Here is a 288358-nt window from a genome sequence, read left to right on the forward strand (position 1 = left end):
TGATAGTTCTGTAGTGTTGTATACAAAAGAGACATAGTTCAAGGGATTTAAAGGGTATCCTATTCCCTTGAAGATCAGTCTGATCTGCAATCGCCTTGCTGTTGTATGTTCTTTCTGCAGAAATGAGAGAACTTTGAATAGTTTTCACTTCAGAGAACTTTTAAGTCTTTTCCTAAAGTGAAATGTGTGTTTGTCATGTGTATTTGGCAGGAAGGACAGGAAGGCAGATAAAGCTTTTATTGTACTTGATACTCTGACAATTTGAGTTTCATTCACTGATAACGAGATGGCTAAATTTCCTAATAAATGATAGTTGTACCATCTTCTGGTCAACAGGCTCTGTGCTTGTGTAACCAGATAGTATAAATGCACACACCAAAAAGTCAGCCGTCTCACTACATGTTAACAAGGCTGAATTGATCAAATAGCCTTTAAGATTATAGGTAAATGAATGCTGTGATATGGGATAGATGGGATACCAGCAGGTTTTTTTCAGCACCGTTCAGCACTATTCTGAGATCAGCCGTAGTTTTATTTATTTTCTTCTTCTTTTTTAAAATCATCTATCAAGAGCATTTGTAAACAAGAATTATTTTAAAATCGGACTTCTTTACTATTTTCTTGCCCCTCAGAAAAGGTCGGGAATCACTTTTCTAAGTTCTTGCATGTAGAGTCTTAAATAAATGTGTCATTTCTACTAGAAAAGACACAAGAATTTTTAATTTGGGAGCAATTCAATATCGAAGTGCTATAAATAGAACAACTGGATGGATTAGCTAACTTGTTTAAGTCCTATGGCATTAATACCTGTGTTGATTTTATACTCAAAGTGTGATAGTTTAATATTGAAGTTCAAGGTAACTACATGTCGATTACACACGATAAAATATTGTAAAATTTACTGCAATATTTTACCCTTCATTTAACTGAGGTTGCAGGGCAACAAACTGATCTGAAATTGAAGGAAATGCACTCCAAAGATAAATGAAAAGTGAGAACTTGCTGACCTGGGGTAGGTGCTCCTGGACACATGTAATAAGAATTCAGCTAAAATATTTTAAAAATTGCTATAAGCCAAGTGCTAGCTAGCCAGAAAATACAGAACCCCTGGGGACTATAGACATAAAGAGAACTTGTAACGACTTGCAGGCCCACTCTACATAGATCTTGTCAAATGTTCACAAAAACACAGTGAGAGTACTAAGAAAGACTCCCTCAAAATGCAGTCCTAGGGAGGAATCAGTCTTCTGAAAAAGCACAAACCCCCCCACTAAGATTCTCCTAAGATCAAAGTCTTTAAGCTGTTGAAGAAGGGAAACAAGATCTGATGAAAACTCATGGCTAAGGATTAGAATAGGAAAAGACTTTCTACCTCTAGGAGTGGGACAGGAACAAGTACTGGGAACATACTATTAAAAGACTCTCCGTGTGTATAAGTGACAAAATCATGAAAGGTTCTACTCTCATGACCCAGGACACAGTGTCTGCCTAAAACTAAATCTTAATCAGAACACCAGCAAAGAATACCCCAGCATGCACGCATGTGCACGCACACACACACCATTATGCAATTAAGGTTGAGTAACTAAAGTGGAGTAACAAGGAATAGAGGTCCACTTTTGGGAAAGGAGCAAGATCATGGAGTAAGACCCTTTCTAAGAAACAGGTCAAAGAGAAGACCTAGAGCAGAGGATGGAGCATCCATTCAGAAAAACTTTTGACAAACCAGCCAACACCTAGCACAAGGTAATGCTAAAAGATTTGATGTTGTTTTTACATAAAAGGTATCAACAGCAACCACAGAATGCAAATGGATCTTATCTCCTGATTTACATGACTCAAACTCCCCCCTATACTAAGACCTAGCAGAAGGAAGGATGTTATCTCATCTTTAGTCATAAAAGTCATTTATGTCAACCTTTACTATCCTATACAAAATGTATAAATGCCAACAAAATGTTATAAGATCTAGCAAAGCAAATAAAAAAATAATACATGTCAAGAACAAAGAAATAAATATGCCCAGTCTCAGATATGATGCAGATGTTGAAAATAACTGACTAGGAATTATAAATAAAACTAGTGGTGGGATTTAGCTGGTTCACACCCTTTCGGCAGAACTGATAGCTAATTTTTTGTTGAGTTCAGCAAATCAGTTTTTAAAATGGCACTTGTAATCAGGGTTCTCTCTAAGGTGGGAGCCTAGGCAGCCACCCAATGTGGAAATGACAAGTTTACATCCCTTACTCTTTTTTAACGTTCATCTGCACAAAAGCATATTCTAAGTACCCGTAATAATGTTCATTCTGTCCATAGGTGCAAAAAAAATTGCAAGTGAGAATGTTAATCAAGAAGCAATGTGGAAGTATTTTAAATAATAGTTTTATGGTTTTTGGCCAGGTGTTATTTAATATTTTTATTAATATTTTAAAACTCTTCTAATCTAGTTTTGTGTACCTCTTTTATTGTTCTTATTTAAATATTAAATGCATGAAATAATAAACTACCCTTCAGCATATCATTTTTTATACTTAAAATGGTCATTAGAGCACAGAACTGATTGTTGTTAACTTATTTGAATCCAACCACTGTAAAAGACTTAAGTGGATAAGACAGACAACATGCAAAGTCAGATGGTAATTTCAGTAGAGAAACTAAAACCATAACAGAAAATCAAATGGAAATGCCAGAAGTTAAAATACAAAACAGATGAAGAATGCCTTCAGTGAGCTAAACAATAGACTTGACATGGTTAAGCTAACTCAAAAGAAATTAACCCAAATGAAACAGAAAAGAAAAAGTGGCTGAAAAAATAAACAAAGCATCTAAGAGCCATGGAACAATATCAGTTTAGCACATGTGTAATTAAAATTCCAGAATAAGAACAAAACAGAAAAAGAAAATGTAACAAAACAATGTCTGAAAATTTTCCAAAATAAATGACAGACATCAAACTACAGACCCAAGAAGCTCAGTGATCACCAAACAGGATAAATATAAAATCAAAAAAGAAAACAACTACCTCATTGAAACTGTTGAAAAAACAAAGATGAATAGAAAATCTTTAACATAACCAACAGGTTGGGGGGGGGGGAGATATACTATACAGTTATGCACCATGTAATGACATTTGGGTCACTAAGCTAAAAAATGTTTACCACCTAGTGATATCATAGCTATTGTAGTGTAGCACAAAGCGTTACACATGTTTGTGGTGATGCTGGTATAAACAGTCAGTGGAAATTAAACAATAAATAAAATATATAAAACTCATTTTTTTTCTTACTTTTAATTTCTCTAAATTATGAATGACTGTTTTATGCAACAATAGTTGCAATGTGTTGTGGTTTATAGTGTATATAAAAATAAAATGTATAACAACAATATTATAATGAGAGGGAGGGACTGGGAGTATATTTTTGTAAGATCTTTACACTAAATACATAAAGTGCTATAACATAGAGTCTGACCTTTTAAAGATGAACACTGTAAATAGTAAGGCAACCATAAAAAAATTTAAATCATAAGTAAGCCAACAGTGGTTAAGAAACAGAATCATAAATTATGCTCAGTCCAGGCCCTGGCTGGTTAACTCATCTGGTTCGAGTACTGTCTTGAAACACTAAGGTTGCAGGTTTGATCCCTGCTCAAGACACACATACAGGAAGCAACCAATGAACACTCAACTAAGTAGAACAGCAAATAAAACCTCTGTCTTTTTCTCTCTCTCCCTTCTCTCCGCCTATCTAAAATCAATCAACAACAACAAAAAAATTATTCTCAGCCCAAAATAAGAAAGGAGAAAAATATTATAAGTCAAAACTATTAAATAGAAAACAACTGACAAGATGGTAGATTTTTAGACATTCCAACCATCTAAATAATTATGTTGAATGTAAAGGGTTCAAACACACCAATTTAAAAGAAAAATTGTCACATTGCATAAAAAAGCACAACACAAATATATACTGTCTACAAAATACCCTTGTTAAATATAAAACCACAGATCAACTAAAAGTGAAAGGATGGAAAAAGATATATCATGCAACACTAAAGAAAGGAAGCTGGAATATCTATACTAATATTCAACAAAGCAGACATGAGCAAATAATATTGTCAGAAATAAAGAGAAACATTAAATAATTATAAAGGGGTCAATTATCTAAGAAGATATAATAATACAAAATGTATATGCACTTAAAAACAACTTAAAAATACATAAAGCAAAAACTAGTATATATGAAGAGAAATAAATCAATTCACAATTATGTTTGAAGATTTCAACACTGCTCTCTCAGTAATGGAAAAATTAAGTAGGCAAAAAATCGATAAGAATATGGAAGACCTATCAACCAATTTAACCTCATTTATATTTATATACTATCAAACAACAGCAGAATATGCCTAATTTTGACAAAAACATGGACCATTCTTCAAGATAGGTCATTTTGGTGGTTATAAAACAAATCTTAACAAATACAAATGAATAAAAATTATACAAAGTATACCCTTAAACCTTACATATATTCAAACAAGTACAATTAGAAATAAAAATATAATTGTCTACCTACTCACTTGGAAATTATTTTTTAAATCTAAAACACAATTTTCAAAAAGATTACTAGAAGGCCCTGGCCGGTTGGCTCAGCAGTAGAGCGTCGGCCTAGCGTGCGGAGGACCCGGGTTCGATTCCCGGCCAGGGCACACAGGAGAAGCGCCCATTTGCTTCTCCACCCCTCCGCTGCGCTTTCCTCTCTGTCTCTCTCTTCCCCTCCCGCAGCCAAGGCTCCATTGGAGCAAGAATGGCCCGGGCGCTGGGGATGGCTCTGTGGCCTCTGCCCCAGGCGCTAGAGTGGCTCTGGTCGCAACATGGCAATGCCCAGGATGGGCAGAGCGTCGCCCCTGGTGGGCGTGCCGGGTCGGGCACATGCGGGAGTCTGTCTGACTGTCTCTCCCTGTTTCTAGCTTCAGAAAAATGAAAAAACAAACAAACAAACAAACAAAAAGATTACTAGAATAGGCACTCAAACACAGGTAATGGGAGTGTACATTAGTATAATCATTCAAGACAATTTAAGACAATGTATTACAAACCTTAAATTTTGCATAATTAACTTATAAATTCACCTTGTAAACATTAACACTAAATAAATTTTAAGAAAAATGCACAAAAACTATGTATAAAATTTTAATTGCAGTATTATTTACAATAATAAAAACTGGAAGTACCCTAAATATGTATCAATAAATTAACTCTTATATCAAATAATTATCCATCCAATGAGTACTATACACCAATACTTGTTCTAGACAACAAGACAACCAAGTTTTCTATTTCAATAGACATTTCATTCTAGTGTAAGAGAGAAACCATAAAAAGTAACCTATTTTATAATATAATATCCAGAAGCAATAAAAAAATTTATAAATTTGTCTATATATTTTGGTACATTTATACAATGATATGTTATTTTGCCATTAAAATTGAATTCAGAAAAAAAATATCATTGTCGGAAAATGTTCTCACTACATTGCAATTTGTAACATACACATACACATATATACACACACATATGTATACATATATATGTGTATAACATTATACACATATCTGGGAAAAGAAGACAGAAAAAAAATATTTTCACATTACTTCAAAAGGCCTCTCTCTGATTAGCATAAGAGCAGCTATATCAAGTGGCAAGGTGCTATTTTGATTCTTTTGGCTTCTACAAACACCATATTCAAAGATCATGATTGAAACCTGCCACCAAGTTGACCACAGAACCAATAGAACCTTGAAAACTGAAGGTGTCAGAGCCAGACACCTGATAGAGTTAATGTTAAGTTAGATTCAGCCCACTAAATAACTACTTAGGACAACAGGATAGTTAACTAATAGAATCAAAACATCACTTTTACTGCTACTACTGAAAACTTAAGTAAAGGTATCTAGGGCAATGGTGGACTTAACCTAACTGTGAACTGCAGGATTGGGCAGACTAACTGCATACAGTCTATTCAGAAGCCTTCCCAGTAAAAGCAGATTCTACCTGGTACAGCCCAGAGGAGAAGGCCTAAATTTAAGCAGCCTAGAGGTGAGCATTCCCAGGATAAGCGAAAGAAGCAGAACCAGGCATTTTTTAGTTCCATTCTTCCCTCAAATCCACCAATAAGATAAAAGCCCACCTCCCTGCTGAGGGAGGAGCCAATGAGGAAGTGTAGGATAAAGACGTTAACAGAAAAACCTTCCTGAGGGCAAACAAGGGAGAGAAAATGAGAATTCCTCTCAACAGGGATCCTCAGATGTTCCTGAAACTAGTGTAAACTAATGTTAAATGTCAAGTGTTATTAAAAAATAAAATGTAAGGCACTGGCCATTGTGCATCAATGGATAAAGTGTCCTCTTGGCTCTCTGAGATTGCAGGTTCCACCTGGTCAAGGCACATAGGAGAAGCCATCAATGGGTGCACAACTAAACGGAATAACAAAGTAGAACACGGAGCTGATGTTTCTTCCTTCCCCTTTCTCTCTCAAATCAATGAAAAATTAAAAAAGAAAGTTAAAAAAAGAAAAAGCATATTTGGAAGGAAAGGTGTCCCTCCCGGTTGATCTTTGAGATCATATTATGCAGGTACTAGGGAAACCTATTGTTCCACTCCAAGCAGCATGTCAGGCCAGAGGAGAAAAAATGCTCTCGTTCTCTTACTCCTCCTTTAAGGTACCAGAGACTTTTAGACACTTTAGGCATCAAGGTAAAATGGATTGAACGGTCTCGTTGTAAATAAGTTAAACCCGACTATATAATAACTAATTGTTAATTTTTATCAAAGTAATGTATATACAGTTTAAAGGCTTATAATGCAAACAGCAGACCCCTGCCTCCAACCTATCGTACTTGTCAGAGATATTCACTTTCAATGAATGGGTCTTTTTTCTAGCACTTAATTTCATATTGAAAAATAACCCTAATCTGTTCTGTCTTGATTTATGAACTTGAACATCAGTTCTTAACTTACTCATCTTAGCAGACATTAGCAGTCCTACCCACAAAATTTTAAATGTCGTAACTTTTTATTAAGTCAGTATTTAGTATCCACATTAATATTTTTATATGCACTACATGCTGTATTTTCTTTCTTAATCCAGTTCTGTTATTCCCAGAGTTAACAGTTTGCTCACTATTTTTGTTTACAGTTTTAGTTTTCTTTATTACTCATTGTTAATTTTTCTCCTAGCTTCCAACAGGCTCTTGTTTCACTTTTCTACATAGTCAGACCAATTTTTAAACCATTGGTTCTACGCTTTTCCTGAAGTCACCCTGGTCCCTCTTAACTTGCTGTCTCTAGGTTAGCTGCACAGCTGTCGTGCTGACAGTTGCCTTGGTCATTACCTTGGGAAGAGCTCTCACTTCTGTTGCACCCTCCTGTTTCCAGATTTGATGCCATTTTTATTTTTTAATTAACCCTTTATTTTAGAGTTTCTATCTAAAAATTAAAGAATGGGAGGCAAAGCTTTTAGATCTTACATGTTTGAAAGTGACACCATGCTGCTCTCACAATTTCTTTATAATTTGTTGGATAGGTATGGTGTTGAAAATCATCTTCATGAGAGTTTTGGAGGCATTCCTCCTTTGAATGACTATTGAAAAAATCTGATGGTACTCTTAATACTAATCATTGGTATGTCACTTTATTTTCTTCTATGAAAAATCTTAGGATTTTTCTCATTGTCCTGGTTGTCTAAATTTCAAGAGGAAATACCTTGGTTTGTGTTTTTCTTCTTTTTAAAAGTAATTATTTCTCCTGGTGCCTCAGAGGCTCTTTCAATAGGACTCTGAGGACTCCTATTCTTCATTAATGGAAATGGTCTGATATTATTTCACTTACAGTTTTTCTTCCCATTTGCTCTTTATTATTTTTAGATAATCTATTATTTAAATATTAAAAATACTAAACCAAGTCTTCATTATTTTCCCCTTCTTTTTCAAGTGAGAGCAAGGAAGATAGACTCCTGTATGCACCTTGAATGGGATCTACCACGCAAGCCCTGTCTGGGGTCATGCTCTGCCTATCTGGGGCCATGCTTACAACCAAGCTATTTTTTAGCACCTGAGGTGGAGGCTTCACTGAGCCATCCTCAGCACCTGGGGCCAATGTGATCTAACCAATCGAGCCATGGCTGCAGGAGGAGAAGAGAGAGAGATAGGGGAGCAGGAGGAATGGAGAGGCAGATGGTCACTTCTCCTTGTGTGGTCAGACTGAGAATCAAACCCAGGACATCTCAACACCAGATCCATGCTCTACCACTGTGCCAAAACTGGCCAGAGCCATAAGTCTTGGTTTTTTTTTAGTCTTTTCTCTCCTTTTATACTTTTATTCTATTTCCTGAGATATTTTTTCAACTTTATTGTCCAATCGGTATATTTAATTTTTTTCTTATTTCAAGCATTATGTTTTTGTTTCTAATACTTTATTTTTAAATTGAAATTATTAACATTTTAAGCATCTTGTTCTTATTTATGATAACATCATCATTTCCTCTCTGCAATTATGAATCATATTTTTCTCCTTTTTGAGAATGAAAGCAGGTTTAATTTGGGTAGAGAGAAAGAGGCTAGGATACAGGTTCCTGGAGACAGGGTCAGAGGGCGAGCCCTGGAGGAACTGCGGCTGCCCGCTGCTCCCTCGACTGCAGGTCTCACAGGCCCAGCTGTGAAAAGAGAGAAAGTACATGTCCAAGTAAATGCTGATGAGTTAACCCCATGTATTTTTTTAAGTTTTCCTCTAATGCCTAGATTACTTATATTTTTGTCATTTCTTTTCTTTGTTTTTTTTTAAATTAAATTTAATGCAGTGACATTGATAAATCAGGGTACATATGTTGAGAGAAAATATCTCTAGATTATTTTGACATTTGATTGTGCTGTATACCCCTCCCCCAAAGATAGATTATCTTCTGTCACCTTCTATCTGGTTTTCTTTGTGCCCCTCCCCTCCCCTAACCCCTCTCTCCTTCTTCACCCCATCCCCCCTCCCCCAACCCCCCGCCCCTGTTGCCATCGCATTCTTGTTCATGTCTCTGAGTCTCATTTTTATGTCCCTTCTATGTATGGATTCATCTTAGTTTTTTTCTGATTTACTTATTTCACTCCGTATAATGTTCTCAAGGTCCATCCATGTTATTGTAAATGATCCGATGTCATCATTTCTTATGGCTGAGTAGTATTCCATAGTATATATGTACCAAAGCTTTTGTTTTCTTTTTTGTTGGAGGAATTTTCCAACTGGCGAGAGATTCCTGATAGTTTATTTATATTTAAAAGCGATTTACTCTAAGGTTTATTGGAAACTTTATGAGTGGGCAAGGTGTTTTGCTTTTTTTTTTATTTATTTATTTATTTATTTTTATTTAGCGAGAGGAGGGCAGGCAGAGACAGACTCCCACATGTACCACAACTGGGCCCCTTTGTTTGTTTTTAAGATTTATCTTCCCTGCCCTGTTAAGTGTTTTGTCCATCCACTTGCCAGATTTTTCCTAACTTTTAGCTCTCTTGTCCACTGTTGTCTTCTCTCCCATTCTCATTGTCTGGCATTATATAAATCAGTACCTTTTCTATTCCTACTGTAAACTTGCGAGAAATTCGGGAGAAAATAGTGACAACACATTTGTTCAATTCATCATGTTTACTTGGTAAGTTTCAACAAATTTTAAAGTGTCTGTCCGGTGCTAGGTATAGCATACCAAGCAGTATTTAGTCTCTGCCCTAAAATTTTTAAGAATTTAATGCACCTTGAGTGATAATAGTTCAAAAATAGCCACAAAGAAGTACAAATAGATGCTATAGACAAGAAGTTATATGATTTTTTAGATGAAGGATTGAGGAATATGTGACTTTCATGTGAAAGAATCAATAGGTTCTGAGTTTTTATGAAGAAGGGAGGCTTAGTCCCAGGCTTAGGAGCTATGTATCTGAAAGATTGCACCAAGTTATGATGGAATAAGAACTCCAAATGCCAGTACATGTTTTACAGTGATGGCTGGAGTCCATTTGTCCTATTGATATATTCCAAAAGTTCCTTCTCCTACCCATCAGCATACAGAACTCATAAAATGCTATAATTGATTTACTATAATATCATAATTTAAATTTTTTATGCAGACAGCATCTGAAATGATCATTTTTAACTAGTCTCTGATTAATGTCATTTCCAAAATGTTTTGTTAAAACTTACTCATCCATTCTTATAGTCTATCAGTTTTTCCTTAATCTTCTGACTAAAAAATAAAGTGACAAACACACAATACATATAGTAATTGTACACCTGAAACCAGTTTAATTTTATCAACCAATGTCATCCTAATAAATTCAATAAAACAATAAAGGAAAATAATAGAATATTTCTGGTGTTTTTCTGCCCATTCTCCCAAAGTCCCAGTAAAAATCACATGGACACAATGAATTCTTATCTGGCACATTTGTATAGATATGTTTCTCTTGATCAAGAAATGAATACTTGTCACTGTATTTAGAAGGTAAAAGGGCCAGAAGTCATTTACAAAATAAAGCATAACCAAATCCTATCATAGCTTCTAGTTTTGTTTTGTTTTTTTGTTTTGTTTTTTGTTTCTGAAGTTGGAAATGGGGAGGCAGTCAGACAGACTCCCACATGAGCCCGACCAGGATCTACCCGGCATGCCCACCAGGGGACGATGCTCTGCCCATCTGGGGCATTGCTCTGTCGCAACCAGAGCCACTCTAGCGCCTGAGGCAGAGGCCATGGAGCCATCCTCAGTGCCTGGGCCAACTTTGCTCCAATGGAGCCTTGGCTGCAGGAGGGGAAGAGAGAGACAGAGAGGAAGGAGAGGGGGAGGGGTGGAGAAGCAGATGGGTGCTTCACCTGTGTGCCCTGGTTGGAAATCGAACCCGGACTCCTGTATGCCAGGCTGATGCTCTACCACTGAGCCAACTGGCCAGGGCCCATAGCTTCAAGTTTTAAAGTTTTAGGGCTTTATAGAAATTTTTAAACTTTTAATTAGAGCTCTCTAATATTTTACAATGCTTCTAAGTTAAATAGCAGCAGTTTGTGAGATTTATCTGTAAAACATGCGGTCAATGACCTTTGAAGCAACTTGTCTCACATGTCAACTAGAAAAAAGACATGATCTATACCTATTGAGTTAGTTAAATTTGTTATTTTTGTCCATTTATGTAATTCACTATCTGGTATAATAGAAGTAACATAAGGGCATGGAGGTGTTTTTAAGGACAGTATTTCTCTAAAAAATATATCGTTTTTGAAACTAATTATTAACACAATTGGAGTTTTTGGCATTTCGATCTAAAATATGTCAATGTTTCTCAAAGTAATTAGGTTGAATTTTTCTACAAATGTGTACATAGCTTAAGTTAATTTTGGCTGAACAAAGTGTTATTGTGAGATTGTGTTTTAAAAGACTGGTGAAATTTGTAGGAAATAGCATCCACTAATAATTTGCCTTTATTTTATGCATCTCTTCAAGCAGCTCAAAAGAGTTTAAAAGACATTTGTCTTTATTATAAATGTCTTATATCTTACAAACACCAGACATTACCTTTATTACAAAGAAGTTTTATTCTTCCCATAAAAAGTGATTATCAATAAAATATTACACATAAGAAAACTGGACTATTGATTCAGGTTTCATTCACCAATAAGAGAGCTTTTTTCTAAAACACGTAGTAATAACAATTATATTAAGTTCGATGTTTATGATCCATGATTATCTCCTAAAGTAGGATAGTATCTAGGTTAACAATAGCCTAAAGAATGAAAACGAAAAGAGTTCTGGTTCTCTAGGGTGTTTAGTGAGATATTTTCAGTCTTTAGACTCAGAGGCCTGAGGTTAAATACTGATTTACCACCTCTAAGCTGTTTAACTTGAGGCAAATTGTTTCCTTTGCAGTTTGTTGATATTGAGGCACCAGATCATACCAAATAACAAATGAAAACTATTATTAACTTATATAACAGAGGTAGAAAGTTGATGAGTATAGACTTGGTCGCCTTTGGTCAAAAGGGCAGGATATTGGGTGTCTTGAAAGAGATGCGTTTAGGTGAAGAGAAATTTTGACAGACATCTTCTGGAGAAATCTGCTCTATTTTCTTCTGTTCTATATTTTATATAGTATTTCATAATTTTGCTTAATAATCTAAATTTTTCTTTGTTTTCTTTTATTCTTCATAAAAATTATTACCTTCACTATTGTTAAAAATGTAGAATGAATTATAAATCACACAATGGACATTAAATGATTATATTATTAGCAGACAAAATAGACATTGGGACAAGAAGCATTAGCATAGATATAGAGGGATTATTTTATAATTTAAAAAAAATTAAATCACTAAAAAGACAATAATTATTAATGTGTGTGCACCTAATAACAGAGGTTCAAAATTCATGATATAAAGCTGAAAAGATGAAATAGAAATAGACAAATTAGTGTGAGATTCTGACACCTCTCCTTAAGTCATTGATAAAACAGCTAGATAGAAATGTAACTATTTGGAAGACTTGAAGAGTAGGTACCAACTTAAACTCATTGGTTTGTAGACCACTATACTCAACAATGGGACGATACTCATTTTTACAAATACACTTGGAACATTCACCAAGACAGAGCATATGCTGAACCCTGTAGCCTGCCACAGTTTCAAGGATCCTAGCAGGAGATGTGACACTCCAAGATCAGAGGTAAAGGACTTTCTTAATCATGGCAATAGCTATAACCAGCATATTGATATTAGTGCCAGTTCACAGTTCTCACAGGATTATACAAAGGAGGTAAACCCTTTTGATAACTGTCCACAGAGTGAAGTACATTATAAGAGAGGAACTTTGAGTTTAGAAAACCCAAATCTTTTTATAGTAGATAGTAACACTGCCTGACCTTTACCTAGGAGAGAAATATTTTTATATATATTATAGTACAGTAAATAATAAACAACCTGCTTTTATTCTGGAAGGAGATACTATCTCTGTTATCCCAGATTGTTTACTAAGATATTTTAGGACAAAAGACATCAGTCTACTAACAAAACATGTAGAAATGCAAGAGATCCATAGTAAAGTGTTTTCTAACCGTGCCATTGATATAAAGGTAGGCAAATAGAGGAATGTAATAGAATAGAGCATTCACAAAGAGGTGGACACATTGGGTCAATATATTTTCTACAAAGGTGCCAAATCAGATCAGTGGCAGCAGAAAAGTCTTTTCAAATAATGGTACCAAAATTGGGTAGTTATATGTGATAAAAAAAAAAGGCAACTTTCTGTCATTTTACACAATACACAATGATTAAGTAGCGATGGATTTCTGAACTAAATGTAAAAGTTAGACTTCCAATGAAAATATATGAGAAATTATTCATAACAAAGATTTCTTAGGACAGAGAAAGCACTAACCGTATAAGAAAATTTGATAATTTGGCTTTATAATTAAAAACTTTTGCTCACCAAAAGACACTAATTAAGAAAATGAATAGGAAAACATAGCTTAAGAGAAAATATTTGCAAGATATGTATCTGATAAGGACTTGTATGAACAGAAAAGCTAGAGTAATCATGAATCAGGAATTTCTGGAGTGGGTATATTAGCAGATCAAAGGGCAAGAGATTAGAGAATATTGTGTGAGTGAAGTCTTGAGTCACAAGATGTACAAAGGATAAGGGGAAAATGTGGACTTGATATACTGGAAGACAAGCAGTTTTTGGTCAAGGGGTTATAATGCTTTCTGAAAGCAAATATAAATGCAAGAGAAGATGAGGGTGAAAGAAAAGGAGACAATAATTAGAGCATTACTTGGAATTTAAGATTTTGTACATAGAGCAGACCCAGAAAACAGTGAGATGAAACAGATCTGACTGATACCAAGGCAAGAGTCAGTCCCTGACAATGGGCTGCTGACGAACAGTGAAGTAATAATGGCGTAGGCATACTCAATGGTTGATGTCAGGCACTAAGGAATAAAGGAAGTCAGTGAGCCAGATGCCAAAGCTCTCCATGATTATGAAATAATAAGAAATTCAGCAATTGAGAGTGACCAGAGGAGAGTGAGGATAATAGTTTATAATGTCAAATGGACATTTATTCTAAACCATGAGTGGTTAGGCATTTTTGTATTCGATTTTCACAGTACCCCTATATATTATTACCTCATTCTCATTTCACACATGATTAAACTGAAGTTTATAGAATTGTTTCAGTCCAGGTTATAAAGTTTGTAAATGGAAGGGCTGGACTCAAAAATGTGTTTTCTTGAATCAAAAGTTAGTGTCCTTTCTATCACATCAAAGTAGCGACCAGATGACCTGGGCTATAAGTGAGAATAAAAGTGAGGGAGGAAGGGTGCCTGTCAGGAAGAGGTTAGAGAGTCAAAAATATGTGGACAATTTATCCCTAACCCTTAAGAGACTAAAACAGGACCGCAGGTACCTACCACTGACAAGGGTGAGAGAGCTTCGGAGAAATCTTTTACCCTTAAAGATGAACAAGGTATCAGTTATCATTATCAGGTCGATGAATTGTTCTTTAAAAACCCTGGGTGTGTAAGAGAACTTTTTTTATGATTCTTAGGATCTACTATGGAACACTAAAGGACCTATTACTCCAAACCTAAATTGAAATTCTTAATCATTAGTCTGGCATGTATAGAATTTTTAAAATTCATTTTCCTTTATTTTCAAACTCACAATTTTTAACTTCTCACAGTTGTCAATGGCTAGAATATAGAAATATCTATCACCTCTCCTAATATGTTTCTTCTAACCTGTAAGAGGGTTATAAGCCAGAAAGCAAAGCTTATTAAAATCATAGGCTGTGAAGCTTAGTAAATTATGTACTACGTAAGAGTCAATTGGTTTTGAGAGTGGGCCTGAGAAGACCTACAAATGAGGACCAATATCTTTTGTTCATGTGATTTACTTTGGTTTTATTTTTATTTCAAGCTATGGTCTGGGTGGGGGAGGTTGCTGTTTAATTAAACCCTAGATAAGTAAGCTGTTATTGTACATAAGCAGTACAATTAAATTATTAAATATAATTTATTTAAATATCATTTACTTAACCTTTAGTAAATTTTAAATGAATAATATTAAAGCCTTTTTCAATTCTGATGTTTTCGTTCCTGACTATGTATTTGTTCATCACTTCAGAGGTAAACTGAAGATATTTTTTATGAGCCAAGATCTAAATTCAAACAAAATGAAGGTATTTGGGGCAACTGCTGACATCATCATTGAATTTTTGAGCTGAGCCTATAGCTATTCTGTACACTGGGTTATTAATGCTGGTATTATAATTTATTAGTAGAAAATAGATTTTTAAAAAGTTCTAAGAAGGATCAGAAGAGATATATTAATATTGAACTGTAGGCCCACTCATCTTAATGGTAATTTCTGAGAGATTCTAACTATATTCTAATATTCCATAAGAACTATCTTTTATCATAACATGTACTATCATCAGACTATTTTAACTTACATAACAATGTCTTTAGAAAAGCTGATAGGAGACATTTATGTAATATTTGGATTTTATATAATGAACATGTATTACTCTTGTTCTCAGAATAAAAAGTACGATAAAAAGCAGAGGCAACTAAGAAAAAAATATATAGAATCTGCTAGATGTTCAAATTATAGCAGAATAAAATTGAAGTCCTACTAACCCAGAAAGTCTGTAACAAACTAATTCTTGAAGCAAATGATCTTTGTCCAGCTTTGTCTAGCTTTAAACTACCATGTGGAACACAGCAAATCAATCCATGCCCCCCCCCCTACATTTTTCTACATATTAAAGTACCTTATAAACACATTCTAGGGCTATTTTTAAAAAGAAATGACATCTTTTAAAAAGTAACCTTGCTTATGGAGGACTTGGGAAAGGCAAAGTGTATAAAACCTCACCAACTTTTAATTAGTAGAAAGCTTGTACCTGAACATAGGAGGACAGAGAAAATGGATGCTCTGGGCTTTCCTTTCTTTCTTTTATTTTTCCTGGAATACTGACAGATCATCAGATTCTTTTAACAAAGCTCAAATATAGGTAGCAATTGCCTTTCATTTTAGAGCCATCATCAACTACAAACAAAAGAAATGTTGACTTGCTTATGTTATCTTTTTTTCCAGTTCCAGAATAGAAAAGAAATTGAGATTGAAGCTTTTGTTTCCTGCTTTTCATAGAATAGGTTTATGTTATAATTCATGGACAAACCGGATTGTCACTTATTTTTAGCTCATTATTTAGGTAGAAAAGAGTTGTGTAAAGTGGTTGCTGCATTTTAAAGAAAAACTGCATTTGTACACATTGGAGGTAATCTTGAATTCCAAGTTTGATTCAAAAACCAACATATTTTCAGTTGGAATTTTGAGGAATAGTATGAGTAAATGTTACTGACTTTTTTTTGCTTTTGAATATGTGTTGTATTTAAATTTGAAGTTGAAATCTTGGGCAATTCATAAATGAAATGATGGAAATTACATTGTAATCAACATGTTTTAGTTTGTTTTTCCTAACTGTGCAATTATGTTCACATGGAGAATATAAAATAGAGGGCCTTCTAAGAAGGCATTATAAGTAAATTTAACTTTGAAAAATGAATTGTCTCTTCAGTTATTGTAAGGCCAGTAGGCACGGCCACTATCACAGCCACCTGGCCCATGCAGGTTCGCATTTGATTCAGACAGACGGTAATGAAACCATGGAGCCAAGAACTGGTGGACCATTAGCTTTAAACCTAGCTTGCATCTGACAGGCAAGAAATACACACAGTGGGAAAACACTTCCCTTTCCACTCAGGGCTCTCAAAGCCACTGACTTATTTGAGTATTCCTAGAATCAAAGGTTTCTACCTCACCAGCCTTATTCACCTCTGTTCCCCATCTCCTTCTCTCTGCACAAACTGGCTTCTCCTTCAGCACTCCGCCATCTAGGCTGCTTCTCCTCTTCTCCATGTGGCCTTTCTCTGCTCTCCTCTAGCATGGGCTTCTCTACCCATTTTATAGTGTAGAAATAAAAATCTTTAATCCAATATACAAATAAGGAAGTCTCTGATACAAAGTCACTTATCTGAGGCATAAATGGGGTTCCTCATAAAAGTGCACTACCCATGCAACAAGCAAGGGTGTGGAGGAAAAACTTAGTTTTAAAACTAAGCCATAGGCTATAATGAGCCTGCCTGCTTACAGCCTGTCCCCCACACCCAATGCAAACTATAAGCAAGCAAACATATATATCATATTTACAAACTTATTTGACCAACATTCTACCCCTTTTGCTCGCTTCACAATCTAAGGCACAGGTATTTCTGCACAAGGAAATTAGGCACATTACACAAATTACAACAACATGACAAATCATACAATTTTAACACTTACTAAGGTACATTTTACCAGTCTCTGAGCACTTTGCCAAAAGTGCAAAATGTCCTTGGCCTTCTTTCTAGCCATGGGGAAAACTTCCAGGGGCAGGGGAGTGCTTCCAGCAAAGCAACCTACCACCCCCATCAGGGTATTTCACATTGTTCAAAATCCGTAAGTCCATTCAACAAAGGAGCCAGTGCTCACTCCGGTCATAGTCCAGGAAATCAGTTCACGCACATGGGCCTCAGCCACCCCCCTCATCCCTGCCATCCTGGCAGGTCTTACACTGTCCCAAGAAGGAGCATGTGGCAATGGCAGTCAGCATTTCCATCTCTGCTCTGAAGACCATTATGGCATCAACCCTGTTGGGCAGATAAAATACATATATTATGCTCACTTTGTTAAAGATGGCACTGTCCATGTGGAAGCCCGTCACCCAGGTGATTGCTTTGGGATGGGCGTGATTGTATTAATGTGTGTTGGGGGGGAGGAGCTTTCTCACCAAAGGTTTTAAAAGAAAGAGAGATCACGTTGTTTGGGGAGAAGAATAATTATGTTCTAGGAGAAGCTCATGCTGTAGGAGAGCAGAGAAAGGCCACGTGGAGGAGGCCAGGAGAAGCAGCCAAGATGGAGGAGTGCTGAGGAAGAAGCCAGTTTGTTCAGGGTTTGTGCAGAGAGAAGGAGATGGGGAACAGAGGTGAATAAGGCTGGTGAGCTAGAAATCTTTGATTCCAGGAAACTCAGATAAGTCAGTAGCTTTGGAGCCCTGAATGGAAAGGGAAGTGTTTTTCCACTGTGTGTATTTCTTGCCCGCCAGGTGCAAACTAAGATTAAAGCTAATGGCCCACCAGTTCCTGGCTCCATTGTTTCATTACCGTCTGTCCGAATCCAATGCGAACCCGCATGGGCCAGGCAGCTGTGATGGTGGCCGTGGCTACTGGTCTTACACACCCCTATGTCCCAAAATTGCAGGCCTACTAGGGGCATAGTAGGTACTCCTTGCTACTGGGCTCTCACCTTCTAGGGACTGCGGATCGCAACTTCAACCCGATTCTCCTCATCCTCCAAAAAGGAACTGAAAACATTATCTCCTCCTGCCGGGCTGGAGTCCTGGGACACCACCGCCTTCTGCTCCGCGGGCCTTGCAGCCCTGACCCCGGCCTCAGCCCTGGCCTCCCGCTGCTGCTGGCTCTCCACAACATCCAGGGCAATCTGCCACTCACGAACCTGTGATTCCTTCTCCAGCAGCTGATCCATTTTCAAGCAAATCTCACCAACCTGGTCGGCCTCCTCCAGTGCTTGCTCCAGCTCCAAGGTCAGCATCTCTCTCTCCCACGTTTGCTATAGCTCCTTCCACTGCTCAGTTTGCAGGTCCTGGGCAGCCTCTTCCACAGAGCTCTCAGTTTCCTCATGCATGGCTGTAAAAGTCAGCCAGCTTACGGCCCCCAAAAGGACAGCCATGGGGAACCATAACAGCAGCCAGTCTTCTACTCCACCGCTCAAAGGTGATAGTGGCTCTATGCCAATCTTTATCGAATCCTGCCACAGACTACACCAAATGTAAAGCCAGTAGGCATGACCACCATCACAGCCACCTGGCCCATGCAGGTTTGCATTGGATTTGGACAGAAAGCAATGAAACAACGGAGCCAAGAACTGGTGAGCCATTAGCTTTAATCCTAGCTTGCACCCAGTGGGCAAGAAATATACACAGTCGTAAAACACTTCCCTTTCCATTCAGGGACCCCAAAGCCACTGATTTATCCAAGTTTTCTAGAATCAAAGGTTTCTACCTCACCAGCCTTATTCACCTCTGTTCTCCATCTCCTTCTCTCTGCACAAACTCTGCACAAACTGGCTTCTCCTCTCCTCCACGTGGCCTTTCTCTGCTCTCCTGTAGCATGGGCTTCTCTACCCATTTTATAGTGTAGATATTAAAACCTTTAATCCAATATACAAATAAGAAGTCTCTGATACAAAGTCTCTTATCTGAGGCATAAATGGGGTTGCTCATAAGAGTGCACCACCCCTATCATACAACAGTCAAGGGTGTGGGGAAAAGCTTAGTTTTAAAACTAAGCCTTAGGCTATAATGATCCTACCTGCTTACAGCCTGTCCCACACACACAATGTAAACTATAAGCAAGCAAACATATATATCATATTTACAAACTTATTTGACCAACAATTATTCTATAATTTTTATAATCTCTTGTGAATGATTTCAGAATTCATAAAAGAATTGCCAGAGAATGTGCTGGAGAATCTAGATGTGTGTGTGTATGTGTGTGTGTGTGTGGCTTTTTTGTAAATAACTTTAACATTTAATATTGTCTGCGTTATATCGATTTTCTTAGCAGAGTTTCATAAAGCCAAATTGCCTGTATGTTTTCCAGCATGTAATATTTGAAAATAAAAATCCCACTGGAAATGATGATAAATAAATTTTCCTATAATTCACCATAGCAATAGCCACTTAGTATGACTGCACCAACATGAGTATTGGTGCAAACACCAGGAATTAGATACAAGATCAAACCAAAGCAACTACAGTAGTGGAGGGAGCAGGCACAGGACTCCCCAAAGTAAAAATCTTCTGTTCACGTGAGCTAAACAAATCACCACTCACAAAGTTTGATTTAGAATCACAGAATGTTATAGTTTATGGTGGTAAAAAAAGAGATGAGTGTAGCAGAATAATACTTAATCATTCCTCCTCTGAATGTTCTGCTTTCCTAGTCACCATCTCACAGCTTGGGTCACTCTGGGAGGACCTCCACTGCTTTATCTCTCTCTCTCTCTCTCTCTCTCTTTAAAGATCAAAAATCTTGAGACAGTTGAAAGGCAGGAAAAACTGAAAAGGTATGATGTTGGTCAAATAAGTTTGTAAATATGATATATAGGTTTGCTCGCTTATAGTTTGCATTGGGTGTGGGGTACAGGCTATAAGCAGGCAGGGTCGTTATAGCCTAAGGCTTAGTTTTAAGACTAAGCCTTTCCCACTCTTTTAATAAAGATCTTTTCAAAACTAAGCTTTTCCCCACACCCTTGACTGACTGCATGATGTGGAGTGGTGCACTCTTATGAGGAATCCCATTGTGCCTCAGATAAGTGGCTTTGTATCAGAGACTTCCTTGTTTGTATATTGTTTTAAAGGTTTTGATTTCTACACTATAAAATGGGGCAGAGCTGGAGCTAGCATCCTCTCAGTTCCTGAGATTAGCATTAGAGAGGAGAGCAGAGAAAGGCTACGTGGAGGAGAGGAGAAGCAGTCAAGATGGCAGAGTGCTGAAGGAGAAACCAGTTTGTGCAGAGAGAAGGAGATGGGGAACAGAAGTGAATAAGGCTGGTGAGCTAGCTATAAACCTTAGATTCTAGGAAAACTTGGATAAGTAAATGGCTTTGGGAGCCCTGAATGGAAAGGGAAGTATTTTCCCACTGTGTGTATTTCTTGCCCGCCAGGTGCGAAATAGGATTAAAGCTAATGGCCCGCCAGTTCTTGGCTCCATTGTTTCATTACCACCTATCTGAATCAAGTGTGAACCTGCACAGGCCAGGCGGCTGTGATGGTAGCTGCTGGTACTGGCTTTACATATACCATGAGCTATGTGCTTTCTCAACGCTTCTACAATCCATCTAAATGCCATTTTGACTTTTATGGCTGCTAGCATTTTGTTAGTGTACCAGTCTTTACATTGCTCCAGTGGTGGGTTTCTGCTTGGTAGAGGGGGCAGGGGAGGGTGCTGCCTGAGGGTTTTTCTCATTGTTCCTATTCCACCTTCAGCTTTCAATATTTCCTGTATTTCTGCACCTCAGGGGTATTTCTCTCTAAGCACTTGACCCCTTCCTCAAGGGTAGATAGACTGCTGTTACTAATTATTTGGTACTAGGTTCCTGGGCAGTGGGGGGAGTTCCTGATTCTCCTAGTCGAGCACCAGCCTTAGGCAAAGTCTGTGCTCTTGGGCTTTGGGGAGGGGCCTTTGCAGTATTACTGCTCTATCCCCAAGGCAACCAAATTTCCACTGGTTTTTGAGACTCCCAGGGCTGCTCTCTTCTGTTTTCTACCCTGATCCTCAGCATTTTTATGAGCATCAAGGAGCCCATGGAGAAGTTTGCAATGACCGTAAACTCTCCTTATGAATAAGGCTCTCAATTATTCTAAACTGATATACTAGCCCACATTTGGCCTGTAGAAATTTGTTGACATTTTAGCTAATTTCTTCTTACCTGCTTCTATAAAGACCATGGTCTGCTATAGGCCAAAGAGTTTGAGTATCTACAGAGGGGCTTAACACACTGAGATTCAGTTCTAATAACTGCCTTGCAACTGCAGTTCTCTGATGGGTTTTAGAAAAGACAAGCTTTTTAAAGATAATTGTTATAGGGGGAATGATGAAACCTCAATTCTTGTCTTGCTTCAGAGAAAGAATCCAGTCAAGAGACAAAATGCAGCAAGTTAAAGGAAGAATGTATTGTCCATGCAGGAAGAGAGTCAGAGAAAAGCGGGCCCTGGAGACAGGTGCAGTGGGTTAGCCCAGGACAAGCTGTGCCTGCCCACTGCTCCAGTGGCGGCAAGTCTCACGGAGTCCATAGAGCTATGAATGAAAAAGGGGCCACATGCTGAACCTGACAAGCTCAGGGAATGCCTGCATGGTGGCCTTACAGACTCAGGGCTCTAAAGTAAACACACAGCATAGTCGAAAATTAAAACTTTTTAACTAAAAGCTGTTTATGGTGGGTAGTCATGTACTAGGGAGTTAGTCTCTATCTGAAGGTCGGTGCATGTTGTTTTTTTTTAAAGTTATGCAGAAAAGTCTTTTAATGTTCTATCTTTCCTCTTGAAGTCTTCTCCATTATTAAATTTCTCTATACGTACATACTACATTCAAATAACTACCTTAAAAACAGACTGATATTGAGTATTTAAAAACCAGTTCAAAAGTTCATTGAATTAAAATCAGCTTACTTGAATTGACAATGATTTCTCTCTACAGAAGGACCCCATAGGTAACAAGCTGCCCATGGTGTGTGTCACTTTCTAATGATCAAAAAGAAAAAAATATATAAAGTACCAGTTAGGGCAGAGCTAATGACTTCTCCAATTTTACATTAAACTGTGAAAAAAAAGATATAAATATGTTTTAAATGGGTGCATGTTTTGAAGCCTGACTGTTGCCTTTTGCATGTACAATAATATATGAGATAACATGCCTTTGAAATGTAGGAGTGATCTTTTTTCTGACCATTCAGGGCAGGCATCCCACCAGAGAAGAAACCAACAAACCCCTTCATTGTTATAATTATCATGTTAATAAACTTCCCTATTTTATGCCTATGTTAAAAAAACGTTTCAATTTACACACTTTTACTTTTTACCCAATTCCAGAGATTTCCCCACTTCTCTTTCTTCTCCCGCCTCCCTAATCTAGCACCAATTTCATGTGACCCCCTTAAGTCTTCCCCTTTAATTCTAATGTATAAAATAGTACTGAAACCGCCATTTTCCAGAGCACTTTATCAATCTGTTGAGACTCTGCTTCCCAGCAATTGTCCTCAGTTTTGCTCAAATAAACCCATATAAGATTCAGACAGATTTGGCAGGTTTTTTATGTTGACAGAGTTTAGGTGAAAGAAAAGACCAAGAGAATCGCACTTGGGGAAGAAAAGAAGGAAAAGGTGTGGGCGTGCTCCCAGGAAGAGAGTGGGCTGGGACTTCTGTCTTAAAGCGTTTTAAGGGTGGAGACTTGAGGTGAGGTCCAGGGGAGGCTCTCAATAGAATAGTCATCAGCTCTCCAAGTGTGCCTTTTAAGGTTTTGGTTTTCATTGATTGGATGGTGCCAAGGCAGGGGGTCATTAGTCAGTGTAGCTGGTCCTGAGGCCAGCTATCCTTGATCTGGTTTTTCTGCTTTTTTGGATCTGGAGCTGAAACACAACTAAAGCCTAGATATTATCTCTAGAGGTTAATCCTTAAGTACTGTTTTCATATTTTCATGTTTGTTCCTCCTCTGAGGGAGGCTGAAACCACATGACCAACCAAGGTCGAAAGATCCCCCTAAGGACGAGATCCTTGTCTTCCCAGTTTTGCCCATAGCTAGGTACCTGAGGCTTTTCACCCTGGTGGCTTTCTGTGCCTGGTCTATAGTCCTTGCTCTGCTCATCTCTGTCTCACTGCCTACCACAGGATGGTTTTTTATAACCCTAGCATAGGGCTGCAAGGGTGAACTGGTCATTTGAAGATCTACAAAGATGCACCTATGTGACATAAAGATCTAAAGACACTCCTACAGGATGGTCAACAGAGAGAGCAGCAACATCTTCAAAAAGTTCTGATTAAAACACACTTATGATGTTTTCCCAGGGAGAGTACCCTTGTAGGCATTTCCTTTTCCTGTGTCTCTCCTTTGCACATCTGAAGAACTTCTTTGTAAATTGATTCATTCATTGAACAACTATTTATGGAGTGCTAAGCACAGCCAGGAACTCCCCTTGGAATGTTGAAACTGATCAGGACACAAAACAGACAAAAATCTCTACCTCTGGTATGGAGTGTTTTATTCTAATAATGGGAGACAGAATTAAATAATATACCCTGTATGTCCCCACAAGCAGCTCACTTGCCCAGCAGCCACCTCTTAATGCCAAGCAGGCACCCCAGGAGGAGGCCTTGGTGACCCAGGATCCAAGAGAGAGGGTGACAGGCCTGGCCTTCCAGAAGGCCAGAACCTACTGCTTTTGACCCTACACTAGGGGGTGGGGGCTATTCAGGAAGTATGTCAAAGACCAGCATGGACCCTCAGGGAACAAAAGGACAAGATAGTAAAGTACAAAGTAGTTCTTTACATCAGAAGAATACAGTTCATGACAGTGAGTTTAAGCTCTACTTTTCTAGATAATCAAATCAGAATAACAGTTACCCCTTGTTGGGCAAATAAGTTGTAAAATTTGTGTGATTTGGTTTTGCTCACTTTGATTGTTAAAGATGGTGCTGCCCACGTGAATGGCCATTGCCTAAGTGATAATATTAATTACCTTCCTGTTTGGGAAGGGCCTCGGTTGTGCTAATGTGTGCTGGGGGAGGGATTGTTCCACTGAAAGGTTTTAAAAGAAGGAGCCAGGAAGCCATTTTGGAGAAGGAGGAGACCAGTTGTTACAAGAGAAGGAAGCTACCACGTGGTTGGAGAGGAGGAGGCAGCCAAAATAGAAGCGTGCAGAGGGGACTGAGAGGGGCTGGTGAGGCCTTTGAGTCTAGGAAAAAAATGGAAAAAATGGGTTTTGATGCCTGTGTGTTTGTTTTACTCATTGCCAGTACGAGTCTAAAATAAAGGAAAATGGTTCACCAGTTATTGGCTCTGTTGCTTCATTACCATCTGTATGAATTAAATGCGTACCTGCAAAAGCCAGGCAGCTGTGATGGTGGCCATGGCGACTGGCCCTACACCCCTCCATTGCCAATCCCTACCTGTCCAACTATTACTCACCGTCCATCAGATTCCCTTACTCCTTCAGGGATCTACTGAAGGGGACGTTTCAATCCCATCTTACCACCTATGTACAACTCAGTAATGCAAAAAAGAAAAAGGAGATTGTAAAATAGTCTGTAGAATATAGACCCATTTTGTGTGTGACTATAAACACACACCCGCAGAAATACACACACATACACACACAGATATGAAGGAAAAAAACTTTAGAAGGCCAAGATGTTATGTTAGTAGGAGTTATTGCTATAATTGGGAATCAGTGCTGCTATATTTTCCTCCAATTTTAATATATACCGAATTTTATGATGTAGCCATGTCCAGTGAACCTCAATTTTTTTTTATTTTTTCCTTTTTTATACCCAGTGAGGAGGTAGAACTTTCTGGGAGTTTTTCTTTCTCTTCTTCTTCCTCTTATCTCTTTCTTCTCCCTTTTCTCCCTCCCTCCCTCCCTCCTTTTCCCTCTCTCTGTCTTTCCTGCCATCCTTCCTTTCTTCTGTCTTTCCTTTGAGAAACTACTGCTAGTATCATTATCTTTGAAATTTTTTTATGAAAGCTTATTTGCATAACATTAGTGGCTTCTTGCATATAAGTACAGGAGTTTAAACCACTTAAACTCAAAATCCAAGATTATTGAAATTTGTTCAAATAAATCAGGATAACCCTAACAGAGGTCCAGTGACAAGAAAAAAAAAATGGCACAGAAATAAAGTCACCACGAAGGCAGTAAAAGCTAAGACCAAGTGGCACAGCTGACAGAACAGGGGCTCTGTATAGATGAAACTATCCCAAATGAGTCTTTCGACAGGCAGGCTGTGTCTTCCTGAGGTAATCAGATTCATGAATGTAAAAAGCTACAATATGAGGACCTCAGGATAATTTTACCATGGAACACCATTGTCCTAGTAGAGGAGTGAGGAAGGTGTTGTAGAGAAAGATGATCATTTCCTGAAATCTTGAAGAATCCCTGGACAGTGATCTGCACTGGCTGATGCAAAACCTACTGGAGCATGAAATCTATCCTAAGCCTCATTCTCTTAGATACTAGCTACTCTTAATGATTAATGCACTTCTGGTTGCCTCCAACTTTGGCTTCAATACCAGCCACAAGGTTGGAGGAGGCATTGTCTTTTTAAAGAGCAATCCACATCTGCTGGCAGTTGTGAAGTTCTCCAGCTCAAGGGCTTGGAGTGCCAGATTTAAAAAACTAAAATATAGGATATGCAGTTAAATCTGAATTTCAGATGAACAATGAATACTTTTTAGTTCAAATTCATCCCAGTTGCAATTGTGTATCTAAAATTCATGTTTAAAAAAATGTAAAAAAGATAAAATAAAATAAAATTCATGTTTAATTGGGGATCCTCTCAAGGTGATGAGTCCAAATTCTCACTCTAATAAGATAATCATATATTACTTCTTATTCTTCTAACTGAAAATGTTACTAAATAACTATTACAATAAGAAGCATTTGAGTTACTCTTCATCAAGACTCTAATATCTTAGCAGGTAGATATTACAAAGAAAAGATGGAAGAAGGCAGCCAACTTCAGACACTCTTCTAGTAAGAGGGTTCCTATTACAATTGAGCTAGAAGTCTCTATAAATTGGACATAGGAATTTTTTTATGCATTGTTTAATTACAGAAAATATATAAAAAACAATTGAACTAGCAACAAGACAGAAACAAACAGGACTTTCCCTTGGAATGCAAAAGTGGGCTTGGGGAAGGGAGGAATGTCAGAGAAAAAGAGGTTAGATTTCCAGCTTACTTGCTAATCTAGGTCCATAAAGTCAGATATAATACTTGTTAATGTAGTTTACTGCAGGAGGCAGTTAGCCACACCGTCAACTGTCAATTGGGAAACCCCCAATCATATGTGTAATGATCGTTTGTTACTTGGACAAGAAAGAATAGTGGCAATTGGCCCTGGCTGGTTGGCTCAGCAGTAGAGCATCAACCTGGCATGTGGAAGTCCCGGGTTCCATTCCCTGCCAGGGCACACAAGAGAAGCACTCATCTGCTTCTCTACCCTTCCTGTTCTCCTTCCTCTCTGTCTCTCTCTTCCCCTCCTGCAGCCAAGACTCCATTTGAGCAAAGTTGGCCTGGGCACTGAGGATGGCTCCATGTCCTCCGCCTCCAGTGCTAGAATGGCTCTGGCTGCAGTGGAGCAGCAGTCCAGATGGACAGAGTATCACCCCCTGCTGGGCATGCCCGTGGGTCCCGGTCGAGAGCATGCGGGAGTCTTTCTGTCTGCCTCCCCAGTTATCACTTCAGAAAAATACACACACACACACACACACAGAAAAAGAATAGTGGCTATTAAGAAACAAACAAATAAACAAACAAACAAACAAAAATAAGCCAAGCTTTTACAAACCTGGAATTCAGGTAAGAAAAGCAAGAGAAATCAGCTAGGTCACTGATGTCAGTGCAAGCAAATCTGAAATCTAGAAAACTAAATCATAATCTACAACCCTGTCATGAGAAAATGACTCCTAATCCATGCATAATTCTAAGTCAGGAAATACTTGACCTCTTAAAGAAGAAGGTGGTGAGAAAGCTCAGGGTTCCCTGGGACTGCAGGTGATTGCAGGGACGTTATCAGAGTTACCCTTGTGTTCCTGATGTAAAGGCTTCTGTTGGCACATAAATTATTCAGACTACAAGGAAAAAATTGGTATTACAGGAATCCTAACAAAAGTTACAACTTAAACAGAATTATTAAGCTTTCTTTACTTAGAAAAGATATAGCCCTTTACATTAATCCAGTTTGTAACCTGGATTAAGTGTGCAACACATTGAATAACTAAGTGCTAAATACATGTTTTTTTATGAGAAGGTTTTGAATGGTACAATAATAAAGGGTCAAAAGGAGACCTGAAGGTAAAACTGATTACCACCCATATAGAGACCAACTTGACAGAAAATGTCAGCTGGACAAATATTTGTTTTACTGTACTTGTTTCTATCTGTCCTTGTCCCAGAGGGTTTTAAGAGGGCTCAGCTGGGCAACACCCTTGGTGGCCCAGCAAGGAACACACATGATGGAAATAAGTTATTCCTGTCTAGTTGTGCCATGTTTTCTTCAACAATGGTGAGTGGCTTTCTGAAACAGGCAAATTAAGCAATCACTAAGTCACACTTTACATTCCACCTGCAAATATGTTTTTCATGTTTGATCTTCAGTACATATTTGGGAGGAAATAGTAAAAAGACTCTCAATCAACTATCAGATTATTGAAATTAATTCACTACAGCATTTCTCAAGGCCTACTATGTGCAAGGGCCTTTGCTTTGTGGTAAAAAAAAAAAAAAAAAAAGATTTGATGAACCAAGCAATCCCTCTATCAAAAAATATCTAGGAATGTTCAAGAGCATTATCAAGAATAGCAAAAACTGAAAGAACCTAAAAATTCAATAGTAAAATGGATTAAAAAAAACTATAAAATATTTATGCAATGAGATATTCATCAATGAAATCACACTTTACCCATACTGATCAAAATGAATAAATCTCAAAAATTGTTTTGCTCAAACCACAGACAAATTTGTGCAATACAATTCAATCTGTATAAAGTTTAGGACAACTAACTAACATAATAATATTTAGAGATAAATATATAGATGGCAAAAGGTCAAAGTAAAACAAGAGGAATAAAAATTTAGGATAAAGTCCACCCCAGGGAGAAAGTAAAAGGGTTACGTTTGGGAAGCTGCCTCCAGTTTGATGGTAACATGGTGTTTTATAATACTGGCTGGTGGGTACAGATATATTTATTTTCATATTATTTAAATTTTACAGGCAGATTTTATATACTTTTTTGTATGTTGATACATTTCAAAAATTATTTTAAAAACAGAGGTTTAAAAAATGATTGAAGGAGAAGCCATTGGGCCATATACTTTCTATTTGAATATCTCAAAAATCTATAAAAATGTATTTTAATTAGTTACCCTAAAAAAGAGCTTTCTCTAAGTCAGTAAGTATTCAGATGTTAATGTACAGTAGGTAATTTAGATGATTGTAAGAGGAATGTGGAGGAACAAGAAGTAGCTGTAAAGAAAATCTGTTCTTGTATTTAAAATAGACACATCATGTTAAATAAGAAACTCCTGTTTCTATCTAGCATAAATTTGAAAAGAGACAATGAATTTACTGAGATGAAATCCCACTATACATGAGTACAATATTAGCTGAGAGTAGTCGACTGAATGTCAAACAAAATTAAGCGCAGAACTAACTGGATGAATCAGTGATTCCATTACACAGATGGTGAGACTTTGATATAGAGCTAGCCAGTATTAAAAAATACATTAGTGGCCCTGGCCAGTTGGCTCACCGGTAGAGCGTCGGCCTGGCGTGCAGGGGACCCGGGTTCAATTCCCGGCCGGGGCACATAGAAGAAGCACCCATTTGCTTCTCCACCCCCCCCCCACTTCCTCTCTGTCTCTCTCTTCCCCTCTCGCAGCCAAGGCTCCATTGGAGCAAAGATGGCCCGGGCGCTGGGGATGGCTCCTTGGCCTCTGCCCCAGCCGCTAGAGTGGCTCTGGTCGCGGCAGAGCAACGCCCCAGAGGGGCAGAGCATCGCCCCCTGGTGGGCGTGCCGGGTGGATCCTGGTCAGGAGCATGCGGGAGTCTGTCTGACTGTCTCTCCCCATTTTCAGCTTCAGAAAAATACAAAATATATATATATATATTAGTGATATTTAAAGTTTTTTATTAGAGCACTTAATTCAGATATCAGTTTTTCTTTTGTAATGAGAAAGAGAAAAAATATTTTTTAATGTATTTACCAAGGAAAAGGTAATAGAATTGGGATTGCTGGAGAAAGGAAAACTAAAAAGTAATTAATGGCTTGCCTCACACCTATGAGGGTTTATGTAGCAGAACCCTGAGCAAAAGCTTCCTGTGTCTGGAGAAGGGTAAACAAGAGACAGAATATTTAAATTGAAATATGACCAGATAGATTGATAGATAGATATATAGATAGATATATTTTTTTGTTTGTAAATACATAAATCTGGAAGGATATGAAATAACAGTTAATAGGAATTTACTTCTGAGGAATGCTATCAGTAGAGAATGATAATTAGAATATGTATCTTTAACTTTTTATACTTCTGTATTATTGAATTTTGTAACAATGAGCATGTATTACATTTTACTTTTCTAATTCAAATTATTAATAGAGAATGAATTGTAATGGGAAATGTTTTAATTAGACAGCATGGTGGCTTTAATATTGAGTCTGTTACCTCTCTTAATCTATTATCCCTCCAATGGGGAATAAAGAACTTTTAATAAGCATTGTTTTATTTAAGTAGTGTTTGGTTGTAAGAAATATAAATGCATTTCAGCTAGCTTAGGCAAACCTATCTCAGAGAACAGAAAGTATATCTGAAATGTCCAGGAATTCGAACACTGACAAGAGACCTCCATCTCCAGCGCTCCTTTTCCCTGCCCCTCTGTGCTTATTTGTGTTACATGTCTCTCTTTCACTGTGGAAACATTTTCTTGTATTTTCTGTGCAAAAGAGATGATGTTCTCAACATCTCTGAATCTACATTATTCCCAAGACTAACTTTTACAGCCAACTATCTAAACATTCTAAATCACATTTTTAAATCCCATATTGTCCCTCTGAAGTCAGTCATCTGTATCAGAGGATTAGATTTGCATGTGTCTTTTCCAGTTTGCAGAGATTGAGAAAGAGCTCTGAGAACGGGAACAGGCAGGTCCTTTAAAATGGAGTGTGGGACAGACAGGGAAGAACAGCATATTTTCTAACAGGTCCTAAATAATTGCCATGGCCTGAGGGTTAACTTTAAGAAATATATTGTCTACGCCATATATTCCAAGGTTCAATGTCATATATATTTATAATACCTATATATGATTTCTAAAGTTATATTACAATTAAATTTTTATCAGACTATTTCATACATGAAAATTTCTACCCAGATTATTCAGAAAAGATCATCTTAAAAGTATATGGATTGTTGCCTGACTTGCAGTGGTGCAGTGGATAAAGCATCAACCTGGAATGCTGAGGTCGCTGGTTGGAAACCCTGGGCTTGCCGGGTCAAGGCACATATTGGAGTTGATGCTTCCTGTTCCTCCCCCTTCTCTCTCTCTCTCTCTCTCTCCCTCTCTCCTCTCTAAAATGAACAAATAAACTCTCTTAAAAAATTTTTTTAATAAAGAGGATATGGGTTGTTTTATAACTCAGAAGCATCTCTAGTAACTCCAAAACCTGGAAGAAACCTAGTGGATATAAAAAAGTCAAATGCGGTCAGGAAAGTTGAAAGTAAGTCACCCTGAGAAGACAGAGCAAGATGGCTGGGCATCCATTCCAGATAAGCTTATTGATAGTACGTCCATGGAGATGCCAGCAGTCTCCTCTAGCTAAGAAAGAACATCTCGGGTGCTTCACTGAATGTCTGAGGTAAAAAGACAGGCTGAGAGCAGAAGTCATTACATTTGGCATATTCATAAAAATGAGCAACAGAAACCATTCTCTAACATAAAAATGGTAAGTTCCAAACTATGTATAGGGAGACCAATGCAATTAGGTAAAATTAAGGAGAAAACCTTTGAAAAAATATTTCTTTTTTTATTGCTATGACCCTAGAAGTGATTTTCCCCTTCTTTGTTTCTCTTCTTCACTTCATCGGTGCCATTCTCCAAAGTAGATGCTTACTTAAACCTAAGAAAGTTGAGAGGTCAGGAACTTATTGACAATAAAAATCTATCCATTGTGAATCGTGTAGTAATAACTTGGCATTGTACATCTGCTAATACACATTTTTGGGGGGCAAAAGAGATAACAAAAAGTACCATCTAGATCAAGTACTCTTTCAAAGTAAGCCATGTTCAATGCATTAACAAAGGGGTCCAGAAATTGCTTCAGTGTAAATAAATTATTACAAAATCTTTTAATATAATCCAAATTAGAATATTTTTTATTTAATATTATCTGTACTTTTCTTGAGTAAATTAATTCGATTGATATTAGGAGATGGAAGTAAGGGGCCAATAGCTTTTTAAATATATAGATGTTCCTCTATAGCTAAGACTTCAAACTTTGCAAAGGCCTGCAGTCATGAGGACATGTGCTGTTAGTAGGCCCCAAGTAAGATTAGGGGAGACATAGTAGAGATCTCAGTGCATTTTAAAAACCAAGTCTGAACAATCTATTTTAAACATTTTTTTCTTGTATGATAAATAACAATTTCCATTTAAATAATAGACATAAGTTCAAACAACATGGTTTGGGCCCTGGCCACTTGGCTCAGCGGTAGAGCGTCGGCCTGGCATGCGGGGGACCCGAGTTTGATTCCCGGCCAGGGCACATAGGAGAAGTGCCCATTTGCTTCTCCACCCCCCCCTCCTTCCTCTCTGTCTGTCTCTTTCCCTCCCGCAGCCAAGGCTCCATTAAAGCAAAGATGGCCCAGGCGCTGGGGATGGCTCCTTGGCCTCTGCCCCAGGCGCTAGAGTGGCTCTGGTCGTGGCAGAGCGATGCCCCGGAGGGGCAGAGCATCGCCCCCTGGTGGGCAGAGCGTCGCCCCTGGTGGGCGTGCCGGGTGGATCCGGTCGGCCACATGTGGGAGTCTGTCTGACTGTCTCTTCCCGTTTCCAGCTTCAGAAAAATACAAACAACATGATTTGTGTGATAATCAGCTCCTTTAATTTAAACTAGTGGTTCACTATTCCAGAGTACAATCTCCAGACCAGCAGCATATGCAGCACCTAAAACCTTTATGGAAATACAAAGTTTTAGGCCCCACCCCAGACCTACTAAATCAGAAATCTGGGGATAGGGCCCAGCAATTATAACAAGCTTTCCATATGACCCACATGCACATTAAAGTCTGAGAACCACAGCTTTAAATCATTCTAGTCTGATGACCTTTACTGAAAAAAGGTGGGAGGGGGAGGCTGAGCCATCGGTAGAAATGCATTTGCCACCAAAACACCTGCAAATGTATTTTTAAGCTTCAATGGATTAATCACTCAGCTCGGGATATAAAGATTAACCAAAATAATTGTAATTCAGCAGCCTTTATATTTTAGATAAAAGAAGTCAAGTTTTCAGTTTTCAGGTGAAAAGTATTGCAATAGTATTACAATAATTTTTCTTTTGCTATTGAAGATTCTAATTATGGCATGGCATTCTCTGTAATCATAGCACTGTGGAAACGATACCCTGGTAATAACTGAGAATGCTTTCTTAACGAAGATGTCTAAGTCAAGAACTTGAATAGAAATTTTTTGAGTGAGTGTTTCCCTGGCCTAAACATTTTTTATATTGGCATTCCATGTTTCAAAAGATTATACTTGATTCATATCTCATTTTTCTTATCTTTATATTTTTCCCAGAGATGAATCTTATGAGGATTTCAAAGGCTATTTTAAATGCTGGTTAATTTAGGTAATTGATTATCCATTTATGAGCTAATTGCTCTGTTTTTCCCCTCTCTATATCTTTCTTATGCTTTTCAGAAATCCTTTGTTGATCAACCAGAACTCTTAGAGGATAGTAATATTGTCCAGGAATTAATGAAACTATTAGATTAAAAAAACAATATGACTTACTAGGGTTTTAACAAAACTTTCATAAGACTTAAAAAAACAACAACTTGTGTTTAGATAGATTGTAAAGCCTAAACAAGCAAGGGAAGGTACTTTATTATTAGTGGAAATTTTGACTTCTTGAAAAACTCTTCTCTGTCAACTGAGGGAAAACTTAGTAGAAGAAAGAAATAAAAAAATAACTGGCAAGAAAGAGCAATATCCAGAAAGAATGAGGGTTATTCTCATCAGAGCACCCTACAATAGATGAGCAAGTGATATGTGGAAGGCAGAAACACTTGTCATGGGCCACCTTCATGTGGTCTACAGGCAATGAGCCCCTCAGCATAGTGCCCTCAGATGCAGGTCAGAGTTGGAGATAAGGACAATGGAGATGAAGAAAACGAGCAACACCATATAGTAGCAGCGAATAGAACTTGGCAATAACTATAAAACATCCCCAGAGAATCTTCAGAAATAACTGTGGATGGAAATTTTGTAGGGGTCAGGAAATTCTTCAATAATACTGGGGAACAAAATTTTTATTGCATCCACAAAAACACTTGTTCTTACCTAATTCAACTGTGCTGATCTCAAATCTGACATTAGTTTTCCTCTGTAAGCTACAGGTTTTTTGCAATTCAAGATTTTAGGTTTTCATCTTATTGTAAAATTTTCAACATTTAGTTTAACATAATGAAGTAGAATGTCTTCTTGGGCATCATCTTTGTGAAAATATAATAATTTATATAATGCAGTAAATACACTAATACACTAAAAGATATGATTGCATCAGAATTTGTCTACAATTTCAAAATAGAACATATTAAAACACTTATTTTAATGATAAAATTTGCACAAAACTTTTTAAAATTCTATTCAGGCAAAAATTTGCATTTATAGCTCTTGTGTTTGTGTACTTGTTGAGGACAGTCTCGTTTGATGCTCCAGCAGTAGTCTGCCATCGTTTAGAGCTGTCGAGAAATAGCTGCCAATCTGTTGGACTGTAAGTGGTAATGCCTAGCTGGCTGAGAAGACTACTGATATCATGACATTAAACAAAGTGTTTGTTTTTGGAAAAAAAGTCCACAAAAATTTGTTCATGCTTCCTGAAATGGGATACTTTAGCTGACCGGTGAAATACATACTTTTTTTGAAGCCTGAAGGCTAATAACTCAACTGCTTTCTTTCCAAATCTCTTACTAAGTCATTCGATTAGGGTTGGCTAAACTGCTGAGGGGTTAATGACTGCTTGGCATCAGAAGAAGACCCTTCAGATTCTACAACCATTTCCTCATGCATTTATCAAAATAAACTTGATCACCATGTTCACTTTCTTCATCCTTAGAAGAAATAAAACAATTGAAAACTGGAATCGGGAGTGTCTCAAAGTGTGGGATAGGTCTTATTGCTGAAGGAATATTAGGATATGTGATCATATGCTGTTTTTTCTTGCCGATTCCCTTTGGATCAGACAGAAATAACAGTCACTGCTGTGGTCCTTAGGTTCATGCCAAACCATGGGAATACCAAAAGGCATTCCTTTGTGTTTTCCTTTTGTCCAGTCATGAAGCATTTCCTCACAATTATGACACACAATATGAGGAGCCCAATTCTTGTCTTGATCGCCAAGAGGAACTTGAAAATAGGCAATATATGCATGTGTCACAAATGATGAAATATTGCACCTTTGATGTTGAAGTGTGTAACAGTCACATATAAAACAGAAGATGTCAGGACTATTCTTACATTTATGCCTACTTGAAGAAGCCATGATTCAATCTTAAAACAAAATAAAAGGGTGTTTTTATCAGATAATAATTTTTTACATTTAAAAACAACTACAATTATGTAAAAGTAATGTTTGTAAAACAGTAACTGACTTGTGATTATATTCAGTTCAAGAGTGGTTGCCCTTTAACTCCAATTTAAAATCCAATGCATGCCATTAACCGTAACAAAAAGAAATTAAGATTGCATAAAAACTATAGCATGCACCCAAAAACGGATTTTAGATTTGGAATCAGCAATGCAGACATATATAGAAACAGTTCTAAAACCTCATGCAACAGAAAATGAAAAAAAATTGTTCCCCAGTGAGATAGATGTGGAAAAGGGCCATTAAAACACAAGTTAAGGTTAATTTGATGTTTATTTCACTCAAATAGAATATGGCACATCTAGAATTTCTTGTGTTTCTTTGGTTTTAGAGATGTTATAAATAAGAAATGGGAAAATGTTTTCCTTGCTGCCATTTTCTCTAGTGAAATGTTTTGCAATTATTTTTTTATATTATGCTATGGAAAATGAAAGTTCTAAAGAGGCATAAAATGGCACTTAAAATGCCTAGAACCATTTTTTCCATATGATTATATCAATACTATATATATATCATATATATGTGTATATATAGTTCAATGCTAATAAGCAACAAAGCATATTTCTATAAGATTTTATCTATTTTGATACTTCTAAAGCAAGCTATTTGTACTCCTCTAGAGTGAGATGTATAAAGATAGCTCACAGTTTTATTTGAAATATGTATGTTCTAAGATACATTGCATATTTTATATGTACAGTATACATTTTGCATACTGTAAATAGAATTTTAAATCACTACAGATATGGCGAAGAAGAAACAGAAGCTTTCCACATCATATCTAGAAACATTAAACACCTCTTCTTTGAATATACTATACCAACTATTCAATAAGAGCCAATGATCATCTATGTAATGGGAAAAAATGCATTTGGCTTTTGTAATACACACAGCCATTTTTCTCAATTATTCTTGCAGTTTCACTCATCTTATCAAGAACTCTTCCAGACATATGAAACAATGACTATTTTCTTCCAGGAACAAAGTGAGAATTATTTTGTTTTATGATGTGATTTTTCTTTCACAGTTCTAAAAGCTTTGTTAGTGTGGGGGAGTTATTTCTTAAAATCTTCTTCACACTAAAGATAGAGTAAAAAAGAGCAAGAGAGCTATCAATATAGTGCTATTTTCATATTTTAAAGAGCACTGAGATGAAATTTAAATCCAAATGTTCAGAAGTAGTTTTAAGGTCATAACTGATAAAATTTCAAATGTAAGCTTGAGTTTTTTATTTAATTCACTTTAATAGGAAAAAGTAAATCCTATGAGTTAGATGTGTGAATGCAGATGACATTACAAAGTGTTGCTCCTTAGAGCAACCTTATGACAATTAGGAATCACAGCATATTAAAAAACAACTGCTTATGTGTTCATCCTGGATAATATGCTGATGGGCTGATCATTGTGAAAAAGAACTATTTCTACAAAATCTATAATTAACTTAAGAGACTTTCCTCTGAATATGTAGCTTAATAAAGATTCTAAATGGATTTAAAAGGTAGGCAAATGTAGCTATTGCATTTTTATGAATAACTCTCAAGGGCTGCAATTGACATGAAATGAGAATATCATTTCTCCTTTCCAAATACTAGCACTGCATGCAAGATGTGGAGAGAATTCCAGTGAGATACAAGTAGAAGATATCTTGAGTGAGGCCTGGAACATAATTTTCATTGTATTAGGAATCCTAATGGTCTCGTTCATCACTTTATCTCTAGTACTTGCCATAGTGTCTGGCACACGATAGGAGATAAACAAATATATTCAGTTCATGTTTGAGCCTATTTAAGAAACCATACATGTTGGATGTATGACACATGAACCCCTTATATATAAGAGTATGCCAAAAGGAAAGGTTATCTGGAAATTTTGACATAACTCTCTTCAAGGCCAATTTAAAAACTTCCTATAAACTCATTTGAAAAGTAAAAACAATTACAAGAAAAGTTGTCTACAGTTTAAATCTTTGCACTGATAGCCATGATGGTGAACCTTTTCATAAAAATTGCCCACTTTCGCAGTGCTGGTCAACCTGCTTCCTCCCGCCCACTAGTGGGCGTTTCAGCTCTCATGGTGGGTAGCGGAGCAACCAAATGGCGCTGTGATTGGCCCACCATGAAAGCTGGAACACCCACTAGTGGGCGGGAGGGACCAGGTTGACCAGCACTGCAAAAGTGGGCTGTTTTTATAAAAAGGTTTGCCATCACGGACCTATAGCATGTTTTGTTGGTGTCTCACCTATATCCTCTCAGGCTTTTACCACTATAGTCCACTCTAGTCTCCAGCCAGCAGCATATTCATCTTTTATGCCAGAGGACTTATCTGATTGGCAGAATCAGGGCTGGCCTTGGGTGTATAACCAGCACAGTTTTACAGGTTCCTGTACTCAGAAGTTTAATTCTCTGTGGTAGTTATATTGAAATTCTTAGTAAGTTTATCTTTAACTCTGTGTTCTATAAATGAAGTCCAATGGAACAATAGAACTTGTGCAGGGGGTTAGAGCCTCTGCTCATATGACACTAAATAGCAAATATAACCACATGTGCACCCACATGCGTGGACTCTTGCACCTGACAGAAAGACAGTGAGAGGTGCCTTTTCCTGGCTTTTTGAGCTAAGAGCTCTGCATGTTTATTTTTCTCTGGGCCATGCACATCCACTGGTGTTGACTGAGTGGAACCTTCTCTCATAGGCATGGTAGACCAGCAGTGCCAGAGAATGAATCTCTACCCCACCTCCTTTACCCTACTCTTGAATAGTGACTGATTGTTGGGTCAGTGGAAGAAATATGAGGCACATGTCTACATTGGCTCTAGAGTTTTCCAGCAGGTTTCAACTCCTTTTATCATGAAGTAACTTACTCTATAAGGTGCTCTGATGGGTTTCCTTCCCTCCTGCATCCCACTGCCTTATTTCCCTGCTGGTGCTTCCAAGTCACCTTTTAAGTAAACCATTTGGATTTCCATTCTTGAGTGTTTCCAGAGAAATCCAAAATAATACAGATTTATAAGCCAACATATGAAGCATTTCTAATACCCTGCCATATTGAAAAGTAACATATCTCCAGTAGAGTGGGGTCCTTTTCCACAGGCTTCTCTGTAATTCAGAGGCTGTGGGGTTTATATTTTTGCTTACCTTTTATTAACTAGAATGCATAACCAAGCAACAATTTCCCTTTTTTTTATTTCCTCCTTCTCTGATTTGAATATAAAGTGGTAGAGCTCCCTAAATATCCCTTCTCCCTCTATAATTCTATGACTCTCTTGGCTTCTTTGTGAAAGAAAATGGAAAGTTGTTCTATATCTATTCAATAAGATGCAATATTTTTCTATGGATTTCTGAATTCTGCTGTGTATGTATTTGTTTTTTGTTAACTATGACCCTCAAATTACAAAGAAACTACATAATGTGTTTTCAATTGTTTGTTCTGGAAAATAAATATACACCAAATCTGAAAATGTGACTCTAACATTTCTTCCCAGATTTGAGGAAGAAATTGAAAATGTTGAAAAGGTAGAACAGGGGTTATATTGGACTAAAGTATTTTTTGTACTTAACATTTTATAAATTTAAATCTTCATTTTATAATTTTTTATAACATGAAATGTGGTTTATAATAATAATAATAGTTACTCTATGTTCTCAAGCACTGTTGCTTTCTGCCAACATGAAAGTAAGAGATTGTTTAAAGAAGGTTATATGTTAAGGTTCTGGTCAAGCCTGCCATTTTTGGAATGCCTTAGAAAAAGAAATATATAATTAGATATTAAATATATATATTATATATAATTATACATAAAAATATATAATTAGAAATTAATTTCCACCTGTTCCCTCTACCTTACAATGATTCATAGACTCTTGAATAAGATAGTTGCAAACATTTATAAAAAAAGGTCCAGTCCCTTGCCATGTCTTAGACTTAATAGATGAGGAATGGATCAAACCTACCAAGAACTGCTAAGGGAAATTCCATATCATCTCCCAACATACATACCTTGTACAGACCTCCTCTAGATATAACCCTGACTTCTAAGCCTCTTGACTTTGAGTTATCTGCTTGAACTACCTGATCTGATTCTCCAGTTCTAACTATCATCTATATCTAACCACCTCATTGTCTCAATTTCTTGTCATGGTGAAAGTTTGTTTATTTATTTGTTCATTCTTTGAATAAAAATTGGTTGGTAACATACAGTGAGACTCACTGATCAATAATTCAAATACAAAAGTGGTCTGAAGAATGTGGCAAACATCATCACCTAAGAATTTGTTAGAAATGCAAATCCCCATGTATAGGATCATATCATCTTCAAAAAGTGAAACCTTTACTTCTTTCCCAATACGAATGCCTTTTATTTCTTTTTCTTGTCTGATTGCTCTGGCTAGAACTTCCAGCACTATGTTGCAAAAAGATTACTAGAAACAATAAAACAATACAGTAAGGTCACAGGATACAAAATGAATATACAAAAATCCATTGCCTTCCTATATGCCAACAATAAAACATCAGAAAATGAGCTCAAAAAAATAATCCCCTTCATGGTTGCAACAAAAAAAATAAAATACCTAGGAGTAAACATAACAAAGAATGTAAAGGACCTATTTAATGAAAACTACAAAGCATTGTTAAGGGAAATAAAAAAAGATATAAAGAAATGAAAAAATATTCCTTGTTCTTGGATAGGAAGAATAAATATAGTCAAAATGACTATATTACCCAAAGCAATATACAAATTTAATACAATCCCCATCAAAATTCCAACGCCATTTTTTAAAGAAATGGAATGAAAAATCATAGGTTTCATATGGAACTATAAAAAACCCCAAATAGCCAAAGAAATCCTAAGGAAAAATAACAAAGCTGGGGGCATTACAATACCTGACTTCAAATTATATTATAGAGCCATGACAATTAAAACAGCATGGTATTGGGAGAAAAATAGACACTCAGACCAATGGAACAGAATAGAAAGCCCAGAAATAAACCACATGTATATGGTCAAATAATTTTTGATAAAGGGGCCAAAAACACACAATGGAGAAAAGAAAGCCTCTTCAACAAATGGTGCTGGGAAAACTGGAAAACCACATGCAAAAGAATGAAACTCGACTACAGTTTGTCCCCTTGTACTAAAATTAATTCAAAATGAATCAAAAACCTAAATATAAGACCTGAAACAACAAATTACATAGAAGAAAACATAAGTGCTAAACTCATGGACATGGGTTATAAAGAGCACTTTATAAATTTGATTCCAAAGGCAAGGGAAGTGAAGGCAAAGATAAATGAACGGGACCACATCAGACTAAAAAGTTTTTGCACAGCAAGAGAAACTGACAACAAAATACACAGACAGCCAACTAAATGGGAGATGATATTTTCAAACAACAGCTAAGATAAGGGCCTAATATCCAAAATATACAAAGAACTCATAAAACTCAACAACAAACAAACAAACAACCCAATAAAAAAAAATGGGAAGAGGACATGAATAGACACTTCTCCCAGGAAGAAATACAAATGGCCAACAGATATATGAAAAGATGACGGGGCCCTGGCCTGTTGGCTCAGCAGTAGAGCGTCGGCCTAGCGTGCAGAGGACCCGGGTTCGATTCCCGGCCAGGGCACATAGGAGAAACGCCCATTTGCTTCTCCACCCCTCCGCTGCGCCTTCCTCTCTGTCTCTCTCTTCCCCTCCCACAGCCAAGGCTCCATTGGAGCAAAGATGGCCCGGGCGCTGGGGATGGCTCTGTGGCCTCTGCCCCAGGCGCTAGAGTGGCTCTGGTCGCAACATGGCGACGCCCAGGATGGGCAGAGCATCGCCCCCTGGTGGGCAGAGCGTCACCCCATGGTGGGCGTGCCGGGTGGATCCCGGTCGGGCGCATGCGGGAGTCTGTCTGACTGTCTCTCCCTGTCTCCAGCTTCAGAAAAATGCAAAAAAAAAAAAAAAAGAAAAGAAAAGATGCTCATCTTCATTAGCTATTACAGAAATGCAAATCAAAGCTACAATGAGATACCACTTCACACCCTTTAGATTAGCTATTATCAACAAGACAGGTAATAACAATGTTGGAGAGGCTGTGGAGAAAAAGGAACCCTCATACACTGTTGGTGGGAATGTAAAGTAGTACAACCATTATGGAAGAAAATATGGTGGTTCCTAAAAAATTTAAAAATAGAACTACCATATGACCCAGCAATTCTTTTACTAGGTATATACCCCCAAAACTCAAAAACACTGGTACGTAAAGACACATGCAGCCCCATGTTCATTGCAGCATTGTTTACAGCGGCCAAGACATGGAAACAACCAAAACGCCCTTCAATAGATGACTGGATAAAGATGTGGCACACATGCACTATGGAATACTACTCAGCCATAAGAAATGATGACATTGGATCATTGACAACAACATGGATGAACCTTGATAACAGTATACTGAGTGAAATAAGTAAAAAAAAACCAAAAAACTAGGAACTATATGATTCCTACATAGGTAGGACATAAAAATGAGATTCAGGGACATGGACAAGAATATGGTGGTTACAGGGGGAGGAGAGGGGAAAGGGGTAAAGGAATGGGATAGGGGGAGGGGAGGTATACAAAGAAAACCAGATAGAAGGTGACAGAAGACAATTTGACTTTGGGTGATGGGTATGCAACATAATCAAATGTCAAAATAACCTGGATATGTTTTCTCTGAACGTATGTACCCTGATTGATCAATATCACCCCATTAAAATTAATTAAAAAAATTTAAAAAAAGAAATGCCAATCCCTGGTTCTTACCACAGACCATCTAAATCAGAATCCTTGAATGGGTGCAGGAGTCCATGTTATAACTGTCTATCCAGGTGATTCTTAGACACCTAAATTTTGAGGAGCACTGTTCTTGGTTTGGATTGGGATCCAATAATTTGCATTTCTAATAAGTTTTCACATGATGTTGATGCTGCTAGTTCAGGGACCACACATTGAGAATTGCTGATCTAGAAACTCAAGTTTTTATTCTTACTACCTAACAAAAGCCTGAGTCCAAATCTCCACAAATTATTTTTTAGCTTCTGTCTCTGCTTTGTCTAAACTAAACCCAATTTTACTATGAATGTTTCAGGTGCAAGTTGCCAATTCCTAGCTTTTAAAATTTAGTTGTAATTTGACACTGCTGCCATCATACCTTGCAGGTATTATCAGACTCATTATTTATATATTCGTTCTATCCAAAAATCTCATGGCATGTTGAACTGGGCACAAACTTAGAATTAGATTCCGTGAGTTTAAATTCTAAATTTGCCATGTTTCCTGTATAATTGAACAAGTCACTTTCCTTTTCTGAAACTTATTTCCTTATTTGCACAACGGAGATAGATGTATTGTAAGAGATAGGGTATTTGAAAGAAGCTAGCAAAAACAGTCTGACATATAGTAGTTGTTCAATAAATGTCTACATTGTGTGTGTGTGTGTGTGTGTGTGTGTGTGTGTGTGTGTGTGTGTGTGACAGAGACAGACAGAGAGAGAGAGGGATAGATAGGGGCAGACAGACAGCAAGGAAGAGAGATAAGAAGCATCAATTCTTGGTTGCAGCACCTTAGTTGTTCATTGATTGCTTTCTCATATGTGCCTTGACCAAGGGGTTACAGCAGAGCAAGTGACCCCTTACTGAAACCAGAAACCTTGTGCTTAAGCCAGTGAGCTTGGGCTTCAAGCCAGTGATCTTTGGGCTCAAGCAACCATGGAGTCATGTCTATGATTTTACGCTCATGTCAGTGACCACTGCTCAAGCTGGTGAGCCCGTGCTCAAGTTGCCAACCTCAAGTTTTCAAACCTGGGTCCTCTGCTTCCCAGTCCATCACTCTATCCACTGTGCTACCACCTGGTCAGGCAATGATGTTTACATTTTATATCACACTATTCTTCTCTTTCTTTAACACCATCTGAAACAGATGGCATGTTAAAAATCATTAAACCTTTTAATATTGTATATGTCTTCAGAGTGTATTTAGTTTTATTGAAAAATTGATTTAACTTTATTATCTATATTTTATTCTTCCTTCATTTTGGTGACCTCTAGAAAGTGTAAAAAATTATAATTTTCCTTTGATTTGTAAAAATATCTATAGAATTTTAAATAGTAAAGCAGACTATACTAGAATGATACAGTGATAGTTCTAATGTTCTTATATTTCCTTGTCCTTTAAACTCAAGTGAAAGTTATAGCTTAATGTACCTTAAAATTTCTCATTAGAAAAATAGCTTTGACATTGACTAAGCCTTTAACCTAAGCACCTAAAATCCCTTTATAGGCGTTAGCTAATTAAATTCAAAATAGCACCATCGGGGAAGTAAGAGTTACAACAGATGGACTAGAACCACACAAGATAGTTTAAGAAATAGGGGCTCAGAACACGAATAGCCTCAGCAATCTTAAAAAAAAAGAATAGGCCCTGGCCGGTTGGCTCAGCGGTAGAGCGTCGGCCTAGCGTGTGGAGGACCCGGGTTCGATTCCCGGCCAGGGCACACAGGAGAAGTGCCCATTTGCTTCTCCACCCCTCCGCCGCGCTTTCCTCTCTGTCTCTCTCTTTCCCTCCCGCAGCCAAGGCTCCATTGGAGCAAAAATGGCCTGGGCGCTGGGGATGGCTCTGTGGCCTCTACCTCAGGCGCTAGAGTGGCTCTGGTCGCAACATGGCAATGCCCAGGATGGGCAGAGCATCGCCCCCTGGTGGGCAGAGCGTTGCCCCATGGTGGGCGTGCCGGGTGGATCCCGGTCGGGTGCATGCGGGAGTCTGTCTGACTGTCTCTCCCTGTTTCCAGCTTCAGAAAAAAATGAAGAAAAAAAAAAAAAAAAAAAAAGAATAAAGTGGGAGGTATCACACTTCTGGATATCAAGTTATACTACAAAGCCATTGTACTCAAAACAGCCTGGTAATAGCATAAGAACAGGTATATAGATCAATGGAACAGAACAGAGAACCCAGAAATAAACCCACAGCTCTATGGACAACTGATATTTGACAAAGGAGGTAAGGAAATACAATGGAGTAAAAACAGCTTCTTTAATAAATGGTGTTGGGAAAATTGGACAGCTACCTGCAAAAAAATAAAACTAGACCACCAACTTACACCATTCACAAAAACAAACTCAAAATGGATAAAAGACTTAAATGTAATTCATGAAACCATAAGCATCTTAGAAGAAAACATAGGCAGTAAGCTCTCTGACATCTCTTGGAGCGATATATTTGTTGATTTATCTCCTCGGGCAAGTGAAATAAAAGACAGGATAAACAAATGGGACTATATCAAACTAAAAAGCTTTTGCACAGCCAAAGACAACAAGAACAGAATAAAACAAACTACACAATGGGAGAACATATTTGACAATACGTCTGATAAGGGGTTAATAACCAAAATTTATAAAGAACTTGTAAATCTCCACACCAGAAAGACAAACAATCCAATCAAGAAATGGGTAAAAGAAATGAATAGACACTTCTTTGAAGAGGACATACAGATGGCCAATAGCATTATGAAAAAATGCTCAACATCACTAATCATTAGAGAAATGCAAATTAAAACCACAATGAGATATCACCTCACACCAGTCAGAATGGCGCTCATCAACAAAACAACACAGAATAAGTGCTGGTGAGGATGTGGAGAAAAGGGAACCCTCCCGCACTGCTGGTGGGAATGCAGACTGGTGCAGCCACTGTGGAAAACAGTATGGAGATTCCTCAAAAAATTAAAAATTGAACTGCTTTTTGACCCAGCTATCCCACTTTTAGGAATATACCCTAAGAACACCATAGAACTGTTCCAAAAGGAGAAATGCACCCCCATGTTTATGGCAGCATTGTTCACAATAGCAAAGATCTGGAAATAGCCCAAGTGTCCGTCAGCGGACGAGTGGATTAAAAAGCTTTGGTACATATATACTATGGAATACTACTCAGCCATAAGAAATGATGACATCGGATCATTTACAACAACATGGATAGACCTTGATAACATTATACTGAGTGAAATAAATAAATCAGAAAAAACTAAGAGCTATATGAATCCATACATAGATGGGACATAAAAATGAGACTCAGAGACATGAGCAAGAATGTGATGGTAACAGGGGATGAAGTGGGTGGGGAAGGAGCGAGGAAGGAGAGAGAGGGGGTGAGGAGAGGGGAGGGGCACAAAGAAAACCAGATAGAAGTTTACGAAAGACAATTTGACTTTGGGTGAGGGGTATGCAACATAATCAAATGTCAAAATAATCTGGAGATGTTTTCTCTGAACATATGTACCCTGATTTATCAATGTCACTGCATTAAAATTAATAAAAATAAGATTAAAAAAAAGAAATAGGGGCTCACACTAGGTCTATCAGAGTACACTAAAAGGATTATAGCCCAGCTCATTTCTATCATTTTAATGACTGATGTAGAACTCTAACTCTGAAATAGATTTTTTTAGAAATCATATTTACATAAAAATTATGCATGTGTATGTTTATAAAAGTCAGATAGCACTGAAAGGGTTATACTAAATATCAACCATTTTTTTCTTCATACCTCCTCAACGCCAGACCCTATTCTCTAGAGACGATCTATATTTAACTACTGGCTTCTGTATTCATAAATAGTATGGGTATTTTACTATTCTTGACTTACTCATGTTAGATACTATTTCTATGATACACAAGGATTTAGCTATGAAAATATAACAATCACCACCCCTCCCCCATTTCTTCCACTATAGTTATATCACTTTCAATTAAACTAACCTAACTGTGTTTAGAGTATTTTTGAGTACATACCAATGTTCACTACAGAGTGAAATAGTTGTGCTATCAGTCAAATTGTTGTACTAAGGGTACATTTCTTTTCTTATCCAGCTTTTTGTTTTGTTTCTGGATTTCCTAATTTTTTAAGCTGTTTTTACAGTTTCTTCTTAAAACCATCCTTGTTTTCCTTTCTGGAGCTTTATCATATCATGTATTTATGAAATGATTCCTCCCTTTTTCTCCCACCACAAACACAAAGTTTCCACATTAGCTTCCTGCTTCATTTGGGGCTGCTGCTCTTTAGACCAGCTGCATAGGTACCCTGGGACTACCCTTGACTACTGCCCTGGCTGGAAGCCACTATTTCCTGGATGTGCCTTCTTACTTTCTTGTTTACTCCCTGTATTGTGGAGGCAAATTTTCTGAGTCTCTGGTTTCTGAAAATGTTTTGTTTTTCTTCTACTCTCTACGCCACCCTTGATTGGTAGAATTCTAGGTGGAAAATTATTTTCCATCAGAATTTTGAAGACATTTTCTGTTGTCTTCTAAAGACAGTAAGTGACTGACTATGAATATGAATAAACTCAAAGGAACAGATTAAACATGTCATGGTCTAGTTTGGTTCTTAAAATTTTTTTTTTTTTTTTTTTTTTTTTTTTTTTTTAGAGAATGAAAAAAAAAAAATAGATCACATGGCAACAAGATTTTGGTTTAGGGCAGTACTGGCTGCATAATTTGAAGGGCCTGGTATAAAATAAAAATGTGAGGCCCATTGTTAATAGATTATTAACATTTTTAAAGCAAAGGTAGTATAAGTATAGTATTACATCAAGCATGAGGGCATTTCTAAGTTCAGGGTCCTGTGCAATCACACAGGTAGCACACCTGAGAAGCTGAACCTGGTTTAAAGTCTGGTTCTACAGACGATCTTAATCTTAAATCCCTCACTTAACTAACCACATTGGGCCTTAGACTTCTATTTATAAAACAAGAATAATAATATTTACTCTTCCAACCATCCAGAGTGGTGATGAGTTAGTTATACATAATGTGGTAAAAATATATATGAATAAACACTATGTAAATCATAGGCATGTAAAGAAGAGTAAGTATATAATGAATAGTTTCCTGTTCCACTGATAAAAATCATTATGTTGATGTGTGTTTCATAAATTTCTTTTATGAACAGATAACTATACAGATACTTCATATATTCAAATGTATATTTTAGAGCTATTCCAACACCAGAGTTTTGTACAAGAGAAGCTACAATTCATTGTTGCTAATCACATTATAATCTGAAACTCTAAAATAATATTTCAGACCAGGGGTCCACAAACTATACCCTCCTTCTTACTTTGGCACAGTTTTTGAGCTAAGAATGATTTTATACTTATATTAATGTTTATTGAGATGTATTTGACAAACAACATTGTATAAATTTAAAGTGTACAACTTATTTGTTTGACACATCTATATTTATGATTGTCACTATACATTTAGCTAATAATTCTATGATGTCACATTATTTATTCTAGTTTGGTAACACTTAAAATCTAGTCTCTTAGCAAGTTTTATGTTCATAATACAGTTCAGTTGTCTAAAACACCTTTTTATTGCCAATATGTATTTATTTTTTAATGGGTGCATACATTCCTTTTGTACTTGAACTTGATATCCAGTTATAAAAAATAAAGCATTGCCCCAGCTGGTTAGCTCAGTCAGTTAAGAACATCATTCTGAAACAACAAGTTGTGGGTTTAAACACCTAGGGCACACACAGGAAGCAACCCAAAAACGCACAACTGAGTGTAGCAACAAATGCTTTCCTCTCTGCTTTCCTCCTCTCTCTCTCTCTCTCTCTCTCTCTCTCTCTCTCTCTCTCAAAAAAAGCACTTATGTGTCTTTACATTCAGCATTTGATAAAGCCAATATCATAGATACCTTTAATGAGTATGCTTGATATATGCCTTAATTTGAAAGAAAAAAATGATAAGGGATAAATTCCAGTTTATTCAGTTAGCTCTTAGTTTGCTTTTTAAAATTTGCTAGCTTGCTTTCCCCTCAACAATTCTAAGTGACTTTATGTAGATTGTGATTAACTTTTGTTTTTAGGAGTAGTTGATAGGTTCAAGATATTAAAGCATAATTGAAATATCTGTACATAGTAGATATATTAAAATGACAGTTGTGTTTTTTCATCTACTGATTAAAATATAACTTATAAATAGTTGAAAAAATAAAAATTTTAAGACATCTGAAAATTATATAAAATTTAATTTTCAGTGACCACAGTATTATAGTAACACAGCCACACACATTCATTTACCTATTGTCTGTGGTTGCTTTTGCACTACAACAACAGTTGGGTAGTTGCAACAGAAACCTTAAGGCTTGCAAAGTCTGAAATATTTACTATCTGGATCTTAAAAGTTTGCCAGCTGTCTGTCAGATTATTAGTTCTGGCTTCTTACTATATAGGCACAACCAAATGAGACCATCCTAGCACTCTCATAGTGATGTCCCACTATTTAAAAACTGGTCACCCTGCAGCATGTACCATTCCACCAGTGAAACCATCCTGACCCCCAGCTCCTGATCCCTTGCCCAGTTCCTGATCCCTTGCCCAGCTCCTGATCCTTTGCCCAGCTCCTGATATTTGCTGTTACTCTGGTGGCTCTGACCTCAGTTTCTTCTTCTTCCTTCTTCCTTCTTCCTTCCTCCTCCTCCTTCTTTCTTCTCCTTCTTCTTCTTCTTCTTCTTCTTCTTCTTCTTCTTCTTCTTCTTCTTCTTCTTCTTCTTCTTCTTCTTCTCTTTCTCTGTTAGTGAGAGTGAAAGAGATAGACAGATAGGAAGGGAGAGAAATGAGAAGCATCAGCTCATAGTTGCATCACTTCAGCTGTTCATTGATTGCTTCTCTCACATGTGCCTCAGGGGTGCTCCAGCTAGTCCCACGCTCAAGTCGGAGACACCATGCTCAAGCTGGTGTACCCACGCTCAAGCCGGTGACCTCTGTGTTTCAAACTTGGGTCCTCAGGTTCCCAGGTTGATGTTTTATTCACTGAGTCACCACCTGGTTAGGCTCAACTTCTCTTAATCACAGCTGGTACATTTGACATGATTTTTGCTCCTGCTAATCAGAGAGACAAGACGAGCAGATCCCATTCTGATGCAAAGCCCTTCCCAGTAAGAATCTTCAAGTGTTTTCTGAATGCAGTTTTGGAAAATTGGGTGCATTTCTTGCATAGTTTTCATGCATAGTGTTCACTCTAATTAATACACTATGGATACTAAACATGTGATATACACCTAGAACCTTACTATGTAAGAAAACGCTAGAAGATGGAGAGGAAGCTGACTCAGGGAAGGGGGAATGGACAAACAAAAGTGGTGAAATTAAACAATCAAGAAAATGATCCAGATTAGTGATAGACTGTAAGGCACAAAGGTGGTGACATGGTGGATGAATGAATCAATGAGTCAATGAATGAGGGATTAATGGGAAAGACAGAGAAAGACTTTGCTGAGAAGGTAAGATCTGAGCTATTTAAGCCTTAAATGATGGTAAGGATTTAGAGAGTGCATATTAAGGGAGTGCAGGAAAAATAAGTAGATTAAATGAGTTATGCATCTGAACACCCTACAAAAGGGGTAAAAAACGATAGAGCTACCTCCTTTCTTCAATCTCCCACCCACCATCACCACTGTCCTGCCATTCAGTCCCCATAGCAATAAACTGCAAAATGACATTAACCCTGATTAGATTAGAAAATGTCCATTCTCTTTGGCTGGATCAATTAAGCAAAAACACTCTCCCCCAGCAATGCAGGTGGACCGGCAGTAGGGTGCAAACTTAGGTGAACAGCAATGGCTTTCAGTAGCCAGTTGTACCATCAGCACCAGATACCCTCATTCATAGCACAATATAACCAATAACACATTGCTGATCTGAATTCCTAGCTGAAATTTTTGTTAAGACACATTTTATTGGAAACTTCCAGTGCATTAAAACAAGTTAAATAAATTAACATTTGCCAGTATGCTGTGTTTGTAAGACTGTGGCTAAACAGGTACTCTCATATATTTTTGGCAGGAAAACAAAAATCGTATAATCCCTACAAAGAAGAATTTGCCAAATTCTAGTGCAATCACATATGCATTTACCCTTTGACATAGCTATTTCAATTCTAGGCATCTGTTATAAAGATATATTGGCAAAAATACAAAGTGGCTATGCCCAAAACTACACTTAAAGACATTACATAGAATAGTTTTAAATTGGAAACAACCAAAACATCTATTAATTATAGATTGGCTAAATAAACCAAGGTTGGCAAACTTTTTCTTTTTTTATTTACAAATTAAATTTAATAGTGAAATTGATCAATAAGAACGCGATAAACTGAGGAACAAAATAGAAAGAGAGTCAGTGTCACAGAGAACAGATGTATAGTTGTCAGAGGGGAGGAGGGAGAGGGAGAGGGGATGGGAACAAAAAAGGTGAAGGGATTAGCCAAAATCATACATACATAACAGATATACAGTATACAGACAACAGGGTAGTAATTCCCAGAGGGAAAAGGAGAATGGAGGTGGGGGGGGTAAAATTTGAATGGAAAGAGACTTTGCATAGGGCATGGGAGCCAGGGTGTGAGGGGTAAAGGGTTTTATATTGAGTGGAACACTTTAAATCATGTCAACACAATAAATTAAAAAGAAAAGTTTCAGCCATGGCCGGTTGGCTCAATGGTAGAGCGTTGGCCTGGCGTGCGGAAGTCAGGGTTCAATTCCCGGCCAGGGCACACAGGAGAGGCGCCCATCTGCTTCTCCACCCCTTCCCCTCTCCTTCCTCTCTGTCTCTCTCTTCCCCTCCCGCAGCCGAGGCTCCACTGGAGCAAAAGATGGCCTGGGCGCTGGGGATGGCTCCTTGGCCTCTGCCCCAGGCGCTAGAGTGGCTCTGGTCGTGACAGAGCGACACCCGGGATGGGCAGAGCATCGCTTCCTGGTGGGCGTGTCAGGTGGATCCCGGTCGGGCGCATGCAGGAGTCTGTCTGACTGCCTCCCTGTTTCCAGCTTCAGAAAAATACAAAAAAAAAAAAAAAAGAAAAGAAAAATTTCAGGTAAACATCTATATAACATTTTAACAGTTGATTGTGTTGTGTGTGTATCACCCAAAGTCAAATCATTTTCTATCACTATATATTTATTCTTCTTTACTCCCCTGCCCCCAACCCCTTCTTTGCAAATTCCTTCTATAAAAGGCCAATATGCTTTGGCTGCTTAGTTCAGTGGATAGAGCACTAACCCAGCATATGGATGTCCTGGGTTTGATTCCCGGTGTTGGCACACAAAAAATGCGACCATCTGCTTCTCTCACCCCACTATCTTCCTTCTCTCCTTTTTCCCCTCCCTCAGCCAGTGGCTTGATAGGTTCAAGCAATGGCCCTGGGCATTGAGGATAGCTCAGTTGGTCCCATCACATCAGCCTCAGTTGATTTGAGAATCAGCCCAGAAAGGAGCTGTCAGGTGGATCCCAGTCGGTGGGCATGCAGGAGTCTGTCTCACTATCTCCCTTCATCTCACTTTAAAAAATTAATAAAAATAAATAAAAAAGATTAATATATACAAAGCCCAATAGTAAATAATTTAGGATTTGTGGGCATATGATCTTTACTGCAATATTCAAATCTACTATCACAGCTGAAAAGCAGCTATAAACAATAAGTGGATTAGTTTGGCTGTGTTTCAATAAATATTTGTGGACACTGAAATTTAACTTTTCTATAACAGTTGTGTCAGAAATTATAATTCTTCTTTTGATTTTTTTTCCCCAGTCATTTCAAAACATAAAACTTATTCTGAGCTTTAAGATCATACAAAAACAGATGGCAGGCTAGATTAGGCCCTCAGGCTGTAGCTTGTCAATGCCTGAAATAAACTATAGTACATCCTCACAATGAAACTCTGTATAATTGCATAAAAAATGAGGAAAGATGTCTGTATACTGATGTGGATCCAGAATGTAGTAACTGAAAAAGAAACAAGGGCAGAGTGGCATTTATAGTATGTACAGTTTGTATAAGAAATTAAAAAGAGTATGTATATATATATATACTTGTAATTTAGCTTGAAATCAGGAAGTGTGATACCTCCCATATATATATATTAAAACCACAATGATCTATATACATATATATAGATCAGGAAGGCATCACACTTCCTGATTTCAAGCTAAATTACAAGGCCATTGTAATGAAAACAGCTTGGTACTAGCATAAGAACAAGCTTACAGATCAATGGAACAAAACAGAAAACCCAGAAATAAACCCACAACTTGAAAGTCGATTAATATTTGACAAAGGAGGCAAGAGTATATAATGTAGTATAGACAGTCTCTTTAATAAATGGTGCTGGGAAAATTGGATAGGTCATGAAAAAAAAAAAAAAAAAAAGAAACTAGGCTACGAAATTATACCATTCACAAAAACAAATTCAAAATGGATAAAAGACTTAAATGTAAGTTGCAGAACCATAAAAATCTTGGAAGAAAACATAGGCAGCAAACTCTCAGACATCCATCATAGCAATATTTTTGCTGATATATCTCCATGGACAAGTGAAATAAAGGACAAAATAAACAAATGGGACTATATCAAACTAAAGGGCTTTGTACAGCAAGACACCATTAACAAAATAAAAAGACAACCCACTCAATATGGGAGAATATATTCACTGATACATCTGATAAGGGGTTAATAACCAAAATTTATAAAGAATTTCTAAAACTCAATACCAGGAAGGTAAACAATCCAATTAAAAATGGTCAAAGGACCTGAATAGACACTTGTCCAAAGAGGACATACAGATGGCCAATAGGCATAAGAAAAAATGCTCAACATCACTAATCGTCAGAGAAATGCAAATTAAAACCACAATGAGATATTTCCTCATACTTGTCAGAATGGCCTTCATTAACAAATCAACAGATAAGTGCTGGTGAGGGTGTATGTAGAGAATAGAGAACCCTCCTGCACTGCTGGTGGGAATGCAGACTTGTACAGCCACTATGGAAAACAGTATGATATTTCCTCAAAAAATTAAAAATGGAAATGCCTTATAACCCAGCTATTCCACTTCTAGGAATATATTCTAAGAATCTTAAAACATTAATTCAAAAGAAGATATGCATCCCTGTGCTCATTGTAGCATTGCTTGCAATAGCCAAGATCTGGAAACAACCCACATGTCTATCAGTGGATGAGTAGATAAAAAAGCTGTGGTACATATACACAATGGAATACTATATGGCCATGAAAAAGAAGGAAATTTTACCTTTTGTGACCATGTGAGTGGACCTGGAGATTATTAAGCTAAGTGAAATAAGTCAGACAGAGAAAGAAAAATATTGTATGATAGCATTTATATGTGTAATCTAATGAACATAATAAATGAAGTAAATAGAAACAAAGGCAGGGTCACAGGGAACAGATGGACAGCTGTCAGAGGGAAGGGGGAAAAGGGGACGGTATCAATGAAAGTGAAAGGATTAGCCCAAATCATATATATATATATATATATATATATATATATATATATATATATATATATATATATATATATATATATAAAACGCATAGATACAGACCACAGGGTAGCAATAGCCAGAGTAAAAGGAAGGATGGAGGTGGGGGGAGGGAAATGGGAATGGAAAGAGACTTTGCATGGGGCATGGGGGGCAAGATGCTAGGAGTAGCAGGTGTTATACTGAGTGGGACACTTGAAACCATGTAAACACAATAAATTAAAAATAAAAAAATTTTAAAAAGAGTACATATGTGTAATGTTTATCTTTTCAAAAAGAAATGGTGGAAGGACAAACCAAAAATTAATGAAAGTGGTTACTTATAAGGGAAAGGATAATAGGGTGGAATAGACAGAAATGGAAGCAAGACTTCTGTGAATGTAACTTGCAATATTGTTTTAACTTTGGAATATAGCTTTGACAGAATTAACAAATAATATGCGAAAGCAAAGGAACACATTGATTTAGTTGTCAATATTTAGAAATTGGAATATTTTACAAAGAAATCTAAACTTCCTTTATCCTGAAATATTAAAAAAATCTAGCTGGCATCACTGAGTCTATTTTCCCAGATGGCAGCTGTCTGAGAAAGCCAAGTTTTAGCAACTTCTTTATCAATAAGACATATATTCTCTGATTTGCTATCAGACCCAACCAGTTGGCTTCACTTTACCTTGCTGCATGGTCTGTGTAGGCATTAAGTTTGTAACTTCTACCCTAGAAGCAAATGAATTAATTTTTGCTGCTTAACATAGCAGTACTAGGAAACCCTTCAGTATTTTGAACATAATTATACTATGATAAAAGTAGAATTTCAGATAGATAAGCCGTCCGGTGTTGTATGTAATGATCGAGACTGATTCCAGAGAGACTGATCCAGAACAAGTTATGCTCACATATTCATGAGATAAATTGGCCTGAATAGGTGAGGGTCACAAGATGGAGAGAAACTGAGGAAAAAGCCAACAGGATAGGGAAAGAGAATGAGGAATTTACATTAGAGCTAGAAAGAACCTGAAAGATAATCTAATTTCATACTCCTCTCTGATAGGAAACTTGAAGTTCAAAGTGGTGAAGAACTCTATTTAAAATTTCACATCTGGTTAACATGAAGGTTAAGATCATCATCCAATGGGTCTTATCTGGAAGCATGCATTCACTCACCCCACTGAGAGCTACCACTCTTTCTTTTAAGATAAAGAAACTAAAGTTCAATGACATTAATTTGCCCAAGCTCTTTATATATCTCTGAGCATATCTATATATCTTCAAAATAAATTTAATGGGAAGATATAAACCCTTATCTGTAAGTAAATATTTATTTTTCCTGGATTGAAACTGATTTCATTTAATAAACTTGCGCTTGCTCATACAGTGAGAGAAGACCACTGATAAAAATGGACTTGAATCCATTTCTCTTGTCCTGTACATCATCCTTCTTTTCTAACTAGTTACCTCGGTCAATCGATTCAGTTCTGTGTATCCTCAGTCTATATCGACAAAACCCAAGTATGTTAAAATGGGATTGCTACAGTCTCTTCCAGCTCTGCCATTCTATCAGTCAGTGCGCAGTGTGTAGGTAACTACATGAGAGTGGGGATGAGGGAAGAGGTAGCAGTATTTGGCTTCCATTATTTTCCCCCTCCTTCTCTTAACAATAAAGCAAATAAGGAAATAAAATATATTTGATCCATCATGCCTATGGAAATTAGACTGTAGCTGGTCTGAAATATGACTTCTAGGGTCACCCTCTATGTCACTGTGAGCACAGGGGAACTCTCATGGGGTCTCGTATTTTGCAGGTAGACTAACCTACCACTTTCACCTTCCACCTGGCTACTCCTTTAGAAGTGGGGTTTTAGTTAACAACATACACATGCTGGCATAAATGTTCAGTCTTAAAGTTCTAATTATTTCCAGAACATTCAGGCTATAAACAGCTGTTAGAGCCATCATTCCTACATCACCTGAGTTAAGTTTTATATAATTCCCTTCATACAAATCAAATATCTTCTTTATGGCTGTCTTACCTCTCAATTGGGATGGTAAGATCTTACCTTCTTTCTGCCTAGGATAAAAGTCTAAGAGAAGCTTTAGGGTGGCCTAGTAAATTATTCTTCCCTTTGTACTTCTTCAACTCTGTGGCTTATATTTACCATAATGCAGGGAAGACCTTTTATATATACCCTGAAGTTCTGGAAAAAACAAGTTATCAGGAGCTGAATTGTTGTCCTGTGGCCAACAGGCAATTCTGGCTTCTAGTTCTAACTAATCTGTGTATCTCTCAGAACTGTGAAGATTAGTAACACAGTAGGCGGCTCTTGGCCTTGTGTGCATGTGCTCTCCTATTTATCTTCTGAGACAAAGGATACAGACAGAAGGGACTATTAAGCTGAAAGGTATGCTTCAAACACAAGTATTATCATCTTTGTGTAGTTTAACAGAAAATCCAGTACCCTATGAAAAACTAATATTGGAGGTAAAATCTTCAAAGATGTAGAAAACATGCATTAAACGGGATCTTATTAATGATTTATACATTTTATCTTATAGAGGAAAGTCACTCAAAGAGGGATGGTTTAGACTAGGGATAGTCAACCTTTTTATACCTACCGCCCACTTTTGTATCTCTGTTAGTTAGTAAAATTTTCTAACCACCCACCGGTTCCACAGTAATGGTGATTTATAAAATAAGGAAGTAACTTTACTTTATATAATTTATAAAGCAGAGTTACAGCAAGTTAAAGCATATAATACTAATTACTTACCAAGTACTTTATGTCAAATTTTTGCTAAGTTTGGCAGAATAAATCTTTATAAAACAACTTACTATAGTTAAATCTATCTTTTTATTTATACTTTGGTTGCTCCGCTACTGCCCACCGTGAAAGCTGGAACACCCACTAGTGGGCGATAGTGACCAAGTTGACTACCACTGGTTTAGACAATTAGAAATCACATCTGCAAAAATATTATGAATTCTACTTATTTTTTAATATTCAATATACACAAGCATATACACATACACTTCAAAAGAAAAAAGTCAAAAATTCTTGCTTCAAATACAATTGTTTATTATATTTCAACATAATAACCATAGGTATCAGGACAGACTACTTGGGAGCTTCAAAAGCATCAATCATTTTCATAGTTAGCAGCAGCATCTTTCTTTGGGGAACACTTTGTATGAGATAAGATGTGCCCTTGTTCTCACCATGTCAGACAAAAGGAGCTGAATAGAGTAGATGAGAGTAAGTCTGTTCTCCCTGGAAGGACAGGAAAAGGGAGAATTAGTAAGCAGTCACTTTCCACTTGCTTCTCGGCTAACCCCCCCCCCACACACACACACACACATGCGTCTTATTGGTCTTTTCCTTCTAAACTTGAACTGTTTGCAAATATAGGGGGGAAAAATTGTCTCTCATCTTGATACAAACAATGGACAATTAAATTGGATTTTCAAGAACTGCCCAATACTACGTCAGCTGGACCAAATTTTCAGGTTTGGGATCTGAAACTTGAAAATAAAGGAACATCTTAATGCAAGCTTTTAAATTGTTCTTTTACTTTTCCTCTTTTTTTTTTCTCTCTTTTCCTGCCTTTTTTCTACTTTCCATTTATAGAAGGGGAAATAGGTGAATAAATATAAAGCATAGTTATTGATAGCATTGTCTGTTCTTTCCTTTAATTCATTAGTTTCTTTAATCAATATTCTTTGAATGCATCTATATATTAGCTAAGTGTTGGGTATGTATATAGTAGTAAATAAAATAAACAAGGTCTTATAAGTAAAACACTCAATCAAATAAATATTTTCTCTGTGAAGAAATAACTAGTAATAACTAATGTAGACTCTGAGAAGGCTTCCTTGGGGCAGTATTACATATACATATCTGAAAAATATTTGATAACGATTCTAAATATTCTGGGAAAATTAGTCTCCTAAATCTTATAATATAAAAAATATCACTGAGTATATCTATATATCTTCAAAATAAATGTAAGAAAAGGTATGAATATATATTTGTAAGTAGAGGCTTATTTAGTTTTCCTGAATTAAGACTTACATGAGTCATCAAAGTTTCATTTTTTTAGTACTATGAGAAAAGACCACAGTTAAAAATCTTTGTTATTTGATGTAAGTGAGGCTTATTTAAAAAGTGGTAAAGACAAAAGAAGTGAACCATATGATTTTCCTTTAGATGTATAAGGAAAGAACTTAAAATTCCAATATAAATGAAAGAGAGAGTCTGCTTGATATTATAAAGAAACTCAATCCCGTTTTTGATTACACTTTTGTTATTGTAAGCAATGCTAGTGAAACAAGAAACATTCTAACATGAAGGAGGAATATTTCTAGACACTATCTTGGTTAAACTTTAGAACTCTGTCATAAATCTATGAAATATAGTTCACCTCATTTAGGCACACACTGGACCTGCCTCTAATGAAATTGCTGAATTAACAAAGTAATACATTAAAATGTGCTTTCTCATTTCTGATGTGCCTAATTAACATCCATCTCATTCTCAAAACAGAACTTTGGAGTAAGTATTATTATTTATTCCCATTTAAAAGAAGAAATATAGTTTAGATCAGTGGTCCCCAATCTTTTTGGGGCCACGGACTGGTTTAATGCCAGAAAATATTTTCACGGACCAGCCTTTAGGGTGGGATGGATAAATGTATCACGTGACTGAGACAAGCGTCAAGAGTGAGTCTTACACGGATGTAACAGAGGGAATCTGGTCATTTTTAAAAAATAAAACATCATTCAGACTTAAATATAAATAAAACGTAAATAATGTAAGTTATTTATTCTTTCTCTGCGGACCGGTACCAAATGGCCCACGGACCGGTACCGGTCCACGGCCCGGGGGTTGGGGATCACTGGTATATGGTATATATAATAGAATATTACTCAGCCATAAAAAAGCAATGTACTCTTACTATTTACAAGAGCATGGATGGACCTAGAGGACTATATACTCATTAAAAAATGTTAGTCAGAGAAAGAAAATACCATGCGATTTCAGTTATACGTGAAATCTAAGGAACAAAATAAATAAACTAAATTGAAATTGACTCATAGACTCAGAAAGCAGGCTGGTGGTTCTCAGAGGAAAGAGGACTTGGGGGACGGAGTGAGCAGTAAAAGGACTAAGTACAAGCTGGCAATTAAAAAATAGAAACAGGGTCGTAAAATACTGCCTAAAGAATATAGTCAATAATATTGTAGTAACAATGTATGGTGCCAAGTGGGCACTAGAAATATTGAGGGGAACACTTTGTAATGTAGCTGATTGTTTGCACACTATGCTGGACAGCCAAAACTGTGGCAGGCAGTTAGACAGAAATGAACAGAGCAAGGACCACGGGTCAGTTACAGAAGGTTGTTGGGATGGAAAGTCTGGACACCTAGCCATGGGCAGAACTGGTAGAGCAAGTATTGGAAATAAGTATTATTAATCAGACCTAGCTAATCCCTGGGGCACTTTTTCTTCTCCTAGACAGTCTCCAGTCATGCAGGTCAAATCCTCCCCCTGACCTTTTTTTCCTGGCACATAGCTAGTCATGAGAGAGATGCCTACACCCTTAGAGAAGAACAAGGGTGCTGGAGAAAAGCTTCATCTTACTTCTGTATAAGGACAGAAGACAACAAGACAGGCTCTTAGGTAGGTCAGCTCCAGGAAGAAGAAAGAAGTTAATCTCTCCTCCTCCATCAAAAGGACCCTAGGGCAGCCCTTTCAGTTGTCCACTCAAAACTATCTTTCCAGTGTACTTTTTCTTTGCTAGCTAAATAAAGCATCTCTTAGGAGTCTGAGTCTTGGCTCTTGTCGGTCAAATAAGTTTGTAAGTATGACATATATGTTTGTTTGCTTACAGTTTTCATTAGGTGTAGGAAACAGGCTGCAAGCCAGCAAAGTCATTATAGCCTAAGGCTTAGTGTTAAGATTAAGCCTTTCCCGCCCTTTTAATACTAAGATCTTTTCAAAACTAAGCTTTTCCCCACACCCTTGACCAGGGGTCCCCAAACTACGGCCCACGGGCCGCATGCGGCCCCCTGAGGCCATTTATCCAGCCCCCGCCGCACTTCCGGAAGGGGCACCTCTTTCATTGGTGGTCAATGAGAGGACCACCACTCCTGGAGTACTGTATGTGGCGGTGCCACAAAGCGTGGCATCGCTCACGTACAGTACTATTTCCGGTGACATGGGATGCACGCGTCACGGTTCCGGAAGCGTGTCATATCACTTGTTACACCTAGCACTGACAAATATGGAACTGGACATTGACCATTTAATTAGCCAAAAGCAGGCTTATAGTTCCCATTGAAATACTGGTCAGTTTATTGATTTAAATTTACTTGTTCTTTATTTTAAATATTGTGTTTGTTCCTGTTTTGTTTTTTTACTTTAAAATAAGATATGTGCACTGTGCATACGGATTTGTTCATAGTTTTTTTTATAGTCCGGCCCTCCAACGGTCTGAGGGACAGTGAACTGGCCCCCTGTGTAAAAAGTTTGGGGACCCCTGCCCTTGACTGTTGCATGATGTGGGGTGGTGTGCTCTTATGAGGAATCCCATTTATGCCTCAGATAAGTGATTTTGTATCAGAGACTTCCTTATTTGTATATTGGCTTAAAGGTTTTGATTTCTACACTATAAAATAGGGCAAACCGGGAGCTCGTGAAATTAGCATTGCAGAGGAGAAGCAGCCAAGATGGCAGAATGCTGAAGGAGAAGCCAGATTGTGCAAAGTTTGTGCAGAGAGAAGGAGATGGGGAATAGAGATGAATAAATCTGATGAGGTAGAAACCTTTGATTCTAGGAAACTCAGATGAGTCAGTGGCTTTGGGAACCCTGAATGGAAAGGGAAGTGTTTCCTCACTGTGTGTATTTCTTGCCCGCCAAGTGCAAACTAGGATTTAAGGTAATGGCCCACCAGTTCTTGGCTCTGTTGTTTCATTACCATCTGTCTGAATCAAATGCAAACCTGCACAGGCCAGGCGGCTGTGATGGTGGCCATGGCTACTGGTTTTACAGCTCTGAAATATTTTCTTAGCCAGAACTCAAGTACCAAGGTATACTTTCACTGTTTACAAAATCAATACAAAAAAATACTGAAAGCAAACCTTAATTGAAAATAAAAATGGGCCCTGGCCGGTTGGCTCAGCGGTAGAGCATCGGCCTGGCGTGCGGGGGACCCGGGTTCGATTCCCGGCCAGGGCACACAGGAGAAGCGCCCATTTGCTTCTCCACCCCCCCCCCTCCTTCCTCTCTGTCTCTCTCTTCCCCTTCTGCAGCCAAGGCTCCATTGGAGCAAAGAAGGCCCGGGTGCTGGGGATGGCTCCTTGGCCTCTGCCCCAGGCGCTAGAGTGGCTCCAGTCACAGCAGAGCTACATGCCCCAGAGGGGCAGAGCATCGCCCCCTGATGGGCAGAGCGTTGCCCCTGGTGGGCGTGCTGGGTGGATCCCGGTTGGGCGCATGCGGGAGTCTGTCTGACTGTCTCTCCCCATTTCCAGCTTCAGAAAAATACAAAAAAAAAAAAAAAAAGAAAATAAAAATGAAAGAAAACAACAAAAAATATTTAATTAGAAAATGCCTGTCAAATAAACCCTTACTCTGAGCCCAGCACAAGGAAAATACCTTTTCCAGTGACAACTTTGAAGGAAAAGTCTTTTTATTGTTGCTATTTAAAGATCACTGTGGGAGGTAATGCTTCATCTTTGAAAAGGAACTATCTCCAAGGGCAAAAAAAAAAAAATGCATGTAAGAGATTTTAAAGCACTTCCTGAGCAGATTTGCAGCAACAGACTTTCAGGGAATGAGTATGTATCATCCTCATTTTCAATGGAAGACCAGGTTATCAAATTAAATAAATAAACCTATGTGTTCTCTTATATATAATTTTAAGAGTTTTAGATGGCAGAAGTAGCTTAGCTAAAGATTAAATGCCTGAGAAATTACATTAACTTTCAATCTTAAAATTAGAATTTTTAAAAAGAAATTCTAGTGAGCATAATTTTTCCAAATATGATATTGAGGGGGGGATTTAAAAAAACCTGTTGTTACTATTACATTCTTCAGTTTTTTAACAAGTTAATATGTCAAAAACAGCTGATAGAAAGTCTTTCTGCTCTTAACATTTAATAATTATTATAAGCCAAAATTAATTTCAGACTGTAATAGATAATTACAAACATTTATTGGAGCAAAAAAACCTGCAGCCTGAGAGACACAGATTCAGGTAGCAATCTAAATTGTGACCCACCAGGAAGAAGGAGAGGCCATATTGATGGTAAAAGTTCCCACCCAGGTTCTCAATTTGGTTTGTTTTACATAACAGATGTATTCAAACTGTGCTGTTCTGATCGGATGGGGCAGGTCTTAATTCATTGTTAGAAAGATAAAACCAAAGTTTCCCTATGGTGGTTGACTCAGAGCAAAGAAGTGGGTCATAGTGCGGGAAACCCAGATTTTAATCTGAGTTCTTCCCTCAGAATACAGAATACATGAAGAGTGGTCTGCAAATGGCCACTAGGCTCTTATTATTCATAAAATTTGGGCACCTGGCAGATAAACTTCTTCTTGGGATTTACAGCAAATGAATCTTTCTTCTTGGGGTCCACATTATAAATTAGCATGACTTAGGATATAGTTTTAAGTTTGGCTTAAATGTTATAATAATTTTAAAATTCAGTTTAGTATACTATTATTATTATTATTATTATTATTATTATTATTATTATTATTTGTATTTTTCTGTAGCTGGAAATGGGGAGAGACAGACAGACTCCCGCATGCGCCCGACCGGGATCCACCCGGCACGCCCACCAGGGGCGAAGCTCTGCCCACCAGGGGGCGATGCTCTGCCCCTCCGGGACTTCGCTCTGCCGCGACCAGAGCCACTCTAGCGCCTGGAGCAGAGGCCAAGGAGCCATCCCCAGCGCCCGGGGCCATCTTTGCTCCAATGGAGCCTTGGCTGCAGGAGGGGAAGAGAGAGACAGAGAGGAAGGAGGGGGTGGGGGTGGAGAAGCAAATGGGCGCTTCTCCTATGTGCCCTGGCCGGGAATCGAACCCGGGTCCCCCGCACGCCAGGCCGACGCTCTACCGCTGAGCCAACCAGCCAGGGCCAGTATACTATTATTTTTAAAGTTCCTTTTCTAAAAAGTCACTCAAAACAGACTCATTTATACTAGATTTAGCATGAGTAATAAATAAGTATAAAAGGGTTTGGTTTACACTAAGCTGACAACTTGTTTGCAGTTTTTATTGACGAAACTTGAATTAGTCAGAATCTCACAAAATTTCTGAGAAGTTAAGAAAATAAAATAGAACTTGTGTTGCTTCTATGTAAGCAAATACTTGTAAATGTGTTCTTGTCTCTATGTGACAGATGATGGCAAACCATTTTATTAATGGTACTTTTTCTCTACTGATTGGCATTTCCAAGCACCTTACCCACCCGTTCTTAGGATGTCCTCCAAATCATAGAGATCATCTTTTCCTCAGTCTTCCTATTAGCATGAAAACAAAAGTGAAAAATTAAACATTTCACTTTCTTTAACCTCTTATTTCAACCAGTTAAGAGTTGGAGACAAATTGGACAATTGAGCAGACAAGAACTAGTTTGGATCTAATAACCAAGCTCTACTTGGCCCTTGATATTGGACTGCATTTCTATGGTCAGTTCACTCTCCTACATTCCATAGTTATTTTGAACTTCTACTCTTCGCAAATTCCACCTTTTTGTGTACTCCTTACACACTCAGGACTTTGCATTCTCCTTTAAAAAAACAATTAAAACTTTTTTAAAAGTTTCAAACAGATACTTTACCTGTGGTGGCACAGTGGATAAAGCGTCATCCTGGACTGCTGAGGTCACCGATTTAAAACTCCAGGCTTGCCTGGTCAAGGTACATATGAGAAGCAACTGTGACTTGATTCTTCCCGCTCCCCACATCCCTCTCTGTCTTTCTCTCTCTCTAAAAATCAGTAGATAAAATCTTTAAAAAAGTATCAAACTGCCTGACCAGGCGGTGGCACAGTGGATAGAGCATCAGACTGGGATGTAGAAAACCCAAGTTCGAGACCCCGAGGTCGCCAGCTTGAGCACGGGCTCATCTAGTTTGAGCAAAAGCTCACCAGCTTGGACCCAAGGTCGCTGGCTCAAGCAAGGGGTTACTTGGTCTGCTGTAGCCCCACAGTCAAGGCACATATGAGAAAGCAATCAATGAACAACTAAGGTGTCACAACGAAAAACTGATGATTGATGCTTCTCATCTCTCCGTTCCTGTCTTTCTGTCCCTATCTATCCCTCTCTCTGACTCTCTCTCTGTCTTTGTAAAAAAAAAAGTATCAAACAGAAAATTTAACCCATCAAATCTCCTCATCAAATCAATACTACTTTCTTACTCTCTTATTTCTGACCCATAAAAATGGAGGAAATGTTTTCTCTTATTATTTAAGTTTACTCTCAACTTTCTGTGGATTATATTCCTATCTATACTTCCAGGAAACTCATGGGCTTGTCAAATGAACTCAAAAAGATTAAAGAGTCTTTGCTAGAAAATAAATAGCAAAAATTTATTCAAGAATCTTTGAATCTGCAAACTTTAAACACAGCTAAGTAAATCCTAGAAATGTTTTGAAGGAAAAAGAAAAGCTAAAGGTTCTTTGTAGTAAAAAGCACATTTTTTAGAAAAATCAGTCCTGTATTCTTAATTTCAAAACTGGTCCAAGATGGTAATCTTCAAATGTCCAGTGCTCTGAATAATGGAACAAAATATTTTTTGAAGTCATTTAGATGCTCATCTGAGTTATTGATGCACAATGACCAGTCCTACAGGTATTGAAAAAAGATTGAAAAGCCTTGGCAAGTTTGCTCAATGGGTAGAGCATTGGCCCAGCATATGGATGTCCCAGGTTTGATTCCCAGTCAGGCCACACAAGAGAAGTGACCATCTGTTTCTCCCCTCTCCCACTCTCTTTTCTCTCTCTCTTTCCCTCTCACAGCCAGTAGTTCCATTGGTTTGAATGTCACCCTGGGCACTGAGAATAGCTCAGCTGGTTCCAATACATCAGCCTCAGGCACTAAAAATAGCTTGGTTGATTCGAGAATTGGCCCTAAACAGTGGTTACCAGGTGGATCCCAGTAGGGACACATGCAGGAATCTGTCTCTCTATCTTCCCTTTTCTCATTAAAAAAAAAAAGAGAGAGAAAGAAAGTAAGAAGGAAGGAAGGAAGGAAGGAAGGAAGGAAGGAAGGAAGGAAGGAAGGAAGGAAGGAAGGAAGGAAGGAGGGAGGGAGGGAGGGAGGGAGGGAGGGAGGGAGGGGAAGGAAGGGAGAAAGAGAGAGAGGAAGGGAGGGAGGGAGGAAGGAAGGGAGGGAGGGAGGGAGGGAGGGAGGGAGGAAGGAAGGAAGGAAGGAAGGAAGGAAGGAAGGAAGGAAGGAAGGAAGGAAGGAAGGAAGGAAGGAAAGGAGGAAAAGGAAAGAACTAAATGGACTGGAAAGTTCAGAAGTTTTAGTTCCCAGATTAATTAAGGAAATAATAGAATCATTTCCTCATGCCTCAGTCTACTATATTTTAATACTTTAGCAGCTTGACGGTATTGATCCCATTTTATTTCTTCACTATAGTCCACAGACTTTTTGTTTTCAAATTTTGATTGTTTTGAGTAGGCAATACATATAAATAGTTCAAAGTTCAAAAATTACAAAAGGGAATATGATAAAAATCTCTTTTTCATTTCTAGTCCCAGTTACCTATATGATCCTTGGGACAAGTATCCTGCCAAAGACATTCTATACACACATAGGTAAATTATGCAAATTATTATTCTTATGTGTATTTTTTTAAGGAATACTCCATAACACTGTTATATATCTTGCTTTTTTCATTAAAAATGTCTTGGAGATAATACTAATTCATAAAGTATTGGTTTATTCTTTTTTTAGCTACATAGTATTAATTATAAATGTTCCATAAATTATTTATCTGGACCTCATTGATGGCCATTTAACTTGTCTCCAGACTTTTATTGTTATAAACAACATTGCAATAAACAATTTTATATATTATTTTACATATGTGATGATATATCTGCAGGTTAAATTCTTATTAGTAGGTTTACAAGGTTGAAAGATAAACATCATTATGATTTTGATAGATATTGCCAAATTATCCTCCATATATGTCAAATCAAGCTACAGTCTTATTAAAAATATATGAGTGATAACATTTACCAAACAAAAGGATATCACCAAGTTTTCTGCTAACACCATAAGTTTAATTAGCATTCTATGTGTTATGAGTAAGATTGTCAATCTTTTCAAATATTTAAAAGCTAGTTTAAATTCCTTTTCTAATAGCTCTCTGTTCATATCATTTTTCTATTTCCCCCTGTTGTTGTATTTTTAAAAAACTGATTTGTACCAAAGGGAAGTTTGATTTTTAATTTTTTGAGGAATCTCCATACTGTTCTCCAGCACTTGTAATGTGTTGTTTTGTTAATAAGCACTACTCTGACAGGTGTGAGGTAATATCTCATTGCAGTTTTAATTTGCATTTCTCTAATGATTAGTGATGTTGAACATTTTTTCATATGCCTACTGGCCATCTGTATGTCCTCTTTGGAGAAGTGTCTATTCATTTCTTTTGCCCATTTTTTTTTTTTTGTATTTTTCTGAAGCTGGAAACGGGAGAGACAGTCAGACAGACTCCTGCATGCGCCCGACCGGATCCACCTGGCACGCCCACCAGGGGGTGACGCTCTGCCCACCAGGGGGCAATGCTCTGCCCCTCCGGGGCGTCGCTCTGTTGTGACCAGAGCCACTCTAGCGCCTGGGGCAGAGGCCAAGGAGCCATCCCCAGCGCCCGGGCCATCTTTGCTCCAATGGAGCCTCAGCTGCAGGAGGGGAAGAGAGAGACAGAGAGGAAGGAGAGGGGGAGGGGTGGAGAAGCATATGGGCACTTCTCCTGTGTGCCCTGGCCAGGAATCGAACCCGGGACTTCTGCACGCCAGGCCGATGCTCTACCACTGAGCCAACCAGCCAGGGCGCCCATTTTTTGATTGGGTTGTTTATCTTCCTGGTGTTGAGTTTTACAAGTTCTTTATAAATTTTGGTTATTAACCCCCTATCAGACGTATTGGTGAATCTATTCTCCCATTGTGTGGGTTGTGTTTTTATTCCTATGAATACCAAATCACTGATTCAAAAGAGAAATGCACCCCCATGTTTATTGCAGCATTGTTTACAATAGCCAACATCTGGAAACAGCCCAAGTGTCCATCAGTGGATGAGTGGATTAAAAAGCTGTGGTATATATACACAATGGAATATTATACAGCCCTGAGGAAGAAGAAAATCTTACCTTTCACAACAACATGGATGGACCTGGAAAATATCATGCTAAGTGAAATAAGCCAATAAGCCAGCAGAGAAAGAAAAATATCATATGACTTCATTCATTTGAGGAATCCAATGAACAATATGAACTGAGCAACAGCACAGAGGCAGAGGAGGGATCAAAGGGACCAGAGGGAAAGCAGTCAGAAGGAAAGTAGAAGAGAAGATGGGATCAGAGAAGAGAAAGAGATTAATGAAATTATATATACATAACACAGCATTATAGAGAACAGGACAGCAAATCCTGGAGGGAAGGGGGGAAGACATTGGGGGGGGGAGGGGACATGGTGGAGGCTGAGAGGAATAAGGGGGTGGGGGGAGATATATTTGGTGGGACACTTAAATCTATGTAAATATAAATTAAAATCATAAATAAAAAACAAAAAACTGATTTGTAAAAGTTACTTATATGTAAAGACAGATTTTTAAATATGAGTTGCAATTTGGGGTCCATGAATAAAATATTTTATAGTCAGATTTATTAAAGTTTTACATTTATGGCTCCTGGTTTTTGTGATATACTTAGAGAGTCCTCTTATGGGGGGGGGGGATTCTGATGATTTCCTCTACTACTTTTATGATTTCTGTCTTCAAGTTTTCTTCATAAAAATTTTACATATCTCTGGTTCAGATCATTTCTAAGTGTTTTGTCATTTTTATTGTTATTGTAAGTGAATCCTGTCTTTTATTAGATCTCCAAACTCATTTAAATATATAAAAGCTACTAATTTATGTATATTAATTTTGTAGTTAGGCACCTTACTGAATCTCTTATTGTAATAGGTTTTTAGTTAATTATCTTGGGATTTTTATTTATTTATTTATTTGTTTGTTTGTTTGTTTATTTATTTATTTTGTATTTTTCTGAAGTTGGAAACAGGGAGGCAGTCAGACAGACTCCCGCATGCGCCCGACCGGGATCCACCCAGTATGCCCAACAGGGGGCGATGCTCTGCCCATCTGGGGGGTTGCTCTGTTGCAACCAGAGCTATTCTAGTGCCTCAGGCAGAGGCCATAGAGCCATCCTCAGTGCCTGGGCCAAATTTGCTCCAATGGAGCCTTGGCTGTGGGAGGGGAAGAGAGAGACAGAGAGGAAGGAGATAGGGAGGGGTGGAGAAGCAGATGGGCACTTCTCCTGTGTGCCCTGGCCAGGAATCGAACCTGGGACTCCTGCATGCCAGGCCAATGCTCTACCACTGAGCCAGCCAGCCAGGGCTATCTTGGGATTTTTAGGCATATAATGATATTGCCTACAAATAGTGATAATTCAACATCTATCTCTGTAATGTTTAAACCCAAAATTCTTTCTCTTTTCTTCTTCTCGATTTAGTATCCCAAACTAATGTTAGAAAATAGTGTGACCATAGGCATTCTTGCCTTGTTACTCAGGTAATCTTACATTAAAAATTACCTTCTAACTCCCTGATATTATCAGCTTGTCTCTATCTCCTCTAGAGCCTTTCAAACTTAAGAAACTCTCTGTGAATACCACATACTCTCCAGTTACTGTTCTCTCACTTTTTTTCAAAGACAAATGCCTCGAAAAGTTATCTGTGTTTGTTCTTCTCATATCTTCTTCTTTCATTAAATTCATTCTAGCTCGTATTTCCACCATTAGGCAGATTAGGCACACTGGTTTATCAATCATGTGGTGTTCAAGAAACTCTCTTTATTGGTGATGTTTGCAGGAAAACTGAATCCTGTAGTGACAGTGGCATCTGTGTACTAGATGGTGTCTGATGGGGTTCATAACACATTACCCCAAGATATGGCACCTTGGCATATTGAATATTTTAAAATGAAGAAGTTTAAAAAATGGCAGAAAGAAGGTCATTCTGACCTTGCCCCTACTCTTCTCTCTTGAAACAGCTCGTAAGATCCTCTTATAAAACGTGCCTTCCCTACACCCAGAAGAGAGACGGATACTTATTTATAAAAACAAGGGGACACCAAGAAGACTCTAACAAGCAGGACTTGTGAATTCCTCCTCCACCCCTTTACTACATTTACCTCATACTCTTTGCCTTTTCATATTTCTCCATGACTATAGGACAAAATACTCAAGTTTAACTGTTTCTTTGGATCTTCACTTCCCTCATGAAGGCTCCCCTGTCATGTAAAACTTTTAAATAAATTTGAATGCTTTTCTTTGGTTAATCTGTCTTTGTCAGTTTAATTTTCAGACCCAGCCAGGGACCCTACTAGGGCGGAGGAAAACTGTCTTCCTCTACCTGTCTCGTACAGTTCAAGCCTTCTCCTTGGTGCCAAACTGATGTCTAGTGTCCAGTGCCTGCAGCCACAGTATCTTCTCTTGATCACCCATGCAGTGTGATTTTGGACACTCTTTCTGGCTGCCAGTGTCCAATCTGATTTAATAAGCCTTCCAGAAATGTAATTAACTACTCAATATTCTTTTAATAAATTCTATCAATATATTATATTGTTACTATATTAATATAATAAATTCTGCTTATATAATGCACTTGTTGTTGTTTTTTAGTCATTCTTCCTGAGGTTACCAATATCCTCATTCTAACCATAGTATTCCATCTAATTGATCATTTTCTCTTCCTATAAACATTTTGTCCCTCAGTTTCAATGACACCATATTTCTAGACTCCCCTTTTTCTTTCTGGCAACTTCTCAATCCCTTTTGCTAAAGCTGCCTTTTCCTCCACTTCTCAGGATTACACCTTATCTATTCTACTCATGTCCTAGGTGAACCTCTATACAGTATTTATATGACTTGAATACAATCAATTTGATTATTACCTCTAAACTTATTTCCCCAGCCCAGACCAATGTTATGAGTTCTATTCTAGTATGTAATAGTGTACTTAGCATATCTACTTGGATATCTCATCTGTACCTCAAACTCAAATTTATATTTGTTCTTAAATTGTTTTATTTCAGTGAATGGCATCCACACTTACTCAGTACACATGTTAGAAACCTTGGAGTCATCCTTGACTTTGTTCTTCTTTCCCTCAAAATCCAACCAATCTCCAAATCCAGTTCCTTTTCAACTCTGTCAATTTCTCTATCTTCATTACATTGTCTCTAACTTTTATCACTTTTCGCTTGCATGCCTATATCTATTAAATTAATTCTTGAATTTACTCTTATTCTAGTCAATCCACTCTCTCTACAATAGTCAGCTTGCTCTTTTTAAAAATGAAAAGTTGATCATGTTTCTTTATTGAGAATCTTTCAATGACTTCCCATTATTGTTAGGATGTAGTCCAAAATACTTAAGATGATCTATAAAAATCTTCTTTACCTGGACCTTTTCTACCGTTCTAAGATCTTATGCCATTCTTCTATTCTGTATCTGTCATTGTACAGCCAAAATAATAATAACAATAATAATAAACTCAAAGACCATTTCATTAGTAAACTGTTTTACTTGAAGAACAGGAAACTGCTCTTCGCCCTAGGCTGGAGCCTGCTAGCCAGCCTTCACTTTTCTTTGCTATGCAGAGGACATAGGACCTCTTCCTATGACTGTTGAAACTAAACAGGCATTTACCTTTTAATACATGCTTCTAAAAACCTTTACTGATTACTGGAAAATAGTCTTCTGCCATTCTTGTTGCTGCTACTGAGGCTCTATCAGAAACAGAAAAGAAATAACTTCTTTATTTCTCCGACTCTAAATGTCCTCCTAGTGCTGCACAGTGGCAGAAATAGGAAACGTGCTGAAAAAGGAGTCAGCAAAATGTACATAGTTTGCTAACTTCCAGCTCTCCTGATTCAGAAAACAAAGAAGGTCATGAGTGGAGCCAAGAACCACATACAAATAACTGGCACTTGATCCTCTTTTAAAATTTTTAACTCACTAAACTGTGTGCTTTACACCGAACCGTTCTGAGAAATACACACACACACATGCACACACTGATGTGGTTTTCATATAGTTAATACCAACTTAGTTTTTGGGTTTTAGCTTAAATAATAGTTTGTTGATAAAGCTATTTTTGACTCTATGCTTCAGTTTGGGTCCCCTAATATATACTCTCTGGTACCTTATCCATTTGCTCACAGCACTAATAAAATTGTGGCTAAAAAAATTGCTTAATTATTTATTCAATATCTGTCTTTGATGCTAAACTGAAAGGTGATTAAAGAGAAGGACCTCTATGTCTTCCATCCTGCTACCTCCCTACTGTATGGAGCATGAACAATCTGGAAAAAATACTGGCTGAATAAATTAAATGTATCTTCTATACAGGGCATTCAAAAGGGTAGTTCATTCATTGTCAATAATCCCTCCAGAAACAAAATAGATAATAATTCTGAAAGGTTATTTTATTATTAGGCAAAAGGGTCAGTTTCTCAGGGATTTCTCTCATGCTGTTTGTTATACAACTGTTTGCAGAAATGACACATTACTTTTTTTTAGGCAAGCTGTATTAGAAGTATGAATGCCTAGATATTTTTAAATAATATAGTATATATCACATTTATATAAGTAACCATGAAGATAGTTATGATAATAGATAGAAAAAGACAAATTCAAATAAAAAACAGAATTCTTATGAAACATGCAAAGGGCAGAGTAAAAAGGACAAAGAAAATTAGAAAGCAAAGATTCCTTCCAATTCTGAGGTTCTAGCTATCTAGTCAAAATCACATATGAAAAAAAACAACAACAATAACATCTGTTTACTTACCCAAATATTCACATACATTTTATACTAAAATGATATTTCAAACAGTGAATGGCAATAGCTCAGCATTAAGGTATTTAGACACGCAAGGGATAGAACTGATTCACTTCACGAATGGTTTACAGCTCCCCAATTTAGTTCTATTCATTAGGTCAGCTCCTTTGTTTGGCTTTTTATTCCCATTACAGATTGTAGGGTACGAGAGGTAGCTCCCAGCAGTCTGTTATCTTTAAAGCTGGGTTTCTGATTCTGAAATTGGATTTTAAGAATTTTAACACCCGAATTGTTTGATATGAGGTTAGTTGTATCTATGCTCTTCCATCCTCAGCTGCTTAGAATATAACAATCTATAGGTTCTGATTTGTGAGGAAACTGGAGATGAGGTCACTGTCAATGAACTTTTAAATTATTGTTGAGGGTGGGACAGATAAATTAAATTAGAAGATGATTGATGAAGTTCAATTTATGAACACTTCAATTTTTGGGGGGAAAATAAAAAGCAAGGAAAGATACAGGAGCCTGAGGAAGTGGGAACAAATTTAGAGCGGTCACTGTAAAAATTTCAATAAGGATTACTATAGTATAAGTACTATTGAGTAGCTTTAAGAATCTGAGGGAAGTTTGATACCATGATTTCAAGAATAATATCAGGGGCCATGTTGAGATTTTATCAAGCAACTGCTGATCTATGGCAGGAACACTGAGTGTTGTTGGTCAGGGTTAACAACTCAGACAAACACCAATGAGTGTGTTCATTGAAAAGCCTGCCACAGAGTCCACTCTGAATAGGAATATGGAAAAGCCAGAAGGGGGTCAAAGGATTCAGACATAAGTGTTAGGAGATAAAAACTAGAAGACAAAGAGTAAATTCAACAGTGATGACACACTGGTAGGAAAACAGGAGGCTAAGTTAGAAAACCCTTTTCAGTGAGAAATTCCCACTGAGACCAAAGGTCCAAAGGAGGCTGAAACCTATTAATGTTGTCAAGGATTTCTAGTAACAGCAGAAGAAAAAGGTGTGCACAGAGGTTAAAAAGAGGACAGATTGTTGAACATAAGCTCCAGAGCAACGATTTAGAAGTAGACACACTCAGCCCTGTTCCAGGCAGCATAGATTGAAGAAGTTAAAAAAATTAAGTGCTTTCCATTAAAGGTGATGCAAAAAACCTCACATTTTAAAGAGAAAATCCTTTATCATTTTATTTTAGAAGATAGGAATGTTAAAGGCAAGGATATGAGGAATGTTAAAGGCAATGTGGTGATAGGGTTCCCACTCCAAATGATTTCCGAACTCTAGAACAATTGGGTGTTCTAGAATTCAATTATGACACTGAACACCTGGAATTAACACAGACCCTACAAGTTAAGGGGCCAGGCTCACAAGGCTATCTCTACTTTAGATGCCAATCACAACTTCCTAGCTGTCACCTGTATTTCTGAGCAACCAGCTATAAATCTATATGACACACCCCTTGGGTTTCACGGTTTGCTAGAAAGATTCTCAGAACTCAGGGAAACACTTGTTGCTGGTTTTTTATGACACAACTCAGAAATGGTCAAAAGATAGCCACATAGAGCATTATATGGGGAAGGGGCACTGAGCTTCTGTGCACTCTGAGTGCATTAACTGCCTACGTGTGCACCAACCTAGAAGCATTCAGAACCACTTTGGTTAAAGTTTTTAATGGAAGCATCATTAAGTAGGCATGACTGATTAAATCATTGAATCATCGGCTATCCATGATTAGATTAACCCCCAGCCCATCTCTCCCTCCTGAATGTTGGGGATTGGGGGAAGTGGCGCTAAAGTTTCCAATTCCCTAATTACAGGGCTGGTTTCTCTGGCAACCAGTCCCCATCCTCCAAGAGTCACTTCACTAGCAAAAATGCAGATATGATTGAAAGGGGCTTATTATAAATAAAAAGCATTTATCTCATCCTATGACTCAGGAAATTCCAAGGGTTATAGGAACTCTGTGCTAAAAACCAGAGAGATGAAGATCAAGTGATTATTTCTCATTATATTACTATTAGTTTTCTACCGCTGCTGTAACAAATTACCACAGACACAATGGCTTACAACAACACAAATTTACTGTCTTAGAGTTTTGTAGGTTAGGAGCCTAACACTGATCTCACTTTGGCTAAAATTAGGACATAGGCACAGTTGCAGTCTTTGCTATAGGCTGTAGAGGAGAATCCTTGTGTTTGCCTTTTCCATTCCAAACACCGCAGTATTCTTTGGTTTATCTCTTTCCTCTATCTTCAAAGCCATTAAGATTGCATTTCAGACTATATTCAGTAGTTACATCTTCCTCTGATTCTTCTGCCTTTCTCTTTGACTTTTAAAGACCCTTGTGATTCTGTTGAGCCCACCTGAATAATTCAGGACACTTTCCCTGTTTCTAAAGTCAGTTGATTAACCATTTGCAAACTTAATCCCCCTTTGCCAAGTATTATAACTAAGTTATCCACAGATTTGGGGGATGGCAATGTGGATATCTTATGGGGAATATTATTCTGCCTCCCTCAGAAGGAACACAGCACAGATATGTAAGCAATAAGAAAGGATGCTGAATTAATACAATTAGGTTATGGAAGGCCAAGTTTATCAAAACTGGTTTCAAGATTTCAGTGAATGTGGGAATATGAATGAGCCTTAACAAAATTTCACTCCCATGATGCTGATGATTAATATGCAATTTCTGAATCTATGTTTAAAACCACTAACACTAATATAATATTATTAATACTAACAATAAAAAACAAACACCTCTTGGGCTTTATATTATATAACAAATCTGTTCTAAAGTCATTACATGAACTACCATATTTCCCCATGTATAAAACGCACCATTTTTGAAAATTTTGGTGTCTAAAAACTGGGTGCATCTTATACAGTGGTTTTGGCATTTCAAATGCCATAGATGGAACTAAGGACGAGGCCATATATGAAGACAGTGGTTTGTCATCAGACACAGATGAGAGCAAGCTAATGGGTGGGAGTTTTGACAGTGATGAGGAGTTGTATGAATTTTATGATGAGAAAAACTTGAGTTCAATAACTTTATGTATTACTTTTTTTTTTCTTCAAATTTTGGGCCCCAAAATTAAGGTGTGTCCTATACATGAGGAAATACAGTAATTGTATCTTTAAGTAACGGTGTGAGGAACAGTTATTTTCCCATGAGGAAACTAAGAAATCCAGTAACTTGCCCAAGATCACAAAGTAGAGAATTTGAACTGAAACCCAGGAAGTGAAGCTTCAGAGCTTTTAACATTAGATCCCACAGTCTTCCTATGTGTATCTCTCTGGGTTGTTAGAAGTAGCGTGGCTGACAAGCATCTGTTTGGCTCAGATACCAAAGGGTACAAGTTCGATTAGGTAGGGTAGGATCTGTTAAACACTCATGGGGAGAAAAGCGGTTCTTCATTGTGCTGAACCTACAGACTCCACATTTTTTTTTCTTTCCGTTCAATTTAAATACAACAGCAAGCCTCATTCACAATATTAATCTTTCTTTTCCATTCCTGCCATTCAATAAACATTTGTTTATTAATGATAATATAAAAGAAACTATACTGGGCATTACATGAATCTGAGACAAGCCCAGAAAAATTAAAGGAACAATATAAAGTGAAATTATAATTTGCCCAATAATTTAGAAAACCATCAATTATATTATTGCAAGCATTGTCATTTGATCTGCCCCATTTTCTTCTCCATATTCTCTCTTCTAATATCTCTGTTTCTATCCATATTGACACTACCTTTTATTTGAGTGGTTTTTTTTCCATCCTTTTGCTAATGTCTCTTTTGTCTTCTACTTTTCTCATTTGCCTGCATTACTATCTCTTAGCTAGCCACAGCACATTCAAACCACTGTGGTAATGAACTATTTTGTTTTAAAGTACTTAGTTTTCCTGAATTCATTTTCTTTTTCCATCCACTTTATCACTGCTCTATTCAGACCTTCATTCTCCCTGTTCTTACAACTTCACTACTACATTTCTGCTTGTAATTCTCCCAAATCCTCTAACAATTCATCCATCTTCACCTTCATACTGTTCTCTGAATTTTCTGGCAAACCTAATTTTGTCATTTCTTACTCAGAATTCATTTGTTTCCATGATCTGCTAAATACAACCTGAACTTCTTTATGAGGTTTAAGAGCACTCTTCCTACGCATCTAATTTTTTTTTTTTTACCTTTTCTCCTAATTCCCCTTTGTACTTTACCCTCTAACAGCACGGAAATACTTGTAATTTCCAAAACAAATTATCCTCTATTATGCCTCTGTAACCTTCTGTCATTCTCCTGTTCCCTCTGCTGCTTTCACCCCATCTGTATAGAAAACATTTACTCATTCTTTAAGACTATTCAAATGTTATCATTGCTGTTAGGCCTTCCCAGTCTCTTTTAAGCATACTTGGGACTCCTTTGCTCTCTCTTATACTGTACAACCCTTCATTATTTGCAAGCATATTATGGTTTGGGGGGGGGGTAAGGACTTGAGTTTTCCCATTCCCAAACCGTAACATAGACTCCAGCACAGAGTGGTAGCTCAATCATCTTTCCTAAATTTAACCTACCCTTTTATTTGCTTATTTTTATTTCTGAGCACTCTGTTCTTTATTCTATCATTTTTAAATTAAATTTATTGAGGTGACATTGGTTAATAAAATTATACAGGTTTCAAATGTACAAATCTATGCTATATCATATGTATGTTATATTGTATATTTACCACCCAAAGTCAAATTTTCTTCCATCACCACGTATTTGACTTCCTTTACCTATTACTACCTTTCCTCCCTCTTCCTCTGGTAACCATCATACTGTTGTCTGTGTCTGTGAATTTTCGTTTGTCTGATTTGTTCATTTGTCGCTTTCAGTTTCCTTTCATTTAACCTACCATAATGTTAAAAGGTAGAATTCCTCTTTCTGTCTACATATCAGGTCCTCAAACTGTACTCTTTGGAACCCTGGTGCTCTACAAAAGAGTTGTTGTATATTATATAGTTAAAATTTAGATAGCTATGTGAAGTGTATGCATTTTCATTGTAAGTTTATGAGATAAGTCCAATTCTTCTTTTCCCAAATAATTCTATCTTTTAGTTCCATGATGATTATCAAGTGCATCCAAGGCCTGTAAAAAATAGATGAATCACCAAAATTAGAAATTTCTATTTGTATTTTACCATTATCTACTAATAAATGAGGAACATCAACAACAAATGAAATGTTTATATACTAAACCACCAACATAATTTCCTCCAAATTTACTTATTTCAAACCCACCTTGCTTGATCAGGTGGTAGTGCAGTGGCTAGAGCATTGGCCTAGAACACTGAGGGCCCAGGTTTGAAACTCCAAAGTCACTGCCTTGAGCGTGGGCTCATCCAACTTGAGTGCCAGGTTGCCGGCTTGAGCGTGGGATCATAGACATGACCCCATGGTCACTGTCTTGAGCCCAAGTGTCACTGGCTTGAAGCTCAATGTTGTTGGCTTGAGCAAGGGGTCACTGGCTCAGTTGGAGTGCTCTGGTCAAGGCACATATGAGAAAGCAATCAATGAACAGTTAAGGTGCTGCAACTATGAATTGATGCTTCTCATCTCTCTCCCTTCCTATCTTTCTGTCCCTGTCTCTCTCTCTCAAAAACAAATAAACAAATAAACAAACAAAAAGAACAAAACAAAACCCCACCTCTTCTCATTCTATATTATTGACAATTAAAGGAACAAGTTCCTTACCGCTTTTATTTACATTAATTGATGAATTCATGCTGACTTTGTGATTTTAAAGTTTGACTTAGAGAAAATAGCTATTACATGGGAAGGTTTTGAGAACTAGGCACTGAAAATTACAATATCAATCAAGGTCCAATCAGGAAAACAGAAACCATACTATGTTGTGGAGGGAACTTTATAATAGGGTGTTGCTACACAGGGGTTTGAAGGAGGGGTCTCCATACCAAAAAGGGCAACACTGTGGTGTTTCAGAGATATAAGATGTAGAAATCCATTACCACCTTTAGAGCTAGGCAAACAAAGAGAACAGTCTGGGTTAATAGACCTCAGAAGCTCAAAGGAAGGATCCTACTGAGCTAGGGCTTGAATCTCTGAGAAGTGGTGGTAGTATGTCTGATGGGTCATGATGAGTGTGGTTATTGAGTGCAAAACAAGTAGAAGACTGGGACCAACTGCTGATGACAAGATGAAAGGTTATCATTGCTGATGTGATGCTGATAGGAGCACGAAGCAAACTGAAAGGAACAGATCTTTTCTCCCCTACTCTTGTCTTCCACCCTTCCTCCTGCGACTTCTATTGATAGCACCTACCAGGAAGTCAGTTGGCAAAGGGGGCAGATTGCAGAACCATAGCCCCCATATTAAAAATACAGTGAGTAGAAGTGTGAATATGGAGGGGAGAAACAATGGCTTATTAAGTAGCACTAAAATAAATTAAAACAAGAGTTTTAAGCAAGTCAGAGTAATCGTCTTCCAGCTTAAGAATCTCAACATGATCATACACTCAAAGAGCTTAAAAAATTAATATTCTGTTCAGTTTACCTGCCATTAGACATGCAGCTGCGTATGCTATGTCACTACAGTTATCATTTAATCATCCAATCTGGGACCTATATGGTAGATATTATTCTGTTGCAGGCAAGCAACCTAATGGAGCATAGACACTCAGACAACTGTCTAAGAGGAAAAAAGTATTAAGCCAGTGGAACACATGGGACTATAGCTCCAAAGATATGTGCTCCCCCAAATTAGATGTCTTACATCTTATACACCCTTTACAGAACACAAGTTCACATATATGGATCTCGTGATTCCTTTGTCTAGACCTGTGATGTCAAACCTTTTTTATAAAAATCGCCCACTTTTGCAGTGGTAGTCAATCTGTTCCCTCCCATCCACTAGTGGGTGTTTCAGCTTTCATGGTGGGCCAATCGCGCGCCCTTTGGTTGCTCCGCTACTGCCCACCATGAAAGAAGGAACGCCCACTAGTGGGCGGGAGGGACCAGGTTGACCACCACTGCAAAAGTGGGCGGTTTTTATAAAAAAGGTTCGTCATCATGGGTCAAGAGGTACATACATCATCACAGGATTTCAGGATGGCAGGGGGCTAAATGATGTCAGAGCATAAGCGTTTGTAAGTCGTCCTTTAAAAAGAAAGAAAAGGGGAAAGGAAAGGGCTACTCAAATCTCCCTCCCCCCTCCAGCATTCCTGGCTGTTCGCCCTCTTCCTCACAGATGTGGGGAAGGGAAGGGGTCCCAGTCTCCTTCCTCAAAACCTTCTAGTAGAAAACCTCTCCATTTACAATATAATAGCCCTTCCTAAGCAGGAATGCAATTGGCCATCTTGAACTAGCTGGTGTAAATCACACACAAGTATAAAAACCATATTTACAAAATCTCTCTGAATGCTTGGCCTAAATCATAAAATACCTTTTAAGCCTCTTAGTAAAAGGGGGTTTCTTATCTCAATTCTAGAAGGTAGGCAATCAACAGTGAAAAAATAGCTCCCACCCATCCTTGTGAAAATTTCATTTTAGCAAAGGGAAAATAGACAATAAAGATGTACCATGTCAGATGGCGAGTGCAGTGGGAAATATAAAGCAAGTTAATATAGGACAGGGATTTAGATGGGGGTGGCTCTTTCATATGAGGTGGCCATAGAAGATCTCAATGATAGAATGAAATTGAGCAAAGACCCCAAAGAAATATGAGCAAGAAAACAATATAAATATATGGGTGTGAGGAGATCTTTTCAGTAGGAAATAGTTGCATTTGTTAAATGTGAGGCTGGTGAGGATATGCAAATGGGTGAACCTCTTTTTCTTTTTTTTGTCAGTTTGCAGTTTGTTTTTTAGCTATATGCATAGTTCTGCTTTAGAAGACTGTGACTATAGCTGGGTAAAATCAAATTATCAAATACAGCACCAAGTTCAAACATTCCACAAAGTATTGCTCATCTTTTCCACGAGGGAAACATAGCAGGTTATATATAAAAAAAAATTGCCTATGATAAGTGGAACTACCTAGAGTACATAATGGCCTACCTCTACTATAAAATACTTCCTTTGTTTCAGTCAGCTATGAAATTCTAATAAGTCTCAAACCTTTTATTTGGATTATTTGAGTAAACGTTGAATGCCCAGGATTGTACATAATTATTTAACATGTGAATCTTTGTTTTTCAGTTAAGAGTTAATGAACCTCCATAACTGGGCAACATTCTTTTGAAGCAGAAAATGGAATGGATATTATCAGTATTCTTAACCCAAACCAATGAAATCATTTTTGACCTTAGGTTTATGTTGCTTTTGATTTAATTTTTTTTTCTCGGAAAATACATGCATACTTTAGATTCAGTGGTAGGACACATATTAATGTTAGTTGTAATTAAATATTCCTTCAATTTGTCCCTCAAACAACAAAAGTGTTTAAAAAGTCAACAATAATTCTGGTCCTTGAAGAGAAAATGAGCTGTAGTATGTAATGAAGAATCTTCTTCTGTAGTTAATAATAATTTCCAATAGGAAAGTTTGGTGTGGGGATATCTTTATTTGAGGAGAGTATAATTTAAGACTGGACACTTAATAAGTAGAAATTTGAGTCACCTCAGTAAATTTGTTTTTAACTTAAGGGATCTCGACAGGTTAGTGCTGCCCACTGGAAGGAAAACTTTTTCGTTCTGGCAGGAAAACCAGCACCCATGGCTGGCAGTATCTGCACTTAACCTTTGTGCCTAGGTTCCTCCAGCTGTCAAGTAGAAAATTTATTTTTCGATAATAGCAATGGCTACCTTCTGTGAGAAGTGTGCTTTGACATCTCTGGCTGAAGATGCTATATCAACACATATTATTATTATAACATAACGCTGTATGCACATAAAACACCAGCATGTTGCTCTTTTAATGCTTATATAATACCTATAAATACCACTCTTCCAAGCTCTCTCTTTGCTTTAGATCAGAGAATATAATCATAGCATGCCACTAATTCAATTTCTCAAAATATGTTGGAGATATATATATGTATATATATATATAATATATATATTAAAGCTCCATATCATCCATTTGAGAAGCACTAAGCCAGCTAATCCTTCATGGTCTATGTAACAACTGCACCGTGGCCCCTATATTAAGCCTTTGGCACCTTTTCAAATGTTGGCTAAGTGACTTTTTTTGGAGACTGGAACCATCAGAGAAAGGCTGGGGCGTGTGTGTGTGTGGGTGTGTGTGTGTGTGTATGTGTGTGTGTGTGAAATTAGCGATATTAAAATTGTGGTTACTTAACTGTTAAGTGAGTATAAACAACGTGTTCAAGAGCTATTGAAACAGATAATTAGCTAGTTGCTGTGCAGTGGGCTCTAAATTCAGCAGTGAAAGGTTTAGAGAATGCAAAAATCGAAAAATAAATTTTCTCAAGGGAAACAGTGGTGTCAGCAGAACTTAGGAATGTCACAATAACTACATTTGGTCAGTTATGATCATCATCAGGACAAGGTTTAGTCATAAGTGCATCCTGAGGATAGGTGATGGAAAGGAGAGGCTGCAGGAGCCAGGCTTGGGGGCGGGGGGGGGGGGGGGGGAGGCGGAGGCAGACAGGCATAGAGTGGGAAAGAGAAAAGGGGGTGGAGGAAAGGAGATTCTAAATTCAGAACTAGGATGGGAGGTGGAAGTTAAAGAAAAAAAAGAGGTAGGCAGAAGAGTAGAATGGTGTGTAGTCTAGAAAGTGAGTAAAACAATGTAAGTCAATGGGTGGAGTATGGGAGACTCAAGTGATTGAAGTAGGATGACAGCGTGATCTTAGCGGAAGGCAGGCATTAGTTTAGCTGAGACAGGTGGCTAAATCCTTGTTCGACTTTTTTCTTAATGGACCGTATCTGTGAGTATCGGTGGAGACAGCAAGATCTCCGTAAAATTAATGGTGTCAGGAATGAGGACTTGTGTCCTCTGCCTCCAGTTCCCCTCAGGACAGTTCAAACTGTTCACCACCCCCGCAGAACCGCCGGTGGCTGTGGCTCCAGGGTCAAGCCACCAGAACTGTGCGTGGCAGGGCGAGCAACCCATCTGGGGTGAAGGATGCCCTTCTTAAGGGCAAAGGTATAACACTTTCCGAAGTCGCTTTCCCGCAATGAGTTCAAAGGAAAGCAAGCAATGAAAAATAAGATCACACGTGCAAACATACAAATGAAACAAAACCGAAGAAAAACACCGCACTCAAGGCGTTCCGAAGGGGCAAATCCATGGCCTCCTGTTGCCAATCGCCAGGCGAGGACAGCGGACAGCCCGGCAGACGCGAGAAGCAAGAGCGGCAAACCTTGTGGGGCCCCTCTCCCCGCCCGGCAACGCTGACCCCTCCACCGCGCCGCCCGCCCAGTGAAAGGAGCAAGAAAAATGCCTGTACAAACGTGCCTAGGCGGGCTGGGGGGAAGCGGGGCTGCGAGAAGCGAGGAATTCGGAGAGCAAAGCTGTCCCGGGAAGCAGGAAGGACAAAGTCCCTCCTTTCAGCCCCCGGCGGGGAGACTGAGGACTAGCCCAGCAGGCAGCGACCAGCTTCCTAGACAACAACTTTAAGCATAGACAACAGGGAGGTAACCCCCTCCTCCCTTCCTCTCCCTACGCCCTCCCGGTCCCGGGTCCCCGCCAGAGCGAGAGCGGCGCCCGGACGAGGGGAGCCACGAGCCTGATTGTCCCGCCGCCCTCCGCCTCCGTCTGAGCCGCGACCGCGGCGGACCCGCGAGGGGAGGAGTGGGCGAGACCATTGGAAAAGCTGGAAAGGGGGATGAGGCTGGGACGAGGGGCGGAGCCTACTAACCTAGCCCAGATTCCCCGTCCTTTATAAAGCCCTGCTTGGGGAGAAACCCCGTTATCAAAGTGGAGAGAAGAGAGGATTTTTTTTCCGAAAGGGGTGGAGCGTGTGCAGGGGAGCGGGGTGGGAGGAGACGCGGCAGGCCGCCCAGGATCAGACGGGAGCGGGATTGGAGCGGGGCGGGCGGGCGCGTTCCAGCGCCGGCTCGGAGGGTCGGCTTCCTCTCCCCCTCCCGTGCGGGGCGGGGTGGTGCGTTCCGAGTTCCCAAGAGTTCGAGGCGGGCGGGTGCCGGGGGGAGGGGAGTGGCGGCGGCGGCGGCGGGCGGCTCCCGCCCCAGCCTCGGCAGTGGCGTCGGCGACGGCGGTGTCGCGGCAGCCGCGAGCGCTCGGCTCAGTGTCAGCCGGCGGCGAAGGCTCAAGAACTAGGAGTTAGGGACACGCGCGCCGGACCTTCCGCCGCCGCCGCCGCGCTGCGGGCACTGCCGCCTCCGCCCAGAGCCCGAGGCGCCGGGTCGGGGGAGCCGGTGGGGGCGAGCGAGCGGGCCGGGGGGAGGGTGGGGAATGGCGCGGACCCCGGGGCCGGCTGCGCTGTGTCCCGGAGGCGGCAGAGCACAACTTTCCTTCGTTTCTCCCCCCGGGGCCGGGCTCCTGCTGCCGTCCCCGACGCCGCCGCCGCCGCTGCTGCTGCTGCTCTTCCCGCTGCTGCTCTTCTCCCGGCTCTGTGGTAGGTGAAGCGCGGGCCGGCGTGGGCTGAGGGAGGCGCGGCCTGGCCGGCGCGGGCCGCTCGCCCCGGCGGCCCGGCGGTTGCTGTCGGCGGTTGGCTGTGCGAGCGGGGGCCGCGGACTTCGGCTGGAAACTTTTGGCCGCGCCCGGGGCGAGGCCGGGGCTGGGCCGGGGCGGCGGGCGCGACGCCGGGGGCGCCCGCTCCCCTCCGTGGCGGCCGCGCCGAGGGCCGCGTTCGGCGGCGTCGCTCTCTGCCGGGACTCCGCGTGTCCTCCGGGGACCGTTACTTTCTCGCTAATTCGAGCCGGAAGCCGAGAGCGCGGACTTCTGGGCTGCGGCGAAGGTGCCGGGATGCGCGTTTGCCGCCTCCTTTTTTTCTCGGTGAAACTTGAGCTGTGAGCCCAGATACCTTGAGCGAGCGGAGCCCGACGGAGCGAAGCTTCGGGGCCACCGCGCCCCGCCTTCTGCCCTGGAGAAGGCACCGTGTTAGCCCCCCTGCAGCATCCCCCACGGGCAGCTCTCTCCGGCCCTCGGCCCGGTTCTGCCGGGGCTGCCTCTGGATGGCTTTGCAGTGAGCCGGTCGCCGCCTTCCCCTTCGCTTCTGGGACGTCTCTCATCCTGCCAGTGTTGATTTTCGCCAACACTGGAGGACTTTGATTTATGTGTTCAATACCTGATGGCATCAACTGTCCCCAGGCTCTTCTGATCACAGCAAAATCCCCTGCCTCTTCCCCATCTCTTTCCTCGTCTTATAAGATACGGGTTTTCTGTCACATTTGGAAGCCAGTCTCTTTGTAAGTTATGTACCTGGGTATCGGAGACGAAAAGCCTATGGTTAAGGATCGTATAAAGCCTTGTCTTTCATGCAAGAGATATGGATGTAAGTGATATTTATAGAAGGCGATGATTTGGCAAAATAAGACCACCAGTCTTTGTAGATTAGCTCTATCTGTACTTGAGTAATATCGAAACACTGCGAGACCTTATTCATTCGAAGACTGACTTGGTGAGAGGTGGAGAAGCAAAATTGACGTTTGGCCCAATGATTAATGTACTTAAGCCTTTTTTTTTTTAAAAAAAAAATGAAACATAGGGCTGCTGTTGGATCTCAGTGTAATGGAATCTTAAATGAACCCCGAAGTTTTACTAGTATTTGTTAAAAGGGAAGATGTATGCTGATTGTCTCGGATAGTGTGATTTAGAAGAGTCGAGTCCTGTTTGGGGTTAGGTGTGTCAGGGTAGTTGGTTATGAGGGAGGCAGTTTTCAAGAGATGGAGTGTCCCTTATAGGCTGCGAACTTCCACCAGCACGTTTCAAGCACTGTAATGAAAGTTTCTGATTTACAAAGTACACAGTGATAAATGGCATGTTATCTGATCGACATTGTTTTTGTAGCCCCATTCCCCAGATGTTTGGGTCCACCACAGGATTCTTAATGCTGCTAGCTCTTTGACTTAATGCAAGATTCTTGGTTGAATATGTGTACTGTTCTTTTCCATTAAGTAAGATTGTGGATAACAGTTGGGTGAGAGAAAAGTGTTAAAACAGTTTTACCATGTTGACTTAGATTGTGTTAAAACTAAGAGAATAGTATTAGTGCCTCCAATAAAGGCTTATGTAGGGAAAAGCCCCATGAAAGACAAGCCAGATAATGCATACATATCATACAAGGGAGTAGAATTTGGTTAATTTCACAGTTGTGCAAGTGAAGTGTTGATTGCCTTTTGAAGGCATGCATTGGTTTTCTCCTGGAAGAAAAAAAGAGGTTTTAAAAAATATCTTTAATAATGTGCTTTATATATAAGGGACTTTATTTTAGAGTCTTAAAAATTCAAGCAGTATAGACAAATCGACTGTGATTTATAGGAGGCATAAATTGAAGTTTTTAGAGTCAACTCTGCTTGTAGTTTTAGAGGCAGACACTAGCTTTGTGTTACTGTGCACTGCTCATTTTAGGAGCTTCCTTTTTTGGCTTATAGTGTTATAACACCCTAATTTGTGAACCTTTATGATGAGCTTTTTTCCATCAACGTTTCTCTATTTTAAATTTAGTCTTTGAGAGGGCCCAGTTTTGACTTATGGATGCTTGTTAAGTATGGAAACAATTTTCTTTAAATAACCTGTTTGTTGATCTAACATTGTACTGTTTGCAAGGTTTGTCATATACTAATGTTTGAGTAGTCAATTGTAGAGTTGCAAAACTTTTTAGGCTTTAAAGAGATGTCTGTATGATGATTTGTTAATAGAATGCTTTACTTTTTGATAATGTACACTTTTTTCCTTCTTTTTGCTGGTGTTTTTGTTATGTGGATTACATTCAAGCATAGTCTTAACAACTACTGCAGTGTCATCTGTTGGCACAAGGTAATTTTCATGTTAATTTGACTGCTAAGAAAACAACCTTGTAACTAGTAAACTCAATATTCTAAAAAGCTATAAAGCAATTACATCAAATTTTCTGTTTGGGATGCACAATAGTTGTCTTATTTGAAGAACTGAACTTTTTAAATGAGAATTTTACAGGTTGACTAACTGCCGTGCTTTGATTTTTTTTTTTTAAGCCTAACAAATTCCTAGGTATAAAGGTTAAGGAGACAAGATTTACAATACCATCTGACTTGATAAACCTCATTTATTTAATTCTGTAATTCCACATTTCTTTATGATCAATTCATAGGTAATCAAATTTCTCACTTTTCTTTCTAACATTTTTTTTGAGATAGAGAATATTAGCAGGGATATAGTATTAATGAAGGAAGCTAGACTATTTGACCTTAGTAAATTTCTATTTGAATCTAGGATTTTACTATTTTGATTTTCAGTAAGGTTTTATCTTAAAATGGATGTCTAGAAGATTATAGAAAAGATCTAATATGATATTGAGCCTTTAACAGCACTTGCAATACTTGTTATATTCCTGACAGTTGATAGGTACTTGGGGAGATATAACATGAGTAAAGCAGAATCCTAGCTTCAAGGATCTTATAGCATTGTGGTAGACATAAAGGAAATAGATGATTATAGGACAGTTTGGAGCTTATGATAGAGATCTGCATGAAGTACTATGCTCAGAAGAGGGATCCATTAGGTAAAGATACATGAATGTGAACTGAGAAAAAAGAAATACTACTTAAACATATAACTTGAATCAGATCTTATTGAGATAAGACATTGTGGTAGATGGTAAAAGTTTGTTCTCTCTCTCTCTCTCTCTCTGTCTAACTTAGATACTAAATACTTTGATTCTGAAAAAGGACTGCCACTTACTAGATGTGTGAGTCATTGGCAAGTTATTTAACCTTAGTATACTTAAGGTTTCTCATATTTTTAAAAAAGAATATCCCTTGCCTACATTTAATTGTGAGAATTAAATGAAAGAATAAAATAAAACAAAACATTTAGTGGAGTACATGCAATATAGTAAACATCCAAATATTAGCATCTAGTTCTAGTGTATTGCACATTAAAGCCAACCAGCCTGATATTTATTCAATTCTATCATGATGTCTTCTTGATAATTGAGTTTTCAAGGTCAGTGATGACTGTATTTGTACTTTACATCTTTAAGTGTATAACCCAGTCAGTGCTTTTTAGATATTTGTTAAATTTACTTCAGATAAATATACAGATGACCAATTTTCAGAATATTAAGATATGGTGAAATTAACTATGTAACTGTATGACACCTAAGTGAATCTTCCCTTCATAATGTAGAGTGCATTTTAGGATTTAGCAGTTCCATAAGGTCACTTACAGTGTTAGTGATTATGTTGAAAATGTAGAATTGAAGAGCATGGGGGGGGGGCTCAATTTTGCTTATACTTTATCAAGTTACTTGTAGTATCAGGTTGGGTGGGGCCTATAATACATATTGCACATGTGAGTCTTCCTACATCCTAAACATATAATTGGGAGGTGAACCAAATTTAAAAGGAAGCTAAAAAGATAAAATCTTTTCTTGTATTTAGCTATAGCATCAGAAATAGGAATTGAAAAAAGCTAGGCAATTACATATTTGTGTGTGTTTGCATATTTATTATCTTACCTTTTATGTGTCCCTTATGCTTGCATGTATTTAGCCGCTCTGATGTACATTTTATATCTGTATATATAGTTAACGGATAAGGTTTATGGCTTATGGCTTATTGACTATTTGGAAATTACTGAAGAGAAGTTTGCTAAAAATAGAGTTTTGACATTCTGTAATTTACTTCTTGAGTAAATCATATATTGCTATAGCATATCTGTAACCTCTTAAAGTCTTCATAAAAATTGACAAGAAGGACTATATCTTTTGCAAAAGGTGGTATTTAATTCATCATACTTATTAATATGAAATCAAATAACCCTTAAGTCAGTAGTGGAATGAATACTAAAGATGATTTTGTGTGCCAAGCACTCAGATTCAAAAATGTCATGCCATTAATGTTGTACTTTTGATTATATTTTATATTTTTATCTAAAATTGTCTGTGAAGTCTTGAACCTGTATCTTTTTTCCTGAATTTTATAAAACAATTTTTATTTTTATGACAGGCTTTGATATAGTTTAGTCATTTATTTAAATTAAATTTGTTGTGAACCTTTATAAAGGGTGAGGTTTGTTTTCTAAAGTGACTCACTTGTTATAGTGTAAGTCACTACTTTAAAATTTTAGTGAGAGCTGCCTTTATAAGTTATAGTTATGAGTCGTATTGTGGGTTCCATAGTTGTTTTAGAAGGGATGTTGTGTTGCATACTTATATTGTGAATTTTCAGCATCCAGAAAGATTATTTTTTTTGTAACCTTGTTATTGACTACCAACATTTATCCTCATAATTAAAATGAGTAGGAAAGATCTACCTGTTGCATTGCGAGTAGATATTCATACACTGGAATTTGAGGCCTGTGCGAAAATATATCTATCAGTTTATAATTGGAATAAGTTGCTAAGAAGTCATAGTCATTTGCTTTTGAACACTTTAGCTGATTATTTTGTAGGTGTAAGATAATAAATGTGACTCATAGGAGAGGTTATAATAGTTTTTAAAAAGCTTTATTTGGCTTTAACTTCAATTATTAAAAATAAAACCAGCCTGTTCTTATTTTAAATAGATTGGCTATTACACCCAATAGACTAGAGGCTCTTTAGGCTCTCAGCGTAGGTTTCTTTGGAAGAAATAATTTTTAAAGCAAGCAGGGGCTATAAATTACTATTCTCAGCTAGCCATGGTCAGCAAAAGTAGGGTGTGTGAATGTATTCATATTATAGTTACTAGGGAATGTTTTCAAAACAACATTCCAGACGCCAGTATAGACTTACTGGGTTACCAGTTTCTGCAGGAGGGATGGGAAATGGAGCCTGGGGGTTGGGGCATTTGTGTTCTAACAGACATTATCGATTCTTTCTTCCTTCTAAAGAACTGTTTTTACAGCATTATTATTTATGATTTGACCAGATGTGGTTGCTCTTCTGATAGAAATAATCAGCTAGTTTGTACACGTATCTTGGCATGGAGTAGGCACTCTAATTTCTTTGTTTCAGGAGTTTAACAGCAAAATCAAATCTAATTTAAATCAGCATTGTCTAATAGAAACACAATGTGAGCTACTTACATAATTTTAAGTTATACTGTTATGATGTTAAAAAATAAAAGAAACAGGTGAAATTAATCTTAATATGTTATTTAACACAATATAATCAAAATATAATTTCAGCATGCAACTAATACTTAAAAAGTTGAGATATTTTACATTTTCTTTTGTAGTAAGTTTTTGAAATCTGGTATATATTTTACACTTACAGATCGTTATTTGGACTTGCTATATTTTATGTGCTTAGTGGTCAAATGTGCAGGTCTAAATTATTTGTTGTCTCTGAAGTAGGTTACGTCCTTTTCTGGCCTAAAGTGACATTACTGTTCCTTCTTACCTAGTCAGAGTCTGAAGTGCCCAGTTTAAAATAGATTTTCTCCATGAAACCTGTAGTACTATATAGCATATAACACATTATATACCATAATTAATTAGTATTTAATTATAAATTGTTTTGTGATGTGTGCTCTTTTCAGTAAAGACTTTGCTTCAAGCTTCATTGTATCACAGCACATATCTCAGAATAAACACAGATTATTTTTAAAATTATATTGATTTTAACATTTGCTTTTTCTCCCATTATAACTTGAAGGAATTGACCACATTTGCTATATGATAAACTTGTTTTACGATTTCATCTTCCATGTTAAAATAAATCAATAAAATAGGATAATAGCTATAATAAATAACTATACAACTTTTCTGAATTTGCTTTATTTCCTATCTGACCCTAGATGTCTTTCAAATCCTTAGTTTCTGGAGGCCTAACCTGTTCTGTGTTTAACAGTGTGACATGTGGCCTTTAGTGAAAAACGCATGCAGATTCTGTTCATTTTCTTTTTTCATGCTTTTAGGTTTAGAGCAATGTTTGCCAAAGTATTTCAGTGGAATAGTAGTTTCAGAAGATACATTTTTGGAAGAAGGTACCATAGTTGAATATATTTGGAAACGGGAAAAACTAACCATATTGACCCCTTATGGAAAGTCACCCTTTACATTAGTTTGTTAATAGTCTAAGAAATTCATCAGTAAAATACTGTTTTACAGACTAATTATACAGATTTTTTTTTGTGTGTAATATCTGTTATGTTGTAGAAGCTGTGTTGTGCAGAATACCCTCTAGAAAATATATCCTTAGAGTGGTTGGTTTGTACACTGGTATTATTACTATTCCTACCTGTCAAGAGGGTGAGAATACACACACATAGACACATACTTAAAGTAGATAAGATTGGTAAGGTGTTGCTTGATGAGATAGTTCTTCATTGGTTTATCTTTTTCTAAAAATTCTCTTTATTTTCTTTAATTCTGTTTTCTTTATTTTACATTGTCTTACCCATTTTGATCTGAAGTGTTTGCAGAATTGACCTAGGATGAATGCAGTTCTTTGGTATTGCAAAACCAGCTGTGTATTATTTACCCCAGGATAGATGGGTTTAAGCAGCTTCTATGGGGCATACCTCAGATGATATACAACCTATCTTACTCTAGGTTTAAGTTTTTGGAATAAGTGGGTAAATTTAAGATGGCTAATCTATTTTGTAATGAAGATATGCCAGTGCCGTTATTAGGAAGGGCAAGAGTAAACCAAGAGACAAATATAAAAATAGATGTACACTGGTATGACTCAGTTTAGTGTTTATGAACATTGTATATAACTGGGAGTGTTTTATTCTAATTGCTTCAATTCAGAGGGAACACAAAAATATTAATGAAATGTTAGTATTGGTAAGCTGATAAGATTGATTTCACATGGTAACTTTCTATAAGTATCCATGATTGTCATTACTAAAATATCTTAGCCTATCGTTTAAAAAATCATTAATAAGATTTTTAATTTAGTCATAACTAGTGTGGGATAGATGAAGATTCATTTTACAAGTGTCTTGTCATTATGAACTTCAAGTTCCCTTCTAATTTGATTTAGATTAATCATTCATGGCTATAAGTTCAATTTAATACTAAGTCAGACAATAAGTTGTCTAGTTTTATACCCTGGTTTCTTTACTTTAAATGCAAAAATAAAAAAAAAAGCTTCTTAATTTCTTTGTTTTTGAAAAGATTCAGTTGGGAAAAGCTAACAGTTTATCCTTACTAATGAAAAAGGGCTAGAACATCAGATTTTTTCACTGAACAGTGTTTACACATGTTAATGGCTGTAGTAGCTACTCTAAATCTCTGACTTCTGTTAACTTAAAATGTAAAAAATTATCACCAACAAAAACCTTGAGAAACAAATGCAAATAATGTAATTGTGTTGAGTATTTGCTTTTATAATTGTTTCCCAATCCTAAACAATTCAGATATTATACCTATATGATTATTTGTATGATACAGCTTCATTTGCCTAGTTTATAATAGAACCAAAATGGACTTTAATAATGAAGTAATAGTAAGAAACTCCTGTTCTCTTTCCAGATGTTACCTTCTGTTTGTTGTATACTAGTATAATATCAAAGGGCTTTCCCCCCCCTCCCCCCTTTTCTGCATTTTTCTGAAGCTGGAAACCCGGAGGCAGTCAGACAGACTCCCGCATGTGCCCGACCAGGATCCACCCGGCACGCCCACTAGGGGGCGATGCTCTGCCCATCCCGGGCATCTGCCCATCCGGGGGGTCGCTCTGTTGTAACCAGAGCCACTCTAGCGCCTGGAGCAAAGGCCACGGAGCCATCCCCAGCACCCGGGCCATCTTTTGCTCCAATGGAGCCTTGGCTGCGGGAGGGGAAGAGAGAGACAGAGAGGAAGGAGAGGGGGAGGAGTGGAGAAGCAGATGGGCGCTTCTCCTGTGTGCCCTGGCCGGTAATCCAACCCGGGACTTCCACACGCCAGGCCAATGCTCTTAACCACTGAGCCAACTGGCCAGGGCCTTTTTTTTTTTTTTTTTTTTGTTTGTTTTTTAAAGCTTGGATAGCCCCCTACGGTTGGCTGATAATTGAATAACAAAAAGAAGGCATACGAAGGCTAGAATTAGTGACCCTAATGAAGACATCTGTTATTAGCAAGAGATATGACTGTTTAGTTAGATCAGGAGTCCCCAAACTATGGCCCGCGGGGCCGCATGCGGCCCCCTGAGGCCATTTATCCATCCCCAGCTGCAGTTCCACAAGGGGCACCTTTTTCATTGGTGGTCAGTGAGAGGAGCACTGTATGTGGCGGTACTGCAAAGCGCCGCATTGCGCACGTACAGTACTACTTCCGGTGACACAGGATGCACGCCTCACGGCTCGGAAGCATGTCATATCACTTGTTACGGCTAGCAGTGACAAAAATGGAACTGGACATTGACCATCTCATTAGTCAAAAGCAGGCCCATAGTTCCCATTGAAATACTGGTCAATTTGTTGATTTATATTTACTTGGTCTTTATTTTAAATATTGTATTTGTTCCCGTTTTGTTTTTTTACTTTAAAATAAGATATGTGCAGTGTGCATAGGGATTTGTTCATAGTTTTTTTTTTTATAGTCCGGCCCTCCAATGGTCTGAGGGATAGTGAACTGGCCCCCTGTGTAAAAAGTTTGGGGACCCCTGAGTTAGATGATTGACATTGTTTTCTGTATTTAAGATAGGTTATTTTATACTTTTCAATGGAAAACATTTTTAACTTTTAGATTTGTAAATGAGTTAGTAAATATGGTGACTGTTCTGAAGTCATTCATTGTTTATCAAACTTATTTTTTCAATTGTGTGTAAAAGGATCTGGGTATTGGTACATTTTTGTAATATTTATAATTGATAGTGGAAATGTTTATATGAGTAGTTGGTGAAATTTGTATATAGCTTGCTAAAAAGTGTATTATAAGCCTGACCTGTGGTGGCGCAGTGGATAAAGTGTCGACCTGGAAATGCTGAGGTCGCCAGTTCAAAACCCTGGGCTTGCCTGGTCAAGGCACATATGGGAGTTGATGCTTCCAGCTCCTCCCCCCTTCTCTCTCTCTGTCTCTCTCTCCTCTCTCTCCCTCTCTGTCTCTCTCCTCTCTAAAAATGAATGAATAAAATTTTAAAAAAAAAAATTAAAAAAAAGTAAACATTTCTTTAAAAAAAAAAAGTGTATTATAAAAGCTTTAATCATAACAGCATTTGTTAAAATAAAAATTAAAAAATCTGAAGTTTCCTAAGAGAACATATTTTCCTTTGAGGATACTACTGTTGCTTTGCTGCCCTCTACAGTCATGTAAAATAGTCACTCTAGATTTTTCTCCCATCAGTTGATTAAAATACTTCCTTGACCTGTGTGTGAGCTTTAAATTTTAGGAGTGATTTGGGTAATATTTACTATTCAAATATGATGATGTTTAGTTAGACACAGCAGTTGATTTCTACCTATAATTCAAAATAAATAAATAAATAAAGGGTTTAGAAATTGGAGCAGGTAATAGATTGAGGACTATTGAGCATATCAGGAAACAGGTGATAGAGCCAACTAAGTGCTAGGTAGGTAGAGAGGAAACCACAGTGGAATAAGGCTGCTCCCAAGCTTATAAACTCATTAGTAAGACTAATGCATCCAAAAATATATAAGTAAAAGACATTTGTAACAACATACCAAGTACTAGGATACATCCTAACAAAAGTTAAGTAAGGCCTGGAAGAGTTAAGGCAAGCTAATTAGAAGAGATGAAGCTTTTCAGCTGTCTTCAAGAATAGATCAAGTTCACACAGGTAAAACAGGTTAATTTCAAACAGAGAAGAGAATATTTATTAAAAAAAAGCATCTGTTACACAGAAAGGACTATGCTAGGTGTTGGTCAAATAAGTTTGTAAATATGATATACAGCAGGGGTAGTCAACCTTTTTATAGCTACCGCCCACTTTTGTATCTCTGTTAGTAGTAAAATTTTTTAACCGCCCACCGGTTCCACAGTAATGGTGATTTATAAAGTAGGGAAGTAACTTTACTTTATAAAATTTATAACGCAGAGTTACAGCAAGTTAAAGCATATAATAATAATTACTTACCAAGTACTTTATGCCGGATTTTTGCTAAGTTTGGTAGAATAAATCTTTATAAACAACTTACTATAGTTAAATCGATCTTTTTGTTTATACTTTGGTTGCTCTGCTACTACCCACACGAAAGCTGAATGCCCACTAGTGGGCAGTAGGGACCAGGTTTACTACCACTGTATATGTTTGCCTGCTTATAGTTTGCATTGGGTGTGGGGGACAGGCTGTAAGCAGGCAGGGTTGTTATAGCCTAAGTCGTAGTTTTAAGACTAAGATTTTCCCCACACCCTTGACTGGTGCATGATGTGGGGTGGTGCACTCTCAGGAGAAATTCCATTATGCCTCAGATAAGTGACTTTGTATCAGAGACTTCCTTGTTTGTATATTGGATTAAAGGTTTTGATTTCTACACTATAAATGGGGCAGAGGAGCCCATGCAGGGGGAGAGCAGAGAAAGGCTACATGGAGGAAAGGAGAAGCAGCCAAGAAGGCGGAGTGCTTGAAGAAGAAGCCAGTTTGTGCAGAGAGAAGGAGATGGGGAACATAGGTGAATAAGGCTTGTGAGGTAGAAACCTTTGATTCTAGGAAACTTGGATAAGTCAGTGGCTTTGGGAGCCCTGAATGGAAATGGAAGTGTTTTCCCACTGTGTGTATTTCTTGCCCGCCGGGTGCAAGCTAGGGTTAAAGCTAATGGCCCACCAGTTCTTGGCTCCTTTGTTTCATTACTGTCTGTCCGAATCAAATGCCAACCTGCATGGTCCAGGCGGCTGTGATGGTGGCCACAGCTACTGGCTTTACACTAGGGTCCTTGGAATCTATGCCCTTAAGAAATGTGAAATTTAATTGTTAGGAGATTTGGAATTAGAAAATTGTGTTTGTTTTAAACCCAATTACTAATCTCTCCTATTTCATCTCCTATAAAATGTACAGAGTTGCTGTGAAAATTAAATGAAATTCTTATTAAATTCCAATAAAGTGCTTTATAAATACAACTAACTAACAGTAATGCAAGGGAAACTGAATTGTCTTAGTTAGAAATATAAATTAAGTGTTGTGGGATTACCAAAGAAGGAGCAGTTTAATTGGGAATGGAGGAGGACATAATGGAGGACCTAATTTTCTAGCTAAACCTTCAAGGAAGAATTTAAATTTCCATTTGTGAGGAAAGGTCACTGTAAAGGGCATTCTAGGCTGCAAAGAGACCACTGGACTGAGCACTGTGTGTGCAAGGACTTAATGTTCTCATTTGGTTCAGGCATGAGCTAATAAGCTTTAAATGGTAGGCAGTGAGGAGGTTTTTTGATTTTGTTTTTAAGGCAGGTAACTAATGAGTCTGATTTGAGAACATTATATAGTTCTGACAGCAATGTGAAAGATACATGGAAAATATGAGAGACATACAAAAGGGGAAACCACTGCAGTTATTAATGAGAGGAGAAAGATTGTGGAGATAAATGGCAATTTGGCAGAGGGGTTTTGAGGTTGGAAAGGACCTGAGAAGTAAATTAGATTGTGTTTGGTTATCACTGTGGGTGAGGAAGTGAATGTAGGTTTCTGTCTTTGAATGAGTAGAAAAGATTGGTATAAGGATTAATCCATTACTTTTTTGGGAAGACTTTTAATTGCCTCTGGGACACATTTCAGTGCTGTAGTTGGAAATCTGTTGAGAGGGTAGGGGATAGGATGTGGAATTGGGAATAATCAGGATTGAGGTATTTGAATTAGATGAGCTGTTTAAGAGAGGAAGCGATGGTAGAGGAGAGAAGAGGGGGGAGAAGAGGAGGAAGGAATAAATAAGGAGGGGATTGAAAAAAGTTTTAAGGTTGAGGTATTTTGATTGGATGAGAGCGAGTAAGTGAGGGGAGTAATAATTTGGGGGGGAAATTCTTACTTGATAAATAGACCAATATGTTTAGTAGTTAGGAGGAGTGCATTGATGATTTAGGAATTTAGTAAAAGTGGTTAAGAGAAGTCAAATTTCAAAAAAATGAGGAGATAGTGAAGAAGTAGTAGGGAAAGGCCTATTTTAGGGAAAGAAGGGAAAGAGAAAGATGAGAGAGAAATTTGAGGGGAAAGAATAATGTATCAAATATGGACTGAATGTTATCACAAATTCATATGTTAAACCCTAACTTGCAGTGTGATATCAGGGAAGGTTCTTTGGAAGATAATGAGATTTAGGTGAGACCCTGGGGCTTGAGTCCCCATGATGGGATTAGTGCCTTTAGAAGAAGAGGAAGGGGCATCAGAGCTTCCTCTAGCATGTTGAGGATACAGCAAGAAGGCAATGGTCTGCAAGCCAGGAAGATAGTTCTCACAAGAACATAACTATATTGTCATCCTGATCTCAGACTTCATGTCATCCACATCTGTGAGAAATAAATGTTTGTTGTTTAAGGCAACCAGTTTATGATATTTTGTTACCGTAGCCTGAGCTATGATATCAGTCAGGATTCTTAATTACAGACATCAGCAACCTTTGTTAAAACAAAATTGATTGAAGGATATTAGGTAGTTCAGGTATAGAAATCAAGAACTGAAGGAGGCTAAGTATCTGGAACCACAGCCAAGATAATGTCAAAGTCTGCCCTTCAAAGTCATTTATTGCTTGCTGCCCATTGAGACACGACGTTGTAGTTTTGCCTTTGACATTGGCATTGCTGCTCTTAGAAACTGGATATTGTGCCTGACCATGTGGTGGCGCAGACTGGGATGCGGAGGACCCAAGTTTGAAGCCCCAAGGTAGGTCGCCACCTTGAGTGCAGGCTCATCTGGTTTGAGCAAGGCTCACCAGCGTGAGCCCAAGGTTGCTGGCGTGAGCAAGGGGCTATTTGGTCTGCTGTAGACCCCGGTCAAGGCAAACATGAGAAAGCAATCAATAAACAACTAAGGTGCCACAACGAAGAATTGATACTTCTCTCTCCCTTCCTGTCTGTCTATCTCTGTCTCTCTCTGTCTCTGTCACAAAAAAAACAACAACCCAAAAAACAAAAAAAACCCTGGATATTGTTGTTGCAGTAGTCTCAGAGAATATATTTTTCATGGGCCACTACAGAAAATTGAAGAAAAACTTTTTCATTTCTATGAGGCTTCTTGCCTTTTGGAGGAAGGTAGGATCAGCACATTGATATGGCAAGGTCCAGGAACAGAACATAAGTTGTATCTTTAAAAACACACACGAGATAGGCTAGTTTTAGAAACAATTAGAGGCTCTTTCTCGACCAGGCGGTGGCACAGTGGATAGAGTGTCAACCTGGGACACTGAGGACCCAGGTTGGAAACACTGAGGTCGCCAGCTTGAGTGTGGGATTGTAGACATGACCTTATGGTCACTGGTTTGCGCCCAGAGGTCATTGGCTTCTACCCAAGGTCACTGGCTTGAGCAAGGTGACATTGGCTCAGCTGGACCCTGCCCTCCAATGTCAAAGCACATATGAGAATGAGAAGCAATCAGTGAACAACTACGGTGTGTAGCTCTGAGTTGATGCTTATCTTTCTTCCTTCCTATCTGTTTCTCTCACTACAAAAAGGAAAAGAAAGAAATGATGAGAGACTCTTTTTTCTACTAGTTAGGGAAAAAGAAATTGATAGGTGAAGATAATAGACACACTTCCAGGCATAAGAGAGGGAAGTTAAGGAGAGGGTTTGATCTTTAGTGGTTTAAGTGATATATTTTAAAAATAAATTGAGTGCACGGTGATGTTGAAATTTAGTAGTAGAGCCTTTAGGCAAAAATATGGTAAGACCAACTGAGAATGAAAGATGGGTCAATAAATACTGAAGGCGGCATGAGTTTTCATAAACATGAACTTGTAAAATGTGAATGTTGGTGTGGAGGTAGTAATAAGTTCCCTTTAGTGGTGGTTAGTATATATATATATATTTAACCAAGCACTGTGCCCACCAGAGATTATTCTGAGTACTGTGAAAAGCTAGCTGATGAAAGAATAAAATGTATTTTTGGGGACCAGTTGTATTTATGTGTGGAAGGAAGTAGAACACAGCTAGATTACCAAGTACCTTTCAAATATGATACATTAGGGTGTTATTGGAAGTTTGCGAACAGAGAAGGAATATAGTGAAAGTAATACTAAAGAAGTACTGACTTACCGTAAGTCAGGTAGTTAAGATGTAGAATCATTGAGGTTGAAATTAGGATAGTAATAGTAGGAATGAAAAGGAAAGTTTGCAAAAATAAAGAGTAATTGAAAGGCAAAATAATACATTTCTAAATGATCCCAGAATAAAAGGAGTGATGAAAGATTAGTGAGCGCATTTGGAATTTTGTGTTAGGCAAATGGGAAAATGATGTAAATATTACTGAAAAGGAGGTTGAGCTTAGAATTAGAGGTTACATGTAAGAATGTGTTAGTTTTCTAGGGTTGCCATAACAAAGTACCACAAACTGGTGGCTTAACAGAATTGTACAGTATTCTCATGTAGTTCTATGTCTGGAAGTCTGAAATTGAGGTGTCAGCAGGATCATTCTCCCTCTGATGGCCTCTGGTGGTGGCTATCAGTCTGTTGCATTTCTTGGATTACAGTTGCATCACTACAGTCTCCCCCGCTGTTGTCACATGGCATTCTCCCTGTATATATGTAAGTATTCATGGTACGTAAGTGTGCAGTCAGATGAACTATTACCAAATGAGCATATCCATGAAACTAACTATCCCATGGGTCAAGAAATAAATCTTTTTTTTTTTTTTTGTATTGTTCTGAAGCTGGAAACAGGGAGAGACAGTCAGACAGACTCCCGCATGTGCCCGACGGGGATCCACCCGGCACGCCCACCAGGGGCTACGCTCTGCCCACCAGGGGGCGATGCTCTGCCCCCCGGGGCCTCGCTTCTGTTGCGACCAGAGCCACTCTAGCGCCTGGGGCAGAGGCCAAGGAGCCATCCCCAGCACCCGGGCCATCTTTGCTCCATGGAGCCTCGGCTGCAGGAGGGGAAGAGAGAGACAGAGAGGAAGGAGAGAGGGGGAGGGGTGGAGAAGCAGATGGACGCTTCTCCTGTGTGCCCTGGCTGGGAATCGAACCCGGGACTTCTGCACGCCAGGCCAATGCTCTATCACTGAGCCAAACGGCCAGGGTTAAGAAATAAATCTTTACGTATACTACAGAAGCCCCTCACACTCCTTTCTAATCACAAATCCTTTTCTCTTTCCGAGTAATAACCACAGTTCAGACTTCTCGAACACCATAAATTAGTTTAACCTGGTTTTGAACTTTATATAACTTTGTTGATATTGAGAGATTCATCCACGTTGTTGCATATAGCAATTGTTTGTTCTTCTTTTTCTTTTTTTATACCATTGTACAGTATTCTGTTCCATGACTAATTCATTATGTCACGCAGACATTTGGGTTGTTTTCACTTTGAGGTTTTTATGAATATTGCTGCTACAAACATCATTATATCTCTCTTTTGGTGGTATAATTGCTGGTTCCTTTTATGTACGTTTTTGTTGAAAAATTTTCCCAAAGTGCTTATAATAATTCATAGTTCCCACCAGTAGTGTATAAGTTTCAGTTGCTCTACATCAGTGGTAGTCAACCTGGTCCCTACTGCCCACTAGTGGGCGGTCCAGCTTTCGTGGTGGGCGGTAGTAGAGCAACCAAAGTATAAATAAAAAGATAGATTTAACTATAGTAAGTTATTTATAAAGATTTATTCTGCCAAACTTAGCGAAAATCCGACATAAAGTTCTTGGTAATTATTATATGCTTTAACCTGCTGTAACTCTGCTTCAATAATTTTATAAAGTAAGGTTACTTCCCTACTTTATAAATCACCATTACTGTGGAACCGGTGGGCAGTTAGAAAATTTTACTACTAACAGAGATACAAAAGTGGGCGGTAGGTATAAAAAGGTTTTGACTACCCCTGCTCTACATCCTCACCAGCCCTTTGTAATATCAGGGTGTTTTTTTAACCATTCTAATCAGTATGTTATAACATTGTGATTGTAATTTGTGTTTACCTAGTGGCTGAGATCTAAGGATTATGGTTCATTTGAATACAAGTCATTTGAAGTCCTTATTAATTTTCTTCCCAGTTTATTCAATTGGATTGTCTTTTATATTTTTATGGATTTGTAGGAGTTGTTTATGTATGCTAGGTATGATCCTTTTGCCAGTTATATATATTGCAAACATATTTTTTCATTCTGGCCTTTTCACTCTATTAATGGTATTTGTAGTTGAATAGAAGTTTGTCAATAATCTATGTAGTCAGAACCAAATTTTTTCTTTATAATTAGTTCTTTTGGTCTTATTTACAAAATCTTTATTATACCATCATGAAAACTTTTCACTAGAAGCTTTATTATTTTGTCTTTAATATGATGCATGTGTAATTTATTTTTGCGATTATTAGTAGGGTTCTGTTGGAGCCCACCTGTTTTACAAGGGGTGGTGTAAACAGTGAGATACCCAAGGTGAAGAAAGCATGAGGAGCTGGAGGTATGAGACATGCTGCAATGCTTTATTCCTGTCCTAGCAGTGGGACAGTAGTACTTAGGGACAATAGTGGCATGGTGCTAATGTTACATCAGCGCATGGTGTGGAGAGATGATGTCATGGCTTACATAGCAGTTGTTGAGTCAGGCAGCCTTTTAAGGCTTGGGAGCCTGAGCTTAGTCAGGTGGCCCCAAAAGGTGTGGGAGCTGGACTGCCTCTGAAATCACATTGTTAACCATAACCCATATCCTGAGTCTCACTGTCATTTCCCCACAGGTTCATATTTTTAATTCCTTTACTATATAGCTGACCATCACCATTTATAGAATATACCCTCTGCTGAGCAATGCTGCCTTTATAATTAGTTAAGTAGCTATATATGCCTGTGTTTATTTTTGGACTCTATGTTTTCCTTTGGTTCATTTTACTATCTTTGTACAAATATCACAACTTATTATTATAGTTTTGTAATATATCCTGATATTGGATAGAGCGAGTCTGTTTATTTTTTCCAGTTTATCATGGCTAGTCTTGGTCTATTTCCTTTTCATAGTAGCATTTACCAATTTCCACCCAAAACAAAACAAAACAAAAAAACATGCTGGGATTTGAGAGCACATTATATCTATATAAATTAAAATAAGGCTAAATTAACATCTTTATAGTACTGAATCTTGCAATTTATGAATCTGGCTTATCTCTCTATATACTGAGTTTTTTTTTAAACCTTATAAATTAGTGTACTTTTATCTGTGTCAAAAGGTCTTGTCATGAATGGTGTTCAATTTTATCAGATGATTTATCTTAATTTTGAGATGATAATATGATTAATTTTTCTTTATAATATGGTACTACAAACTTGAAAGGGGTTTGGACTTTGCTGAGAAGGTATAGTTTAGTTTGCCTGATAGCAGAGGAGGCTGAAACTGGTTTGGAGTTGTTAGGCAAGGAATAAGGTATCTTCTGGGAGTATAGGTAGTAGATGAGTAAGTAGTGTGAGTTCTGGTGCTGGTGGAGACAGTAGACTCGACATTTGAGATGCATTTGGGTCTTTGGTTTTTGTGTTGTAAGGACAGAGGAATAGTTATTGCAAGACCATGGCTAAAAGGTTGTAGAAGGACTGAGTTCTGGGCTCATGGCTGGGGCTGGCTCTACTTGATTTTCTCACACCCACACAGGCTCTACCCAATGTTCTCACACCATGCTGCTGACTCCTAGTCTGTATTGGACATGGCAGGAAAGCCTGTTCCTTCTGCATTATCCCTATAGCATCATTTCCTAAGAAAGCTTAATACCATGTTCATATTAAAGGAGAAATACTTAAAGGAATTCCACTTATCCCAGAGCATGTATGGAAGGTGCATTTGGAGATGAGAGGCAATAAATTGATAACACACATATCTATAGCTTAAAGTTACTTTTAAGTTCCTGCATAAGATTTGAAGCTAAGTATTATGTATTTTGTATATCTCTTAAGCCAAAATGAAACGGCTTTTCTAGAAACTTCGAGAATGATTGATTTATGTAAATAAAACCTATATATAATATGAATATTTAGAAAGTATATGAAATGTAATTTTTAAATATCTACTATATTCTTTGAATGCTATAACTTGTACTGACTTCTGATTATGTGTGATACTTATTCTGTAGATCCTAATTTACTGCTTTAGGATATCAAACTTTGACAGTTAATTATATTTCGTCAAATATATGGTTATTAAGAGATACATTATGGTTATTATTTTGTCTTCCATTAAGGAAGACAAAAATATTGACATTGCTTTCCTACTTTCCTATTAGTTAGACTTTTTATGTGTTGATTTATTTTATACTTATGCTTTTATTTCATAGTTATAAATATTATAGTCATAGTCATAGTTTTTTTAAGTGATTCTTTTTTTTAATATTAACTTTAATGGGGTGACATTAATAAATCAGGGTATATGTGTTCAGAGAAAACATCTCCATGTTATTTTGACATTTAATTATGTCATCACCCAAAGTCATATTGTCTTTCGTCACCTTCTATCTGGTTTTCTTTGTGCCCCTCCCCTCCCCCTACTACCTCCTTCCTCTCCCTCCCCCCCTCCCCTGTAACCACCACACTCTTGTTCATGTCTCTGAGTCTCACTTTTATATCCCACCTATGTATGGAATCATATAGTTCTTAGTTTTTTCTGATTTACTTATTTCACTCAATATAATGTTATCAAGGTCCATCCATGTTGTTGTAAATGATCCGATGTCATCAGTTCTTATGACCGAGTAGTATTCCATAGTATATATGTACCACATCTTCTTTATCCAGTTATCTGTTGAAGGGTTTTTTGGTTGTTTCCATGTCTTGGCCACTGTGAACAATGCTACAATGTACATTGGGCTGCATGTGTCTTTACGTACCAATGTTTCTGAGTTTTGGTGGTATATACCCAGTAGAGCAGTGGTCCCCAACCTTTTTTGGGACAAGGACTGGTTTAATGTCAGAAAATATTTTCACAGACCGGCCTTTAGGGTGGAACGGATAAATATATCACGTAACTGAGACAAGTGTCAAGAGTGAGTCTTAGACGGATGTAACAGAGGGAATCTGGTCATTTTTTAAAAATAAAACATCGCCCTGGCCAGTTGGCTCAGTGGTAGAGCGTCGGCCTGGCGTGCAGGAGTCCCGGGTTTGATTACCGGCCAGGGCACACAGGAGAAGCGCCCATTTGCTTCTCCACCCCTCCCCCTCTCCTTCCTCTCTGTCTCTCTCTTCCCCTCCTGCAGCCAAGGCTCCATTGGAGCAAAGATGGCCCGGGCGCTGGGGATGGCTCTGTGGCCTCTGTCTCAGGCGCTAGAGTGGCTCTGGTCACAACATAGCGATGCCCCGGATGGGCAGAGCATCGCCCCCTGGTGGACAGAGCGTCGCCCCCTGGTGGGTGTGCCCGGTGGATCCCGGTCGGGCACATGCGGGAGTCTGTCTGTCTCTCCCCGTTTCCAGCTTCAGAAAAATACAAAAAAAAAAAAAAAGAATAAAAAAGAAAAATATAAAACATTGTTCAGACTTAAATATAAATAAAACAAAAATAATGTAAGTTATTCATTCTTTCTCTGCATACGGGTACCAAATGGCCCACGGACCTGTACTGGTCCACGGCCCAGGGGTTGGGGACCACTGCAGTAGAGGGCTTGCTGGGTCATATGGTAGTTCTATTTTTAGTTTTTTGAGGTACAGCCATAATGGTTGTACTACTTTACATTCCCACCAACAGTGAATGAAGGTTCCTTTTTCTTCACAGCCTCTCCAACACTTATTACCTATCTTGTTGATAATAGCTAATCTAACCGGTGTGAAGTGGTATCTCATTGTAGTTTTGATTTGCATTTCTCTAATAGCTAATGAAGAATGAGCATCTTTTTATATATCTGTTGGCCATTTGTATTTTTTCCTGGGAGAAGTGTCTGTTCATGTCCTCTTCCCATTTTTTTATTGGATTGTTTGTTGTTGAGTTTTATGAGTTCTTTGTATATTTTGGATATTAGGCCCTTGCCTGTGCTGTTGTTTGAAAATATCAACTCCCATTTAGTTGGCTGTCTGTGTATTTTGTTGTCAGTTTCTCTTGCTGTACAAAAACTTCTTAGTCTGATATAGTCCCATTCTTTTATCTTTGCCTTCACTTCCCTTGCCTTTGGAGTCAAATTCATAAAGTGCTCTTTATAACAAAGGTTCATGAATTTAGTACCTATGTTTTCTTCTATGTAATTTATTGTTTCAGGTCTTATATTTAGGTCTTTGATCCATTTTGAATTAATTTTAGTACAAAGGGACAAACTGTAGTCAAGTTTCATTCTTTTGCATGTGGTTTTCCAGTTTTCCCAGCACCATTTGTTGAAGAGGCTTTCTTTTCTCCATTGTGTGTTGTTGGTCCCTTTATGGAAAACTATTTGACCATATATATTTGGTTTTATTTCTGGGCTTTCTGTTCTGTTCCATTGGTCTGAGTGTCTATTTTTCTCCCAATACCATGCTGTTTTAATTATCGTGGCTCTATAATATAATTTGAAGTCAGGTATTGTTTTGTGTTTTTTTTTAATTTTTTTTATTTAGTTATTCATTTTTAGAGAGGAGAGAGAGAGACAGAGAGGAGAGAGAGACAGAGAGAGAGAGAAGGGGGAGAGGAGCTGGAAGCATCAACTCCCATATGTGCCTTGACCAGGCAAGCCCAGGGTTTCGAACCAGCGACTTCAGCATTTCCAGGTCGATGCTTTATCCACTGCGCCACCACAGGTCAGGCAAAGTCAGGTATTGTAATGCTCCTAGCTTCGTTCTTTTTCCTTAGATTGCTTTTGCTATTTAGGGTTTTTTATAGTTTTATATAAATCTGAATACTTTTTTGTTCCATTTCTTTAAAAACTGCCATTGGAATTTTGATGGGAAGTGCATTGAATTTCTATATTGCTTTAGGTAATATAGTCATTTTGACTATTTTTTCTTCCTATCCAAGAACAAGGAATATTTTTCCATTTCATTGTATCTTTTTCAATTTTCCTTAACAATGCTTTGTAGTTTTCATTATATAGGTCCTTTACATTCTGTTATGTTTATTCTTAGGTATTTTATTTTTTTGTTGCAACCATGAAGGGGATTATTTTTTTAGTTCTTTTTCTGTTATTTAATTGTTGGCATTTAGGAAGGCAATGGACTTTTGTATATTAATTTTGTATCCTGCGAACTTATTGTATTGGTTTATTGTTTCTAATAGTCTTTTGTGGAGTCTTTGGGGTTTTCGATGTATAGGATCATATCATCTTCAAAAAGTGAAACCTTTACTTTTTCTTTTCCAATATGAATGCCTTTTATTTCCTTTCCTTGTCTGATTGCTCTGGCTAGAACTTCCAGCATCACGTTAAATAAGTGTAGAGAGAGTGGACAACCCTGTCTTGTTCCTGATTTAAGGGGAAAAGTCCTCAGTTTTATGCCATTTAATATGATATTAGCTGATGATTTATCATAAATGGCCTTGATCATGTTGAGATAGTTTCCTTCTATACCCATTTTGTTATTTTAAACATAAAATTGTGTTGTATTTTATCAAATGCCTTTTCTGCATCTATTGATAAGATCATGTGGTTTTTGTTCTTTGTTTTGTTGATATGGTGTATTATGTTAACCGTTTTACGTATGTTGAACCATCCTTGTGATTCTGGGATGAATCCCACTTGATTACAGATATCATAGATATGCAAAGAATTATTGTAAAATACTATGAAAAACTATATGCCATCAAATTTAAGAATCTATAAGAAGTGGATACATTCCTAGAACAATACAATCTTCCTAGACTGAGTCATGAAGAAGCAGAAAGCTTAAACCCATAACATGGAGGAAATAGAAAAAACTATTAACAACCTCCCCAAAAATAAAAGTCCAGGGCTAGTCGGCTATACTAGTGAATTCTATCAAACATTCAAAGAAGACTTGGTTCCTATTCTACTCACAGTCTTCCAAAAAATTGAAGAAGAAGCAGTACTTCCAAACACATTTTATGAGGCCAACATAACCGTCATACCGAAACCTGGCAAGGACAATACAAAAAAAGAAAACTATACACCAATATCTCTAATGAATACAGATGCTAAAATACTAAATAAAATACTAGCAAATTGAATACACCAACACATTAAAAAAATAATACGTCATACATGTTTTTAAATTATCATAACTTTGGTGCATGAAATAAAAAACCAAAATATAAGTGGAAAATGTTTAAGGTGCTTCTGTTACTTCTTCACATTTAGAATCCTACTTCGTGTTGCTTTCTGCCTCTGTGCCGTGAAAAGCTCTTTGATGCTATCTTTCTTAAAAAATGTGTCATAAGGCCCCCAAGCCACTCTTTGATTTAGTAATTCTCTAGGAAGACTCATAGAACTCAGCATATATTTGTATTCAAGGCTGCGATTTATTTTAGCGAAAACTCATATAATATGTCAGCAAAGGGGCATGAGGCAAAGCTTGGGGGAAACCAGGCCCAAGCTTTCGGAATTTTCTCCCCATGCAGTCACACAGCACACACTTAATTCACCCAAGAATGACTTGTGACAACCTGGGTAAAATGTTGCCAACCATGGAAGCTCATTAGAGACTTATGGCACAGGTTTTTTTTATTGGAGGTTGATCACATAGGTATTCCCTGCCTAACACATACCCAAATTCTAGATTCCCAAAGCAAACTTGGTGTTTGTAATAACCCATATGGTTTGTATAAACAGTTTAGGCACAGAAAGCTACTATTACCAGTTAATGGTGAGAACTTTCCCAGTCCCGGGGTCCTTGGGTTACAACACAGTTCATTCCTAAGACAGTGACATAACCTGAATTTTGGTGTAAGTCGAAACACACCGTAGCCTAAGTCACTTACCTATCCTAACACAATTGTAAAATCATAATCTGGAACATAAAAACACAACTAAGCCACAGCAAAAGTAAAAGGACATGAATGTACTGTACACTGTACTGTGTGTTCTTCCGCCACACGCAACCAAACTAGTTCGCCCACGGAGTCTTTAAGTACAACACTAACATGTAAGTGGAAATGCTCACATCTCAATTTTTTTTGTTTGTTTTTATGGGAGTGAGCATTGTAAAACTCAAAACATCGTATGTCGAGACTGTTGTAACCTGAGGACCCCCTGTATCTAAGTTTCCTACCCAGCGAAAAGCCATTCTTGCAAGAAGGCTTTTTCAAGGGTAACAGTTTAAGTGTGCTATGCTAACTCTTTAATATACTAAAGATCATCATTTCTGAGATTTTTCTTAAAAGCCTCTGATATCCATTCTGCAAGCTTTTTACTCTGGTGCTATCCTGATCTTACTAGAAGGAATTAGTGGTATATATAGTCTTTTTTGATTTAAAGCTCACCATCATTCAGTGCCACCAGAAATAACAACCAAGTTTGCATATGCTCAGGCTACCTGTACCCCAGTTACAGAGATATGGGAAAAATATGTATCTTGGAGTCAATGGAAAAAAGTAATCTAAAAATTCTGTGTTTTCCCCAGATTGCTTGGTATAGTGAATGCTATATTGAAGAATTTACCCAAATTCAAAATATAACAAATATTTTTTGCTGAGATGATTTTTATGGAAATTTTGCTGGAAGAGAGTAAAGTGGATTATAGATTAAATTTTTGGGGTTTAGCTTTGACAATCTTTTGTCCAGAATTCAGAAGAAAGGACAGATTGCCAAACAGTCCTGAAATGACTAGCTATCTAGTCTGGTATATATTATTATTCAGTCTCCTTCCTCTTTTCCTTCCACTTTCCTCCTCAGCAGTTTTACATGTACGAAAGTGAAGCTGCTCTGGTAGAAGTTCTAAGCCGTGTCCTTTGAATTTCTCTTGTGTACTTTCTCCACACCCTTTCCTTGAGTTATATTATTAAAATTGGACCTGGAGAACAATTTGAAATCACTTTTCTAGTCCAGAATTTTCCTTTTCTTGATGAGAAATCTGAGACCGTTTGAAGTTAGAATTAGCTTTTCTTTTGTCCTGATCTATAAACTTCGAATTAGGAGCAAAGAAGAAAAATACTTGTGAATTTCTAGGGCTTTTGAGTGGTCTGTAAGTCTAGACATCTTCCCTCTTTCCTTTTTTATTGTCACTGCCCTTGTTCTAGACATTTATTCTCTCATGCCTCGTTTAGTACAATAGCCTCCTGGAATAATTTTGTAGGGCTACTGTAACAAGTTACCATAAACTTTGCTTTAAACCGCAAGTTTATTCTTTAATGGTTTTGGAATATACACTGCTCACAAAAATTAGGCTATATTTCAAAATGAATATGAAGCCATAAAAGAAGCATTTGATTTTTTAATTTTATTAAACAAGAACATCCGAAAAGCAAACGACAAGTCAAAGTTGTTCGATTTTGCAAATGAGATGCAAAACCAACTTTTATTTCATTGGTGAAAATGCACTGTACAAAGGCTGAAAGTACTGGAGTATTTACATGTTCTCTAATCTTGAAAATGCACGTCCTGCAATTTCCCACACCTTGCAATGCCCCTGCAACACGATTTGCCCAAATGCGAAGCCAGGAGAGCCATAGGACATCCTTTTTTTTCTTTTTTCTTCTTTTACTCATTTTAGGGGAGAGAGAGAGAGAGAGAGGGAGAGAGAGAGAAAGAGAAATAGAAAGAGGGAGGAGCAGGAAGCATCAACTAACTCCCATATGTGCCTTAACCAGACAAGTACAGGGTTTTGAACTGGCGACCTCAGCGTTCCAGTATAGGATGTCTTGAAGTTGGTCAAACACAGACAACAGTGGCAACAGCGCTTGGAACATCCAAAAGCGGGATAAGCAGACTGTGGAATCGCTTTCAAGAGACTGGCACAGTATAAAGAAGACAGGGGCAGAGTAACCCATCTGCTACAACAGCAAGTGGTGACTGCTACTTGACCTTACTGGCAAGAAGGAACGAGCGCAGCAATGCAACAGAGCTGCGGGGACAGTTTCTTGCTGCCACTATACAACGGCTATGCACCCAGACCATATGAAATCAGCTCCATCGTGTTAGACTGCATGCCTGGAGACCAATGGCATGCATTTCGTTATCTGCTGAACACCGTAGAACCAGTAGAAGGTGGGCTGATGAGCATCATAATTGGACTCGTGATGAGTGGTCAGCTGTCCTCTGATGAGTCATTGTTCAGCCTGCAGCCTGACAATAATCGTGTCCTGATCTGGTTTGAGCAAGAACACGGGAGAATCCACATTTTGTGCGAGAAAGGGACTCTTTAGTGGTGGTGGAATCATGGTGTGGGCTAGCATCAGCATTGGTGGTCGTACCAACCTCCACGTCATCAGAAATGGATTGCTGACTGCTATGAGATATCGAGATGAGGTCCTTCACCCTTTAGTGGTGCCCTATGCTGGAGCACTTGGAAACAACTTTCTTTTCATGGACGATTATGCAAGGTCCTGCTGTGCACATCTCGTCAACAACATGCTTCAGGAGGCAGGAATCGAGCGCATGGACTGGTCTTCACGTTCTCCAGATCTGAATCCCATTGACTATGCGTGGGATGCACCGGGAAGCCGTGTGGCAAACCGTCCAGTGCTTCCCACAGCACTTCTTGAACTGGATGTTGCCCTGGAGCAAGAGTGGCAGAGGATCCCACAAGAACTGCTGGACAGTCTGATCCTGTCCATGCCCTGTCGCTGTCAGTGTGTTTTGGCAGTCTTGGGTGACCATAACACCTTACTGAACAGTCAATATGTGACACTCTTGTCCAGTTTGACTGCTTCTGTTCACCACTACCACCAATATGTCACTTGCTACTCAGTCACGATAATTGAGTTTGCATCTCATTTGCATAATCAAACAACTTTCTTTGACTTGTTTGCTTTTCTGATGTTCTTGTTTAATAAAAAAATCAAATGCTTTTTTTTATTGCTTCATATTCCTTTTGAAATATCCCCTAATTTTTGTGAGCAATGTAGTTGGCAGCGGAGCCACATTTCCTCCAGAAAGCTCTAGGAGGCTTTCTATTCCTTGATTCTTCCAGCTTCTGATGGCTACAGATGTTTTTTGACTTGTGACATAACTCCGTTCTCTACCTCTGTCTTTACATGACTTTCTCTCGTTTGTCTTTTCTTTGTCACTTACAAGGACACTTGTCTTTGGATTTAGGTTGATCTGGCTTCAAAGTTGTTTTTTTTTTTTTTTTATTTCACCCTGTTACCATTCACAATTTTAAGTCTCATTCTTGACTCTGAAAAGTATCATACACCTAAACCATAAGCTACACGTACTTGTTTAGAAGTGCCTTTTTTGAAACTGTAAATTTGAAATGTTTGGTTTATTAATGCATGTTTTATAAATATATGTATAAATTTTATGTGGATTATTATAAGAAGGCTATCATATATTAGAATTGATGTTACATCATTGTCTTTGAAACACTAGTTCTTTAAATTGTGTACTTCATCTGAGAATATTTACATGTTCACAGGCCTTCCTGTTTTTTCTATCACTTATAAAAAGTCTTAAAATAAATTAAAGGATCAGAATTAAACTCAGTAGTATGGTTAAAAAATAATTTTGTTGGTTGAAAATTGTTTCCTGTTGATTATAAATTCTACTGCGAAAATAATAGTAAAGCCTAAGATAATATAATTACTGGAGTATTTTGAAGACTACATTTTATGGTGATGATTAAAACATTTATTTAAACAATTTCATTGTTTTAAAAATTGCTAGAGTTTCACAGGTTGAAATTGGAATTAAAAGACTAAATCCTTAGTAATTGTTATACAATTCTATTCTCCCACTCATTTTGCCTCTGGTGAAAGTAATGCTGACCTTAGAACTACAGTTCCCCTCCACCTTTTTATTGTGAAAATCCCTGAGCTTTTGAATGTCTCGACTAATAGCCATTCTAGGTTTATTATTATTTTTCTGTGAAACATTTAGAATTTCTTTATAATGTGCTCAGCATGTTGGAGTTGAAAAGATTACTTTTTGAAACCAGGAGGCTTCTTCTTTTTTGTGTACTGCCATTGGCCATAAGAGGGAGGGCATTCATTGTCACTGTAAAATGAGGTTAGAAATAGGTACCTTGTAAGTTTTCTTCCTGATCTAAGATTTTGTGCTTCTATTCAAAAAATATTATGGAATTGTGTTTTTTTAAGTATAAAGTAAATTGAAGTAAAGAGAACTTTTATTAACATTGATTATATAAGATATTTTCTTTGACATTAAAAGGTAGTGATTAACTGAGAATAGGTGGTAGAAACAACATTTTATAAAGGTCATTTTGTAAAGGCTAAAATTGCTGCATAAAGATGACTAGAGACGATATAATACAGTGGGATGAAATCTATATTTAATGTTAATGTGTAGGAGATACTGTAGTAGAATTTTGCCATCCTTGGTACCTTTTCTTGCTGTTTTGATTACATGTAAATCATTATTTTAGAATTCTGAAGTTAAAAAATTGACTCTAAGACTGATTTTTTTTAGCTTTGTAGAAAACTCGAGATCTGTAATTAGAAGAGAACTTAACCTTTATTGAATTTCTGTTCTGAAATTGTGCTATCTAGAACTTCCTGCTGTAAAGCAGTGTAAGTTATACTCTCAGGACTATAGTCACTAGCCACATGTTGCAGTTGAGTACTTGAAATACTAGTATAAATGAAAACCTGAATTTTAAGTTTTACTTAATTTTAATTTAAATAACCACATGTGGCTAGTGGCTGGGACAGTGCTGTTCTAGGAAGTTCTAAGCACTGTGCCAGAGGGTAATTAGAAGACTAGCTCCAGTTCTCTACTATGTCATTTCTGATTACTGCACTTTACCCATTTTGGATTAAGTCTTCTATCTAGTCTTATTTTATTTTTGTATTTTAACCTCATATTGGATCTTTGCTTAGCCTGGAACAGTCTGCCTAGCCTTGAGATCTTAGCATTCAAAGTACAGCTTAAGTGCCGCTTTTTACAAAGCATTCCAGACTGTGGTAAATGACACTGTCTCTTTTTACACTAGTTCCTATTTGTTCACTGTGGATATGTTCCAAGACCTGCAATGGATGCCTGAAACTGTGGATAGTACCAAACCCTATATATGTTTTCTTCTTTGTATACATACATGTGATAACATTTAATTTATAAATCAGGCACAGTAAGAGATTAACAATAACTAATAATAAAATGGGAATTATAATAATATACTATAATAAAAATAATGTGAATGACTTTGGGACCATTATTAAGTGAAATTAGGGTAATTTGAACACAAGCACTGTGATGTTGCAGCAGTCACCTACTAAGTGACCTATGGGTAATATATGCAGAGGGGGTATGCTGGACAAAGGGATGATTCATGCCCTGTGGGCATGGATTGGAATGGCACAAGATTGCATCGCACTGTTCAGAACAGTGCACAATTTAAAATTTACGAATTGTTTATTTCTGGAATTTTTCACTTAGTAATTTTGGACCTTCATTGACTGTAGGTAACTGAAACTGCAGAAAGTGAAATCATGGATGCAGGCGGGCCTCCTGTAGTCAGAAAAGAACTTTTACTGTCATGTCTACTCATTTGCCTGTCTGTACTGGTACTGGTAGACTGGACCTGCTACAACAGATGTACAATGAGTGGCTGATGGTATCCCTTCTAATCTGTTTCATACTGTCCTTTCCCCTCACAGATACTACTTAACAATGCCCTATCTACTCTGTCATAAATTTTTTTCAATCATTTTAGTATCGCCTACTTTTTTACCCATCATCTTTCTTGAACTGCTGTTTGATCTCTTTGCCTGCCTTTGTAGTAAAAAATAACAAAAATTACCTGTACAGTGTACTAAATGTTCTCCAATCCTCGTTTTCTTCCTCTTTCACAGAACAGCTTTACTAAGTATAAGTGACAAATAAGCTGCATTTTTGTAAGGTGTATAATTTGATAAGTTTTAACAAAGTATAAACCTGTTAAATTATCACTACTTGAAGGTGGTGAATGTTATCCATCTTCCTCAAGTTTCCTTTTGTCCTCTGTCAAATCAGCTGTCTCACTATTTCCTGCTTCTCTTCCCCCAAGCAAGCACTGACCTGCCTTCTGTTACTATAAAGTAGTTTGCGTTTTCAAGAGTAGTATAAATGGAATCATACTCTGTGTACTCGTTTTTTTGTCTTTCCGCATAATTTTTTTTTTATTAGAATCTTTTTTTCCCCTTTTTTCTTCTTTTCCAAGTGAGAGGACGGGAAATAGACACTTCCAGAGGCAGAGTCCTACATGTGCCCTGACCGGGATCCACCCGGCAACCCCAGTCTGGAGCCCATCTGGGTCTCTGCCCATCTGCATCTGTGCTTGCACCCGAGCTATTTTTGTTGCCTGAGGTGGAGGCTCCATGAAGCAATCCTGTGTGCTCCCAGCCCATGTGCTCCAACCAATCAAGGCATGGCTCTGGGAGGAAAAGAGAGAGAGAAAAGGGGGAAAGGGAGGGGTGGAGAAGCAGATGGTCGCTTCTCCTGTGTGCCTTGACTGGGAATCAAACCTGGGACATCCATAAGCTAGGTCGATGCTCTACCACTGAGCCAACCATCCAGGGCTCAGCCTAATTATAGTATTTTGAAATTCATGTTGTTGCATATATTTATTTCCTTTCATTGCTGAGTTTGGTTATATGAGTATTTAAAATTTTTAATATACTTTTTAATTTTTTAGAACAGTTTTCATTAGCAGAAAAATTGAATGGTAAGTACGGAGTTTCCTTGTATCCCTGGTGGCCCTCCCTTCACCTTCCTGCCAGTATAATCAAAGATCATCATCCTCTACCCAAGCAGTACATTTATTAGAGAACCTGTATAGATACAAAAAGCCCAAACGCCATCATTTGCATTATAGTTTACTCTTGCTGTATGTACATTAAGTATATCTTGTCAAATGTATGATGGCATGCACCCATCATTGTATCATACAGAGAAGTTCCACTGCTCTAAAATTCTGTGTTCCATCTTTCATTTTTCCCACCCCTCTAAGCCCTAGCAACCACAAATATTTTTGTTTTTTAGTTTTGTCTTTCCAGAATATTATATACTTGGAGTAACAGTCTTTATAGATTGACTTTCTAAACATTGTGCATTTAAGGATCCTTTATGTCTTTTTGTGGCTTGATAGCTCATTTCTTTATAGCACCAAGTAATATTCTTTTGTCTGGATATATCACAACTTACCCATTCAGGTATGAAGGATACCTTAGTTGGTTTCAAGTTTTGGCAATTATAAAGTTGCTATAACATTGTGTGTAGGTTTCTGTGGGGCCATGTTTTCTCCTCATTTGTGCAGATACTGAGAACAATTGCTGAGTCCTATGGTAAGAGTATTTTAGTGTTGTCAGAAACTGCCAAACCACCGTTTTTCGTTCTCACCAGCAGTGAATGGGAGTTCCTCCTATTTTGTGTTCTTGTCAGCATTTAGTGTTTTTTTTTAATTTTTATTTTGACCATTCTGATACAGGTGTAATGATCCCTCATTTTGATTTGCAATACCTTAATGACATGATCTGAGCATCTTCTCATATCCTTATTTACATCTGTATATCTTCTTTCTAAGGTATCTGTTAAGGGTTTTGGCTCACATTTTAATTGGGTTATTATTGAGTTTTAAAAATTATTTTGATATTTTGGGTAATGGTCCTTTATTAGCTGTTTCTCCAAGAATTCTCTCATTCTGTAGTTTGTCTTCTCATTCTTTTACAGTGCCTTTTGCAGAGCAGAAATTTTAATTTTGATGTCGTCCAGCTTATCTCTCATTTCGTTCATTGATCATGTCTTTGGTATTGTATCTAAAAGGTCATTGCCATACCTGTAGGTCATTTAGATTTTTTTCCTGTTAACCTTCTAGGAGTTTTATGGTTTTGTGTTTTATTTTTAGGTTGGTGATCAGTTTTGAGTTAATTTTCACGAAGGGTGTAAAGTCTGTGTCATATTTTTGTATGTGGTTGTTCATTTATTCCAGTATCACTTATTTTAAAAGACTTTTTGCTCTATTATATGGCCTTTGCTCCTTAGTCAAAGATCAGTTAACTGTAGTTACATGAATCTTTATATGGGCTCTCTGTTTCAGCAGTCTGTTCTTTAGCCAGTGCCATACTGTCTTAATTACTCTATCTATATAGTAAGTCTTCAAGTCAGGTGGTGTCAGGACTCTGACTCTGATCTTCTCCTTTGATATTATGTTGGCTATTCTAGATCATTTATTTTGTATATACGTTTTTAGAATCAGTTTGTTATTACCCACACCATAACTCAGTGAGATTTTGACTGGGATTGTATTGAATCTGTAATCAAGGTGGGAAGAAGAGACGACTTGACAATATTGTCTTCCTGTCTGTGAACACTGAATATTTCTACATTTATTTTGTTTTATTTCTTCTGATTATTTGTCAGTTTTGCTCATATAAGTCTTGTACATGTTTTGTTAGATTCATATCTATTTAATTTTGGGGTGCTAATGTAAACAATATTGTGTTTTTAATTTCAAATTCTACTTGTTCATTGCTATTATATAGGAAAGAATTGTATACGCAACCTTGCTATAATTGCTTATTTTGAGTTTGTCAGTTCTTTTTGATTTTCTGCATAAACAGTCATGTCCTCTGTGAAAAAAATTTTATTTTTTTCATTCTAATCAGTAAACCTTTTAATCCTTTTCTTATTAGCTACACCTTCTAGCATGATATTCAAATGGTACAACAGAGGGGGCATCCTTACCTTGTGCCTGATCTTACTGGAAAAAGCTTCTACTTTTTCATCATCAAGTATGGTGTTAGCTATAGGGTTTTGAAATAGGCATTCTTTTTTTATCAGGTTGAAGAAGATATTTTGACTGTTCCTAGTTGAGTATTTCTTTTCATTGCTGAGTGCATTTCATTGTATGAGTATAACCACAATTTACTTATTCACCTGTTGACATTGGGTTAGTTCCAAATTTTGGCTATTACAAATAAAGCTGCTGTGCACATTTGTGTACAAGTCTTTGTGTAGATGCATGTTTTCTTTTCTAATCAGTAGAGACGTAATAAAATGGGTGGATACTATGGTGCTTGTATAAGAAACTGCCAAAGTGTCTTCCAGTGTAGTTGTACAATTTTACAGTTCAACCCGCAATTTAAAAGTTTCAGCTCCTTCACGTTCTAACACTTGTCAGTCTTTTTTAAAATTAAATTTAGTGGGATGACATTGGTTAATAAAATTATATAGGTGTCAAATGTACAATTCTATAACACATCATTGTATATTGCATTGTGTGCCCACCACCCAAAGTCAAATGTTCTGTCACCATATATTTTGACCCCCTTTACCCTTAACTACCCTCTCTCAAACCTTTTCCTTCTGGTAACTACCATACTGTTGTACCTATCAGTTTTTGTTTGTTTTTCTTGTTTGTTTATTTTTTTTGGTCTTATATTCCATTATAAGAGGGATATTCTTGACATTTTCTGACTATTTTGCTTAGCATGATATTCTTAAGATCCATCCGTTTTGTTGCAAATGCCAGTATTTCATCTTTTCTTATGGCTGAGAATTATTCCAGTGTATATGAACCACATCTTCTTTGTCCTATCATCTGTTGAAGGATATTTTTGGTTGTTTCCATGTCTTGGCCACTGTGAATAATACAGTGAACATAGGGGTTCATATATCTTTTTTTTATCTTATTTTTATTAATTTTAATGCAGTGACATTGACAAATCAGGGTACATATGTTCCGAGAAAACATCTCCAGATTATTTTGACCTTTGATTATGCTGCATACCCCTCACTCAAAGTCAAATCGTCCTCTGTCACCTTCTATCTGGTTTTCTTTGTGCCCCTCCCCTCCCTCTCCCTCCCTCTCCTTCCTTGCCCCTTCCGCACCCCTCCACCCCCCACCCCCATTACCATCACATTCTTGTTCATGTCCCTGATCCTCATTTTTATGTCCCATCTATGTATGGATTCATATAGTTCTTAGTTTTTTCTGATTTACTTATTATACTCTGTATAATGTTATCAAGGTCCATCCATGTTATTGTAAATGATCCGATGTTATCATTTCTTATGGCTGAGTAGTATTCCATAGTATATATGTACCAAAGCTTTTTAATCCACTCGTCCTCTGACGGACACTTGGGCTGTTTCCAGATCTTCGCTATTGTGAACAATGCTGCTATAAACATGGGGGTGCATTTCTCCTTCTGGAACCATTCTATGGTGTCCTTGGGGTATATTCCTAAAAGTGGGATGGCTGGGTCAAAAGGCAGTTCGATTTTCAGTTTTTTGAGGAATCTCCATACTGTTTTCCACAGAGGCTGCACCAGTCTCCATTCCCACCAGCAATGCAGGAGGGTTCCCTTTTCTCCACATCCTCACCAGCACTTATTCTGTGTTGTTTTGTTGATGAGCGCCATTCTAACCGGTGTGAGGTGATATCTCATTGTGGTTTTAATTTGCATTTCTCTAATGATTAATGATGTTGAGCATTTTTTCATATGCCTATTGGCCATCTGTATATCCTCTTTGGAGAAGTGTCTATTTCTTTTTCCCATTTTTGGATGGGATTGTTTGTCTTTCTGGTGTTGAGATTTACAAGTTCTTTATAAATTTTGGTTATTAACCCCTTATCCGACATACTGTCAAATATATTCTCCCATTGTGTAGTTTGTCTTTTTATTCTGTTCTTATTGTCTTTGGCCGTGTAAAAGCTTTTTAGTTTGATATAGTCCCATTTGTTTATCCTGTCTTTTATTTCCCTTGCCCGTGGAGATAAATCAGCAAATATATCGCTGCTAGAGATGTCAGAGAGCTTACTGCCTATGTTTTCTTCTAAGATGCTTATGGTTTCACGCCTTACATTTAAGTCTTTTATCCATTTTGAGTTTATTTTTGTGAATGGTGTAAGTTGGTGGTCTAGTTTCATTTTTTTGCAGGTTGCTGTCCAATTTTCCCAACACCATCTGCTGAAGAGGCTGTCTTTACTCCATCGTATTTCCTTACCTCCTTTGTCAAATATCAGCTGTCCATAGAGCTGTGGGTTTATTTCTGGGTTCTCTGTTCTGTTCCATTGATCTATGTGCCTGTTCTTATGCCAGTACCAGGCTGTTTTGAGTACAATGGCTTTGTAGTATAGCTTGATATCAGGAAGTATGATACCTCCCCCTTTATTCCTCTTTTTTAAGATTGCTGAGGCTATTCGTGTTCTCTTTTGGTTCCATATAAATTTTTGGAATATGTGATCTATATCTTTAAAGTATGTCACTGGTATTTTAACTGGTATTGCATTGAATTTATAAATTACTTTGGGTAATATAGTCATTTTAATGATGTTTATTCTTCCTAACCATGAGCATGTTATATGCTTCCACTTGTTTGTATCTTCCTTGATTTCTTTTATCAATGTTTTATAATTTTCCAAGTACAAGTCTTTAGTCTCCTTGGTTAAATGTACTCCTAGGTACTTTATTTTTTTGGTTGTAATAGTGAAGGGGATTGTTTCCTTAATTTCTCTTTCTGATTGTTCATTGTTGGTGTATAAAAATGCCTCTGATTTCTGAGTATTAATTTTATATCGTGCCACCTTGCTGAATTCATTGATCAGGTCCAGTAGTTTTTTGACTGAGACTTTAGGATTTTCTATATACAGTATCATATCATGTGCAAATAATGATAGCTTTACTTCTTTTTTTCCAACTTGAATGCCTTTTATTTCTTCTTCTTGTCTGATTGCTGTGGCTAGGACTTCCAGGACTATGTTGAATAAGTGGTGAAAGGGGGCACCCCTGCCTTGTTCCTGATCTTAAAGTGATTGCTTTTAATTTTTGCCCATTGAGTATGATGTTGGCTGTGGGTTTGTCGTAGATGGCTTTTATCATGTTGACGTATGTTCCCTGTATTCCCACTTTGCTGAGAGTTTTGGTCATAAATGGGTGCTGGATTTTATCAAATGCTTTTTCTGCATCTATTGAAATTATCATGTGCTTTTTCTCCTTTCTTTCATTTATGTGATGAATAACATTGATAGATTTGCGAATATTGTACCAGCCTTGCCTCCCCAGAATAAATCCCACTTGATCATGGTGTATGATTTTTTTCATATATTGTTGGATCCGGTTTGCTAATATTTTGTTGAGGATTTTAGCATCTATATTCATCAGGGATATTGGCCTATAACTTTCTTTCTTTGTGCTGTCTTTGCCTGGTTTTGGTATCAGAATTATGCTCGCCTCATAAAAGGAGTTTGGAAGTCTTCCTTCCTCTTGAATTTTTTGAAATAGCTTGAGAAGGATAGGAGTTAGTTCTTCTTTGAATAGTGGGTAGAATTCACTTGTGGAGCCATCTGGCCCAGGACTTTTCTTTGTTGGGAGTTTTTTGATAACTGTTTTGATCTGATTTGGTGTAATCGGTCTGTTTAGGTGTTCTGATTCTTCCAGACTGATTTTTGGAAGATTGTATGTTTCAAGGAATTTATCCATTTCATCTAGGTTGTCTAGTTTTTTGGCATACAGTTCTTCATAGTATTTTCTTACAATCCTTTGTCTGGGAAACTTTTTATTTCTCCTTCAATTTTAAATGCTAGCTTTGCTGGATAAAGTAGTCTTGGTTGTAGGTTCTTGTTCTGCATTACTTTGAATATTTCTTGCCATTCCCTTCTGGCTTCAAGTGTTTCTGTTGAGAAGTCTGATGTCATCCTTATGGGGACTTCTTTGTAGGTGATAGCCTTTTTTTCTCTAGCAGCTTTTAATATTTTCTCTTTATCATTTAGCTTTGGTATTTTAATTATGATGTGTCTTGGTGTAGGTTTCTTTGGGTTTCTTTTTAGTGGAGTTCTCTGTGCTTCTTGAATTTGTGAGAGTTTCTCCTGCATTAATTTAGGGAAGTTTTCAGCTATGATATGATTGAACAAAGCCTCTATCCCTTGTTCTTTCTCTTCTTCTTCAGGAACCCTTATGATGTGGATGTTATTTCTCTTTATGTTGTCACCGAGCTCTCTAAGAATTTCCTCAGACTTTTTTAGTCTCTTTTCTTTTTTCTTCTCTGCTTTCATGCCTTCATTCCAGTTGTCCTCCAACTCGCTGATTCCATCCTCAGCTGTATCCATCCTCTTTTTAATTCCTTCCACTGTGGTCTTCATTTCTGATATTGTATTTGTCATCTCCGACTGATTCTTTTTTAATATTTCAATATTGTTTTTTATACTTGCTATTTATTTATTTAGGTGTTCGTGATGACCATCCATTGTTGTTCTAAGATCCCTAAGCATCCTTACAATCATTATTTTAAACTCCCCATCCGGAAGTTTGATTATTTCTATATCACTCAGTTCATCTCCTGAAGGTCTCTCTTGTGGTTTCATTTGGATTGCAGGGTGCCTACCCAGGGTGTTTTCTTTGTAGAGCTGGTTGAGTCTAGGCTTGGTGTTGTCTGCCTCTAGTTTTTACTTGTGTTGTTTCTAAATCTTCTTGGGTTGGTATCAGCTAGTATTTGTAATCCACTTTAGGATTTGGGCCACTTTGAAGTCTTGATTTGTTTGTTTTCTTAACAGGTGATTGTCTGGTTTGCTGATCTCAGCAGGGGGCTTATTTGAAACTGTATCCAGGAATGGGGTGGGTGTCACCTGAGGCTCTGAAATCCTCTTCTGCCAGTTAATCTCTCTGGGGGCGGGTTGCTTTCTCAGCTTCACTAGGGAGAGGTGTATCTCAGATCTCCAAGGAGACCTGAGTTACTGCCCCTCCTCCCCACTTCTTGTTTTCAGCTGTGTCTTGTTGCGTTGATTGGAGCTAGAAAGTGGCTGTGAGCAGTACTTATTGCTCTCCTCCTTGGAATTGAGAGCCCAGCCTCACCACCCCCCCCTTCCTGTAAGCAGGGGAGATTCAGGCACTCTCTACCAGGTTTGTTGTGGCTTCTTCTTTGGTCCTTGATTTTTGAAAGCTGTTCTTGTAGTCCACATTTGGTTTTTCACGCTGATTGTTCATAAATTAGTTTATAATCCAGTTCGGTGGTGTGAGCTGGAAGTCTGTGCATCTGCCTATTCCACTGCCATCTTCAGGTCCTCCAGGTTCATATATCTTTGTGAATAAATGTTTTCATATTTGGGGGGTAGATATCCAAAATAGGGGTTGCTCAGTCATATGATATCTTTGTTAATTTTTTGAGGAACCATAGTGGCTATATCAGTTACATTTACCTCAGAAATGAATGAGGGTTCCTTTTTCTCTACAACTACTCCAATATTTGTACTTGTCTTAGTGATTGTTGGGCAAATAAAATATATTATGCTCACTTTGTTAAAGATGGCGCTGCCCACGTGCAGGCCGTCGCCCAGGTGATATTAATGTGTGTTGAGAATCCTTGTAGCCTGGGGCTTGGTTTTGGGATTAAGCCTTTCCCACCCTTTTTGATGTGGGGTGGTACAATCCAATCACGCCTCAGAGAAGTGACTGTATTAGAGACTTCCCTATTTTGTATATTGGATTAAAGGTTTTGATTTCTACACTATAAAATGGGGGCAGAACGGGAGCTTGCTCGCTTGGTTCCTGAGATTATCATTAGAAGAGAGAGCAGAGAGGAGAGCAGAAAGAGGCCATGTGACCAGGAGAAGCAGCCAAGATGGCAGAGTATTGAGTGAAAGGCCAGTTTATGCAGTTTGACACTGGAGAAGGAAGGAGATGAGGAACAGAGTTGAATAAGTCTGGTGAGCTAGAAACCTTTGATTCTAGGAAACTCGGATAAGTCAGTAGCTTTGTGAGCACTGAATGTGAGTGGGTTTTGGAGCCCAGTGTGTGTTTTACTTGCCCGCCGGGTGCAAGCTAGAATTAAAGACTATGGCCCACCAGTTTTTGGCTCTGTTGTTTCTTTACCGACTGCCCGAATCCAATGCGAACCTGCATGGGCCGGGCGGCTGTGATAGTGGCCCTGGCCCCGGCTGCTGGCTTTACAGTGATTATAGCCATTCTAATAGGTGTAAAGATGGTATCTCATTGTAGCTTTGATTTTCACTTCCCTAATAGCTAGTGAAGTTGAACATCTTTTCATATTGGCCATTTGTATGTCTTGGGAGGAGTGTCTTTTCAGCTCCTCTGCCCATTTTTTAAAATTTTATTTAGATAGTTAATTTTAATGAGGTAACATTGATCAATTAGAGTACGTAGATTCAGAGAAAACATCTCCAGATCATTTTGACATCTGATTATGTTGTATACTCATCACCCATAGTCATACTGTCCTCCATCACCTTTTATTTGGTTTTCTTTGTGCCCTTCTCCTCCCCCCCACCCCTCCCTCTCTGCCCATTTTTTAATTGGATTATTTCCTGTTGAGCTGTATGAGTTTTTTATATAGTTTGGATAGTAACCCCTTGTCAGAGCTGTTGTTGCAAACATCTTCTCCCATTTGCTTGGTTGCCTTTTTATTTTTTTTGCAGTTTCTTTTGCTGTGTCCAGAAGCTTTTAAGTTTGATACAGTCTCATTTATTTATTTTTGCTTTTACTTCTGTTGACTTTGCGGTCAAATTCATAAAATCTAAGCCAACATTCTTAAGTTTAGTACCTATATTTTCTCTTATTTAATATATTGTTTCATGTCATATATTTAGGTCTTTGATCCATTTTGAGTAATATGGGATGTAAGGTCAGGAACTGCCATCGTGGCCATTCACATGCAGGTTCCCATTGGATTCGGGCAGACTATAAAGAAATGGCGGAGTCAGAGGATGGGGGGCCATCCTATTTATTGGTGTCTCACCAAGACAGGCAAACCACAAAAGAAGACAAGGGAAAAGCAGAAAACCAGCTTTTCCCATGAAGGGCAAGGGATCAGGGAAGCCCCTGCAATTGTGATAGCAGGAACTGTGTGTGCCAGCTCCTGGTCTGTCCCACTTTATAGGGTAGAAAACCCAAAACCCCTAATCCAATATACAAACAAGGAAGTCTCTGATACAAAGCCACTTATCCGAGGTATAATTGGATTCCTCGTGAGAGTGCACCACCCAGATCATACAGTCAGTCAAGGGTGTGGGGAAAAGCCCAGTCTTAAAACTAAATCCTAGGCTACAACGACCCTGCCTGCCCACAGCCTGTCCCCCACACCCAACACAAATCACAAGCGAGCAAACACATATATCATATTTACAAACTCATTTGACCAACATTCCACCCCTTTTGCTCGCTTTATAATCTAAACCACAGGTATCTTCCATGATGGTCACTGTGCAAGGAGTGGGATACATTGCATAAACAGAGATAATACAAATACAGCAATAGGATTAATAGATCAAAAGCTATGGACGAAATGAGAGAGCTGTCAGCGGCACCAAGAGAGGCAAATCTTTTCCCTCTGGCAGAATACAGGCCAGAGTTTTGTCTGCAGACAGCACCGTAGCAGGCACCAGAGGCCGCCCTGAGCAGGCATACCAAACCTTATTGGCCAATACACCAGCATCTGCTGGTTCTATGTGTAGTAAAATAGGAGAACTCATTATTGGCCATAAAGAAATTACAAAGGTACCCTTCAAAATGCTGTCCCCTTGAGCACTCAAGGGATAATACACTTCTACCTTAGGTGGCCAGGTGCTGGTTGCCCAAGGAGTTAACTGGAGGTCCACCTCTAACCCCTTTCCCCATGGTGCTAACAAGGCCACCCATCTCAGGTTCTGCCTCCTGAGCCCCAGTTGCACCTGACTCTAAGGTCGCATAGGTGACTGGACCCAAGACTTCCTTCAGTTCTGCCCTCAATGGGCTGGTGCTAAGAGCACAGCGTTGTTGCAGATAGGCACCCCACTTGGCCAGGGTAGACATTTGGGCCATACCACTACGTGGTTTAGTTGCCCAATCTCTCACCCATCGAGCTATAGGGTATGTTGTTTTGACTGTAACTGGTGTTGTGGTTGTAATACTCTCAGTTGCCAGGAGGGCAGCATACACAGCTGCCAGCTGCTTCTCTACTAATGAGTAACGAACTTCAGCACCTTTCCACAATTGGGACCAAAATCCAATAGGTTGCCGTAGGCGCTCTGTCCGCTGCCACAAGCCCCATCCAAACCCCTCCGAGGTTACATGAACATCCAGCTCATAGGGCCTGGCAGGATCAAACACATTCAAGGCCTGTGCCACCTTGACAGCTCTCTTAGCAGCTGCAAATGAACCTTGCACCTGCTCAGTCCAATCCCAGCGAACCCCCTTTCGAATAAGGTTGTAAAAGGGGCGTAGTAACTGAGCCAAATGCGGTTTAAACGCTTGCCAATACCCCAACAAACCTAAGAATTCCTGTAACTGTTTTACTGTAGTGGGCACGGGGTATGCTTGAATCTTATCTATAACTGTCAGGGATAACTTTTGTCTTACCCAACCAGACAACTCCCAAGAATTTAACAGATAACCCAGGTCCTTGTAATTTGTTCTCGTTAACTACCAGCCACATGCTTTCAAATGCGATAGCAGGGTAGGGACTGCTTGCTCCAATTCTGAAAGAGAATCACTAGTTAGCATAATATCATCAATATAATGGTACATGTGGACTACCTCTGGCTGTTTCCATTGAGCCGGGTCAGCAGCCACCAGCCCATGGCACAAGGTGGGGCTATGCAAATAGCCCTGGGGTAACACTGTAAAGGTCCATTGTCTCCCTTCCCAACTGAAGGCAAATTCGTCTTGACTCTGTGGCTATATCAATAGAGAAAAAGGCATTGGCCAAGTCTGCCACAAAGTGGTATGTCCCCAACTCATGGCTTAGCCAATCCATCATGTTATCTATTGAGGGAACAGCAGCGTGAAAAGGGGGAACAACTTTATTAAGTTCCCTGTAATCTACTGTCATTCTCCAGGTTCCATCTGCTTTGCGCACAGGCCATACTGGGGAGTTGTAAGGACTGTGTGCTGGCTGGATGATCCCCACCTTTTCTAGTTCGAGGATTGTTCCTGTGACTTCTTCATAACCACCTGGCAGGCGGTACTGCTTGGTGTTAGTCACACGCCGAAGGACGGGTAATTGCAAAGGGGAATGTGATGTGTGTCCCCGCAATACTGCCTTAACAACCCTGATCCGCAGCTGGAACTCCCCAGCTGTAGTTTCCAACCACAGTCCTTGCAAGACATCTACCCCCAAAATATATTCAGGAATAGGAGATACATACACCTTATATAGCTTAGGAGGCAGTCTCCCTATCCCCAATGGAATAGTTATTGGCTTCACTTGAACAGTTTGGCCCCCATAACCGTCAATGGCCACTGGGGTCCCAGCAAACCGCTCTGGTTTTCCATAGAGAAGGGAACATTCTGCACCTGTATCCACCAAGGCCAACACCCGTTGTACATTGGAAGGGGACCAGTGGATAGCCAGTTCCACATGTGGCCTCCGGTCCTCGCCCACCCCCGTTAGACAGGTCCCTCGGCCTTTTCCCTATTCAAACTGGTACAATGGGTCTTGGGAGTTCTCCTCTCCCTCGTCCGTCTCTATCATATAATCTTGTAACCGAGCTATGCGCGCAGCAAACGTTTTATTGGTAGCTGCTGGGGCCTTTCGTCTCAGTGGCTGGAACCTCTGTTCTGGTTTAAGCTGCCGCCAAAGCTCCAAAAGAATTTTATTAGACTGGCCATCCAATTTCCCCTAATCTGCTCCAGCCACAATCAAGTCTACCCACATCTGCGTTCGGGTAACCTTTACAGGCCCGTTTCCCTTGTTAGTTGGGGGGGGGGGGGGTAAACATAGGCAGCAGCCCTCACTGCTTTATGATCCCGAGCGGCCTCCAGCTCTCCCAAATCTGCTACCATCTGTGTAACTGCATTGATGGGCTGCCCCACATAGGGGCCCAAGATAGCCACAAGTGACCCAAAAAGGGCTGACGGGGCGCTAGCAAGGACAAATTCCCTCATTTTTGCCATAAACACTTCCTCGTCTGGCCCACAGAACCCAGGGTTGAAAACAGCATTCTTCATACCTAGTTCCCGAAGTACCTTTACTAACTCACTGTAGCACTGCCACTGACTCATTGCCCCCGGCAATTCTCCAGCATTCTGCCAGACCATATGAATGGCAGCCATCACCCATTCTAATAGGGTATGGTCTCCTGGGTTGCCATGGCAGTTCTGAAGACGCTGCCTCAAAGAAGAGTGTGTGGTAATGGCGGCCAATTTCTCCATCTCTGTTCCGGAGAGCATGATGCCATCCACCCCTATATCCCATAATCGCAGGTTACTAGGGATTCAGTAGGGTTCTGCCTAAATTGTGCCCCCAGCTCCATCAGCTCTGCCTGGGTATAGGGCCGGACCACAGAGTGTTCCATTACCTGGGCAGGAGGCTGTGGCTGCCCCTGAGGGACTCTTTGTTGCTGGGTTTTTACCTTCTTGGCGACAACTGGTCGGGCTCTCAGTGTGCGTATGGCAGCTTCAGCCTGAGCCTTCTCATCCTCAGAAGAGGAGTTGCAAGCGCCTGCTCCCACTGACTCAAAGCCAATCCACCGGCACGGATGCTGCTGCTCCTTTGGTGAATGTTTAGGCTCCTGTGGCTGCTGGCTTTTGGCCAGAAGCTGAGACTCGAGCTCTTGAATCCGCAGTTGTTTCTCCAACAACTGCTGGTGAAAACATTCAGCTTCCAGGGTAAACTGCAACTCGCGAACCTGTAATTCCTTCTCCAGTGCTCGCTCCAATTCCAGCCTTTTCTGCCGTTCTATTTGCAATTCATACTGAAGCTTTTGACCTCTGGCAGCTTCTCGCACAGAACTCCTGGTTTCCTCTTGAGTAAAAAACACGTAGCCCATGGCCCCTAAAAGGACAGCCATGGGGAGCCAGAGCAGCAACCAGTACTCTATCCCACCCATCAAGGGTGGCGGCCCCATACCAATCTCTGAATCCTGCCGGAAACTACACCAGTTGTAAGGCCAGGAACCGCCATCGTGGCCATTCACATGCAGGTTCCCATTGGATTCGGGCAGACGATAAAGAAATGGCGGAGTCGGAGGATGGTAGGCCATCCTATTTATTGGTGTCTCACCAAGACAGGCAAACCACAAAAGAAGACAAGGGAAAAGCAGAAAACCAGCTTTTCCCATGAAGGGCAAGGGATCAGGGAAGCCCCTGCAATTGTGATAGCAGGAACTGTGTGTGCCAGCTCCTGGTCTGTCCCACTTTATACTGTAGAAAACCAAAACCCCTTAATCCAATATACAAACAAGGAAGTCTCTGATACAAAGCCACTTATCCGAGGCATAATTGGATTCCTCATGAGAGTGCACCACCCAGATCATACAATCAGTCAAGGGTGTGGGGAAAAGCCCAGTCTTAAAACTAAACCCTAGGCTACAACCACCCTGCCTGCCCACAGTCCGTCCCCCACACCCAACACAAACCACAAGCGAGCAAACACATATATCATATTTACAAACTCATTTGACCAACATGGGAACAAGCAGAACAAAAAGACTACAAAAAATTAATGTAACAAAGAGCCGGTTTCTTTAGAAGATTAGCAAAATTGAAGACCTTCTGGCTAGACTCACTAAGGAAAAAAGAGAAAAGACACAAAATGTCCGTGTTTGTAATGTTAGCTACTCTAATGGATGTGTTGTGGTATATTTTGCGGTCTTAATTTGTGGTTCTTTAGTGATGTTGAGCATATTTTCGCATGTTATTGGGTGATGTGTCTGTTCAGATCTTTTGCTTATTTTTTATGGCTTGCTTGTTTTCACAGAGTTTTGAGAGTTTTTTTAATGTAGTTTGGATTCAAGTTCTTTATCGGAAATGTTTTCTTTATCAAATATGTTTTGCACAGATTTATTTTTTTTTCACACTACGTGGCTTGCTCAAGAGTGTCTTTTGAAGAACAGAAACTTTTAATTTTGATAAAATTCACTGATTGTGTTTTTGGTCACATATCTGAGAAATATGTATTTGCCAACCCAAGGTTCCAAAGCTTTTCTTTGTATTTCATGTGAATTTTAGTAACAGGCAGATTTTTATAAAATGTCTCATTGGATTTTGATTGGGATTGTCTTGAACTTCTTGATCAATTTAGAGAAAAATTAATTTATTCAGCATGTTGAGTCCTCTAACCCAGTGGTTTTCATCCTTTTTACACCTGGGACCGGTGATCTAGTCTGCCAGAAACAGAATCACACAACAGATAGTTTTATCTTACTGTGCATAACAGTGCAACACGCTACAAGCTAGTCCTTGGTTTCCAAACTCTACATGTAAGATGCATTGTATATACTACCTAAGTTTGTCCAAATGTGGTTTGTCTATTGTGCATGATTTGTAAATGCTCTGCAGGTTGCAAAAGGTTGTTCTAACGGGCCTACAAGATCCAAAGATATCTTAAGACAACCTCATTAGTATTTTCATCAATGATATATATGCTAAGTGGTAGTCACTGTGCACATGAACAAATTTAACTAAGATCGTTGGGTCTATTATCTTTATACAGCATCAGGGAGTTAGTTAACTTTCACAGACCAGCACGAAATTTCTGGTGGACCACAATTGGTCTGCAGACCAGTGGTTGAAAAGCATCCGTTCTAACTTATTATTTCTAACAAAGTATATCTTTCTATTGGTTTGGCTTTTAATTTCTCAGCAAATTTTTTAGTTTTAATTGTACAGATATTTCATAGCTTTTGTCAAGATATATATATCCCTTTTCACCTTTTTATGTATGATGCTATTCTAAATAGCATTTTAAAATTTTCCCCCAGTTTTTTACTGCTAATCCATAGAAATACAATGCAGTGATCTTAGGTCCTACATAAGGACTACTACTGTCCTTGCTTAAATACTCTTATTTTGGTAGCTCTTCTTTGAGTCCATCAGATTTTTTACACAGATGATTGTGTTTTTCTGTGAATAAAGACAATTTTATCCTTTTCTAATCTGGATGCTTTATTATTATTATTATTATTTGCCTGATTCTATTGGCTAGAACCTTCAGAACAATGTTTGATAGAACTCAAGAAGAGTGCCTGTGTTTTTTAGGTTCTCTCTATGTTGAGGACTTGGAAATAAGGTGGTAAGCTGAGGCCAATCATTAGAGTTCACCTTGTGTTTTACTGTTGCTCATGGATCAGCATCCCTTGCTGCCTCTAGATCATTATTTTTGAATGGTTGTTTCAGGCAGGAGGGTAAATACGGTTACTCCTCATTGGCTAGAAGCAGAAGTCTCTGTACTATTGCATATGTATTTCAATCAAACATTTAGACTCATCACTCGTGAAAACAGTTGCTAAATTTATTACTATCGGTCTTTCTATTTTTATTTGTTTTTTAAAAGCTATTGTTAATGTTTGGAGTAATTGAGCACTCTCTTTATAGAAACTTCCATTTATTGTTCAGTATACTTGACACCTATGTTCCCTTAACTATCCCTTTGCTATCTTTTTTGAATTTTACTCAACTTCTAAACCTTTTAATGTTTAAATGTACACTGGGTGCTTGGTCATTACACTGTTAATTCTCTATAGATGGTTTCATTCAGTCTCATGACTTTATATACCTTTTATATGTTGATTGCTCTAAATTTATACTTTCTTCAGAACAGCATGTTCATTTGGTTGTGAATTAGGCATCACAGACTTAACAAGTCCAAAACTGCGCATCTGAACTCCTTTTTACTTTTAACTCTTAGAGATGCTGTACTTGTTAGTTCTCATTTTAGTAAATGGCAAATCCATTATTCCATTTGTTCAGGCCATAATCTTTTAAAGTAATTTTGGCTTCTGTGTTTTCTCAGACCCAATTTTTTTTTTCCAGCAGGAAATCCTGTTTGCTCTGCTTTCTAATGCAGTGTATTGAGAATTCTACTACTAAAACCCTTACCACTTTGGTGGTCACCCAATTCCAAACTGCGTCTTCTCTTAACTGCATTAAAAAAATAGCTGCCTAACAAGTATCGTTGGTTTAGTATTTGCCTTGCTGTTGTTTATTCCCAACAACAGTGATCCTTTTAAAAGATGAGTTAGAATGTCACAATTCTGCCAAAAATTCTTCAGTGGTTTTCTATCTTATTCAGAATTAAAGCTGAATTCTCTAATAGTATATAATTTTGCAGCTTGCAGTTTTTATGTTTTATATTTTCATTTTTTTGGCTCTACACTTATTTCTTTTTGGAATGTTTGGGATTTTGTTGAAAATATTTTTTGTTACATTTTCAGAGTTCCACAGATTAAACATCAGTTAGAATAAGTCAAATTAATTATTGAATGTGTGTTGATAAATTTTATTCATTAAAATGTGTTTAAGCGTGCTGAAATTGTTGAGGATATCTAGGTGCTAGTCAGGTGTGGCCAATAGTTTTTGCAACTGGTCCAGATTAGAAAGAAAACTTTTTTCACAGGCCGGACAAAATATTAAAATTAAAAAATGTTAAATACAAAAACGATTTGTTTAAGTAAACATAATTTTATTATGTAATTTGTTTATAAATAAATGTAAGTAATTTAGTACAACAAATTAACAAAAAAACTAATATGACGTGTTGAGGCGCTTTGCACCTATTATTTTTTTAATATCTGGCTCTATACTTGTAGTAGCTATTCTTAACATAGCCTCCAAATGTAAATCATTCAAATTGATCTTGTTGTACTTTTATTTAGATTCATTAAAGAAAAAGTTTGTTCACAAATATAAGTTGAGCTGAAGATTACTAAATATTCCTTGGCAAGGGTTTTTAAATTTCCATATTTTCCATTATACAATTGCTTATAAAAATTGCACAGACGAGTAAAATGTTGTAAATCTTTATAATGGAATTTTTTTAAAATATAAAGAAGTATCGCGAATCCATTCGACCAGTTATTGGAAGTTAACCCTAGATTAGTCACACGCAGAATTCTTTTCCGCATATCACTGTCTTCTTAAATATCTCGATTTCCAATAACCAAAGACGCTTCCGCTTCTGAGTAGCTGAGATCTTAACTTTCATTGTTGTACAATGGTTAGATATCATAGTTTATGAATAATGATTTAAAAGTATCACTTATTTCATTTCCACAGTGCATCGTGCGGAGAATATTAAAAATTTAATTGCGGGCCGCATAAACTCATTACGTGGGCCTTATGTTGGTCATGCCTGTGCTAGGTGCTGAGATTTTGTTAGTTTTTTGAAATTACATGCTTATTTCAGTTGCTTCAGAATGTTATTTTAAATTAGAAATTTGAAAGGATCCATAGCTTAGAGTTTGTATTTGGACACAGTACAGTAAATGTTTCATTTACAGAATATTTGCACATACATGTTTTGTAGATCCTGATATTTGAAAGATCCTGGGACCTATAATGCCCAAGATGCCTGTTCTTTTCTATAGGTTAAGGAGTTAGATGTGGTAAAAGATATCAAAGTATCAAAAAGGGTAGTATTAAAGATAGATTTGTGATAACTTCTATTACTTCTTGGTTCATTCCTGAAAGTGGGAGAGTTAAGAAAGTGAACTGATGCCGTTTATTCACACTCCATTTCAAACACTTCAATATGATCTGTAATAGGAATCTGAAGTCTTGTCTTTGCTTTTAAATAACCCATATAGATGATAGTACATGGGTCATTATGCTTTCTTTTTTTTATTACAGGCTTGTTTTTAAGTATGTGTATTTCCAGATGATTTGAATCCCTTGGGCATTCTAAATCTTGACTGAATGGCTGTTCCTGTGATTTTCAACTTTTTCCAGCTCATGGCACACAGAAAATAATTACTAAAATTCTGCAGCACACCAAAAATAAATATTTTTTGCCAATCTGACAATATAGGTTATAGGGGGGATAAACAGTGATAAAAGGAGGCTTGAGTTGAGGTGGTGAATACGCAACATACAGATGACGAGTTGTGGAATTGTGAACCTGAAACCTATAAAATTTTGTTAACTGATGTCACCCCAATACATTCAATAAAAGGAAAAAAGCAAAAATAAACAAAAGTATTACTTAGATATAACTCTAAACTTTAAAGGTTTATTGTTTATACTTTCTATTTTGAGTATTTATATTGACTTACTTTTTAGTTTGAGAATTTATTTTGTCAGGATACATTTATGAGTTGTAAACTTTCAAGGACTGTGTTTTATGTTGTAATATAGTTGTCTATGAGCAGTATCATACTTGACTTTAGTAATCATGAATATTAGTCTTACTTTCTTTTTAATGATTTAGATTTGGTCCAGCACTTTTAAGAAGGAAATTGCTGTTACAAGGGAAAAGTTTGATGTCATTTTTAACTTCAAATTTTTTTTTATAATTATTATTTTTGAGAGAGACAGGAACATCGAGCTGGTCCTGTTTGTGCCCTGACTGGGGAATCGAACCTGCAACCTCCACGCTCTGGAATACATTCCAACCAACTGAGCTATCCGGCCAGGATTTAAATTTTATTGATTTTTAGAGATACAGAGAGAGAAAGGGAGAAAGAGGGGAGGGAGGCGGGAAGCATTCATTTCTTGTTTCACTCAGTCGTGCATTCCTTTGGTGGCTTCCATGTGTGCCCTGTCTGACCAGAGATCAAACCTGCGACCTTGCCGTTTTGGAACAGCACTTTTAAACAACTGAGCTAACCAGCAAGGGCTTTACTTCTGCTTCTGAAATTTTTTCATTTGTTAAATGGAAAAAGTTGGTTTCACATTTCTGTTTTTTTTACATTAATTGTTTTCTGGTAATTGATGTATGTTAAATAAAGTTTTTTATAGTTTTTGATAGAGGGAACCTTCAAAGGAAGATAGTGGGGTATTATATATATTTGGTTTGACAGGTCCTACATGTATTAGTTATCTACTACTGAGTTACAAATTACTTTAAAATTTAGTAGCTTTAGAAAAATATAAATTTATTATCTCTTAGTTTCTTTGGGTCAGGAATCCAGGCATGGTTCCCTGGATTCTTTGCTTTAGAGTCTCATGAGAACACAGCCAGGGTCTTAGCTAGGGCTGGGATCTCATGTGAAGACTTGACTGGGGAAAGATCTGCTTCCAAGCTTACTCTTGGCCCAATCTTTTTCCACTGCAACAGATACTGTCAGGTTTTGCATTATTTGAGAGTCACTCTTTGGGTCTTACATCCAATGCCAGGAACATGTAGCACTTTTTATTCCTCCTGTATTTCAGTTATAAGTGTGTGTGTGGGAGTGTGTGTACCTATAGAAGGGGGAAAGAAAGGAGGGAGAGAGAACAATAAAAGGGAAGGAAAATTGATCATATTTTAGCATAATATTTTTCTATTTTAAGAACTCCTCTTTTTTCCCCCCTTAGGTGCCTTAGCTGGAACAATTATTGTGGAGCCACATGTCACAGCAGTATGGGGAAAGAATGTTTCATTGAAGTGTTTAATTGAAGTAAATGAAACTATAACACAAATTTCATGGGAAAAGATACATGGCAAAAGTTCACAGACTGTTGCAGTTCATCATCCTCAATATGGATTTTCTGTTCAAGGAGAATATCAGGGAAGAGTCTTGTTTAAAAACTATTCACTTAATGATGCAACAATTACTCTACATAACATAGGATTTTCTGATTCTGGAAAATACATATGCAAAGCTGTTACATTCCCACTTGGAAATGCTCAGTCCTCTACAACCGTAACTGTACTAGGTAGGTATATTTGAATTAATGTATTTGGTGGTAGTTGTGAGGACTATAGTAAAAGTATTGTCAATAATTTAAAATGATTGAAACTATATATAAATTTAGATTTAAAATAAAATAATTCAAATACAGTTTTTTAAGTTTTGTTTTAAAATTATATGATTCTAGACTCCTAAACAAAATCTTGTCTATATCTACCTTCCTATCTAATGAATGCTGTTGTAGGTCTTAGCTATTTTACTTTTTCATGAAAGATTGTTTTTATTTATAAAAAGTGATGAGTTATTTTGCCATATGTTTTTATTTATTATTTTCCCTCTGATTTTCAACTTTTAATTAAATTACCACCTTTAAATAGCTTTTTCTTTTTTAAAGTGGCTTTCTTCTTGGTTTGTTTTCCAAATCAAATTTTATTTCTACTATTGTGAGTTTGCATAGCTATTTGAATCTTGGATTATTACTCCCAATGAAAAATCTTCTACCTTTTCCTATCTGATGACTTAAAGTTTATGGTGGAATTTAGAATGAGCTTAATATATTAGCATTAAGATAGTCACAGTAAAAGATAAGCTAATTTGGAATTGCTGGTGAGTATCAAACAAGTACATAGCTCCTAATATTTAATGGCCTAATTTCAGGGTTCTAGACTGCAAGAAAGCAATTTTATCCAAATTTGTTAAGATATTTTTTTCATGTTGAGAGGTAATATGGAAAAATAGAAGTAAAATTAAATATTAGATGTTTAAGATAGTATTCTAAGAGCTGTTAGGAACGGTAACTTACGTTTATGAAATGGATGCTTTTGAAAAATATTTTGATTGGAAGGAAAGGCATAAATATCTGAAAAGTCAAGTGTAGACCATCAGGATAAAAAAGGTCACAAACATTCAATGTACATGAAAAAGTTTGTATATGGAAAAGAGACCTTTGGGAATAATTATTTTGCTTTAGATTTTAGGAATTGTCTTAAATTAATACAATACTTAATGGTTTAAAACTCAAGACTGTTTACAGTATAAGGCAAAGTATGATTTTACCTATGCCTACTTCTTTAACTTTACCTATTTCATTCCCTTGCTCCTCCTCCCCCAGAACCCAAGTTTTATAATCATCATAAACTATGTAGTTCTGTTAACACCAGACTTTGTTTTTACATATGTTTTTGCTTCTGCTTGGATTGCCTTCTTTTTTCTTGGGTCTGTCTCTTCCTATATTCTTCTACTTACCTACTACAGTGTGTCCTTAAAGTCATGGTGCACTTTTGACCGGTCACAGGAAAGCAACAAAAGACAATAGAAATGTGAAATCTGCACCAAATAAAAAGGAAAACTCTCCCAGTTTAATACCTTATTCAGTGCAGTTCGATGTGGGCTCACGCACAGATTTTTTAGGGCTCCTTAGGTAGCTATTCCGTATAGCCTCTACAGACTCGTCACTGACCGATGGCCTACCAGAACGGGGTTTCTCCACCAAACTGCCGGTTTCCTTCAACTGCTTATCCCACAGAGTAATGTTATTCCTATGTGGTGGTGCTTCGTTATAAACACGCCGATATTCACGTTGCACTTTGGTCATGGATTCGAATTTAGCGAGACTCAGAACACACTGAACTTTCCTCTGTACCATCCACATCTCGACTGGGATGGCCGTGGGCTGCTTTGCTGTATACATGGTGTTACGTCATCATCTGCGCATGCTCACATGCTGCCACATCATCCTACAGAAACTGGGACAGTTTTTCTTTTATTTGGTGCAGATTTCACATTTCTGTCATCTTTTGTTGCTTTCCTGTGACTGGTCAAAAGTGCACCATGACTTTATGGACACACTTTATTCATTAAACCACATCCTTTTGGAAACTATTATTGAAAGATCTACCTCCTCTCCAGATTGATGATTTTTGCTCTTTTGCCATTGTTTCTTGAGCATATCTTTGTTTATTATGTGTTTTTTGTTTTTTTTACTTTAAACATGTGGTGGACTGCAATTCTACACTTTAAAATTTAACATATTCCTAAAATCTGTAAGAGTTCCTGGTTTATAGCAGTCTTATATTAATGTTATTAAAGTAGGGTTTAGGAATGGGCTGGTGAACTTAGTAGTGTAGAAATGTTTTGTAGAAAAAAAATTGCCAGTTCTTGAGTAGTGGGTAGGTTTGAGGTTGGCAAAGGAACAAAGTATAGGGAGTAAGTGAGCCTACAGAAGCAGTCAGAAAACTGTATATATTAGGGCAGGATTTCTTCAAAGTCAGCACTGTTGAAATTTGGGGCTGGAATTTGTTGTGAGTTATCCTGTTCATTGTAGACTGTTTAGCAGCATCCATGGCCTCTACCCACTAAGATGCTATTAGCTGTCCCTCAGTTGGGACAACTTAGGATTCTCCGGGACAACTTAGGATTCTCCAGACATTGCTGAGTGTCCTCTGGGTAGGAGGGCAGAGATCACTCACTGTTGAAAACTCATTAGTGCAGCCACTGAATAATTTATTCATTGTTCAAATTATTTATATAAAGTACAAGAATTAAAGGCTAGAAAGGTAGACTAGAACTACATTAAACTAACATAAATATTAGGGTAGGGAATTTGAACTTTATATGAGAAATGTGAACATAGTGTGTAATGTGCTTCTCACCTCCCTTCTACTCTCCTGCTCTTGCTGTTTTAAAGTGTGGTTGATGAAGCAGCAGCATTGATATCACTTGGGAGCCTGTTAGAAATCCAGAACTTCAGACCCCTCACAGACTTATTGAGTGATAAATCTACATTTTTTCAGGATCCCTAAGTGATCCAGGATCCTTCTAAGTGTGTGCCCAGTGAAGTTTGAGAAACCCTGCCTTGACTACCTTGGAGGGATGACTAACTCAGAGCGGACTTAGGTAGTAATGTGAAAAAGTTGGGATTCAGGATGATCAGTCTGGTGTTTTTGATTCATTGAAATGAACAGGTCCTGAAATTCTAATGCCTCAGCCATGAAGCCTTGAAATTAATTTACTAATTTCTGCCACTTGAGTGAAGAAGGGAGCAGTTATAAAGGAGTAACTAGCAGGATTTTGTCTTTGACTGAATGTAAGAAACAAGGGAGGTTTGAACAGCAACAGGTCTTGAACCTTGGTGATTGAGTTAATTATGTTATTATTCATTTAAATGGGCATGTCTTTGAACAACAGGTGTTAGGGAGTGGTAGCATGAGATGATAGTTTATCATTTAGTTTATTGAGGCTGAGGATACATAGGCAAAAAATACCAGGCAGATGGTTAGAAACTGGAGTCAAGCCTTATATCAAAATTGGAGAAAATTGAGGATTATCTAGGTAGTATTTATTAGATATAAGTTTTTAAGGGAGATACAAAAAGTAATTGAAGGCCTTAGAAAGTGTCTGATATTAAGGTTACTTTTCCCTTCGGAGGAGTTTTCTTATACCAGAAAAAAATAGGTGGCATGTGCATTCCAATGAACAAGTACTAGTGATGTTCTCTTTTACAGTGTTGGTTCTATACTTGTAACTTATTTTAGAATATATTTTTTTGCTGCAAAAATGAAACATTATATATTAAAAGTATGTTTTTTTTCTTGCAGAGTAATAATACCTTTAACTTCATAATAGAAATTATGATCCACTTTACAGGAATTTTTTGTATATGCTAATTTGGGGAAGTACTCATCTATCCCATAAAGAAAAGTACATCTACCAGAAGAGCCATCTTTATAGTGATTATATAAAATCTTGGCTTTTTATTTGTTCTGGCTCATGGTCTTCTTTTGTTCTAAAAATTTAGTTGATATTAGCATTACCTAAAAGTGTGTGTGTAGATTTTATATGCAGTTATTCCTAAATTTATGAAATAAGGCTGAATATGGCTTGGAAGAATGTAAATATATTCTTAATTGAAATGTAACTTTTCTTTTTTGTCTTACATTTTAACAGTTGAACCTACTGTGAGTCTGATAAAAGGGCCAGATGCTTTAATTGATGGTGGAAATGAAACAGTAGCAGCCATTTGTATTGCAGCCACTGGAAAACCAGTTGCACATATTAACTGGGAAGGTGATCTTGGTGAAATGGAAATCACTACAACTTCTTTTCCAAATGAAACGGCCACAATTGTCAGCCAGTACAAGCTGTTTCCGACCAGATTTGCTAGAGGAAGGCGTATTACTTGTGTGGTAAAACATCCAGCTTTGGAAAAGGACATCCGATATTCTTTTGTCTTAGATATACAGTGTAAGTAAATGGTCACATTTGCTTTCTAGACATACGGTGCGTTTTGTTTTCATTTTCTTACTTTAAAATTATTCTGTATCAAACTAGTATTTTATAGCTTTTTATTATTGACATGTTTTTCCTTAAAAGTATTTTTGTGGAAATTAGATTTAACTTGAATATTTTTTTATCAGTTTATAAAGATGGACAGTGATTTTAAAGTTGTTCTCTAACATATATAGAATTACTTTATCCTTTTTCGGTTTTAAAAATAAGCTAGACTTAAGTGAATTGTGGAAATTTATACATCAAAATGTGTAATACTTAGAAACTACTTTTTCAATCCAATTATTTTAGCTATTAATCAGTTTTATTGATGTCACCCATGATGTTTTCATTTTTCAGCAAGAATCTTTTACTTCCTAGCTGCATTAAAATTATTTTGAAAATCTATATTCTTTCAATATTATAATTCAATTTTATTGATCATGTTGTAAGATTTTCATATAGGCAAAATATATTTTAAACACATCATTGGGATAATAATCATTATAGCTATGATTCAAAGCTGGCCCATCTTGTCCTTTTTTTTGTAATGGAATGTTCTGATGTGTGCATGTTTGTGTGTATATGTGTGTGAGTGTATGTATACTTTTCACTTTACATTCTTTGTGCAGCCTTTTAAACTTTGAACAAGAACAAAACTGATGGTGCAGATAGCTTATAGCAAAAAAAATGAAAATTGAGCAGATTAGAGATAAAATTAGGAAATGTATATAGGTCCTGCTGTCATTTCAATCCACACACATCGCAAATGAAGATAGGTTTGTGAAGATGTCCTTTTGTTTACTTTTTAATTTATTTGTATGATGCATGGAATTTTAAATTGCTCATGTTCATTACACTTGGTGTAATGCTTTTTAAAGCTGATTCTAAGGGGTGTGTTTTTTTTCAACATTTATAGGATTAAACTTGTGAATGTTATTACAATTCTTGAATACAAATACCTTGTTTTCTCCCTACTTCTCTGGAGAATTCAATTAAATTTTTTTCTTTTTCCTTTTCCTACCTTGCTTTCACAGACTCTTAACTTTTTCCTTTTTCTTGTAAAATTCAGATCCCAATTGTAAGTACTATTAATATTCTTCTCATATATATTTTTTCTTTCCCTGTCTCTAATCATGACTGAAATTTTCTTCAATTTGTATTATGTATATTATTATTATTTTTTATTTGCTTGGATGCAATCCTAAACATAAAAATATTTTTTCTATTATAAGACTTTAAAATTATTATTTAGATTTATTGACATGCTCCTAAAATGTTGTTAGAGTGCTCATGACTTTTTTCTCTTTTTAATTGGGACCTATAAAGCCTATGAACAATGTTTAAGAAGATAAAATCTTATATCCAAAATTGCATCTTTTAAAATTAGAGGTATTCTTTGGGGATACTTTAATATCTTCCCTTTCCTTCTTTTAAAATAAGTTAAATTCACAGTTATTTATACTTTCCTGTCAGCAACATTTCTTAGTCAAATTTTAAGTTTCACAATATTTATTAATTATTAGTATTTATAAAAGGCAGGCATTTCTTTTTGAAAATTCTAAGGTAATTGTACCTAGTGACAGTTTAATTTGTACTACTTTTTTGTAAACCTTGCTTTATAGTGGGTCAGGCTTTCCTGGCACAGTTAAAGACTGACTGATATCTCTCTAACTGCCCATATGACTATGTTCTTCTATTTGTCTAGTTTACTATGTAGCCACAGACAGTGGAGGGTCCCTATACCTTGTATAAGTATTTTCTTGGGGAAGTCTTTCATGACCTCCTCAGTTTTATTCCCAATCTAAATTAAGCCCTCCTCTTGTCTTCCTTCTTAGCATCCTGTTCTTTTCCATAACAGGTTTTAAATATGTATTTTTTAAATGTCATCTTTTCTATTACCATGAAAATATAATTTTACACATAAAGAGTCTATATGTACACCGAATACCTAAAACAATGCCTGTCACTTACTAGGAGCTAAACAATATGGTGATTGAATGAGTGGTTAGTATTGGACCTTATAATATGAAGGCATAAATTTATATTGCTGGTAGACATGGATAATTGTTCATTTAACTAATTATATTACACATGTGCTAAAAGACCTTCGGGCACACTGAATGGATGTAAATTCATGTATTAGATTAATTAACTGTAAGTATAGGGAATCTAATTCCTGTAACTGACTTGCTATCTCTTTGGGAATATTGCCTTTCAGATTCAACATTTTGTTTAAAACAGTTTTATATGGTGACTTTGTTCTTAAATGCCATGTTTCATTATCGAATTAAGTACTTAATGTATTTTCTTTGTTCATATAGATCTATATATTTCATAGTAGGATTTTAAGATTTTGCCATTGGTGATTATAGGTTTGTGAATATTCTAATGTTCAGTGTTTATAATAAATAGAACTGTATGTGCTTGTAGTTGCTTAATGTTCAGGTACTCATTGTTTATTTATGTACTTATTTAGATAACCACTGTCACCCCAATAAATTCAAAAGAAAGGAAAAAAGTGAAAAGTATTCTTAAATTTGGTCAACTAATATTTATTGAATATTGTATTGCACATTGGTATTGTATATTGAGAAAATGAAAAATTAGATGTTTAAAAGTTTAGTTTATTATGTTTATGCATTATTCTTGTATATTGTTTGTTACTAACAAAAGATAATCTGTTCTGTCATGCACTTATTTTATAGATGCTCCTGAGGTTTCAGTAACAGGCTATGATGGAAATTGGTTTGTAGGAAGAAAAGGTGTTAATCTCAAGTGTAATGCTGATGCAAATCCACCACCCTTTAAATCTGTGTGGAGCAGGTAATAATTTTAGCTACTTCTACAGAGAATTTAATTACCAGTTAAAGTAGTCAAGACTTGGAAGCAGCTCAAGTAGATCCATCAGTCAGTAGTAGATGAGTGAATAAAAAAAGCTGTAGTAACATTTACACGATGTAATACTACTTGTCCATATTAAAAAAAAAGGAGAGAGAGAGATCTTACCTTTTGCAACAGAAGAACAGAATTGATGGACCTGGAGAGTGTTATGCTAAGTGAAATAAGCCAGTCAGAGAAAGAATACCATATGATTTCACTTATATGAGGAATCTAATGAACAAAATGAATTAATAAGCAAAATATAGGCAGAGTCAGAGAGAGCAGACTGACAGCTATTAGGTGGGGGAGGTTGGTGGGAGTGGAGGGATTAAACCAAAAAAAGAAAAGAAAACTCATGGACAACAGTGTGATGATTGCTGGAGGGAGGGTGGTAGGAGGAGGAGGAGGAGGTATGGGGTGATAAATGGGACAGAGACTTTGGGTGGTGAACACACCATACAGTGTGCAAATGATGTATTGTAGAATTGTGCACTTGAAACCTGTGTAATTTTGTTAGCTAATGTCACCCTAATAAATTCAATAGAAAGGAAAAAAGTGACAAGTATTCTTAAATTCATAAAGTTGTTTTTTATCAATGTAATATGCGATTAAAGTAATAGCTGAAAATTAAAGTAAGTGAAGTGTTTCTGAGTTTTCTCCTATCTGGCCTCTCACCACCTTCTTATCCCCACAGTTCTGTTCTTCAGAGACTACTTTAGCGATTTTAGCTATTCCTTCTGGTAGTTACCATTACAGGGCTTAAAGTGCTCTTTCTTGACTTAATTATTTTTAACGCTATCTATTCTTATTATGATAGATGAAAAACTTATTTTATCTCTCCCCCTTCACATACTAATATATCCATATACATATCCCTACCTTTCATAGTCCCAATAAGATTAAGCTACTTTTAAATTCTGTAATTGTTGTCCTTTCTATAAAGGTAAATATTTATTTACTGAGAGCTAAATATATAGTATACAGGAATTCTGTTTTCTTTTGTCTAAGGATATTTTCCCTGAAGCTAATAATTGCTTGTTTTAACTGGTGTAGCTTACTATCCAAGTATCCTTAATTCTCTTTATATATGAAATTTAAACTGCTACAGTAAGGTTTTCATTAATATTTCTCAATATTTAGGGCCCTCTTCAATCTAGAGACTTGTATTTATCAAACTCTGGATACTTTTGATACTTTTTGGTTCATTTCCCCTCCTTTTTTACGTGCCTCTTACTGGAACTCCTGTGTATTGTATACTAAATAGCTTTTCTTGTTTTTCAAATAATTTTTATTCTTTCTAGGAGATTTGCTTGATATTTCCCCCGTTGATTAAAAATACTGGGGTACACTCTTATTTTCTAAGAGCATTTTCTTATACTCTGTTCATTTTCATAGCATTCTTTTCTTAGTTTATGGGTATAGTATGTTCTTGTTTTTTTCCAGTGGATACTAGAGTTCTTCACTCTCAGGGACTTTTTTCCTCCTACATATTGTTTTCTTTTTCCTCCAGTTTTTTTTGTTTGTTTGTTTGTTTTTGTTTTTGTTTTCTGTCTTACATTCTGTAGATATTTCTTAATTTTCTCAGTTGTCCAGTCATTTCATAGTGATACATTAAGTTAAAATGCTGAGTGGAAACTCTCTCCACAGTGAGGATTACTCAGTAGACCTGAGTACATTTACGTCAATTGATATTTTGAAAGAATGGGTATTATTAATGCACTTTAACTATTAGTTCAACTTTATAAAGTTAAAACTTTAATAAACTAAATTTATAATTTAGTACATGCTTTATTTCATAATGAATTTTACCCAGAGAATGCTGGTTCTTCCACTAACATCTCAAAAGTTAATGTCTTATTTAAAGAGCTATTAATGAATAGAGGCTGAGGATATTTAAAATACTTTCATGCTTTTTCAAATCTAGGTTGGACGGACAGTGGCCTGATGGCTTATTGGCTTCAGATAATACTCTTCATTTTGTCCACCCACTGACTTTCAATTATTCTGGTGTATATGTCTGTAAAGTGAGCAATTCCCTTGGTCAAAGAAGTGATCAAAAGATCATCTACATTTCAGGTAAGTTACTATTTGCAAAATGGGTTACTTGAAATATTTCTTAATGACAGTCATAAGAATAACACTGTGATTGTGGTGGTAATTTATATTTGTAAAGTTAGAGTCTTCTGTTTTGAAGTTTTCCAAAAAAATCTAAAAAATATAGTTAGTAATCCTATTTGAAATACATGTGTAAAGTGACATTCCTTTACCTAAAGAAATGTCAATATGTCTATGTAACAATTTTATGTACATTAAGACCTATAAATACAGTTAATTTTACAGTGAAATAGTATTGAACTTATTAGTTTTATAGGTAGTATGTGCCTTTCTAGGTTCTTTTGTCTCTATACCAAGAATGAACACTAGTTTTTGTTGTTGTTTATATTTGGTGGCTGCTATGCATGTAAGTGTCTGATAAACAGAATAAGATATCAATTTTGATGACATGGCTTGTTAAATAACTATCACTTAATATGTTATTATACCATATTGTATTAAATGAGAGGTGAAGTAGGAATGTACTGAAAATGTTCTAGTGAAATGAAATTTAGGCTTTTATTGTTAATCCTCAAACACTAAGAAAGATTCTTTCATCTTTCATTTATTTCACTGTTAAAGTTTTTGTTAATTTGACAGTATAAATTTGAACATTCATAAAATTAAGTTGGAACTAAAAATACATTGTTTCCTGGGTGTGGTTGTGAATAATAAATTATCAACATTTCTTATGTATACAAATTATGTAAAATATTTTGAGCATCTCCTTTCTGACTATGATAAGTGCAGGTTTGTATGGTAATTCTGTAATAGGTAGTTAAGATTTTCATTTGTTCAAATCTAAAACTAAATCAATTAGAGATTTTAGAGAAATTTTAAGCTTGCTTTTATGTTATATTCTTAGTCCTTGTATGATCACTCAATCTAAGAAAAGTCCCCTGTATTATTTATCACAATTTATTTACTTATCTGTCCTCACATTTAAACAATTTGTGTTCATTTTATTTATCAATCTATACTCAGCACTTAGTTAATGCCTGGTGTATGATAAGGCCTCAGATATTTTTTGTATGAATTTCACAAGAGGCTTAGAGCCAAGTACATCCCTAGTTATCCATTTCTTTCAGTATCAGTGCTTTGGTGGAAATCTAAATGAGATTAAATATGGTAAACTAGTCTCCCTTTCTTAGCTTAGAGGTATTTTATTTAAAAAAAAAAATCTTAAAGCCATGGGAAATACATAGTTAAAATGTACTTATCCAAGATCTGCTTACTTTTTCTTCCTGTTAACAAAATTTGTTGTGAAATACTTGTAAATCTTAGCTCAATGTGTTATAATTATGTAATCAAGTTGGACATTCTTATATATACTGATATATATACTGATTACATTGGTGGTGTCTTAAATTCATGTCTTTTGGCATTCTGGGTCCACTTCCTAGTACTCCTGATTTGTGTGTCCAACTGCCTATTAATGATTATTAACTCTATGTATAATAGAAGTATAAGGAGGAATTTATAACTTATCATTCAAAACTGAGCTCCTGATCTTTCTCCTGCCCCTAGCCACCAGATTTTTTCCTCCAGTAGTCTTCCTCCTCTCGATTGTTGGTAGCTCTATCCTTACATTTTCTGAAGGTATAATTCTTGATACTTATCTTTGATTTTGATTTTTTTCTCATATCCCACACAATCCATCAATACATCAATGTCAGCTCTCTTAGTGTGTTATATACAGAACCTTACCTGCTTCTCATACATATTCTGGTACAACATCATCAGAATGATCTTTTTAAAGGGCATGTCAGATCATGCCACTTCTCTTATTTAAACCTTCCATGAACTTTTCATTTTACCAACAATGAAAATGAAATCTGTACAATGATGTATATATAAGGCTCTGTACATGTTCTGGTCCTAGATTATCTCTTTGACCTCATTTCTTATTACTGTATTTCCCCATGTATGAGATGCTTCCATGTATAAGATGCACCTTAATTTGGGGGCCTGAAATTTGAAAAAAAATTGTATTATATAAAGTTATTGAACTCAGGTTTTATTCATCATAAAATTCATACAACTCATCACTGTCAAAACTCCCGTTTTATTAGCTTGCCCTCATCTGTGTCTGATGACAAATCACTATTTTCAGCAGTGAGCGCAAAAACAAACAAACAAAAAAGCGGGTAATGCAAGTAAAAAAATCTACCACCACTGTATAAGACGCACCGAGGTTTTAGACCCCAAATTTTTCGGAAAAGTGTGCGTCTTATACATGGGGAAACATGATAGATACATTGCTCACTTGTCTTCAGTCACACTGGCATCCTTGCTGTTCTTTGGAAGCAGCAGGCACATTTCTACTTCCAGATATTTGCACTTGCTGTCTGTATTGCCTTGAATGCTCTTCAGATATCCTCTATAGCTCTTTTTCTCACTTTCTTTAGGTCTTTACTCAAGTATCACCTTTATGCTTGTATTTAAAATCGAAACTTCTCTTTTCTCACTTCTTTACTAGTTTCTGTCTTCTTTCTTGGCCTTAATTTTCTTCCCTATATTTATTGACATGTGGCATAATATGCACTTTATTTTATTTATATACTTGTCTCCAACTAGAACATAAATAAGTCTTAAGAGGGCAAGATTTTTGTCTGCTTTATTCACTACTATACAGTATTCTCATTATCTGCAGTAAGTTTTAGCACATAGTGTTTGTGTTCAGTTAAAAAGATATAGCATTATATGAGATGGTATTCTTAAAGTAATCATTAAGAATTAGATTTTACTTTTCTATCCAGAGTGTTTAATACAGTTGAATTTATTTAAATCCTTTAAGAGCTTCTTGGAGTATATCTAAGAATGCATCCTAGATAAAATACTGCCTTTCCAAAATGACTATTAAAGCCTCACTGGCTTTTATCAGGATGAAAGGTTATAATTCACAAAGAGTAAATGATTAAACAGTTAATCTTTTTCATTGTAAGTTATATGTACCCTATTTTCTCTAGGAAAAAATTTTTTACCTCAGTATTAAAATTGATATTTATAATTTTTAGAAGTGATTAGAAATATTTGTAAAAAGGATTGTGTCTTATGACTAGAGTCTAAAAGTTTACTCAGAACAGAGTAGTGTAAGCAACTCAGAGAAATTGTTTGTAATTTTATTATATACATATTTCCCATATTGGTAAGCATAAGATTTTGGACAAGAGGTCATGGCTTCAAGACTGTATATGTGACTTCAGTTCTTACTCATGGGAGTACAATGGCTCTTAGTCCAGTTCCAAATGACTGCTAGAAATTGTGTTTGTCTAGTTGCTTTTGGTATATATTTTTTCCTTGATATCTTACTTCTCTTGGAGAATTGGGAAGTAAATTTTTATATGTCATATAAGTTCTCCCATGCCTAAAACTCAAAGTATAGTTCTATACAAATACTGAATTTCAAATCATACTAAATTTAGGTTCCAGACATATTATCAAACTTAAGAATCCACACATTTTTATCAATCCTTAATCTTTAATATGTAGATTTTGTTTACGTATGTAGTATATATAAAGTCTAAAAGAAAAAATCAATTAATTTAATTTGTAACATAATTATTATGCTAAAGTATACTTTATAGCTACAGAAGCCTTCCTGGACTATTTGTTTTCCTATTCAGAACTCATTAATTTGAAAAAGAAATGTAACAAGTTCTTTATTTAGGTGTGAAGAGCTCAGTCTACTAGTTCATTGCATTTGTTATAAACTCATTTATCACACCTACAGCAAAGAATATATAAAAAATAATGTCTAAATGAAAAAATAAGAAATGCTGTTGGGAAAAATTTTAAATCATGATAAATAAGTACCTATTGGTAATTACAAAAATATTAGTCTTCCTGCCTCCTTACATGAATTGTGACTTTCACTCATTGTCATGAAGGTGGACAAGAATTAGAAAATATGAATAAATGTCTTGTGTACATTGTCATATGTCCAATACTTAAAAATACAAAATAATAAAGTGTTAACGCTAGTCCCACTTCATGCAGTCACATTAACAGTCAGGCTATGTGCTTTTTTTTTTTTTTTTTAAACCACTGTTTGAGGAGGGATAGTAAGCTAAAATTTCTAGAACCACTGACAAAATTAATTAAGAAGATTTTTAAAGTAGTTTTTTGGGGGGTGCTTTTTTTCAGTTGGATATTTCTGAAAGCTGTATTTTATTAATTCTGAGTTAGACAGATACCCAATTGTGTTCACAAAAAGAACATTGTAAATATAAATAGTAAATGTTTGGTGATTGTTGTTTTTTAGGACATTTGGCAAAAATGTTATATATCTTATACTTGGTGAGAACTCAGGTATATGTCTTATTCTGAGAAAAATAGAATTTTATTAAAACCTATAAAGAAATTTTAAAATTTTATGTGCAAAAAATGTGAATTATAAGTAATTAGGTGATTTGTACTTTTTTTTAAAACATGCTGATGCCATTTTATAAGAATACTTTTTGTTTGGGAATTAATGTCAAGATGACATTTAATACTTAAAACTTGACTTTTCCATGAGTCCTCCCTCCTCAGAAAATGCATAAGTTGTCTTAGAAATGATTTTAACTTTTAGTTTCTTTAATTGCCTAGTTGTATGAAGTTGGATTATGTGAGGCTTTACTATGCAGGATACTTTCATAAGGGAAAGGATCCTGCAATTTCACTATTTTTTTTTTAAAGATTAAGTTTGTTCAACTAGTGAATATGTTCTCATAAATTAAAACTTTCTTGATTCACTTACATACAACATAAAACTATTATTCACTTCAAGGTGCTTGACAGGATTGCCTGTTATATTGGTTTATACTCATAGGAAATTAGTTATACTGTACTTACTAAATTTTATACTATACTTGCTAAATTTTTACCACATTCTATACATATGGCATTCCGTGATGAAACCTGTTGCAGTAAGTATTTTTCTTTAGCTTGTAATTTTAGAATAACTTACCCCATATAGATTTAGTATATTTCTAACAATCATTTTTTTTAAAGCTCTATCAGTACCACTCATTTAAAAATTAATTATAGGAGATTACCATTTGGGTCATTTATTTTTATCAATGAAGAAATTCAAGATTTTTTTTATCATTCTTTCTTCAAACTCTAGAGTTTTGTATAACATGACCTACAAATACCCACTTAATGGATAATTAACCAATCTTTAATTTTTACTCTGTGTTTAGTTGCTTTTTAATATTATGGCTATTTTCTCTGTAATATAATGGCAATATACTGTATCATTTGCATCTAATATTTAAGTATTATTAGAATATTCTCTCTAAAATATTAGCTACGCTTTTTGAGACTCCATCCTAAAGCATTGTGACATTAAATTTTACAAATATGGTTAAGTCCCTTAATTTCCTAAATGTTCAGATATTCTACCCATGGGGTATAGATATGATGATAACATTTTATAGTTTACATGTTTTTACTTTGTCTATTAGTCTCATTTTATAATAGCCCATTTGGCTGACACAGTTTAAATATGCTTTTCATTTTTTTAAATTATTAATAATGGTATGAACTGTAGGTATCCTTTTTAAAAATTGAAGTTATCTGATTTATGGAAAATATTTTTGAGAGAATTATTAAACCAACAGCTTATACTATGGCCACTTAACAGGATTCTATAGTTTTTCATTCTTTTATAGATAAGTTCAAATCTTACAAAAATATAAATATATTAAGTAAAATGGATATTAAGAAAACATACTTCAATTTTTTAAAATATTTTTACTTTATTTCCTTGTGCTGCTGGACTAAAAAAATTATACATTTGAATTATTTGACTTAATTTTTGATATGATAAATTTTAAGCCAGTTATATATAGGACGCTTAAGTAATGTTTATTTAAAAACAAAAAACCCTTTTAAAGTATAATATCACACTTAAGTTGGAATAAGATTTATACCATAGATAATTTTTCATTTCTTTTACTTCATTGGTAATTGACTGTCAGTTTTGTTACTTTAAAGAATATATAAATTACATTCTAATCTTAAATTAAGAATGAAAAACTATTGTTACTCTGAATATATATTCATTTAACAGTGCTGTCTTTTCAACTTGCTGCTGAATCAGCTGCATTGACATTCTTTGCCTTTCTGTGTCTTGTCTATCTTTACTGTTTCCATTAGATCCTCCTACTACCACCACCCTTCAGCCTACCATTCAGTGGCATCCCTCAACTGCTGACATCGAAGATCTAACAAAAGAAGTAAAAAAATTGCCCTTCCCATTATCAACTTTGGCAACAATTAAGGATGACACAATTGGCACGATCATTGCTAGTGTAGTGGGTGGGGCTCTCTTCGTAATACTTGTAAGTGTTTTGGCTGGAATATTCTGCTATAGGAGAAGACGGACGTTTCGTGGAGACTACTTTGCCAAGAACTACATTCCACCATCGGATATGCAAAAAGAATCTCAAATAGATGTTCTTCAACAAGATGAGCTTGATTCTTACCCAGACAGTGTAAAAAAAGAGAACAAAAATCCAGTGAACAATCTAATACGAAAAGACTATTTAGAAGAGCCTGAAAAAACGCAGTGGAACAATGTAGAAAATCTCACTAGGTTTGAAAGGCCAATGGATTATTATGAAGATCTAAAAATGGGAATGAAGTTCGTCAGTGATGAACATTATGACGAAAATGAAGATGACTTAGTTTCACATGTGGATGGTTCTGTAATTTCCAGGAGGGAGTGGTATGTTTAGCAACCACTAAATGTGACTTAACGATGTACAATGTTTCATTCATACTAGTTGATCATTTTCAGTTTGTTCGTACTTTTTCTTGAGGAAAAATAAGCTTTTTCGCCTTGATTTTCAAGCTTTTTGTATTCTGATTTGAAATGAAAATGTAAAATCTGGGTTCAATGTATCTGAGCTGCTTTACAATTTTTTTTTTTCAATGCTGTACTACTGTCTCAAGATTTAAATTTTAATGCAGAGTACTTTATTGGTCTGAAGCACACAGGTAAGAAGAAATGTCAACATTAAGTGTATGACTTTTTTGGTATAAAAATTAAAAAAAAGGAAACTACCTTGGCATTGTGTATTAAATGTTTACCTACGACTATAATCTCAATTATAATGTTTGTTAAAGATACCTCTCAAAATTTATCACCACTACATGATACTACATCAAAATTGATTATATAACTAATTAAAGAAATGTTTATATATATTTTTAGTATACAAAAAGTATTCAGTCTAATGACACATCTTTCCTTTTCAAACATTATTTTCTAAGTTTCTATACAAATGGAATCTTTACCTCTGCATTTTAATGAGCCTTGCCATAATTACTGTAGAGTGGCTTTACAAAGATATTTTATTGCACTAAAACTGGTAGTAAACTCAGTGAACATGATGTGTGGAAGACCATAATTAGCTGCTCAGTATTTTTGGCCAGAATACATACAAGAGTAATAAAAACATGCCTTTTAAACATCATAATTATTATAATGGTTTTCATCTCTGGAGGACAGTTCTTATGTAGTCATGTGAACTTGGATTTTGGTACAGTAAGTGGTAGTTTAGTTTTGATGCTTCATGTCCTGAATATAAGAATAATAATGAAAATATAATGCACAGTTAAGTATAGTGACAGGGCATTTCAGTATATGGGTAAACTCGCATTGGAATGCCAATTTTAGAAATGAGATATTCCAGCCAAGAATCTATACAAAGACTTTTCTAGACCATGTTGTTTTAGTCATTTAATATTGATGTTTTTCAAACGGGTATATATACAGAAAAAAAATTTAGATGGACTTGGAAATTTGAGATTTAACAAGAAAAATCTTAATTATAAGCCAATCACTAACATTTGCTGATGGATATTAGTAAACCACCCTCTTTTTCCTTTCAAATGTTATGTATATGTTTCAAGATTTCTGTTTTTCCAATTAAAACTGGAAACATCATGAGGTTTTTTGTTTTGTTTTTGTTACATAATTCATTAAGTATATTCTTTCCAGAAATGTATCTTTTGAAAAAAAAGTTATATAAATCTTCAAATGTGGATATTCTTTGTGAGGTAATTAAATTGCTTCTACTGTGGAGTCCTATATAATTGTAATAATGACAACTGTTTTGAAACCCAAAGAATATGTTTTTCTTTTCTGTTGGTAATTCATTTGAAAAAAGGACTGTATAGAATTGCCTTAGGTGTTTTGCCAGGGAATAACTGAAGTGGAAGTTCGTAGGAGAATCATAAATTAAATAAATTATTTTGTTAATAAAAAAACAAAGTAGGTACTTTTTTTTTTACCATCCCAACTACCCCCTTCCAATCCTTGTCAAATCTAAAAACATGGTAGACTTTTGTAAGTAATTAAGGCTTTAGTATTCTAAATTCTAGTTTCCTTTATTTTACCTAGCAGCTGAAAATTAGAAACCGATTTTCTTTTCCCAAACACTGAGTATAAAACTGTAATATAAATTAAGGATACAGTTTAGTTCATTGATACCTTCTTAAAAATATCTGGTTTTAAATATAATTAACCATTGATCTACAAATATTAAGTCTCTGGTCTAAGTCATTGGAAGAAAAACTTCCTTAATAATACTCCATGATTGAAGTGCCTATTTTTTTTTTTCAGCAATGATATGGCCTCAAAAAAAGATGGGTTTAAGTTTTCTTACAGTGGGATGATGTAAATTTGTGGCTTTTTAAATAAAATTTTATCTTTAGAACAATAATTTGCAATGCTATATGAGTATCAGCAGTCACATTTGCAATACTGTATTAATCTCAACTAAAATCTTAAGGAAATTAGAAGTATATTTCAAGAACTGTATTTCAAAAATAAAAATAATCTACATAGCGATTATGATCTTTTCTATTATGGCCATTGTGCAAGGTAGGGTTTTTGTTTGGTGGGGTTTTTTTGGCTGGAGAGGATGCATGGAAAACTACAAGTGAGTATTTGATATATTTCTGTATCCTTAATCTAAACTATTTGCAAACTAAAAGATTTCAAAATTTTAAGTGCTGAAAATTTTTTGAAGCATTGCACTGCTGTTTAGTAGAGCTTTATGTATGTTTACTGTGCATAAAGACTTGTTTGTAAACATGAATAGTTGTACAAAATAAACATTTTTGTTAAATATTGAATATCAGTGATGTGCACAGCTAATTAAAAGATATATATCTTTATATATACTTATATATACTTATATATATATATATAAAAAACAGAAAAGATGTAAGAATAGTGTTTTGGCCATGTTTTTACAATTTTTTTTTTTTGATATTTTCTGAACTGGTTTTTGATTTTTGTATTTAGGTTTTTTTTTCACACTGCTTAAAATATTTCTGATACAACAGAGATGAATGCAACTCTTAATTTTTTTTCTGCCATTTTTAAAATTACATTGAAACTTTAATAGATTAGGGGTTAGCTTTAAATGTAATCTTTGAGAAGTACTTTGAAGTTGAAATATTTAGTATTATACCATATGCCTAAAAGGTTTCTATTTGATAAGTCTAATATTAAGGAAGCCATTATGACTTTTCAGTAGTAAGTTCTATTTATTCTAAATAGCTTCTGATAGCTATATAGTAGAGTTTTATAATGATAACGCTGGCTAAATGTTTAACATAAGGAGATGTAGAAAGTACTATATGCAAGTGCAGAAATTGAAAAAAATATAGCAATCTTATATGTGAAAACATCTGATTTGATTTTGCTTTTGGTAGACACTGCTAAAACAAAGCATATGAACAAGTAAGAAACTGTTATAGTAATCATTGTAAAACATAAGAAAGGAAGTACCGCTATTGAATTTTTTATTCTAATAGGGGAATGATTTATTGATCAAATTATTTTTCCTGTTTACTTGTTAATTAGAAATATATCGTCTATAGAAAACTTTTTCAAAATTTTGGTATATTGGGGCCCTGGTCAGGGCACACAGGAGAAGCTACTATCTACTTCTCTTCCCCTCCCTCTCCCACTTCTTTCTCTCTTCCCCTCTCACAGCCAGTGGCTCAATAGCTTGAGGAGCATCAGCCCCAGACGAGAGTTTCCGGGTGGATCCCAGTCAGGGCGCGGGTGGATCCCAATAAGCGTGCATGCAAGTGTGTGTGTGTGTGTGTGTATGTATTAGATTTGGATCAAATTTTACTTTGTACCGGAAATGTTTTTTCTTTTTGCCAAGTTTACTTATCAGATGTTAGCCCCAAGAGTCATACAATAAATCTTTAAAATAAAATTTTTTCTTAAATTCTCTAGAAACCAATGACTCTATTACCTTCTTTGTCCTTATTTGCTAGATCCTATGATATTTTTGTGTCTCTGTGTGTATAACCTAGTTTTTCTTTAATAAATTATGTTTTGTGGGATTTAGAAATCTATTTTAACTTCTCTTTCCAAGTAAGCTCTATCAGGTTGGTATGTGTTAACCATTATAAACTTTGTTTTGTATTAATCATTTAATTCCTATCTAATAATATGTATACATTTTGAATATGATTTCCACTATCATGAGTTATCTTTCTAGCTACAATAGTTTTTAAATGCTTTTTCTGTGACTGACATAAGTTAATTTTTATAGGTTGACTTTCAGTTTGAAAGCAACGTTTAATAAGGTATTTTTTAAGTTGGCATTTAGTGGTTTTCACTTACTGATTATGACCTACTTTGGTTTGAAGTGCCATTGTTGCTAATTGTAATCACCTTTCTATTTTTTTTGATGTTTAAAATTATAATTATTTTTCTAAACCTTAAGTTATGTTAGAGCACACAGCTGTTTTTTAAATAACATTTTGACCAAATTAAGTTTATTTTCCCTCTTATACAAAAAAAAAAAACATACATAAAAGAATCTTTAGTATATGCATAATATAACTTTTTTAAAACTGCTTTCTGTTTTCTTCTGTTATATTCCTGTAAGCTGTGTTTTTTTTGTTGTTGTTTTGTTTTTTAGTTGAGTTGTGATAAATTTCTACCAAGATCTTGAAACCAGACATAGCTTACAAAAGCATTTGCTGTATATACTCTGGGGTTCTTTCTTTTTTCTTTCTTTTTTTTTTTTTTTGAACCTTGATAATAATTGTTTATTTCAATTTAAATGGATAAATTTGAGATGTTTTATTTTCTTTTCGTTTCAGTTAATAGCTGCCAGGTTTTTGTTTTTGATTTTCCTGGCTGGGCGCTGTGGATGAAGCAGAATGAAAGTGACTTTAGTAGAATAACTTTTAAAATATAAATTATCTTCAAAGCAAGATTAATTCAAGGCCTCATTTGCTTACATGCCTATTATTTCTATATGGACACGACACCTAATGTCATAGTCTCAGTTATGAGAAATAACTCATGGAAAACCAATATTGAAGGGATCGTTTGATTTAAAAGTTGAGGTAATTAGATCTAGAGACCTTGGCCTCCTTTTTAAAAAAAAATATGGAAAATTATATAGAAGTAGGATAGGAAAATAAAGTGAACCTCCCTGTACCTGCTTCAGTTATTACCTATTCATGGTTAGTCTTGTTTCATTTAAATTCCTACCCACATTGTCCCTCCTGCCATTATTTCATCTGTAAATGTATCATATACCTCCAGAAGATAAGGAACATTAGCAAGAAGAAACCACAGATTCATTATTACACCAAAAAGTTTAATAGCAAGTATCCAATGTTCAGATTTCTAATCACATATTTCTTCAGTTTTACCTATTTAGTATGCACATGATCCATATATTGTGATTGATTGAAATGTCTTTTAATCTTTGTGTTCTTCATATGCCATTTCCCCTATTCCTCCATTGTTTTCCTTGCAATTTATCTGTTGAAGAAATGGCTTCATTTGTCCTACTGTTTTCCAGTTTGGATTATGCCAGTCACACCTCTGTATTTTCTGAATAGTTGATCTAGAGGCCTTGATAAGATAAAAGATTTAATTTAAGAAGGCAAGATATTAAATGATGATATATTTTTGCATATAATAGGCATACAGTAACTTGTTATTAGCAGTTATAGGATGTTCAAAGCCTAGATGTACTAACACAGAATCTACTTAATGTCTAGATCTGTTAACTGTTCTTTACCATACATTGTACTTTGATGTCTTGAGTAATTCTGTCCATGCTGTTCCCTTTACCTGAAATTCCCCTTTCCACACTGGGAAACAAGTCCATATTCAAGTTTCTCTTTAGAATTAATAACTGCTGCCATCTTTTTTATGCCAGCTTTCATCTACTTTAGCATAAGTTTACATTTTATTTTGGCTTTTACCTTTCTTTACATCAGTGACCTTCAAAACCTTTTTCTGTATTTATTGGTTGAAAATTATCATATACTCCTAATATGTGTAAGTTTATAAATTATATTTGTACTATTATAGAAGTTTGCTCTTTGCATTATAAAATATTAAAAAATGGAAGTTTTAACATCTGATGAAATATTTTAAAAATACCAATTTGTTTCCTAAAGCAGTAATATTTGGTGAAACTATCTCCATATGAAAAGTTAACTTTTTTCCTCATTAAAACATTTTAATTAAATGTGGTAAAAAATTATGTGGTTAAAAAACCTCATGATTTAATGTGCTTTGTTTTTTTAATCTTGATTTTATACTTTTTGATTCAGTGACTCAAAGGGTGTGATTCAAAGTTCAATATATTTGATAGTTGGTTTTTAGGTATGATAGCTAAAATGCTACCTTTCAAAAACAAGTAGATTCAAATGCAACGACGTGTGTTATTGGGGACCTCAATTTTCATTCCAACTACCATTTAGAGCTTGTCTTATGTTCAAGATATTTGGTCTTTCAGGGTCTTGCTAGTCACAATAAACTCACCCCTCACATTCGCTACTATTTCAGTATAGTATGGGTATAGTGTGCGGTTTCTTGTTAAGAGTGAGTGTAAATTTTTATTTGGTCTCCTTATATGTTGTCACATCTGTTGAGATTGTCATGGTTTTACTTTATAATGTAACTGATAAAGTTTGTTATGAGGTATTGAGTAACACTTGCATTGATGGTTCTTTGGGGTTTTTGTTGTTGTGCCTATATTATTGGGTTATCTCATTCTCCCATTCTTTAGAGCAGGGGTCTCAAACTCAACTCAGCATGTGGGCCGCAGAGCAAGATCACAGCCATTCGGCGGGCCGCACTAGGTCTACAAAAGGCAACTGTTACGCAACACTTTTCTCACTGCAGTTGAAAACAAAAAAAAAAAATCAGTACAAAATTGTTTGGCGGACTGTTCGGCGGTCCGCGAGTTTGAGACCCCTGCTTTAGAGGAATATTTACTGGGAGAAATGCTTATTTACTAAAATGTAACATGGATTAGCAGTGAGACCCTCACTTGGTTCATGTATCAGGTGGTCACTTATCACTGGGCACCCACGTCTTTTGTTTTTTACATTTTTGATTAAGATATGTTATATGTTCATTCAGCTGAGCTCTCGTACATCACAGTTTGTCACATGATGCTGCTACTGTGCTAAGAGGGAACAACCAAGTGAAGGTGTAACTGTCTATATGATATCATTCTGGAACCTTCCCATTCTATACTTCCCATAGGATATAATGGATACCCTGTGTGACAGGTTAACACCTGGTGCATGGACCAAATGGGACTACCAGTGCCCATCCATATATACTAGTACAATGTTTATTTTTATCAAATGATCTCTCTCTCTCTCTCTCTCTCTCCCTTTTTTGGCGTATGTGATAAGCTCTTACTACACTTCACCGGAAAATATATTAATGGATTCTGTACCCCACTTTGGGGATTTTGCTCTCTATTATGAGGACCGGAAACTATGTAAAACTCATCCTTGCATTCCTAGCACTTAGCATAAGGCCTGACACAGGTTACTCTAAGTAATTTTTTGGATGAGTGGGCAAAGAGACTGACCTGACTCAAACAGAGGACTTTTATTTAAAAATAGTGAAATAAATATTTGGCTGGGTAGAAAGACTTAGATGTCATTGAAAAGATAAGCATTAAAAGAGGCTGTTGAGAAATTGGTAATACTGTGATATGTATTAGGGGAGCAAACCAAAGGTAGGAAGATAAGTTTGTAGGGTATCACATTTACTTACGAATCATGCATCACTGAAGTTTTGGTGAAGGGAACCAAGGGAAAAAATTATAAAAACATTTCATTTCATTATTAGGAATGGGTATTTTGATGTGTGAAAAGGGAATGTAGATTTCTATACTCATTTTAAATGGTCCTAGCAAGTTAATTATAAACATTTTAGTGTATAGATTTTTTTTTTTTTTTTTTGTAGCAGAGAGAGGGACAGAAAGGAAAGGAGAGAGATGAGAAACATCAATTCTTCGTTGCGATTCCTTGGTTGTTTATTGATTGATTTCTCATTTGTGCCTTGACTGGGGGGCTACAACAGAGTGATTGACCCCTTGCTTGAGCCAGTGGCCTTGGGCTCAAGCTGGTGAGACTCACTCAAACCCATTGAGTCCACACTCAAGCTGGCGATCTCAGGGTCTTGAACCTTGGTCCTCTGCGTCCCAGTCCGACGCTGTATCCACTGCGCCACCGCCTGATCAGGCAATATTAAATTTTTAAAAGTATTATGCCTTAGTTTCAGTTGCAAATTAGGTGAGCACGTGTTTGAATTGCTTTCAATATTTTTATTGGTAATAAAGACAAACTAGTTTATTATCTATAATGTATATATTTTTTCAAAAAGAAATGGAAGCTATTTCTTATATCTCTTAATTTTTTCAGTATGATTCGTAACTATGATGTCTTTAATTATGGGCAGTATACTTTTGTTGAATGGGGAATGCTATTTTTCTGTTTTTGTAGATGAGTTACCAATGTATATGGGTTAATGCAGGTGCTGTAATGACAGATAGCTGTTTTTTTTGACAGATACGTGCACCAGTCGTTTAATGCTAAATATTTTAACACTTTGTCTTTTTGTTTTCTGCTGCTCGTAACCATAGGCTTAGACTTATAGTAGTAGATCATCTCGTTAGGCGATGGTAATGTTACTTCATGTCATTCATTTAGTAGACTAGCTTAATATTTAAAAAGGCCAAATTTTTATACATTTGCTTAATTTTTTTCTCAGTGTAGTAATTTTTGTTGGATTATAGAGTCTATTGGATTATGTGGGTAAGGATGTGGGGGAGGCAGTGCTGGGACTAAATTTTAAATTTTCACCAAAATTTTTTAACTTGAATGCAAGAAATTTCAGTTTTTTGCATTTCATACTAGTGTTCATCATCTCTTAATGTCCTTAAATATCTTCTTTTTTCTCAAGAGAAGAATAAAAAAATGGAAATATGCAATACACCTCACATATATGTTTAACCATCAATTTACCTATATAAAGTAGATTATCTACTTGGTAAAAAGATAGCTTTTTTTTTTCCAGTTGTTTAGTTCAGTACTTTCTAGCCTATTCTGATACTCAGAAGAGGTGTGCAAACAAGAGGATAGATACAAATAAAGAATGAATGGAAGTGGATGAAATAAATATACCCAAGTTAAGACGGAAGTGTCATGGTATAAATACAGTCATGTCTCAAATTAAAAAATCCAAGAGCTAGTAATTAAAAGACTGATGGGACAGAATTGGGTAAGTAGACCATAATTTAAATGTTTAGAAAATTTTACCTGTTTAGACATGAGAATTCCTTCAGGATACTAAAAGTAGTATATACTCAGAGTCAGGAATTACTTTAGGATATTAAAAGTCATTATGTTTCAGTAATTACAAAGTACTACCAAATTTTGTATTATGCTAAGATTAAATGAATGGCTTTCTTGGAGGTGATTTGAGGTTTGATGAATTTATAATAATCTGTACATTGAGAATCTTAATTTGGACTAATCTTGAGTTTTTGAAAAATAATTTTATAAGTATTAATATAAATATAGTATTAACTTTGCCACTGTCATCAAAACAGTACACATTTAAATTCTGTATACTTGGATAAAAATCATAGGGCTGTTCCTTAGCAAAAGAAAAAAATCCGTTAAAGGGAAACCTTTAGAACAGCAGTTCTCAACCTGTGGGTCGCGACCCCTGCGGGGGTCAAATGACCAAAACACAGGGGTCGCCTACATGTATTTTCCAATGGCTTTAGGCGACCCCTGTGTTTTGGTCGTTCGACCCCTGCAGGGGTTGCGACCCACAGGTTGAGAACTGCTGCTTTAGAATAACTAGTGTGGAATAGGTAACAAGCATACTTGACACCTTGAGATTTTTTTATTTATGCCAATGCTCAGGTATATGACCTTGGTCAAATAAGCTTGATCACATAACCTTATAGGTTTCAATTGTCCTATTGTTAAAGACTGAGGACAAAGCTATAATATTGTGGTGGGAAAGTGATAGTGTAGAATAGAATTTTACCACTAAGCCCTCCCAATTTCTCACATTTACAAGGGCAGAGTAATAGTTGACTGGCTTAGGTTTAAATCCTTTTCTCACTAGCACATACTCAAGAGGATAGTAGGGAGTAGAGAAATGTTAACAATAGGAAGAAAAACAAGGTGTGTATTAACAAATGAGGGTAACATCCTGAATGACTGAACTGGTCATATTGTTTAAAGAAATTATACACTTTACTATTTTTAGACTATTCAGTGTTTGAAAGGTTATTGAAATGGATAACTTGGCACTCACTGTTGTAAGATTTTTAGTATGGAGCTAATAGTAAAATGACCCATTGATAAACCTAGGATTTTTTTAGTTTGCTGAAGAAGTTTTACAGTTGTAAAGAAAGCATTCTTTTTAGTAATCTAAAGCACTTCATGACACATTCTATCAATAATAAAAAGTTGGGAAACATTTCTAAATATGTATATTGACTACTATGATGATAAGTGGGTAAATCATATTTCAATAATGATAGTGTTTTAATTCCATTTAAATTTGCCACTCTGGATCCCAATAGTAATTGCAATTATTTAAGAGTATGTGGGGATGTCAGTTTAACTGAAAACTATGAGCTCTTCATTACTAAATAGTGACCCAGAAGGAGTGTCTGTCTACATTAGCTATTCCAAAAAACAATTCTCTCCCAACAAGGGCAAAAATGTGGAGGCTCTGCTCTACCTAGCCTAGCTTTATTTTACTGTGTGCTTTACTGCTCATTATTTGAATGATGTTGGACAGAATATTTAACTTTAGAACTACGGTATCTTCATGTGTAGAGTGCTATCTTAAAATATCTTACTGGTGAGGTAAAATATTTATATTGAAGGTACTTTGAAACAAAATTTAGATATTGAACTTAATGTGGCTAAAATTCTCACAGTAATGCACATTTAGGATTGGTGGTATTGCCATATAATACTTATATTTGAAAATATATAGTTATAATAATTTCAGTAAATTTCCTTATTTGGGAGTTAATGAAATAGACTTAAGTTTTAAGGATTATGTGAAATTCTGACTGTTAAGTAGATTTTAAAATCTTAAAGAGTTTGTGTGAAGGCTAGGAAAGAGAAATTGATATTCAGAAATGATATAGTGCATCTAGCTACGAGATAAGGAAGAATTTACATTTAGTTTTGTAACAGAGATACTGTCTTAAGTTTACTTTTTATTAAATGTGCATGAATCCAGGGAAATTATAACTACTATTTTAATATAACTTTGATTTTAAAAACTTTTAAGTTTAACAGTGTGGTTTGTTTGTTTGTTTGTTTTTTACTATATTAAGTCTGGGATCTTTTTGATGTTTTGCCCCTTGAAGGTTTTTAGTTTCTTTAATAGAATTTTTATTATACTTAAATAGAATAAAAGTAGTGAATATCTATATTGTTTGTTAAGTCTGTTAAAAAATTCTGAATTTTTTTTTGTTTTATCACTTTTTAGAATAAGAACTTAGAATTTTTCATCCTTTCCTCTACTTTTCTCTTACAGATATTCTTTGCCCATAGAGAATAGAATCATTTCCTTGTTGATATTTGGCTGAGGATATTCTTTTCATAATTTGAGAAAACAAAGGTGGGGTGCTAAGGTGACGTCTTAAAAACACGAAGGATGTTAGCATAATACTTCAAAAGTAGTCAAGTTTGGGGTCCTCTATGCTTGCCGTTGGATGACTACTTCAATCAAATAGTCCTTGCACATTTTAGAAATTAGGATGTGCAAGTTCAAGAACTCTTTAAAATTATTTCAAAAGCCCAATTTTTGTTACTTTACAGATGTCCCAGTTAAGCAGACCTCTTCCATAGCCATCGCTGGTGCTGTAATTGGAGCTGTCCTTGCCCTTCTCATCATTGCTGTCTTTGTGACTGTGCTGCTGACTCCTCGAAAAAATAGACCATCCTATCTTAACAAAGTGTAGGTAACCTTTTGCCTGTCTTCAACTATGAATATTCAGTATGTGTCAGTCTTTAGTTCTATCTTTATAGCTACTCATATGTAAAGTGACAGGGATGAAAGTAAAAGTACTGTTAGATCTTTCAGCTACCACCATGGCATCATCAGAATATCTCAAAATACATCTTGGTAACTGTCAGGGGTTCCCTAGAGACAAATATATTAGGCAACTTTTTCACCTGCAGTATATTAGACACCTTTCCAAACGGTAACATCAGGATACTCTCTGTTGTTCTGCCTTCTAAATAAAAATGTAGGTCTTTAATGAAGTAGTTGAAAGACATATAAAAATATCTTAGAAGTTTAATTGCTTCTTCAGATTGTATTTGTCTTATGTATACATGTAACTTAATTTTCAAGTGATGAGAGTTTTTAAATACATCGAATTGTAAAACGTTTTTTCTTACAAAATTTTGGTTTTGAAAATTATAAAATGGACATCTTTTTTATTTAAAGAGAAAGCAGTGTTTTTGACCTAATCATTGAGATAGACTTATAAATCAGAAGTTGCACATTGCTGTAGAATCAAAAAAAAAAAGTCCCATTTCATTTAATTCCATCAACAGCTTTGTTGCTTCATCTATGAAATATGAATAATACTTTTTCTACTTACATCACCTGGTTTTGATAAGAGAAGAATAAGGTAGTGTTTATGGCCTCTGAAGTTCTATAAAAATGGCATTAATTTTTGTGCAGATTTAAACTTTTTATATGCGGACATAGGCTGGCTCTCAAAAAATGTATTCTGTCTTTATAAAAGCTTTGTGTCTCTAATCTGGCACAGTTACAATACTGATTTATTTATTTATTTATTTATTTATTTATTTATTTATTTATTTATTTATTTGCATTGAAGACACCTGGGGGTTAGTCTCAGCTTTCTCATGTTTATGATATGACCGTGAACAAGTTACGGGACCTCTTGAGCCTCAGTTTTCTCACCTAAATGACCTGTGCCAACTTGGAGCTGTAAAGTTCCTGAGATTTTTGTTAGATGAAAGTAATAAACTTATTTAAATAAAAAAAGTGTCAAGTACTCTTTCAGTGCAATATCTGTAAGATGAATTCTTTAATATTTCAAGAGTGACTAACGTGGTTAACTTCATCTTAGTTCCCACATTATCTGAGGATTTTCTGTAATTTCAAAAACATAATTTTGTAGAAGACTGGAAAATGAATGTAACCATTTTAGTTATTTTTTGAATTCTGTTCATTTAAAATACTATTTTATGCCTACATTGGGATGTTTATTAGACCACAAAGAATGTGTGAATACCTTTGCCTCTATTTTTCATCCTCTTCATTCTATAATATAGGTAACATTTTTGTTTGATTTACTTATCAGAAGTACTGAAAATTACTTACCTGAGATTTTTTAAAGTATGAAAATATATAAAAATTATTTTCTAAAATGCAGAGAGCTACAGGATATATTTAATTCTATTTTTCTTATAATTTAGCAGTTTAAAATACATGAAAATATTGGTCTTTAAAAATGTATCAGGTCATTTTGGCAAAAAGAAATACATTCCCTAAGATTGTAAATGGTCCCTTTGTTTATTTCAGCTTGCAAGATTTATAATGGTCTGCAGATTGAAAATACTAATTTGCATGGTGATTTTTTTTTTTAAAGTGAGAGGAGGGGAGATAGACAGATCCCACATGTACCCTGACTGGGGTCCACCCGGCAACCCTTGTCTGGGGCCAGTGCTCACAACTGAGCTATTTTTAGTACTTGAGGTGGAGGCTCCATGGAGCCTACGCAGGACCAGGGGCCTACGTGCTCCAACTGATGGAGCCATGGCTGTGGGAGGGGAAGAGAGAGCGAGAAAGAGAGAGAAGGGGAAGGGGAATGGGGGGGAGGAGAAGCAGATGGTTGCTTCTCCTTTGTACCCTGACTGGAATCAAACCTGGGACTTCCATAAGGTGGGTGGATGCTCTACCACTGAGCCAATCAGCCAGGGTCTCCAGGTGATTATTCTAAGAGTGGCTATGCTTTTGAAAATTAGTTTTAAAAGATAGTTTTGGAAGTATTTCCAAGTCCTGTCAACTTTTTTTTATTATTTTAAGATATAGTCTTTTAAATCACTTTTATGACACTTTAGAGGAAGGTGCCTTCCATTACACATGTTTTACTAACTTTAAAATATTGGTAGGCACAGTTAGGTGTAAAAATGTGCAATACAAAAATAAATTGATCATATACTATATTACATGTTTAGTAATTTACTTATTTTTTTTCAAAAAACTTATGTTTGAGTTGCTTCTTTAAGTATAGATCTATTAAATTGTCTTAAACATTTGAAACTTTAAAACCAGGTTACTTAATTTTCCATCTGTGATAGGGTAGTGAAAATATAAGAGGTAAATTAAATATGTTAACATATCCAAATATATAAATGTTAGTATGAGGAAAATATCCTTAAAATTTAAGCAAACCTTGATTATTTTCCCATTCCCCTTTTTTTTTTCATTACTATTTTTTTGCTAAATGTGGCAGTCACATCTTTTAACTTTTGATGCAGGATTGACCTTCCGCCCACACATAAACCACCTCCTGTGTATGAAGAAAGATCTCCTTTGCCTCAAAAAGACCTTCTATATCAGGTAAGTGTTTGTGAGTACACTTAAAATAAAATAAAGTAAATACTAAGAAATGTAATTATTTGTTTCAAAATATTATCTAGTTATGATATATTAAATATTGTTTAATATGTAATCATTTCTCTGAAACATTTAGATAGTCAAATTTTGTCTATAATTGGTAAGAAAAAAATAGTGGACTCGCTGGCTAAGACAAATGAACACTGTACTGGGGTACAGATTTTTACTAAAGCTATTGCTGAAGACATTGTTTTATTGACATAGAGTCTAGTATAGACATTCATTATAAAATACACATTTTTATATAAATTAAAAAGTAACAAATTGAATATTTTTGGGTAGGGTATGATGAAGAGCTTGTTTTCTTTAGAGTATATATATATTTTGTTTCTTTTCAGTATATTCAAAATCTAAATTTTAACTTTTATAAATTCAATAACAAAGTTTTATATTTCATTTAGAAGTCTGGTTGTGAGTATTGGGCTCTCTATTATATTTGTGATAGTTTAAAAAATTTTCTTTTACAATCAGTTTATAGTCATTCATGTGAAAGTATTGATTCAGTGCTTCTATCTCAAGTTCTATCCTAGATTAATAGCTCTACTTGGGAAAGTTTAAACCATCAAAATATTTGAATACTTTTATTCGTAGCTTTAGTTTTTTCTTTTGTTTTTGTTTTGTTTTGTTTCCTCTATCACATACAATCTGTTGGGGCTCTAACCCCGTATTAACTTTTATTACCTATGGAAATGTTCTGTAATAGTTTATTCCTAAAATATGCTCAGTATCTTCAAGTTGAATAAGGCAAATCATTTGCCCACCAATTGATTTATTCAGTTTGGAGGAAAAACTTCAAGGAAATATATTTAAGATATTTTCAGTTTCTGTTTCATTACTGACCATATTTCAGTCTACTTCCCAAGCAGGTGCAGGGAGAAGTCCGTGGCAGGTGCACTCACTGACCATGGGCACCAGCTTTGTCATCTTCCAAAAGCTGGCTGAGTGGATTAGGGGTAAAGACATGCCATCTTCTCTGACCTCTTGTTTTCACATAGAGGGTGTAGCCTCATACTTATTTTAGCAAATAAATGAACTTAACAAGTAGTGTGAAATGTCAACAAAATTTTATCTGCTCCAGAAGGATAGCTGTCTTCCTCTCCCCTCAAAGCCAGCAATTAACCAGAGGGTCCTAGGTTCGGTTTTAGGAATGTTTTTAGAATAGTGTTGGTAATTTTCTAAGACAGTTCTAATTATGTATATTTTTATTCTTGTCTGTAAAAATCAATTGATTATATAACTTATTACTTAATATTTTCAAGTGAAATATTTATAAAAAGTTACGCATTAGAAAAAATCGTTTGGTTCAGACTATATATTCTAGATTTTAGTTAAGAAAATATGTTGGCTATATATGTATGCACTGCTAAATAAAGACAGCAGGAAGGTTTTTCTTGAAAACTTTGAGTTGGCTGTGCTACAACTGCAGTTTTTAGTATCCTTGAAGTCAGAGAAGCCTTCCTGGATGGATTGATTTTGAAGGTAGGAGTTTTTGAAGCATGTTATAAAATCACTCTGTTGATTAGAGTAATTTTTATTTTATTTATTTATTTATTTTTTGTATTTTTCTTAAGTTGGAAATGGGGAGGCAGTCAGACTCCCACATGTGCCCAACCGGATCCACCAGCATGCCCACCAGGGGGCGATGCTCTGCCCATCCAGGGCATTGCTCTGTTGCAACCAGAGCCATTCTAGCGCCTGAGGCAGAGACCATAGAGCCATCCCCAGCGTCCGGGCCAACTTTTCTCCAGTGGAGCCTTGGCTGCGGGAGGGGAAGAGAGAGACAGAGAGGAAGGAGAGGGGGAGGGGTGGAAGAGCAGATGGGCGCTTCTCCTTTGTGCCCTGGCCGGGAATCAAACCTGGGACTCCTGCACGCCAGGCCGATGCTCTACCACTGAGCCAACTGTCCAGGGCCGATTAGAGTAATTTTACTTGTAGTAAATTGGATTATCAAAAGCATAAACCTGGGTGGAAATAGAGTTCTGTGGGAAAGTAATGGAAATTTTAGAAAGAAAGTTGATTAGAGAGCACTTGCAATGGATAACAACATTGGACTCTGGTAGTCAGACCATTTAGTAATATTGTGACTTTGTCCTCATCTCTAACATTAAGCAGTGAAAGACCTAATTGTTTTCCTCTTCTAGCTGTAAAGCTGATTCTATAAAATATTTCTTAGGGTAGGCTAGTTGCTATCATTTTACTTAGGACAGTCAGAATTCGAGTTGGAGATGAAATAACTCTTTATAAAGCTTTTAAGAATAATTTAGGCTAAACTTATTATACATCAGTAAAACAATTTATGACTAATGGATTATAATGTCATATGTTGATTATGTGGCTTTTTTTTTATTTAATGTTGTGATATAAGAATGGAAGTTATATAGAACTGTTTTCTGGTTACCAAGAAATCTATATGTAAGTATATAATTACTATTTAATCAGCTTCATGCCATGATAGCATGCCTTCTACATGCTTTCTAATTTTTCACTTCAATTGACAACATGTCAACTTTAAACTAATTTCTACTTGAACTCATTAGCCTTCAGCCCTCACAGCCAGGTCTGGTGACCTACAAAGCCAGGCCATGACCACCAAATGTCACCATGACTCACCATTGGAAAACTACAGCAGTAAATAGTTTCTCGCTAGCCACATTTGTCTACCCTGCTTAACCATTGCTTTTGTGGTAATAGTGCCAAAACTCATCCCTGAGAATTTTCCCTCTAAATATATATGTTAGTCAGGAGAATGAGACCTGATGTTGTGAAGAGCCAGTTTCCTTGAGTGGGAACGATTACTGAGCTGCCAGGATGATGCATGGAGGCCTGCAGAAGTATGAGGGAAATTAAAAGGAATTCCTTGCATGTAGTCAAAAAGTAATTAAGAAATACCACCGGCTTGTCAAGTTTTCAGATGGTAATCCTATAAAAGTGACACTTTATTTAGGAAAAAGATATTAACTCATGACATTAAAATGTATTTTACCTTTTTATTATGTTTTATTTTCTTAACATTATCTATTTAATATATAAGTATATTCTTGAAACCAAAAAAAAAACAACCCCAAAATACTACAGAAATTCATAGAATGAATTGTGAAAGTCCTCTTTTATTTTCTATCCTCCTAATAGATCATTCCCTTTTTTAGAGATCACCATTGTGACCTCACACTTTTTTCATGAATTTACTTTCATGCATACGTTATTCATATCTACATATACAAATATTTTTTAAAAACATAAATGTGGTCACAGAATAAATACTGTTCTAAAAATTGTTTTGGTTTCTTTTCACCTCTATTACAGACCAGTGCTTTTTTTAGAGCCAGTGTTGCCACCTTTATCAAATGCTTTGGATTATTAAAAATGAGGATTCTTGAACACAATTTCAAGTCTACCTAATTAGAATCTCTGGGGTTGGAGGAAGTGAGTATTTTAGCTACATCACCAGGTGAATTTTAATTCACATTCAAGTTTGAGAAATATTTCTGTCTCTATATTCGTTTTTGTTTTTGTTTTTTGTTTTTTTTTTCTGTATTTTTCTGAACCCGGAAACGGGGAGAGACAGTCAGACAGACTCCCGCATGTGCCCGACCGGGATCCACCCAGCACACCCACCAGGGAGCGACGCTCTGCCCACCAGGGGCGTCGCTCTGTTGCGACCAGAGCCACTCTAGCGCCTGGGGCAGAGGCTGAGGAGCCATCCCCAGCGCCCGGGCCATCTTTGCTCCAATGGAGCCTTGGCTGCGGGAGGGGAAGAGAGAGACAGAGAGGAAGGAGAGGGGGAGGGGTGGAGAAGCAGATGGGCGCTTCTCCTGTGTGCCCTGGCTGGGAATCGAACCCGGGACTTCTGCACGCCAGGCTGACGCTCTACCACTGAGCCAACCGGCCAAGGCCACTCTATATTCGTTTTAATGGCTGAAATAGTATTTCATCCTATTGACGTTGTTTCCAATTTTTTTCCATAACTATAACTGTTGTAACAAGGGTACTTTTATATACTTTGTAGTATACATGTGTTCATAAAATATATGCAAAGAAATAGAATATGCTGTGAAAATTTTTTACATTTTAAAAGTTTTATTTAGTTTTTTAGTTGAGAAGAGGGGAGGTAGTGAGGCAGACTCACGCATGCGTCATGACTGGGATCCACCCAGAAACCCCTTCTAGGGCCAATGTTTGAGTAATGAGCTATTTTTAGAGCCTGAGACTGATGCACTCAGACTAAACAGGCAATCCCTGGGCTATGCTCAAACTAATTGAGCCATGAGCTGCGGGAGGGGAAAAGAGGAAGAGAGAGAGCAGATAGATGGTCACTTCTTCTGTGTGCCCTGACTGGGAATTGAACCTGAACATTCATACTCTAGGCCAACACCAATTTTTTACATTTAAATTGGTGTCATATTGCTGGCTAAACTAGCTATATTATTTTATATTTCCAAAATAGTACAGTAGTTTCTCCTTATTTGTGTTTTCACTTTCCACTGTTTCTGTTACCCATGACAAGCATAGTTCAAAAATATTTAATGGAAATTTTCCAGAAATAAACACTTAATAAGTTTTAAATTGTCTGTCGTTCTGTGTAGTGTGATAAAATCTCATACCACCCACTTTACCCCATGTGGGACATGAATTATTCCTTTGTCCTGGGTATCCACATTATATAAGCTGCTTGCCCACTAATCACTTAGAAGCCAGCTCAGCTATCAGACTGTTTGTGGTATCAGTGCTTGTGGTCAAGTAACCCTTATTTTACTTAATAATGGCCCCAAAGACAGTCACCTAACTTTTATTATTACAATGTATTGTTATAGTTATGTTATTTTATTATTATTGTTACTCTCTTACTGTGCCTAATTTATAAAGTAAACTTTGTCATAGGTGTGCATGTATAGGAAAAAACATAGTATATGTAGGGACTGGTACAGTCTGTGGTTTCAGGCATCCCCCATGGGTAAGCGGCATATGTATGTTAAACCATTTTCCTCTCAATACTATTTGGTAGAACTTTTTATTTTGCCAGTTTGATAAAACTGGAAAAGTACCTCATTTAAAAGCTGTGTAAATTCCTTAATGAAGTTTCATAATTGATTGTATATTTTTTGTTCTGTATAGTACCTATTTGCCTAATTTATTAAAATTTCAGTTTCTTTTTGAACTTTCCTTGTTAACTTTTTAGCAACTCTTTGATATGGACAATAATCTTTTCTCTTATATTCATCTCCTATTTTTCAACTTTATAGTATCTTATACAGAAGGTTTAGGTTGCTATGTAGTTAAATTTGCTTGTCTTCATACTTTCAGACCAAGTGATCCCTTGCTCAAGCCAGTGACCTTGGGCGAAAGCTGGTGAGCCTTGATCAAACCAGATGAGCCCACACTCAAGCTGGGAACCACAGGGTTTTGAACCTGGGTCTTTCCCATCCTAGTCCGACACTATCCACTGCACCACCGCCTGGTCAGGCTGCATTGGTTTTTTAATATAAATCCTGGTTCTAGCCTCTCAAATTTCTTACTCATTTTAATAGTTTCTAGTTTGTTTTCATGAATTTTCTAGATATCTAATCTTGCTACAAATAACAAATTATCTTTTTCATTTTTTATTTATTGTGATTTATTTATTAACTGCATTGATTAGGGTCGTGGTGGTGAACCTATGACACGCATGTCAGCACTGACACGCATAGCCATTTTCAATGACACGTGGACGTATGCGGCCATATACCAGAGAAGTATGGGGCCGCATGCCAAGAAGGACGTTTTATCCACTGTTCCTCACGGCCAGGTGCAGGAGCCGAGGATAAAACATTTGCTGTAGTGTAGACACTCTGTGCCAGAGGTCTGTAGACCAAAACAACAGAACTCCAGCACAGAGCATCTAGTTCTGGGACTTCCGGTTAGGCCGTTAGGGGATCTTTGACCTCACTTCTGGCTGGCAGAGCAGGGAGCAGTGGAATGCCTCGGGGGATGCATCTCTGGGGGCCCTGTGATCGCCATTACCAGCAACCACATAACCACAGCAACCATCATCCAATTTTCTGTTCTGGGGTGTCATGGATTTCTAATTGACCATCATTACTGAGATAAGTGAGGGGGAGGCTGGGAGAGGCGAGGGCCTGTGCTATGGGTGCCATTTGCCACCATTAGAAACAGCAGCAGCCATCTTAATTTACATAAGACACAACTTGCAGAATTTCAAGACAGCATCTGGGCTCAAGTGTTTGTTGACTTGAGGTCAAAGCCTGAGAATCTGGAAAGATGCCGCTTGGAGAATCAAGAGGAGTGCCACTACGAACAGGAAATTTGGAGTGCCTGGACCGATTACCAGACACGTTTAGCACCCTGAAAAATATAGCAATGGCTTTACTCAGAATTTTTCCCTCTCCATACTTTTATGAGACCTTATTCTCAGCATTAAATAATATCAAAACCAACAAAAGAAAAAGATTGACAGATGAAGTTAGTAGTGCTTGCTTGGGCTTGAAGTGTACAAAATACCAACCTTCAATTGAAGATTTAGCCAATGAAATTCAGTAACAAAAAAGTCACTAATAGACAGGTTAGTTAAAGAATTCATCTTCCCCTCACTTATCTTAGTTCACAGCACCCCACACAAATTAAATAATATCAAGACCAACAAAAGAAACTGACTGACAGATGAACAAAGAAGTCACTAAGCAAGTAAGTTAAATAATTAGTTTTTGATTTATTAAATACAGTTATATATTACAATTATACATTTTTGTTATTAAACTATAAATATCATGAAATTATGGGTTTTTTTCTCAAAGTGACACACCACCCGAGTTATGCTCGGTGTTTTGGCAAATTTTGACACACCAAGCTCAAAAGATTGCCCATGCCTGGATTAGGGCCTCTAGCAGAGTGCTAAATGCTGACAGCCATAGGAGCTTTGTCTTATTGAGCTTCAAATCCAGCATGAAATACTGAACACCAATATAAATTTCTTTGTATTTAAATTTGGACAACACTGAGCATTCTATGAATAACATTATTTTTTAAGCCTTGTATTGGAAAGGGTTTATAACTGAGATGCGGAAAAACTATTTCCCAAACCAACAAAAGTGATCAGAGGAATATTTTTAGGAAGAAAACAATTTAATGAATATACAGTGTGTCCGTAAAGTCATGGTACACTTTTGACTGGTCACTGGAAAGCAACAAAAGATGATAGAAATGTGAAATCTGAACAACAAATCGATGTTTGTCTGTCTTTCTCTTCTTCCTTTCCTCTCCCTAAAAATACAATGAAAGACGTCGGCCTAGCGTGCAGAGGACCCGGGTTCGATTCCCGGCCAGGGCACACAGGAGAAGTGCCCATTTGCTTCTCCACCCCTTCGCCGCACCTTCCTCTCTGTCTCTCTCTTCCCCTCCCGCAGCCGGGGCTCCATTGGAGCAAGGATGGCCCGGGCGCTGGGGATGGCTCTGTGGCCTCTGCCCCAGGCGCTAGAGTGGCTCTGGTCGCGACATGGCGATGCCCAGGATGGGCAGAGCATCGCCCCCTGGTGGGCAGAGCGTCGCCCCATGGTGGGCATGCCGGGTCGATCCTGGTCGGGCGCATGCGGGAGTCTGTCTGACTGTCTCTCCCTGTTTCCAGCTTCAGAAAAATGCAAAAAAAAAAAAAAAAAGAATAAAAAAAAATACAATGAAAGAATAAGAAATACAGATTTCCATACATTTTAATTTCATTTCAAGCACTACTAAGCTTACAATAAAAGATCAATAATTTACCCCCAAAAAGAAAAATACATGCTGAGTTTACATGAATCAAAGTACTATTAGTTTAATTCTTCTACTAAAATAATTTCACAGCTCGGTCTTTTTAATATTTTTATTGGGAATTACATAACTTTTTAAATTTCACAATAATAACAGCAAATAAATTCATGTGTTGGGCACTATTCTAATGATATAACATAATAATTTACTAATTTCTATAAAATCTTATAAAGTAGTTTTATTTCTCATTTATAAGGCTGATTAGTTAGAATTTTGATTTAGTAAAAATATCAATCCTTTACATTTCAAATGTTGCAGCTATATTCATTTGAACATATTATTTCAATATTATTAGTTTATAAATCACTATTTCATCCAAAGTTTCTTTTTTTTTTTTTTTGTATTTTTCTGAAGCTGGAAACGGAGAGAGACAGTCAGACTCCCGCGTGCGCCCGACCAGGATCCACCCGGCACGCCCACCAGGGGGCGACGCTCTGCCCACCAGGGGGCGATGCTCTGTTGCGACCAGAGCCACTCCAGCGCCTGGGGCAGAGGCCAAGGAGCCATCCCCAGCGCCCGGGCCATCTTTGCTCTAATGGAGCCTCGCTGCGGGAGGGGAAGAGAGAGACAGAGAGGAAGGAGAGGGGGAGGGGTGGAGTAGCAGATGGGCGCTTCTTTTTTGTGCCCTGGCCGGGAATCGAACCCGGGACTTCTGCACGCCAGGCCGACGCTCTACCACTGAGCCAACCGGCCAGGGCTCATCCAAAGTTTCTTGATCACAGAAGGTTTTCTTTCTTTAGACAGAACAAGGTCCCATAATTCTTTGCCTACATATCTTATTAATTGCCACTATCTATTAACTGGAGGCAACATGCAAGATGAAAACTATTCCTACTCAATGCTAGAAATACTCATTGCTCATTTACTTGAAGAATCCACTAGGTCAGATAGTTTTACTCTAATTTAGAAGAAAAATGTTAACACATCTATTATCTTTCTCCCACCCTCCCTCCTCCCTGACCCCAAAGTCCATAACTACTGATAATTTCTAGAAAATAAAATATTCAGATCCAGGGGAGAAAACCAACAACCGATGATGATTAACATAAAATAGTACTGAAAAACAACAATGATGTGTTGGAAAGATGAGTTTTGAGAAAAACCATAGGAATCTATAAAACTATAAAGAGTAGTACGGTGATAGGGTCAAGAAAGCCTTACGTGAAATATGGCATAATTAGTAACTGAAATCAAGATACCTGGAGAGCACATCTCTAACTCTAAAACTTGATAACAGGTAGGAATATCATGTGTGTCTAAACTACAGTGTGTCCGTAAAGTCATGGTGCACTTTTAACCCATCACAGGAAAGCAACAAAAGATGATAGAAATGTGAAATCTGCACCAAATAAAAGGGAAACCCTCCCAGTTTCTGTAGGATGATGTAGCAGCATGTGCGCATGTGCAGATGATGATGGAACACCCAGTATACAGCAGAGCAGCCCACAGCCATGCCAGTCGAGATGTGGACGGTACAGAGGAAAGTTCAGTGTGTTGTATGGCTCGCTAAATTTGAATCGTGACCAAAGTGCAACGTGAATATCAGCATAGGAATAACATTACTCGGTGGGATAAGCAGTTGAAGGAAACTGGCAGTTTGGTGGAGAAACCCCGTTCTGGTAGACCATCAGTCAGTGACGAGTCTGTAGAGGCTATATGGGATAGCTACCTAAGGAGCCCTAAAAAATCTGTGCGTGAGCCCACATCAAACTACACTGAATAGGTATGAAACTGGGAGAGTTTTCCTTTTATTTGGTGGAGATTTCACATTTCTATTGTCTTTTGTTGCTTTCCTGTGACTGGTCAAAAGTGCACCATGACTTTATGGACACACTATATTTTGTGTTATGGATTACATGTTTCTGTCCCCCTCCTCAAATTTATATTTTGTTCTTTTCTTTTCTTTTCATTTCTTTTTTCTTTTTTTTTCCTGAGACGGAGAGAGGGACAGACAGACAGGAATGGAGAAATGAGAAGCATCAATCATTAGTTTTTTGTTGTGCGTTGCAACACCTTAGTTATTCATTGATTGCTTTCTCATATGTGCCTTGACCGCGGGCCTTCAGCAGACCAAGTAACCCCTTGCTCAAGCCAGAGACCTTGGGTTGAAGATGGTGAGCTTTTTGCTCAAACCAGATGAGCCCGCACTCAAGCTGGTGACCTCAGGGTCTTGAACCTGAGTCCTCTGCATCCTAGTCCGATGCTCTATCCACTGTGCCACCGCCTGGTTAGGCAAATTTATATTTTGAAACACAAATTCCTAATGTAGTGGTATTTGGAGATGGAGCCTTTGGGTGGTAATTAGGTTTTGAGAGTGGAGCTCTCATGATGAAATTAATGCCCTTATAAAAAGAGGCAGAAGAGAGCCTATTTTCTCTCTTTGCTCTCTGCCATGTAAAAATACAACAAAAAGACAGCTGTCTGCAAAACAGAAAGAGGGCCCTCACCACAAACCAAAGGAACCAAAGTCATAGACAAATAGGAGGCGTGGCTTTTAGACTCCAGAATGATGAGAAATAAATTTGTTCTTCAAGCTACCCAGTCCATAGTAATTTGTTTTAGCAGCCCTAGCAGAGTAAGACATTTTGGATACAAGTTCTTTGTTAGATACGTGATTTGGAAATATTTTCCCATTCTCTTGATTATCATTCTTTTAATAGTGATTTTTAAAGAAAAGTTGATGAATTCCTATTTATATGACGACAGTATAATGCTATACTTTCTCTGGAATTAAGGAGTTAATATTTATTTTTGTTATTTGCTATTAATACAATTAATACATTTTTATGATACATCATTTTATTTTTCCTGTGTAAACTTTATCACCAATAAGGAACTTAAGTGAATTCAAAGACAGTAGTTTAACTTAGTTACTAGGGTTCCTTCAGTTTCTAGTGTCCTCCGGAGACATAAATAGTATAAGTAATTCTGATCTCACCTGAGAAATGTGAAAATTAGGAAGGCTTGGTGTCTCTAATAGTGTTTTGTAGTCCATGGCACTGAAGTAGCCATTATGTCTTTATACAAGGAGTCTTTAGGTTATGACACAGTTCTGTTTCTATGACAGTGATGTAACCCGAATTTTGGTGTAAGTCAAAACACTCTCTAACCTAAATCACTTACCTATCCTAACACATTTGTAAATTCATAATCTAGAACATAAAAACACAACTAAGCCACAGAAAAAGGAAAAGGAAATAAATACTCTGTACTATACAGTACTGTAGTAACAGAAAAAATGAGTGTAAAAATATGACACTAATGGCATAAGCCAAAACACTCACATATCAATTTTTTAAAGTTATTATGGGAGTAAGCATCGTAAACTTAAAACATCATATGTTGAGATTGTTGTAACCCGAGGACTACCTGTATGTTCTATTCATCTCTGAATCAGCCATAGTAATTAGCACAGAGATGCTTAATAAGTTTTTTTAAATAAGACATAATAAGTGGTACATGAAGGAAAAATATTTCAGAGTCATGTTAATTCATTTTAAGTAGAATCAAATGGGATCTAACAATCTTGTTATAATTGAGGACTGAGATTCAGTTATTTTGACTTGCTGTGAATTATAGGAATACTCTTAAGAAAGTTTATTTTAGACATACTGTATACGTATAAACCAACACTGGTCTTTGGAAGATGTAGGGGTAATTTCCAGACAATAAAGCTGCTGAATTTTGTTGCATTTTGTTGGTGATGTTATCAGCAGAATCAGTGCATTAATTATGTGATTTTTCAAAAAGGACTTGAAATCATCTGACTTTAATTCTCAGTGCTACTTATTTCTGATTTTTGGCTGAACTACCTGACTGGGAGAGTTAGTACTGTTTTCAGAAAGAATCAGAAAAAGCAAAACAAAACCTTAAGTTATACAATAGTTCCTTCAGAGCTATTTCTAATACTGATTGAATTATTTTAAGCAGATTAAATGATATAAAAGTTAGCTTTTTTCTAGTCACCAACACTCAATACCAAATACATACATATATATGATTAAAATAAAACAAATATTGGTCTTTTAAAATGTTCTGTGCAGTCTAGAGAGAACTAATTCACACCTTTTTGAAGACTTTTTTGTAGTATAATTTCACTTGGTTCTATCTACCCATAAACTTCTTATTATCTTTCTTTGCTTTGAATCTTGAGCATTGTTATAAGAACTGATTCATAATAAAAATTACCTAGTATTTGTACTTATTTGTAGTCTCCAATTTTTCTATTTTCTTGATTATACGCTCTTTAGAAACGGAAACCATGACTACTACTTCCTTTGAACCTTTGTTGATATTAATAAACTGCTCTGGGCAGAGGCTACTCAGTAATTGCTGTTGAGATTCAGTTATAGTAAGATTGCTTATAAAATCAGTTTCTCAAGCTTGCTGAAGGTAATTACAGACATTTGGAGGGAACAGGAAAGATATCAGGCAGTGTCCCCTCATTCTTTTGCATGTGAAACACTTAGGAAATTTATTTTTTAACAGCTTGGAAATTTTATAGCCAGTCCATCATTGTGTTTGAACAAGATGATGTAACAAAGTGCCAATCTATATTATCATATCATTTCCAAAGAATTATCACTATCAACTCATGAAAATCTGAAATGAACCTCAACTTTTTAACATTACCACCAAAATATTTTTAAAGCACCTCATAAACCATGTGAAAAACTGAAGCATTAACTCAAATGTAATGCTAAACTTTTGGGAAGTCAACTGTTTTAATGGCCCACTGCTATTTGGGAATTCATACAAAAAGGTATTATTCTAACCATTAACTTACTTAAATTGTGTATTTTGCTTTGATTTTAAATAATTAAATTTAGACTATTCATACTTTAGATGCAATCATAACAAAATCTTGATTGGTTTATTTGAGACCTGTGTTAAATTCACACTGCCATCAGGAAACTAAAAGTCTTAATTAGGGGTGACTCTTGATTGATTCATGAGTAAGTAGAAGTAAAAGAACTATTGAAGTTAAATATACTATACTAAGATAAGTTCAATGAAATTTTCTCCCAAATTTTAGAGGACTTACTAGCTTTATTTAAAGGCTCTCATGATTATCTTTATTAGAAGTGATCCCTTTTTAAGAACAGAGAAGTCTGGACAGAGAGCTGAGCTATTGTAAATGTCCCAATAACAGAACAAAACAACTAAATTGTTTTCAGAGAATAGACCTATTCATTATTTGTAAGATATTTTACATACACATTATCAATCTAATTTAACTTTAAGTTTGGCTACTTAGTCTTGATTTTAGTTTTGCAAAAAAATTTTTATATATAGATTTTTTATTATTAAATTTAATGCAGTGACATTGATAAATCAGGGTACATATGTTGAAAGAAAACATCTCCAGATTATTTTGACATTTGATTATGCTGCATACCCCTCACCCAAAGTCAAATTGTCTTCCATCACCTTCTATCTGGTTTTCTTTGTGCCCCTCCCCTCCCCCCACCCCCACTCTCTCCTTCCTTGCCCCATCCCCCCCCACAACCCCCCCTCACCCCGTTACCATCACATTCTTGTCCATGTCTCTGAGTCTCATTTTTATGTCTCAAATATGTATGGATTTATATAGTTCTTAGTTTTTTCTAATTTACTTATTTCACTCCGTATAATGTTATCAAGGTCCATCCATGATATTGTAAAATGTTAATGATCCAATGTCATAATTTCTTATGGCTGAGTAGTATTCCATAGTATATATGTACCAAAGCTTTTTAATCCATTCATCCTCTGACTGACACGTGGGCTGTTTCCAGATCTTTGCTATTGTGAACAAGGCTGCCACAAACATGGGGGTGCATTACTCCTTTTGGAGCAGTTCTATGGTGTTCTTGGGGTATATTCCTAGAAGTGGGATAGCTGGATCAAAAGGCAGTTCGATTTTCAATATTTTGAAGGCTCTCCATACTGTTTTACACAGTGGCTGCTCCAGTCTGCATTCCCACCAGCAGTGCAGGAGGGTTCCCTTTTCTCCACATCCTCACCAGCACTTATTCCGTGTTGTTTTGTTGATGAGCGCCATTCTGACTGGTCTGAGGTGATATCTCATTGTGGTTTTAATTTGCATTTCTCTAATGATTAGTGATGTTGAGCATTTTTTCACATGCCTATTGGCCATCTGTATGTCCTCTTTGGAGAAGTGTTTATTCATTTCTTTTTCCCATTTTTTGATTGGATTGTTTGTCTTCCTGGTGTTGAGATTTACAAGTTCTTTATAAAGTTTGGTTATTAACCCCTTATCAGATGTATTGTCAAATATGGTCTCCCATTGTGTAATTTGTCTTTTTATTCTGTTCTTATTGTCTTTAGCTGTGCAGAAGCTTTTTAGTTTGATATAGTCCCATTTGTTTATCCTGTCTTTTATTTCACTTGCCTGTGGAGACAAATCGGCAAATATGTTGCTGCGAGAGATGTCAGAGAGCTTACTGCCTATGTTTTCTTCTAAGATGCTTATGGTTTCACGGCTTACATTTAAGTCTTTTATCCATTTTGAGTTTATTTTTGTGAATGGTGTAAGTTGGTGGTCTAGTTTCATTTTTTTGCAGGTTGTTGTCCAATTTATCCAACACTATTTATTAAAGAGGCTGTCTTTACTCATTGTATTTCCTTACTTCCTTTGTCAAATATCAGTTGTCCATAGAGCTGTGGGTTTATTTCTGGGTTCTCAGTTTTGTTCCATTGATTTATATGCCTGTTCTTATGCCAGTACCAGGCTGTTTTGAGTACAATGGCCTTGTAGTATAACTTGATATCAGGAAGTGTGATACTTCCCACTTTATTCTTCTTTTTTAAGATTGCTGAGGCTATTTGTGTTCTTTTTTGGTTCCATATAAATTTTTGGAATATGTGATCTATATCTTTGAAGTATGTCATTGGTATTTTAATTGTTATTGCATTGAATTTATAGATTGCTTTGGGTAATATAGACATTTTAATGATGTTTATTCTTCCTAACCATGAGCATGGTATATGCTTCCACTTGTTTGTATCTTCCTTGTTTTCTTTTATCAATGTTTTATAATTTTCCAAGTACAAGTCTTTAGTCTCCTTGGTTAAATGTACTCCTAGGTACTTTATTTTTTTGGTTGTAATAGTGAAGGGGATTGTTTCCTTAATTTCTCTTTCTGACTGTTCATTGCTGGCATATAAAAATGCCTCTGATTTCTGAGTATTGATTTTATATCCTGCCACTTTGTTGAATTTATTTATCAGGTCCAGTAGTTTTTTGAGACTTTAGGGTTTTCTATATACAATATTATATCATCTGCAAATAATGATAGTTTTACTTCTTCTTTTCCAACTTGAATGCCTTTTATTTCTTCTTCTTGTCTGAATGCTGTGGCTAGGACTTCCAGGACTATCTTGAATAAGAGTGGTGAAAGGGGACACCCCTGCCTTGTTCTTGATCTTAAGGGGATTGCTTTTAAGTTTTGCCCATTGAGTATGATGTTGGCTGTGGGTTTGTTATAGATGGCTTTTGTCATGTTGAGATATGTTTCCTGTATTCCCGCTTTGCTGAGAGTTTTGATCATGAACGGGTACTGGTTTTATCAAATGCTTTTTCTGCATCTATTGAAATTATCATGTGGTTTTTCTCCTTTCTTTTGTTTATGTGATGAATTACATTGATTGATTTGCGAATATTATACCAGCCTTGCCTCCCAAGAATAAATCCCACTTGATCATGGTATATGATTTTTTTCATATACTGTTGGATCCGGTTTGCTAATATTTTGTAGAGGATTTTAGCATCTATATTCATCAGGGATATTGGCCTATAATTTTCTTTCTTTGTGTTGTCTTTGCCTGGTTTTGAAATCAGAATTATGCTCGCCTGATAAAAGGAGCTTGAAAGTCTTCCTTCCCCTTGAATTTTTTGAAATAGCTTGAGAAGGATAGGAATTAGTTCTTTGAATATTTGGTAGAATTCACTTGTGAAGCCATCAGGCCCCGGACTTTTCTTTGTTGGGAGTTTTTTGATAACTGTTTCAATCTCATTTGGTGTAATCGGTCTGTTTAGGTTTTCTGATTCTCCCAGATTGATTTTTGGAAGATTGTATGTTTCAAGGAATTTGTCCATTTCATCTAGGTTGTCTAGCTTTTTGGCATACAGTTCTTCATAGTATTTTCTTACAATATTTTGTATTTCTGTGCCAGCTGTTATTTCTCCACTCTCATTTCTAATTTTATTTATTCAAGTCCTCTCTCTTTTTTTCTTGGTGAGTTTAGTTAAAGGTTCATCGATCTTGTTTACCTTTTCAAAGAACCAGCTCCTGGTTTCATTGATCCTCTGTACTGTTTCTTTAGCCTCTCTGTCATTTATTTCTGCTATGATCTTTATTATTTCCTTCTTTCTACTACATTTGGGCTTTACTTGCTTTTCTTTTTCTAGTTCTTTTAGATGCATGGTTAAGTTATTTATTTGAGCTTTTTCTAGTTTCTTAAAGTGTGCCTGTAGTGCTATGAACTTCCCTCTCAGTACTGTTTTTGCTGTGTCCCATAAATTTTGAATTGTTGTATACTCATTGTCATTTGTTTCTAGGAATTTTTTTATTTCTTCTTTGATCTCATTCTTAAACCATTTGTTTTTAACAACCTGCTATTTAGTTTCTATGTGTTTGAGAATTTTTGAGCTTTTCTGTTCTGGTTCATTTCTAGTTTCATGCCATTGTGATCAGAGAAAGTGCTTGATATGATTTCAATCTTCTTAAATTTGTTGAGACCACTTTTGTGCCCTAACATGTGGTCTATCCGGGAGAATGTACCATGAGCACTTGAAAAGAATGTATATTCTTCTGCTATAGGGTGAAAATGTCCTTTACGTCTGCTGTTTGTTAATTTTCTTTCTTGAGAATCTATCTAGTGATTTTAGTGGGGTATTGAAATCCCCTATTATTATAGTATTGCTGTTGATCTCACCCTTTATATCCATCAAAGTCTGCTTTATATATTTCGGTGCTTCTATAGTATGTGCATAGATATGTATAATAGGATTACTCCCTTTATCATTATGTAGTGGCCTTCTTTATCTCTTACTATATCCTTTGTTTTAAAGTCCATTTTGTCTAATATAAGTATTGCTACCTCAGCTTTTTTTTCATTTCCATTTGCATGAAATGTTTTTTTTCCATCCTTTTACCTTCAGTCTATGTGCATCTTTTGTTTTAAGGTGTGTCTGTTATAGACAGCATATAATAAAAAATCTATATATAAAAATTTTTTATATATAGATTATTTTAGAATCTATTCAGATATCTTAAATGAAGTTAGAATGAGCATTTTCATTAAAATAAAATGTTATGTTTGAAACCTTTTAAATATGAAGAAAGCATATTTGAATGAATTTAAATGTATCTAAAAAAGTTTATTACTTTAAAAAAAGCTCAATGATAAGCTGAGGCCATAATGATTTGATTTGGTTGTGTGTGTATGTGTGTGAGAGAGAGACAGAGAGAGAGAGACAGACAGACAGGAAAGGAAAGAGATGAGAAGCATCAATTCTTCCTTGCGGCATCTTAGTTGTTCACTGATTGCTTTCTCATATGTGCCTTGACCAGCGGGCTACAGCAGACTGAGTGACCCCCTTGCTCGAGCCAGTGACCTTGGGCTCAAGCTGGTGAGCCTTGTTCAAACCAGATGAGCCTACGCTCAAGCTGGCAACCTCGGGATCTCGAATGTGGGTCCTCCGTGTCCTAGTCCGACTCTCTATCCACTGCACCACCGCCTGCTCAGGCCATAATGATTTTTTTAATGCTACAAGTTAGAAATCAGCTAGACATACGCCGTTAAATTCAAGATGCTTATTGGATAGAAATCTTTAAACTGCCAACTATTCATAAATTAAGAAGATTAATATATGAAAAAACAAAAAATGCTTTAAGACTACAGTTTATCCTTGACCTAGAGCTACTAAATTATTTCATTTTCTGATGTGAATATGGGAATCTCACCCAGTCTGCCTTTGGCAACACTGTCAGATGAGTTTCCATAGTTACCAAGTTACCATAGTACAAGTTTCTCTTCCTAGGATGATAGAAGACAGTTAGTACTCTCTTTCCCCAGGGACATGTTTTCACTGCTGGTTAAGTTTGGTTGTGGCAGGATTCCACACTTATTTTGTTGATTCTTGGGCACATGTTCTCAAACTAAGATGTTTGTCTCCTCAGTTTAATGTACAGTAATTTCACTGTTTTTGTTTTTCTGATCTGTGCTTTATTAGGAATATGATCTGTGCTGGGCAGGCAATTAGCCTATTGTTGACTTAATTTTTTTTTTAATATACTGCTTGCTATTTGGAAATCTGACTCTGAGAATAAATAAGCCCCAAAGTGACATATGTGTTTCTTTGGACATGTAGGCTAAAAAGTTAATCTTATAATTCAGGTTAAACAGCATTTTGTTACTGAGGAATTCATTAAACCCATTTTTTGAGGGGTATGTATCTGGAGTGGTACATAGGTTTGAATCACTGGTGCTACCTTACAGATATTTTTCAGAAATCACTAGTCCTATTAAAATCATTGCCATATTTATAAACATGTCACAACTCACATACCTTTGTGTGGTGATTGGTACCAAATGCATGTGTAACCTACTCAGGATCATCCCCTACAATGAATTCTTTCAGGCCCACTTGCTTTGTAAGAGACCCAGCTAGAATTCATTTAGCACTTCTGTGGTTACATGGCTTCTTATCTGGTTCTTCACAGAGTAGAACTTCATGATGATTTCCTATTGTTCCACTGATTTGGAGAGCATATTTTTTCTTTGTAGTTTTAGTAAACAGAGCTAGGACCAGAAGGTAAAGATCATAGGAACATAGATTTGAATACTCAATATAAAAAAAGATGTTTCTAGTAATTAAGTCTGTCTGATAATGGGCTAATACCTCAAGAAGTAATACATATTTACTAATGATGTTGGACTCAGCTGTTGTCCTTTGTTGTATGTTAATAGGAGGCATTTCTGCATTGGGAGTGAAGTTGAATTTTAAGGCTGCTTCTAGTCCTGCCTCTTGACCTTTTTTTGCCCTAAGAAAATAATAATAGGTGGTAGAGTGAAAAATAACATTGATGTTACTTGCGGCTAGTGTTCTATATAAATAGATATCTTAATGTGATTCTGAGTGTAATATTTCACAATACAATTGATTGTTTAGTTATTGAGTTACTGAATTAGTTATTGAGTTACTGAAAGCACATATTTTAGTGGTAACTGACTCTCTACATGTTTTTATTGAGTTCCATTTCAAGGTCTGTTGCCATTTCCAGATATTATTGACTCCTTATCAAAAGCAATTTAACATAAGCAAAAATTAATATTTTTTCACCTTTCAAAGAAGAAAAAGATTTTCTTAAAATGCAAGTTATACACTTTTTTTTGGTTGGTTTACAGTTATGACTGTTTGCTCACATAGATACTAAAACTTAAAATACACTTTGAATGGTACTTTTACAGTAGCTTTAACTACAATGACTATTAGATGGGATATAAAACTTGCTAACCAGAATATTTCATGTACATAGTAACTTTGGAAGAATGAGAATTGTTAAAGGTCTTTTAAAGGATATGCTTATCTTTTTAATGATTCCCGCTTTAAATTCATTGGCACTTTACAGAAGGTAATAATTTCTAATGTTTGATGGGCAGCAATTATTTAGGCTGTCCATCATGTTTATTAAAAGAAATGCCACATAAATGTATTTGTTTAAAACATTTTAAATACCTTATTACAGATATATGTGTTCTGTTGAAACCACAGATACTCCTTTAGAAAAATGATGTAAAATAGTAGCTTTACTTTTACTTAGAACCTGAGAAATGTCAAAAATATTTAAGAAAGGGTAACTACAAATTGAAAATTGTTACGGTGGTTACTACTTCTTGCTGAGATATGAACTGCATATTAAACTGGAAACGATGTTTACCTGTGTATCCACACACACATACCAAACATACTAATTGTACTGAAACACAAAAACACCATTATGAAAGGTAAAAAGGTAATAAGTTAAACTTGGTTAAAATGTTAAAAATGTTTGATTATGAAAGACACTATTAAAAAAACAAAGGCAAACAACAGACTGGGAGAAAATATTGCCAACCCGTAAATCAGATAAAGGAGTTGTATACAGAATAAAGAGTCTTACAGCTCAATCACAGGACAGCAACCTGATTTTTAAAAAGTAGACAAGATGGTTATAGACGTCTCATTAAAGAAGATATGCTATTGACCAATTAGCGCATGAAATGATGCTAAAAAAAATGTTCTGCATCATTAGTCCTCAGATTAATAAAAATTAAACTACAAGAAAATGCCAGTACATACTCGTTAGATAGGCTAAAATTAAAAAAGACTGACTGTACTAAATGTTAATATTATAATTAATAATAACTTCAACTTATCTTTTATGTTGACTTTTATATTTAGTTTATATAAAAGCAATGTGTAGTTAAATTTATTTTCCCTTTTTACTGTACTAAGTCAATTTTCATTATTATATTCTGTCTTTAGGTCTCAAAATACTACATGTAATTAGAAGTAGATATATCAAAATTGTTTTCAGAGAGTAATCTCTCACGCTCATCCTCAGTATAGTTTTTATATGTAACGATTTATAATGAATATGTCATATGGATTTTTGTCTGCAAGAAGTGACTTGTTTTTATTTTTATTTTAAGTTTACAACTGAGGAATTGTATTCTTGATGGTAATTTTTTTTTCCATAATGAACTAACTGCCCATGATCCACAGTACTTAATTTTTTTTTTTTAATATTTTTTTTAATTTTTTTTTATTTATTTATTCATTTTTAGAGAGGAGAGAGACAGAGAGGGAGAGAGAGGAGAGAGAGAAGGGGGAGGGGCTGGAAGCATCAACTCCCATACGTGCCTTGACCAGGCAAGCCCAGGGTTTCGAACCGGCGACCTCAGCATTTCCAGGTCGACGCTTTATCCACTGCGCCACCACAGGTCAGGCCAGTACTTAATTTTTTAAAAAGGAGGAATGTTATTGGAGTTGTCAATACCATGTAGCAAATCTGAGTCATTGCCCTGTTGTTGAAAACACCATTTGAGGTCTCATCACCCAGCTTCCCTCTCAAGGCAAAATATTTTTCAATATCTCAAGAAGGTAGTCATCCAGCATCATAAACAAAAACTTGCATAAACAATTTCACTACCTCAAAATGCATTATATTTCATTTTTGATAGCCAAATTGCTAGAAAATTAGAAATTTAACTTCCTTTCGACTTGTTTCTGATTTTGATTTCCTAAATTCTTTTAAAAACCATTTAAGCCATAGTTATTAAGAACATATATTCTTTTTTTATCTTATTTTTATTAATTTTAATGCAGTGACATTGATAAATCAGGGTACATGTGTTCCGAGAAAACATCTCCAGATTATTTTGACCTTTGATTATGTTGCATACCCGTCACTCAAAGTCAAATCGTCCTCCATCACCTTCTACCTGGTTTTCTTTGTGCCCCTCCCCTCCCCCCACTCCCTCCCTCTCCTTCCTCGCCCCTCCCCACCCCTCCACCCCACTCCCTGTTACTATCACATTCTTGTCCATGTCTCTGAGTCTCATTTTTATGTCCCATCTATGCATGGGTTCATATAGTTCTTAGTTTTTTCTGATTTACTTATTTCACTCAGTATAATGTTATCAAGGTCCATCCATGTTATTGTAAATGATCCGATGTCATCATTTCTTATGGCTGAGTAGTATTCCATAGTATATATTTACCAAAGCTTTTTAACATGTATTCTTTAAATCTAGATGCTTTTCCTACGTACCTCAAATGCTTACAGCAACCATTCAGGAACTGTTTGATAGTTTTTCAAATATTTAAAGTTCTCTGACTTGCTCTCACTATTTTTTCAAACCAACTTGAGTGTTTCCAGTGTGTTCAATCATTCCTTGTTCATCTTTTCTCCCTTTCCTCTGAACAAATTCTAGTTTAATATTTCTCATGAAATTTATTTTCTGGAACAAAGTACAGGATGATTAAGTGCCAAATGAACTGAGACTAGAACGTCCACTCTTAATGCCTGTACTTCTGTTAAAATGTCTGCTTTCATCTGTGTGTGAGAGAGAGAGAGACAGCTACAAGGGTTGTCCTGCCAATCCCGACAACCTCCTTGCAGTCATTTTGATTTTCTTAACTTATTTATATTTCTATTAAACTTAACCTTTATTTTAGATCAAAATTTCAACTGATTTTGAATTTTTGTTTAACTTATATAATGAAAGATCAGAAATTTTGATTCTTTGATACCTTGAGCTGGTGTGAGAAGTAGGTAGCTAAAGTGATGTAACTAAAACGAGTAAAAGGAGATGTGAAGACCTAGTTAGATCATCAAAATCAGTTATTGTAACGTTCATTACTCCCTATTTAAACACAGTCTCTAGCTGGGTCTTTTTTTCATCTTTCACATCAACCCTTTTTTATGTGGAAAAAAAACCACTTTATATACTTTATGTTCTTCAGACTTTTCAAACAATGGGCACATACTTTCTAATTTTAAAAATTATTTTTAATTAAAAATTAGAAGTAATGGCAGAAAATATTGGAATTGGAGATAATGTGGAACAATTATTGAGAACAGAAGTAGAGAAAGAATGAACTTTCATCTCTGATCATTTTGATAGTAAGAATAACTGAGAGTGTGGAGAGGGAAGAAATGTGAAATATTGTGGACCCTAAAGCATTTCCAGCACAGTCTGATGTCATGGAATGTATTATACTTATGAGGCAATGAGAGTTTCAAACAAAAATTAGTGCCTATTGGCTGATAGTCTGGTATAACACCCACCTTTTTTCTGGTGGTAAAGTGCTAACACTTGGCCTCTGCCACCTCAGGGTACCATTTACTCCATTTAATTCAGAGAGCCCAGTTCACTGTCCCTTATGACTGACAGAGCCACCACAGAGCTCTTCGGGGATGCCAGAGCTCCCCCTCATGGATGGATTTCATACAGAATTGATCAAGAGAATGTTCTTAGGACTCTTCTGGAGGTAAGGGGTGGCTAAACAGGTGTTTCGTGATAAATCTACCTGAACGTTTGCTCTCCTTAAGCCTTTGGATACTTTTTTCTAGAGTATACCAAGGAAGTTCTAGAATTTCACCTTCATTTAGCGTAGTCCCTCTTTAGGCCTGGTTTTTAGTCATCTAATCAAACTGTTAGAACAACTACCAACCACTCAAATGGATATACAGTATTAAGTTCAGAATATTGACATAGAATATCTGTGTAAATGTTTTGTTTGATTCAACATCATATTTCTTTTACCTTGCTGCAAAACCCTTAGAATGTTTCCATGTATGTTCTTAAGATTTCTGTCTCTGTAAATGGGCAGAATCTTGCAATTTGGGGGGCCACACATTATAGTTTACACTAGGATAAATTGATGTAGAAAATTAAATCACTTCTTAAAAAAAACAACTAATATCTCTATCATGTGCTGCTAAAAGAAGATAGTTGGCACTTACAGCATCTCCTCGAAATCTTGGGTGAATCTACCTTATCACTGTGTATATAATTTTTTCATATTATCACTGGCAATAACGCTGTTAAATTTTATCCTGCTATATAATATGGTTCCCATTCCTTCTGCTTCACTAGCATTTTCCTAACTTTTAAACAGGAGCCAAAAGCCTCTTTGAAGGACATCCAGCTTCTATTGGCTCTCTCTTCAAGGCCCTTCCAGCTATCACCTATAACCTGCTCTCAGGTCTTACACTTCCTTGCTTAAGTATATTCCCTTATTTTATTGTTTCTTATGCTGTTGTAAATGGAATTTTTTTATTTCTTCTTTGGATAGTTTATTGATCTTGTATAGAAATGCAACTGATTTTTGTATGTCAATTTTATATCTTGAGACTTTACTGAATTACCAGTTGTAATTCAACAATACTGTTGTAACAGGGTGGTTTTTTTTGTTTGTTTGTTTTTTGTTTTTTGGTGGAGTCTATATGATCTATGTACAGGCTCATATCATCAGCAAACAGAAATAACTTTACTTCTTCCTTTCCAATTCTGATGCCTAATAGTTCTGGCTAGGATTTCTAGACACTGTTGAATAGGGGCTGTGGCAGTGAGCATGCTTGTCTTGTTCCTTATCTTATGATTTTATATTTTTGATGTCATAATATGTGTAACCATTAAGAAATTACTGTAGGTGAACTATTTTTAATACTTTTATCCTTTAACCTTTATACTTGGATTAAGTACTCAATACACCATCATATTATATTAGTAGAGTATTCTGAATCTGATGATACATTAACTTTTGCCATTGTTATATGTTTTTATGAATTTTATGTTATTAACTATTATCCTTTATTTCAGATTGAAGAACTTCTTTTAGCATTTCTTGTAAGGTAGGTCTAGTGATAATGAGCTCCCTGAGCTTTTATTTGTTTGGAAAGTATTTATCTCACCTTTTTTTCTGATGGACAACATTGCTGGGTACAGTATACTTGACTGGTATTTTTTTTTTCTTTAAGCACTTTAAATATATCATCCCACTGTCTTTTGGCCTGAAAAGTCTCTACTGAGAAATCCAATTCTAGCATCATAGGAGTTCTTTTGTTTAAGAGAATTTTTTTTTTCCTTGCTGAATTTTAAATTCTCTGTTTATCTTTGATTTTAGGTAGTTTTATTTTAATGAGACTAGGACAAAATTGTTTTTGAATTGAAATTATGGGGTGACCTATTACCTACATGAACTTGGATATCCAAATCTCCCCAAGTTTGGGAAGTTCTTAGCTATTATTTCTTTTGCCCTTTTTTCCCTCTCTTTTTTTTCTGGGATTCCAGGAATAAATATATGATTGTTTATACTCATGGTGTCCCATAAGTCCTATACATAGGCCCAGTGGTATAGGCCAGTGACTAAGATAGAGCTGAATCTGGGCCCGCAAGCTCCTGTGGGGATCTTGACTGTCAGTGTATACTCCTGGGACTGAGGATCTTGCCACAGGCACACACACACATCAGTAGAGGCCAGTGATGGGCGTAAGCTGGCAGTATGCAAGTGCACAGCTTGAGAGACTAGCTCCAAGTGCACGCATTATGGCGGGAGTAAGTCACAGAGGTCTAGAATGGTGTCTTGTACTCATGCAGCCCCACAGGCCTGTGCTACCTGCTGTTGAGGAGGATCCTGGGCTGCAGTGGGGTCAGGGAGGGTGAGGAGTGGGGAAGGACTCAGGTGGCTGGTGGTCTGTAAACACACCATACCTTGGGGCAAAATCTGGTAAAACTCTGAAGTGGTTCCATGGTGGCTGCGTTGGCTCTGACTTCTTCAGTAATGAAAGCTTCTGGGGTTGTGTGCAGAGTTGGTCACTGGGAACTGTGGTTGCTCCCACTGCATGGCTGATGTAGACCCTGCTCTTCTTCTTCCTTGTTCCTAGCTTTCTATACGTCTCAGCTTTGCAGGTGTCTCTGTGGGGTGAAGCTTTGTGTTTTGTGTAGTGTCCTGAAACGCAGTGGAATCTAGTCATTCACCCTATCCTCCCTTTCCCAGAAGGGTAACTCTTTCTAGCTGGACAGTTCCTCCTGTTGAACAGTACTGGCCTGTGGGGTGGGATGATGCAGATAAAACAAACCTGTTCTTCCTTCCATTTGTCAGGTTAGTCTCAGGTGTTTTGTTCTGCTGTTTTTGCTGAAGTTTCTATTTTAAATTTTTAAAAATTTACTTATTGATTTGAGAAAGTGATTATCAAGTTGTTGCTTCACTTATTGATGCATTCATTGGTTGATTCTTGTATGTGCCCTGACCAGGGATTGAACCTGCAACTTTGGCATATCGGGTTGATGCTCTAACCAGCTGAGCTACCCAGCCAGGGCTGCTGAAGTTTCTTAATTGGATACCTGAGCTCTTTCTGATCTTTTTTTGTTTGATGATATATGTCAAATTGTTCATTTAGTCGGGGGATAGAGACTGGGCTTTCCTATTCCTCCATATTGGTGAGATCACTTCCCCGAATGTTTCATGTTATAAAAACAAATTTTGGCATCAAGCATAACATAGCTTGATATTGTGATACTATGAATAAATTTTATTTCCCATTGCAAATTGTGCTCAAGGGTAAATAAAATGTGCTTTCATAGAATGTTAGTATATTGTAAGCATAGTTAGCAATAGCATACTTTAAAGTTGTTTGTGATTATTCCATTTACTTAACTTCTAAGCTATAATGTGAAGATATCATTTCACCACTAAAATCCTCAATGATAGGTACATATGATTAGATACTGCAAAGATATCAAGAATTTTGGACTAAGAATTAGAGGAATAGTTTTACCTTCAGCTGCAACGATTAGCTTGTAAACAAATTTTTATACACATGGAACCTTACCTATGAGGTAGTTCTCTAAGTGAAAATAAATGGGTATATGACTTTTATTTTGATGGTTATTGCCAACAAATTTGTAATTTATACCAATGCCCAGTGCCACCAACAGTGGCGGAGAGGAAACCTGTCTCTTAGCTGATTTATTAGCTAGTTCTGCATTTAACAAAATTACTGCTCTGTTCCATTTGGGCCCTAAATGGTATGCTGGCAAATTGGAAGTGTGCTCATGCATCTACTTTTTTCTGTCTCTCAAGTGTCAACTGATCTCCACTGATATATTGGATAATTTTGACTGTTTATATAGTAATTAAATCCCCTTTTAAAAATGTTATTTCTTCCCTTGTTTAATGTCGAAGAATAAATTTTCTAATTTTTGCTTTTTTATTGGGCATAAGGATGGAGATGGTTGAACGGAAGTGAATAGGGAAGATAGAAGTTGGTGAAAGCTTTCGTTGAATTATTGTATTGTGAATAATACCTATTAGTTATAGAGCACTACTTATATGCAACGCATTGTTGTAAGTGTTTTGTATGAACTATCTCATTAATCCTTCCAGTCACCTTCTCAGGTAGCAATTACTATTTTCCTTATTCGGTAGATAAGGAAACTAAGACTTTGAGGGGTTGATTTCCCCAGGGTCATTTCTAGTAAAGGGCTTCTAGATTTGGGTTCTTCTATTCCTCAATCTACCATCTAAGAGAACATATATTAACACTTAATAATGAGAGCTTATATCTATTTAGCATTTGTTAAATGCAAGGCATTGTCCTACGTACTTTATATGTATTAACTCATGTCCTCATAACAACCGTATGAGGCTCCTTCTAGTATTATCCTCAAATTCCAGATGAGCAAACTGAAGCTCAGCATTAAATAGCTTCACCAGTGTTTTTCAGCTTTGAGAGCCAGGATTAGACCCCAGTCAGTCTAGCTTAGGAATCCACGCTGTATTGCAAATACTAGAGAAATCACTGGCCTGGAGTCAAGACATGTGGATCCAGATTTGTGTCCCAGCTCAGTCACGAGCGAATCCTTGGGGAAATCCCTTTACCTCTCTGGAACTCTGTTTCCTCATATGTAAAAGGAGGGCTTGGGTTTCTGGATTCCTCAAGCCCTCTTGCACTAATATTTTTAAATTCCTCAGATGAAAAGGGCTAAGCAAGTCTGCAGCTTTGGAATCACCAGTGATTAAGGACAGTCTTAGGCTTTCGTAGCTGTGTTAGTCCACAGCCTCTGAGACTGTATCCAGAAGATGCTCAGCTGCTGCCATTTAATACATCCTTCTCGCCAGGTGCGTCAGGTGCCTTTGCGTCTGCACAGAGCTGGGCTCCTTACGCCAGTGCATATTGCCATTTGAAAGCTATTTGTGAGGAGGTATCATATGACTTCATTGCACATATGGGTGGAACCTCATAAGGAAAAAAAAACTTTTTAAATTAAAAACAGTTGAAATATATGTCATCTCCTAGTAAGTTAAAAAAAAAAAAAAAGAAAGAAAAAGTTGAGCTCAATGTGAAGTGCATGTATTTTCTCAGAACTGCTCACTTCGTCATCCGGCTCGCCCTGTGGAAGGTCTGTTGCACAGATTTGTAGCCAAGTACTAGAGGTAGATTTTTCCCCCCAACATTTCACAAAATGGGGAAACATTCAGACATTTTTGTTGGCATTAACCATCTAAATATTCTGAGCCATCTCTTCTTGTTCTCAACTGAATGCAAATTCAACTAAAATGCTATTTTGAAAGAGAGGACTTTGTACTGTCATACATCCTTCTGAGAACTCGCTATATTTTATGACTTTTCTTTATGAGTTCTACAAGTAGATTTTAAGCCCTATAATCTTAGTGCTTATGTTTTTCCCTGGCGAGTGGCAGCCGCTTCTTTCCACGGTCCTTTTTCTTCCTTATTCTAGCTACACAGGCACACCATGCACCATGTGTCCTTATGGGCCCTGGTCACTTCAAATCAGAAGCCTAAATGATGCTAAATTAAAATACGTGTTCGTAATGAACATGAGCTTGAAATGTCATATGCATGGTTTAAATCTAGATGAGGATGGTTGGAAATAGATCCTTTCCTTCTACCATGTACACATTTAAGGGGTCTAAAGTTAGCTTGGATTCTGTGTTACAGAAAAGAAATTTGTATTACTTGGCTTCCTTATGTGCTCATTTTAAAAAATTTATTGTTTCCCCAAACCATACTAAACATAAAAGGATATAGTATTCAAAATTGATTTTAGAAGGAGAAAAGTAAAGTGGGTCTTTATATTCAATTATTGAACAGTCTGAGCAGTAAAACTTTCATCCTTAATGGTGTCATAATATCTGTTACAGAATTTGTTATCAGGAGAATATTTCTCCTGTTGGCTTACTTCTTTGATCTGCCAAGTACGATGCACATGGGTTGGAGTCCTTGTGTTTTCTGTGAACCCAGTAGAGCACCAAGACTTACTATGAAGTCCTGTGCCAGTCTTTCTGAGAACCTCTTTCTGTTCTATCTGATCTGCATTGCTCAGTTTTCCCAAATTCCTTTAAACTGAAAGTGAGATTCTCGCCAAGCACTCTCAGCTTCTTTGGAGGAAAAAGAATAGAAAATTTTTGTAGTTTTTGAAGTCACTTACATTGAATATGTTCTTTCCCTCCCCTCCTCCAAGCAGCTTACATAGACATGCGATTTTTTTTTTAACTCAGCTGCAATCAAAAGCAAACATTATGCCTTTTCCTTTAATGCACAGATGGTGCTCACTCTGATATGTTACCCATTCTGGTCTGTAAGGAAAACATGACTCCTCTTCCAAGTGCATGCCACTCTTTTGAAATACAACATGCTTTATCTCTGTGAACAAGGAAGGTTTATTTCTGAACCTCCAGCTGCTCCTCATCTTCACATGTAGTTTCTGCCATGTGATAACATTTAACCCCTCCTATTTCATTGCATCTTGTCATTTTCAGGCCTTGGGCAACTTTCACTTCTTCTGGGTCTTTCACATGTAATCATGCATGATGCTTTCAATCAGAATTTCTTGATTGAACTCTGATTTACCTTTTCCATATATTGGGGCCCATGAAGCCTTACCCGCCTTTTTTCAGTGCATAGCAGCACTATCCCTGTACTTATCTTTCCCAGCCTCACAATTTATTCGCTGTTTATAATGTGAGCTGCTCACTCACTACGCAGGGATTTTTGTCTTTGTCCTCTCATCAAGATTAGCCGATTAGCCAGCCTCTGTATTATACTCCCTTCTACAAGTGAGTTGATATTCCTTTATCCTTTTATTGTACTTCTGAAAAAACTATGTTTTGTTTTCCTGAGTGGAATGTGCTCTTTCTCACAATTCAACTCATTCTATAGTAATGATTTCTGCTGTTATCCGTAGTGTTGTTCTTTTCACAGTCAAATATACTTCTCTATACCTCTCTTCCATAAACTTCCAATGCAATATGTGGCCTGCATGTATTGTTTTTTTTCTCCTATTTTTTCTTTTTGTATTTACTTGCAGCATCTGCAGCCTTGATTTAGGCCTATAGATCTGTTGGTGTTTTCTGTCTTCTCTCATTTCTCGTTCTCTGTTCCCTACTATTTGCTGTATTCTCCTTCACCCTGAGGACCTAGCGACACACATCATCATCATCACCATCATCACCATCACCATCACCATCCTTGGTCAGATTAATATTTATCAATCTTGCCTGACCTGTGGTGCGCAGTGGATAAAGTGGTGACCTGGAACATGGAGGTCGCTGGTTCAAAACCCTGGGCTTTCCTAGTCAAGGCACATATGGGAGTTGATGCTTCCTGTTCCTCCCTGCTTCTCTCTCTCTTTCTCTCTCTCCCCTCTCTAAAATGAATAAATAAGATCTTAAAAATATATATATTTATCAAGCTTGCTTTTACCATGTTGCTGTGGAGGCTCGGAAATCTCAGTATGACACTTAGTGATTGGACCCTCCATACCTAGCCCAGTATCCTCAGTGTGGTCACATGAGTTCTCCATGTCACCCATACATTCTGGATCTTCAGTAATACTGTCCAGCCTCCACCTCTCCATAGCTTATCTTGACTGTACTAGCCTCTGACTCTTGTCGTTTTTGTAATATGTATTATAGCTCCACAATCTACAAATATATTTCCAAGAATCTCTAAATACCTAAAGTTTTTCCTAACTCATTTTGCACCAAAATCTGACATGAACTACTGACTCTCATGAAATTATATGTATTTATTACTTTTATTACTTAATGTAGATAGTCATATTTTCCACTGCAGATATATTTATATATTTGGTTATGGGGTTCTGTACCAGAGATGTTTTATAAATTTATGGATTAAGTATCTCTCACCTTTCTAGAAATCAGAAAAATTTTGAATTTTAAAATATATGTCTCTAACAGTTTCAGATAAAAATTGTGAATCTGTAGTGATTTGGGCATCTAAATAGATCAGATCACCAGTGTTTATATACCTGCAGTATCCTGGTTACTGTGACAGGAAAGAAAAAGTAAAAGCATAAGACAGGCTTCTCACTTTTAAGGAAGTTGATTCAAACTGCCTTGCTTTGTTGTTTAACTGGAAGAAGAGCCACATGAAACAAGATTGTAAATTCCTGGAGGTCAGGAGCCCATACATTCTTTTGCATCCCCATTAGTAGAGTATAATTAATGATGAGGTTATTTCAGAGGATAGACTATGAATTTCCAGTCCATTTAGATAAGACTTAAGTTCACCTCTATAGAACTCAGTTCTTATAGACAGCAGAACCAAAATCCCTATCAGATCTCTCAAGTCAAGTACCCCAAACATGATGGCACTTCTCCTAAACTCTCCGTCTGTACTGAGGACGCAGGGCTGAGGGAGGGGCTGCTGCACCTTCTGATGACTCCCCAGGACAGCTCTCTGGGTATGAACAGTCCCGGCCAGGCTCACTCGCAGCCTTGGGCCCTTCCAGCTGGGGCGAGGAATTGACAAATTTGTCATCTTGAATACTACTAATATTTAATTAATTTAAATACTTTTTGAATTGATATTTTAGAAATTGTATTTATTCCTTCCACTGTTTCTACCAAAGTCCACATTTAGTTCTTAGTTTTAAACAATGGCAATGCTTCTATCATAGCAGAGTGATACCTTTCACTATAAAGTGAAGAAATGTCATCTTGCAGAGGCATTTATGAATCCCAGACTAAGTTAGACAAACTGTTACTTGTAGTTGTTGGCCTGTTCTGGGGGCTAACAGAAAATAAGCAAGCTGTGTTTGGCCATTTAAATTATGTGTACATGCATGAAAATAAAATGCTATTTTATTTTTTATTTTTTTCTTCTTTTCTAAGTGAGAGGAGGTGAGGTAGACAGACTCCTGCATGCCCCCGACTGGGATTCACCCATTCCCAGAAGAGGGTGCTGATGCTCTGCCCACCTAGGGCCATGCCCACAACCAAGCTCTTTTTAGCACCTGAGGCAGAGGCTCCACAGAGCCATCCTCTGTGCTCGGTGCTCCGGGTGATGTACTTGAACTAACCATGGCTGCGGGAGGGGAAGAGAGAGAGAGAAGAGGTGAGGGAGGAGTGGAGAAAGAGATGGTCGCTTCTCCTGTGTGCCCTGGCCAGGAATTGAACATGGGACATCTACACGCCGGGCTGTTGCTCTACCACTGAGCCAATTGGCCAGGGCCTGATATAATGCTATTTTAACTGTTATTTACTTTTAACAAGCTGTGTTTCTTGCCTCAAAAAACAGTAACATTTAGTAAGAGCATATTAATATGTAAACATTCAATACTGATACTGTAGGTTAAGTTGAAGACTTTAAAAAAAATTCTTGACTGATTTTATTAGCTCAGCACCATATCTGGAAGGGATTCCTCACCTCTTTTATCCCCTGCTTCACATTTCTCCTCAAACCATTGGTGCTGCGACTCTCCATTCTGATCACAATTGCATCTGTTTGTGCTTAACTGATGAGCTTGGATTGCAGTGTAAGACGCCTTTGTGGAAGTCACTTACGACTTTAGTGCCTATATGCATGAAAATGCCAATCTGGAATTCCAGTTACTTCTCTAATTCAAATAAAACTGCCTATTTTGGGCAGTCTCTAAAGGTTAATATTAGCTTTCCATAATGAGTGATTTCTCTTTCTGTCTCACTTTCTTTACCTCTTTATGTTATTTTCATTTTTCCTTTCAGGAAAATGGTAAAAAATAAAATAAAACATTCAATTAAATTTAAGACCCTCAAAGAAAAGTATGTATAATTATTAACTAAATATGTTCAAGAGATTCCTTATTTGGTTTATGGGATAGCAACCATTAAGCAAAGAGATAAAGACTTTTCCATATTTCATTCTCTATCTTTTAGTTACACCCTCAATGGAAAAAGCAGATTATTGGTGAGAGAAATGACTCTTGTATTATCTCACCTTTTAATAGGAAGGAACATAGGGGAAGTGGAGTTCTATGTTTAGTGTTTTACCTTTCTTTTCACAATCTAAAATAGGTTCAACATTGAAGATTTTAGAAGGTTCTTTTTAGCCTTTTAAAATAATTTTTGCTAAGCATAGCATTAAATAGTTAACCACACAGAAGTTCTTACCAAAGTATCTTTTTCCAGTGCCATGAGTTCAGGAATTTAGCTGCTGGATTAAATATGAGATTTGAGAAGGCCTATGTTAGTGGTTTATAGAGAGGAATTAGAGTTGCTTTTTATTTTAGCATGTACAATTTTGAACATTACAACAACTAAGCCAGAAATGGGATGGTTTCTGTCATACTATCTCTCAGAACACATCTTTTCACAAGGTAGTATATTGCAGTATGACAGGTAACATTTCTGTGCTTAGTGGCTTAGGGTACAATACTATGCCTGATACAGAAGAAACAACATCATTGTGGTGTTTGAGTACTTGGATAAAACAACATTAACAACTCTGAATTGAAAGTTTACCTTGTGAGCAATTTTGGAGATAAAGTGGAATGAGTGGGTAATTTGGTATAGCATTCAGAGCACAGATGTGACAAGGACAGTGTAGCAGTCTGATGTTAAAATGTATACATATTGCCTGACCAGGTGGTGGCGCAGTGGATAGAGCATTGGACTGGGATGTGGAGGACCCAGGTTTGAAACCCCGAGGTTGCTGGCTTGAGCGTGGGCTCATCCAGCTTGAGCTTGGTGTCTCTGCCTTGAGTGTGGGATCATAGACATGACTCCATAGTCACTGGCTTCAGCCCAAAGGTCAATGGCTTGAAGCCCAAGGTCGCTGGCTTGAGCAAGGGGTCACTCACTCTCCTGTAGCCCCCTGGTCAAGGCACATATGAGAAAGCAGTCAATAAACAATTAAGGTGCTGCAATGAAGAATTGATGCTTCCCATCTCTCTCCCTTCCTGTCTGTCACCAAACAAGTGCACATATTTATTTGTTATGGAAAATAGTGTATATGAATACATAACCATTTTATCTGTACCTGGAAATGGGTAGGATTTATGATTGAGGACAACTTAGCCTGTGTGTGGGTGTCTAGTTTGTCCACGAATAATTTTCCATCACCTTTATCATCTCTCTGCTTGAATTAGATACTTTGCTTTGCATACATATTACAATTTAGGTAAAGTATCACTTTTCATGTTTATTTTAATATAAGGATTAAGTGAGACCAAAACCAAGATAAGGAATTTTATTAAAATATCTCATATCAAATTTCACTTTGGAAAATTAAAATCTAGACTGTATACTCAGTAGAAATAATGTAATGAAATTTGCTTGCCAATAAGAAGGAACCCTGACTTCATTTTGAGTAGACAGCTCTTTCAGCAACAGCTAGGCTGTTATCATTATGTGGTGACTTGAGGAAATTCCAGTGCTATTGAATAACCAATATTCTTCTGACTTATAAATAAACTTCATGGCTTAAGCCTAAATTTGAAATTGGCCATGAGGACATTCTGTAGTCATTTTTTCTTGTAACCTCCTCATGGAAATCTTTAATATTATAAGTTAAGAGACTGGACATTGCATTTTAAGGTGCTGACTATATCACTGTATGATATACACAAACCACAAAAAAGGAGAGAAAATGCTCTCTAAATTAATCTTTGGGGGCTGATTTAAAAAAAAAAAAATCTCTTGAGATTCTCAAGCTGCTCAAGAAAAGCCTTGCATTTATTTGTTTTCCTTTAGTCAAGGCTGGAGCCAAAGCCAGAGATGAAGTAACTTAGGCCATAGCTTCCATCTGACCAGTCCAGATGCGGATAACCAGAGCAGGTGGAAGGCTGGGAAGTCCTGAGCATCGCCTATCTTCCCTCTCCATTGTCTGCCCTCTCTCCTTTGATACGCTCACTGTCTTCCTGCTTTTTAGCCCCTTTCTGCATTCAAGTTAGGAAGAGACTAGATACACCCAGCCAGGCAGTCTCATATGATAGTTTAAGACACAGACTTTGGAATTACATAAACATGAATTTGAATTTTAGCTCTGTGAATTTGAGATAATTGCTTCATCTTTCTAAGCCTTAGTTTTCTACTGTTTATTATGGGAACAATGACAAAATGACCTCAAGGAGGTAGTATAAGAATATGAGCACATGTGAAGCATCTTGTACAACACCTGTGTTAAGGGCCAGGGCACAGGAGATAAAGTCCTTGCAGTTAGTCACAAGCTTTTGTCCTATTGGCACAGGTTTGCCAGCATGCTCTGGTACCCAGGGCCTCTGTGGGGACCACTTACTAAGAGTGGGAGTCGGTATATCCTATGGCTGGATAGTATTCAGCAAGTGTGTACTGAGCATCTATTCTGTGATGACACCAGGTGAGGTTTAGGAGAACCTCCCTGCTAATCCTCTTGGGGGTCAACAGGAAAGGATTTACAGCATAGTGAACCTTACTTCCCTGATTTTGATAAAGAGGAGTTGTAAGGAAATCTCAAATCTAGGAAAATATGGTGAGACAGACTTTATATGTTTAACTTGTACAGGGTGTAGTGGCAATCTGTATCCATCGTGAGTGGCAATCTGCATCCATCATGATTGATTGTACTGTATATACTAAAGAACTACGAATTAACTAAAAAATTAAAGAAATACAATTTTTTTAAAAAAAAAGGTTCATTAATAATACAACAGCCCCCTTGACATGCATAGGCTTTTGAGAAACACTGCATTCCTAAATACCCTACCTTTTTAAAATTCAAAGGGTTGAGAATTATAAAGACACATTGAAAGATGGATATTGAGCAGTTGCAAAGCTCATTAACTAGCTAAATAATTATTCCATTAGAAAAGCCTCTTCCGTCTTGATTCAGATTTGTGTCGCAACAAAAGTACAAATTACTACCTGTCATAACCTTTCTAAACTCACCTGTGAATGGATAAAACCACCAGTGTTAAATCTGTGAATGCCAAGGGTCTACTTTAATAATAAGAGACATAAATTTGAACAGCTTACCCTTATGGGTAATTATTGTGGGGAACAGTAACAATTATGTATCTCATTAAACAAGTGTCTAATTAATGTTATAAATTTTGCTTGATTAGAGCACAATCTTTATAGTTGCTGCTCATGCAACATCAGTAGCCACTCTTACTACTATTTAAAAAATGAGAAGGAAAAATTGATGTTTCATAATTTTAATAATACTTTATAAATTTATTCAGATAGGTACTTAATGGGTAGGAATGTAATATCCTTTATGCCTTGAGGAATCCATACTTTGTGAATTATGTATGGTAGCCTTCTTTTTAATGTCTTACTCTTTTACTGTAGTGAAATCACTTCTATAGGTTTGGAACACAGTCACTAGAATACAGAGAAGCCATTGGATCCTATAGCTGAGAACTCCCTGCATCAAGGACAATCTGTGTAAAACTATCAAGAATTTATTATGTACGTATCATGCCAGATTCTGGACTGTCAGAGACTATTCATTCTATTTCACCTCCACATCGTGCTCCTCTAAAATGGAATTAATGACATGGAAAGGTGTAGTTTATTTAAAACTCATTTATTGGGATATATATGCTCCATTTTAAGGATACAGTTTGATAAGCTTTGCCATTGTACACATTGATGTAACACTACCCCAATCAAGAACATTTCTGTCACCTGTAGAATATCCCATATAGACCCTCCACCACCACCACCACTACCCTTCGCCACAAGCACACCTACTGTCTCAGGAGGTAGAAATCACAATATATTAGTTATGCCCTTTTAAGAGAAATTTACATAAAAGAAATTACAGTGTGTTCTTTTGTGTCCAATATCTTTTGCTTAGCATAATGGGTTTGTTGTTGGTGGTGGTTGTTAGATTCATGTTGTTGCATGAATAAATTACCTTTTATTCCTGGGTATTATCCCATTTTCTGAATATACCATAATTTGTGTATTCATTCAATTTTTGAAAGTTGTTTTGGTGTAAGATTTGGGAATATTATGAATAAGAACATTTAGTTTTTTTTGTTTGTTTGTTTTGTAACATCTCTGTCTGGTTTTGGTATCAGGATGATGGTGATCTCCTAAAAGAGGTTCCAGAGTGTTCTTTTTTTCTCTCCTTTGCAGAAAGAATTGAAAGGTAGTATTGTTCCTTTATATGTTTGATGGGATTTACCAGTGTTTCCACCTGGGCCTGGAGTTTCTCTGTGAAAGGATTTTATTTTGTCTTTCAAGCATTTGTCCATTTCATCTAGGTTGTCAAAATTAATTGGCATCTTCTAATTGTCTATAATGCATATCTTTTACCCTTTTAATTTATGTGAGAACAGTACTAATGTCACCATTTTCTTTTTCTTTTTTATTAACAGGGGTTTTCTAATTTTATTAATCTTTTCAATGAACCAACTTTTGGTTTCATTAATTTTATTCAATGTTTGTCTATTTATTGATTTTTCACTTACCTCCTACTTTTTTGGACTTAATATGCTCTTTTTTTTACTTTCTTAAAGAAGACACATTATTCATTCAAGATCTCTTCTAATATAATCATTTAAAGCTATAAATTTTTCTTTAAGCCCTTTTTTTGTTTAAAATCTCACAGTTTAGTTTGACTTCACCAAACTTCATTATCATTCAACTCAAAATATATTCTGGCTTCCCTTATTATTTCTTCTTTTGCCATTGAGTTATTTAAAGTATGTTATTTCCAAACACATTGAAGTCTTCCAAAATATGTTTTTGTTATTGATTTCTCACTAATTATAATTAGAATATATAGATAAAATATTTAAATCCTTTGATATATATTGGGACTTCTTTTATTATCCAGCATATGCTCTATCTTACTAAATATTCTATGTTGACAAAAAGAATTGTATATTCTGCTATTGTTGAGTATAGTAGTCTATAGATGTCAATTAAGTCACATTGGTTAATAGTGTTTTTCTTTTCAATTTTTTTAATCTTTTCAACCTCACAGGGTTTTTTGTTTGTTTATTTAGAAATTAAATTTAATGGGATGACATTGATTAGAAAGAAAGTACATAGGTTTCAGGTGAAAAATGGCATTCGGATTTTTGATGGGGATTACATTAAATTTGTACATATATTGCTTTGGGTAATATGGCCATTTTTACTGTGTTGATTCGTCCAATTCTTGAACATGGAATATTTTTTTATTTCATTGTGTCTTTTTTATTTTCTTTTAATAATACTTTGTAGTTTTCAATATATAGGTCCTTCACATCCTTTGTTAAATTTATTCGTAGGTATTTTATTTTTTGTTGCAATTGTAGAAGAAATTGTTTTTTTCAATTCATTTTCTTAGTTTCATTGTTGGCATATTGGAAAGCAGTAGACTTTTATATATTGATTTTTGTATCCTTTGGCTTAACTATACTGGTTTATAGTTTCTAACAGTTTTTCGGTGGAGTATTTGGGGTTTTCTACATACAGGGTCATGTCATCTGCAAAAAGTGATACCTTTACTACTTCTTTGCCAACATGGATGCCTTTTATTTTGTTCTCTTGCCTGATTGCCCTGGCTAAGAGAGAGTGGGCATACTTGTCTTGTTCCTGATTTTAGAGGAAAATCTTCCAGTTTTTCAACATTTAGTGTAATATTGACTAATGATTTATTATAAATGGCCTTTATTATGTTTAGGTACTTTTATTCTATGCCCATTTCATTGCTTTAAAAACAAATGGATGTTGTATCTTATCAAATGTCTTTTTTGTATCTATTGATAAAATTGTTATTTTTTCCTTTGTTTTGTTGATGTGGTGTATTGTATTGATTTATTTGCATATGTTAAACTATCCTTGTGCTCCTGAATTGAATCCCACTTGATTGTGATGTTTTATTTTGTGTGTGTGTTTTAAATATCAAATTTATTTGTGTTCTTTCTATCTTTTTGTCTTTCCTTAATTTTTTTAATTTAGAAATTTAATGGGGTGACATTGGTCAGTAAGAATACATGGCCTCAGGTAAACATCTCTATAGCATTTGAACTGTTGATTGTGTTGTGTTACCCATCACCCAAAGTCAAGTCATTTTCTATCGCCATATTATTTGTCTCTACTTACTGTCCTCCCCCGACCCCCTGCCCTCTGATAACTACTTGACTTCTGTTTATGTTCATGAATATCATTTTTATATCCTACCTCTGTCCAAGTGCTGTGCAGCACAGTGTTTACTACCTGAAAACTATTGTTTCATATATTTTGACAGTGTTCTAATAATTGATGGCAGGAGGGCTAGTCTGGTATTAGTTCTCTATCATGACTGAAAGCAGAAGTAAAAAATGTATCACTTGTCAGTATAAAGAAAAAGCATTAGTGCAAGATATGTTGATAGGATGATAACCTATTTTAAAAGCTTTATGAACAAATCATTGGAAGAGAGAAATAGTGCCAGTAGACTCAGAGCGTCTTGAAGAAGGCAAACCAGGAGAACAGTGTAGGTCATGGAGCAAGAACTCAGCTTAGAGAAAATGGCTGGGGGTCCTATAACCCAGCAACTTGAGAAACTTCTCTATTAGAATGTAGTAAAAGGTAATTTCAGTGTGAATCCTAGGTATTAACCAGACTCTGAGATTTTTCTGTATCCATAATAAATAGTACACATTAAAATATTTGGTTATGTCTGGTGTGGCATTCAAAAGTTACCCAATGATGTGATGAGAAACTCAGCAAATGTTTCATTTGGGAAAGAAACGCTAGAGGAGACACCAATTACACACTAGGTGTGAGGTAGTTGGGTTATTTTTTGAGCAAAAGAAGATAAAATGCTTGTTAAGATAACATAGCATAAAACTTGAAGAACTAGTGTTGTTAGCACCTTGGAAGCAAAGAATGAAAGTGTACATCACTTTAGTAAATCAGGAGAGTAAATATGGGTTATAGCTAAAAAAAAAAATTGTCACAAGATAGTACATATATATAAGCAGGAAACAAATATATATTGGAGATTCACAGTAGCCCAAGACTTCCTAGGGGAAGAAATGCAAGAATAATATATACCATGAATCCATCAGTTAAAAGTATAGATTAATTCAGTACCTATATATTAAGCACTAAATATGTGAGGTATTATGCAAGACACTTTTCTATATACTGTGGTCAGGAACTTTTTAAAGAAATCAGAATATGCAACGTTTCAGGTAGTTTATGGACTAGCAGAAACAGAACACATATCCACCTGCTGTTAGATTAAATTATATTCCTGTGTATATTGTGAGAAATTGGATGGCCACACAATGTAGACACAAGCATGCTTTTCAATAGCCCCTGATTTCCTGGGATGTAGGGGACACCCTAAGATGTGTGGAGTCCTATTATTATAAACTGTTTAATTAAATATCATACTACAAAGTTAAACACTCATGAACTCATATGAGGTACAGTAATTTATGGATGAAGGATTACAGTGTTGGATAGAGAAGAGGAACTTAGGCATTGGCTTATTGCCCAGTTGTGCATGTGAAGGTTGTTGCCCAGGCACCATATTTTCTTGTTCAGGTCTAGGAACTCTTTTTTTCTTGTCCTTTATAGTCAACCATACCACTTCTGGCTAATTTTATATCTCCTATTATGAGAAAAAATGAACAATGCTATTATTACTCATAAAGCCATGACTCTGAAATCTCTTTGTATTCAAACAGAATAGATTTTTCTTCCTCTATAATTCTCAATACTATTAAATTAATACACTGTACTGGTTACATTGTTACTCATGATGCTGTGCCATCCCATTGTGTCCTCCATGAATACTAGCTTCTAAGGATTTAAAAGTTGCGACTATGTTTCCTTGGTAATGACCAAATGAAAATCTTACCCAGAGGGTTAGGAAAGTGTGAATGATAATTTATTATCTGGTCGTGTTAAATTTAGCATTTGGAATTTTATAGCACCAAAATAGAACAGCACATATTTCAACCAAGTCTTCTCTTGAGCTCTGGAGGGTCAGAATCAGTGATTCTGGAATGTGCTCTCTTACCGTGTGGACTGGCTCCCTGCTTTCCACACTGCCACCATCGGGAGAAAGGCGCTTGCTCTTTCTACAGAGAAGCATTTAACTGTTCTGCCTCTTTTCAAATTATATACAACAATGATGTCGAATCGTTTCTCAATTACCTCTATTAATGGAAGAGGAACAGCAGCAGGAATAATCTAAAACAACAAATAAAAGAAAATGCAAACTTTAATTTTAAGTATTTTTTTTCTGAGGTGTGTTTTTTTGTTTTTTGTTTTTGTTTTTGTTTTTGACCAGGACCAGCTCCATAGCTTGAGAGGCTCAAGGAAAAGTGAAAATATAGGTCCTCTTGTTTTAAAATAAAATATGTCAAAATGGCAAGACTAGATACCTAGATCAGGGTGAGTGGGAGACTTGGCCATCATGAGACATGTTCTCCAGCCCCTCCCAGATGTGGCACGATGCCGAGGAGCATGCGCTCCTGACCCCAGCCTTCCCTGCACTGGTACTCAGGCCCAGCCAGGCAGAGGGTAGCCGCAGTCACTGGAGAGGGGCAGGAGGTGAAGGTGTAGGTTGGGGTTGGGAGGCTGGGCACCAGAGTGGGCAAGTGGTGGCCAAGAAGCAAATCAAAGACAAGCAGCAGGTGGCAGGATTCCCTTGAGCTGAGATTACAAATCCCTGATGCATGCTCCATTGTCCCATTAGACCACTGACAATATACATGCACAGTGAAATGAAGAAATCTATGGTGGCAACCACAGAGCATTCAGTCCCAAAGTGGGACCCTTGTGAGCACTAGTTGCTCCTGTGTGACTGGTCATTCATCCGTGAAATTGGTTCTGCCTTGGATTTTTATGTACTGTCAAGATGAACTGGTTGTGTGGAAAGCACCCTACAATCACACAGAATACTACAGGAGGGACACGTTTGTCACAGATAATTTATAATTTGGATAACCCTGAAATGGGATACCAAGAATGATAGTTTAGAATTCAGCATATTCATTGGCTAAGTGTTGACTTCTTCCTATCGCAGAACCGCCGGCTAGGGTTCGGGATGGAGGACAGTGAGCAAGGCTGGCTCACTGTTCACTGGGCTTGAAAGATACAGACATTAGGAACTATGAAGCAAATGGGTCATGGTGTGTGCTCTAATGAAGGTATAAACAAGAAAGCAGGAAAACTCGGAATGAAGGAATTAACTCTGATGGGCAATGTGGGAAGGCCTTGTAGGGGGAAAAATGACTTCAGTCAGGCCAAGATGGGTGGGTACTAAGTATTTCAATTAACAGAGACTAAGGGGCAGACCTTCTGGGCTAAAAGGACAGAATAAGAAAGGCATTCAATGGAGAGCATGTTGCTAGATATGCCTACATGCTGGGACTTCCAGGTCCTTTTTTGTTATACTTAGTGAACATCTATTTTCCAGGCACTGACACAGAAGCAGGCGATATAAGAATATAGAATTAGGCACCAGACAGCTCCATGTATCAGCCTCAATCTGCCACTTCCCAAATAGGAGACTAGACAGTTTAACCACTTCTGAACTTCAGTTTTAGTCCTCTGTAAAATAAAGGTGCTAGTTTTATAGAATATTATAAAGATTAAATGAAACAACGTTTGTAAAATACTCCACCCAGCACCCCCCGTCTAGTGAAGGACACAAGCAAATACAGCAGTACCTTGAGATAGGAATTTAATTCGTTCTGTGACCGAGCTCGTAAGTCAGTCAACTCGTATATCAAATTGCCAGTACTGGACCCGAGCGCCAATGCGTCCACTAGCGGCAGCTTCCCGAATCACAACTCGTATCTCAGAATTTCGCTCAGATCTCGAACAAAAATATGGACCGAGTCAATTGTATCTTTAAAAAATCCATATGTACCCAAATGATCGTGGCAGTACGTGCTGTGAGAGCACAGGAAGGAGAGTGGCCATCTCTGCCCGAGGCTTTAGTGTGACGCATCTGGGAGGAGGGGGTGTGTCTAACAGGCAAAGGGGCAGCTGAGCAGGAGCCCTCTTCGGGTTTGAAAGGCATGAGTCCACTTTGTGATCCGTGTGGGGCCAAGGGGACAGGGAGTAGCAGCAGGAAGAGAAGGGTGACTATGTAAACCGTCTATAGATAAAGACGAAAAAGTACCTTTTGTCAGCACCACAGAACTACTTTTAGCGATTCAAACTAGCAGACTCTTCCCTGAGAAAGGTGAGAGACCTTCTCTGCTGAGTCCTTGAAGTAAGATGTAAACAAGTTTGCCTGAGAGCTTCTGCAGCGGCTGCTCTGTGGATTTTCTTCCTTCCAGAGGAATTACAGAGCGGAGAGAGAGAGAAGCACTCTTAAGAATTGTAGCTGTTTTTCCTGTCTTCATCTAGAGTATTTTGCTTAGTTGGCAGACACGTCACAAGACATGATTGGCTCTTTCAAAAATAAGCTTCCTGGTGGTCTCGGTTGGCGCTGGGTGCTTTAAAGGGCATGCCTTTTTCTCTCTTCCTCCTCCAGACTGAACACTTGCCTCTGCAGACCCACTTCAAAGAAAGAGAGGTTGGCAGTCTCCAGTGCTCTGTGAGTAACACTGTCCTGCTGTTGGGGTCAGCCCAGGTGGGGCTGGTGGCCACCCTGCTTATTAAACTATCATTTGATTTCTATGAAATTTTATTTTATTCACCTCTCTAATATCTAAGCATCTGCAGTATTATTTTATCAAGTCCTTGAGCTTGCTTCTCCCTCTTAGGAGTAATCAAGTTTTATGACACCAATAACCAGGTAGAGGGATCAGTACCAGACAGCAGAGAGCATCAGGGGGTTCATTTTCATTTTATAGAGTTAGCTGTGTAAGTAAGGAAGAAAGGTCAAGATAAGAGAATATTTTTTTATTCATTTTAGAGGAGAGAGAGAGACTGAAAGAGAGAGAGAGAGAGAGAAGGGGGGGAGGAGCAGGAAGCTTCAACTCCCCTATGTGCCTTGACCGGGCAAGCCCAGGGTTTTGAACTGGCGACCTCAGCATTCCAGGTCAATGCTTTATCCACTGCGCCACCACAGGTCAGGCTAAGAGAATATTTTTGATAGTGTTTCTTATTCTCAGTCATACTGGCGATATGGTCAAATACCAGTTCATTTCTCTGTATCTCTTCCCTAACTCCCCAGTGCGGAATCCTGAGGTTTCTTTTGGATTTTTGGTTTTTTGTGTGTGTTTATTTACTTGATTGATAGTTTTGGCTGTGTGACTTAATTCTCTATATGTCTCATGCAGTCATCCCAAGCTTGCGCCGTGCTCAGGGACACGTAAAGTTCACAGCCTTGTTTTTCTCCAGTTTACCTTAACTGATTCTGGTTCCAAACTTCCAAACTGGAAACTGATTATCGTCTTCATTCATTAGTCACAGTTTTCTGTTTAGGAGCTGCTGCCAGTCTTGTTCAGGTATTGAAAGCAACAAATGACTAGAAAATGATAATTTGTTGAACTTTACCTGCCATTCAATAGTTAGTGGGATGAGGAGTCAGGGACACAGACCATGATGAATTCTGTTCTTGCTTGTTTTTACTGTAGTACTAGAAAAGTGCAAATAGCTGTTCTGCTAATATAAAGCAATATTTGAATTTTTAGAATGGACTAAATAGCAGACGATTTGACCCTGAAGATGAGAATCCAGCGGATGAAGATGGAATTCAGCAGATGTACCCTCTTTACGATCAGATGCGCTACCACGACCGGAGCCCTGGCAAACATCGCCAAAACAAGGATCCCGAGAGAGTCTGCATGAACCCACGAGAGCATTACGTGTGATCTCTGTCTCCCTGTGGCCAATGGGTGCTCTAGCAAATGTTATGCCTAGATAGAGGAGGAAAACTAAGGTCCATAGTTAGTATTTTGCTCTCTCTCATTAAAACAATCCCCCTCTAAGTGTATCAGGAGTTGTGATGAATGACTTGGAGCCAGTAGCTAATTTCATTCCTCCAGTAAGAATTTCTTCACCACCAGCTGTGTTTGTGAACTTGACACAAGTTCACAAAGCCTCGTGTGTTTCTGTGACGATGATGGTGTTTACTAACATTGGGCCTATGATGGCATGTTCATTTCAGAGGAGAGCACCTGTCCGTGAGGCCAGCAGTGATTCTCCGGAAAGGCCTCCGCGGGGAGTGGAAGCCTCTCTGGGTCTCAGGCCCGCCAGCCTGTGCATCTGGAACTCAGCCGGGCAGAAAAGGGAGTTCAAAATCCATTTCACTATTTAGCTGGGACTTGGCTTTCCGTGACATGCTTAATATAATCACAATACCTGGGTACAAATAAGAGGCCTGAGGAAAAGGGCACAATTTGTTCTTTATCCAAGAAAACAAAAAGCAGTTTAAACCTTCAAGCCTGTTGGTTGCTTGTAGACTCTTGCAATATTGTTATATTTGTTCCTCCTTGACCACTGAGGTCCTGGGGGGTACATATTCCTTGCCTCGTCTACACAGCCAGCTGGTCTTGATTAGCACAGTGCTGACCAAGGTCCTCTTTTGCTCTGTCATTGTTCCCACAGTTCTTTACTGGCCTGATAAGCCTACTTCCCACCTCTTCAGTGAATAGAGGACGGCCTTGAGCCTTTTCCCTCTCCTGGGCTATTGTGCAGGACGGCTCGGCTTTCTCTGCTGAAGTTTCTTTCACACTAATCCTCTCCGCCCAGGCCTCAGCCGCCCTCTGCATCCTTCAGACCGCCGATTGTCCGAGTTCTCTCTAGCTCGGAAGAGCCTGCTGGAAAATCACCATGTATTAACTCCTGTTTTTAAAAGGCAGTTGGAAAAACAAAACAAAAAGCCGCTCTACTGTGGCCTATGTGCTAACCCCACCTATTGTTCTTGATCCCTCTCCCTGCTCTACCTGGTCAACAAGAATGAAGAGAAGCTACAAGAGCCGGCAGTGTAGTGACCGAGGTACCAGTGCACCCTGCACCGCGCGGGGGCCTGCGATGTCTGGCTGGAGGCTTCTCAGTTCTCTCTGACGGCAGTTTTTCTCCAAAACTCAATGTAACAATTAGAGTGGGGTGAGCAGAGGCAGGAGCCCGGGTACAAGTGTTCATCACCCTCCCTCACATCTTAGGAAAGCATTGCCTTGCTGTGTTCTAGAAGGTTAGGGGTGTGACACACACACACACACACACACACACACACACACACACACCCCTACTTGTCATATATTAGGAAAGAGTGACATAAGCACTATGAAACAGTACATATTTCCAATCTGAGCTTCAAGGAGGTGGGAGAGTATTAATGTAGATTTCTAATGAGACACCAAAGATACCTTCTGTTCATGTTGCGCTGGCTCTCGTTCTTGTTTGTGTGTGTTTCCTTTCCTTAGCTGCCACGCTTCGTCAGAGAAATTATCCGATTCTACAGTAGTAGGTACTCCCCCACTGCCTGAGTGACCAGTGATTCTGGGAGAAGAGATGCTTAAATTCTAATGCAATGCTTTAGCTAGGTAGTCAGCGATTTAAAAAGTTACATGGGAGCAAAGGGTAAATTCCAAGGACCCTTGCTGCAGTGTCACAGTGCTACCTCAGAGCTGGAACTGACTGCCTTTGGTAACAAGCCAACACTGAAACCTTTGACTTTATTATGTGGAGTGCCATCAGTGAGTTATTTGTAACTGAAAATGTAGGATCCTTGCAATTGCTTTCCAAAAGAACGATCACTCTGGTCGGAGCTCTCCTTCCCAGGGAAGTGTTTTATAAAATACTGGATGTTACAGAAGAGGAGACACTGTGGAGAATCGCCTCCTTTCTATTACAATGTCTCACACGTAGGGGTGGTTTCTAGGGCCTGCTGGGAAGCAGGTGTGGAATTAGTGTACTAAAAGTGCACTTGGAACCTAGTGGGGAATAGAGGTGTCTTCACTTGCACTAGGGAAGGAGATTTGAAAGCACTGGCTTTTAGGGTCCCTTTGCCCTGTCTACAACACCTTCCTTACCAAGAAGAACCCGCTATTCCATTTTTTATATTCTCAGTGTAGTTCTGGAAAAGAGTTTTCAGGATATTGCTACCTCTCTCACAGTCAGGTAGTTCAGTATGCTTTCTGCCTCTCTGTCAGGTATGGCATTTCTTCAACAAACTGGTAGATTTTAGAGTTGTGTCCTTACATGGGTCATGTAAGCTATATAATTGCTTATCCTGGTGCATCCATCTGTCTATCCAAACACTGAGTGGAATAGAAGGATCTTTGAAAGGGTTTGATTTTAGCCCCCTCAGCTAAAATATACACTCCAAAATTAGCCCATCAGTCTATAAATTTGGAGCCTAGGCTACTTGAAGATGGCTATTTAAATTTGGAAGTTAGATTCTTAGGGTTGGTGAGTGAGGCTTAGGGATATAAGTAAGCCACGGCTGACTTACTAAAACAGAAATAAATCCCACAGTGCTTATCTACTTATGGGTGCACTTTGCATTTCAAGGGGGAATGTGTGCGCTCCACCTCACACACACAGCCTGTGTTGCCTGTTCCGTAGTCCGCCCCGGCCCCAGGAGTGCATGGCTGCTGCAGTAGCAGATAACTGGTTCTCTGAACAGCTGAGTCAAGCAGCTATGCCACTCAGGATTGGGCTGACATAATGGGATAGGAACTTAGATAAATTCTTTTTTAGTTTTCAAATTTTATTTAGAAAATTAAATTTAGCAGGGTGACATTGATCAATAAGAGTACATAGGTTTCAGGTAAATATCTCTACAGCATTTGATTGTGTCATGTGCCTATCACCCAAAGTCAAATCATTTTCTGTCACTGTGTATCTGTCCCTCTTTACTCCCCTCTGCACCACCTTGTCTCCCTCTTGGAAACCACTGCACTTTTATCTATGTCCATGAGTCTCAGTTTTATATCCCACCTATGTGTGAAATCATACAGTTCATAGTTTCTTCTGATTTACTTATTTCACTCAGTATAATGTTCTCAAGGTCCATCTATGTTGTTGTAAATGGTACTATGTCATCATTTCTAATGACTGAGTAGTATTTTATTGTACAACTGCTCACAAAAATTAGGGGATCAGGGAATGTGCAGATACTCCAGTACTTTCAGCCTTTTGTATAGTGCATTTTCATCAATGAAATAAAAGTTGGTTTTGCATCTCATTTGCATAATCAGCTTTCTTTGACTTGTCATTTGCTTTCCTGATGTTCTCGTTTAATAAAAAAATCAAATGTTTTTTTTATCGTTTCATGTTTATTTTGAAATATCCCCTAATTTTTGTGAGCTATATATGTGTACCACATTTTCTTTATCCAACCCTGTATCTAAGGACACTTTGGTTGTTTCCATGTCTTGGCCACTGTAAACAATGCTGCAATGATCATGGGGCTACATGTGTCTTTACGTACCAATGTTTTTTGAGTTTTGGGGATAGATACCCAGTAGAGGGATTGCTGGGTCATATGGTAGTTCTAGTCTTAAGTTTTTGGGGCAACACCATACTTTCTTCCATAATGGCTGTACTAGTTTACATTCCCACCAGCAGTGAATGAAGGTTCCTTTTACTCCACAGCCTCTCCAACACTAGTTATTACCTGTCTTGTTGATAATAGCCAATCTAACAGGTGTGAGGTGGTATCTCGTTGTAGTTTTGATTTGCATTTCTCTAATAGTGAATATATCTGTTGGCCATTTGTATGTCTTGAAAGGAATGTCTCCCCCTTTTTAATTGGATTGCTTGTTTGTTGCTGAGCTTAGTGAGTTCTTTATATATTTTGGATATAGATAAATTTTTTAAGGTGATTTTTTTCTCTCTTCTGTTAGCGGTCCCCTATCCCTGACATTCTTATGTGTTCTAAATTTGAAGAAGTCCTTGCTCTTTGGGGCATGTAATATAAAGTCTCACCTACGCTAGGCTTCCGTGTTAGCTGCCCACAATAGATACTAAAGAAATGTGCTATAAACTAACCTAACTGGTCCCCTCATTAACTTTTTATGGTCTTGTTTACTCATAGGGATCATACATTTTTTCCTACATCTTTGAAAATGATTTCTCAAGTCCTCTTTCCCAGTAGCCTAAGATTTACTATCTTGTTTTCCATTGCACTGTGCTAGTCTCCAGGTGCTGTTCTTATATACAATAGAGCCTTCCTTCAAACCTCTTAGTTCCTGGGGACACAGATGATAGACCAATACACCAAGAATCAAAAGAATAGGTTCAAGCTTCACCCCTTCCTAGTCATGAGAACTCACACAGGTGACTTAACCTGTCTAGGGCATCTTTACCCCTGTCCATAAAGCAGAGATTATAACCCCTTTCCTATCAGCAATATGATGAAAGTTAAATAAGATAATAATGGATGGACTATTGTAAGTTCTCCTCAAATTAAAATGCCAATGACTGTGATATTGTTGCATGTTGAAAAGCTCCCAGTGCCTTTGCCAGCATTTCAAATAGCCTAGTGTACCCAGGGAGTATGGCAAATGAAATTTTCATTTGGACATAATTTGAGTATAGCCAAGTGCAAGCAGAAAGCATTCCTTTTACTGCAACAAACATGTGCAATATGGAAAACCTGACATGTGGGTTTTAGCCTTTCATGCTTTGCCTAGAGCTGAAGATACATGTTGTCATGACCAGTGGTTGTGCTTGTTATAAATTAATGCTAATAACAGTACCGTTTTTCAGTGCGTAGTATGGACTAGATTCTAGGGCAAGCACCTTCGTGGAGCATCTCACTGACTAGAACCAAACTCCTATCTTGTTCCCCTTCTAGCAGCCCCTCTGGGGGCTGAAAGGCTCACACTCCTACGCTGCACACACACAGATCATGCTTACTGATCTTCATACAAGTCTGTTTGTGGGGAATAGTGTTAGAGAAGAGGTCTTGACTTTTTTTTAAAGCAGAGTTATACGAGGGAACATGGGCAAAGCCATAAGGAATGTTTATTAAGATGAAAGCAAGGGTGTGTACTTATTTTTAATTAGATTTTGAACTTCTTAAAATGCTCATTAAGAGTTTCATACCCATTAGATCAACCAAACATAGCAGCAAAAATAACCAGCCAAATAACGAAAACCACTACATTTCATTTGGTTTGCTTTTAGTGGCACAAACTTCTAACACCTCTTTCTCAACTGAGTTCATTGCTCTGTTGTTCACCTGTGTTGAACTGTTGGGGTGGTGGCACTCTGGCAGTGGACAGCTAGAGAGAAAACTGGCTCTGGTAGAAAGCCAGAAGGACAGGAAAGTTGTGAAATAGAAATGTCACAGCTCTGTGCTTCTCTCCTTCCTGTGCTTCACTCAAAGATCTTGTGCCCTTGGGTTGTTTGCAGATCTTATAAGAGAATCAGGGACTTCCAGTTCTTCTGTTAAAGAAAAACTGCTTTTGGTAAGCCTATTCAACTATAGACTATGGCTAGATTAATTTTATTGCATGTGCAATGGTATTTGTGTTTCCTCCTTTACAGAAAATTGTGAACTAGACTTCGCCAATTTGGTCACTTGCAACTCTTAGGTTGCTTTTGGTGGCCCTCAGTAGGTAGAGGTAGATGGTACCTTACCAGGTGGAAGGTACCTTGCCACTGAAATCAGGTTTTAGACCAGTATTTGCATCATTCATGTTTATAAGTAAGTAGTCATTAAAAGAGACAGCTAGTAACAGTCAACCTTGTCCTGTAAGCTTGAAAAAGTCCCAACTCTGTTCTTTTAAGGAACCTAGTAATATCTTAAATAAAAGGATTATTAGAAATGAATTTAATAATATTCAGGCAAATTCAGTGTCAGACACCCAATTCTGATTAAATTCTAGAGACAGAATCTAGGGACCCCAGGGCTAGTGGGCATGCTGGAGTCTCACACCTGTTCATGAAAGGTCTAGAGTGCCCTACAGCATTTCAGCCATCCTTTAACACCACGAATCTGACCATTGAAAATAATCACCCGTTAATAAAGTCTGGTGTTGAGCTACTTGTAGTAGCTTCCGAAGTGACTAGAGTTTTTCAAATGATAAATAACAACCTTTGGAGGGTGTGTTTCCAATTAGGATACTTCTAACCACTCATTTATTAAGACTGATTAACATGCCAAAATAATTAAAATTCATATAATGTAACAATTGTTAAGGATTCTTCACACTAGGATGAGGTAGATATAATCTCTGCTCTAAAGTCAAGACCCTGCTGAGAAGACTATCACTGGCTATTCTATTTAGTGACAGCCATTTACTTCTTAGGGGTGTGTGTGTGTGTGTGTGTGTGTGTGTGTGTGTGTGTGTGTCTGGTATGTGAGAGGGAAAGAGGGCTACTTAATATTTTCAGCTGAAGAAACATTTTGCAGTTTACATGTACAAGAGAACCCTGACATATGCCAACATCTATTTCAAGCCTGTTTTACTATAATTGTTTTAGTATTATCTCTAAAAATGGTTAGAGGTAGGGAGAAGGAGACCATATTTACCTTGACAGCCAAAATATGTAAACTATTTGGTGCATTTCTACTCTATTTCCAATATTAGGTTAGTTATTCTCAAGTCACAGTTTGTGGAGAGAATGTCAAAAATTAAGGTGACACTAAACATGTTTTTATCATACAACATTAATTGAAATTGTGATGTGGAACTTCCTTCTGTATCTCAGGGAGAAGGGAAACCACCAATGACAATTAAAAGGATTCTTCATTCCACTGATTGGGGGAAATCCCACCTATCATTTTATTCCCTGGAATATTCTAATCAGTTTTTGGGAGCTATGGCTATGCTGGTTCTCAAATTACACACCTCCCTGCAACAAAACACACTAGTTGCATTCTGCCTCCTTCACGTCCCCCACGTCCACAGGGATAAATGCCTGAGTTTCAGGGGACTGGATGTTGTAAATAGTTATGGAAAATAGTAACATGTCCATGAATTAAAAGTCCTTTAAGAGCTTCCATTCTGTAATTATGTTATTTACAGTTGCCCTTGTAAGCAACTCATACAGGAATCATGTCAGTTGGATCCCAGGAGATATACTCTTGGACTTTATTTCTTTTTAATATTTTTTATTGATTTTAGGCAGGGAAAGAGAGAGAGACAGGAACATCCGTCTGTTCCTGTATGTGCCCTGGCCAGGGATCAAACCAGCAACTTCTGAGCTTTGGGACGAAGTTCTAACCAACTGACCTATTGGGCCAGGGCAATACTCTTGGACTTGAAGTTATTATTAGGTTATAACTGCAATCTCAAGACAATGAAGTTATTATTAGGTTATAACTGCAATCTCAAAACAATTTTCAATAATCAAAAAACAGTTTTCAGAGATATTTTAATCTTTCTCGCCATCTAGAGGTGGGAGACTAATAGTTGCCCTCTTGGGTTTTCTTTCCGGGCCTGCCATTCAAGTTTTTATGGGCAGCTCCCCTATGGCCTTAATTGGGTATATTTATTATCCTGGCCTGGGATTTAACTGTGAAAGTCGATTAGAGGAGATCTTGAGGGAAAGCCTCTGAGAATCCAGGGCATCGATTTGCTACACTGGTTTAGGACCGGGGCCTATCATGCTACAGAATATGCCTGACAGCCACGAGGTGTTTTATGTGTCCCCTCCAGAGGTCAGAAATAGACTTCCAACATTTCTACTGTCCCTTACTATCTCACAATGGATCTGTGCAGCCCAGGGTTGCACATGATTTGCCAAGTGAACAGGTACCCTTGTTTTGGTTTTTAATACTCTGCAATTACGACTAGTATTTTTTAAAATCCACCCTAACACAGTAAATTAAATTTCTCTTCTAAGCCATGTTGATGGCTCGGTGTCCATCATATTTGAACTGCCAGCAGCAGTATGTTGTCCTAAATGCTTTAGTTTGCACTCACCTTCACCGTGGCTCGTTTATGCCTCTGCTTTTTCACTCGGCCTCATGAGAAATTAGTGTGACGATTCCCACCAATTGACCGTTTCAATACCCAGAAGCTCATTTTTCATTAAGGGTTTCATTATGCACTTGAAATTCCAAGTCCTTTGTAAAAAAATGTTAAGTAGCTGGTGTTGCTACTGGATCCCTGGATTGTTCCACTCGTCCATCCAGAAAAGTTCCTGTTTATCCTCTACCTTCTGTTTCTATTTCTAAGCCAGTGCTTTCAGACATAACATGTGCTCTAGCCTGTTCACTTTCCATGTGGTCTTAGCCTCTTCTTGACTTCTCGGTTTCACCCCTTAAACTAGTACTCTCTACCTCATATGGAGGGAAAAATAAGATGTTAAATGATTGTCTTCAAGAGAGATCCTACTTTTAAAGTGATTTTATAAAAAAAAAACCTTGGCTTAGAAACGAGAAACTCTATAGCTATTATATTTTTTCTTAATCCTGCATTGCTATTTTTATTTCTGAAACGTGATCTCTGTCTGAATAGAGTCTCTACTCAGGTTCTAACTTTCTTCCTATTAACACTTTCACAATGAAATCGTCCTCTCTGCCTTTTGCACGTTCTGAATTTTTTACGGAGCCAACAGATTCTCCCACACAAATCCCAATACTTTTACTTCCATCATTAAACAAATGAATGTCTTCTGTAAGGAGGCATCTGGGTCTGGTCTCACTCTGGCCCTGACAAGATCTCACTACGTGCCTTGGTTCTCCCTGTAAAAGCAGAAGTTAATTATGCAATTTCACAACACCTGGGTGTTGTGAGTCCTGACTTATAAATGATGAAAAACATTTTGCAAATGTCCTGTAGTGCATAAATGTGTAGCACATAATCTGAAGAGTCTTCAAGTAGAAATGTATTCTAGGCTAACTCAGTTCAGAATGTTAATCCACTCATCATTTTCAAAAGAAATGTCTTGCTAATACGTCCTTTTTCTTTTAATGAAAATTACTTTGTAGTCATTTGAACTATTTTTATTTTGATGAATAAGAGGAAATCAATAGTATATATTATTGTTATCAGAAAATACCCAATTTGTATTTTAAGTGTTAAAACTGAAAAGGTTGCATAACCATGTGTTGAGATAAGAAGGAGGATTCTAGCTCAAATGTGGCAAATATAGAAATACAAAGATTACATTTGATTTTGAGATTTTTTTAATGAATAATTGATGTTAATGTGGTTGTTTTAGGTATTCTTTATGTTTAAGTTACCAGCAATCGTCTTTTATTTTTGCAATTTTGAACTCTATGTTTCTTGACATGTTTTGAATAGTTTTTATCAACTAAAGTTTTTAATGTATGTTATTATTAATAAATCATGATTAAGGTACAAATAAATTTAATTTCCTAAATGCAAGACTTAAAATTCAAGATTTAAAGAATATCTTTTATAGAAATGGTTGTTTTCATGAGAGTCCTTTTTGTTTTTATTTTTATAGCAAACAACTTTGTAATGAAATAAATGTTAGTGTAGAACAAGGGGTTAATATCTAAAATATATAACGAACTCACAAAGCTCAGCAACAAACAGGCAAACAATTCAGTTAAAAAATGGGGAGAGAACAGACACTTCTCCCAAGAGGACATAAAAATGACCAACAGATATACAAAAAGATGCTCATCTTCACTAGCCGTTAGAGAAATGCAAATCAAAGCTACAGTGAGATAGCACCTCACACCTGTTAGATTGTCTATTATCAACAAGACAGGTAATAAGTGTTGGAGAGGCTGTGGAGAAAAAGGAACCCTCATTCACTGCTAGTGGTAATGCAAATAGTACAACCATTATAAAAGAAAGTATGGTGGTTCCTTACAATATTAAGAATGGAACTACCATATGACCCAACAATCCCTCTACTGAGTATCTACCCCAGAAACTTGAAAACATTGGTATGTAAAGACCCATGAACCCCCATGTTTATTGCAGCATTATTTACAGTATTCAAGACATGGAGACAACCAAAGTGTCCCTTGATAGAGGATTGGATAAAGAACATGTGGTACATTTATACAATGGAATACTACTCAGATATGAGAAATGATGACCTATTGCCATTTATGAAAACATTGATGGATCTTGAGAACATTCTAATGAGTGAAATAAGTAAATCAAAAAAAGCTATGAACTGTATGATACCACACAGATGAAATATAAATCTGAGATTCAGGAACATAAAAGTGAAGTGGTTACTATGAGGAGGGAATATGGCAGAGGGGGTGGGGAAAAGAGAGACAAATATAAGGTGATGGAAAATGATTTGACTCTGGGTGATGGACACACAACAAATCAACAGTTCAAATGCTATAGAAATGTTTACCTGAATGTCACCCTATTAAATTTAATTTTCTAAATTTAAAAAAGAAAAAAAAAAGCCTGTCCAGGTTGTGGTGCAGTGGATAGAGTGTCAGACTGGGACACAGAAGACCTAGGTTTGAAACTCTGAGGTTGCTGGCTTGAGAGCAAGCTCACCAGTTTGAACACCATGTCCCTGGCTTGAGCATGGGATCATAGCCATGACCCCATGGTCACTGGCTTGAGCCCAAAGGTTGCTGGCGTGAAGCTCAAGGTCACTGGCTTGAGCTCAAGGTCTCTGGCTTGAGCAAGGGGTCACTCGCTGTGCTGTAGCCCGTCCAGGTAAGGCACATATAAGAAAGCAATCTATGAACAACTAAGGAGTTGCAATGAAGAATTGATGCTTCTCATCTCTCTCTCCCTTCCTGTCTATCTGACGCTATCTGTCTCTCTCTCTCTGTCACACACACACACACACACACACACACACACACACACACAAACACACACAAAGAGAAATGCAAAATAGAAAAAAATACAGGAGTCCTTTTGAAAAAAATATTTTAATAATAGTAACAGAATTATGTTTATATGTAATTGGTAATGGAAATGTTTTTTAAAACATGACAAGTTCCATATTGTAATACTTTTTTAATGAACCTAAATTTATTCTGCTTAATTTTTTTTATTCTGAGTTGTTAGATGTCAAAGTTTTCTTTTATGAGGTAATTTTGGTGCTAGGTGATAACTTTTTGTGTGGTTATTTACAAAAAGAAAAGAAAAAAAAATTAGTTGGCATTTGTACTAGATCCCTGAATTTATATTATTATTATTTTTTTTTAGAGATGAATGAATGCTTTATTGGTTCATAAAATCCAAAAGTTTGGGAACTATTCTTAAAAAAAAAAAATGAGTACCATAAAATTCATCCTTTTAGAGTATAACAATAAGTGGTTTTTAGTATATTTACAGAGTTGTGATAGCATCACCACAATCAATTTTAGAATATTTTTATCGCCCCCAAATGAAATTCACTCTCATCAGATGCTCACCCCTTCTTCTCCTCCCTCCCTACGCCTTGGCAACCACCAGTCTATTTTCTGTCTGTGGATTTACCTATCCTGGACATTCCATATAAGTGAATCATATATATATGATTATATATATATATAACATGGTCCTTTGAGTCTGGCTTCCTCGCCATAGAATAATATTTTCAAGGCTCATCTATGCTGTAACATTTATCACTTATTTTATCGCCAAATACGATTCCACTGTATGGATATACCACATTTTATTCATTCATCAGTTCATGGACATTTGTGGGTTATTTCACTTAGAAGTAAATATGAATTATGAATAATACTGCTATAAATATTCACATACAAGTCTTTGTGTGAACATTATATGTTTATTTCTCTTGAATATATGCTTAGGAATGGAAGAGCTGGATCACATGGAAACTGTATGTCTTAGCTTGTTTGAAGAACTGTTTTCTAAAACTGCTGCACCATTTTCCATTCCCGCCAACAATGTATGAGGGTTCCAGTTTTTCCACATATGCTATCTTAGTCAAGAGTGAAGTGCATTCTCATTGTGTTTTTTATTTGAATTTCCCCAATGGCTAATATTGTTTTTTTGTTTTCCACCACCCTTAAAGAAGGTAAAACTATTTTTAGTTCATGGGTCATATAAAAACAGGGTGCATACCATATTTGACCCTTAGCCAACCTATGACTTAGTAGACAAATACATTAAAATGGCCTTATAAATCCACTATGTTTAAGAAAGTAGAGGAAAGAATTTGCCTCCCTGTTAGAGGCAAATAGGGAACATCAAAAAAGAATGCACTAGTAGAGTGCCAATACATCTGCTTGCTGAATTACACAAGAAACCTTGGTTTACAGCATTTGCTGTGTTCCATGATATAAATATCTCCACCATGGCCAACTTTAAGCTCCTGGCATGCATGACATTACAGAACTTGAAGTTGGAAAGGGACATGCACAATTTGCACTACAAGTGTTGCCCACTGACTAGCACATTACTAACGTAAGCCATCTCTTAACTGTGCATATAAGATAATGCAATTAGGAAAGATAGCTTCTATTTTCAAGGCTATCATTGATCTTCTCTGCACCTAACAGCCAATCAGTAGGAAGGAGAATATCTGTCCCTTCCCATTGTATTATTAGACTTCCAAATAGCCTGTGGCTCTTTCTCAGCCATCATTAATTTGAAATCATAGCTACATTTCTACATGCACACTTCCAAGAATGACAAAAACATATTGGAATAAAGTCAAAGCATCGTTAAAGAGACATCTTTGATTGTGATTTATTTTTTTTTAAAAAAAAAGAAAAGGCAAGGAAATGGGAATGTATTTTGATCTATCCAGAAGACTTTCTGAAAATATATTTTAGCTATGAATGTCGAATGTTTAAGAAATAAGCAGGTAAACAGAAAAACAGATGTATTCCACACATATAAAATGGTTTGTGCAAGAGTTCAAAGGTGGGAGTAAAATTTTAAAAAAGGCCCTAATTGGATAGGTTGTCAGTTTGACCCTTAGTCGGGTCACATACAGGATCAGATTGATGTTCCTCTCTCTCTCTCTCTCTCTCTCTCTCTCTCTCTCTTTCATCACTAAAAAAATTTTTTTAAGTGGGGAAGCTAGGTGAACTCTTAAAATCATATTTCCCCTGTGAGTTTCTTCTCCCAAAAGATTCTACTTCTAGATTTATGCTTTCACCAATAAGCAAAATGTAAGGGAAAGAAAAAGTTTCCTTCCATAGCTTCTGAAATTGCTGCAGGATGGCTCTAGAGAAGTTAGGTAGTGACTCATCTACAAAATATATCTAATTTGTGTCTTTTTTATTTTTTTATTATGATTATTTTTTATTTAGCAAGAGAAGGGGAGGCAGAGACAGACTCACACATGCGCCCCAACTGGGATCCACCTGGCAAGCCCACTGGGGGTGATGCTCTGCCCATCTAGGACCTTTGATCCTTTGCAACCAGAGCCATTTTTTATAGAGGATGGCCATGGAGCCACCTCAGTGCCCGGGGCCAACTCGCTGTAATTGAGCCATGGCTGCAGGAAGTGAAGGAATCAAGAGAGAAGCGAGAGGGGGAGGGGTGGAGAAGCAGATGGGTTCTTCTCCTGTGTGCCCTGACCCGGAATCGGACCCAGTTCAGGACATCCACACACCTGGTCGACACTCCACCACTATGCCAACTTCCTAGGGCTAATCTGTTTCTAAATCAGTATTAGTTCATGAACTGCACTTAAGAAGAACTCAACCTGTTGTCCACAATCTCCTGGCACCTGCCATACTTTTTCTAAACTTCTTTCTTCCTATTGATAATAAAACCCAAAGCTAATGTTGGGCAGATAAAATATATTATGCTCACTTTGTTAAAGATGGTGCTGCCCACGTGGAAGCCTGTCGCCCATGTGATATTAGTTGCCCTTCTTGCTTGGGATGGGCGTGATTATATTAATGTGTGTTGAGGGAGGGCTTTCGCACCAAAAGGTTTTAAAAGGAGAGATCACATTGTTCCAGAAGAAGAGTGATTACGTTCTAGGAGAGTAGGGAGAGGAGAGGCAGCCAAGATGGTGGAGTGTTGAAGGAGAAGCCAGTTAGTGCAGAGTTTGTGCAGAGAGATGAAGATAGAGAACAGAGGTGAATAAGGCTGGTGAGGTAGAAACCTTTGATTCTAGGAAACTCAGATAAGTCAGTAGCTTTGTGAGCACTGAATGAGTGGGTTTTGGAGCCCAGTGTGTGTTTTTACTTGCCCGCCGGGTGCAAGCTAGGATTAAAGCTAATGGCCCACCAGTTCTCGGCTCCATTGTTTCACTACCGTCTGTCTGAATCTAATGCGAACCTGCATGGGCCAGGCAGCTGTAATGGTGGCCATGGCTACTGGCTTTACAGCTACAGTGTGGGATTAATACTTTTGACCTGTATTTTTCAGTGCAAATCAAAGCAAAGAAAGAAACAGCTTCGCCCGGCAGAAGTGGTCATATTACCTTGCCCAGTGTAGCAAGGGGTGGAGCTATTCATTGCTCAAGACTCACACTCACTAATACCCAATTTGAGATGTCCTAGTAGAAATATGTAAGGAATAGTGACTTGAAGAATCTGTGACTTCTTTGTAATTCTTGTTCTTTTGTTGGCTAAAGAGAAAACAAAGCCTTTTCTAAAATGCAAAGGACATTGTAGCACAAATGTCCCCTGTTGTGATTCATGCTGACTTCCTGGGTTTCCTGACACAGTCCTGCTTTCAACAGTCAGTCCTGCTTTCCAAAATCAGTTCTGACATGCTCATAGTCTGTTAACTTAATGGCTCTCAAACTTTAGCTTGCATTAGAATCACCTGAAGAGATGGATAAACCACAGATTTCTGGGTCCCACCCCCAGAGTTTCTGATTCAGCAAGCTGCTAGTCTGAGGACCCCTGTAATCTTCTACATAGCTCAGCAGGTCCAGCCCCTTTGGTTGCTCCTCTCTCCTTGCTGTTCATTAGGAATATTGTATCCACCAAGTTTGCTCCGAGCATTACACACTTGGCCTCTGTGATTTCAGGGTTCCATCATTTGGGACCCTCGCCTACATTTGTTGTGCTCCATCATTGCTGAACCTGTTAGTGACGCTGAGCCCCTCTCGCCAGCGGATTCCAGATGGCCTTGGTTATCGGGCCTTTTCTGGGGAACATAATACTTTGGTTGCTTTTCAGGCCCCACACAGTTTACAATATATCCTCTCCAGCCTATCCACATCCCTGGGCCTTTTCCTTCTTTCTTGTTCAATCTGCCAAGGAAATCTGGCATTCCAACTTCACTTGGTGTGGGCTGTTTCTTTTTCCTTGTCTCCACCATCATCCTAGTAACAAGGTGACTGTCTCCTCAAGGTCCTGACAAGGTATATCTCTGGAGAGTGCTCCCCGATTAATAAACTCTCCCTCATCCAATGATGTGTTCCAGCTTCTCTCTCTCTCTCTCTCTTTTTTTTTTTTTTTTTTTTTTGTATTTTTCTGAAGTTGGAAACGGGGAGGCAGTCAGACTCCCGCATGCGTCTGACCGGGATCCACCCAGCATGCCCACCAGGGGGCGATGCTCTGCCCAGCTGGGGCTTTGCTCTGTTGCAACCAGAGCCATTCTAGCACCTGAGGCAGAGGCCATGGAGCCATCATCAGCACCCGGGCCAACTTTGCTCCAATGGAGCCTTGGCTGCGGGAGGAGAAGAGAAAGACAAAGAGGAAGGAGAGGGGGAGGGATGGAGAAGCAGATAGGCGCTTCTCCTGTGTGCCCTGGCTGGAAATCAAACCTGGGACTCCTGCATGCCAGGCCGATGCTCTACCACTGACCCAACCAGCCAGGGACCCCAGCTTCTCTTGACCAAGCAGCCTGAGAATCGTCACCCAGCTGCAGCCCTGGCATCTGTCTGCATTTGTTGGCGGCTCCTTTTGTTGTAAAGTAGCATACCTTAATTCCACGGGTTAGGTAGAGACACCAAGGCAGGATACAGAAGAATTTTTTAGAAGATTTATTAATAAGCCAGCTGCACATGACTTACATGGGGTATAGCTAACCCAAATCGTGTGTGTGCAAAATAGCCCTGCAGCTCGTTATATAGACTTGATCACATATAGGTTGGGGGAAAAGGAGGGGGTGCATGATACAATTATTAATTATTAATAAGCTTACAACATTCGTCTATAGGATCTATAAAAAACATTCCTACATATTAAAACTTACAAGGTAACACAATAGTGATGTCGTTTTACTTATCAAAGACATTAACAAATCTTTTAGTGTCTACCTCCCATTCCTTTGTCTAGAGCAGGGGTCTCAAACTCAACTCAGCATGTGGGCCGCAGAGCAAGATCACAGCCGTTCGGTGGGCCGCACTAGGTCTACAAAAGGCAACTGTTACGCAACACTTTTCAGTGTCACAAAACAACCAGAAACTGTAGTTCGCATCACAACTGCTGTTAACTAAGCTAATATCTAGCTAGGATGCTAGAGAAATAAAAAATACAAGTACAAGTAGGCCCCTAGGCTTACTTAATTTTATCCAAAATATTTTGAACTTCGTGGATTAGTCTGCGGGCCGCACAAAATTGTTCGGCGGGCTGCATGCGGCCCGCGGGCCGCGAGTTTAAGACCCCTGGTCTAGAGGTATATGTTACTCTCAGGACTCCAGGAAGGGAGGAAGAGTTAAAATCAGTGTAGGATATGTAAATATTGTCTCTTATTGAAAGGGAAAGGAAGTTCTTCAGATAACCTTTATTCTTTCAGAGAACTATAGTTAAACTAAATGACCTAGTCATCCCTGTAAGCCAGGAAGCTTCCACATCCTTCTCCATCCATTCTCTAAAGAAAAGAGGGGGCAAGAAGCCTGACTTATCCCCTTTAAAATGGCATTGCCAATACTAAGTTTTACAGTTCTTTGGCACCTTACCACACTTTGAGGTAGAGTCCCTTCTCTTCCTTATGAGGCCAGCATGTCCTACAATGATTATTGTTCTGAGTTAATCCTACCTATGGGCCTATGTTGGGCAGATAAAATATATTATGCTCACTTTGTTAAAGATGGCGCTGCCCACATGGAAGCCTGTCGCCCAGGTGATATTAATGTGTGTTGGGGGCGGGCTGTGGGCAGGCAGGATCCTTGTAGCCTGGGGCTTGGTTTTAGGACTAATCCTTTCCCACCTTTTTTGATGTGGGATGGTGCAATCCCATCATGCCTCAGATAAATGACTTTGTATTAGAGACTTCTCCATTTTGTATATTGGATTAAAGGTTTGAATTTCTGCACTATAAAGTGGGGCAGACTGGCAGCTTGCTCTCTTGGTTCCTGAGATTAGCATTATAGCAGAGAGCAGAGTAAGGCTACGTGGAGGAGAGGAGAGGCAGCCAAGGTGGTGGAGTGCTGAAAGAGAAGCCAGTTAGTGCAGAGTTTGTGTAAAGAGAAGGAGATGGGGAACAAAGGAGATTGAGGCTAGTGAGCTGGAAACCTTTGACTCTAGGAAACTCGGATAAGTCAATGGCTTTGTGAGCACTGAATGAGTGGGTTTTGGAGCCCAGTGTGTGTTTTTACTTGCCCGCTGGGTGCAAGCTAGGATTAAAGATGATGGCCCACCAGTTCGTGCCTCTGTTGTTTCGTTATCATCTGTCCGAATCCAGTGCAAACCTGCACTGGCCAGGCGGCTGTCCTGGTGACCCTGGATACTGGCCATACAACCTAGAAGCCAGGAAGAGAAGTGGAATGTAAAGCCAATATACAAGGCCAGGGCCACCATCACAGCAGCCTGGCCCATGCAGGTTCGCATTGGATTCGGACAGTCGGTAAAGAAACAACGGAGCCAAAAACTGGTGGGCCATAGTCTTTAATTCTAGCTTGCACCCGGTGGGCAAGTAAAAACACACACTGGGCTCCAAAACCCACTCACATTCAATGCTCACAAAGCTACTGACTTATCCGAGTTTCCTAGAATCAAAGGTTTCTAGCTCACCAGCCTTATTCTCCTCAGTTCCCCATCTCCTTCCTTATCCCAGATACAAACACTACACAAACTGGCATCTCACTCAGCACTCCGCCATCTTGGCTGCTTCTCCTGGCCACATGGCCTCTTTCTGCTCTCTGCTCTGCTCCCTCTGCTCTCTCATGCTAATCATCCCAGGAACCAAGAGGGCAAGCTCCCGCTCCGTCCCCATTTTATAGTGTAGAAATCCAAACCCTTAATCCAATATACAAAATAGGGAAGTCTCTAATACAAAGTCACTTCTCTGAGGCATGATTGGATTGTACCACCCCACATCAAAACGGGTGGGAAAGGCTTAATCCCAAAACCAAGCCCCAGGCTACAGGGATTCTGCCTGCCCAAAGAGACACACATTAATATAACCTGGGCAACGGCCTCCACGTGGGCAGCGCCACTTTAACAAAGTGAGCATAATACATTTTATCTGCCCAACAGAGCCAAAAGCTGGTGGGCCATCATCTTTAATTCTAGCTTGCACCCAGCGGGCAAGTAAAAACACACACTGGGCTCCAAAACCCACTCATTCAGTGCTCACAAAGCTACTGACTTAATCCGAGTTTCCTAGAATCAAAGGTTTCTAGTTCACCAGACTTATTCACCTCTGTTCCCCATCTCCTTCCTTCTCCCTGCACAAACTCTGCACAAACTGGCTTCTCACTCAACACTCCGCCATCTTGGCTGCTTCTCCTGGCCTCCTCCATGTGGCCTTACTCTGCTCTCTAATGCTAATCTCAGGAACCAAGAGCAAGCTCCAGTTCTGCTCCCATTTTATAGTGTAGAAATCCAAACCTTTAATCCAATATACAAACAAGGAAGTCTCTGATACAAAGTCACTTAGGGTGGGAAAGGCTTAGTCCTAAAACCAAGCCCCAGGCTACAAGGATCCTGTCTGCCCACAGCCCGCCCCAACACACATTAATATCACCTGGGTGACAACTTCCATGTGGGCAGCACCATCTTTAACAAAGTGAGCATAATATATTTTATCTGCCCAACATGGGGGTAGATCTTGAGTGGGACACGTGTCTCTAAAAAGGGAACTGTGTGGATTCCGAGCATGAGGGAAGTGTTAGCTCACAGAGTTCAGGAGTCACGGGGCAAGCAATAGTCCCGATTTGCCCAGGATTCTCTAGCTGTTAGCACAGAAAGTCCCATACCTCAGGAGACTATTTAATCAGTAGAAACCAGGACAGTTGTTCACCCTAGGATTCTGGGGATTCAAAACTTTCAGAGGCAGCTTCCTAGATGTTTCTATCCTATGTCAGTGTTGGTCAAATAAGTTTGTAAAATATGATGTTTATGTCTGCTCACTTATAGTTTGCATTGGGGGCTGGGCAGCACCAGGTATATGTGGTCTGTGAAATTGCAAATTACCTTCCTGCTTGGGAAGGGCCATTGTTTTGCTAATGTTCACTGGAGGAGAGGTTTTGATGCCTGAAAGTTTTGATAAGAGAGAAGGCAAAGAGTGCTGAGAAAGAAGCCATGTTTTACAGAGAGAGAGAAAGTATGCAGATGGGGAACCAGAGGTAAGGGGCTTTGCGAGCTCCACTAGACTAGGGGAGGGGGCTTTGATTCTAGGAGGAACTGGAGAACATTCTCCTGGTTGTATAACCGGATAATATGTCAGTGGCTTTGGGAGCTCTGAGTGAAAGGAAGGTATTTTTCTTGTTTCTGTTACTTGTCCACTGGTGCAGCACTTTAATAAAGGAATGGCCCACCATTTTCTGGCTCCACTGTTTCTTTACCATCTCCTCAAATTCAATGAAAACCTGCATGTGCATAGCCACGACTACTGGCCATACAGTTAGGGTCTCGTTGGTCACGGTTGGAAAGTTTACCATCTCTGGAAATCAATAGATTTAGTCCTGGGTTTGGGCTTCAGCTGCAAAATATGAGAACCTCTTTGTAAACTATAAGAGAAATCCTCTGGCTTTCATATTTGCTTTCAGTTGCCTATTAAATTGCCTGCAGCTCTTGGCGTTGCTCATCCAATCCCATTTCCCTTATAGTTAATATTTCTCCCTTAGTTCTTCAACACCTGATAAATTTCACCTGCTAGTACATTCTTTTCCATGGATAGCTCTTTCCATTTTACCACCCAATGCCCTGTCACCTTGGGCTGTGGATGCCATGTTTCATCTGTCACCAATTGGGTCCTCATTACCTGCCAGGTGGCTAGTGATTTGACTCAAAATCCCCCCTTTTTTTTCTACTGCTTTTTCAGATCACTCCTAGATGAATTGCTGTATGTTGGTGTAAAGCCAGTAGCCGGGGCTACCACCTCAGTAGCCTGGCCCATGCAGGTTCGCATTGGATTTGGACAGTCGGTATAGAAACAATGGAGCCAAGAACTGGTGGGCCATCATCTTTAATCCTAGTTTGCACCCGGCGGGCAAGTAAAAACACACTCTGGGCTCCAAAACCCACTCACATTCAGTGCTCACAAAGCTACTGACTTATCCAAGTTCCCTAGAATCAAAGGTTTCTAGCTCACCAGACTTTATTCACCTCTGTTCCCCATCTCCTTCCTTCTCCCTGCACAAACTCTACAAACTGGCTTCTCACTCAACACTCCGCCATCTTGGCTGCTTCTCCTGGCCTCCTCCATGTGGCCTCTTTCTGCTCTCCTCTCTGCTCTCTCCTCTAATGATAATCTCAGGAACCAAGCGAGCAAGCTTTTGTTCTGCCCCCACTTTATAGTGTAGATTCATAACCTTTAATCCAATATACAAAATAGGGAAGTCTCTAATACAAAGTCACTTATCTGGGGCGTGATGGGATTGTACCACCCCACATCAAAAAGGGTGGGAAAGGCTTAGTCCCAAAACCAAGCCCCAGGCTACAAGGATTCTGCCTGCCCACAGCCTGCCCCAACACACATTAATATCACCTGGGTGACGGCCTTCACATGGGAAGCGCCATCTTTAACAAAGTGAGCATAATATATTTTATCTGCCCAACAGTTGGGTTCTCTGGAAGCAGATGCTGAGATGGTTTTGGTGTGCAGAGCACATTTTTAGAGATGAACACCTATGGAAGGGAGAGGACAGAAGCAGCATTGGGCAGAGACATGGAAGGTCAGTGATGCAGGTCTGCAAAGCCTCAATTTACCCACAGGTTGGTCTGGAGCATATATGGCCCATCAGTTTTGTTCCACATTTGGCTGAAATGGCCCGGTTTCCATACCCCTGCCCCTTCAGTCACTGGATGTGAGCTGCCCTGGGATAGGTTGTTATCTGATGTGGAGGCCCCTACAGCAAGGTCAGCTCGAGGCTAAGAACTGGTGCAGCAACTCCTTCCTTGACAAGGGAGTGCAGGCTGTGTTTCCACTATCCATGCCAGGAAGGAAGCTGGTTACTTCTATTCAGATTGGTTACTCTTCATTTATTTATAGGCAGGGTGTTGGGCAAATGAGTTTGTAAAAGACAATTTTCGAGTTTGCTCACTTTTATTGTTAGAAAATGGCATTGGGCAGTGGCAGGCAGTTAATGTGATCTGTGAAATTGCTAATTACCTTCCTGCTTGGGAAGGGTCATTGTTCATTGTTATGCTAATGTTTTCTGGAGAAGGGGTTTCCACCCCAAAATGTTTTTAAAAAAAAGAAAGGAGAAGGAGGAGGAGAGGAAGAAGGAAGCCAAGATGGCAGAGTGCTGAAGGAGAAGCCAGTGTGTGCAGAGAGGAGAAGGGAGAAGGTGTGCAGGTGGGAACCAGAGGTGACTGAGACTGGCGGGGGCCTTTGATAGTAGGAAAAAACCGGAGAAGATTCTCCTGGTTGTGGAACCAGAGAATGTGTCAGGGTTTTGGAGCCTTGTGTGTTTGCTCATCGGCCGGTGCGAGGCTAGAATAAAGGAATGGTCTACCATTTTTTGGCTTCACTGTTGCTTTACCGTCTGTCTGAATCTAATGTGAACCTGCCTCTGCATCACAGTGGTGGCCGCAACTACTGGCCCTACACAGGCATACTTTCAAAATGTTGAAAGCATGTGAATGGCAAGCTAATGTTTAAGTTATTATGTTTTCTTACTGTATTTTACCCCTTACTCGTTCCACATTGGGGCAGTGATCTCTCATGTTTCCTCATCTCAATGAAGTTTAATTCCATTTTTTCTGGATTTTCCTCTAGAAGTCTAAAAAAAATTCTAGGACTAGAGTTTAAAGAGAAGGCAATTTCTCCCAAACTATAAGAGATGCTATAGGGTCAATGGTGGGATTCAAATATCATAATTTAACAACCAGTTCTCTGCCCTAATTGTTAATCCAAATTCGGAGGGACCCGAATTATGGAAGACAGAAGCAAGGTCCGTCGTTTACACATTAAAGCTTTATTGTCTAGCTTGGCCAAGCGGCGGGAACTCCGACAGAAATCTGACGGAGAGCGCGCCGGCCCTTTGTTCTACTTAGTTTTTATAGTTTTGTAAGTGGGAAGTACAGAAGCAAAAATTGCAATTAGGAGCCCCTTACCGCTATTGGTTATAGTCATATGTCCTTTAACATGATAGGACCACGTTCAATTTGCAAACCATACATCATTTTGGAGAAAACAAAATTTACAAGTCAACACAATGGTAGAAAGATATCTCTTTACATATTAAAAGGCCTTCCTATATTTTCTAGTGTTCCTCCGCCATCTCTCTGTCCAGAGTCAGACGTATTAACCACATGCATTTACATAAGAGAGGTAGTTTCCCTGGGGACAAATGCCCGCAAATGGCTCATTGCTATAAGAAAAGGTTTATTTTGGCTTTTCCCTTCCTGCACCTGGCTAGCCATTCACTCCTTTCCCCACAGGTGTGGTGGAATGTCAGGGAATCTATGCTTCCTTCCCTTTTCATTTACAATACAATGGCAAGAGCCATCCTAGTTATGCTAATCACACAGCACAGAGACTATTCTCACAATTTCTCTTAACCCAAATTAATAAAATGTTCTCCAAGCCTCCTAAAATATTAATATTAATTCTGTAGCCTTTGGTACTTTACAACACCTGTGGGTGAAATGGCTCAGTGGCTTCTCACTAATGACTGGTTTAAATATAAAAAATATATATATACCAAAGGGTAATTTATTATTTCATGCATTTAATACTTAAAAAAGAACAATAAAAGAGATACAGAAAACTAGATTATAAAATATAGTTTAAAAATATTAATGAAGAAAATTAAATAATACCTGACAAAAAAACAGTAAAACTGGTATTTTAAATATTTCCATATTGCTTCTTGATTGGCATCCTCATTTGCAATTTTTTTCACCTGTGGACAGAATGAATCTTACTATGGGTGCTTAGAATATGCTGTTGCACAGAGAAACCTTAAAAAAGAGTACGGACTGTAAATTTGTGATTTCCACCTTAGAGAGAACCCTGAATACAAAAGCCATTTTAACAACTGGTTCGCCCAACTCAACACAAAATCAGGTATTGATTCTGCTGAACCAGTGCAAACCAGCTGAATCCCACCACTGTCTAGGATGGCAGGTCCCACAAGAAATACAGACAAGCTTCTTGTTTCTGGTATTTCCCTGTGTACATAGCAGATACCTAAGGGAATGGTTACCCAGCAAATATGGGAGGAAGAACTCTCTGTGTCCTAGTGCTGGCTCAGAAGCAGCACAGTGGTGGGCCTAGAGACACGTGAGCTGGCACAGCAGGTGTGGGAGCAGAACCACCACTTTGGCACTGTATACAACTCCAGGGCTTTGAAACAATCTTGAAATAAAAATGGTAACAGAAGAATGTGGCAAGAATAGCTTCAAATTTCCAGCTTGCTTTTTGGGATGGAAGTATGGCTTTAGAGTTGACTAGAAGAAAATGAAGAGATGTGATATTTCTTGCATACCTCTGTGTATGGAGTGCTTTACACATGTAAAAACCTCAGTCATGTTAGTTCTTCCTCTTCTCTTAATTGCTCAGGTCCTCAAAGCCTGTCCATTTCATCTGCCCTTCCCTCCTGTGGCCTTAGGCCATCTGGACCATATATTGCCAGATGGATGCAGAGAGGATGTTAAGCACTTTCTGTAAAGCCTCTCTCAGCCCCTCTCTCATCCATTTCAGAATATGAAAAACCCACACCAAACTACACCTCTGCCCCATTTGCTAGTTCATATATTGATCAAACCACACCTCTCGTCCCACAGGTATTTTTTATAGCAGCACTTTAAGAAAAACAAACTTAACTCTACCCCCTTCTTGTTTTTATAATCATTTTTTTATAAATAATTTTTTATTAATGTTAATGGGGTGACATCAGTAAATCAGGGTACATATACTAAAAAAAAATGTCCAGGTTATCTTGTCATTCAATTATGTTGCATACCCATCACCCAAAGTCAGATTGTCCTCCGTCACCCTCTATCTAGTTTTCTTTGTGCCCCTCCCCCTCCCCCTTCCCCTCTCCTCCTTCCCTCCAGCGCCCCCCCTCCTCCCCACCCCCGGTAACCACCACACTCTTGTCTATGTCTCTTAGTCTCATTTTTATGTCCCACCAATGTATGGAATCATGTAGTTCTTGGTTTTTTCTGATTTACTTATTTCACTCTGTATAATGTTATCAAGATCCCACCATTTTGTTGTAAATGATCTGATGTCATCATTTCTTATGGCTGAGTAGTATTCCATAGTGTATATGTGCCACATCTTCTTTATCCAGTCATCTATTGACAGGCTTTTTGGTTGTTTCCATGTCTTGGCCACTGTGAACAATGCTGCAATGAACATGGGGCTGCATGTGTCTTTACGTATCAATGTTTCTGAGTTTTGGGGGTATATCCTCAGTAGAGGGACTGCTGGGTCATAGGTAGTTCTATTTTCAGTTTTTTGAGAAACCACCATACTTTCTTCCATAATGGTTGTACTACTTTACATTCCCACCAACAGTGAATGAGGGTTCCTTTTTCTCCACAGCCTCTCCAACATTTGCTATTACCTGTCTTGTTGATAATAGCTAATCTAACAGGTATGAGGTGGTATCTCATTGTAGTTTTGATTTACATTTCTCTAATAACTAAAGAAGATGAGCATCTTTTCATATATCTGTTGGCCATTTTATACTCATTTTTCACTCACATTTGTGTTTCTTTTCTTTATATCTTTTTTCTCATTTTCTAGGTCCACAAATGTGAGGTTCTTTGAAAGTTATCATTGTAAAACAATGGAGTAAAATATTTGTCATAAGAATTCTCAAAATGCTATTTTAAAAATGAGCCCTGGAAGTGAATAAGACTTACTAATACAGTAACTGGTTTTAGAATTTTGACCAATATTAAAATGAATTTTGTCTACATTAATATCAAGCAGAATTAAAGATAGAAGGGAAAAAGTACATGTTTGAAAACCTCACAAGGAATATCCTGGGGAAAAAAAAGTTGAGATTTATTCATATAGCAGGTCACTTAATGGGTCTCATTCAGATGTTTATCATCCCTTAAAGATGATTCCCATTCATAAACCCCTACTCTTGACTTTATCAGCCTATGTTTCAGACACTTGAGTAATAGCAGGATTTCTGCTGAAATCACGTGCATTTCCTTAATTATTCCTTCAGTAATACAAAGGCTTTGGTATTTTTATTCAATCTCTCTTTAGTTATTCCCCCCTTTCTTTATTCTTACAGTACTTATTCTCTTTACACACTATATGGCCAGCAGCTGCCCACGTCACGGCCATTCACATGCAGGTTCTCATTAGATTCAGACAGATGGTAAAGAAACAGTGGAGCCAAAAAATGGTGGGCCATTCCTTTTATTAAAGTCTCGCACTGGCAGATGACCAAACACACAGGTAAAACACTTTCCTTTTCACTCAGGGCTCCCAAAACCACTGATACATTCTCCGGTTCTACAACCAGGAGAATCTTCTCCCATTTCTGCTAGAATCAAAGGTCCCCGCCAGTCTCAGTGGAGCTTACAGAAGCCCCTCAGCTCTGGTTTCCCATCTGCACATCTTCTCTTTTCCTGCCAACATGGCTTCTCCCTTAGCTCTCACTCTGCAAACATGGCTTCTCTCTCTGCCTCTTCTCGATTTCAAATCTTTCTGGTGCAAAAACCTCTGCTCCAGCATACATTAGTAAAACAATGGTCCTTCCCAAGCAGGAAGGTAATTTGCAATTTCACAGACCCGCATATGCCTAGCGCTGCCCAGCCCCCAATGCAAACTATAAGTGAGCAAACATAAAAATCATATTTTACAAATTTATTTGACCAACACACACTCAACCCTTTTCAGCTTGCTGTGGTATTTATGCATCCATTTATCCATCCATCCATCCATCCATCCATCCATCCATCCATCCATCCATCCATCCATCTAATACATATGGCTGAGTGTCTGCCATGTTCTGCCCTAAGTGCTGTAAATATGGCAATGAACAAAACAAGGACCTCTGCTTTATGAAGGTAGAGAGGGAGAGGGACAGTCGACAATTTAATTTTTAAAAATGTATGTTAGAAAATGCTAAGTGTAAGGTTGGTGGATAATGGGAAAAGGTCAGGCCCGGAAACTTTGGCTAGGAGCGCCCACAACCAAGCACACCAAAAGAAACTTCCCAGGAACCCTTTAGAAAAGAGTGACACATCTGTTAGCCAGTGAAATTTCACCATGTCATATTAGCTCAACCACCCTAGGGACCCTTTAAATATCTCTCATGTGGGTCACTCCTGGCGACTCCTCTGGTCTCTGTCCCCCGGGACCAGAGGACCTCGTCAGGCAGGAAGTGCTCTGTACTCAATAAAGCCTTTTATTATTCCACACTTCGTGGCTCCGGCCCCTTCCTTCTTTCTTGGTGGGGAAAAATGCCTTACATATTGGTGCCAAAAACCCGGGAGGAGTTTGAAGTCTGCAAGGACCGCTCCTCTTCCCCTCTGAGAAAGAACCAGGATCTCCGACCTTCCATCCACTTTGGCGCACAGTGCGGTAAGTCCCCTGCCTCCAGCCTTCCCCTCAGTTCTTTCCACCAAGACTCCCTGTCTGGAAACTGTAGCTATGTCAGGGAAGTCTTTCCGTCCTAGTGCATGTGTGCCTATGAAGACGTCCTGAGCACATCCACTTTCCCTATCCATCCGTGGCCAGAGCTTGAGTTTTGGGATGCCAATACTCAATTCTGACCACTCCAAGGACTGAAGGCATCCGTGGGGGCACAGGAATATCCCTCCCTAAAGAAGAAAAAACTGTTCTTCTTCTCCGGTGTGGCCAGGCCACAGAACCCAGTGAATTAGCCTCCTTAAGGGACTTTCGGTTTTAACACCCTCACCAATTTATCGCCAAAAAAAGCTGGGAGCTGGTTGGAGATCCCTTACATACAGGGCTTCTAGTTATTCACACGCCCATCCTTAATCTCTGTGCCGCCTGTTCCACCATGAAGGCCCATTTTCTGGCCAGAGAAACCTCACCTAAAACCTCCACTCCTGATCTTTCCTTCTCCATGGACCCCCAACTCTCTCCCTCTCCTGCCTGACCCCCAGGGGTGCCCCTCTCTTGGGACTTCTCTTTGGTCCCTCTATGGACCTCTTTCACTCGGGTCTCTTCCCTCCGAGAGCCCCCTCCCCTCCCTTCACAAAATCCTGTTTTTTATTCACTTGCAAATACCAGTCTCTCTTTCTCCTCCTCTGCCGGCCAGGGGCCCCTCCCTTCTCCACTGTGTTCTTGGGTTCCTCCTCCATCAGGCCATTCTCCACCTACTATTGGCTCTTACACTGGTTTTCAGGATGTCCAACCCCAATTTTCTTGCAAGAAGTTCTGGTCCTGTCCTGCCTTTGGCTCCAGTGTTTCCTGCCGGATCTGGGTGCCGGGCTCCCCATGAGCCCCCCTTTTCTTATTCTCAACCCCCAAACCCTTATCCAGGACCTGTGAACACAGCATTTAAAATTTTTAATGGTCCCAACTAGTAGAAACAGGCCAAGGCTGTTTGCCAGGCCCACATGCAGCAGAAGGTAACACTCCAAACCCTGGCTCTTGTGGCAACCCTGAGGCCAGCAGAACAACAGAGGCAAGGCAAAGGAAGTGCCCGGCCCAAGTCCAAGCCGCAAAGAAAATCCCCACCAGGAACTTGCTTTAAGTGTGGCAAGCAGGGTCACTGGTCCCGGCAGGGCCCCTGCCCACTGAGCTCTGCCCTGACTGCAAACAGCGGGTCACTGGTGGAGCGATTGCCCCTTTGGGCAACAGGCTTTTCCTCAGTGCTTCTACGTGGAGGACAAGCTGCCTGAATGGGGAGGCCAATCCAGCCAGGTGGGTGCATTGCTCGAACTCCTAGGACACGGCCTGGACTCGGAGAACCCAGGGTATGCTGACACTAGTGGGTAAGTCCATCTCATTTTTTGTGGACACGGGGCTACCTTCTCTGTTTTGCCATCCACACTCTGGACCTCTAATTCCCTCATGGGTCTCGATTATGGGAATGGATGGGACCTTCCTTCTTTCCCCTTTTTATGCCATTCCTGACATGCAGTTTTGCCTCAACCTTGCCTCCATACAGGACCACTGGCAGTTGGACCCACTGGACTCCATCCATCTCCAGCTCACCTAAAGGCTAAACCCTGCAAATTCTCCTATACTTCTCTTTTAAAAAAATTTTTACAGGACCACATCCACAAAATTTCTCCAGTCACTGCCAAACAGATGTTCCTCCTGACACCCCTCAAAACCACCACCAACCAATCTCCCCCTCCCCACGATGCCTCTAATCAGCAGGAAGTAGCCAGATGAATAAATGGTGCCCCTATTCTATTTAACACAAAAGGTCAGACTGTAAGGTCGGTGGATAATGGGGAAAGGTCAGGCCCAGAAACTTTGGCTAGGAGCGCCCACAACCAAGCGTGCCAAAAGAAACTTCCCAGGAACCCTTTGGAAAAAAAGCGACCGTCTGCCAGCCAGTGAGATTTCACCACGTCATATTAGCTCGACCACCCTAGGGACCCTTTAAATATCTCTCACGTGAGTCACCCCTTGCGACTCCTCTGGTCTCTGTCCCCTGGGACCAGAGAACCTCCTCAGACGGGAAGTGCTTTGTACTCAATAAAGCCTTTTATTATTCCACACTTTGTGGCTCCAGCCCCTTCCTTCTTTCTCAGCAGGGAAAAATACCTTATACTAAGTATGAATAAAAAAGCAGGGAAGGGAGTTAGAAAGTGCTGGGGTCATAGGAATGTTACAATTTTAGAGGGGTGGCCAGGGAAGGCCTGAATGAGAAAGTGATATTTAAATTAAGCAAAGATGTGAAGGGGTGGAGGGCCATGCATCTGGGGAAAGAACAAGCCAGGACCTGAGCAGCAAGTGCAAAGGTCATGTGGCAAGACTGTGAGCACCACATTTGAGGAATAGCACTGAGAGAGGGAGGGGGACAGAAGTAGAACAGGAGGTTAGAGAAGGAATGGGAGCTGGGCACCAAATCAGGTACTAGTTTCTAGGGCCATGATGGCGAACCTTTTTATAAAAACCGCCCACTTTTGCAGTGCTGGTCAACCTGGTCCCGGTAGTGGAGCAACCAAACGGCACCGCGATTGGCCCACCATGAAAGCTGGAACTCCCACTAGTGGGCGGGAGGGACCAGGTTGACCAGCACTGCAAAAGTGGGCAGTTTTTATAAAAAGGTTCACCATCAAGGTTCTAGGGCATTGTAAGGACTTGGGCTTCCTCTTGCATGAATTAGGAGCTATAGAAAGGGTCTCAACAGAGCCATGATATCATCTGCTTATACTTCAACAGGATCACTCTGGCTGTCATGTTGAAATTGACCTAAATGGGACAGGAGGAACACCCTGGAGCCCAGTTTAGAGGCCAATTCAAGAATTTTGCTGAGAGGTGTGGTGACTCTATCAGGGTGGTGGCAGGAAAAGTAAGGTTTATGGTAAGGGCACATTGCCCATGCTCTATTCCTTTCTGTGTTCTCCCGAGTCGAACCTCTTTCTAAAATCCACGCTTCTCATGTTAGTCTTAGGAATACCAGAGTAACTTCTTGCTGACCAAATCATGTTCTGTTTTATTTCTAGTTCTCTAACCCACGATATTCAACCATTTCCATCTCAGGGCATACATAAACTAATTACTAAAATTCTATGGCATATCAAAAATACATATTTTTGATGAGCTGACAAAAATAAAGTATAATTTTGATTCATTCACACCAGATGGCTATTGTTGTGTTGGTAGTTAGCAGTTGTTTTTTTATTTGACAATCTAAGGGAAAAGAAGTCAGTGCCCCAATCTAAATAGTATTGCATGCTTTAAAGATTCTTCCAGCACACGGGCTGAAAGCTGCTGCTCTAACCTTTTGCAGCTTGGCAGCTCTCTACTTTACCCCTCTCACTGCCCACCCAGCACAAGCTCTCTGCTCCCCTGTCTCCTGGTTACTGTCCACCCAACACACACTACCTGCTATTCGTTCTAACTGCTGCAGGGACAGCCCACACTCTTCTTTGCCCGAATCCTCCCCATCTTTAGGGCCCATCTCAGGTGTGACCTTCTCAATGTCATCCATAATGTTGGAAGTCCATTCTCTGGCCTGCCCCTTAGGGCCTGCACCTCCCATATTGACCATTTTTTAGCTTACACCATTTTGCACGATTATCTCATTTGGTTTTTGGTGCCTCTGTAGGTTCACGAGCCCCACAAAGTCTGAGACTGGATTTTAATACATGTTTGCCTTCTCCCTGTCCCTTCCCACCCCCAGCACAAGCGAGGCATGTAATAATGTATTTGGAAAATATTTCCTGGATTGAACAAAATATAACATATGTTCTTCAAAACAAAGGTAGCTGTTTCCAAAAATGCCTTTGGTAGTGATCTAGCGAACGTTTTTGAAGATGTTAGAGACACGTGGGAAAACAATGATGTTGACCACCGACAACTCCTTCCCCATGTTGCTCCCTGCTTTGCCCTGGAGTGGTAACACATAGTGCCTGCTTCCTAACACCATCATGAGGAAATCGCACGTATCTCTTATGCAATACCTGTCTCCTCCAGCAGGCTGCAGGGCCCGCTTCTAGGGGCTAAGTAGCTGGCTGCCTGCCCTCCTTACTCTCCCCTCCCCACTCAGCCTTTCCCTGCATAGTGTCAGTTATTTGCAGGCATCAGTGCAAGGATGAATCTCATCAAGACCTGCTGAGCTGCAAATTTATGCAGTCTCCAGGTTGTTCTTGCTAGGTGTGGACTTTTTTTGCAAACCTTACATTACCACCTAATTGAAATGGCTGCTTGGTTCCATTTCTCTTATTAAAGGCAGATTAAGAAAATCAGTTCAATACCTTAGCCATTTTAAAGTCATCATTAATCTCATGCTCTTGATTTACAACAAGCTGACTTAAAAATAAAAAAAAAGTGTCCCTACACTTCCTTCTCCTACTTTATAGTTGCCCCTTGCTGGTATCAAAATACAGTTCATTTTGGCTGCTCATTTCATTCCACTTAGGCTTCTTTTAAACAGTTACACTTTTTTTGTTCATTCCCCACAGGGCCCCTTCTAATACATGTTCTTTCCCCTCACCCATAAATCTCTTGCAACTTATCATTTGAAGTTTTCAGTTGTTCCTGACCTTGAACGGTGAGAACAAACTGCAGTATTGTGAGTTTCATTTGAGGTGGCCTGGTAAGCGCTCTGATTGTTTTCTGTGATGCTGTTCCTGGCTTCTTGCCGAGTTGGTCTGCGAGTCCGGGAGCTGAGACCTTTTAAGCCCCATCTGGAGGCAGAATCTGGGCTCAATCCCAGGCCTTGCCAGAAGAATGTATGCAGTCATTGTCATAGATGCAAGGGTCTCTTCAGCTCACACCCTGCACATCAGCTCTACAAACTGGCCTTCTGCTTGGATGCCTGGGCCCAAGGACCTGACGGAACTTGTCCTGATCCTCAGATCATCCAGGGTCCCATTTACCTGGCTTGTCCTTCTCTGAACCACAGCTAACAGCCCAGGGTCTGCCTTTGCATGTTACTGAGATAAGAAACCCCCTTTTACTAAGATGCTTAAAAGGGATTTTATGATTTAGGCCAAGCGTCCAGAGTGATTTTGTAAATATGATTTTTATACTTGTGTGTGATTTACACCGGCTCATGATGGCCTATCACATTCCTGCTTAGGAAGGGCTATTATTATATATTTAAATGGAGAGGTTTTCCTACTAAAAGGTTTTGAGGAAGGAGACTCAGACCCCTTCCCTTCCCCGCACCTGTGAGGAAGAGGGTGAACAGCCAGAAATGCTGGAGGGGGAAGGGAGATTTGAGTAGCCCTTTCCTCTCCTTTCTTTCTCTTTAATGGATGATTTACAAATGCTTATCCTCTGTCATCATCTAGCCTTCTCCCATCCTGAAATCATGTGATTGATGTATGTACCTCTAGACAAAGAAATCATGAGATCCATGTATGTGAACTTCTGTTCTGTAAAGTGTAAAGCGTGTAAAAGTTGTAAGAAATCTAATTTCGGGGAACACGTGTCTTTGGAGCTATAGCCCCATGTGCTCCTCCAGTTTAATAAATTCTCCTTTTCCTCTTAGACAGTTGTCTGAGTGTCTATCTTCCATTAGGTTGCTTTCCTGCAACGTGACAGCACCCTGATCTAACCTCACTGTCTGTTTGTGGAGACAATGTATTTAGCTCTTGTATGGCCAGCAGCTGCGGCTGTTGTGGCTGTGCACATGCAGGTTCTCATCGTATTCGGGGAGATGGTAAAGAAACAGTGGAGCCAAAAAATGATGGGCCTTTCCTTTATTAAAGTATCGCACTGCTGACGAGTAAACACACAGGGAAAACACTTCCCTTTCACTCATTCAGAGCTACCAAGGCCCTGACACATTCTCCGGTTTCACAACCAGGGAATCTTCTCTGGTTTCTCCTAGAATCAAAGCCCCCTCCCTCCCCCCCAGTCTAGTGGAGCTCACAAAGCCCCTTAGCTCTGTTTCTCCATCTGCACACCTTCTCTCTCTCTCTCTGCAAAACATGGCTTCTCTCTCAGCACTCTTTTCTTTTTCTCTCTTTTCAAAACTTTCAGGCGTCAAAACCTCTCCTCCAGTGAACATTAGCAAAACAGTGTCCCTTCCCAAGTAGGAAGGTAATTTGCAGTTTCACAGACCACATATAACTGGCGCTTCCCAGCCCCCAAACTATAAGTGAGCAAACATAAAAGTCATATTTTACGAACTTATTTGACCAAGAGCTTTCCATGTTTTTTCAAGTTCAGCGACGTCCCCGGGAGTCAATGCCAAGTGCTGTCTGCTTGAGCAAACACTGCCACCTTACACTCTTGACACCATACTCTGCCTTCCTAGATGGACATCTTTCCACTGCCTGCTGCTTGACGGAAGGCTGCTCATCAGGTGGGTAGGTCGGACCTATTTCATTTCCAGCAATGTCTCAGCCTGATACCCACTGCTCTAAGTGTTTAATGATTTCTGCCAGTATTCTCTCTAGGCTTTCCTCTCAATACGAACATCCTCATTAAGACAGGCTATTTTTAGACAGTGTTTCAGTACCTTCACATTGTTGAGGACTCTGTTCTATCCTCAAGCACCTCCTTTCCCCCTGTGCAAAGCCTTCCTGCTATAGGAGCTCTAATAAGTCTGCCTTGCCCATGGTTTCCTTTGGGCTTGAGAACTGCAACCTCTTCAGACCTGCCCCCTTCTTCCTCTGCAGGGCACACTCTCGAAACGCTCCACTAAGAATGTCAGAGTCCCCACCAAATGGTTCCATTTATGATGGAAAGCGCTATGGATAGACCTACTCGAGATCTTGTGAATAAATATGCCATACATGTAGTCACACTTATTTTCCCTTAGAAAAGAAGAAACATTTTAAAAGCTACAAGTCTTGGGCATTGGCTTGGGCTCAGTTGGTTAGAACATTGTCCTGATACAACAAGGTTGCAGTTTGATCCCCAGTCAGGGCACATACAGGAATCAACCAATGAATGTATAGATAAATGAAAAAATCGGTATTTCTCTCTCTCTCTTTCTCTCTCTCTCTCTTTCTCTCTCTCTCTCTCAAATCAAAATATAAATAAAAACATTTTTACTTCTTTTTTTTTTTTAATAAATTTTTATTAATGTTAATGGGATGACATTAATAATTCAGGGTACATATATTCAAAGAAAAACATGTCTAGGTTATCTTGTCATTAAATTATGTTGCATACCCCTCGCCCAGAGTCAGATTGTCCTCCGTCACCCTCTATCTAGTTTTCTCTGTGCCCCTCCCCCTCCCCCTATATCTCTCCCTCCCTCCCTCCTGCGTCCTCCCTCCCCCCACCCCTGGTAACCACCACACTCTTGTCCATGTCTCTTAGTCTCGTTTTTATGTTCCACCAATGTATGGAATCATGTAGTTCTTGTTTTTTTCTGATTTACTTATTTCACTCCGTATAATGTTATCAAGATCCCACCATTTTGCTATAAATGATCTAATGTCATCATTTCTTATGGCTGAGTAGTATTCCATAGTGTATATGTGCCACATCTTCTTTATCCAATCCTCTATTGAAGGGCTTTTTGGTTGTTTCCATGTCTTGGCCACTGTGAACAATGCTGCTATGAACATGGGGCTACATGTGTCTTTACGTATCAATGATTCTAAGGTTTTGGGGTATATACCCAGTAGAGGGATTGCTGGGTCATAAGGTAGTTCTATTTGCAGTTTTTTGAGGAACCACCATACTTTCCTCCATAGTGGTTGTACTACTTTACATTCCCACCAATAGTGTATGAGGGTTCCTTTTTCTCCACATCCTCTCCAACATTTGTTATTACCCGACTTGTTGATAATAGCTAATCTAACAGGGGTGAGGTGGTATCTCATTGTAGTTTTGATTTGCATTTCTCTAATAACTAATGAAGCTGAGCATCTTTTCATATATCTGTTGGCCATTTGTATTTCTTCCTGGGAGAAGTGTCTGTTCATGTCCTCTTCCCATTTTTTTATTGGATTGTTTGTTTGTTTGTTGTTGAGTTTTATGAGTTCTTTGTAAATTTTGGATATTAGGCCCTTATCTGAGCTGCCGTTTGAAAATATCAGTTCCCATTTAGTTGGCTGTCTGTTTATTTTGATATCAGTTTCTCTTGCTGAGCAAAAACTTTTAATTCTGATGTAGTCCCATTCATTTATCTTTGCCTTCACTTCTCTTGCCATTGGAGTCAAGTTCATAAAATGTTCTTTAAAACCCAGATCCATGAGTTTAGTACCTATGTCTTCTTCTATGTACTTTATTGTTTCAGATCTTATATTTAGGTCTTTGATCCATTTTGAATTAATTTTAGTACACGGGGACAGGCTGTAGTCGAGTTTCATTCTTTTGCATGTGGCTTTCCAGTTTTCCCAACACCATTTGTTGAAGAGGCTTTCTTCATTGTGTGTTGTTGGCCCCTTTATCAAAGATTATTTGACCATATATATGTGGTTTTATTTCTGGGCTTTCTATTCTGTTCCATTGGTCTGAGTGTCTATTTTTCTGCCAATACCATGCAGTTTTGATTATTATGGCCCTATAATATAGTTTAAAGTCAGGTATTGTAATGCCCCCAGCTTCATTCTTTTTCCTTAGGATTGCTTTGGCTATTCGGGGTTTTTTATAGTTCCATATAAATCTGATGATTTTTTGTTCCATTTCTTTAAAAAATGTCATAGGAAATTTGATGGGAATTGCATTAAATTTATATATTACTTTGGGTAATATGGCCATTTTAATTATATTTATTCTTCCTATCCAAGAACAAGGAATATTTTTCCATCTCATTGTGTCTTTTTCTATTTCTCTTAGCAATGCCTTGTAGTTTTCTTTATATAGGTCCTTTACATTCTTTGTTATGTTTATTCCTAGGTATTTTATTTTTTTTGTTGCAAACGTGAAGGGGATTATTTTTTTGAGTTCGTTTTCTAATATTTCATTGTTGGCATATAGAAAGGCTATGGACTTCTGTATGTTAATTTTGTATCCTGCGACCTTACTGTATTGGTTTATTGTTTGTAGTAATCTTTTTGTGGAGTCCTTTGGGTTTTCGATGTATAGGATCATATCATCAGCAAAAAGTGATACCTTTACTTCTTCTTTTCCGATATGGATGCCTTTTATTTCTTTGTCTTGTCTGATTGCTCTGGCCAGCACTTCTAGCACCACGTTAAATAAGAGTGGAGAGAGTGGACACCCCTGTCGTGTTCCTGATTTAAGGTGGAAAGTCCTCAGTTTTATGCCATTTAATATGATGTTGGCTGATGGTTTATCATATATGGCCTTTATTATGTTGAGATATTTTCCTTCTATACACATTTTGTTGAGAGTCTTAAACATAAAATTGTGTTGTATTTTATCAAAAGCCTTTTCTGCATCTATTGATAAGATCATGTGGTTTTTGTTCTTTGTTTTGTTGATATGATGTATTACGTTAACTGTTTTACGTATGTTGAACCATCCTTGAGATTCTGGGATGAATCCCACTTGATCATGATGTATTATTTTTTTAATATGTTGTTGTATTCGATTTGCCAGTATTTTGTTTAGTATTTTACCATCTGTATTCATTAGAGATATTGGTCTGTAGTTTTCTTTTTTTGTGCCATCCTTGCCAGGTTTTGGTATGAGGGTTATGTTGGCCTCATAAAATGTGTTTGGAAGTATTGCTTCTTCTTCAATTTTTTGGAAGACTTTGAGTAGAATAGGAACCAAGTCTTCTTTGAATGTTTGATAGAATTCACTAGTATAACCATCTGGACCTGGACTTTTATTTTTGGGGAGATTTTTAATAGTTTTTTCTATTTCCTCCCTGCTGATTGGTCTGTTTAGGCTTTCTGCTTCTTCATGACTCAGTTTAGGAAGGTTGTATTGTTCTAGGAATTCATCCATTTCTTCTAGATTGTTGTATTTGGAGGCATATAGTTTTTCATAGTATTCTACAATAATTCTTTGTATATCTATGATGTCTGTGGTGATCTCTCCTCTTTCATTTTGGATTTTATTTATTTGAGTCCTGTGTCTTTTTTCCTTGGTGAGTCTTGCCAAGGGTTTGTCGATTTTGTTGATCTTTTCAAAGAACCAGCTCCTTGTTTTATTGATTTTTTCTATAGTTTTTCTGTTCTCTATTTCGTTTATTTCTGCTCTGATTTTTATTATCTCCTTTCTTCGGCTGGTTTTGGGTTGTCTTTGTTCTTCTTTTTCTAGTTCCTTAAGGTGTGAAGTTAAGTGGTTTACTTCGGCTCTCTCTTGTTTGTTCATATAGGCCTGAAGTGATATGAACTTTCCTCTTATTACTGCTTTTGCTGCATCCCAGAGATTCTGATATGTTGTATTTTCATTTTCATTTGTTTGTATATATCTTTTGATCTCTGCGCTTATTTCTTCTTTGACCCATTCATTTTTTAAAAGTATGTTGTTTAATTTCCACAATTTTGTGGGTTTTCCCCCCACTTTTTTACAGTTGAATTCTAGTTTCAAGGCTTTATGATCAGAGAATATGCTTGGCACAATTTCAATTTTTTTAAATTTGCTGATATTGTCTTTGTGGCCTAACATATGGTCAATTCTTGAGAATGTTCCATGTACACTAGAGAAAAATGTATACTCTGTCGCTTTGGGATGAAGTGTCCTGTAGATGTCTATCATATCCAGTTGTTCTAGTATTTCATTTAAGGCCACTATATCTTTATTGATTCTCTGTTTGGATGACCGATCTAGAGCTGTCAGTGGTGTATTGAGGTCTCCAAGTATGATTGTATTTTTGTCAGTTTTTGTTTTAAGGTCAATAAGTAGCTGTCTTATATATTTTGGTGCTCCTTGGTTTGGTGCATATATATTAAGGATTGTTATGTCTTCTTGATTCAGTGTCCCCTTAGTCATTATGAAATGACCGTTTTTGTCTCTGAGTATTTTTCTGTCTTGTAGTCAGCATTATTAGATATGAGTATTGCTACACCTGCTTTTTTTGGGGTGTTGTTTGCTTGGAGTATTGTTTTCCAGCCTTTCACTTTGAATTTGTTTTTATCCTTGTTGCTTAGATGAGTTTCTTGTAGGCAGCATATAGTTGGATTTTCTTTTTTAATCCATTCTGCTACTCTGTGTCTTTTTATTGGTAAGTTTAATCCATTTACATTTAGTGTAATTATTGACACTTGTGGGTTCCCTACTGCCATTTTATAAATTGCTTTCTGTTAGTTTTGTATCTTGTTTGATTCTTCTCTTTTGTTTTTCTATCATTTGTTTTTGTTTGTTTGTATTCCATACTTCTTTCCTCTGTTGCTACCTTTTTTAAGTCAAGTGTTTTTGTGGTGGTTTTTTCAAGGGTGGTTACCATTAAGTAATGAAAAGGGTACCTACCATATTCATTGTAGTACCCTTTCTTATGAGTATTTCTGCGCTTCATCATCCTTTGCTACTATTAATCTTCATCCTTTCTCCCCCTTTTTTTTTTTCTTTTGTTGTCACGGTTTAAGTTTGGTTTTATTGTTTTCTTCGTGGAGCTGTTACTTGTGGTTATGTTTTCTTTTGTTCTTTGAATCTGGTTGGAAAACCCCCTTTAGTATTTCCTGGAGTGGGGGCTTTCTGATGATAAATTCTCTCATCTTTTCTGTATTTGTGAATATTTTTATATCTCCTTCATACTTGGAGGATAGCTTTGATGGGTATAGTATTCTTGGCTGAAGGTTCCTCTCTTACAGGGCTTTAAATATTGGGGTCCACTCTCTTCTAGCTTGTAGAGTTTCTGCTGAGAAATCTGATGATAATCTAATAGGCCTTCCTTTATATGTTGTATTCTTCTTTTCCCTGGCTGCCTTGAGAATTTTTTCTTTGTCATTGGTTTGTGTCATCTTCATTATGATGTGCCTTGGAGTGGGTTTGTTGTGGTTAAGAAAACTCGGTGTTCTGTTTGCTTCTTGAATTTGAGGCTTTAATTCTTTCCACAGGCTTGGGAAGTTCTCATCTATTATTTGTTTGAGTATATTCTCCATTCCATTTTCTTTCTCTTCTCCCTCTGATATACCTATTATTCTTATGTTATTCTTTCTGATGGAGTCAGACAATTCCTGTAGGGCTTTCTCGTTTTTTATTATTTTTCAGTCTCTTTCTTCTTCTCTCTGTTGTGCCTCAAGTTGCTTGTCTTCTATTTCACTGATCCTGTCTTCTATCTGGGCTGTTCTATTAGCTAAGCTTGCTACCTCATTTTTCATCTCTTGAATTGAGTTTTTCATTTCTGTTTGATTTGTTTTTATAGTTTCAATTTCCTTGGTAATATATTCTTTGTGATCGTTGAGTTGTTTTCTGATTTCCCTAAATTGCCTTTCTGTGCTTTCTTGTATATCTCTGAGTATTTTTAAGATTTCTATTTTAAATTCTCTGTCATTTGGCTCCAAGGCTTCCAATATGTTAAATCTTTTCTCCATAGATTTTTCCACATCAATTTGCGTTGCCTCTCTGTCTTTTGTATCCATAATGTTCAATTTCCTTTTTCTTATTGGCATCTGAAGGTGGTCTTGATGATAGTGTTAAGTAGAATTAATAAAAAATAAAAAGGAAAAAAAAGAAAAAGAAAAAAAAAAAAAAAAAAAGGAAAACACTCCACAAAAAAAAAAGTAATAATTTATTATTTCCCCCTTTTTTCTCTCTTCTCTTCCCCTCCTCTCACCTCCTTAGGGAAATATCGTGATGACCTGTGAATTATACTATGCCAAATGGAACAAAAACTGCCTATAATGGAGGGCCTGATTTGGGGTGAAGAGGTCAAGGGGCAAAAAAGGGATTAGGGACCCAGTAAATACAAAAAAAAAAAAAAAAAGGGAGAAAATCTTAGACAAGCATAAAATGATTTGCCTGTAAGTGATGGTCGACCAAGAGATATAATGATAGGGATGAGAGGGAAACAGCAAAAAGGAGAGAAAAACTATAATTAAAGAAGAAAAAAACAAAAATAAAAACAATAAGCAAAAATCTGTTGTATTAAGTGGAGCGAAGACTAAATACAATGGAGACTTTGGGTTGGGAGGAATGCCAGTGAGCCAAAAAGCAATGCAAAAGGTGCCCAAAATGCCACAAAAACAAACAAATAAAGAAAAACCAAGAACAAAAGCAGAAGAAGAAAAAAAAGAACAACAACACCAAAAAAACCCCCACAAAAACTTGAGTCCCAACTCAAACAATCTGTTCGCGATTGAGGCCTAAATGGGAGGAAAAGCAAAAGGAGAAAAGAAGAAATGAATAGAAAGGAAAAAATAAGAGTATGAGAGAAACTAAGGAAGAAAAAAAGGAAAGGAAAAAAAAACAAAAGGGGAGAGAGTGAGAGTCAAGGGCCCCGGAGTGCAACCCCAAAGGAGAGCTAGGATGAAGAAAAGAAACAAAATGTAACACTCATGGGCAGTGTAGTTCAAGAAAAGGGTAGCATAAGATGGGCAGAGAGCAAAAGGACCGAGGTGGAAGAAATAGAAACAACAACAAAGGCAACAAAATAGAAGAAAGAAACAACAACAACAAAGAATTAGTGGAACAAGTTATAAAGTTTGTGGATTTTTCTTGATTTTGAGAGGTTAACTTCTTCCTTTTTTCTTTTCTCTCCCTCTTTCTGGTCGGTGACTCTATACCCCAGGTTCTGCCCCTATGTCACTCTTAGGTAGGAATTTGCAGTTGATGGGATTCTATGGCAATGTCATATAATTGGCTTTAGTCTCGCTGGTAGTCAAGGCTTGTTGGCGTTTGCAGAGTCCAACAATGAGAGAGTTTGCTTTCCTGGAGTCTCTTTCCTAGTCTCCCCTTCCTGAATTAGCAGCCTGATGATCCAGCTATGAGGCTGCCACTGCTTCTGTCTGGGGAGTAAGAGGCTCAAAGAGCTGGGAAATCCCCACTCTATCCTCACTCAGCGCAAGGCTCTGGGTAAGGCTTTGGCAGTCAGAGCCTCCAGCGTAATCAGGTGGGGCTGGGAGTCAATTGTTGTCAAGGTGACTGTTCAGCGCCTAGTTGGACCACTCAACCCAGGCTTTCCACACTTGGTAGCCTGTTTTGGCTGGGAAGAAGAAGCACTAGTCGCTGTTTGCTTTATGGATCTTAATATCTGCTAAGTCCCTCTTGTTAGGAATATCCCTGAATATGGAGGCTCTGTCAATCAGAAGTTGCCCCCGCCCCTTTAGCGAAAGGCACTGAAAAATATCACACCTCTTGTCTTGGATCGCTGAACTGGGAGAGATCTTATCAATTAGAGCCCCGTGGGTGCGTAGATTTCGTGGGTTAAGCTAATTTCGGTGATTGGATCCGCAGCTGTGCTCCAAAAAGAATTTCAGGCTGCCTGCGCCGCCCCTCCCCCAACGCTTGATTGTTAGCTTGAATGGCTGGGTGAGGTGCCCCGCCCCCAGAGAGAATCTCCTGACTAGGAAGGACAGCCTTGGCGCCCGCGCGGCACGGGGCGTGCGGTTTCTCAGCACACCAGTGGATGGGGACCGCGGCACGGGGCGCGCGCGCGCGGTTTCTCAGCACGCCAGTAGACGGGGACCGGGCGCGCGCTCGGTTTCTCAGCACGCCAGTGGACGGGGACCGCGGCACGGGGGTGCGCTCGGTTTCTCAGCACGCCAGTGGACGGGGCCTCTCTGGATCGCGGCACCGGGCGTGCGGTTTCTGGTCACGCCAGTGGTCGGACCGCGGCACGGGGGGCCGCGCGCGTGCAGCTTCTCAGGGTATGCTGGGATTGCCGCCAGTGCCCAGGCTGCCGTCCCCGAGTGTGGGCGGGCAGCTGCACGTTTGGGTTGACTCACCACAGGTGTACTTCCTCCTGGGCAACAGTCCCTCTGCTTTCAGTGTGTGTGTGGAAGTCCGGAATGCTCCGAGGATAAATTTTTCTGTTTCTAGTTGATAAATTTGTTGAGATTTTGGGGAGATCTGTCGGACGCGCTGCTCACGGCGCCATTTCCGTGACGTCACTCCTTACTTCTTATAATAATAAATAATTTTTAAATTATAATATTTTGTTTGAAAATAAGATAAAGTAATGCTTTCATACACTGTTTCTAGAGATATGAACTAATGCATCTTCCTAAAAAATAAAGCCCATACTCTCTAACTAAATAATTCATCAATCTACCCTATAGTTATGGTAGAACAAAGATTTATATATTAAAATATTTATTAAATTATTTTAAAAGAGTATATATTTGAAAAAATACAAAAACTCACTAGTGGAGAAAAGTTAATATATAATGATGCATTTTATAATATAAAAATATTAATGTAATATTTTCAAAGAATATTTTAAATTACAGGAAAATAATATATTATAAAATGAAAATGGTAAGATTCAAAATACTATATTCTCTGATTTCAATTATGTCACAAGTGATGTGATATATATATGATATGTCTTTGAATATATGTGTATCATATAAATAAGAGTGGAATGAATACATATAAAATATTAACAATGCTCCTTTATGGAGTTAGACTTGATTTTTATTTTGTATTTGTTCTGCGTTTTCCCAGATTTTCTACAATAAACATGTATTAGTTTCATAGTCTCAAAAACATCATTAAAAACACATAGGTAGTTAGACTTGAGTTCAGTACACACATTTATAGCAACCGGAGCTGTTTAGCGTGGATAGCCTCCAGCATCGATAGGAGGAACATTCAAGTAAAATAGTAACATGCGGATATCAGTGAGTTTTCCTGTTACCTTGCTTGAGAAATTACACCCTTTTGTCTTCCTACCTTCCGTGTAACTCATACTTTCTCATGTTTAAAAGGAACAACAGAGCATGACGATCACAGTGGTATAAAATCATGTTTATTGAGGAACCCCATGCAGTCAAAGGGCTAGAACTTAGACTGAGCAGCTGGCTTTGACCTTGGTCTCCTGCTGACTTTTGCTGGAGTTGCAGAGAAGAGTAGACAGATGACTCCCAGTGCGCTGGACCTCCCCCAGCCCAACACAAAAATGTGGACATAAACTGTAGACACTTTTACTAAAGAAAATGTAAATAAACTCAGAGCATATATGGTAAAATTGAAAGTAATTTCGAACTCCTAGCACAACGGGCATCTTCTATTTAAAAATTTTGTTTTCGAAAGCAAACTCTCTTTGAGTAACTTCCTAGAGGAAGTGCTCTAAAGTCCTTGGCATGAGAAAGAAGAGAATAGGTGGCTGTATGGCGGAGTCAGGCATGTAGGTAAGTAGGGAAGCAAAGCTCAGAGGCCTTCCTGGGTTGGATTTTTTTGAACCATGGTAGATCTATAGTGTAAAATGCTGCTTTTGGATGGATATTACCTTCCTCCCTGTTTCAGGGGACCTGTTCGAGTTGGAAGGCATTGCAGGTCAACTTTTTGTACTCCTTACTTTTCTTTCTCAGGTTCTAGTCATTGAAACCACGCTATACTCTGACAGCTCCTGCCCTTGTTTTGGCTCAGTAGCCCTCAGCATTGCTCCTCTTCCCTCAGCACCAAGCTGCCCAGCTCTGACTTATGCATTCCTTACTATGAAGGCTATAGTTTCCTAACCTCAAACCAGAACATGTGGGACAGGACACTTTTCCCAATTTGTCTTGGAAAAGTCTTTTCAATGTAAAAATTAGATCATATTCAGTTATATTTAGCAAAATGCTTCTAGTAAGGAAAAAAATGCATGAAATTGAGCTGTCCCAGAACATCTGGTTCTTATGGTCACTGTACTTCTCTAGCTGACTGTCCTGTGTAAGCCATGGAAAATCAGTGGGGTCTTCTCGGGGCTCCCGCTCAACCCAGGTCAGGTTACTCCAACCTAAGTGGGCAGCAGTGCCTACTTCCCTCTGATGCTCCTGCTCCTGGGAGAACTTTGCACAGAACTGAGTGGCCTCCTCAGAACTGATAGGCTAGCAGTATTCAGCCATCTCCAATCTTATTCCTATAGGAGCTTTAGAACTTTCACTGCTAAGCTTTTTTATTTTATTTTAATTTTTTAATTTTTCATGGACGCTGTGTGTGCCCTGCTGGGCACTGCTAAGCTTTTAATATAGTTTTATATATTTGATAAGCAACATAAAATTAGATATGTCCTCTCAGCTTTCTCAGTGGTAGTTTTATTTTTTCAAAGGTCAACTAAAGACAGGAACAGTTTATCTCAAATTACAAATTATTTACAGCAAATATCTGAATAATCAATTCTTATGGGGGAATAGGCAAGAAAGAAGCAACTTCAGGGAGCTTCTCCCAGCCTCTGGAGCCATACTGAAGGGGAGGGGAAGCACCCCCTTCTATATATGATGAGTTTTGTGGCTAGAAATGCTTTCTTTGACCTGTGATCTGTCTTTTGTGAGTTCTAGGAGGGTTCAAATGCCTCACCGATGTTGTGATGTGACTCAGGATCTGAAGTAGAATGACAGTGCACAAAAAGTCTTATGATGTTCTTTTAAAGACAGTTCCCTGTCTTGGTTCACTTACTTTAGAATATAGCCAAACTAAATGAGGTGAGCATACTCCCCCTCACCCCACCCACCTCCTCACCTCCTTTAGCTTATGTAGTCTTTGAGTCTGCGGCTGGTCAATAAAGCACAGAAATCTGACCATCAACTCAGGAGTTTGATGGTATGGACTGGTGGCTCTGCTTTGTGCTTTGGCTGTGGAGAAAACCCATGTTCCTAGACTGAGGCAGCCATATTGAAAATATATTACCTTGGTCTAGGAAAAGCAGAGCATAAGAGCATCCAGTAAGAGTGCAAATCCTTTACCCCAGTATCAATTCACTTAGAACACTTGTTCTGCTGGTGGACAACAACAGTGTCACATTTCTGTCTGCAAAGGAGGCCATTGCTATTCTGGCTTGTATAAGTTTTTATTTAATATAATTAAATATGATGTTTCATAAAAATAGAAAGCAAAAAGGAATTTTTTAGATGCTAGTGTGATAGAATGGCTGTGAAACATATTAATGACTTCGTCATTGAAGAAGAGGAGGGAGTAAGGATATCTTAGTCCCATTTTTATTGTTCATTTCTTTCCCACGGAGATTTAAATAAACTTGTGTTTTTTTTCTCCCTAATCATCTCTAAGAGTGGAAGAGGATTTCCTCACAGAATTCTAATGAAGAAAGAAACCCTAGAGAATGTAAAGCCTGAGGGTAGATTTACTAGAGAAAAAAACACCTTTTTTCAAACATTCAAAAGAACCTTAGAGCCAGCTACCCCCTCTGAGAGAGACTCAGAAAGGTCATTGATTCCCTCATTTGAAGTGTATTTTCACCCAGGTAGACTTGATGAGGCAAGAAGGAAAAGAGCCAGATTTACCCATGTATTTTTAATATAAAACAACAGAAAAAAGGAATAACTTTATTAAATGACTGATATGAAAACAAGGTCTTTGAATTAATACATACAAGCCATAAAATATAAGTTTTCAAACCACACATGGTAATAATGATGTTGAGAGCTAACCCTTATTTAGCACTTGCTATGTGTCAGGTATTGCTCTGAGTGCTTTATATTAACTCATTTAATCTGTATGAGGTACTTGTGCTATTATTATTCACACTTTAAAGATGAGGACAATATTAAATAGAGAGATGAAATAACTTTTCTGAGATTCTATCAGGAGAAAGTTCCAGAGCTGGTATTCATAGCTTGGCAGTTTGGACTCAGGATCTACACCAGGGGACGGGAAACTTTTTGGCTGAGAGAGCCATGAACGCCACATATTTTAAAATGTAATTCCATGAAAGCCATACAATGACCCATGTACATTACACATTATCCAATAAAAATTTAGTGTTGTCCTGGAGGACAGCTCTGATTGGCTCCAGCTACCTGTAACCATGAACATGAGCGGTAGGAAATGAATGGATTGTAATACATGAGAATGTTTTATATTTTTAACGTTATTATTTTTTTATTAAAGATTTGTCTGTGAGCCAGATGCAGCCATCAAAAGAGCCACATCTGGCTTGCAAGCCATAGGTTCCCGACCCCTGATCTACACTCTTAACCACTTACACACACACCACCTTGAATTGATGATAGTTCCTGTTCAATGGTTCCACTCTGTTATCCAAGAAAATCTCAAAAGAAGAGTTGAGTGAAATTTATCCAGCACCTACTGAGTGCCAGTTATTGGATCAATTCTCACAAAACTTTAGGGGGTATATTTTTTTAACTCTGTTTTTTTTTTTTTTTTTTTTTTTTAAAAAAGATAAACATTGTAATTAACATCCCTAAGATAATACCTGGTTGGGTCATAACAAGCATCAGAGACATACATATAATTGTGTATCTAATCTAATTTGAAGGATCTTCTAGAAAAAAGAGATTTGAGAAATAGAGACCAGTGCCTGCCATTTCAAATCAGCCGCTTGCCCCTCTGTTCTCATTAGAGCTTCTTGCTTGACCAGTGATGAGCAGAAGCTGAATTACAGATTTGGCCTTCTCTGCAGGCCCGTTATGCCAAAAAGCAGCTGATTTATCTGTCAGATCTGTGTACTAAATGAAATTGCCCAGATAAACAGATGGCCTGGTCAGGGTGGTATTTCACAGCAACATGTGTTTGTTTGAGTAACATGGTCATAAACCTTTCACTCTGGGTCTAAAATTAAGTTGTGGCTTTTGGATGTTATCTGACGCTATTCAGGATAGAGCATTCAAGTATCTTTTTTTTGTTGTTGTTGTTTTTGTATTTTTCTTAAGTGAGAAGCAGGGAGGCAGAGAGATAGACAGGGAGCCAGAGAGACAGACTCCCACATATGCCCAGCAGGGGCTCACCGAGCAAGCCCACCAGGGGGCGATGCTCTGCCCATCTGGGGCTGCTGCTCCATTGTACTTGGAGTGATTTTAGCGCCTGAGGCAGAGGCCATGGAGCCATCCTCACCTCCTGAGCTAACTTGCTCCAGTGGAGTCTTGGCTGCGGGACGGGAAGAGAGAGTTAGAGAGAAGGAAAAGGGGAGGGGTTCAGATGCAGATGGTTGCTTACCCTTGTGCCCTGGCCAGGAATCGAACCCGAGACATCCACACTCTGGGTTGGCACCAAATATCATACCTATTGTGGACAAGTCCTGCTGGGGGTGAGGACAATGGAGACGCAGAGACCCAACTCTGGGGACCAGGTTCAGTGATGCAGATCCACTTCATTCAGGAAGTAAACTAGCTTATATAGATGGGTTCAGCCAATAGGATGTTACAGCATGTTCCTCAAAGCCAATGGCTGAAAAGATCAGGGAGCTGCGTGGTTGGCGCTAAGTCACTTCCTTATAGCGGGCGAGCTTCCTTCCTGGGTATGCCCAGGAGGGTTCTGGGAGCTGGAGTATTCTCACAGCATTGCATCAGCCACAGCTGCTAGGAATGCACTCTGCGCTCCACCCACACTTATGGCAGAGTTTTATTAGTTAAGGTTTACATAATTTTCTATATTGGTTTACAATAAGAACTTAAAACAAATATATGTTTTGGATGTGTATTGGTGGGGGAGGTTATATTGTACATTAACATACAAACCCATGTTTTTAGTTGTTCTGACTTACAACTAAACAGATTACTGCTTACTTTGTGCTTTACCAGATAGTAAATATACTTCACTACCACTCAGCCTGAAATTTCACATCCAGCACAACAGCAAGCCAAGACTCTGAGACACATTATACTATAAAATTTCTTATTGTCACTGTATTTTAAGAAATTAAGAGGAGTTGGGGTAGAAGCACTCAGTTGTACAGCATTCTGATATACCTCTGACTCCCAGGGTTATCCTTCTCAAGAAAGCCAAGGCAAGATAATTTACTTATTAAAGGTGGAATAGGATGAATAACAGAGAAAACTAAGTTATCAGTGCAATTCTGTACTATTTTTTTCTCATATTTAATATACACAGAGAATAAATGAGAGTGAAATTTTTGATCTTGGTAGAGTCATTCATTATTTGAGATATGCTAATAAACCCTATCGTACTTTTTGTTTATCAAAATATTACATACACTAATAAAAGAAGTAGCCATTATTGTTATATTAATAATAGTGTGATGGCAGTATGGAGGTTATTTCCTATCTACTATTATGTTATGATTTAAAAAAAAAAGTTTATTTGAAGGTATTTATAGAGGCACATGCAGTTGGAAGAAACAATACAAAGGGTTCCCTATATATCAGCGGTTCTCAACCTGTGGGTCGCAACCGCGGTGGAGGTCGAATGACCAAAACACAGGGGTCACCTAAAGCCATCGGAAAATACATATTTCCGATGGCTTTAGCCGCTGAGAAGCCGAGCTACCGTCTGCAGCAGCGCTATTCAGCTTGAATGCGCGCTGTTATGGACGTGCGTTCCAAACTGAATGCCTGCGGTCATGCGCAGACGTGATTGCATCATTTGTCCAGGGCCTAAGGGGTGGGGGAAGTGGGAGGAATGCTCCACAGTCCATAGCAGTGCAGCTGCTCGACCATAGCAGCACATTACCTGAGTCTGGCGCTTGCTGACATCATCAGTGGGCGGATGCAGCAAGCGCCGGAGGACAGAAGCCTAGGAGGCGGAGAGGCAATGAAAATACATAATGCATATCAGGTATTTACATTCCAAATCATAGCTGTAGCAAAAATTAAAGTTATGAAGTAGCCACCAAAATTATTTCTTGGTTTGGGGTCACCGCAACATGAGGAACTGTATTGCGTGGTCACGGCATTAGAAAGGTTGAGAACCACTGCTATATATGCTTCACCTAATGGTAGTCTTGAAAACAATATAGTACAATTTTACAAATAAGAAATGACTTTGATACAATTCATGGACCTTACTTAGAGTTCAGCAGTTTTAAATGCACTCATTTTTGTGCAGGTGAGTGTGTGTGCATTTAGTACTGTACAATTTTATCTTAAGTATAGATTTTGTATTACCACTGTTGGAGTCAAGATACAAAACAATTCCATCCTAAGGATACCTCTTACTGTCCTTTTATAGCCCCAGCCAACTTCCTCTCTCACTTCATTCCCTAACTCCTCATAACCACTGAACTGTTCTCCATCTCTGTAATTCTGTAATTTCAAGAATGCTATATATGCCCTGGATGGATAGCTCCATTGGTTAGAGTGTCATCCTAAAGTGCAGAGGTTGCCGATTCAATCCCCACTCAGGACACATACAGAATAGTGTTTCTCTCCTTCTCACTCCCTTCTTTCTCTAAAATTAATAAATAAAAAAAGTTTAAAAAAGAATGCTATATGCAAAAAACCATATAGTATGTAACCTTTTGAGTTTGATTTTTTAACTCAGCATAATTTCCTTGAGATCTATATAAGTTGTATTTCATGGCATAGATATACCACAGTTTGTTTAAGCACTCACCCCATTGAAAACTAAATGGTTAACTAACTGTTGGGTTTTTTGCAGTTTTGAGCTATTATCAATAAAGCTGTTATGAACATCTGTGTACAGGGTTGGGTGGAGTTTTCATTTCTCTGGGATAAATGCCCAAGAGTGCAATTCCTGGGTTTTATGGTGAGAGCATATTTAGTTTTGTAAGGAAATTCCATACCCTTTTCAAGACCGGCTGCACCATTTTACATTCCCACTGGCAATATATTGGTTTTATAATAATAAAACGAGATTCTATACACCTTTGATAGCTCAGATCTATTTAAGCTCTCAGTGACATTGTCCCTCTCTCATCGTTTATATCTATGCTTGCCTTTTTTTATCTTTCAATATTTGAAAGATTAATTAACATATGTAGACTTCTATTATTTAAATATTTCTTATTTAGGCCCTGGTGAGTTGGCTTAGTGGTAGAGTGTTGGCCTGGCGAGTGGATGTCCCTGGTTCAGTTCCGGTCAGGACACACAAGAGAAGCAACCATCTGCTTCTCCACACTTTCCCCTCTCCCTTCACTCTCTCTATCATTCTCTTCCACTCCTGAAGCCATGGCTCAGTAGGAGCAAGTTGGCCCTGGGCACTGAGGATGGCTCCATGGCCTTGCCTCAGGCACTAAAATAGCTCAGGTGCTGAGCAATGAAGCAAGGGCCCCAGATGGGCAGAGCATCACCATGAAAGGGGCTTGCTGAGTGGAGCCTGGTTGGGGCACATGTGAGAGTCTGTCTCTCTGCCTCTCTGCTTTTCACTTAAGAAAAAAAATTTTTCTTATTTTAAAATCTCATTCCAACAACATTGAGAACTCTGAGTTCTAGGATTGTAATTTTTCTTGCTGAGGTTGGCACGATCATTAGTAATCAGAAATAAGGTTTTCAGTGATGAAAGCTAAATAAATAAGAAGTAACACAAATCAATGAAATATTTTGTACTTTTAAAAAAATTAGTTCTTGTTTAGAAGGGGTGTTCTCAGACTTAGGGAAATTCTAGAACAATTGTTATCAAGCAACTTACAACAGACACAGCAAACTAAGTGTGTGATTAATCTGTGATGCTCCCAAAATAACCTTAACTTTCTTTATGAAAATATTAAATCAGTAGAGAAATATTAAAATATTGTATCAAATTTTTAATGAGAATGATTTAATTAAATTACTACTTTGTATTGCCTTTTTCCAGATGTTTCTTGCCTAGCCGTTCTGGCATTAGTTGACAGGAGAGCAATGATGTGCTGGTAAATGTTTAACAACCAGCTCTCTGGAGGAAAGAAAACATCCCTAATGTGTAGCTTTCGCCAATTTCTATGATGTAAAGAGTCTGACCATAGCCAATTTCAAGCTGCCTTTGGATGTCACTGAATGCATATTTGGGGAGAGGTGCTTAGAATAGGTACTAGTGAGCCTGCATAAGCTAGGTCCAGCACACTGGTATTAAGGATATATTAAATTTAAATAATGACAAATGTTCTATAGTAAGTTTCAAAATTCAAATGAGTCACCCCCACAAGGATGCTGGGAGTTTCTCAGTGAATTCAGTCTCCAAAATCTATTTTCTCAGTAATTTATAACATTGAATGCTGTCCTGGAATTAGTTCACATCTATGCATCCTTTTTGTCTGGGCACAGCTGTCTCTTTCTTAGTTTTCACTGACCACTCACACACCCCATTTTATACAGGACCACAGGTCAATTTCTCATCTGTCTTTTCTTTTCGTGTATTATGTGTGATTTATGGATATATATTTATTTTTCTTCCTATTTAATGTCCATAACACTTACTAGACTAGATACCACATGTGGGCAGGGACCCTGTCTATTTGGTTTACCTCTTGCCCCAGCAGTACAATGAATGAATAAATGAATAAATTGCACTGACTGGGAATTTCTGCAATACCTCAGGAGGTGCCCCTCTGTTCACTTGGCCCATGGTCTGTTAAGATATCACAGGGCAAAAGACACTATTGTATTTCTAGTCATTCTCATCTGCTGGGGGAGGTCATCAAAAAACGTGACCTGCAGTTGACCTGTAAGCTCCACCAGGCAATTAGAGGCTCCTACTCTCCACCCCCTGTGCTTGAAATGTATGTTCTGTGGGCAAGGCTTGCAACTGAAGCTGTTTTCAAGGAAGGTGGCTTGGGAGAGCAAGATCTTGTTGAGGCCATCTTAACTGAATATATGACTGAACCTAAGTAAAGCCTCTAAGTAAACTTTTAAGATTCCAGAGGGTGGGGACAGAGATCTGCTTGTCCTCGTAAGACAAGCTCCCTTGTAAGTTCCTTGCTTATGAAAACCACTGCCTTTGAGGATGGAGTGGCTTGCTTCTTTGGGCTCTTGTCGTTCATGAACAAGGGCAAATTTCTGATTTTACCTGGGAACTCTTGAGCTTTGAAACCACATCATCCCAAATTAACCAACAGCAAAAACACTACACTATCACCATTGATTGGGGGTTGGGGAGAGATTTATTTTTTTTCTATTAACCTTTACCAACTCTTTTATTTTTCTCTATTGTTTTTCCCTGTTTTTACCATAAGATCTCTTCTTATTCAACTGGTTAATTTGGCACTGAAAATGTTTGTCTCTGTCTCGCTCCCTCATCTTGTCATTGAGAAGTAAAGGGGCAGTGAGTGGTTTTTGTTGCTTAGTTCTTTGTGTTTGCATCACTCACAGAAATTGCAAAACTAGAAAAAGAAATATTTTCTTTGCTTTCTGTTTTTTCTCTTCCCCCAATAGAATATAAACTCTCTGAAAGCACATTTTGGGTTTTAGTTTTATATTGTATGCTCTTTCATCTGGGAGCTAGAATAGCATCTACCACACAGTAGGCAATCAGTAGACATATGTTGAATGAATGATTTTATTTCTGAATCATTTTGATAAATAAGGAGAGTATGTAGTGAACTCTGGAAAAAACCTTGAGGACAGATATTTTACACAGGAACAATACTTAAATATTTTAAAAAGAAAAACAATCGTTAATAAGAATAATTCTACAAAAATTAGCAACTAAAAAACTTAATTTAACAGAGAAGTCAGTATATTATGGGATTGATCTTGGTCTTGTTGTATAACATCTTTCAGACTCTGGGTGTTGAAAGAACCATTTCCTGAATTAACAGCTAGTAGATTTTTATATTCAATGATAATATTTTACATTGCAGTTTATACATTGCAAAGCTGTTTCTTATATAGTCACATTTATTATTCAAACTAATAACGGAGAATTCCCTATGCTTGAATTCAGGCTATATGCTATTGAATATAAAAAAATAGTGTGTCAGAGTATAATGGTTAACTTCCAAGATCCATTTCTCCTTCTTCCTTAAAAATAAGAATACAGTACTGATTTTAAGCCAGGAATACACCACACAGCTAAAAATCTATTTTCCTCAGCTCTTTTGTAGCTCAGTATGACTATGTGACTGTTTGTTAAGGTGATTTGAGTAAAAGTGTGGGCAATTGTTCCCTTAAAAGGAGGTGACACGCCTAGAATGCATTTGTAATGGCTGGAGTTTTAACAATTACCGACCATGAGAAAAAAAGACCATAACTACGTTCATTTTATCCCCTCATTGTACTTTTTAGCACATAACACAAGACATAGCGTGCAGTAGATTTATAATAAATATTGAAAAATAAACATTATTTCCTTGATTATATTCTCTTCTGCTTCTATTTTCTTTTGGGAGAAGCTTTGGACAACTATATTCTAAGGAAGTAGTTATAACAAAAGTATTAAAAATCCATATTTTCACGGTCCCATACCATTCCATAAATAATTTTTAGCCATTTACACATTAAGTAGTTTAATAAAGTTATAGAATTGTTTTTATCCTAATTGTTCTTGGGAGAGTCACTGAATGTAAGGCTTTAGCATAATGTAAGGAACTCTTGCAAGAGAATGTATATCACCAGGTTGATACCTGATAAGAGACATATAAAGATTAAATTCTTACAAATCTCCATCGATTTCAGTAAGTTAAATTGAAGGAAACAAGCAGGATAGCTAAGAAGACATTTAGAACGGTGGGAGCCAGAGGTAAAGGAAGATTAACCTCAGGAGGGAGCTGAGGTCTGCATTGGGGTGTGATTCAGGGTGGGGTTCTGGGTCTGAAGCTGTTTTATCTGCAGTGGCTCTTACCACTGGAGATCTTATTGATGTCATTCAGTCACTGGTCATTTCTGCGATTTCATGACTAACTTAACTTAAAAGTTTATTTCGAAAGTAGATATCTCTAGTCATTACATTATTGCTTTAAGGTGTAAACCATAATTAAAGCTTTTGAGAACAGATATCAATATCTCATCTGCTGTTATTATATTTCCAAATGATCAGTTAGAATATCCTGAACTCAACTTCCAAAATACCTTAATAAACTGCTCAGGCAAAATAATATTAGCGTAGTATCAAAAAGATGTTAAGGCAATCTTCATACAAAACAATAGCATATTGTTTCTACCTTACTGGTTTGAAAGATAATGCTCAGCAATGTCCAGTAAAGTGTCTTTTAATATTATGCATGCCCAGTCTTACTGGATTCCAGATGGACTCATTGCCTAATCTTTATAAAAGATGGATTTTTTTTTTTTTTTTGGTATGTGCGTGTTTTTTTTTTTTTCTTTTTGCAGTAGCTAATGCTGAGATTTTAGGAGAGAAATTTGGTGCTGGAAATATTTACTATAATGCTGGCACATAAACCAAGAACTATTAGACTTTCATGTTTTTTTCCCCTAAACTTTTTATAGCCTCCCATTTTTAATTGCTGCCAATCTGCTGAATTTATTTTAAATAAATGCTTCAAGACTGTGCTTTGTCAAAACAGACAGATGTATCATTAAATTTCCTCCCAAATTACACATTCGGCACTGCCTTTGTTTCATGTGCTACTGAGGTATTTGAATTTATTATAATTGGGAGTAAAAAGGAGGCCAGAGAGCTGAATTGCAAAGCAAAGAGCTCTATAATTTGGAATTAATTGTTCTGATCTCACATGGCTTTGTGAAATGCATATTAGCCAAAGCGAGGGTGGCCATGGTTTGGTGTGCACATGCTTACAGGTCACTGTGGCAAGATTTTGTTGGAAGTTGTTAGTGCAGGAGGCCATACTAGAAGTCTTTCTATTAATCATCTCTTTAAAGAAAGAGGTAAGGGATAATTTGACTAGGGATTCTGTGTGTGTGTGTGTGTGTGTGTGTGTGTGTGTGTATGTGTGTGTGTGTGTTTGTATGTGTGTGTGTGTGTGTGTGTGTATGACAGAGAGAGGGGCAGATAGCGATAGACAGACAGGGCAAGAGAGATGAGAAGCATCAATTCTATGTTGCGGCACCTTAATTGCTCATTGATTGCTTTCTCATATGTGCCTTGACGGGGGAGGGGACAGCAGAGCAAGTGACCCCTTGCTCAAGCCAGTGACCTTGGGCTCAAGCTGGTGAGCCTTGCTTAAACCAGATGGGTCCATGCTCAAGCTGACGATCTCAGGGTTTTGAACCTGGGTCCTTCACATCCCAGTCTGATGCTCTATCGATACACTGTGCCACCACCTGGTCAGGCTGACTAGGGATTCTTTAATGCTCCTTTCATTTGGATTATATATTAGGTTCTTATTGCTGCCGTAACAAATTTAGTGGCCTAAAACAATACACATTTTAATATATTACAGTTCTGGAGGTCAGAGTCTGAAATGAGTCTTACTGGGCTAACATTAAGGCACTTACAGAGCTTCATTCCCTCTGGAGGCTTTATGGAAGAATCTGCTTCCTTGCCTTCGCCAGTAGGTAAAGTCTGCCTGCATTCCTTGGTTCTTCGCCCTATCTCCATCTTCAAAGCCAGCTAGGTAGCATCTTTAAACTTTCTCTTACTCTGAGCTTCCTGCCTCCATCTATCACTTGTAAGAACCCTTGTGATTACATTGAACCGAGTATGAAAATACAAGTATCTCCCGATTACAAGATGCTTACCTCTACAAAGTTGCTTTTGCCATGGAAGGTTGCATTTTCCCTGGTTCCAGAGGTCACAGCATGGACATCTTTCAGGGGTGGCAGTGCGTTATTCTGCCTTCAGGAGATTATTTAGCTAACGAATGCATATTAAGCAATCTCTGTGAGCAAGGCCCTTTCCCAAAGATGAAAGACTATGACAGATTTCCTTTCAGTATGGACAACTCTACCTGGAAAGCCATCTTTTTATCAAAATAAATCTAGTTAATGGTTTCAGTAAATAAGAAGGAAACAGAGATTGTCTTGATAAGAGGAGACTGTCTTCTAACAAGGAAAGCATTTAGGTAATTGAAGCTCTATGAGAATTAGACACGCATCTTTGCCAGTGGCACCCACCCCGTGATACCCAGGGGAGTGATACCAAAATATTTTCTTCAATGACAGTTTGTTTTCTTGTCCCATTAAAAAAAAATTGAAATCCCGTTTCTCAGAATTGTTCAAAGAAAGGATGCGTGGTATGCCGTGGTTATCCTGTTTGCACTGCTGTGCACTTGGGAGGAAGATTGAGTAAAAAGACATTTGGAATCTTCAGAGAAAAAAGCCCTAGCTGGGAAAATATGAAACCTGGCATTACAGACCGTCATGGTGGGGATGATGGAGACGTTTCCGTGGACTCTGGCAGCTCCTCTGCTCTTTGAGTGATGTGATTTACTGAGCTGTGCGGAATGACAGCCTCTCAGAGTGGGTAAGCCAGGCTCCCCAGGGGAATGAATCGAGCTGGTTTGAATGATAGAATGATGACAGAGGCAGAGCAAGCCCTGCATTTTTTGTACAGTCTTTCATCGAAGAAGCCTGTGTGTTGTTATTAGTGAGCCTTACTAAATCCTGAAAATGTTCCTTTTGCTTCTAAAACTGTTCCTACTTTTGAAGCTAAATACCTGTTCTATTCCTTTCACTGCCTCCAGGGCGCACTTAAACCTCCCTTTACTACCGGAAGTTCATCATGTGTCGGCTGCTTCAGTTTTTGCTGAGCTGAGGGATATCGCACTGGGATTGCAGGTTCCTCCTTCAGTTGTGTACGGGACTCCCTTGTGGCCACTGCGTTATGTTTTACATTTTTTCCCAATTCTTTGGACTCATTAAATCCAAAGAAGGGTCTGTGCAGGCTTTCCTGTGCGTTTTCAATGTCACAGTCGTTTTGACTTCCTCCCTGGGACAGGTCCCGGCCCCTGATGTCAACATGTGTCATAGATGTTTTACTTTAAAAATAGTTTTGTTTTGGCATTTTTTTCTCCCATCAAGTTAAAGATAAATTGATTTTTTTTCAGAGTTTCATTTCCCACTTGTAAAGTATTGGTCATTAATATTCAAAACATTTTAGTTAATTATTCTCGTCTTCCACCTTCATTTACTGAGGGTCTACTGTATACAAAGCACTGTGCTTGGAATCTGTTGGAATTTTACTTCTGAGTCCAAAGAATGGGCAGCTTCAACACACAGCACACACAGGTTCTCTCTGGGATTCTAAACCTTCCTATCTGTCTGTTCCTATCTGTCTCTCTCTCTGACTTTCTCTCTGTCTCTGTCAAAAAAAAAAATGAAAAAAAAGAATATAGCTAATATACTGTATAGAAAACTATCTGACCAACGGGACCAGAGGGAAAGTGAACAGAGGGAAAGGGCATGAGAGGATGGGATCAGAGAAGGGAAAGAGATTGGTGAAATTATATATATATATACATAACACAGCATTATAGAGAACAGAAAAGCAAATCCTAGAGGGAAGGGGGAAGGGCGTTGGGGAGAGGGGGCAAGGAGGATGTTGAGGGGAACACAAGGGTGGGAGGGATGTATTTGGTAGTATACTTGAATCTATGTAAACACAATAAATTAAAATCAATAAAAAAAGAATGAATTGCAAATACAAAACAATAAAAAAAATAAATAAAACTATCTGACCAAACAGGATCCCTCATATATAGCTGAAGGAATTATATGTATATACAGTGTGTCCATAAAGTCATGGTGCACTTTTGACCAGTCACAGAAAAGCAACAAAAGATGATAGAAATGTGAAATCTGCACCAAATAAAAGGAAAACCCTCCCAGTTTCTGCAGGATGATGTGGCAGCATGTGCACATGCACAAATGATGACATAACACCGTCTATATAGCAGAGCAGCCCACGGCCATGCCAGTCGAGATGTGGATGGTACAGAGGAAAGTTCAGTGTGTTCTGTGGCTCGCTAAATTCAAATCCATGACCAAAGTGCAACGTGAATATCGGCGCGTTTATAACGAAGCACCACCACATAGGAATAACATTACTCGGTGGGATAAGCAGTTGAAGGAAACCGGCAGTTTGGTGGAGAAACCCCGTTGTGGTAGGCCATTGGTCAGTGACGAGTCTGTAGAGGCTATATGGGATAGCTACCTAAGGAGCCCTAAAAAATCTGTGCGTGAGCCCACATCGAACTGCACTGAATAAGGTATTAAACTGGGAGAGTTTTCCTTTTATTTGGTGTAGATTTCACATTTCTATCGTCTTTTGTTGCTTTCCTGTGACTGGTTAAAAGTGCACCATGACTTTACGGACACACGGTATTTAAAAATGATGTTAGCAATTTTTAGAAAATTAACCTACTTTTTATATTAAAAATGTTGCACAAATTCACCATCAAAAATTTAGAAAATAATAAAAACAAGGAGGCAAGAGATAAAATTTAGCAACATTCTCACTGTTCAAAGATATTCCAGTTAACATTTAAGTATGTTTCCTTAGAGTCTTATGCTTCTTTAGAGTCCTGCTATACACTGAATGTTTGTTTCCCTCCAAAACTTACGTGTTGAAGCCTACCCCCGCCCAATGTGACGGTATTAAGATGTGCGGCCGCCCAGAGTGACCTCTTGCCCCTTCTGCCACGCGAGGACACAGAAAAAAGACAATCTATGAACCAGCAAGTATGTTCTCACCAGACAACACATCTGCTGGTGACTTAATCTTGGAATTTACAGCCTCCTGAACTGTGAGAAATAAATTACTGTTGTTTATAGTACAACCAGTCTATGGATTTTGTTACGGCAGCCCACACGGACTAAGACAAGTCCAAACTGAAATTGGGAATGTGCTTTATATCACGTGCATTATTTTTTACAGAATACCATATTGTCAATAATTATAAAAAATACATATCTATTATAATTTTGGAAACCACTTAATAATATAAATTAAAAATAGTTGCTTTTAATCTTCATCTGAATTCTTAGATAATGGAAAACTTTGTCTCCTTCTTACTTTGTGCTCTATGCTTTATTTTTCTCAAAGACCTCCTTTAAGACTCAGCACTATTTTCAGGCAGCATTGTTTCTTCAGAGCTGCGTGACACTCTTCTCTTTAAGTACAGGTAAAACAGCGTGTGGTTCCTGCCCTGTGGACAGGTGCTTGACTGGCATAAGGATTAACCTGGCATCAATTACATTAAGAGCTACTTAAGGAGCGAGGACGTGCAACCTGGAAATTAAATCATTAACACTAAATTAAAGCCATTATGAAATAGTCAGGACACCTTTTAGGCATAAATATGCTTTCTTCTCTGTCCTTCTGCTTGGCACAGAGGCCTGGTGAATTCATGCATGTGAAACTGAGTTGGTCAGGTATATGTCTGAGGAGGCGTGTGGTCACAGGAACCGCCTTTCCTTGCGAGAGCAGTTTCTACTAACTAGTTTGTGCTAAGGCAGAGTGAGTGCTGTGCTGTTCAGGGTTCACAGAGAATTCACTTGTCCTCACACACAAAAAAGCATATTTATTGGGCATATTATTTGTATTTCTTATTCAGCTTGTGTATGAGTGTGTGTGTGTGTGTGTGTGTGTGTGTGTATGAACATGTGCCCAACAAACACATGTGACAGACAGTTCATAAACACCTCGGCATTTTTAAGTTCATAAGCTCATGTTATAATTAATATCGAAGGAATTTACAAAGGGCTATGAAGTCAGGATGCATTTTCTTTTTGTAGTTGATATGTGAGTCAATCTAGCTAATTATGGTTATTTTCTTATAGTGAAGATTTTTATATATCACACAGTTTAGAATAGTCACTTATTTACTGATATTTATTGAGGGCCTACCATGTGCAGGTGCTCTGCTAGGCACCAGGGCTATAGCAGAAAACAAATTCAAAAACTCTGCTTCCCCAGAATTCATGCTCCAGTAGAGAGAGAGAGAGAGACAAAGGAAAACCAAATAAATAAATTAAATAAGTAACTACTTGGGATATACAAAAAGCAAGAAGAGACAATAAAGCATGGGATAGAGAGTGTATATAAATGTTGGTGGCGCCTGACCTCTGTTGGCACAGTGGATAAAGCGTCGACCTGGGAACACTGAGGTTGCCAGTTCAAAACCCTCACTTGTCTGGTCAAGGCATATATGGGAGTTGATGCTTCCTGCTCCTCCCCCCTTTCTCTCTCTCTCTCTCTCTTTCTCTCCCCCCCCCTTCCTCTCTAAAATGAATAAATTTAAAAAAATAAATAAAATTTAAAAAATGTTGGTGGGTATTGGTGGGGTAGGGTTGGAGGGTAGTTGTTTAACATGATCATGTTCTACCCTACTAGAAAGTATGAACACCAGTATAACTAAGGAGGAGCAAGGGGTTGGGACTGAATGAGGAAATGGAAGCTAAGGAGATCAGCAACACAGATTCTGAATAGCCTAAACAATGAGTTTTATCCTCAGGGCCTGTAAAAGTGGAGCAAATAAGGAAAGTGAAGTTTAACAAATAACATCTGGGATGAGGGGTGGCCAGGGTGGCAAGCCAGGGCTCTTCAGGCCTCGTGTAGGTCCACTAATGCTATTCAAAGTGTGACTCGTGAAGTGACAGCATGAGTATGTATTACCAAGAGCTTGCTGAACACAAAGAATCTTAGGTCCTACCTCAGACCTCCTCAACCAGAATCAGCCTTTTATCAAGATCCCCAGGTAACTAGTAAGCCCATTATTGTTTGACAAGTGCTGCTCTATCCTGTTATCCCTGAAGATGAGACCTATTGTCAAGGCTTTCAATAATCTGGCAGAAATTCTGCATTCAAGGCCACCTCCTGCTTCCAAGGATAACTGAGAGATTTGGTCACCCAGACTTCTATCAGCAGGGCACAGTTAATTACAACTATAAACACCCACTAGGTCATTCCCTGCAGGGCTCCCACTTGCACCCAGGGATTATATCACTCCTAGATAAGGCTTCTCAGAAGGGGTGAACTTTAGAAAGTAATCTGAGAGCCTCTGGGATGAAAGGACGTCTCACAAATATCCAACCAGAATAGTGACCAATGCTATCATAGGCTCAGAGAGTGCATGTCAGATATAAAAACTCATGAGGCGGGACTCAACCTGCCCAAACTGATCAGGCAGAAAGGTTCTCTTCAACAAGCCATTGCATGGGAGCCAGCCAAACTGGAAGGAGCAATCAATCCTGTTAGATATTCCTGTAGTTCTTCAGAAATAATGAATCTGTCCAGCAGGGGGTGACTAAATGGCTTGAAGTTATACAGCTGAGTGCCGATGGAGGGCCTGGTCCCTGCTAAACAGACCTGCCAACAACCTCCACACAAACTCCCCAAACAAGACAAATGGCCAGGCCACTTTGGGACTTCACTACAGCTCCTTTCTCTCCAGGGATGGCATGTCAGGCAGCTGGTATGCTGAGAAAACTATAAAAACAGGTAAGATTTAATATGGTGGACTACGGGTCAGTCACAGTGCTGTTTTATTGTATTTTCTCTTGTAAGCTTCACAAAAATTCTAGCTTATTTCACAAATGGGGAAACTGGTTCAGGAAGGAAAACAACTCAGAGAACATTTAAAAGGTCTGATAATCCCACCTGGCTCTTTCTGACTCAAAACGCATGCTTTTAACATCGTAACATCATTCTAATCCAAATTTGCCTTGGCCATCCTCTACCTATTGTGGAAGCAATCCACACAGGGACACATTGTCCAACATAGGGGCGCCTGAAGGTATCACATCTGACAGCATAGACCACCAAAGGGGTTCTGTGCTAGAGGAGGTAATGAATAGAAAATTCATTTTAAACTTTGAAAGATCTGTATTTCAGTTCCTAGTTCCAATCAACATTTACGTGAGGGTGTGCTAGGTTTAGTAAATACCAAAAGGACAATACACAGCATTTTACTGTATATAAAAGTTTCCTTGCCCATGTTTTCTTTATATTCACAATGACTTTGTGGAATAGAGAGAGGAGGCATTATTTTTACAATAAGGGAAACTGAAGTTGAAAAGTGAAGTGGGACTTGCCCAAAGGCATAGAGTGAGGATGTGGTAAACTACTTGACCCTTTGTCTCCTGAGTCCACACTATGTGCTCTTTCTGTGAGGCCACAATGGTGGCAGCAAATACAACTGCACGTGGCAGCACGTCTCGATCACGGCTCACTGTCAGAGAGGAAAGTCCTAGACCAGGGGTCCCCAAACTACGGCCGGCGGGCTGCATGAGGCCCCCTGAGGCCATTTATCTGGCCCCTGCTGCACTTCCGGAAGGGGCACCTCTTTCACTGGTGGTCAGTGAGAGGAGCACCTGGAGTAATGTATGTGGCAGTGCCGCAAAGCGCAGCGTCACTCACATACAGTACTACTTCCGGTGATGTGGGACGCATGCATCACGGCTCCAGAAGTGTGTCATATCACTTGTTACGGCTAGCAGTGACAAATACGGAACTGGACATTGACCATCTCATTAGCCAAAAGCAGGTCCATAGTTCCCATTGAAATACTGGTCAGTTTGTTGATTTAAATTTACTTGTTCTTTATTTTAAATATTGTACTTGTTCCCATTTTGGTTTTTTTACTTTAAAATAAGATATGTGCAGTGTGCATAGGGATTTGTTCATAGTTTTTTTTTATAGTCCGGCCCTCCAATGGTCTGAGGGACAGTGAACTGGCCCCCTGTGTAAAATGTTTTGGGACCCCTGGTGTAGATCCTGGGAGCAGAAATCATTGGGGCTGTCACTGAGGCTGGCTACCACTTTCCACGGATGGGCTGTCCTGTCCTGTGAACTTTCAGTTAAAAAGATCCTTCCAGAGAGGCTAGCATATTAACATACCATTAGCTGATTAACCAAGTAGCTGCCACAGTGAAAAGCATAAAATAGATGGGCAAGTTGTAAAGTTGTCTGTGAAGGGAAAAGAGGAGGTCTGAGAAAAATTTCTCTGTGAGGCTCAATGGGGAAGGATCTGCTACTTGTGGGAAAAGTCTTAGAACAATATGATAATAAACACATCAGAAAAGCAGGAACCCTGTCTCAGAAGAAGGAATAGAGTGGCAGTAGGGAATAGAGAGACATTCCATTCACTGTATTTGCAAAATCACTTTTGGAGACCTTGGTCCTCTGCATCCATGGTGGCTGAGCAGAAATGAGGAAAAATTAGGTGCTGGACCTCACTGCTGGTTAATTAACTGTTGCTTCTAAGACAGCTGGTGGAGTATGTGCACTATATACTAACCTCAGTTTGTCCTAACTCACACATTTTAATTAACCTTCAAGCCCTTGCTGAAGCTTTGAAAGAACTTAATTGGCCTGCAGGGATTGGAATGCACAACAGCCAGAAAAATTCTACTGTCTCAGTTGCTTTTGCTCTGAGGACTTGTAAAACTTAAATTATTGTTTTGTTTCATTCTTTGAAGCCCAAGCTACACGTGGATTTTTGTTCAGAGGTAGCAAGGATGCCTTTGAATGCAAATGAGCATTACAAAAAGGCATTTAAGCAGCAGTTACATGTGAGCATTTAATATTGAATCTTTCCTTTATTCTGTGTCTCTGGATATACAGTAATAGTTGAATTCTCACTGGCTTTTTTATTCTTTTCTCATTGAGGATGGGAAATATTTTGACCTGAGTTTAATATGCAAACTTTCAGTCAGATGGGAAGTCATCTCTTGAAATCAGGACCCCATAAGAAATTTCCAGATATTTTCAGTTTTGTCAAACATAATTCTGTGAATCATGGTTAATGTATGTATTTCATTTTTTATATAAACAGCAGCTTCGGGGCACTTATTGAAAACCAATGTTATACATAGATCAAGTCTATAGATAAACACCTATATGTCTTCAGGGTACAATAATTCTCAGTATAAAGTCATAGGGTGAGAAATTTCAACAAAAGAATGAGATAGAGAAAAGAAGAGGGTCAGAAATTGATGTGCTAAAAATATAGAGGAAAAGAAACTAGCAAAATGATTGAGAAGGAGGAAACTATTAGGTAGGGGATTCCCAGGGAAGAGCAGTGGAGAAAATTTAAAAAGGCTTTTCAAAAAGAAGATGGTCAATAATCTCAAAGTTACAGAAATACATGGGATAAAGAAATAGAGAAAAGGCAACTAGCTATAAGAAGAATGGGATGTTACAGATTTTCTGTGCTTCATTTTTATTTTGTATCAAAAGCTTACCAAGATCCTTTTACCTGTGGTCATTTATCTATTGCAGGTTAAGAAACCAAATTAGTGGTTTAAAACTATAACTGGGTGTTTGGACACAGTTCTATGCATTGGCAATTTGGGCTTAACAATTCTGTACCCAGTTACAATAAGTGGGTTTTCCCCCACACATAACAAGCAATTATCTGAGGCCAGCTGGCTGTCCTACAGTACAACTCATTTATGCACTATCTACCTAAGGTTAGCATCAGATCCCCCCGGTGAAGGTCTCAGTTCTAAAAGATTTCTCTCTTCTCTCTTCTTCAGATGTCAATAGCAAGTTCAGGTTGTCACCTGCACTGCTGACTGTTCATAGATCGGAGGCTCCAGGCACAGGCACCCCTCCTTGGGTTTGTAAAATTTGTTAGAGTGGCTCACAGAACTTGGAGAAATGTTTTTCTTACTAGATAACCTATTTATTATAGAAAGATATATTTCAAGGAACAGGCAGTTCAAAAAGATGTATAAGGCAAGGTATGGGAAGGGTATGTGGAGATTCCACGCTTTCTTGGGTAACACTATCCCCAAATTTCCACAGGTTAAGCAAAAGGGAAGGTCTCCAAACTCTGTCCTTTGGGTTTTTATGAAGGCTTTATTAGATAGACATGATTGAATTAAATTATTGGCCATTAGTGAATGAACTCAATCTCCTGCCCCTCTTCCCTCCCAGAGGTGAGGGAGTGGGATTGAAAGCTCCAGTCCTGCAATTACAAGGTCAGGTTCCCTGGCAACCAGCACCCATCCTCAGGTTACCTAAAGGCTTACTAAAACCCACTTCATTAGCGTAACAAAAGGTACCTGTATAGCTCATATCACTTCGAAAATTTCAAAGGTTCTGGGAGCTCTGTGTCAAAAATATGGACTAGATCAAATATGTATTTCTTATTTTTTATTTTTTTAATTAATTTTAATGGGGTGACATTAATCAATCAGTGTACATAGGTTCAGAGAAAACATCTCCAGGTTATTTTGACATTTGATTATGTTGCATACCCATCACCCAAAGTCATATAGTCTTCCGTCACCTTCTATGTGGTTTTCTCTGTGCCCCTCCTCTCCCCCCAACCTCTCCCTTCCCCTCCCCACCCCCAGTAACCACCACTCTCTTGTCCACATCCCTGAGTCTCATTTTTATGTCCCACCTATGTATAGAATCATGTAGTTCTTAGTTTTTTCTGATTTACTTATTTCACTCTGTATAATGTTATCAAGTTTCATCCATGTTGTTATAAATGATTTGATGTCATCACTTCTTACAGCTGAGTAGTATTCCATAGTATATATGTACCACATCTTCTTTATCCAGTCATCTATTTATTGAAGGGCTTTTTGGTTGTTTCCATGTCTTGGCCACTGTGAACAATGCTGCAATGAACATGGGGCTGCATGTGTCTTTACGTACCAGTGTTTTTGAATTATGAGGGTATATTCCCAGTAGAGGGATTGCTGGGTCATATGGTAGTTCTATTTTTAATTTTTTGAGGAACCACCATACTTTACATTTCCACCAACAGTGGATGAGGGTTCCCTTTTCTCCACAGCCTCTCCAAAACTTATTATTACCTGTCTTGTTGATAATAGCTAATCTAACAGGTGTGAGGTGATATCTTATTGTAGTTTTGATTTGCATTTCTCTAATAACTAATGAAGATGAGCATCTTTTCATATATCTGTTGGCCATTCATATTTCTTCCTGGGAGAAGTGTCTGTTCATGTCCTCTTCCCATTTTTTTATTGGACTGTTTGTTGTTGAGTTTTATGAGTTCTTTGTATATTTTGGATATTAGGCCCTTATCTGTGCTGTTGTTTGAAAATATCATCTCCCATTTAGTTCGCTGTTTGTTTTGTTGTCAGTTTCTTTTGCTGTGCAAAAGCTTCTTAGTCTGATGTAGTCCCATTCATTTATCTTTGCCTTCACTTCCCTTGCCTTTGGAGTCAAATTCATAAAGTGCTCTTTGTAACCAAGGTCCATGAGTTTAGTTCCTATGTTTTCTTCTATGTAATTTATTGTTTCAGGTCTGATATTTAGGTCTTTGATCCATTTTGAATTAATTATAGTTCAAGAGGACAAACTGTAGTCGAGTTTCATTCTTTTGCATGTGGTTTTCCAGTTTTCCCAGCACCATTTGTTGAAGAGGCTTTCTTTTCTCCATTGTGTGTTGTTGGCCTCTTTATCAAAAATTATCTGCCTATATACATGTGGTTTTATTTCTGGGCTTTCTATTCTGTTCCATTGGTCTGAGTGTCTATTTTTCTGCCAATACCATGCTGTTTTGATTATTGTAGCTTGATAATATAATTTGAAGTCAGGTATTTATTGTAATGCCGCAGCTTCATTCCTTTTCTGTAGGATTGCTCTACCTATTTGGGGTATTTTATAGTTCCATATGAACCAGATGATTTTTTGTTCTATTTCTTTAAAAAATGACATTGGAATTTTGATGGGAATTGCATTAAATTTGTATATCACTTTGGGTAATATAGTCATTTTGACTATATTTATTCTTCCTATCCAAGAACAAGGAATATTTTTCTATTTCATTATATCTTTTTCAATTTTCCTTAACAATGCTTTGTAGTTTTCATTATATAGGTCCTTTACATTCTTTGTTATGTTTATTCCTAGGTATTTTATTTTTTTTGTTGCAACCATGAAGGGGATTGTTTTTTTGAGCTCATTTTTTGATGTTTCATTGTTGGCATATAGGAAGGCAATGAACTTTTGTATATTAATTTTATATCTTGTGACCTTACTGTATTGGTTTATTGTTTCTAGTAATCTTTTTGTGGAGTCTTTGGGGTTTTCGATGTACAGGATTATATCATCTGCAAAAAGTGAAACCTTTACTTCTTCTTTCCCAATATGAATGCCTTTTATTTCTTTCTCTTGTCTGATTGCTCTGGCTAGAATTTCCAGCACTATGTTGAATAAGAATGGAGAGAGTGGACAACCTTGTCTTGTTCCTGATTTTAGGGGGAAAGTTCTCAGTTTTATGCCATTTAATATGATGTTAGCACATAGTTTATCATAGATGGCCTTTATTATGTTGAGATATTTTCCTCCTATACCTATTTTGTTAAGTGTTTTAAACATAAAATGGAGTTGTATTTTATCAAATGCCTTTTCTGCATCTATTGATAAGATCATATGGTTTTTGTTCTTTGTTTTGTTGATATGGTGTATTATGTTAACTGTTTTACGTATATTGAACCATCCTTGTGATTCTGGGATGAATCCCTCTTGATCATGATGAATTATTTTTTTAATGTGTTGCTGTATTTGATTTGCTAGTATTTTGTTTAGTATTTTAGCATCTGTACTCATTAGAGATATTGGTCTATAGCAGTGGTTCTCAACCTGTGGGTCGCGACCCCGGTGGGGGTCGAATAACCAAAACACAGGAGTCGCCTAAAAGCCATACATACATATATGTATTTCCGATGGCTTTAGGCGACCCCTGTGTTTTGGTCATTCAACCCCGCCGGGGTCGCAACCCACAGGTTGAGACTGCTGTTCTATAGTTTTCTTTTTTTGTGTTGTCCTAGCCAGGTTTTGGTATGAGGTTTATGTTGGCCTAATATAATGTGTTTGGCAGTATTGCTTCTTCTTCAATTTTTTGGAAGACTTTGAGTAGAATAGGAACCAAGTCTTCTTTGAATGTTTGATAGAATTCACTAGTATAGCCATCTGGTCCTGGACTTTTATTTTTGGGGAGGTTTTTAATAGTTGTTTCTATTTCCTCCCTGCTTATGGGTCTGTTTAGGCTTTCTGCTTCTTCATGACTCAGTCTAGGAAGATTATATTGTTCTAGGAATTTATCCATTTCTTCTAGATTGTTAAATTTGGTGGCATATACTTTTTCATAGTATTCTATAATAATTCTTTGTATAGCTATAATATCTGTGGTGATATCTCCTCTTTCCTTTTGGATTTTGTTTATTAAAGTCCTTTCTCTTTTTTGCTTGGTGAGTCTTGCCAAGGGTTTGTCAATTTTGTTGATTTTTTCAAAGAATCAGCTCCTTGTTTTATTAATTTTTTCTATAGTTTTTCTGTTCTCTATTTCATTTATTTCTGCTCTGATTTTTATTATTTTCTTTCTTCTGCTGGTTTTGGGTTGTCTTAGCAATCTTCTTTTTCTAGTTTCTTAAGATGTGAAGTTAAGTGGTTTACTTAGGCTCTCTCTTGTTTGTTCATATAGGCCTGTAATGATATGAACTTCTTTCTTATTGCAGCTTTTGCTGCATCCCAGAGATTCTGATATGTTGTATTGTTATTTTCATTTGCTTGTATGTATCTTTTGATCTTTGTGCTTATTTCTTCTTTGACCCACTCATTTTTTAAAAGTATGTTCTTTAGTTTCCACATTTTTGTGGGGTTTTTTTTAGCTCTTTTTTGCAGTTAAATTCTAGTTTCAAGGCTTTATGATCAGAAAATATGCTTGGTGTAATTTCAATCTTTCTGAATTTGCTGATGTTATTTTTGTGGCCCAACATATGGTCAATTCTTGAGAATGTTCCATGTACATTAGAGAAAAATGTATATCTGGCACTTTTGGATGAAATGTTCTGTAGATGTCTATCATATCCAATTGTTCTAGTGTTTCATTTAAGGCCAATATTTCTTTATTGATTTTCTGTTTGGATGAACGATCTAGAGCCATCAGCGATGTATTGAAGTCTCCAAGTATGATTGTATTTTTGTCGGTTTTTGTTTTTAGGTCAGTCAGTAGCTATCATATATTTTGGTGCTCGTTGGTTTGGTGCATATATATTAAGAGGTGTTATGTCTTCTTGATTCAATGTCCCCTTTATCATTATGAAATGACCATTTTTGTCTCTGATTACCTTTGCTGCCCTGTAGTCAGCATTGTTAGATATGAGTATTGCTACACCTGGTTTTTTTTTGGATGTTATTTGCTTGGAGTATTGTTTTCCAACCTTTCACTCTGAATTTGTTTTTATCCTTGTAGCTTAGATGTGTTTCTTGTAGGCAGCGTGCAGTTGGATTTTTTTTTTATAATCTATTCCGCTACTCTGTGTCTTTTTATTGCTGAGTTCAATTCATTTACATTTAGTGTAATTATTGACATTTGAGGGTTTTCTATTGCCATTTTATATATTACTTTCTGATAGTTTTGTATCTTGTTTGGTTCTTCTCTTTTATTTTTCTCATTTGTTTTTGTTTGGTTGTAATCCATACTTCTTTTCTCTGTTACTTCTTTCTCAAACCATGTACTTCTCTGTTGTTTTTTTCAGGGGTGGTTACCATTAAGTAATGGAAAGCATACATATCATGTTCATTGTAGTACATTATCTCATGAGTGCTTCTGCACTCCATCCTCCTTTGCTACTGTTAATCTTTGTCCTCTCCCTTTTTTTGTTTCTTTGTCACAGATTAATCTTGTTTTTGTTGCAATCTTGATGGAGATTTTACTTGTAGTTTTGTTTTGTTCTTTGTGTCTGGTTGGAAAACTGCCTTTAGTATTTCCTGAAGTGGGAGTTTTCTGGTGATAAATTCCCTCATATTTTCTGTATCTGTGAATGTTTTTATTTCTCCTTCATATTTGAAGGATAGCTTTGATGTGTATAGTATTCTTGGCTGGAAGTTCCTCTCTTTCAGAACATTAAATATTAGGGTCCATTCCCTTCTAGCTTGTAGAGTTTCTGATGAGAAATTTGTTGATAATATAATGGGCCTTCCTTTACATGTTGTATTTCTCTTTTCTCTGGCTGTCTTGAGAATTTTTTCTTTGTTGTTTGTTTGTGCCAATTTCATTTGATGTGCCTTGGAGTAGGTTTGTTAGGGTTAAGATAACTCAGTGTTCTGTTTGCTTCTTGAATTCAAGGCTTTAGCTCTTTCCACAGGCTTGGGAAGTTCTCATCTATTATTTGTTTGAATATGTTCTCCATTCCATTTTCTCTCTCTTCTCCTTCTGATATACCCATTATTCTTATGTTGCTCTTTCTGGTGGAGTCAGACAATTCCTGTAGATCTATGTCATTTTTTTTTTAAATCATGAGTCTCTCTCCTCTTCTTTCTGTAGTACCTCTAGTTGCCTGTCTTCTAAGTCACTAATTCTCTCCTCTATCTGGCCTGTTCTATTGGCTCAGCTTGTTCTCTCATTTTTCAGTTCATGAATTGAGTTTTTCATCTCTGTTTGATTCATTTCCACAGTTTCAATTTCCTTGGTGAAGTATTTTTCTGTTCATTGAATTGTTTTTTGAGCTCCCTAAATTGCCTTTCTGTGCTTTCTTGTATATCCCTGAGTATTTTTAGGACTTCAATTTTATATTCTCTGTCATTTAACTCCAAGGTTTCTAAGCTATTGTAATTTTTTCTATAGATTTTTCCTCATCTATCTGATCTACATCACTGTCTTTTGTATCCATGATATTCGATTTCTTTTTTTTAATGGCATTTGAGAGCGATATTGTTAATAACACTAATAAGAGTTGATAAAAAAATTTTCAGAAAATGCCATGAAAAACTGAAAATTCTATTGTGCTAAGTGGAAAAAAAATATGTAGAATGGAGGGCCTTGGTTGGGGGGTAGTGACAAAGAGGCAAAAAATGAGGCAAGAACCCAGAAAATGCCACAAGGAAAAAATTTGTATCAAAAATAAAATAATTTGTTTTTAAATTATGGTCAAATGAGAGAAATAGTGTAAGACAAAAGAAAAAAAGAAAAAGAGAAAAAATAAAAAAAATACAGTAAGAAATAAAAATTCTATTTTATTAAGTGACACTAAAACTATAGAATGGAGAGCTGGAGTTGGCGGAAATGCTAAAGAGATAAAAAGCAAAGTAGAAAGCACACAAAATTCCACAAAGAAAAATTTTGAATGCTGAATAAAATAATTTGTTTGTGGATGAGATTCGAATGAGAGAAAAAGTGAAAGAGAAAAGAAGAAGCAAAAAGAGAGAGAGAAAAATATTGAGTTAAGTATTTTGGAATGTAACACTCAGGAAAATAAAAAAGAATGAAAAATGTAACCTATGGGTAATAATGTTCAAAATGAAAAGAATAAAATGGAAAGAGGATAAAATGACCAAGGTGGAAGGAAAAGAACATTTTTAAAAAAGATAAAAAATACAAGAAAGAAAATGGAAAAAGTTATCAAGACTGTGGATTTTTCCTTGTTTTGAGAACTTATCTTCTTTCTTTTTCGTTCTTCTCTGTCTTTTTGGCCGGTGGTGCTGTACCTCAGGTTCCGCCCCTGTGGCACTCTTAGGCAGAGATTTGCTGTTGTGACACTATGTGATGACATAATCTAGGCCTCAGTCCCATTGGTAGGTGGAGCTTGCTAGTATTTGCAGGCTCCAACAATGGGAGAGTTCGTTTTCCTGGAGCCTCTCCCCAAATCTATCCTTTCTGAACCAGCAGCCTGGGACCCAGCTGTGAAGTTGCCTAGCCACTGCCTGGAGAGCAAGAGGCTTCAAAATCCTCCCTCTATCCCCACTCAACACAGGGTTTTGGGTAAGGCTTTGCCGGCAGGGCTGGGAGCCAATTGCCTTTCAGATGTCTTTCTATGAGCCTCCGGGCATGTCTAGTATGCCTCAGCACTCCGCAGGTCTGCTCTCCAAAGGCTGTCTGCAAGCTGCCTGCGCACCCTTCTCCCACCATTTTCTCATTTCTCTTCCCCAGCAGTGTGCTTTGTTAGCCTGTATGGCTGGTGGAGGTGCCACGCCCAGACAGGTCCAAGTGTAGGGAAGCCAGCTTTCATGCACTTCCCATGGGTTTTTGTTTGGGAAGCTAGAATTATTCAGAAACTCTGGTCACAGCTCACACAGATGGTCGCTACTGACAGTCTCAGACCCAGCCCCTTCATCTGGGATTGCAGGCACCCATGCCCAAAGCGCCGGGTGGATCCACTTGCATACTGCCCGCACTCACCGACCGGGATACTGGGAGTAAACAAGGCAACTACTTGCCCACTTCTGCTGGGGTCTGCCGCTAGCATTAGCTCCCCATGGGCTGAACCACAGCCCACTCTCTCCTCTGCCCTAGCCCAGCTTTTTCTGTGCCCCCAGCCCTCACTTTCTCTCAGTTCCAAGTGAAAGCAGCCCATGCTCAGGTCAGTGAGGAAAGCGGAATACTCCATTCTCCATCTTATTTCCTTCAGAGTGGATTATATATTCAGCCACCTTTTCACCCAATGGTACCTTTGTTTGATGTATGTGTAGTTTAGATGCTCCTGAGATTGTTTTTCTGCCTCTAGTTGTTGAATTTGTTGAAGTTTCAGGGAGAGGTATCGGGAGCACTCCTCATGGCACTATTTCTCTGACTTCACTCTATTTTTTATTTTTGTTACTGAACCTAATGTGCAGCAAAGCAAAACACTGAGTTGAGCAGTGGAGAAATTAAAGCTGTTTATTGACAGGGTACCAAGCCAGGAGACCAGGGAGTTATGGTTTAATACCAGAACTCTGTGATGGCTTTCAATAAAGGGTTTTTTAAGGCAATGATTAAGGGTTAGGTGTTAGGGGTTAACAGTGAAGATGATGGTTAGATCTTGTGCAAGTTTCAGTGGTTTTCCTTAGTCTGATGTCATCTTGTCTGTAACCTTAACTGTGGTTGGGTGATTTAACCAAGTTTAAGAACTAAGATTCTACAAAACTGTTCATGATTGTGTGTCAGTAATGTTATCTTTAAAGCAACAGACAGAAACTGAACATCTTGTGATCATTACTGTTTAAGTTATCATTGCATTATGCTTAAAAAGCAACATTTTTCTATTATCTCAAGCAAAATAATACTTTTAAACATTTCTTTCTTGGAACTTATTTTACAGGAAGGCCCACAGGACACAACTAACATATTTTCTTAATCTTTGACTACAAGCTACATGATAACAGAATAATTGAAACAGTTAGATAAAGCTTATATCTATGTCTCTAGATTCTATGATTTAATACTGTTGGGAAAATGAATTTGTAAGATTTGTATTTTTTGAATTTGCTCACTTTTAGTGTTAAAAAATGGTGCTGGAAGCACCAGGTATGTTATCTGTGCAATCGCATATTACCTTCCTGCTTGGGAAGGGCCATTGTCTTGCTAATGTTTTACAGAGAGAACAGAGAGAATGCAGAGTGCTGAAGAATCCAGTTTGTTCATAGAGAGAGAGAAGGTATGCAGATGGGGAACCAGAAATGAAGGGCTTTTGTGAGCTCTGCTGAGACTGGTGAGGCCTTTGAGTCTAGTAGGAACTGGAGAAGATTCTCCTTGTTGTAGAAATGTACAATATGTCAGTGGCTTTGAGAGCCCTGAGTGAAAGGGAAGTGTTTTCCTTGTTTGTGTTACTTGTCCGCCAGTGTGAGACTTTAATAAATAAATGGCCCACCATTTTTTGGCTCCACTGTTTCTTTACCATCTTCCCAAATCCAATGGGAACCTGCATATGCATGGACACAACAGTGGCGGCCTCTGGCCCTACAAATACCTAGACATGTTTACTGTTAACTCTTAGTTTCACTGTAAATCACAATATCACAGAGCTGTACTAAGTTAGGAAATCCTCCTACTCCTCTTGTGTTGGCTGGGCTCGTTCACCTTTTTAAAATAGTTGGTTGACTATTTTGAGACTTGGTCCCAGATGACTCCATTTCTTGTTATTAATATTGAATCTTGGCTGAGTCTTTCTTTCTCCAAGGTCTCTTGTCTTTGATTACAATTAATTAAGTTTTTTTACATGATGAAGAACATTCTCTAAGAGAGCTAAAGCAGGAGCTTTAAGGCATCTTAAGGCTTAGCCTTGGAAGTCGGTCACACCTTATCAGTTTGAAACATTCTGTTGATCCAGAAAAGGATAAGGACATCCCACTTTCAAATGATGGGGAAATTGATTCTACTTCTTGATAAGAGGAGTCACATTGCAAAGAGAAAGGACACAAGGAGACATCATTCATTGGAGACTACCACACATACCAAGAAAAATGAACAAAAACTTATAAAAGGATCCTATTTCATACACAGTATTTACATTTGTTCACATGTCAATACGCTCTACAACATTATGTTGTTCTTATTCAATTGAGCTGTATGGCCAGTAGTTGTGGCTGTTACGGCCATTCATGTGCAAGTTTCCATTAGATTTGGACAGATGGTAAAGAAACAGTGGAGCCAAAAACTAGTGGACCATTCTTTTATTCTAACCTCGCACTGGCAGGTGAGTAAATAAACACACAGTGCACCAAAACTGACTCACATGTTCTGTGGTTCCACAACCAGAAGAATATTTTTCAGTTTTTTCTAGAATCAAAGGCCCCAACCAGCTCAGTCACCTCTGGTTCCCCATCTGCACACCTTCTCCCTTCTCCTCTCTGCACAAACTGCTTTTTCCTTCAGTACCCTGCCATCTTGGCTGTCTTCTCTGCAAAGACATGACTTCTTTCCTCCTCCTCTTCCTCCTCCTCCTCCTCCTTAAAACTTTTTGGTGTGAAAACCCCTCCTCCAGCACACATTAGTATAACAAATTCCCTTCCCAAGCAGGAAGGTAATTAGTAGTTTCACCTGGGCAGTGCCATTTTTAACAAAGTGAGCATAAAAATCACATTTTACAAACTTATTTGCACAGCATGATGGAAACTTTAATGGGTAAGTGAAAAGAGGCATACTAAGTAACCAAAAGAGACTCAGACCTTGGCTTACACCCAGATTCCTCCTTGTTGACATGGAGAACGACCTCCTTTCTTTCAAGAAGACAACTACTTTACCACTAACAATTTTCTGAATTTTTGGTGACTGAAACTTGGTTAAAAGCAGACCTTTGAGTTTCTCTGCATAAGTCAAGGATCTTCACTTAAGGTTATAGAGGAGACCATTCATTTTGCAAGATTATGGAATGAACCCATTGATATATCTATGAAGGGCCTCCTGTCAGTGGATATGATCTTTTTTCCAACCTCCATTTCCTTTACCTCTCTCTCTCTTAAAGTTGCAAATAATGAATGTTATGTGAGTTTCGGCATGTGTGATTTGCAATTGATTGAGAAGTATTTATTTGTCAATAACAACCTGAAAATGGAATAGATATTGAGACTTGGCAGATCACATCTTCCTTCAGCATTGCTCTGGATAGTCAGGTTTCTGTCCTTAAGGACCAATTTTATAATCAAAAGCTTGGAGTAACATAGCCCAATAATAAGCCACAATAACAAGAGAAAGAAAAGGTATAAGGGTAAGGAAAGAAAGAATCAGACAATTTCCTTAGCTCCTGCTTTGAGCTAGGTACTAAGGGTAAGCATGTAATCCCCATACTTCCACTGCTTCCAGAGCTACTAGCAACACAGCTACTTTATCCCCAGGTTTACAGATGAAAAACAGCAGCTCAAACAGGTTAATAACTTGTCACTCACAAAAAAGTATGTAGTGGTCAAGCATGGGGTTTGACTAAAGTTTGTTGAATTCCAATGTCCATGTTCTTTCTATTTCACCAGGGTAATAGATTTGTTTCATAAATAATAAAATCTTATGAAGCAAATTATATTTTTTATGATTTGCAAGGCTCTTTTCTTCTCTGTTTCATAGTTTAATTCTTGAGTTTATGGATTCTTGAATCAATGACTAGGTAAAGTACAAAGAATGTTATGATATTCTCAACTCTATAGACATTTAAATTATATACATGCCTGGAGTGTTTCTTTTCCTCCCTTTTTAACAATTGGTGATCAGAGTGGAATAAACATGCAAATGCTGATCATTCCATTTAGTTCATGGTTAGCTGCTTGGTAGGGAAGAAGACAAAAACAATTGCAAAAACAAATATATATACATTGTGTTATCCTATCCACCACTACTGGGAAAAAGAGATGGTCCACATGCCCTGACTACCTTACAACTGCTCCTTAATGTGAAAGGAATTCTCTTTAAAGAAAGGCAGCACAAAATCCAGGGGAATTCAATTCATAAAAATGGGAGAATCTCAAAATTTCTTTCTAAGGAAAAGATCATTTTAGGAAAAATTTGATTTTTCTTATTATCGCTAGCAATTGGGAAATTAGCAAGAAATTTTCTTTATACTTTTGTGCCTCTGTTTAATGTTCATTCAGGCTTTATAACTGGATCTCTGTTTTATTAAAAAAAAACAAACCTGGGCAGTGATTTTGATTCCAGTTCATAAAATTGCTTAGTTTAATTATAAATGGATTTGTGTTTCATTATAATTTATAGATCTGAGATATTCATAGTCATTATTTACCCAAGTTCAATGTAAAAAGAAAAAACCCAAATCTTTATATTTTTTATTTTTCATTTCTCCAGTGTCACTTAAATGGTACTCAATGACTATGGTCTGTACTGAGTGAGGGGAAGTACACAATAATAATTAGAAATGATATTCTGTAGAGTACTTACCATGTGCCTGGCTCTGGGCTGTCTACCTGTAACTTTATTCATTTAATACTACAACCCTGTGAGATAGGTGCTATTTTAAACCCCATTTGATAGACCAGGGATGTCAAATTCAAGGAAGTTAAGACATTAGCCGAAGTCAAACAACTATTAATGATGGAATTGGAACTGGACACTTGTTTTGCCTGACAACAAACTCTGTAGTCTCAATCGATATATTTGACTCTCTAGAAGTTCTTGAAAATTAAACTTCTTTTAACTAATGATAGGTTCACATACAATTATAGTGAATAATATAGAGAAGATCCTGTGTACATTTCATTCATTTCCCCAATAATAACTTGCAAACTATAGTACAATAGCATGACCAGGATATCACTGTATTGATATAATGAAAATAAAAATAAAAATAAAAAACAGATCTATTACAAGGATCCTTCCTGTTACCCTTTTATAGCTACATTCACTTCCCTCCCACCCCCATCCCAAACTCCTGGTAATTACTAATCTGTTTTCCATTTATGTAATTTGTCATTTCAAGATTATATATAGTGAATTGTTCTCTATGTAACTTATTGAGATTGGCTTTTTAAACTCATGATGATCATACTAAATAACTTTTTCTGACTACTATAGAAAGAAATTAGAATTCATTAGCATAAAAAACATGGGAAAATTTACAATTGTGTGAGAATTAAACAACACACTCTTAACCAACCAATGGGTCAAAAAGAAATCACAAGGAAAATTAGAAAATATCTTGAGACAAATGAAAATGAAAACAAAACATACTAAAACTAAGGAGATGCCATACAAGCAGTACAAGGAGGTAAGTTCATAGTGGTAAATAAGTCCATAAAAATATCTCGTATCAAAAACTTAACTTTATACCTCAAGAAACTAGAAAAAGGTAAACCAAATTCAAAATTAGCAGAAAGAAGGAACTAACAAATATTAGAGTAGAAATAAAATAGAGAGTAGAAAAACAATAAAAAAAACTTCACGAAGCTGTTGATTTTCTTGGAAAAGTTTGATAAAATTGACAAACCCTCAGTTAAATTAAGATAAAAAGGGAGATTTAAACAACTAAGATCTGAAATGAAAAAGAGGACTTTATAATAGAGATTGTATGCAACAGAGGGAAAAAGTAGAGTATGTAAAACTATTATGAACAATTATATGACAGCAAATCAGATAACTTAGAAGAAATGGATAAGTGCCCAGAAATATACAACTTACTAAGACTGAATCATGAACAAATAAAAACTCTAAACAGACCTATAACCAGCAATGATTCTGAGTAAGTAATCAAAAATCTCACAACAGCCTGACCTGTGGTGGCACAGTGGATAAAGCATCGACCTGGAAATGCTGAGGTCACCGGTTCGAAACCCTGGGCTTGCCTGGTCAAGGCACATATGGGAGTTGATGCTTCCAGCTCCTCTCCCCTTCTCTCTCTCTCTCTCTGTCTCTCCCTCCCCCTCTCTCTGCCTCTCCCTCTCCTCTCTAAAATGAATAAATAAAAAAATATATATAAAAAAAATCTCACAACAAAGAAAAGCCCAGCTTCAGATGGTTTCACTGGAGAACTCTGCCAAACATTTAAGAAGAATAAACACTAGTCCTCCCCAAATTCCAAATATTTGGAAGGAAAAGAACATTTAAAAACTCATTTGATGAAACCAGCATTATCCTGACCATGATCCAAAGCCAAACAATGATACTATAAGAACAGAAAGCTACAGAACAATGTCATTGATGAATATTAATGCAAAATTCCTCAACAAAATAATAGCAAAATGAATCCAATAGCATATTAAAAGCCATATAAACCATAACCAAGTATGATTTATTTCCAAAGTTCAAGACTACTTTAATATACAAGGATGTATCAGTATGACCCAGCAATTCCTCTACTGGGTATCTACCCCCAAAACTCAAAAATATTAGTACACAAAGACACATGCATCCCCTGTTTCACAGCATTATTCACAGTTGCCAAGACATGGAAACAACCAAAGTGTCCCTTGATAGGGGGACAAAGAAGATGTGGTACATATACACAATGGAGTACTACTCAGCCATAAGAAATGATAACATATTGCCATTTATGTCAACATGGATGGACCTTGAGATTATTCTACTGAGTGAAATAAGTAAATCAGAAAAAGCTGGTCCTGTTCGATTGGCTCAGAGGTAAAGTGTTGGCCCAGTGTGTAGAAGTCCTGGGTTTGATTTCTGGTTCGGGCACAAAAGAGAAGTGATGCCTCTCTCATTCTCTCTCTCTCTTCCTTTCCTGCAACCTTACATTATAAGGGTGCCAGATTTAGAAGAGATGAAAAAAGGAATTGAGATACAATCTTAAGAGAAAAATAGTTACCTATAGAAGAGCTTCCATAACACAGATGATTTCTCAACAGAAACTTTTCAGGCCAGAAGTGATTGGCATGAAATATTCAAAGTAATAAAAAGCAAGAACCTACAACCAATATTACTCTAGCTAGCAAGTCTATCATTTAGAATTAAAAGAGACATAAAGAGTTTCTCAGATAAGAAAAAGCTAAAGAAGTTCATCACCACCAAACCAGTATTACATGAAATGCTGAAGGTACTTGAAGAAGAAGGAATATAAATAATAAAATGACAATAATTATATATATATGAATAACTATTTTAAATGTAAATGGATTAAATGCTTCAATCAAAAGACATAGAAAGGCTAAATGGATAGTAAAACAAGACCCATATATACAAGAGAACAACTTTAGATAAAAAAGCACACAAAGACTGAAAGTAAAGGTATGGAAAAAGATATTTTATACACATGGAACTTGGAAAAAAGCAGGGGTTGCAATACTTTTATCAGACAAAAATGGACTTTAAAATAAAGGCTATAACAAGAGACAAAGAACATTTCATGATAAAGAGATTAATCCAACAAAAGTATATAAACCTTGTAAATATTGATGCACTCAATATAGGAGCACCTAAATATATAAAGAAAATGTTGACAACAAAAAGAGAGAGATCAACAATAATACAGTCATAGTAGAGAAATTTAACACCACATTGACATGAATGAATAGATCACCTAGACAAACATTAAGAAACAGCAGTGGCCTTGCCTGACCAAGCAGTGGTGCAGTGGATAGAGCATTGGATTGGGATGCAGAGGACCCTGGTTTGAAACCCTGATGTCATTGGCTTGAACACGGGCTCCTCCGGCTTGAGCATGGGCTCACCAGCTTGAGTGCGGTGGTCGCTGGCTTGAGTGAGGGATCATAGATATGACACCATGGTCACTGGCTTAAACCCAAGGTCACTTTCTTGAAGCCCAAGGTCGTTGGCTTGAGCAGGGGGTCACTCACTCTGCTGCAGCCCCCCAGTCAAGGCACATATGAGAAAGCAATCAATGAACAACTGAGAAGACTGATGAGCCAGATGAGGAATTGATGCTTCTCATCTCTCTCCTTCTTGTCTGTCTGTCCCTATCTGTTCCTCTCTCTGTCTTTGTCACAAAAAAAAGAAAGAAACATCAGTGACCTTAAATAATACATTAGATCATATGAATTTGTTTGATATTTTGAGAGTATTTTACCCCAAAGCAGCAATATATGCATTCTCTTCAAGGGCACATGGAACATTTTTTAGGGTAGACCACCTGTTAGGCAACAAAACAAGTTTTAATAAATTGAAGAAGATTGAAATTCTGTAAAGTACCTTCTTCAATTACTATGTTATGAAACTAGAAATCAATTACTACAAAAAGAAAACTGAAAAATACACAAACACATGGAGGCTAAATAACATGTTATTAAATAATAAATGGGTTAACAAGGAGATCAAGGAAGAAATCCAAAGATACCTTGAGACAAATACAAAGAAAACACAATGATGAAAAATTTATGAAATATTGCCAGAGCAGTTCTAAGAGGGAAATTCATAGCAATACCAACCTACCTCATGAAATAAGAAAAACCTTGAACAATTTAACTTTATACCTAAAGGAACTAATAAAAAGGACAAAGTACAAGGTGACTAGAAAAAAAGAAGTAATAAATATTAGAGCAAAAACAAATAAAATAGAGTATAAAAATACAAATGATTAATGAAACCAAGACTTGGTTCTTTGAAAAGATAAACTAAATGGATAAACCTCCTCAAGAAAAAAAGAAAGATGACCCAAAATTTAAATTCAGAAATGAAAGAGAAGTAACAATTGACAACATAAAAATACAAGATAATAAGAAAACACTACAATTATATGGCAACAAATTGGACAACCTAGAATAAATAGATAAATTCTTATACAATCTTCTAAAACTCAATCAAGATGAAACAGAAAATATAAATAGATTGATGAACCAGATGGCTTTACAGGTGAATTTTAGCAAACATTTAAGAATTAATACCTATCCTTCTTAAACTGTTCCAAAAAATTCAAGGAAGAAAAAGTC

General features: G+C 37.7%; 1 protein-coding gene and 1 long non-coding RNA gene across 4 annotated transcripts; one reads left to right on the top strand and one right to left on the bottom strand.

Moving 5' to 3' along the window:
• Positions 1–75322: 75322 nt before the first annotated feature.
• Positions 75323–77332, bottom strand: LOC136380126 (uncharacterized). Its single transcript, XR_010746846.1, has 2 exons — positions 77088–77332; positions 75323–76935 (listed from the first exon to the last, which is right to left on the bottom strand). It is a non-coding gene; the product is annotated as an uncharacterized lncRNA (long non-coding RNA).
• Positions 77333–82754: 5422 nt separating this feature from the next.
• NECTIN3 (nectin cell adhesion molecule 3) lies at positions 82755–217336 on the top strand. Of its 3 annotated transcripts, XM_066347969.1 has the most exons (9): positions 82755–83345; positions 133064–133405; positions 137326–137622; positions 140355–140472; positions 142454–142605; positions 160786–160924; positions 163489–163570; positions 206698–206760; positions 207803–217336. In XM_066347969.1, the coding sequence occupies exons 1-9, from the start codon at positions 83183–83185 to the stop codon at positions 207980–207982; spliced, it is 1536 nt and encodes a 511-aa protein (XP_066204066.1). In that variant the 5' UTR covers positions 82755–83182; the 3' UTR covers positions 207983–217336. The 3 variants fall into 3 exon arrangements, with proteins under 3 accessions (XP_066204066.1, XP_066204067.1, XP_066204065.1); XM_066347970.1 differs by lacking the exons at positions 160786–160924; positions 163489–163570; positions 206698–206760; positions 207803–217336 and adding an exon at positions 148794–148970 and having other exon boundaries at positions 82760–83345; XM_066347968.1 differs by lacking the exons at positions 160786–160924; positions 163489–163570; positions 206698–206760; positions 207803–217336 and adding an exon at positions 148768–149545 and having other exon boundaries at positions 82761–83345.
• Positions 217337–288358: the final 71022 nt, after the last annotated feature.

The sequence above is a fragment of the Saccopteryx leptura genome, chromosome 8 (genome assembly GCF_036850995.1).
Source record: "Saccopteryx leptura isolate mSacLep1 chromosome 8, mSacLep1_pri_phased_curated, whole genome shotgun sequence".
NCBI classification, from domain to species: domain Eukaryota; kingdom Metazoa; phylum Chordata; class Mammalia; order Chiroptera; family Emballonuridae; genus Saccopteryx; species Saccopteryx leptura.

What these genes read in the sequence shown, in the direction of transcription:
- NECTIN3 (XM_066347968.1), top strand. Translation starts at nt 83,183, where the DNA reads ATGGCGCGGACCCCGGGGCCGGCTGCGCTGTGTCCCGGAGGCGGCAGA. An exon ending in TACAACCGTAACTGTACTAG is followed by an intron (nt 133,406 to 137,325) that starts GTAGGTATATTT and finishes ACATTTTAACAG; the next exon opens with TTGAACCTACTGTGAGTCTG. An exon ending in TTTTGTCTTAGATATACAGT is followed by an intron (nt 137,623 to 140,354) that starts GTAAGTAAATGG and finishes CTTATTTTATAG; the next exon opens with ATGCTCCTGAGGTTTCAGTA.